This window comes from Tubulanus polymorphus, chromosome 11, assembly GCF_964204645.1.
Source record: "Tubulanus polymorphus chromosome 11, tnTubPoly1.2, whole genome shotgun sequence".
NCBI lineage: Eukaryota > Metazoa > Nemertea > Palaeonemertea > Tubulaniformes > Tubulanidae > Tubulanus > Tubulanus polymorphus.
The window spans coordinates 510917-746873 of record NC_134035.1 but is presented as its reverse complement, the minus strand read 5'-3'; the positions used below and the strand labels follow the sequence as shown (position 1 = coordinate 746873).

The 235957-nt window shown below is 39.3% G+C and overlaps 25 protein-coding genes and 1 long non-coding RNA gene across 35 annotated transcripts; 13 read left to right on the top strand and 13 right to left on the bottom strand.

Moving 5' to 3' along the window:
- Window positions 1–7842: 7842 nt before the first annotated feature.
- Window positions 7843–11896, bottom strand: LOC141912863 (cysteine-rich venom protein triflin-like). The gene is made up of 6 exons (XM_074804280.1): window positions 11866–11896; window positions 9019–9158; window positions 8696–8793; window positions 8391–8467; window positions 8193–8306; window positions 7843–8009 (listed from the first exon to the last, which is right to left on the bottom strand). Exons 1-6 carry the CDS (start codon window positions 11894–11896, stop codon window positions 7843–7845), a joined length of 627 nt encoding a protein of 208 aa, XP_074660381.1.
- Window positions 11897–22654: 10758 nt separating this feature from the next.
- LOC141913402 (muscle-specific protein 20-like) lies at window positions 22655–30124 on the bottom strand. Its single transcript, XM_074804926.1, has 6 exons — window positions 29974–30124; window positions 26109–26166; window positions 25587–25667; window positions 25353–25411; window positions 24656–24860; window positions 22655–24140 (listed from the first exon to the last, which is right to left on the bottom strand). The coding sequence occupies exons 2-6, from the start codon at window positions 26157–26159 to the stop codon at window positions 23958–23960; spliced, it is 579 nt and encodes a 192-aa protein (XP_074661027.1). The 5' UTR covers window positions 26160–26166; window positions 29974–30124; the 3' UTR covers window positions 22655–23957.
- Window positions 30125–30325: 201 nt separating this feature from the next.
- Window positions 30326–31978, top strand: LOC141913403 (thioredoxin-like protein 4A). 2 transcript variants are annotated; one of them, XM_074804927.1, is made up of 3 exons: window positions 30343–30404; window positions 30916–30986; window positions 31330–31978. In XM_074804927.1, the coding sequence occupies exon 3, from the start codon at window positions 31373–31375 to the stop codon at window positions 31799–31801; it is 429 nt and encodes a 142-aa protein (XP_074661028.1). In that variant the 5' UTR covers window positions 30343–30404; window positions 30916–30986; window positions 31330–31372; the 3' UTR covers window positions 31802–31978. The 2 variants fall into 2 exon arrangements, with proteins under 2 accessions (XP_074661029.1, XP_074661028.1); XM_074804928.1 differs by lacking the exon at window positions 30916–30986 and having other exon boundaries at window positions 30326–30404.
- Window positions 31979–32921: 943 nt separating this feature from the next.
- On the bottom strand, window positions 32922–48389 carry LOC141912673 (leucine-rich repeat- and IQ domain-containing protein 1-like). Its single transcript, XM_074804002.1, has 27 exons — window positions 48266–48389; window positions 47893–48076; window positions 47693–47804; window positions 47501–47586; window positions 46920–47064; window positions 46713–46825; window positions 46398–46514; window positions 46220–46294; window positions 45879–46021; window positions 45564–45677; window positions 44922–45443; window positions 44669–44821; window positions 44049–44343; window positions 43420–43570; window positions 42793–42986; window positions 42588–42715; window positions 42355–42428; window positions 40041–40137; window positions 39285–39473; window positions 38719–39102; window positions 37943–38347; window positions 36023–36223; window positions 35560–35654; window positions 35107–35211; window positions 34116–34324; window positions 33590–33707; window positions 32922–33497 (listed from the first exon to the last, which is right to left on the bottom strand). Exons 1-27 carry the CDS (start codon window positions 48268–48270, stop codon window positions 33355–33357), a joined length of 4557 nt encoding a protein of 1518 aa, XP_074660103.1. The 5' UTR covers window positions 48271–48389; the 3' UTR covers window positions 32922–33354.
- A 3142-nt stretch (window positions 48390–51531) lies between these two features.
- Window positions 51532–54428, top strand: LOC141913070 (uncharacterized). Its single transcript, XM_074804514.1, has 2 exons — window positions 51532–52084; window positions 53174–54428. Exon 2 carries the CDS (start codon window positions 53252–53254, stop codon window positions 54290–54292), a length of 1041 nt encoding a protein of 346 aa, XP_074660615.1. The 5' UTR covers window positions 51532–52084; window positions 53174–53251; the 3' UTR covers window positions 54293–54428.
- Window positions 54429–54548: 120 nt separating this feature from the next.
- On the bottom strand, window positions 54549–59631 carry LOC141912631 (zinc metalloproteinase nas-13-like). Its single transcript, XM_074803945.1, has 11 exons — window positions 59490–59631; window positions 59299–59381; window positions 59155–59203; window positions 58783–58876; window positions 58362–58468; window positions 57805–57992; window positions 56958–57161; window positions 56485–56611; window positions 56171–56389; window positions 55401–55544; window positions 54549–54991 (listed from the first exon to the last, which is right to left on the bottom strand). The coding sequence occupies exons 2-11, from the start codon at window positions 59353–59355 to the stop codon at window positions 54882–54884; spliced, it is 1299 nt and encodes a 432-aa protein (XP_074660046.1). The 5' UTR covers window positions 59356–59381; window positions 59490–59631; the 3' UTR covers window positions 54549–54881.
- LOC141912630 (DNA polymerase delta catalytic subunit-like) lies at window positions 59547–71742 on the bottom strand. Of its 3 annotated transcripts, XM_074803944.1 has the most exons (23): window positions 71609–71742; window positions 71181–71281; window positions 70670–70789; window positions 70187–70359; window positions 69507–69763; window positions 68756–68997; window positions 68046–68212; window positions 67236–67481; window positions 66637–66747; window positions 65956–66147; window positions 65383–65588; window positions 64887–65000; window positions 64645–64792; window positions 64267–64362; window positions 63999–64136; window positions 63348–63520; window positions 62616–62768; window positions 61938–62040; window positions 61507–61639; window positions 60800–61070; window positions 60260–60470; window positions 59909–60162; window positions 59547–59658 (listed from the first exon to the last, which is right to left on the bottom strand). In XM_074803944.1, exons 1-21 carry the CDS (start codon window positions 71665–71667, stop codon window positions 60374–60376), a joined length of 3300 nt encoding a protein of 1099 aa, XP_074660045.1. In that variant the 5' UTR covers window positions 71668–71742; the 3' UTR covers window positions 59547–59658; window positions 59909–60162; window positions 60260–60373. The 3 variants fall into 3 exon arrangements, with proteins under 3 accessions (XP_074660045.1, XP_074660043.1, XP_074660044.1); XM_074803942.1 differs by having other exon boundaries at window positions 59909–60470; XM_074803943.1 differs by having other exon boundaries at window positions 59563–59655; window positions 59909–60470.
- A 1267-nt stretch (window positions 71743–73009) lies between these two features.
- On the bottom strand, window positions 73010–81750 carry LOC141912711 (E3 ubiquitin-protein ligase TRIM33-like). Of its 2 annotated transcripts, none has more exons than XM_074804058.1 (10): window positions 81227–81750; window positions 79378–80649; window positions 79214–79258; window positions 78959–79046; window positions 78609–78711; window positions 77946–78190; window positions 76533–76662; window positions 76181–76255; window positions 75658–75810; window positions 73010–75220 (listed from the first exon to the last, which is right to left on the bottom strand). In XM_074804058.1, the coding sequence occupies exons 1-10, from the start codon at window positions 81690–81692 to the stop codon at window positions 74996–74998; spliced, it is 2802 nt and encodes a 933-aa protein (XP_074660159.1). In that variant the 5' UTR covers window positions 81693–81750; the 3' UTR covers window positions 73010–74995. The 2 variants fall into 2 exon arrangements, with proteins under 2 accessions (XP_074660159.1, XP_074660160.1); XM_074804059.1 differs by having other exon boundaries at window positions 78959–79043.
- Window positions 81751–89802: 8052 nt separating this feature from the next.
- LOC141912549 (protein cycle-like) lies at window positions 89803–99851 on the bottom strand. Its single transcript, XM_074803816.1, has 14 exons — window positions 99721–99851; window positions 96265–96412; window positions 95473–95529; window positions 94794–94951; window positions 94194–94369; window positions 93547–93664; window positions 93032–93217; window positions 92350–92599; window positions 91898–92004; window positions 91669–91819; window positions 91285–91527; window positions 90862–90901; window positions 90578–90728; window positions 89803–90178 (listed from the first exon to the last, which is right to left on the bottom strand). The coding sequence occupies exons 2-14, from the start codon at window positions 96360–96362 to the stop codon at window positions 90006–90008; spliced, it is 1908 nt and encodes a 635-aa protein (XP_074659917.1). The 5' UTR covers window positions 96363–96412; window positions 99721–99851; the 3' UTR covers window positions 89803–90005.
- A 94-nt stretch (window positions 99852–99945) lies between these two features.
- On the top strand, window positions 99946–118324 carry LOC141912460 (kinesin-like protein KIF21A). Its single transcript, XM_074803668.1, has 38 exons — window positions 99946–100011; window positions 100521–100657; window positions 100963–101142; window positions 101226–101268; window positions 101597–101779; window positions 101863–101919; window positions 102175–102267; window positions 102387–102524; window positions 102842–102991; window positions 103333–103448; window positions 104729–104924; window positions 105062–105254; window positions 105338–105404; window positions 105844–106083; window positions 106194–106299; window positions 106385–106475; window positions 106926–107120; window positions 107460–107659; window positions 107916–108092; window positions 108608–108695; window positions 108786–108874; window positions 109101–109169; window positions 109470–109535; window positions 109810–109920; window positions 110445–110534; window positions 110632–110806; window positions 111238–111277; window positions 111360–111417; window positions 111497–111750; window positions 112610–112747; window positions 113152–113295; window positions 113408–113544; window positions 113851–114028; window positions 114111–114272; window positions 114655–114772; window positions 114967–115137; window positions 115478–115677; window positions 116115–118324. Exons 2-38 carry the CDS (start codon window positions 100617–100619, stop codon window positions 116197–116199), a joined length of 4839 nt encoding a protein of 1612 aa, XP_074659769.1. The 5' UTR covers window positions 99946–100011; window positions 100521–100616; the 3' UTR covers window positions 116200–118324.
- A 6446-nt stretch (window positions 118325–124770) lies between these two features.
- LOC141913061 (uncharacterized) lies at window positions 124771–134663 on the top strand. The gene is made up of 2 exons (XM_074804503.1): window positions 124771–124913; window positions 130566–134663. The coding sequence occupies exon 2, from the start codon at window positions 130629–130631 to the stop codon at window positions 133710–133712; it is 3084 nt and encodes a 1027-aa protein (XP_074660604.1). The 5' UTR covers window positions 124771–124913; window positions 130566–130628; the 3' UTR covers window positions 133713–134663.
- A 627-nt stretch (window positions 134664–135290) lies between these two features.
- On the bottom strand, window positions 135291–140157 carry LOC141913130 (myosin light chain kinase, smooth muscle-like). The gene is made up of 9 exons (XM_074804588.1): window positions 140059–140157; window positions 139623–139713; window positions 138737–138952; window positions 137324–137465; window positions 136384–136583; window positions 135956–136108; window positions 135808–135853; window positions 135568–135642; window positions 135291–135428 (listed from the first exon to the last, which is right to left on the bottom strand). Exons 1-9 carry the CDS (start codon window positions 140093–140095, stop codon window positions 135369–135371), a joined length of 1020 nt encoding a protein of 339 aa, XP_074660689.1. The 5' UTR covers window positions 140096–140157; the 3' UTR covers window positions 135291–135368.
- A 461-nt stretch (window positions 140158–140618) lies between these two features.
- Window positions 140619–152358, bottom strand: LOC141913266 (uncharacterized). 2 transcript variants are annotated; one of them, XM_074804742.1, is made up of 3 exons: window positions 152159–152358; window positions 149416–149617; window positions 140619–143027 (listed from the first exon to the last, which is right to left on the bottom strand). In XM_074804742.1, exon 3 carries the CDS (start codon window positions 143011–143013, stop codon window positions 140842–140844), a length of 2172 nt encoding a protein of 723 aa, XP_074660843.1. In that variant the 5' UTR covers window positions 143014–143027; window positions 149416–149617; window positions 152159–152358; the 3' UTR covers window positions 140619–140841. The 2 variants fall into 2 exon arrangements, with proteins under 2 accessions (XP_074660843.1, XP_074660844.1); XM_074804743.1 differs by lacking the exon at window positions 149416–149617.
- LOC141913268 (solute carrier family 22 member 15-like) lies at window positions 143632–168427 on the top strand. Of its 2 annotated transcripts, XR_012620265.1 has the most exons (12): window positions 143632–143770; window positions 159972–160324; window positions 160556–160781; window positions 160889–161084; window positions 161345–161566; window positions 161658–161792; window positions 161875–162078; window positions 162530–162602; window positions 162773–163477; window positions 163570–163741; window positions 163873–164028; window positions 164153–164249. XR_012620265.1 is itself a non-coding variant. In XM_074804744.1 (9 exons), the coding sequence occupies exons 1-9, from the start codon at window positions 143722–143724 to the stop codon at window positions 168056–168058; spliced, it is 1701 nt and encodes a 566-aa protein (XP_074660845.1). In that variant the 5' UTR covers window positions 143632–143721; the 3' UTR covers window positions 168059–168427. The 2 variants fall into 2 exon arrangements, 1 of the variants encoding a protein (XP_074660845.1); XM_074804744.1 differs by lacking the exons at window positions 161658–161792; window positions 161875–162078; window positions 162530–162602; ... (2 more) ...; window positions 163873–164028; window positions 164153–164249 and adding exons at window positions 166468–166602; window positions 166857–167060; window positions 167638–167710; window positions 167816–168427.
- Window positions 154168–154951, bottom strand: LOC141913167 (kunitz-like toxin PcKuz1). The gene is made up of 2 exons (XM_074804632.1): window positions 154813–154951; window positions 154168–154396 (listed from the first exon to the last, which is right to left on the bottom strand). The coding sequence occupies exons 1-2, from the start codon at window positions 154849–154851 to the stop codon at window positions 154205–154207; spliced, it is 231 nt and encodes a 76-aa protein (XP_074660733.1). The 5' UTR covers window positions 154852–154951; the 3' UTR covers window positions 154168–154204.
- Window positions 156770–158319, bottom strand: LOC141913269 (uncharacterized). 2 transcript variants are annotated; one of them, XM_074804745.1, is made up of 2 exons: window positions 158276–158319; window positions 156770–157446 (listed from the first exon to the last, which is right to left on the bottom strand). In XM_074804745.1, exon 2 carries the CDS (start codon window positions 157420–157422, stop codon window positions 156856–156858), a length of 567 nt encoding a protein of 188 aa, XP_074660846.1. In that variant the 5' UTR covers window positions 157423–157446; window positions 158276–158319; the 3' UTR covers window positions 156770–156855. The 2 variants fall into 2 exon arrangements, with proteins under 2 accessions (XP_074660846.1, XP_074660847.1); XM_074804746.1 differs by lacking the exon at window positions 158276–158319 and adding an exon at window positions 158186–158268.
- Window positions 168428–172384: 3957 nt separating the features above from the next.
- Window positions 172385–180844, top strand: LOC141913265 (sodium- and chloride-dependent glycine transporter 1-like). Of its 2 annotated transcripts, none has more exons than XM_074804741.1 (13): window positions 172385–173115; window positions 174585–174756; window positions 174837–174968; window positions 175948–176127; window positions 176318–176369; window positions 176672–176939; window positions 177255–177358; window positions 177444–177568; window positions 177695–177807; window positions 177904–178044; window positions 178293–178493; window positions 178803–178964; window positions 179514–180844. In XM_074804741.1, the coding sequence occupies exons 1-13, from the start codon at window positions 172813–172815 to the stop codon at window positions 179889–179891; spliced, it is 2331 nt and encodes a 776-aa protein (XP_074660842.1). In that variant the 5' UTR covers window positions 172385–172812; the 3' UTR covers window positions 179892–180844. The 2 variants fall into 2 exon arrangements, with proteins under 2 accessions (XP_074660842.1, XP_074660841.1); XM_074804740.1 differs by having other exon boundaries at window positions 176315–176369.
- Window positions 180845–181156: 312 nt separating this feature from the next.
- LOC141912697 (small ribosomal subunit protein eS10-like) lies at window positions 181157–183371 on the top strand. Its single transcript, XM_074804032.1, has 5 exons — window positions 181157–181216; window positions 181426–181567; window positions 182101–182275; window positions 182646–182773; window positions 183267–183371. Exons 2-5 carry the CDS (start codon window positions 181427–181429, stop codon window positions 183303–183305), a joined length of 483 nt encoding a protein of 160 aa, XP_074660133.1. The 5' UTR covers window positions 181157–181216; window position 181426; the 3' UTR covers window positions 183306–183371.
- Window positions 183372–183782: 411 nt separating this feature from the next.
- LOC141912656 (eukaryotic translation initiation factor 3 subunit M-like) lies at window positions 183783–187977 on the top strand. Its single transcript, XM_074803981.1, has 10 exons — window positions 183783–183878; window positions 184610–184748; window positions 184875–185016; window positions 185270–185393; window positions 185814–185908; window positions 186219–186302; window positions 186674–186773; window positions 186865–186946; window positions 187277–187420; window positions 187715–187977. Exons 1-10 carry the CDS (start codon window positions 183837–183839, stop codon window positions 187900–187902), a joined length of 1140 nt encoding a protein of 379 aa, XP_074660082.1. The 5' UTR covers window positions 183783–183836; the 3' UTR covers window positions 187903–187977.
- A 978-nt stretch (window positions 187978–188955) lies between these two features.
- Window positions 188956–190928, top strand: LOC141913189 (regucalcin-like). Its single transcript, XM_074804663.1, has 6 exons — window positions 188956–189134; window positions 189400–189627; window positions 189727–189909; window positions 189992–190207; window positions 190390–190536; window positions 190726–190928. The coding sequence occupies exons 2-6, from the start codon at window positions 189453–189455 to the stop codon at window positions 190926–190928; spliced, it is 924 nt and encodes a 307-aa protein (XP_074660764.1). The 5' UTR covers window positions 188956–189134; window positions 189400–189452.
- An 82-nt stretch (window positions 190929–191010) lies between these two features.
- LOC141913188 (uncharacterized) lies at window positions 191011–196396 on the bottom strand. Its single transcript, XM_074804662.1, has 4 exons — window positions 196096–196396; window positions 195626–195731; window positions 195020–195161; window positions 191011–194699 (listed from the first exon to the last, which is right to left on the bottom strand). Exons 1-4 carry the CDS (start codon window positions 196181–196183, stop codon window positions 191466–191468), a joined length of 3570 nt encoding a protein of 1189 aa, XP_074660763.1. The 5' UTR covers window positions 196184–196396; the 3' UTR covers window positions 191011–191465.
- Window positions 196397–197513: 1117 nt separating this feature from the next.
- LOC141912789 (autophagy-related protein 101-like) lies at window positions 197514–200472 on the bottom strand. The gene is made up of 8 exons (XM_074804184.1): window positions 200333–200472; window positions 200071–200107; window positions 199949–199989; window positions 199603–199686; window positions 199432–199527; window positions 199197–199311; window positions 198434–198600; window positions 197514–198282 (listed from the first exon to the last, which is right to left on the bottom strand). Exons 1-8 carry the CDS (start codon window positions 200360–200362, stop codon window positions 198199–198201), a joined length of 654 nt encoding a protein of 217 aa, XP_074660285.1. The 5' UTR covers window positions 200363–200472; the 3' UTR covers window positions 197514–198198.
- A 397-nt stretch (window positions 200473–200869) lies between these two features.
- On the top strand, window positions 200870–204301 carry LOC141912674 (protein limb expression 1 homolog). The gene is made up of 5 exons (XM_074804004.1): window positions 200870–200949; window positions 201397–201651; window positions 202135–202298; window positions 202656–202796; window positions 203283–204301. The coding sequence occupies exons 2-5, from the start codon at window positions 201414–201416 to the stop codon at window positions 203694–203696; spliced, it is 957 nt and encodes a 318-aa protein (XP_074660105.1). The 5' UTR covers window positions 200870–200949; window positions 201397–201413; the 3' UTR covers window positions 203697–204301.
- A 573-nt stretch (window positions 204302–204874) lies between these two features.
- Window positions 204875–207375, top strand: LOC141912569 (large ribosomal subunit protein P2-like). 2 transcript variants are annotated; one of them, XM_074803852.1, is made up of 5 exons: window positions 204875–204967; window positions 205699–205871; window positions 205952–206050; window positions 206192–206206; window positions 207238–207375. In XM_074803852.1, exons 2-5 carry the CDS (start codon window positions 205700–205702, stop codon window positions 207303–207305), a joined length of 354 nt encoding a protein of 117 aa, XP_074659953.1. In that variant the 5' UTR covers window positions 204875–204967; window position 205699; the 3' UTR covers window positions 207306–207375. The 2 variants fall into 2 exon arrangements, with proteins under 2 accessions (XP_074659953.1, XP_074659952.1); XM_074803851.1 differs by lacking the exon at window positions 206192–206206.
- Window positions 207376–207926: 551 nt separating this feature from the next.
- Window positions 207927–212547, top strand: LOC141913154 (uncharacterized). Its single transcript, XM_074804615.1, has 6 exons — window positions 207927–208191; window positions 208347–208553; window positions 208645–208781; window positions 209094–209254; window positions 209644–209761; window positions 212152–212547. The coding sequence occupies exons 1-6, from the start codon at window positions 207942–207944 to the stop codon at window positions 212395–212397; spliced, it is 1119 nt and encodes a 372-aa protein (XP_074660716.1). The 5' UTR covers window positions 207927–207941; the 3' UTR covers window positions 212398–212547.
- Window positions 212548–214084: 1537 nt separating this feature from the next.
- On the top strand, window positions 214085–216017 carry LOC141913246 (uncharacterized). The gene is made up of 3 exons (XR_012620258.1): window positions 214085–214536; window positions 214893–214987; window positions 215924–216017. It is a non-coding gene; the product is annotated as an uncharacterized LOC141913246 (long non-coding RNA).
- Window positions 216018–235957: the final 19940 nt, after the last annotated feature.

The following is a 235957-nucleotide window of genomic DNA, read 5'->3' as shown; positions in this document are numbered from 1 at the left end:
AATTCCGATTCAAAATCTGATTGCGGATCCGGAATCTACACCTCAGAATATATATTCCTACCAAATTTCGAAGGAATCGGAGAAAAAAAATTTTTCGCCGAAAAAAAACTCCTGGACTTACACCTTAGATTTTTGCCATTTTTGGCCAAAAAATCGAATCTCTTCGATTTGCTTGAAATTTTAGTTCTGTATATTTTCAGGGGTGCTGATTCTAAATCTGCAATCAGATTTCGAATATTTTGAAAACTCTGGGGTCCAAGGCCTTTTGAATATTTAGGGGTCCCCCAAAAATTCGAATTTCTGGATTTCTGGGCCACGGAATCCGAAAAATTCTTTCAGATTTGTGATCAGCACCCCATAATACATGTCTATACCGAATTTCATCGAAATTGGAGACAAAAAATATTTGACCCTTGGCCCCCTACCTTAGATTGCCATTTCTCTGATACACCGGTAACTAGACTTAACTCAAACTGTGTATAACTGATTGGTTGCCTCAAATCTATTAAGTTTCATTTATATCTTTTAGGGTGTTTGTCATCATTAGGATGGAATTATTGAAGTTTGCGTTTGATGATCAGGACTACATCAGATGAACTGGATAAAATATGTGTTGGCAGCGTTAGAACTCACCGGGAGGATAAACAAACAAATGAACACATATTGGGAGAACTTGAATTCAGTTATAGTGAACTTTATGTCCACGAGGACTAACTATGTGATGACTTTGCTGCTGATGGGATAAAGATCTGTTTGAACTAAAAACTGTAAAACTAAAACTACTGACGGCATCTAGAATCTGCCGGATAGAAAACAACGAGGAACATAGAAGTTCAGGTGATATACAATCCTATTATCCTCTGTCTCTCTCTTTCATCTCTCATCTCTCACTCTCTCATCTCATACTCATCTCTCATACTCATCCTCATCTCACTCTTTCATCCTCATCTCATACTCATCTCTCATTCTCATCTCATACTCATCTCTCATCTCTCATACTCATCTCTCATTCTCATCTCATACTCATCTCTCATACTCATCTCTCATACTCATCTCTCATACTCATCTCTCATACTCATCTCTCATCTCACGCTTTCATTCTCATCTCATTCTCATCTCTCACTCTTTAATTCTCATCTGATACTCTCTCTCATACTCATCTCATTTTCATCTCTCACTCTTTAATTCTCATCTGATACTCTCTCTCATACTCATCTCATTTTCATCTCTCACTCTTTAATTCTCATCTGATACTCTCTATCTCATTCTCATCTCTCACTCTTTAATTCTCATCTCATACTCATCTCTCATTCTCTCCTCTCATCTCCTTCTTCTGGTCTCATTCTCCACCATCTACCGGGTTGTGATAGGAACTAGTTCCTGTCTCGCCCGGTAGATGGCATTATTTTTTTAATAAAATTTGCTTAAGCAATGGATAAATATGAGTTCCCCTGCAGGCTGTCAGTACGTCCCTATAGCGTAGTGGGTAGGGTGCTGGACTGCTAGACCAGTGGTTGGTGGTTCAAATCCCGTATTTTAAATAAATTGGTTGTTGATTAAATAAAATGTTGAATTTTGATTTTGTTCGTTTCAATAAAATGTTGAATTTTACTTTTGCAAACAAGCTGTAACAAATTCCTACTTTGAATTTGGAATAAATCCTTTGATTTGTACTTTGCGTTTGTCCTTTCCTTTTTGACTTTGTCACTTGAACGTGAGAAGTTGTAAGCGGAAGAGTCCTTTTCCGGGGCAAGTGGAAGTTGTGAGAGGGAAGAGTCCTTTCCGGGGCAAAGTGCCCGAGACAGAGATTTTATTAAAGAGAGCATTTTATATAGATGGACGTTTATTTATTTACGTTACTTTTTACAACATGCGGCAAAACGAAATAATGACGAGTAGAGTCTGCGTCTCGAGGTCTGAAGATGGTTCTGTGGTCGGAGTAGAGTCTGCGTCTCGAGGTTTGAAGATGGTTCTGTAGTCGGAGTGGAGTCTGCGTCTCGAGGTTTGAAGATGGTGCTGTAGTCGGAGTAGAGTCTGCGTCTCGAGGTTTGAAGATGGTTTTGTAGTCGGAGTGGAGTCTGCGTCTCGAGGTTTGAGGATGGTTCTGTAGTCTGAGTAGAGTCTGCGTCTCGAGGTTTGACGATGGTGCTGTAGTCGGAGTAGAGTCTGCGTCTCGAGGTTTGAAGATGGTTCTGAAGTCGGAGTAGAGTCTGCGTCTCGAGGTTTGAGGATGGTTCTGTAGTCGGAGTAGAGTCTGCGTCTCGAGGTTTGAGGATGGTGCTGTAGTCGGAGTAGAGTCTGCGTCTCGAGGTTTGACGATGGTGCTGTAGTCGGAGTAGAGTCTGCGTCTCGAGGTTTGACGATGGTTCTGTAGTCGGAGTAGAGTCTGCGTCTCGAGGTTTGAAGATGGGGGCTGTAACTCAAATATTGCCGGCTGAAAAACAAATCGTACAATCGTCAAGCTAATGAAGAAGATTGAATATGCAAAATGTTCGGATGGGTGTAGTTTAATATAATTACCTTATCTTTAAGATACCGAAACAGCAATCCCAATGCAGCAGCAGCAGCAGCAGCAGCAGTAGCAGCAGCAGACTAGTTCAGGACGTTGCGACAAACGAATTGTGTGTACATGTAGTTGTCAGTAGTAGCGAACTGGTTTCGGTTTAACCCTAAAAAGACACAATATTCATAATGTATAAATGTGTGTGAAATAGAACATCGGAAATCAGCAACAACAGCAACTCGTCTTCATCAGCAAATTAGCCGTCATCTGTTTGTAGTTGAAATCCGACATCAACAGCAGCTGCAACACCAGTAACAGCAGCAGCAGTATCGGGATCTCCTCCGCGAACATCAGCACCATCCGCCAGTCTCATCTTGCGTTCTCAATCGCTAGGCGTTATAAATTCCTTCACGTTCCAGTCTCTCCTAACATCATCGGCCGCTTATTAGTTGGTTGTTCGCTTGAAGCCACACGTTCTTCACGCCTTGTTGCAGAGCTCTTATAGGTGACCTTCATCACTGGACATCGGTTTTCGGACTGGCACCGGGTGGCTCGAACCGCGCTCCTTATACCTACATCGACCAATCAGCGACGGTGCATCATCGATGCGACCGGATTGGATCAATCAGAAGGCTCGATCGCGCATTCCTGTGACAGACCCGAGTCCGTGACGCTAATCCGCAAGAAGCATTCAATTCGTGCCAAACATTTTCAATGGGGCCTACAGGTCATCGAGTTTAATTCGACTATTCATAGAGACACATAATGTTAAAGATAGAAATATCTAATACTACGATTTTAGCCTAAAATTTTATGCTGAAATTTTATCTAAACTATCCAACAAACTTAAGTGTAGATTTCCCTTCTATTTACGTCTGGTTTTGAACTATAATACCGGCTCAATTTTACTATTTTTGAGTTTTGCTTTAGGATATCGAAGTTTGCTTAAGGGTTTGTGCAGTCACGCGGCACTATTGTGTAGTAGAGCGTATGGCAGGTCTCCAGAGAGTGATTCTCTATTGGATAGAGTCGTTTTGAAGCCGAATTTATACACAAGTTCACCAGACATCGCCGCGTACACATCTTCTTTAACTGAAATCTGGTGAAGTTAAAGAATTATCAAAGTTTTTTCATCAGTTGAGAGAGAACTGTGATTGATCACCGCGCGCGCTGTTTGCACCGAAAAGTCGCTTGGATTTCTTCAGTTCGAGGAATTGAAATAATATAAAAAGATTTCCCAAACCCTCACCACTAAACATAAAATAACAACCTAATATTGTAAAAAAGTCGAAGCCCCTGGTGGAATTACTCCGCAGCCGGGACCGGTATTGTGGGATAAATAAATAATTCAGCCAGAAACGACTGAATTAAACATAATTTACCCCACACCAGTTATTTTGTAGGACTCACGCATTAGCAACCTCATTCCAGGGAGGACAGTGCTGCGCGTAGCCACCGTCCGCTTACCGGAGCTCATTGCCACATCCTGGCCCGCCTCCTCTGAGACTCGAACCTGGGCCACAGCGGTGACACGCAAGTCGCCAACCGACTACGCCATCCGGTCCGCCCGATTGTGACAGGAAAACATTCGAAGATATTCGACGACCATTCATATTCGGACAAACAACTATGACGTCGCAATGGTCAACGCCGTGACGATGTCGACTCTGACTGAAATCGTCCGTTTCTGACCAAACTTGAATTTCGCAGCTACGGTACCACTGGGGTACACATCATTAGATTTCAAGGAATTCGTACAATGCTTTCTTTGAAAAAAAACATCATACTCATTTATTCAACTTTTTAAGACGCTTAAAATCTAGACGATAAATATAATTCAAATGTATTTAAACACGAACACGAAATCCGGATTTCTCTAAGCCCCACGCCTGGGATGGAGGAGCGCCAGCAGCGACTGACTAAACAAAACAGAAATTCATTTCTGACCAAACGATATAAGGCTGGTGGTCCTATCATTCACGATGTTGTTGGCTACGACAGTTTACCCCCTGTACAAAACATAGAGTTTCCTGAGTTTGATTTAGATGTAGACAGTCTACCAACTGTCGATACAAACACTGATTATGACGCACACGGATCCAATATCGATGTAGACTGCCTACCAGATTTCGATACGCGGCCTAACTCTACCCGTGACGTCACATATGTTGATACGGAGGAGGTCTCTTTCTCCGAGGAAGAACAGACTGAAGAAACTTTAAATATCGAGGAGGAATTGCTACAGAATTTACCACCAGTTTTCGTGATTATAAAATTGAATATGATTAACAAGCACTTTTAAACAGAGCGTTAAAGCTATTCTCTATCATTATAAATGATCGTATTTTGTTGGAATGTACAGTTTTCAGATGAGATCATTTTGATTTTCAATAAATCGTGGATCAAGTTTAATCTGAATCATTGATTGTAAGATACAATAATTTTCGCTAACTTCCAAATAATGATAAACAACCCGGATTTGAGTAATATCGACATTTACAGGAACCGTTAAAGCTGAGACAAAGAGCAATCCGGGATACAACAATTTTATGCAGCGAACAGTAAAATCAATCAGACACTTATGACTAATTAGGTTCTTGGTGAAAATGGCTGCTGGATCCATGGTCATTAACAGATTGCTGCATATACTAATTTCTTATGTCTTGTATTGGTTCGATACCTGGGTTTTAATGGCTATTTAAAAACACGTTAGCACTCAGTGCACGTTAGTGTATACCTTATGATTGAATCTCAACATTTCACCCTTGAGCAAACGGTCTACCAACCTTACTCCCAAAAAATCAATTACATTTATAGTTAATGAATGATCAATTATCTTTCAATATCACTATAATCAAATTTAATATTTTGGAAACTTATAAGAAATTCTACTCACACACTCACTAGCCCTTGTCTAGCAGTAATGGTAGTCCATAGAGTTCTACAAATCCACATACAGAGTTCCACACCTCCTGGAGTCCACCACTGACTATTTTTTTACTAAATAGTCCAGTTAGTTCATTAATAGCCCGGTTAGTTGACTAGTAGTCCAGTTAGTTCACTAGTAGCGTGGAAGAAGTTGACGGAAGAAGTAAAACTGTGATAAATTCAGTTCAGTTGAAGTCCACCACCAATTTTGATGAAATTTGCCTGGGAAATTCGGCCCAAAAACGAATTTTATTCAATGATGTCAAATATTCAATTGATTTTTAAGGTAGAAATTGATGCTCTTACTAAAACCCTGTATTATAATCCCTGCAACACAATTACAGGCTGCTTCAAATAACCACATTGACAATTCTTATGAAATGCAGTAAACAGTGTTTACAGATAAACTGCTTTCTCATAATTGTTTTGGAAACTTATAAGAAATTCTACTCACACACTCACTAGCCCCTTTGAGTTTGAATGTACGAGTGATTCCTAGGTGAATAACGTATTTCCGAATACAGGAGTCAGTTTACAAACAACACACAGGGTACAGTTCCACAGTTCTGAGTTAAGATTTGACCCTGGGTTAAAACATTGAAAATGAACTAACTTTAACTCAGAGTTAACTCTAACTCACAACTGTGGAACTGGGTCCAGGAATCCAACTTTACAACCGCGGTTTGAAAATATTATTGATATCAATCTCGCACGACGTAATGTAACATAAGTCTGTTTCACTTCAAAGAGCGATCACGTTTGATTATTATTCCGATGAACACGCCCATTGTCCGATACACTATCAGATTATTATCTCCCGTTTATTCCTTACAGATTTCTTAGCGTCATAATCTTCAACGCAATCCAGTCTAGACTGGTCGTCGCAGTTTCAAATCCAGATGTAAACGATTAGTTGAAGGTTCAGGTGAACGCGTAATCCCAAAAAGAATTCCAGGTTCCGAATTGTTAAGTTACAGCTCCTTTGAGCAAATATCATCCCGGAATCTTTACAACTATACTGTAAGCCTATACGAGTGTCGTTTGACGTATTCATGTATTTCAAACTGACTCGTGTACAGAATGTCATGTCCCGGTCACGGTCATGTGATTTATGATTTGTTGATACATAAAATCAAACAATTCAGCGTATTTCCAATACTACAAGGGTTGGTTCCATGTTCGATCAATTCTAAAACTTTAAAACTGAATTATGTGATTGTAAAACGAATTTTATCTGCGGAATTTTTTATTCTGCGGAATCCTATAAAACATTTATTTGTGTACTCCGATTAAGTTAGGTTTTTCCATATAACTTACAATTTTCTTAAGTTACATAGATTTCTGTGGTCAGTATACGTGTATATTACGTACCCAGGGCCTGGTTTTATAGACCGGTATAACCTTTAACCCGGGGGTTTACTCAATTGATTATGAACTAAGTTAGCCCTCGGGTTAAAGGTAACACCAGTCTATAAAACCGACCCCGGGGTTATTCTAGATATGCCGTAATGATGTGTACATAAAATATATATACGAAACCAAACGTGAATAATCAGGTACATAAGAAACAAAGCATGATTTTATTATAAGAATCGTGTTCGATTCAGATTAAGAGGAAAAACTTAACTTTATGTAAAGTTATGTGATTGTCAATAAAAATGAATTTTCCTCATTTTTCTACACTATTTCAAGTCCATTTACAGACAAATAATAAGTCTTTTCATCTCGATTTTCATCGCTGTTTTCCTACGTAATCGTTAGTCGAAAATACGTATTCAAGAGAACTGGCATAATGCCATAACAATGGAGAAAATTGTGCAAATAACAAGGTTCCATCCGGTGATTATAACAGCATCCGAGGCACCTCCTAATAGACCATCTTTACTCGTACTTCCTTCTGAGACGTACAATTTCGTCGACGATATTGTAAGACTGGTGCTCTCTATTCCTAATGGTCGTGTCATCATCATTTCAGCGAGAATTGGATTCTTTCCCGATAGAATCGAACGATAAACCTCGGTCCAGTTGTGGGAATTATCTGAAACGAGTTTGGAAATGTTTTTGATCGTCACCACTTCAAACAACGTATATAGAACTAAGTTGGTCTTATGTCTAAGCCATGACTATGCAACGAGGCCCGGGTATTTAAACTATTTATCAGGAAGTTAGTTCTATAGGGCTATTAAATAGTGTTCGTAACGAGTGACTTTTATAGGGGGGCTAGGTTTCGCATAGGTCACTTTCTGACTTCTCTGGGTCTCCGGTATCGAGTTATCAATTTCTTAGTCGTTAACTACAACACGGTGAATGTGTGAATGGCTGAAAACCTGAGCTAGTAGCGTTTTGTACTTACACGGGCAAACTTTGCACAGTTTTGTACTTACACGGGCAAACGTTGCACAGTTTTGTACTTACACGGGCAAACTTTGCACAGTTTTGTACTTACACGGGCAAACTTTGCACAGTTTTGGACACATAGGAAACAAGTGCATCGGTAATCGTCTGCATTGACTGAACGTCTGTTTACCGCATACGTAATGAGCTTCCTCATTTAGGTACGGCACCAGTTCGCAGGACACTGCAACGAGAACAAGATACAGTCGGGCAGGTGAAAAATGTGTAACTTGTGTGGATTTCAAATAATCGTGTAGGTGGGTCGATTTGGCGCTTCAGAATTTCGAGAACGATGTATCTTTTTTAGGCTTACGTATGCAACCTATTGTAAGTATTCTGTCAGGTTGTCTAATTCGACAATACATACTTCTACATTGAGAATCGTAGATATTCGGGCCGTTAGCTGTCGGCTTGCATCTGCAGTCGCAGTTCTCGTGATCCAGTTCACCGGAATTGTAGCATACCTTGTTAGCTCCGCAGTCTGAAAAAAAGGAAATGAAAGCCAGAGTCGCCATAAAACGAAAACAACGAAGGAAAGGTATATATATATTGACTATATACAAACCGCAAAGACCAGTGACGCAGTTCCCAGATGGTTTACCCGATTTGTACGGTGTCGTCACAACACCTGCTTGATTACCCCTGAGATAGGAAACAAAACAAATATCATTTCCAGAGCATCCGTAGAAAAATAATCTTCCGTCGTCACTTCCCGAAACAGTATTATTAATAGACATGATATTAGCCAAGTAATGAACGTCTTTATAACCAGTGACACTGAATTACTAAACGGATTTTAGCCGACGTTGCATAGAGGGAAATAATATGTTAAATCAATTAAACTTTAATAACCATCAATTTTAAACTTACGGCGGTGAATAGTTGCACACGTAGAACACATATTCCCGTTTATCGTTACGACAAACAGAAGCACCGCATCCGATTCTATTTGTGGAAGCCCAAACCATCTGCAAATAAAAACAAAAAACAATACAAGAGCGGTACTTAAAGTACCTATATGATAAAAGACATCAAATATCTAACTAAGAGGCAGTCTGTATATAGGCCTATGGCCTACTTCGATGGTTAATAATGATATATGATATATGATATATGGTATATGGTATATGATATATGATATATGATATATGATGCAAACCACGTAAGCGCCACCTAGCGCTGGTGAAACACACCTGTGTGTAATGGCCGATCTGTTTGGTATCGTATTCCGATGATCCGTAAGTGAACAACTTGACTTCGTTATACCACGCCGTCATAACATCGTTCCAGGAGGCTAGGCCTTGACCCATATTCTGGCCCGACATGAATTTACCTAAAACACGGAAAACACGGGCACGAATCTCATTCCTGTGATACCTGATTCGGGCCACATATGACATTCAATATCCACCGAGCCCCTGTATTCTCCAATTCTTATTCTAACGCCAGATTATAACACATTTTTCGTTCTAACGTCTCTATCACCGCCGTGTTAAAACAAATTTTTGACGTGACATCAAAACGTGACATTAAAACATCAAACGAAAAACGTTTTTAAAAGGTATTGTTATTGAATGCGGCCTGAATCAGCCACCATATGAGCTATCGTATATTCCCTCTTTGCACATCACGTTTTCATATCAAGAATTTGAAAAATACCTAAAGCATATCGCTGTAGAATCCTATCATGCTTGAAAACACACGTCTCCGAGTGGCTTTGGGCTATTTCTGATAACGAGTCGTCCCAGTACTGAAGAGAAATGAGGAGAAAACATAAACATCGTCAAGTTCCTAACGAATAATTCCCTCGACAATTATTCCGAAAATATGTTTATTGTGAGTACAGTATTTTATGAATTCTTAGAAGTTTGCTTCTAGATAAATATGGCGACTTTTCGAGTTTGAACGCGACAACTCGAGGCCCTTTATCGCTTCCGTAAGGTCGGACTCAAAAAGAAAACGTAAACATAGAACTCTTGTGGTAGACTATGGAAAAAATGGACGATATTTGTTTTTCAATAAAAAGATTCTGCACTGTTTTTTTTTTTTCATAGTCGACAAACAAACTTATAAGACAATGAAGTTCGTGTGTTTTCAGATTTAATCAAAAGATTCTACTACGTAGAACATTCCAAAGAGCAGGAGCAGCTTATCTATTAGCAGCTCTCTTAGCCAAATTTCTATGTTAGTGTACTATCGGTTTCACTAGCTGATTAAAATCCTGACTGGAACGAAGACGTCTAGTTGGTGCACGTTTAACAATGATTTTAGATATCCCGGAGCAGTATCTTTGAGACATTTGTACAAAATGATAAGAAGTTTGAACTCAGAACCGACAGAAATTGGAAACCGATGTAGATGAATGGGTTCTACATATCCGTGAATGTCATCATCGTTGAATCACGTTGAATAGACATCCGGAAAGTATGTTCTATGATGATAAAACTGAAGCAACATCTGGTAGCCTACCATTTTCATCATATCAGCAGCTGGCGGTGATACAGACCTTCTTTTTGTATTATGGAACTCCAATATCGTCTTTATATCATTTGGTGTGGGTTCTGAAATTGAAATATAAAAAAGTAACGTGTGCAGGGATCAGCCAGCGACCTGGAACTATTCCTGTCACAATGCTTATTAGTGGTCGCAGATAAACTGTCTAATGTTTGTTGTTTGTCTAGGGTTCAAATCTATTTAGAAAGCGTAAAGTGAGCGATGAAAATTGGAAAATCAGTAAGGAAGTTTTTATCAAAAGTGAATCGAATGTCTGAGCAGGCGCAGACGCGGGGTCCTGGCAGTCTACTGAAGTTGGTTATCGATGACAATGATTGAACACTGTTGTCATTGTAACATGTTTCATAAACGCGTAGGCCTAAATTAGACATCCTGTATTAACTTCAGCTATAAAGCTTCCCAGGCGCACCCACTACTGTGAAACCCTACATCTGACGTATGACGACGCTCGGTTCTATCTTCAAAATGTGATTTAATTTATTCGCCGAATAATCTACATCAATAGAAACCAGCTTCACAAAATATACGTTAAGTTTTTGCTTAAACTCGTTTGGATTTTAGAAGGTGCACAGTTTATTTCACGCAGACTCAGTTGCTCGGGGCGGGATTCGGCAAGTCTCGACAAGTGGTCGGATCCAATAACCGAACGCAATAATGTAGTTAGTTAGGGTCGGTCTGGAAAACCTAGATAAAACCGAATGTCAGTTTTTTGGAACTATAGTCCAGAAATAGTCAATCACGGGATTGAACACGGTCGCTGTAGTTCGTACCTAGGTTCAAGACTGAAATGCGTTACGACCGAACTATAGTGCGTTCGGTAATTGGTTCCGACCACTAGTCGACCTCCTGTTCGCTCTGAGAAACCGAGGTCGCATGGAATAATTTATCCGTTGTTCACCTTAAAACGGTCATTTATATCTATATATCTATATATCTACTGTTTGTTTATTCATTTCAATGATTTATAACTGGATGCGCTCAAGTCGCCGATAAAAAAATTGAAGAATATAAATAACTAAAGCTGACAAAACACGTACTTGCGAGTCTTACGTATTTGGAAGTCCTGGTGGCGCACATTGTATGTTTCAATCCGTAGATGAGTTCCCAGTCTGAATAACGTACTGAACAACCAGACTGAAAGCAATACACACAATATTCCCGACACTGATGGTCTTTTGAAGCAATTTGAATTTAGATACCACAATCAGCCGCACCGGACAATATACTTTACCCTTTCAGACTGCGCTTTGGTTGCTTGTAAATTAGTCGATGCGATTCCGATGATGCTTAGGATAATAACTAGAACATTGAAAAAATCGTCAGTTACCCTTGAAGGAGCCTGGTTGCACAGTCGTGAAGTCAAAAAGTGGTCTTAAATATTAAGACTGGTCTTAAGTTGTTAGATTAGCTATAGAACTAAGTTGGTCTTAGACTGGTCTTAAGTCTAAGCAGTGACTACGCAACCGACCCTTGTTGCATAAAACGTATTTTCACTATCGAAATTATAACATTCATAGTTTACATACCCCGAATCGCTGCATTATTAAACGTATCCATTATATCAAATTCCTTACGAATTTTCCACGCGTTCGTAGATTTATCACGTTTAATGAATTATCAAATGGTACAGATTTCCGATATGATCGTCAACTAAAACTTAATCTTAAACCTAACCAGTTTATTGTCTCATCATCAATATACGCGTCCTATTTTTACCGCGGCATTAAAGTTCACAAGCGTCGTTAAAATGATCTAAATTTTCTGATATACACTCGCTGCGTAAAACTTTCGTAAAACTAGATTTTATTTGCCGTAAACTCAAACTGCTTTAGTTAAGTACGTTATGTTTGGACGGTTAAGATTTGCTTTGTTAGCTTTCACAAATATCGGGCAATTTAGGTTGTTTTCCGTTCTCACGACTCGCAACTGACCGCTCAGATGTCGACCACCGAGCCAGACCGTTCTTTTATACTTTATTCTTACATATTTTCTGCATAGAATTAAAACATAGCATTTCATTTAAAAAATGAGAAATTTCAATATGATGTAGGAGGGATTAACAGAAAAAAAACTAAAGGAGCCTCCCAAGTAGTGATCCGTGTGCGCAAGGTAGTGAATCATAATTGCTTCCTCAAATTAGATTACAATAGTGAATATGGGTATATGAAATATGTACAGAGAAACTGATATTCTGGATGAGAAAAGTCTCTTAGGTAAATATATATTTCAGTGTCCTCAGAGATGTGACACGAGAATAAGGAAAGAACACTACAGATACAGAACAGACAACGTTTTATTCATCGCAATATATTCTCCATAACAACGAGCAAGTGATAATACATGATAATTAAATATATTCAGTCATTAATACATGCAAGAACATGGTTTAACATCAAATATCAATCCGTACACTGAATACAACGGCGAGGGTACCAATGGATTGGGCACCAACAGCTGGGGTACCAATAGATGGGGCACCAACGGATGGGGCACCAATGGATGGGGCACCAATGGATTGGGCACCAATGGATGGGGCACCAATGGATGGGGCACCAATGGATAGGACACCAATAGATGGGGCACCAATGGATGGGACACCAATGGACGGGGCACCAATGGACGGGACACCAATGGATGGGGCACCAATGGATAGGACACCAATGGATGGGGCACCAATGGATAGGACACCAATAGATGGGGCACCAATGGATGGGACACCAATGGACGGGGCACCAATGGACGGGACACCAATGGATGGGGCACCAATGGATAGGACACCAATGGATGGGGCACCAATGGATGGGGCACCAATGGACGGGAGGAGACCTTTCTAAGAATAGAACTGATAATAATGAATAATAGATTTTTCTAATATAGCACAAGGATCCTATAATAATATACAGTTCAAACACGTCCCTCTGTAAGAAAACGCATGCGAAATGTATATTGGTCGTTTAGAAGATATTGAAAACGGCGCCAGAATCGAAATCAGATCAAACGATGACGGAGACAGTAGCCGTCGGTGCGCACCCGATCAGTTTTCTGATCACTTCGCGTAGAAACGAGTTCTGAGCGATGCAAATAAGCGGATTGATGACCGTGTGTAGATAGGTTAGACTCGTTAAAAATCGGCACAGTTCGTTGACCACCGGGCACGTCCACATGTTGGCTCCGACGAATCCGATAGCGAATGCCGAAAAGTACAAGATCGAGAAACTGATCACGTTGATAAAAGCAGTTTTCATACCTAGCAAAATGAATCTTTGTTTTCTTACCACAGCGTATCGCGTCTGGAATATACATACGATACCCACGTAACAAAGTGACGTCACTATGAAACCCACACAGACGAGGGCAAAAAATGACAGCCAGGAAAGATCGGCATGTCTTACCGGTTTGCCATCGGGCGCGACTATTATCTCCGTCAATCGGTAGTACTGACAGAAACTCATCCTAACGTCTGTCGGATTGGTGAGCGATAAGATACCCGTAATACCGCAGACGGCTTGGACGATACTGATCGCTATGATCGCCGTTATCGGCGCTATGTTGTTCGTGCCTTTGACGATACTGCCGAAGCGAATAACGCTTATAATGGTGACGGTGATGACCGAATTGAAGAACGTCCAGTGGCTGACCAATAGCCGTATCGCGCAGATGAAATGCGGGTACGTATACGGCACGAAGACGCGGCTGATTAAGATCGGTTCGTTGACGAAGGCGTGGATCGCATCGATAATCGACATAATGACTGTAAAATAGTTCAGAGGGATTCGCAGTTTAAGATTGGTTACGAAGGCAGCAATAATGAGCAAGTTCAAAGGAAAACCGATCAGCGCCGAACAACTGGACAGCATAACCGTAAACGCCTTAAGCGCGTTTAAAGCACTTTCATGATCGGGTGTAAGAGTGCACGAGACCCGTTGGAAACCGACGGGGAGACTGGTGTTCTCCTCATCAGCTCGACCCATATCTGTGTTCGTCGCTGTTCTTGTCCTATTCATATTCAACTAGAAAAATAAAGAATGACACGATGTTAATGTTTATAGGATTATAGGACTTGATGTGTATGTGTGTTTCCTGCACTTTTTCTTATTCCTCGTTATTATTACGTATGGTAGTTTATATGTTTATATGTTCGCGGAATAGATACATAATGTATTATAAGACGCTTGACGACTGGTGAAGTTAACATAAACTTATTACCTGAAGGACCCAGTAAATTAATTTAAGATATGACACAATACTAGTTGACGCCCCAGTATTAGATTCAAGGCGTTGACTAGGTTATGCACTGTAGGTAATCTGGTATCTGATACATCTTTATTATACAAATCAGTACTAGTCTAATTATATAAAAATTATCAAAATAAAAGTTGATAGAAATTCTTTCCTTTGAGCCACTATCGATCATAGTTCCGGTTGGTTTCATTTCATGTTTTCAAAGATCGATAGAAAATCGTTTCAGTCATGGTACGATAACCACACTCAAACGTGGTGAACAGATGATAAGATAAAAACCGACTATTTACAAATTAAAAGAAATCGGTTTTTATCTTAACGTTTCAGTCATATTGATTGTATTTCGAAAACTTGATTCAAAATTTACCTCTCTGAAATCGTCGTTGAAATCCTTGTTGTTTACGAAGCGCGATTGTGACTCTCAACGTAGACCGAACAAAGCTTTCGTTTACTGAGTTTCGTCTTGATATCAGACGCGCTTGGCAGAACCATAACAAGTGACGCTGAGACAACGACGGAGTGTGGTGGTGTATATTTAAAACATGCGCAATTCAATTACTCTCAACATCAACAGCGATGATAATGAGATATCACTGACTGAATATAACTTGAACAGATGTATCAGGTTGAACGATAACCACTATCTTTGAATAGTTCATGTGCCTGAAATTGTTGGGTTACAAAACATGGCGACAACCGGGTCATGTCTTATTATGTACTTCGATTTAAACAAATGCTGTAAATTAGACCGCCGACCACACAACTATATATCTATACTTCGATATCCGATTTCAAAATCAAACCCTCTGTTTCGCTCCCGGCAGGTGTGGTGGGTTTAAAAGTGACACTCAATCAAACAAGAAAAAATCAAACGAAATTTACCAACCAAATAGATTACAGAGTCAATCCCTGTTTTAAGATCAAAAAAAATTATTTTCAAGACATTTAAAAATGAATGAAGATTCAAGTGATGAGGGAGTTTATTTTTCTGTGGGGAAGGGGGAGGGGGGTGAACGATCCTTGCACAATAAATCCCATAAAAATAATAATTGATTGTGCGATTTTGTGTATCGGATATTGTGTACAGCGTCTCGACCTATTTCTATCCGAGGCGCCTCACACATTATTTTAATCACCTTAATGATAGGCGCGCGGCGGAAACGGTCGATCTATTTCCGGCGAAAGAGAATTGTTTCCTTTAACCGTTTCAATTATCTTATTAATTTCGTTGAGTGAATCGTCGACTCGTCGTGGTTCTGGACGAGTGATTGGAGAAACTGGTGATAATGGATGTTGTCCATAGTTTCCAGCCAGGCACGCACACCGTCCATTTCGACGATTGTCGCGCGCACGTAAAAAGCGAACGACTCGTGATAATTCGGATCAGCATCAACTGATAATGTGTTCGGGGGAAGGAATTCTACGCAGCGGTTTAGCGTTGAGGTGAGGTCTCTCAAATCAACCCGTCTTAAACGGATTATTCATCAAATATTCGACTAATCATTTACTCATCAAATATCGTATAGAAAAATTGTAAATTCTTCTCGCGTTCGCTTAGTGTTAGGTATTATTTCTGAAGGGGAGGTGTTATTTCTGAAGGGGAGGTGTTATTTCTGAAGGGGAGTAGAGCACTTTAAACAAGCGAAGCGTAACGAATATCGGGCTGATGATCTATTGTGTAATCATACACAACGACTAGAATCTGTTCTAAATTATCGAATGAATATTCTATGCAGTTGCTATATTGCACAATCTCAGCGTGTGAAATCAAATGGCAACGTTCTATTCAACAAAATCAGTGATACTTATGTCTAGGTTTTTTTGGTGAATATACTGAGGCCTATTACATTTTCACAAGTGCAGCAACTGGTGACCGGGTATTAATTGTAATTATGAAAGATGTGGTCTTTTGTAAAAAATTCTATTCAAAGGGTTTTGGGTTTCGGTTGTAGAAAGGGCAATATGAGTGATACTACTGTTATCCGGGCTAACATACATTACTGTCCGTCACACATGCTCTCCGTGCGACGTTTTGGTCCGTTATTTTGTTAATAATCGGTGTATCTACCTTAATTACGCATCAATTTGTTCAGTGAGGAATTTGCTTTCAGAAATAAACAACAATTTTCAATAAAGTTGTTTTTGTTTATGAGCGATGGTTTACTCGGCATACGCTCGCGTAATGCTTAAAAATGCCCCGCGGACGCTCGGAAACGTTACGGTGACGTCATCACCTGCTCATTAGCATATCAAAATACACTAGGTGGCGCCACGTGACAGGCCATAAAAGCCGTTTTCCAGCATTACGCGAGCGTATGCTAGGTAAACTATCGCTGATAGAAGAAAACACAAACAAATTTATGCCAGTTATTCTAGATGAATCGCATGGTTTAGGACAAGGGACAACTGAAATCAACGTTTGAACAACTGCAACCTCTGTCGTCACCGGGTGTATCTGTGCTGCAGGTTTTTACAAGTAAAAAGTACATTGGGGCTATTTCCAAACTGCACTTAAATTGGATACATATAATATAAAAAACGATGATGTGGATATCTCACGATGATAAATCATTAATAACGCGTTGACGACAACTATAGCGCCCGTTGACAGGTTTCGAATTAGAATTACGCATTACCACTAACGAGAAAGGCATCTATTTTGTCGGCATTGTTTTCGTCGCGGCGTTTCTATGATAGCCCGTTCGCACGCGACTGGCCACTTCGTCCGCCATGTATCAAACCGACAGAATGACTGATCGACACGTATATTCCAATTTTCGCCGTCACGTATAACGGTAATTGTTCGGAACGAACCTTTTTCGAGAACACGATTTTTCACGACCACACGTCGTATTTGCGCCCGCGCGCGCCAGTCGTTATGTAATAGTTTTTATTCCTCGAGCGAAAAATTGTGCGATGAATTTATCGCTGTTTTGCTGATGCCGGCGACGACAACGCCGTATCGTCATCGCTTCATTAGAACGCGGCTTATCGACGACCAACAGACCGCGCGTTCAGATAAATGAAACGGCCCGTTATCATCGCGCTCGCTACTCTTTTCAAAATCATCTAGCGAGATGCCGCGCACCGCGAATCCCGCGCAAACATGAATTTCACACATCGTTTGTATCTGCTGTTAAGTTTATCAATAGGGCTGACTACGTCTACATCATCGCCAACGTGGGCTACATGGGCTAGTGAATTCGGAACGGCAATCGGAGTGTGGCCACTGGACGGCGACGCGCGGGACTATTCTTCCAATGGAATAAACGGTAGTTTTCAGTACAGTTATGAGTATTACGCAGACGATGACGGTCGAAAGGTTTGCGATTTTTCCTATCCGAAATCGCGCAGAATTGAAATCGCCAACCACGACTCGAAGTTCGACGCGTTGAACTCGAGCGGAATGACGAACGTATTTTGCGTGTTTCCGCGAAATATTTACCAAGGCGGTTTGTTCTCGTGGCACAACGGAATCGGTATTTTTCAACAGTCGGGATTTCTGAAAATCAAGCTCACAAACAACGATCCGACAGTACAACCGACGGTCGCCAAACTGACACAAAATCAGTGGAACGCAGTGAGCTGGAGCGCGCGGAAAGAATCGAACGGTTTACAGTTTACGGTGCGCTCTGTGGATAACGGTACTGCGGATATCTACCAGCAGATATTCGATGATCGTTCCTCGTCGACCACGGGACGACTGGATATCGGTGAAAACAGCGACGGGGGTCAGCTGGACGGGCTGATGAAAAACGTGGTGTTGTTCGGCGAATTTTACAACACGTCGTCACCGGATCAGCTGAATATGATGAGACAAATTTGTTTCGGGGGTGCGTATCACAGCTTACTTCAAAATAAGGCGATGCCAGTTGTTCAGAAGTTGGTTAAAGTTAGTCCAGTAGATATTCGAAATGATGTAGCGACAATCAAAAACTTCGCTTGCGGTATTTCCGCAGTGAGTTTTGACTTGAATAATTAGCGTTTTTCTTTTTTAAAATGTTTGAACAGGGATTTACCCTGTTATTTATTTGATTGGTAGATTCCGTTTGATTTGTTTTGATTTGGTGTCCCTATAGCAAACACACTACACCTACTGAGAACACTGGTCTAACCATGGACTGTAAAACTCCATGAGTCTGAGGTCAAACTTCACTGAGAACTGTGAAAACCATTTGTGAAATTGAATGTCCATGGACGATATATGAAGAATCCCACACTATAGTATCACCAGAGAGAAGATGACTATATTGGGTTATGTTCGAAACGTTGAATCAATAAATTGCTTTTAGGAAACTTTTCAAACGTCATCTTTCGTTATATTAGTGTTGAATTCTCTGTATTTGAAACTGGGGCCCGATATTCTACTTTAGCCAACCTATGAGCATCTGGCACTAACTTACTTTGAGCACAGAGTTGTTGTGGGTCGAGCAATTTGAAAAAAAGGGGTTTGTTTCAGCTATTATCTACTTTCTAAAATATTTCCTAGCTGTGACACTAAACCTACGTCAGTGGACCTACATCAGCTCATTCGGTCTCCGAAATTTCTCACTTCGACTTGAAATTGCCAGCTGCATTTTGGTTCAACAAAAGGTAGGTTGCGTAATAATATCCTTAGTCTCCTTCCTTACGTCGAAACTCTGAGAGGTAAGTTTGCTTACTGTCTGTCACACCTGCTCTCCGTGCGACGTTATGGTCTTTTCGTTAATAATCTACCTTTATTACGCATCACTTTTAGCATATCAAAATACAGTAGGTGGCGCCACGTGACGGGCCATAAAAGCCGTTTCTCAGCATTACGCGAGCGTATGCTAGGTAAACTATCTCTGATAGAAGAAAACACAAACAAATTTATGCCAGTTCGTGATTTATTTCTGAATGCAAATTCCTTACTGAACAAATTGATGCAAAATATTTACAGATCAACCGATTATTAACGAAATTACGGACCAAAACGTCGCACGAAGAGCATGTGTGACAGACAGTTGAGTAGGTCAGTATTTCTTCTCTATTAAAAACGGCGATTTTTACAACGACAAATTAAAACCAAAATCATGTTGCATCCAACGGAGCGGACGAGTGAATAATCGCGTGGTCGTTATCAATCTGTTTCCTGGAACGCTTCAAATCAAATCAGACCGTTTGTTGTTTTTTTCGGAGCGCCAATGAAACCATGCATACTTTATAACAGTTGTTATCATTGCGTGTTTTTTTTTTCGAGTTCCGCCGAGACACCAACTCATAACGAGTAAAAGCCACGTCGCTATGGGGGAGGGGAGGGGAGGGGGGGGGGGGGGGGGTGACCACAATATCAACATTCAACGTGTTGCTTTGAACAGGACTATCACCGGTACATAGTCTAAATATCATCACGCAGGCAGACTTTATTCCTGGTTTGCGGAGTCGCTTATTCGTAAAACTGTCAAACAGACCCCAGAGGAGCGAAATGTTTAACATAACACCAAGAGGAAAAACATGAAATAAGTAAACAGTTGACTGCGATTGTCATGGTGCCGATTGCCTCTGATAATCGCGTGCCCTGCGTGACTATATGTCTTAAACTTTTCCACTGAAATTGTACCGGAATTCGCTTTCCGCATCGAATCTTTACAGATCCAAGGCAAGAAGAGTCGCTGCATGTAGGAAAACAAATCCCAATTTGTATATAAAGAAAGAACCAATGTCCCAACTATCATTATATGTTACTTACTCGATTATTAAGTAAACTTCACATCAATATAGTTAAAAAAATGCCGTAGGTAATGACGCCATGGGTAGAAATGCCAGAGGTAAAAATGCCATAGGTAAACACAATTATACTTATACCCGTCTGACATTTCTATTTATATTCAGTGTTTTAAACTATATTTAGTATAATTGTTGTAAACCGCTTTGAAGCGCATGCGTAAGGCGGTATGAAAATATAAATTATCATCATTATTATGATAATCATTATTAAAATGAATAATGATAGCTGGTACATTTTAGCCAACTCATATCTTCTCGGGAAATGCATTTAGTATTTTAGATGAAGCACGCAGCGCACGCGGCGCAGACGGGTTCAGAGGAAAAGCGTTTCGTGTTACTGTAAATTCCTAATTTTACATCATCGACAAAAAGGAAATTACTACACAAAATATAAAAACAGTCGATGCGGCGTCGCCGGTGCCTTCTTATTATTAAACTGGAATTATAAATTGATTTACCACCGGTCGGAATCGCTGTCGCACGCGATCACCGCAATCAACCGATATATCGTTTCATATCCTGTCTAGCTATAAAATATTTATCGAATTGGACTCGTCGTGTTCAACGGTGATAACAAACCAGAACGAGCCTGTGAGAACGGATGCTTTATTCGGTTTATATCGCTTTAAATCCCCGAATCGATTAACAAAATAAAACTTAAAACCGTCTGAATGATTTTTTCACATAATAAACAGAGTTTTCACGCCGAGTTGCGCTGTTTTTATGACGTTCTTAGGTGTGAAATTTATGAATTTATTCCCCGCTTCTTGATGACTTGTCGTGAAATAGGGACTTAACACGTTGATGCGTTGCGATGATAATATAGAAGATAGAATATCTCTAATAATAATAAAAAGAGTGGGAGTTCGTTGCCAGAGTATGAAGCTACGTAGAAGCTTAAATACCACATATAAAGCTGTCTTTCGTTTGCAACGCTAGTTGTATGCTAGACGTTTTGGCTAAAGTGAAGTCGAAATTGTTTCTTATCTGTAAAATACTAAACTGCAAGCGCATAAGATGGTATTTTTTGTCATAGAAAGTATTAATCTAGTTATAAGATCATCATAGTTTTGACACCATCATAATTTGAACAGTTTATCATTAGTTTGGCAGCAGTCGGGCCTATAGATCATGTCTTGACACTGCTGGTGCTTAATATACATGGGACGGTATGAATATCAAGTAATCGTTTAAAAGTCGAGGAAGTCGAATCAGTGTCAACGCTTTATTACCAAGACGGGCGGCAACAGAATCGAAAAATATGTCTTTTTAACGAGTTTTATGCGGACGATTATTCATTCGTTTTAGCGACAATACCCCAACTCGCGGTATCAGTCCGACTCGCGGTATCAGTCCAACTCGCGGTATCAGTCCAACTCGCGGTATCAGTCCAACTCGCGGTATCAGTCCGACTCGCGGTATCAGTCCGACTCGCGGTATCAGTCATCGTGGAAACTGCGTTTGCGAACTTAATAGCTTTTCTAGTTGAAATAACCGTTAACAATTGCGATATTTCTAACGTACATTTTTGCCACATTATATATCGTTACAAACAAATAACAAAAGTGTCAGTTCCAGATGCGAGCCACTCGCTCTAATGAAATGCAAAAAATTCTGAACTGAAACATACGATTTTTGGGCATTTAATGCATAATTTTAATATCGTATATTGTACATTTCCTTTTTAAGGTTTCTTGGTCAGCACAGCAATGACATTTCCAAACGGTAGATAAATGTAACACACTAATCCATAGCATCAGAGCCGCTTTTCGCTGATTATTTTTGCTTGTATCATTTTGCGTGTTGCCGTGGAGATGCGCTTAAATCAAGCTTGACGATTTTTTTTTCAGTTTCATCGAGAAATGCCCGGACAAAACCGCTTTTCACGCAAAGTAAATAAGAATAATGCAACCCTTGTCACAGAATTCCAGCGGTAATTATTTCAATCATAGAAATTATTTCTCCAGCGCTGGATTCTCTAGGCTTCTACAAGTGAAGAAATGACTGATATGAGGATATCAGTTGCTATCAAAACAACATAAAGACAATGTCTCTTTGTGCATTGTTTTTAGGCCAGAAATTATGAATTTCACAGTTTGGATCTTGATACATCTAACATCAAAGTCTGAATACACATTTTTAGTTACAAAATCCAGCAATAAGTCATACTTGCGAATACCAGAATCACCGACACTGAAAATCGGTTAATCAAAACGAAAGCTTTCGATGCAACGAAATATGAGCCTTATCCGATACAAAAAGAAAAGAAAATTCAACCATATCCCAATAAGCCAAGACCCACACAGAAAAAAAAAACGTCAAGATATTTTTCTAATTTGGATATTGAAATTTTTTTATTGTTATTTTTCGTTTGACGCACACTGCATAATTTACCCTGGTACCATAGATTTTAAATGGAAACACATTACTCAGACCGCGCACATAAAGCCCAATAAAAGCTTTCAAAAAATTACAAAACGGCATCAATTCCAACCTACTCTCTAAAGTGCATAGCAAATTCATCAATTGGATAAAAAGAAATTCTATCTATACGTATATACAGTGCAACCTCGTTGATAGGAAACTTGTGGGAAAACTTGAAATTTCGTATCACCCAAATCTGGATTCATGTAGCTAAATAAAACTTAAAACCGTCTGACTTATTTTTTCACATAATAAACAGAGGTTTCACGCCTGTGAATATATAGCTGGAACGTGCTGGAAATCATCGTTATAATAATAAACGGCGTTTCATCTTTATCGAGAATCGTATCAGCGACGAGGTCCCACTGTATAACGACTTGGCAGCAGTTGCAGTTTACATTGAGATTACATGTACTATGTATATACAATATTGGTCCCTCGAGTAAGAGTATGTGGAAACATTATTTTCATAATTAGAATCGGTGGAACGTCGAGCCCATTATACCTGCATTAATGTACATGAAAAATGTCAGGGCGCAGTTGCTCGAACGCTGGTTAAAACTAATGAATGCCGCGCATAAACAGTGACAGATTCGACCTTTAACCAACCTCTAAGCGAGTGGACCACCGGATTTTTTTCAGTTACGTATATCCCTTCCACCAATCGGGTCCATTTTCACGATAAGCTTTTGTAAGCTTGAACGCGGTCACGTGTTAATATTATCGTAAAGATAATATATGAAATTTGAAGACAAAAACGATTAATAAATGTGTGAGTTCAACTCATTGCGTCCAGTATAGGACGGTGGATGAAGACCAAGTATTTAGCGAATATTCGGTGATGAGGGGTGATTGGATTTTCGGGCTGTTTTTAGTCGGTTTAAGACGCAACCACAGAGACTGAGAAAATGCGATCTTGAATGCAATGGTGATATACAAGATTTAAGACATTAGCAGTTTACGTACATGTACATATACGATTATTTTATATTTAATCATTATCATATATAATTTCTGAACATATTGGTCTTTTTGCACATTAGTTTATATTCTATAAGATACCATCCTGTATGTGTTAATAGTGCTCAGACTTTCTATCTTATATGTACCTTGTGTCATATCATTAAACAGTTTTTAATTCAACACGTACACACGATATTTGATTCGTTTCTCGTGAATGTTTAAGAGATATGCTGCGCGGCTTTTAATCTATGATCATTCTGCCTTTGCCGAAATTCTGTCCGGACTGGTTGGCGCCTTTATTCGATCCCATTTGAAGTCCGATGACGTTTTGTCCGGCGCGAAGCTGTTCCTCGGTGAATTCTCGCTTCTCGCCGACTGACTCTTTCGGTCCGAGGACGGGACCGGCGTACTGATTTTTCTGCGCCTGCAGCGATAAAACAGAAACAGGCGAAATTTACATTAACAGTTCAGATATACGAGAAAGAACGCGAAAAAAATCTGATGATTTTTAAATGAATTTTATGTTGGGCTTTTTATATACTTTAATACCTTCAGTCGATTATTGTTTTAATACAAGTAGTTTGAGCTGCTCTGGGCATTATTTCTGGGTTTGAGGTTTGAGGTATAAGGGTAGGGGCAGAGAGAAGAACTATCACGCTCATACCGTATATTCGTGTCACTAAAACTTTAGACCCCCTAAATCTAAGACCTAAGATCGTTCAGGTCTTATGTTTAGGAGGTCTTAGGTTTAGTGACATATAAAGCATACTAAACCTATGGCCCATAAAGCTAACACCCCAAATATATCGTCTCTGATAAATGAACCAAATTGAGATTTTTTGATATAGCTCAATTTAACTGAAACATGTATTTTAAACCATTTAAACCGTATTTAGTTTTAGGTCCCGTGTTTTTGTCACGTTTAAACATAAAACTTACCGCTCTTCCTAAAGCGTGTATAGTTAACACGACTTGAGTCATATTTTGGTTTTCGTATAAATCGACAGTTTGGAACGCGTCGGTTTTCGATACGCCATACCGCTCGATGGCCGTCAGAAAATTGCCTATATTTTCCATGAGTTTGAAAGCCATCTTTGTATCGTTGATTTTCTTGACCGAACCAGGCGCCAGAATGTTTATCAACCTGTAAACATTTATAATTAGAAACGACCGTTAGACAACTCCCAACTGATACTATACTACTAACTACAGACATAAGTCATTTCATCAGCACGCTTTCAATAATTGATCGTCCGCACTTCACTAATGTTCACAACTTCGGCCCGAAACGTTTTTAATTGAAAATGAACTTCAAAAAACAGACATTAGACATTTTATCAGCACATTTTCAGAAACTGATCGTCTACACTTCAAATGTGTTCAGAATTTTACCAGAGACATTTCTAATTGAAGATCAACTACAAACACCAGATATGAGCCATCTTATCGGTACGAAAAATGTCATCTAGGCTTTGAACAACAATATGGCTAATATCTGAGAGGGCGGGAGGTCTAAGCTGCTGCAGATTTTCCAAATATATAAGTGCCGTACCAGGCTCCAGATACCTGCATTGGGCACGTCAAAGACCTCCACTTTTTTATTTGATTCCGATCGACACGAGAATATGACACTTACTTGCACAGCATCTTTCCATCTTTAAGCGCTTCATGAAGATTATCAGCACCGGTAGCGCCCTATAGAGAGGATAAATTGAAACATCATCGAGACGGCAAAATACGCGTAATAACCACAGGAAAAATAATCAGATTTCCAGCATGTAAAACAAGAATTAATTCAATTCGCCGAAAAGTAAGTTAAATACACCACCAGACCCACCACTCCCTAAACTAAAACAAACTAAAAACTTACGGGAGTTAACTTTTCGCCAACAATAGCTTCGATCCATTCACGAGCTTGAATTTCTTGCTCGATGCTATATTTGCCGTCAATCTATGGATGAAAAAAATGAAAACCACATCAAAACGCAGACAGTAGACTCTTCCTTCCGGTACCGGACCTCAGTACCGGGTACCAGACCTCAGTACCGGTCATCTCGCCGTGTAAATCTACCCGGGAAACCTTGTACAGTAAAACCTCGCATCGGGCAAACTGGAACCGGCAAAATCGGCCCGAGTTAAGCGAGTTAATAAAAGGAAATGTTAGGAATTATATTGTTTTTGTCCCGAGTTGGTCTAGTCAAAGTAACCTCCTGCCTGTGGTTAAGTTTCACGGTCGGATATTTTTGGTATAAGCCCATCCGATTATAAAAGCTTACCACCAACAGTAGACCATGTCAGGGAAAGGATATACTGTATTTCCTGCTGATTCTCAAACTGCCGATTTAAGTGCAGTCTATTGTCTTTTCAATATCTAAAATCATTGCTATTTTACCTTGCTTCTCGCCTCGGCGGTTAACCCGTGAGCAGTGGTTCGGTTTGCCATCTTAAAGCTGCAAATAGACGGAACATTCTCGATGTAAAACAGAAATCAAACCGGAATTTATTTCCTAAGAAAAGAACTTTCGATACGGTACAATAGTTATCCGTGTATACACAATTCTCGTGTTTATAAATTTGAAATATAAAGTCACGCACTCAGGAACCAGATTCGGTTTTTAGCAAAGTTTGACGCGTAAAAAGAGATGACAGCCGAGGTTTTTTTCGTAAACGAAATTGAAAGATCAAAATAAATACGAAATCGACACCTCTGAATTGGTGGAATTGTTCGGTGATATTTCACATTTTGTAATGAAGTATTTAGATGCATATTTTCAGTTATTACACGTATAGTGATTATATTTTGACCCAGATTTTCACGACAAGAATTATTATGAATTAATAATAATTCAAATATATACATCGATCAACAGCATCGGTACGTAGAATACTCCACAACAAGCCATGCCATTTCCCGTGGTTCGTGACACTGCAGTTTGCACTCGTCGTCTGAATTGTATATATTAGAATTTTTTGCAAGATTTTTTCGTCATTCATATAAGTATCGGTATGATACGGCGATTGACGAGCCGGATTTTTTAAGAGGATGATATCTGTTTAATCAAACTTACGCACCTTATCACGCGTTATTGATAAAACGTGCCAGTTCGCTGGTATTCAAACTAAATTCGGTTATATAAATACTGAAACCATTCTCAATGAGTGTCGAGCATATTGAACGACCGAAGTGCAAAATGAAGGCGATATTGAAGTGAATCATAAGTTTTGACACGAATTTCATTAGTAAGCACCTCGTATGAATAAATTTTACAACAATCCACTAGATTGCCTACATACAACGTTAGATAATTTCCTTGAATTACTAACATTAATAGTTTATACATTATTACGACATTTAATCGCGCATTTATGCATAATGTTTTGTTAAGAAATGAATAGAAATAAAATTGAGTTTATTGAGTTGACAATTATCGAATTTGCAACATTTATTTATTCCCTGCGCAGACGATATAGCGACATAAATCAATGAATGTCATCAAAATCAGCCGAACATTAATTAACAATTTATATGTTCATTGACCGCGGTCAAGGTCGAGCAAATTCCAAAGGCTTTCTAATCGGTATTTTATGTATAGGTCACGGTAAGTATATGAACTGTATATAACCTTATAGCGCCAGACTAGGGCCAAATTTTTATGCGTAAAGCCTTATTAGGACAGAATTAAATTCGATCAAATTACAAATGCAATTAGCGACTGTATTGTAAAGCCGGGGACGAATCACCAGGCGATTTTCGCTGAATTTTGCATAGTGTAACAAGTGACGACAAGATGTGCACAGTTCTAGTCGGCGACTCGATTCCCGCGGGCATTGCCAGAATTCGTCCTGCAATGCGACACCTGCACCGAATTTATTCGGCGAATTATTCTTCGTATCGAAGACGCTAAATATATTTTATTGCCCACGTTTGTCTCCGGAATTCAATCGCAGACGCATCATGCTGCCAATGATCGCCTGGTCCACCACAAGCTTTGGCCACCTGGTATCATCCATACGATATGCCGGAGATCATTATATCGAGGGTCCGTCAATACAAAAGTTCATTAATTTACTTTCACTGAATTCGGGTGCTTTAACAAAAAGTGTTGCGACTTTTCTACCTAAATCATTTATTTGCACGTCGGAAGTTGCTCCTTGAGAGTCCATGAAATATTGGTAATAGAATGAAATTCAAATTATCATACGAAATATGCAAATTATTATGTAACCACAATATCAGTGTTTAGCGTACTTACAAGTTAAGTTTGTTATGTCATACAAGTTATGTAAAAATTTGACTCAATAAACAATATCAATATCGCAAAATTCTATTTTGATTTGTTGCGGTCTCAGCTTTTAGAATAGAATTAATCACTGTGAGCCTTAATGAAACAAGAATTCATGTGTGGAAACCTAATTGTTCTGTAAAGTGGTAAAGTAAAGTTAGGTAAAGTGTGGTGATCTAACATTGACTCACTTACCGGCGGCGACTTCTGAGAAATTTGTAATACAAAAGTGAGTACATGTCGCTGCTTCAAAGCCTCACTACATCCTCGATAGCGAATGGCTGTATGCGAGGACAGTTGTATATTGAAGCTACTTGGATCAGATTTAACGTTGCTGGGAGATTTATTGACTTGAAATATCAAATTCAGCCGATGATGATGATATCTGACACCGATTTGTTTAGTCGACAGAAGGGAGATGTGACGAGCTAATAAAATACTTTAATTATCATTTTGTATGAAGTATTTGTTCATGCTCTCGACATTGTGGTGGCCTAGAGCCTGCGGAGAGGTGGCTTTTGAGCAATGACAGATCCAAGGGGTGTCCTTGGGGGTCCAGAAATGTTGCATGAGGTCCCTTGAAAATTCTGGACTGGATATTCTCGTATATTCTCTCATATGAGAAATGTTAGAATAAAGCTTGAGCAACTATCGTGATGTACATAAGGAAATCTGCGGACTTGGAAAAAGGCCCTAAATTTCCTAGGTGGGCCCTTCTTAGGCCCTGGATCCGCCACTTTTCGAGGCAAAATGTCCCGGTGCAATATGTCACAAATTTGACCCCATACGTAAATTACTTTTCATTTATGTCGCATTGTTATTGTTTTTAATATTATCCTTCTAACTGATTCGTGTATGTTTTCATGTTACTCAGATGTTTACTAATGAACAAATTGAACTTGAAAACGGGCCACGTGACCGATAATTTTCGATATTCATGGCGATAACGACACATTATCGTTCCGACCCTACCGCTACCCCCTCCCCCAGACTCCCCACCCTAATCCCTACCCTGGAATTCATAAGCTGACTCGGGGAGAAAATGTATTGTTCCCGTCAGGTCCGAGACAAGTGCTTGCAGTGTCTATACACTGTGTACAAAATTGCTTTTCTGACTTCTATGAATCAAAAAAAAAACTCATTCATGAAGAGTAAACCTTTTGTGATTCACCATATAAGGTAAATAGAACCATTGCGCGGTGAAAGAATTAGCGGGTGCGTAGTTTTTCATTATTTTTTATCGTGTATGACGGCGCTTATATAGAAATGTGTTAGACAGACAGGATGTATTCACATTCCACGTCCTCTCCATATATAAACCTTATATAGACGTTCAAATTGGGTCGTGTTTACCAAAACTGATATATTATATATATGTATGTGTATTACATTCCATCTTTACGAGTTGTTTGCTTATTATCGCTTTTTTATTTGATGTAAAAGCGTTAAAAAAAAGACTTAAACGTTAATTGAGAAGACGATCATAAGCTGACATTTGCGGAAGAAACGTAAGACACCAATACGCGCAAACAGTGAAAACTGTCTTCATGTCGTCTCGCAGTCAAAACACTATCGAGCATTTAGAGCGCCTGGCACGCGTTGCATCAACCCGCAATGCGGTCAACCCTTCCACTTGATGAAAGAGCCGACAATTCATTATTTGCCTGGTCGACCGCGTTAAAGGCAATATGTTTTTTACTCCCAGTCAACGGCCTACAGTATTCTATTCTAGCTAATTCTATATCGGCGCATATATAGTCACCGGTGCGACGTGCATTGTAAACTAATGACAGATCGATTGAGCCCTTTTTCCATGATACCCGGTACGTTATATGTAAATGTATTACACAAATAATCCGAACCGATTTCGACATTTTTCGAAAAAAATAAAAAACTCAAGGCCTATTACACTGTAATAGGTATTACGTATGTTCACCGTAATTCTAGATTGTCCCTTACTATTCCAATGCTTACCTATTTCTGTGAGTGGTTGTGTCTACGATCGATGGATTCTACTAATGCTTTGACTGGCTGGAGAGTGTCTCGCGTCGCCCGTATATTATACACTGCACACTAGTGCGCCGTCGCGTTTGTGTTAGTCATAACCACCACCAACGTCATTTCAACCCACAAAAAAGCAATTCTGCGAAAGAATGTGTGCCTTTTCCATTTAGGACGCGCTGGTAGAACGACAGATGGCCAATGCCGAATTCCATAGATTTTTGGTGAACTATTATTAGTAGCCGTTTATTGCCAAATAAAGACACCCGAATCCAATAAGCAGCATTGACTAGAAAACATTATGAATAACTTTTCCATGAATTATAATTAATCTTGGATCAAAAATGTTCAGAATGCAAAAAATCTAATGCTGGCTGTTTCAGCCCCCGGACAGCGAGGGCCCGGTGAGTCCGTTGCCCAGAATTCAATATAGGGCTTGATTTTCCGTTTCTTTACCAAAATTATATCAGATAGAATATTTTTTTGTAAATAGATTCTATCTAAAAGTGGCTTAAACTCGTCGAACAAAAGATGGATTAATCATTAACAAAGCTTTTGCGATAATTACGCGTTTGTCTTTATTGCCCGCAGCCCGGCCAAGGGTACCGACTTGGCCGTCTAGTGCTGCCGCTATATAGAACAGTAGCGGCGAAACCGTGAACTAACTACTGCTCGCATGCCAGAGTCTTCTGATGTAAAATAAATTATTTTCTTAACCGGAAAGTTTTTACATCTCGAATTAAATTTTGACACCTTCCTGACAGTATTCTAAACCCTCCTTTTTCTAATTTGATACCCAGAAAATTGATATGACTGAAATAGATTAAATTAAACAACTCATCAACCTACCTACCAGCGCGAATCTCAAGGTCGCTACGAATTTTTGTTTTGTTATTCAACTAAAATAAATTTTAGGGCCCTAAAAGACATCGAGAGAGCAGTCGATACGATAGATAACTAACAATCGAGTTTGATTCTCATCTAAGGTAAAAATTTGCACGTTTTACGAGGTATAAATGCCTGTAATTTCGACTAAATAGCTGCCTTCATCGGTTGAACCGACGAGAGGACCATTCCATGAAATCCCACTATGACTATGCTACTCTACTCGTCTCTACTCTCACAGTCACTGCCCCAACCTTAACAGAACCCTGTGACATACCATTTCCCACATACTTATTACGTGTTTTATTTATTAGTTTATCTTATGAGTAATAGAGGGCAGCACAATAATGTTAACTGAAATAATACTATACTGCGACTGCATCCAGCAAAATATGCACTTCATTCATTTATTCAATCTGTAAACGAAAATCTATTTCCTTTCAGGCGTTGTTTAGTTTTCTGCTGAATAGAACCACGAGACGCCGTCATGTCTTACATGTTACCTCATTTACACAACGGCTGGCAGGTCGACCAGGCGATACTCTCCGAGGAGGAACGAACGGTTATAATCCGATTCGGTCACGACTGGGATCCGACCTGTATGGTGATGGACGAAACTCTCTATAAATGCGCGAACAAGATGAAAAATTTCGCCGTCATTTACCTGGTCGATATCACGGAGGTGCCCGATTTCAATAAGATGTACGAACTGTACGACCCGTGTACGGTGATGTTCTTCTATCGTAATAAACATATAATGATTGATTTAGGAACGGGTAATAATAATAAGATCAACTGGCCGATGACAGACGCGCAGGAATTCATCGATATTATCGAAACCGTTTATCGCGGCGCCAGGAAAGGTCGAGGTCTCGTCGTTTCGCCGAAAGATTATTCGACCAAATATAGATACTGATTCGTTCGTTTCAAATTTATCGCATTCTCAAATATTTATCTAAGATGGAATCTTGCGCTACAGATACCGGTTCGTTTTTATTTGTGTAGTGATAATGTTGTAAGCGGATGACTCCATAATGTTCTCCAGCATTTTTACTGTCATATGATATCGAAAGTATGGAATAAAACGTTTTTCCACGCAGTCAAATGTTTTTCATGTTGTTCTTCCTGAAATCAGTGCCGGCGAAACTAATAGTGAATCTTGTTCAATCTGGATCTTTAATAACTGGGGGTCTAGACACCATACCCACTCGCTGAAACGCTGGACAATTTATTCTGACTATTTCGATACTCGACCTCCTTGATGGGCTAGAATTTTTCAATTGATTGTGGAAACAAAACGTCCATTATTACAATATACACAGAAATACCATGATATTCCACAAACATCGATGAACGGAAGCCAATAACCTAGAATGAGACTCATCATAATCATAAAGCATGTCATGAGGAACAACTACATGTACCACTTTGTGGACAACTATTCAATGCCCCCTGGTGAACATATATTGAAACCGATGACCTTAACCTACAGTCGTAAAGCATGTCATAAGTTACTTAAGTCTTAACCCTTTCAGTGCGTCTACACCGCAGTGCAGTGTATGAATCGGTGATGGATGTTGCTAGTACACCGCACTGCGGTGTATTGTTGTAATCAGTAATTACTAATTATCTCTCTTGAAAGATGGCAGCACCTGTCAAACATAGTGAAATACTAGTAACTAACGATACACTGCACCGCGGTGTAGACGCATTATAGTGGTATTCCCATTATTCAACACACTAGGGTGGAATTTTTCAAAATTTTCAAATTATCTCCAGCACTATAGGGTATTAATTAGTCAGCACTGAAAGGGTTAAGGGGGCTGAAAAGTTGACTACTTCAGCCCGCAATAAAGTATCAGGAATTCACCCAGTCCTGAGAAGTGGCAGCTTCACAGCACTCCTACTTAGTACAACAACAAGTTGGCCATGAGCGAGTACGGCGTGGTTTACTGTATTACACTATGTCCATAAATCACGCTGAATAAAAGACTAACGACTTTAGTTCTCAGAAGAATTCTATATATTTCACAGAAAATAAAACTATACAAATAAATATATATATATATAAACAAACAATGTGCAAGATAATCATCACAAAATAACACTTTATCTCTTGGACGGTGGATATTAAGTAAACGCCAAAATCTGAACCGGAATTGATTCTTTTAAGCAGCAATATATTTTAAGGTGGACGGACATTTGAAAATTCTTTAAACATTCTCAGCAGATGTATATAAATCATTTCCGACAAGCAAATAAATAATCAATTAATTGAAAAGTGGATCTTGTTACAAAAACTTCAAATGACAAGAAAATATGTTCATCATAAGCGATATAGATCAATATGAAATCAACAAGTTTGTACTACATGTATTTGGGACGAAATTTTTGATTTGTAATAACCGATAAATTGTTCTGAAGGTCGAGGATGTTTTAACGAGGTTCCGCCGTATTGATAATTATAATCTACAGTTGTTTGGTGACACGTTTTCTTCCTCCGCCCCAACCGACTCCGATATCCTGTTTCGGTCCGCGCCACGAGATTCGTTCCTTCTTTCGATTCGACGGCGCTGAATTCGTTTTTATCGGCGGAAAAGGCAAACTGGAAACTAGAATATCAAAACAATGAATCATTTCTCTGAAGAAATTGAGGCAATAGTGATCTTCACTTGCCACAGTTGTCGCCTCGATGATCTCTTACCTGTATTTATAGTTTCACTAGCTAGTGAATGTCGACGCAGCTGCTGCTGTTGCTGCTGCTGGTGACTAACATCTGACAGACGATCGCTGACTGACTCTAAATCCATTACAGGACTAGCCTAGAAATAAACAGTATTCTATACAACCAAATCCTAATGTTGGATAACATAATCGATTTGACAATTCCATTATTAAGTACGCAGGATAAAGGAGAATCAGAAAAGAAAGAAAGAGACATTACAATCTAGGGGGACCATTTAGAATGCCCTAATCCTACTATACTATAATATAGCAGGTTGAGAGTATCAAGAATTAAACATTTTTATCTACATGTACAAAATGTATATGCAACTTATATCCAGAGACGGATCAAAGGGGGGCTTGTGGGCCTTGTACAAGACCCTTAAATATTTTTGAATTTCACTCTATTTGCTAATGTGCTTCCAATTATATATGCCTTTTCAATATGCCTTTTCCTTAGATCCGTCCTGATATACTAAGAGTAGGGTCTATACTGATAAACTCACCACTAATTGAGCGCGTCTGCCAGCCATGATTTCGGGATCAAGTTTCGGCAGGTTATTTTCACTGCCGCCGTGGTGATGACCGTACATCGCTGACTCGTTGTTGTTAAAAGATGGCACCGCTGTATGCAACCATTCGTACATTCGTATCGTCCGATTGGCGGCTTCTTGTTTACGTTCGTCCGCCTTACGTTGTTCTTCCTCTTCTTTAGCTTAAAACAATAACATACCAGATATCAATCACTTTTCAGGAGTTTTTGATAGTAAAACTAAGCACTTTTCTAAAGCAAAAGTCAAAGTTTACTTATCATTTAAAACCCTATATATCTAATATTGGCGTAACACATACTTGTACAAAAAATAGTTCAGGATACCAAAAGTCAAAAGTATGCACTCAGTAAACACTCTTTGAAATTTAGGTGATTGAACAAGCACTTTTTAAGGGCCTTTTTTTCAAAACTAAGCAATCTTAAACACTTTGGAGACTGACTACAATCTCTGTTAATAGACAATTCATGGCTATTTACTTCTATGATAACCTTATCTACTACTCAGTGTATAAACACCACAAACTATTCAAACAGAATTCATTGGAGAATTGAGTCATGTATGACTAGAGAGGTGTGCATCTGCTCGGCGTGACAAAAATTGTGATCAAAATGCAACTGAAATCGCACATAAGGCTAACTGAAAATTAGTGCAGTGTACAATATGCACAGTGTACAGAATATAGTGTAATAAATGTGAAACAATAATATATCACTCGTAGAAATAGATTTAACGACTTACTATCAAACCATCCTAAATATATACAACAGATGATATGAATTTAATAAACATTATATATTCAACATGAAGCAAATGCACTGAATAAGAGTCAAGTTTTTTGATAGCCATGCCGCGAATAGTTAGAGGTAGACACTACAGCTTATAAGCAAACATTTTAAAACTATTAATTGGAGACATCGAAGGAACGTTCATGATAGTATTTTACCTTGAAAGTATTCTTTACGTTGAGGCGGTTGTTTACGACTAGTAACAGGTGCTGGTTTATTAATGGCGTCTAGTTTCCTGAACAACTGCAGCCGCTCTTTCGGATCTGTATCAACAAAGAGATTTATTCATTTAAATTTCCTAAACTATTTCAGGACTCTTTAACACGTTCACTGCCACTGTGATAATACAGTGCTGCTCCCGGTGCTGCACCAATACACTAACTAGGTTGGAAATGGAGCTGTTACATAGTCAGCCTTTGCTCGAAATTGACCGATGAGCATTGCAAGTGAAGCCGCATTTGTTCACAATGCCAGTCATGGCACTGGTGTCAGAACCGGAAGTACAAGTATATTTGTAGTGGCTGTGATGAGAGGAAGCACAGGTAGTACAAGTATACATCTATTTGTAGCTGGCAGCGAATGTGTGTTACAGATAATAATCAATAACTAACCGAGTTTATTCAGTTTCTTCTTTCGCTCTGAATTGTATTTCAGTTTTTTCGCCCTCTGCAGCATCAACGCAGCTGTGTTCGGATCTCTGAATCCCCTGAATAATATAACACACAGTTCAAAACTCATCCTCCGCAATTCATCAATAATTTCTCATTATGCCTAACACATATACAACAATCATTGAACTAGTTCTATCGGTCTACTGGTTAATTACAGCCTGTTATTATTTTCATTTTCAACCACAGAAATTGTGATAATGAATGTCCATTCAAGGAGGCCATGCATATCAAATGATCACAACCTAAACTCAACAGTTATTCGCTATTTTGAAATCGAAGCACAGTTCGATTGTCTCATGAATTAACTTTTTACATTGTAAAGTATAATTGAAAATGGTATTAAAAAGCAGTTTGTTCACTCAGTCAGTAAACAATTCAAGATTCTGCTCAATTTGATATTCACCATTCTTCAGTGATCTGTTCTTCTCGTTTAGATAACTGAGTCCGATGAGTGTCGACTGACGAAGGAGCTCTCGGAGGTCGACCAGATACGACCGAACCGGTCGTCGACTCATTCTTCCACGCAGGTCGAGGTTCACTCGGAGGATGAGGGGTCAATCGGTCGGCGGGAAACTGTAGAGGAGACGGTCGCAAGACTGCATAACTACAACAAGAATCAAAACATTCCTCATCAATTATACATAGACATAAAATAGACATGAATACCATAAACACAGATATAAATAACAGAATGAAGTTCAACAATTCTGGGCTAGGATTTCAATCTAGGATTCAAAATGAACTCATTCTAACTTCACTCAAATTCAACCACTTGACATCACAGGCACTCAGTACTAACAGCTAACCTTAACCCTAGGTCAGGTGACCGGTGACACGAGAGCCACTGAGTGCCAGCACCTAACCCTAACTCTAGGTCAGGTGACCAGTGACATCACAGGCACTCAGTGCCAGCAGCTAACCCTAACCCTAGGTCAGGTGACCGGTGACATCACAGCCACTGAGTGCCAGCAGCTAACCCTAACCCTAGGTCAGGTGACCGGTGACATCACAGCCACTGAGTGCCAGCAGCTAACCCTAACCCTAGGTCAGGTGACCGGTGACATCACAGCCACTGAGTGCCAGCAGCTAACCCTAACCCTAGGTCAGGTGACCAGTGACATCACAGCCACTCAGTGCCAGCAGCTAACCCTAACCCTAGGTCAGGTGACCAGTGACATCACAGCCACTCAGTGCCAGCAGCTAACCCTAACCCTAGGTCAGGTGACCAGTGACATCACAAGTACTCATGAATAACATTTAACCAGGTCAACTGACAGTGGAGTGACCAACCACAACCAAGCCTTTAGTCAATTCAATATGTATTTATTGTTATCTTCTGCATAGAAGGGTGAAATAATGATTTCTATAATCACAGTAGAAACTACTATCAGATGACCATTAGTGCTAGAAACTATTATCAGATGACCACTAGTACTAGAAACTATTATCAGATGACCACTAGTGCTAGAAACTAGTATCAGATTACCACTAGTGCAAGAAACACTAGTGCTAGAAACTACTATCAAATGACCACTAGTGCTAGAAACTATTATCAGATGACCACTCTTGCTAGAAACTATTATCAGATGACCACTAGTGCTAGAAACTAGTATCAGATTACCAATGGTGCCAGAAACTACTATCAGATGACAACTAGTGCTAGAAACTAGTGTCAGATGACCACTAGTGCTAGAAACTATTATCAGATTACCACTAGTGCTAGAAACTACTATCAAATGACCACTAGTGCTAGAAACTAGTGTCAGATTACCACTAGTGCTAGAAACTACTATCAAATGACCACTAGTGCTAGAAACTAGTATCAGATGACCACTAGTGCTTGAAACTATTATCAGATGACCACTAGTGCACTAAAATATTCATTAGCATTAGAGCATTGTTTTTCCTTTTTCACTTTACTTTTTTATCAGCCAATATAATCCAAATACATCATGTATAGTTAATTCTAAAATTCACTGAAGAAATGAACACTAAACTCTAGCTATCAGTAGCAATATATATATATACATCAAGTTGGACACTTTTATTTCCCTGCCTATTGCCTGGTATACAGGTTGTTTTGTTCTGTTAAGAATCCACTCAATCAACCCAGCAGTAAAATACATAGACATAGGCAGAAAATGTTAGATTTTCCACAAGATCTCAACAAATTTCCTATTCCCTGCATTTTAGCTTTTTTCACGAAATCCCCAGACTTTAAAGGGAAAAAATTCCCCGACTTTCCCTGATTTCCAATAAGTGGCCAACTTGACACACGTTGAACTGGGCCCAGGGTAACTTGGAATCTAAAACACTGTTTTACCTGTTCGGTATTTCTGGGTTCGAAGGTGGTGTCCAATCTTTATCGAAATCGTCTACATTAAAATCAAACATGTCCAAATCGACTTCGGCGAATTCTTCATCGAGAGGCGCGGCGCTTTCGCCGTCGGCCCTCACGAGTTCCAACGCGATTCTCAACCTCTTACGAATCGTATATCCGCGCCAGTTAGATTGGATTTTAGTCGCCGCTAGATGTAGAATTTCTAGAAGAGCGGCGACTTCGTTTTCGTCACCGTGGACCTCGTCGCCGGTCGGAGTCAACCGTTTCCTCGTCAGATAGCCTCGCCAATGCGCTTGAATAATCGTAGCGGCCAAACTCAAAATCGGAGTGAGTTTTTTCTTCGCCGGTGATTTCTTGTTGTTCTTCGGCGCAGAATTCTTAGGTGGCCTAGAAAAAAGTGATTTTAGCATACATCAGAGTAACATCGAATCATTTTGGGCCGCTCCTAATTCGAATCAATTAGGACTGCTCCTAACCCTAATTAAATAGGGCTGCTCCTAACTCAAATCAGTAGGAACTGCTAACGCAAATAAATAAGGAACTGCTCCTAACGCAAATAAATAAGAACACCATCGATAAGGACTGCTCCTAACTAAGATCAATGAGGACTGGTCCTTACTCAAACCAATAGGGACAACTCCCAACTCAAATCAATAAGGAATTGTTCCTAACTCAAATTTAGGAGTTCGCCTAACTCAAATCAATTACGACTACCCCGTAAATTGAATATTTAGTATAATATTTCAGTCTTTCTTTACCTCGGTGGTAAAGAATCTTTCGTGTCATTCTTGATAGTTGATGATGAAATAAGAGCGTTGAATTTCGACTTGGCGTCTGTGACATTGACTTCCGATTGCGTAATAGTTTCTAAATCAGCTTGATATCTATTCGCCGTGGGAACCGAGTTTGAATTTTTCTCGACAGCTTCGAATCCATCCTCTACCGTCGTTGATTTAGTATTTCCGCCGCGTTCGAGAAACGCGTCGAAATCGTCGGCCGCCGCGGAGGAAAGATCGGTTTTAATATCGCCGTACTCGTGAGCGTAACGTAATTCCACCGACACGTCGTGAGATCTCGAATAAAACTCGCTGTTTATTTCGATTAAATGTTTAAAATCAACTCGTTCCTTCGACGTTATATACCTGCAGATAACACAATACAAAAACTGTATAGTCAACTCTTTAATAATCGTGGCTGCCGAAACAATTCAAATTTAACTGTTTTTAGCTCTTAGGATTCCATGAAACCAAATCCTGAAACCCGTTATTTTAATTTATGACAATGATTTAACACACAAATAGATTTATAAAAATATCGAACTTACTCTAACTCTTTATGAAATCGGTCTCGTAATTTAGACATGAAATCGATTTGAAGTCGACACATTGTTTCAAAGTCGGATAAATTGACGTTGAGATCTTCGGGTTTATCGCGAGCATCTCCCGAAATACTACGAACAATCTCTTCACCATTCACATACGATATATGACTTAGTCCTTCGAATACTGTTTGTCTGAGGAAAGAAATTAACCAACAACGTCAGCCGAATATATTTGGATCACTTGGATGTCTTTCTGTCTATTTACAAATTCGTTTAGTAAATCCGAGGAATTTCTAGGTTTAAAATGTTACAATTTATTCATCTTCTGTGAATCACGTATTGATAAAGAAACGCACGGTCTATAACATCCAAATTCCCAGGGCCGGGTTTCATAGATGTGGAAGAAAAATAATCCCTGGGAATATTTTGAAATTTGTCAGTTATAACAATGGTTTCTCGTTGTTACTACAGCGGTTATTAACCAGATAAAGGATTTACCCCTAGGGATAACTTTGATACTGTAAGTCTATGAAACCAGGCCCAGGAGTTTTCCAGATATTTTGTCAAATTCCCTGAGTTTTCCTAGATTTTTCTGATTCCCTCAGTTTTCCTAATCAGTGGCCACTCTGTTAGTCTACCTCTTCTCTACATAAATGTGCGTAAAATTTGATGTTTAATTAAGGTTTCACATAAACAAATTTCGTCAGTCGCAAATGATCTAAATTGAGCAGGTTCTGCCGCTTTGTTTTATTGACGTACCTCCATCCATTGTCGAGATCAATGAATGGATTTTCTTCAAGTCGTACAGTCTTCAGTGTACGGCATTTACACAGTCCTTCAATCACACTATCCACATCTACAACAAATCAATTCGAAGATTCATCTATTTGTTTAAGTGATAATGTTAACTCTGAACAATCAAGAATTACAGCAAAACTTGCAAAAGTCAGAAAAATATGTCTGAATTCAGACTAACAGTAATCATATTTAGCGAAACGTTCTGAAAATATTCCATGAGAAAATAAAACAACATAGACAAATATAGCTGTAAAGCAGCAATAACGGGTTTTCTGCCTAGCAGCATTAATCTTAAGTCAGTTAAGGTCACCTCTCCACTATGTGGCACTTGTCTTATCAAAGAATAGTGTTATGGTTAAGTAAGGGACACCTAAAAACTGCAGTCGCTCTTCAGCATTATTGAAAATATACAACACTGTACTAGATTTATGAACGCGTTATTCACGACTAAAAAATATAATACAGTCGTTATCTAGCTGGTATTCCGATATAGATGCAGTAATTGGTTATTAGAGACCAGTAGTAGAGTTATCAAGAATTTTATAATTGGTAACATGTGATGAATCACACCGTTTGAATTGATATGGAAGGTGACGTTGATGTTCCGCGACATTATTCACATTCTGACGCAGCATGAACGTGACAGATCAGACGCGTATTGCTGATTTCAAGCTAAACATTCTCTCCGTCGTCAAATATATCGTACTACCGATCATATTCATAATCGGATCGATGGGTAATATTCTATCCTTGCGAATTCTATTGGTGCCGAGATTCCGTTTTCGCAATACATCAGTCGGTGTATATTTAGTAGCTCTTGCTTTTTCCGATATTAACGTAATCTGTTTTTATTTGCCGGTTTTATTTCTGCGAATTCATTACGACCAGCAAGTTCTATCGACTCCATTTTGTAGATTATATGAAGTACTCGGCGGTGGTTCGTCATCGACCTCCAGTTTACTACTGGCTTTAATGAGTATAGACCGGTTTATAGCCGTCAGATTCCCGTTGAAAGCTAAAGCTATTTGTACTCCGAGGAAAGCTTATATTTTCACGCTATGTATAGTTATATTAGGAATACTGAGGGTTATTCCACAAGGGATTTTATCAGGAGCCCGTGTGGACGCATATGGTGTATATGATTGCGTTTCACGATTAAACCCCAAAGTTCCCAGGATCGTTTCACGTATTTTTATGGCCTTTTCAAATTTGATATTTGAGTTGATATTACCATTTTTTCTGGTAATAATATCCAATCTCGCTATGTTGATTTCGTTTAGACGACAAATGTCTTCTCGACAAAATATCTCAAAAAGTAACGTGTCATCATCATCATCATCATTGTCGTCACTGAACAGAATTGTCGTAACGATTTCAATCTTTTTGATTTTGACTCATCTTCCGCCCGTAACTTATAATTTGTACGTGTGGTTCAAGGACTTCAAAAGTTCCGCTGGTAGCGTGTACTTTTTCTTTGAAGTTGTAATGTATCAAATATCTCGAGCTTCACTGATGGTGAATTCAGCTATTAATTTCTATCTATATTGCCTGAGTTCAAGTCATTTCAGGAAATGCACCCGATCTATATTCAAAAATGCAAAATGCAACGCACACGAGTAGTACAATAATTCAAAGGCAAACTAAATGCATTTAAAGTTAGAGCTTCTAGTGTCCATTTATTTTCGTGTGGCATTGATCTGTTTGGGATATTTCGCTTTATTTTTTGAAAATATACACCTCAAATTGGTTTTAATACAAACAATATGAACGTGAAACTGTGCAGTCTGGAGTTAGGGTTATCATTTGAAAATATTTGTCAGAATTAGGCGAAAATACAATCTATAAAATCATGTTTAGATCGAAGGCCTACAGAAGTTTCATATATGATTAATCCAATTGTCAGACTACCTGGTAGTAGCGATCAGACTACCTGGTAGTAGCGATCTGACTACCTGGTAGTAGCGATCAGACTACCTGGTAGTAGTGATCCGACTACCTGGTAGTAGTGATCCGACTACCTGGTAGTAGCGATCCGACTACCTGGTAGTAGTGATCAGACTACCTGGTAGTAGCGATCAGACTACCTGGTAGTAGCGATCAGACTACCTGGTAGTAGCGATCAGACTACCTGGTAGTAGTGATCAGACTACCTGGTAGTAGTGATCAGACTACCTGGTAGTAGCGATCAGACTACCTGGTAGTAGCGATCAGACTACCTGGTAGTAGCGATCAGACTTACGCAAGTTTTATTGTATTACATTCTATGAACACTTACCCATAATCTGATTATGACTAAAATCAACTTCTTTTAAGTTCAAACATTTACTAAAATCACACACGTCGGATAAACTACAAAACAGCAAATAAATAACATCAATCATACATAGAATGTCAAGAATAACGTAAAGAATATCCTTCCAAAAAGCCACCCTCCCACTAGAATACATATTAATGAATCGAGTTTTCAGATTTTTTGGAGGAACTCTAGGCTAGGATAATGACGTTTACCTATTTTTACTAATGTCTAAATGCTGCAGCAGCGGAAGCCAAGCTAGACTTATCTGCTCAACGTTCGAGATACTGTTATCATTGAGATGTAACGTCTGCAATAGCACATGATTCCTCAAACATGGACACTACAGATAAAACATAAACAATATCATCTACAAATCCATGTCATCTCAAAAACGAAATCATCAAAGAAAACGCTTACTTTCTGTAAATTGTTACTGGACGCGTCGAGCGTTTGTAATAAACACATTTTATCAATATCATTCAAACTCTGTAGATTATTGTGGGATATGTTCAGGTATTCGAGCGATGCCGCGTTATTTAAACCATCATCGCGCAGCAGATTGTTGTGAGATACGTTCAAATGTTGAAGTTGTTTCATTTCACCCAAACCATCTGTAAAGGAAAACATTTTATCAGAACACTTGCAAAAACTGATGATACTAAATTCACAGTATTACCGGTATAGGGGAATGTTTGAAGGGGTGGTAGTATTTGTTCCACGCAGACTAAAAGGGTCGCTTCTATCCACGGGAAAAGGTTGGCACCGGGCTGGGATTGCGTTTTTATCAGGATGAAGGGATTGATTCCGGGTTGAAACGGATGGTTCCAATCTGAAAAGGGTTGATTCCAACCTGAAGGGGTTGGTACCAGGGTGAACTTTACCAAAGGTGCTTGTTTCAATCTGAAAGGGCTGGTACCAGTGTGAAGGGGCTGATATCAGTGTGAAGGGGCTGGTACCATGGTAAAGAGGCTGATACCAGTGTGAAGAGGCTGATACCAGGCTGCAGAGTGAATGATTATATGATGAATAAAGTGTAACATGTACCACATCTAGCGAGTTTGTTATGTGATAGATCTAAGTATCGTATACAATCCGATCCATCGAATCCGTGAATTGACGTCAGACGATTATGAGACACATCGACGTAGATCAGCTTCTTCATATCCTTCACATTCAAATGCTCCAGATTGTTTTCCTGAAAACATATATAAACAACGTACATAACGCTGACACATTCTTACCGTCGCTGCTTGGCACGGAGAGTCCACCAGGTGTCGCTAGTGGATGTTGGTTTACCCCGCTTCAATTTCTTATACATTTTAAATTAAATTCATGTCTACTTTTCTGATTAGTAAATCAATTTACAGTGAAATCTATACCATTCTCTGAATGAGAAAGTGAATCTTATATCTTATTGATAATATTTCGGTTTTGGAAGCCTAAAAATCAAGTTCAAATTTCATGGAAAATGAATGGATTTTGTTGCGCCATCTGGTGAGTGCCGGTATCCCATTGCATCGGGTTGTTTAGAATTTTCCATCTACAATCCATTGTCACTCAGACTGGGCCGATTTACGCCCACTGCCTCAGAGAGAAGTGCCGGTCCGAAGTGTGGAGTCTCTACGCACATTTGATGAATCTTTATAATCAGAAAGCTTTTACAGGTTGCTTACCTGGCAATTGATATAGGCTAATTCCTTACACTGTTCCAATCCGTCTAACGACACAAGATTACACCTCAACATTGTAACCGCTCGAAGACGCTGACATTGCGTTAAAGGAACTACACTATATCCGGGTAGATCATGTAACTCCACGGTTGTCACTAATTGAAGGCTAGCCACGCGGGCTGATTGTAGAATATCCGATTCGGGCAGAAGTGTCAATTTCTTGGCAGACGTCGGACGACGTCTCGGCGGCTTCTGATTTTTTGACGATCGACGACTTTTCATTTCCATCGCGACTTTACTGGAAATAATCAATCAACACATCATTATACCTTACATCTTACTTTAAGTCATCATCAGATAAGTCATCATATTACTGAAGTCATTTCTACTTTTGACCGTCTATTTTTCTTTGATTAAATTTGATCGTCTCAACAACTTTCAGTACAATGGTCCGTTAATACAGTAGACTCCACCATAGGCGGACTTCTTGCCTTGTTGAAATGAATCCGAGATGGATGTGCATTTCATATATAGAGTCCAGCAAAATATTTCAACAAACATCAGAGTTGATCTGATCGGACTCAAGCGGAGTCTACTGTAGTTGAAATGTAGTGTGAACTCACCTCCACGGAACACACGCTTGCATCCACGCCAACCGATGTTTCTGAATTGTCTCCGGTAAACTGGGAGGAAGCTCGCTTTGAAATTGTTGTTGTTTTCGTTTCAATTCGTCGAGTTTTTCTTGACGTTGCTCGTCTTCCCGCTGTTTGGCCAGTCTGTTTGAAATAAAAATTTGAGAGAGCATCGTTTTGAGTTGATCACTTCTAAGCCACTGATTCATATCTCTAAATTCTGTAATTGTAAGAGCATATTTACCTTTGCTCTTCTTGTTTTCTTTGTTTTTCTAATTCTTCTCTCTCTCTGAGTTGTTCTTCTTCGACACGTTTCTGTTCTTGCCGCCGAATTTCCTCCTCTTTCTTTCGCTTTTCCTCTTCCAATTTTCGAATTTCCTCTAATTTCCGAAGTTTCGATTCTTCTAATCTCTCCTTTTCTAATCTTTCCTCTTCTAGTTTCCTCTGTTGTTCCTCCTTTACTCTTAACCTCTCCTCCTCGACTCTTAGTTTCTCCTCAGCCTTTCTTCGTTCCTCTTCTTCAATTCGTCTTCGCTTTTCTTCCTCGCGTATTCTACGAGCCTCTTCTTTTCTCTTTTTCTCAGCTTCTTCCTTCAAACGTTTCTCTTCCTGTATTCTACGCTGTTCCTCGAGTTTTCGTTGCCGTTTTTCTTCCGCTAATCTTTTCTTCTCTTCTTCCTGGAACTTTTTTCTCGCGATTTCTTCCTGTTTTCTTTTTTCTTCTTCCATTTCACTCTGTAATTTATCTTCATCTTCTTTCCTTTTCCTACAATATTCAACAGCAGTTTTATTCAACGAAATATTTGGTTGAAAACAGTTTTGAACCAGAACTGGATCCTGAACTTCATCATCCACAACAGACAGTGGACTAATGAAAACAATTTACCTTTGTTCGGCAGCAAGTCGTTCTCCTTCAATCTGATGAATCCTGTCTAACTCTCGTCGCCGACGCAGCTCTTCGAGACGTGCTTTTAGAGAATCACCGTGAATTTTGAAAACCCTGCATCGAACGGATATTATTTACATCACAAAACTACGAACGAAGGGAACGAATTTACTACTGTGGCAGGGTATATAACTGTTAGCGGGAATATTCTCTTTAGCTCAGCGGTAGAGCGTCTGCCTTGGACGCCAGGCATCGAGAGTTCGAACCTCGGGAAGGACAGATATTTCTTCCTGTTACACTAAATAACTCACTAACCTGTATCTCCTGAAATGTTTTTGTATACTAACAGCCGCTGATTGATGTAATATTCTATCGCGCTCCGCGGCTTCGTTTGATAATTCTTTGCGTTCAATCGCTTGTATTTTCAATCCTTCCTCCAATTTATTCAATTTGATCATCTGAATATACATCGGATTCAAATATAATACAATCTCATCAATTCATCGTTTAATGTACAAGCCACAGCCGACAACAGTTCTCGGGCTCAGGATCTGTAATTGCACTGGCATTCTTTGCATTGCACAACTAGACCCCTATACTAATCGATGAGAACCAAACCACGATTGACAATTCGACTACCAGGTATCCTTTTTTACCTCATCTTCTTTGATTTCATTTCTGATTTTGTGCCATTCGTCTTCGAGTTGTTTATCGGATTCTTGAAGCTGCGCCTAAAAAAAAAACCGGATAGAAAAATACAGGTACAGATCAGCCTGGATCCTACCGCGACACAGACAGCAGAAAATCAAACGGTCTGTCACTCGTGAAACGAACCTCAGTTTCTTTTAGCACGCGTTCATTCTCAACTTCAAACTCATTCCATTTCAATCTCCACGATTCCTCAGCCTGTTGCGTTTTGTCTTTTTCGGCGGCAATCTTTTCATGTACAATCTGATGATCAAGAAGAAAACATGCTGGTAATAGGAGACTTGTGGGTTTATCATTGATCGAGATGCTGAAATATTATCAGTTTTTATCCGTTGTGTTTCTCTGACGTAAGGTTTATTATCTTAAGGATATGGAATAGATCCAGCGCCAATCCTGAGTCAAAACACAAATATATTCAGGCCGACAGATTCGCTAACTAACCTGAAGTCTGTTCTGATCGCGCTGTTTTTTTTCGTCCATCCACTTCTGAAGTTTTCGTTCCAAATCTTTCTCCAACTGTTCAGCTTCACTTACAGACACGACGGCTAAACAATCTAAAAATCAGAAAACAATGAGGACTCAATACTTTCCACTGTGGCAATTGAGGATTCCACCAATGGCAGGTGAGGATCAACTGCAATATTCTACCTGAAGATGGTTTCTGATCCCCGCAATCAGTATCTACATCTACAGGATTTTCAGTAAGAAATGCCGCATTGTTTTCATCCGTAATTTCGACATCTTTTCTCATCTCATCCTCCTCCGCGTCATTTTTATCAATTTCTTCGAGTAACTTCAAAAAGAAAATCATAAGATTGGCCTTGAGCGAATAATCCTTGATTCAACTCCAGGTAAATTTAGAGTTAGGTCATTCAACTGTGGAACTGGGTCAAGAGTTTTTCTAATAAGAAGCCTATTTTTTCAACTGGGTTACATAGTTTCAGGCAGAAACCTGCATAAAAGCAATCTGAAAGTTTACTCGAATTGAAATTTAAAGGTCTTTACGAATTTATCAATTATTCAGCAAGAATTGGAATCAGAATATACAACGCTTCGACTGATGACGTAGTGAATGGGTTTGGTTTCATGCCGACCATCTCTTCATTGGATTGGAGGCCTATATATGATACATTTAACAGTATCAGAACATTTGACATATAGGCTACAAGACAAGTGAGAGCAGGACATCTGAATATATGGACACTAGAAACTCATCAACCTCGATTCACCTTTCGTTTCCAAGTTTTTGCATCCACGCCTTCATTTTTGGCCAATTCGATAACTTCTGGGTCTTCTTCAGTTTGAAAGAAATTTCCTGGATTTAAAAACAAAGACAAATGCGTTCATTAAGATTAGTCAAATTTCATCGCGCAGATCTTGTGGTATAATATAGTACGGCTAAAAGCCGGACTTAAGCCTACCCCGCGAATTATCGGTCAAAATGTGATCACATTCATCTAATTCACGCGAAAATCCATCCGTTCTTCGTTTCAACAAATTGAAATACGCGTCGAAAATATTCATTGACGAATCCTGGAATCGAAAACTTAATTATCTAAGAGTAAGATCGATTTTTTGAAATCTCCGAAACTAAACTGACTTCACATCCATAAACGCTTACCTCATTATTCTCAGTAATATCCACAGATTCATCATCACCACCATCATCATCATCATCATCATCATCATCATCATCATCACTTCGAATTTCTTCAGTGTCTTCATCATTTTGGAGAGCGGCCAGTTGGTTTTCGATTTCAGATTCGAGCCACTGGTCGTCAGTCGTGTCAATCGCATTCATCATTCTAAATTGAATTCAGCAGGAATAGAAGTGAATTTCAGCTCGATGAAAACATAAAAGGAGGTTTGTTGGGATTCGGGGTCACGCTTGGTTTTTGTGATGATGTTGTTTGACAGTTGAGACAGACATGTCAACACGAAACCCTTCAGAAAGTCAATTAATGAGAACCCGAGTGTTGAATAAACATATTTACCTCATCAAGTACTGCTCAAACTATCATAAACCCAAATAATTTTGACAACATTTCGACGATAGGACTCATTTCTGTCTATTTAAAGTTTCGAATAGATAGGAATCTCATCTCGGCAGTCGCCATATTGACACACATAACACGGGCGGCTCCGAGAATATTAAAATCATTATGGACCGCACTCTCCTAACAGTCTTAAATTCAAGCCAATAATTTTCAATTTAAATATGTTTAGCAAATGGTCGTGCAACGATAGTAGTTCATTACTTCTAATTGCAATATTTCATATACAGTCACGAAACTCAATTTTACAATAGACGGGAAGGAAACATGGCGTAACGGGGAGCGGGGATCCCGTTGCCAAGTGCCTTATCAGGACAGACTCGTAACTACTTCTACAGGCCGGTTGGGCGTAGCGACCGATCCCTTAATTTACGTGGGTCGCAATACATTTAGCAGAGATTTCGGTGAAAAGTGCTCGGCGAGACTTCTTCATAATTTCCTTGAATAGGACCTCTATCCACGGGAGAGTTGTTGTCACCAACTATTATATACAAAAAAGAAAGTATCATCGTACGTGTAGGCCGACGAAGACGGTGTAGAGCTGCGCGTCGAACTTGAATTCAATGAAATTGAAAGTAACAAATTGATATAAGTTTGCAGTCAAACGTATTTAGTACAACCCAACAGAAAAGAACAATCTATTGTATGATTAAAAATAATAATAATTTATTTTTCATTTAACTTAAAGTACAAGATATAATAACGACAATAGTGAAGAGAAATAACAGTTAAATGAAGGAAATAGTGAAAGCCTAGAGGCTGTACAGGTCATTGCACCTGAAAGAATTATAATAATCATAGAAGTAATAATGATTAACATTTGAAATAATCGTGATCACTAATCAATATAGATATCTAATTTGCATAATTTATTATATCACTGCGATGGTGTATAGTGAAGTTACTCAGCACTGATCGGTTCAACCACTTGCCATAGCTCAGCATGTCCAGATAATATCTCGTTATAAGCGACGGCTTCGTGCCAAATTCTTTCCAATCTTAAATTTGCTTTAAGCGCTTTATCATTAAGAACATCCATGAGTCCGATATGGCTTGCATAACTAAACACAGCCCTACCGCCCGGGCGTAAGTGGTCGTGGGCTCCGGTTATAAAACGGCCAATGGCCTCGTAGCCGGGGTCGGCCATCGATCGGTCCAACATGCTCAACTGTTCAGCTTTATCGATTGGTTGGTACAGATTAGGAGTATGCCAGAATATCAAATCGAACTTCTCATCTTCGCGAATATCATCGAACACGTCGGAATATCGCACCTCTCCCGGGACGGCGTAACGCTCAAAATTCACTTTAGTATTCTCTAAAGCTTGTCGGTTGATATCGGTCGCCAACACGTAACTAAACTTCGATTCATTACGTAAATAGTGTACGACACTCATGCAACCATTTCCGCATCCGATTTCTAACAATCGAGCACCGTCTGCCGCCGTCGGTTCCGGTAAATTCAGCGCCATCGAATTGAAACCGCTGCGATGATACACATTTTGAAAATTAACGAATATCTTCCCGCAAAACTCAAACTCGCGTTGACCTCCATCTTCTGTAGTCAACTTCTGATTCATGTCCTGCAGTCGCCGACATTCCGCGAACATCTGGTCAGTTTTGACAAATTTTTCCTGATCCAAAGAAGTCGTCATTTTCGATGGTTTTTCTTAGGAGCAAATTGAACGTAGAAATAGTGTGCACTAGTACTGTGTATCTTACAATAAGATTGGGCAACAATTACGTAGGTGAATCATTCACGATAAAAAATATCCTCATTATAGCCTTGTCTACATTCACTGAAACTGGTTTCTTTTGAACAGTTTTTTTTACGCGCTTGTCAAGTATAGATGAGAATCATTTCACTTGCATGTATGACGATTCTCAGTGGAAATTAGGAATAAAGGGGTCTATTCAGCATTCTATGTTTATTGCATTCCATTCAACTTCTTACTTTATACAATTTTTTTACCAGAAATATGTTATGCACTTGTATCAAATGACAGGCCGGCCCGTAGTCAGGGCCCTCCAAGGGGAGGGGGGCGCGGTAGCGATATAAACCAGTCAGTAGAGCCAAGCGATGAAGGATCAGAGAATATCTAAACAGTTAATATAGAATATGAAAATTACATATTATTACTTTTACAATTAAGAGACATTTTGCAGTCGCATACATTTCGGGTGCAGGAAGCAAATAGTATTCCCTTGATCGTATCTTATTCCACACACTTTTCGCAATAAGTAGTGAATGTCTTTCCTGCCGCTGCGTCCAATAATATCAATCAATTATCCTTCACTTATATCTTTACACGGAATACTCCACGAATTAATGTTAAAGCATTGTCGAGCTAGTGAAAGTCATCTGACAACATGACGTGAAGATGTTTTGATCTTGAAATAGGCATTGACCCTGATATTCATTTGATCGGTAGATTTCGTTTGATTTTTTCTTAGTTGGTGTCCCTTACAAACGCGGGGTTTGAAGTGTAGCAATCAAATATTTGGCCTAGATAAATCTCAAAAAAATTTCTGGAGAATCACTTGAAACTAAAATATTTCAGTTGTGAAGAAGTATTAAGTCTGAGAATGTGAGGACAAGTACGAAATTTCGCTCATTATTTTTTGTTGCTATGACAACCCATATGCAAAAAGTACATATTTATTTACCGAGGAAAAATGGAGGAAAATCAATACTAACGATTCCTTATGAGTAATGTTGTTTTTGTTTATGTAAATTGTGTTCGTAAATCAATGAAGGGATCTCTATATACGAATGAGTTGAAATTATCAGAATAGGGCATTCCATCAGCGAAAGGTTTATCCAACTCAATTAGTAAGGTAAGAGAGGGCTTGATGAATTGAATGTATCTATTGAAACCATAGACATATCGATGACACTAAATATCAATAGTACTTTTGTCACATTCTAAGCGTGGACTCAATGCGTTACCGCGGCGCAATAATTATCTGAGTTGAAAGACATCGATTAAGACGTGGTATTTATACGTAAGATCTGGTATATCTCTGTGACATCTCGGGGAATTCTGTCTCCCGATAAACGATCGACTCACTATTGAAATATTGTCGGCCATCTGTATAATGATGTGGAATAGCACGCGGGCGGTGCTCTCTCTCTCTCTCTCTCTCTCTCTCTCTAGCGCCCGAGACTATTTATATCTATATGCCATACATCAAAAGGATAGATCGACGCGCGGGCTCGGAGCGATTGGTGAACTGCCGAAGAGCAGAGTCGTCGGAAAATCGATGGCAAGCTTAGCTTGTAACATACATCAGCATCCATAGCAGCATCGGCAGCAGCAGCAGCACCAGCACCAGCAGCATCAACAACATCAGTAGTCAACGTACCGTACTGGTATAAATATACCAGTCGACGCAGATGTGACACGCCAGCACCCGAGACACAGCAGCAGCTGACTCTCTATCTCTCTCTCCCTCTCAATCGTCTGGTGTCGCTATTAATTCCAGTGTTTTTATGAACGCATTACTACGTGTATAGAAGATATGTACAATCTCCGATAATCATTAGACACCGTGGTCGTCGTATCGTGGACGAGATGATGACGCAACCACCATTAGTGGATACTGGATCACAGTGACAGTACGTAATGGTAGGCTGGATGATGGCTACTACTACGGTTAACCCGACGTCGTCACACAGCACCCGCCGATGTCTCTTACTTAAATATCGCGAGGCATTTTTAATTTCAACCCCGAGTGTAAGAAGACACCATCACCGCAGGTAAGAATCACTATCAGTGTATATGTTGTCATCGTCTGAAACGACGCATTTTCTCAGGGCACGAATTTACGATTTATTATTAACTCGACGATCGAAGTCGCCACAAATCAGCTCCATCTTGAATCATTATAAATTCTTCAAGCAAAGGGCAAGCCGTTTTTCTGTGTACGGCGGTCGTGGTGATAATAAGGATATGAAATGTCGCAAGACAGACTCGGCAGCTGCGTCCCTTTCATACGTGGCGTTTCATCCGTGATGTTAATATTCCCTAAAGAGCACCGACGGCGCTAAGTCATTCGCGTAGAGGGAACAACGTTAAAATATACGACCTTTCCCGGCTCCACGAGAGGATGATAGCTTATGACACCGAAGACAGTGGAAAAAAACCTCGCGTGCGGCGTGTGGAATTATCTGAAATACTGGATAAAAATGCAAGATACATTCAATATCGCGGCTCTGACCGTTTTGATATCGCCGTATCGCGGGACTGCGCGCGCACAGTTGAATACGAGTTCACATCTCAGAATCAGCCAGGCACCACCAGTTAATTACCAACGCCTCTCACAATTTGCATGAATTATGTGTTATCTGATTTGCTCAGCCATCGAATGACACTTTAATTTCATATTGACTGCCCGTTTGTGGATACGATTTCACCATCGTCTCCTACAACTAGAGTACGTGGAATGTTTACATGGAATATAATAAACCGATGTCGTAAAAGGTCTTCATAAGTTCGGGTACTTAAACACACTCCATGAGTGGCGGGTCCGGTGCCGGTAGGAGTGAGTGCGAGTCCGGGCTAACCCCTGAGAACGTTGAGGTACCTGAAAGATTCCATCCTCAACGATTCCGGACTGAATATTGTTTTCAAAGATAAATCAAATTCAAGCTTGGAAAAAGCACTACATATCTCCCATCCTTTGACCGTGCACTCTGGCTTTAGTAGACACGGTGCAATGATTCAGTCCCAGCCCGAGAAAAATCAATTCCGCATCGGAAGAAATTGATCCCTTGAGAATCGTTTGTAACTGAGGTTCGTTTATATTGCGTACGAAATAAAATGAACATAATTTTGCGTTATTTCAGGATGTAGCGGGGATCATCACCCGGAGCCACATAGATACAAGTTATATATTATTAGAAATCACCGGACGACAAGAAGAGATGGAAACCAAACCGACAATTTACTTGAACCCGACGGATGATAGCGATCATCCTGTTATGCTACACGATGGAACGTGTCGAAGAGGCAGTTTCCGCGGGAGTCTACCCGATCTGAAATCGGACGACAAACTGGCGAATACCACCGCTACCGGCGGCGGCGCTCTGTCAACGAACATTCGCGGATACCCGCGCAATGTAAACGCTAAAGACCGGCGTCTGGACGCGTACTGTTCCCCGTGTTTCCGCAGTCGCAAGACGTTCAAATCGTTGGATTTAGACGGGTACGATGACGCAGCCGCCGCCGTTGGCCCGTGGCAGTTCGATTCCTCGTCGCCCGTCGATAAAAACCTCACTTGGAGTCAATATCTCAGTGAACGACGCGGCGGCAGTCCTCGGATGCTCGGACGGAGCTGTTCGAGTTTAGGTAGTTTCGACAGCGCTCAAGTTCTCGTCGGTCAAAGCGTCAGTAATTTGTCGATGTCCGGCAGTAAATTCGCGGATGTAATCGAGAATCTGCGATTCAGTTTACCGGATCTACGGGCCTATCACGGTTTGGATATACGCCATTTATGCACGGCCAACGCGTTCGACCCTTCGACCAACGGAAAGAGTCGATACTATTTACCTCGTCGCGGAGTAAAGTCTTGCTCAAACTTAACCGCCTACGACCAATCGACGATTTACGGGGACAAGTCGAAGGCCGGGAATCTCCTGAGCCCGCAGTCGTTGATGAAGTCGCCGTATCGTAGTCTGTCGATAAGCACGTCACCTTCCGTGGAGAGTACGGACGACACGAGCGCCGGCATCGTCGCCGGCGAGGACGCAACTGGCACCGGGAATCAGCAGACAACAGCAGCGGCGGCTTCGGTCGCCGAAACCGCCTGCAAAAACCGAGAGATATACGATTCCGTTTACACGGAAACCAGATACGAAAAGGACAAACGTATCAGACGGTGGCTGAAGAATCTTTCGGCTCAAAACCAAACCGGGGACAGAGTTATGCACCATTGCGCGACGACTGCCACCGATTCCGAATGGTAGAATATCGTGATTAGATGATGTCATATATTATCACCAGTTCTATCCTATACATGTAGTTATGGATGAAGTGATTTTCATGAGATTATTCTATAAAAACGTGTTGTTTGTGTGTATTACAAAATACATGTGTGTTAAATTCGTGCTAAAAAAGAAATTAAACCGATCGTAATGTTTAAAAAAAGAGCTCCCAACTCTATCCAATCTACAACGTTTTTTTCACCGGGCAATAGCATCTCGATTTTACGAAGTTTCTCTTAATTTTCTAGATTTTTTTATGTGGAATATTTTAACACACAATTATAAAGTATCCCATTTTCAACTTCACGTCGTGGACCCAAAAACAAAAGCGTCGAAACCTGTCAATTATTACAGCGATCGTATTTCACTTGCGCGCATTTCACTCTCCGACGCAAAAAGTTCAGAAAAAGAAATACATTTTCGCGCTAACCGATCATCATCCAAGTTATATTTGTCTTTGAAGTTTAGACGCTTGAAGTTTAGACGCTTAAGTATTTTACAAATATTGCCATATCAAATGAATCACTGATTTACAGTAAATTTACCGACGTCGTCGCCATTACTTCAGCGACTAACATCTCCTACATGATCGTTTACAGTAGTGATGCATGTAGTTCGGGTTGCGCCTACACTCGCCACGTCCAGCCCAATACCGACAATTCCGCGACATGTCGACACATCCTATAACAGAAATTAAGTCATTCGTTGTTTTATGTTTCATACAGAATGATGAGCTGAATAGCGAATTCAGAAAAAAAGTTTCTTAACGAATTTTCGGTTAAACTAAAGTGAGGATGTTGCGGTGTGATCAGATCTTGGAGTAATCAGTCTGATTACCAGTCTGGGCCCGGTTCCACGTATGTGAGTTAGAGTTAACTCTGAACTCAGGATCCAGTTCCACAGTTGTAAGTTGGAGTTAACTCTGAACTCAGGATCCAGTTCCACAGTTGTGAGTTAGAGTTAACTCTAAGTTAGAATTAGTTCATTTACAATGTTTTAACTCTAGAGTAAAATTTGACTCAGAACTGTTGAACTGGATCCAGATAACTCCAAGCGATCAAAGCGGATGCCTGAAGGTTGTTGCGCTTACGTGTTTGAGTAGTTGTTGTAGTACCTCCGCACAAACCACACGATCTTTTACAATTCAATCTCATAAACGGAACGTATCGTCCACTGCTACAAAAACCTCGTAACTTCCACGCGCTACAATCTTTATTCTTATCGGCACATGTACCTATTGTTTCAAAAACACAACACAACATATATTTATTTAAGGATATGTAAGAATATTTCTTTTTGGTGCAAAATGCTAATTTTGTGGCATCCTGTAGAAAAGTGAGCGGGGGAGTTTATATTCTTTCACCGAAAGTTTATTTCGTATTTCCTATTTTTTTTCGCCGACTTCTCTGCGACTTTCTACAGACAGTCAATACAGAATCGGAATTATGTGGCGTCCTGGGGAGTTAAGTAAATAGGCAAAAAAACTGACGACTTTTTTCTCACAAAAAAGTTATTTCATATTACTAGCTTTTACGCCGACTTTTCTTCGTAATTATTTCTCACATACAGATGAAATCGTGGCAAGATTTTCATAACAATCTCCAGGCCTATAGCTAGTCATATCTTTGCAGGGAGGAGGGTTCGACGTGGAACTGCATGATCTAAGGTTCACACGCCAAAGGTGCGTATAGTTGTATGGTGGGGGTTCTAGGTTTTGCGAGAAAGAAGACGCAGAAACTCGGAGAAAAAAATCATTTATAGGAAATTTCTGTACACGTACGTAGAAAATTTAAGAAAGAAATTGTTATCATAATATGAACATATTACGTTCATAGGACGCTTTCTTACATAACTACATACCTCCTGTCCCACCTGTTCCGGTTCCTCCACCTGTTCCGGTTCCTCCACCTGTTCCGGTTCCTCCACCGGTCCCAGTTCCTCCTCCGGTCCCAGTTCCTCCACCGGTTCCAGTGATCGTCCCTCCAGTACCGCATTCCTTCACAGGATTTCCAGGACACCAACATTTGCAATCTTTACCTTGAAATCCTTCCCCTTCGCAAGTTTTCCGGGTGCAACGCGCTGAAAAGCGATGAAGATATTGTATCATTTTTAGGGATGACTACGCCTTACGTTTTTATACACAGTTCTCAATAGATTTGTTACAGACGACTCACTGTTACACTTGTACATCAGATTCAGCAATTTGACATCGCGGAAACTAAAACCGGGTCTGTTTCCCATTTGTCGCTGGTACTGCGAATTTTTCGCTATGATCGTCCGCCTGCCGTTCATCGTAAATGCCTACAACGTACAGAAAACTAGAATTACACATGCAAGACACAATGAGTCGAAACTTTCTCGAGACCAATCTAGAGATGGGAGCAACTTAGTGACGACTGTACACTCTTTACCAAAACCAAATATCGTGGAATTGAATAGCCCGAATAAACAAGCTCCGACTTTCGATTTTGGTGTCAGCAGCGGGTTAAGAGGTTTTCAATCTTGAAAACTTTCGATCCCACACATTTCTGTGAATAAGCAACCGAATTGAGAACAAGGAATCAACTTTACTGGTGTGAAATTTGCACCACATTCCCTTCGGGTGGCAGAGTCCAATATGATGGGTCGGTGGGACGGATATAATTACCGTTTCGCCGTAATGCATGACACTGAGGTAATCGTAGGGTACGTTGTAGTTTTTGATCGTATTCCACGTGTTTTTCTGAAAGTTGTAGTATAAATGCGGCGGTATATTACGACGGATGATCGTCACGTATCGATCGCGATCCGGTCTTGTCTGCTCGTGATGGAATCCAATTGCGTGTCCCAACTCGTGAATGACAATTCCTTTCTAGAAAATACAAATTTGAATCAAAACATAGAAAGTGCAGTGGTAATTACGACTCATTTTGGTATAAGACTCATTTTGGTATTAGACTTGTTTTGGTTCTATATAGCCAATCTAACAACTTCGGTCAACAGAGAAAATTGGTGCGCGTCTAGTATAATACCGGTATGAAGATTTTATAGACATGAAAGTACCTTTTGGGATATAACAGGTTCTTAAGCGAGGCAGGACACATAATATAGCCCTTTTTGGACATCAAAGTGCCTTTTTGGATGCGACAATAGTGCCTTTTTGGATGCGACAAAAGTGCCTTATTGGGCGCGGCAATTGTTCTTAAAAATAAGCCTCTAGATCTGCCGCCCATGGAGAGAGTCCACCGAGATCCGAGGCAAACGGAGTCTAATGTATGGTATACTCAGACGCAGATCCAGGATTTGTTCTAGGAGGGGTTTCATAAAAACGTTAATGTTAAACCGCCGACTAATCTCTGATAGGGTAACTATACGGCATATTGTTTGGCCAAAAATAAGACGATATGGTACCGATTATGTGGTACTGTTCGCCCGCTTTGTCGTGAGTACATTCCTTCAAGAAAACGATTAAGACATTCTTTCGGTAGCTGAGCAGGGGGGTCGCCTATACTCACACGGCGACAGCCACGCGCTAACGACACCGGTTGACTTCCACCAGCCATGCCGACGTATGATGAACATCCACCGCCGTTTTGTAGAACAATCCGGTTACGATCACCTCTTCCCGCCGGTCGAAATCTTAGACACGTATACCGATGATAATCGTTCATAGCAGCCCGAACATGTTGTAATTCACTCGAAGCTACAAAATACGTATTATCATACTTTAAAACAATACACTTTCGATCTTAGCATGTTCCTATGGTCCCTCTCATCACTCCCACCTCCCTGCTCTTATGGAGTATTTGAATGATCATTCAGAGGATTACTACAACCATATTTTCGTTTTAGAGAGTGTCCATGCTATATCTTTCAACAAAGCCCCGGCACCAATGGATGGTGATTCAGCAAATATTATCAAAGTATATAAAAGTAGGCCTAACCCTTAATAAGTTATCATAATCAGTACGCAAAGATCGTAATAGGATATTTACCTATTTGACGCATTAAATCTTAGAGAAAAGAAGTTTCGGATGCAAGATAAAAAACAGGACTTCAATGTTATACTCACAAAATACATTAGAGATGACGTAAGGAACTTGGTTTCCGGTCCATCGCTTGTTGTATATAGCATTTCGCTTCTGCCTGTGTCCAGTATCGGGAGGGTTATTGCCGATTCTACAATCAAAAACAAAAAGGAACAAGATTAAAACGCGTATTGAAAAGTACGTGATTTGTATTTAAAGCGATGAAAAGAAAAATTAGAAATACGATTTTGAAAAAAAAGTTTCGGTCAAACCTGTCGCCATGTTCTGGCGTTCAGTACAGAACTGATCACCATTCAACGAAATAGTTTTCAGTAAGAAAAAAAAGTTGTTTCTTTAAACGAAAGTGCTGTACCCAGGGTTCGACTAATAGTCACTTAGCGATTTCAATTATCATTAATTTCAAAATGGCAAAATTCTTTGAAAATCTTGATATTGGATACGTACTCTCGTTGGCGCGCCAGCCATTGCTCTTTCGTGTACAAAATATCGTATTCCACTAAAACGGTCTTGTTATCTTGCACGAAGTCCATCGCTGCACCTGAAAAAATAAACGCGTCAATAATATTCATTTTCAAAAAGGCCAAGTGGGCCAGTTGCACAGTCCCGACTAAAGTCTAAAAGTGGTCTTAAATCTCGATTGGTCTTGTTGTTGTTGTTAGATTGGCTACAGAACTTAGTTGGTCATAGACTGGTCTAAGCCATGACTATGCAACTTGCCCAAGTAGCTTTTCACCATTTCAATTCTGCATAGGACGCGTCGCAAGAAGCATCTTTAACAATTATATACATGAATTTTCCATGCAAGAATAAACTTACTGGTTTCAGCCGCATCGCGAATAAGTTCGTCCATAGATTTACCCCATGACTTGAGAAATAAGAGAGGCGATTAAAACAGTTGTTGAGGATATAATAATGAACGGTCAATGTTTTAACGCTATCAGTTTAATACTATATACTTACTTGACTTATAACAAAAAGCACGAAAGCTAAAACTTGTTCCATCCTTAACGCCGCCATAGTGTAGGCCCTTATAGTCCATATATCTAAATGACGATGGGAACAAATATTTAACCGAAAACAACAGATCTAACAACGGTTATAATTATACCCCATTATTAATGTATGCAATCATCAATTGGTTCGATAATCACCATCATCATTTGTTCGTCAAATCGTGGGTTGAATCACCGGTGTTTCGGAGACCGGTACATACGTGACGTAAGAACCCTGGTCCTCTATCCGTCCACGCAATAAACCAGTGTTTATTTTCGATTTGACAAGAATTATGCGGGTGGTCGGCGAAGACGATTTATCAATCTACTAATATGAAATACTTCATCTACAGCAAGAAAACCTACATACATGAATTCGAGTAAATAGACAAATGTACTGTAAAATATGAGTTGTTTTTTATGACCTCAAGTACTGTACAGCAATATATGTGCACCACCCGTAATAATTTCGTTGATATAATGACGAATGGGAGATAGTTTAACGATTCCTAATCACCTCATAATTTTACATATAATCGACCTCGATGTCGATATAAATGACTGTATTCTATAATTACCATCGATGATGTTTATAAAGTGCTCATTGTTTGTCGTTTTGTTTATGGAACCAGTATATTTCGGAGGTTTTGCAGGTTAGGATCTCTGTCGATACAACAAATACAGGACTGGGTGAAGTTTCAACTATCTCTGTCTTGACAAAAAGGGGCGCAACCTCGATGAGAAGGCAGAGGTCCGGACTCTACCTCTTAAATCCACGCCTGGCTGTTGTCCACCGACGGTCAAATGAGCTTTATCAATAACAGAGCATCCACTCAAATTATGAAAAACAAAATCGAAAATTAAATTGTACGATTCAATTTATTTAGGGAAAAATCCTGAATGCATCAGCAGTAGGAACAAATAGTTACAGTATTTCAGATACTTTTACACCGAACTTTTCCCAAAATGACTTTAGTCCGTAGAAAAATGCAAAAGAGATAAAAATGCAGGTTGGTGGGGGTTTCTATTGCCGGCTATTTCGTTCACCACGTCGGAGCACCGAATCGATCGATTAATTTATTCTGATCGGTCAGATCCTTTTGAACTTTCTTTCGCATGTAGAAAATCGGGCAATCTCGACTGAAAAATAATAACAAATTGTCCAAATTAATTATCAATCGGCAAAAACAAGTAGAGAAGGCTCATTTTGACTCAAATCTTTCAAGTGAAGTAACATAAACTAATCTCTAAGAACCACTGCAATAGAATATCAAATAAATTCCAAATGTTATGAGAAACAAGGTATCAATCTTTCTAGCTAAAATATGATTTTCAGCCCGGACTTCTTGATCATAAACTGCATGAATTCTATGATCCGAATGTGGGTTTGACTGTAATTACTCTTGAAACGGTGTGAAGCAGTCCATACATTGTACGTGTACTATAACGTATTTCACAACGTATCTCACCTTGTGCATAAGATATCCTCGTGTAAACTGCCCTGACAGCGCTGACACTGAGTCCACAAACGACTGAATTTCTCCTCTAATAAACCGAGAGAATGGATCTCGCGTTGATAGATACTCGACTCTTTCGGTTTACAGTTGTCGCAGACGGCTGCGCGACTGTCAGATTTCAGCACTGTTTTACACGATATACAAGTACTGCAAACTTTAGCGAACGCCATCAGTCCGCCGACTTTAGACGTGATCACTGTCTTAGTTCTCGTGTGGTCACCCTCTGAAAGACAAACGAATCTGGATCCAAATCACGGTTAAGTTTGAATCAAGAGCTAAAATTAGCTCATTATTTCAAATGTTATAGGCCCCCTAATTAAAATATCAGCAGAGATATTTCCAACTGTATCTTGATATGAAATTAGATTCCGGTGGTAAGTCTTTTAACGATTTCAATTATCATTCATTTCAAAATGGCAAAATTCTTTGAAAATCTTTATATTGAATTTTCAACTTCGAAATCATTCACTTATTATGTACGCATAAAATTTGCATTATTCAAATATTCTCTCTCCGTGTACACAAAATCAGCCATTTTTTCATATACATCAAGCATTACAGAACACAATTTCTCCCCCCTTCGCTAATGCGTACAGAATAAATGAATGACCCCTTACGAGCTATAAGCCCAATTCCTACTGCACGCTTTCTTTACTTACTCAACAGGACCGACTCTGCTTTCTTCTCGCCTAAAATCGGTTCAAAAATTCTGAGTAGCGGTTTCGACAGTTGATTCTCCAAATAGTACTGACAATCGATGGGTATATTGTTCTCCAGAACGTAAATAGGATCCTAGATGAACAAAGAGAGAGACATGATCGGCATCGACATGGATCTACCAATCATCAATCAGTAGACTCCGTGTTCTAGTCGCATCCTATCAACTCGCAGATAACCATTCAACTCAAAGGTTTGTTGAAAAATTTTGGTCACTATCTTTGAAATACATTATATCCAACTCGGATATCACTCTCAAATCGGACAAATTTTTACGGTCTGACTAGAGCGGAGTCTACTGTACATCTAGAAATAGGTGAAGATTTAAAGTTTGGGAATTTGTGTGAACATTGATCGCGCGAATGTGACTAACCTCTGATTTCATATAAGCCGCGGTTCCTTTAGCTGCTGCTATTATAACATACGGGACGCGATCCCCGAGTTTCGGGGCGTTACCAGGATCGCGCTTACGCATCCTAAATATAAAACATTCGGAGAAATAAAACTTTTTATAAAATGATCGTCCATGCTACACATGTGTTCAGAACTTCACCTGAGAGACATCTTTAATTGTAAATGAACTGCAAACACTAACAAGGTGGCCATTTTTATTGGATATGCTTTGTTCCTAATCCCTGACATCCCTGTAAGTTGTTTTTTCCTGACTAAACCCGCTAAAAATCCAATCAATTAACACAACCAAAATATGTAAAACATAAACGGAAATACAAGAGATCTAACTATCACAACAAATTCCCCTGACTTTTCCCTGATCTTAAGCTTTTTTTTTACCAAATTCCCCGACTATCCACCGACTATTTCCTGACTTTTTCCTGAATTCCAGATAAGTGGCCACCTGACTAGACATCTGGGGCAAGTTGCTCAAAAGTTGGTTAAAGATAACCTGCCGTTAAATACAGTAACAATGAAATTTCAATTGTCACCATATCAACTTTCCACTGGTTAACTCTATCTAACCAACTTTTGAGCAACCGGCCCCTGACGTTTTAACAGCGCTAGACGAGCGATTGCATGAAAGAGTGGTTCGTACCTGTTAGCCAGTTCAACATGTGCCTGTTTACCAGCATACTCATCATCGGTTTTCGTCAACTCTTTCGTAATAACGAGTTGAGAAATGTCGATCCTGTTACACAGAAGATCGGATATAGTCTGTTTCGCGAAATCACACGCTCCGTCTGGGTCCCTTCAAATAGAACAAACTGTCAATCAGAATCCATACATACATACAGAGGTATTGTCTATTTCAACCTGACTTGAGAGAATTCCGGGTGGCCTAGCTCACTCAGTTTTGTTAGTACATACCTGATAAAGGTCTTAATAGGACCAGAAAGGACCGGCAGTCGACCTTAAACATCGTTTTTTAATCCACTTTAAACTGTATTGAAGGATATCCAAAAAGTCTGCATTGAGAGGGGTTCATGAAAGAAAAGAGACTCCATGATTTGAAAGTTTAACAATATGTCTCCATGCCTACCAAGTGAAGTTTGGTACGTAGGCATGGAAACATATTGTTAAACTTTCAAATCATGGAGTCTTATTTTCTTCATTTAACCCCTTTCAGTGAAGACTTTTTGGATATCCTTCAATACAGTTTCAAATGGATTAAAAAATTATGATTTAGGTCTGCTTGTCCTTTCTGGTCCTACTAAGACCTTTATCAGGTATGTATTACCAAAAGTGAGTGAGCTAGGCCACCCGGAATGCTCTCAAGTCAGGTTGAAATAGACATTAGCTCAATTGCTTTTATTTCGATTTTTTGTACCGATCGATTAGTATCTTCTGCAAGCACGTGTTTATAAGGTCTGCCACTAGGGGGCTGTTGTCTCTGCGAACGGTTTCGATTCCCTTGCAGTCCATTTTGTCGTGTTTGTCGGGTCGCGTGAAATATAAACCGGCGTAACGCTTCTTGTTGATCAGCAGGTACGGGAAGTAAACCTAAACAGTGCGCAAAAAAACGGTTTCACAATTAAAACGATATTCACCGATGAACAACGCGATTACTCGATCGAAAGTGGGGAAAAATATACCCCATACCTAGCATTAGTATTCCTGAAGATGACTATGAGGATAAAGTAAAAATGTTGAATAAACTACTGGCTCAATGAATACCGTATTCCTGAAGATGACTATTAGAATAAAGTCGAAACGTCGAATAAACTAATACAGTGGAACCTCGTTATAATGAACTCAGATACAACGATTCATCGGCTATAACAAATATGAAATTGTGTCAAAAAAAAGAAAATTCAATTAATTTCATACTGGTCCTGTGAAGTTCGCTGTAACGAGGTTCCACTCTGTAGCTCTAGAAAACATTTTGGACTTTATTTTTCATTATCATTGTGAGATTCTCGCTATATTATCGTCGCAACTTGGATCCATCCATAGTGTTTACTATCAATGGTGATTTTACCTTTTCAAATTCCAGTTTGATCGGTTTAACGAATTTTTCGGATATTTTATCGGCTGCTTCTTTACCGAGTTCCATCGCTTCGGCGACGGTATCGACGCCGAATTTACACATCACTGAATCTGTGTCGCCGTAAATTACCTACAAATAACGAGCCAACAATTAACAAACTAACAACAAACTGTTGATCATGTATATTACAGGGCGGCCGCTCTATTTGACTTGCTTTTTCCCCAACTATAGAAAACTCTCTGCAGGAAATTAGACTCACCTGCGCATCGTGCTTGTAACCATTGGCAATTGTGTAGGTTTCTTCTACTAATGTTTTAGTTTGGTCGATCATCAGCCGTCCGAAAGCAGTAACGCTCTACAGTTACATAAAAAACAACCTCTTTAAAACTCGAGTTGAAGGTTTGATTTATCCGAACCACTTCTACAGCGATGGATGAAAGTAGTGTTGTAGGCATTTCATGGGGGTCCGTGGCCCTTTAGTATTACAAGCATTCGTTGGGGCCCCTGAGCAACTTGATTTCACTAATTAATGTTTATAGATAGTGGCAGCAATAATATAAAACTCGCAAGTATATTCTATAATCAGGTAGGCTCACACTTTAAGAGTGATACGCCATCGTTAAAGTCTACTAATTACCGATGATATTTCCAGGCAGGGTAATTTGCCGACTTGAGCGCCAGTGAATCCGTACACTGAATTAGCGCTAATTTTCAAAGCCAGCTGTCGACCGTCGAGGACTTTCTTCTTGAACGGGTCCGTTTCATTTTTCAAGTCGGTTTTCGCTCTGAAATTTAAAAAATTTGAGTAATTTTTCAGTAACTGGCCCTGCGTGCACAGCATATTTCATAAACAACGAAGTTATGATATCACAAGCTTACTTCTTTCTCGCTTTCAAAAGTTCATCGAGAATTTCAGGCAGTAATCCCTTTCTGATGGTGGATTTGACGAAGAGACTTCCGCACGGCGTTTTAATGTACTGATCACTGGTCAGGCTTTATGTAAAGAATGGAAACAAAAATAGATTGAAATTCATTGAGGAAAAGATAAGTAGAATCTAGTGTAGGGTGGCCACTTTCAGTTGACTCGCTTTTTCCCTGACTATCCCCTGACATGCATGTTGTTATTTGCCCTGACTTGATCTGCTAAGAATCCAATCAATTAACACAGTCAAATACTTAAGACATAGACAGAAACTGTTGGATTCTACGTGTGATCTGGCAATTTCAACAAATTTCCCTTGTTAGCTTTTTTAAACAAAATTTCCTGATTATTCCATGACTCTGTTTTTAAGGAAAGAAAATGCCCAGACTTTTCCCTGATTTTCAGTACGTGGCACCACTCGTAGAAGTTAATGCACATTGTCGAATAAATCACCTGTATTTTTGAATGCTCTGCTGGTTTATCAGCGTCGTGTAGCAAAGATTATGAGCCATCATAATTGACGGATATAACGAGGAGAAATCTAACGTCGCGATCGGAATATTGTAATATCCCTTGATCGGTTCGATGACAGTCGCACCGGTGAATTCATCACCCGCTTCTATTCGTTTTGTTGGCAACAGCAAATCTTGTTCCTTTGCCTAAAAAAATATTGTTCCTTTTTGAGTTTTAAAACTCCTTAACCTGCCGAGGGCCATTTGGGGAATTCTAAGCGGGTCTGAGGTTTTTCTCATTCAAAAGGAGAGGCCAGAGATAAAAGCTGATTTAGGTGGGTGAACGGGTCCGCCCCTTCAAAAAAGTATTTTTTAGAATGAAAAATAAATCCAAAAAGGCTTGATTGGATTTGAGAGGTAGAATACTGAAAGAGCCCCGAAAAGCACCTTTCTTTTTTGACCTAAAGTTTCAAAAATTTGAGAAAAATCTCAGATCAATCCTTGACAAGAACCATCCACCAAGAAACCCAAACAAAAAAGTACACATATGGCTAAATCACTTTTTTCAAAGTACCTTACGCAACAGTTGAGAGATGACTTTGATTTGCTGCCCCCTGGTGAGTAAATAAGGTAACGGTACACCGGTTACTCGAGCCATCTCCATGTAGTTAATGATGCACATCAGTTTTTCCAGCAGACGCAAAGGAAGAATTGCGTCTTTCATACAATAAACAGCAAGTCGGCGTCTCGTTTGCTTCGTTCCATTCTATATTTCATGAAAATAAAACCAGTCTAATAATCAAGCTGCTATTTTCGATAATTTTACCTTGATCTTCTGTCACTACTGGGGCCAGTTCCTCAGTTGTGTTAAGTCCAAAAATGGTCTTAGATTTTGAGACTGGTCTTAAGTTGTTAGATTGGTTATAGAGCTAACATGGTCTTAAATTGGTCTTAAGTCTAAGCCATGACTATGGAACTGGGCCCTGGACCCCAGTTCCACAGTAGTGACTTAAGATTTGACTCAAGAGTTAACTCATTGAAAATGAACCAATTTTAACTCTAATTCACGACTATGGAACTGGATCCTGGTGATTTGAGAGTCTAATGGTCAAGTATGACGCGGCTATTTATGATAATTTTGCCTCGAAATGAGATTTTAGAGAAAACAACATAGAATAGAGCATTCCGACAGAAACCTGTTATTCCTAGTTAAATTTTAGCATTCCTACAGATATCTGTTATTCCTGCCTCGTACCTGTAAATCAGTGATTATTGAATGTTGTACGTCCTCTTTTTGTTCTTGTAAAAAGTGAAAAGAAACGGCGTTCAAAGTGTACGATCGTAACTTGTAATCGCGCAGCAAAACCTGTAAATAATTATAACATCGTTTATTAGAATCAATTAGTGACAATGAAATTGTTGCAACTATTTTGGTTTCAATACAAACAAACGACTGTCTTTAAAGAGAAAATTCAAGTTATTTCAACTCTAACTTACTTAATAAGAATAAGACTAACTGTATACATCTGACAATGGTCTCTAGAGAGTTCAAAACATTGCGTCCTCTGATTTCAATTTTTGATAAATGAATTATGCTTTTAACCTTTCAGATTTGAGCAGTGGGTTCTAATCTCATAATCTATTTTTCACGTCTAAGCATCAATATACAACTGTCAGTTAAATTTAAAAATGGCACAAAACGAGTTGAAACATGAAGAAAACTTCAATAGCTTTTCTTTTGTTGGTTTTCCGATTAAAGATTGCAGCCATGTTTTCTCAATAGTTATTCTTTCAATTCTAGGTTTTCCTGTTGCAGGCTCCCTCCGTGGTTTGATCGCTCTGTGTTATACGTACCTGCAGCAGATCGAACTGAACGCGACCTTCGATGTTTATATCCTTGTTTTCGCGTCGTCCCATCTGTTTCGATTGAATCATCGACTCGCGTATTTTCGATATCGAGTTTTTAATTCGTCCCAGATACGAGAACGTGTTCACTTTAAGATGCGCCGCTCGGTTGATCAAATACGGGAAATCGAAGTTGACGATGTTGTAACCGGTGATTATATCGGCGTCAACCTCTCGCACAAACTCAGCCCATTTCTAAAAAATAAAGATTAAAATCAAAACTCAGATTCTGTTCAACTTTCATCTTCTAATCCGAATAAGTTCTGAATCTCAATCAAACGATAAATTTGATTTGAGTTCTATGCGATAACCAAGTCTAGGTCTCGTTAAGCTCTCACTTTTTCCTGCTTTGAACATTGATACAAACTGTGACTGAGTGACAACTTTCAAATGCTCTTAGCTATGTCTGAATCATGGCTTCGAGTTATGATTGATTCTGAACACAATTGAACTGATGACAATGCGTAACTATTTTGTGTAACAGAGGCTGCAGTTGCTCAAAAATTGATTAAGAGTTAAACAGTGGATTGTTAACATAGCGACAATTAAAGATTCATTTATACAATGGAATATATCTGGGGCTGCAGTTGCTGAAAAGACGGTTAGAGTTAACCAGTGGATAGTGGACATAGTGACAATTAAAAGTTTGTTGTTACTATTGTATTTATTCGCTAGAATACCTTTAACCCACCTTTGAGCAACTGCAGCCCCAGATTTTGATAATCTAAGAGAATTCAAACTGTAGAATATAAAACTTACGGCGAGCACCTCTGTCTCTTTGTCGTAGGAAATCACCTGACAACCGATAATAGGAGCGCATGTCTTCAACGTGAAAACGTTTCGAATGAACGGATCTTTTTCGCCCTGTCGGATCACCATGTTAGCGATTTGAATGACGGGATCTTTATTCGCTTCGGGGAAAATACCTGAAACAAACCAATTACATAATGATGATCTGTTCAACTGGAAACAAATTGAATCTTTTTCACTAACATTTCATTGAAATAAGAAAGAAAATGTTCAATTTATTCAGTAATCAACAGTAAGACCCTCAGTAACATCTTTCATATTTCTGTACAAATTAATCAGTAATCAACAGTAAGACTTTCAGTAACATCTTTCATATTTCTGCTCAAATTAATCAGTAATCAACAGTAAGACTTTCAGTAACATCTTTCATATTTCTGTACGCATCAAACAAATCAAATCAGTATTTCTCGATATAAAACAGTAACAAATAATGATAATAAGGAACAGTTGGGGCAGCTCTGAATGATGTTCTGTTCAACTTGGGCCGAGGATCTACCGGGTGGTTACAAAATCGAGGATCAAGTTCCACGGTTTAAGTTTGGCTCTAGAGTTAATATGAGTTCATTTTCGAATAGATGAATTGTAACTGATAACTGTGGAACTGGGTCCTGAAATTTCAGTTAAACGGACCGACAAGTACCGGGTATTCTGAAACCTACCTTTACGTCCAGCGCATTCGATATCAAAACTCAATATCCGCAACGGAGCGATCTTCGCCCAATCTCCTTCGGGCGAATGAGAAATGAAATCTTCCCACGAAACGTCGAGTTCGATTTGACAACGAGAAACGAAGGCTCGGTCGTTGCTCGACGACGTCGTCGTCTGCTGTTCGCGTAGTTTATACTTCCCTTTAGGGATTTCGATCCAGTTACAGCCGACTACGTTCGTATCGACCATAAATCTAAACATGATTTAAAATGTGAAATTCTTTAAAATCTCAAATGTTACAGATAAGAAGTTGTATGCGATCTAAACAGCAATGATTAAGCCAAAACAGAATCACAACTAAAACAAAATTCATCCTAATAAAATGATGAATTTAGTTTTTTGTTCATTCAACTCTCTATGGAAAGTAAACAGCAACAAACATTCAATATACAGTAGACTTTTCTCAGATCAGACTTGAGAGAAATATCAGAGTTGGATGGTAGATAAAATTAATACAGGGCCAGAAAAGTATTTCAACAAATATGAGAATTAAATGACTTTCTTGAGTTAAATGGTTAAATCCGAGTTAGACAGTTAAACGGTTCTCTCCCAGTTAATCTCAGAGCGAATCAGTTGTTTCTCAGTTTTTCAGCAAGTCTACCGGCTGTACCGCGCATTTTTTCATGATATCAAATATTTGTTGCAAGGGCACCTTGCGGCTTGTTGGATAGCGCTACAAAAGTTCAAATATACATTACATACCTGACAACATAAGCGATATCACATTCATATACGGAGAACGCCTGATGTCCGTAATCAGGAATCTGAAATCCTGATTCCATGATTCGTCGACACGCCGCCAGCAATGTCGGAAGAGCCACCGTTATTTTCATGAACGTAGTTTTCTGATTACCGTGGAAACCGTAAATACTTTCTTTAACGCACAATTCGACGGCTAACACGGCGAGTGGTAGGTCTTTACCGGAACGCTCTTTCAGCAGTAGACTATTGAGAACGGTCTATAAACAAAACAATTACTATTTACGTTCGACTGGGACTGACCCTACTCGTTGCTAGGGCGTTCGATTTTCCTGCTCAGGTAGCCCAGAAATAACTCAGGGAAAGCCCAGAAGCGTTCATTCTATGTGTTATATGGTACACCCGATCTTCTCCAGGTGAGGACGAAGTAACCTCCTCGGCCAGTGGGCTACTTGGAGGAAAAAATGGCTGTTGATTAAGGCGACAGTATTACAATAGGTTACATGTATGGAGAATGTTGAATGTAGTAGTGCTGGTGAATGGAATGACCTATTCTTGAGCAAGTTAACCCAATGTCATTCGTTTATTTGCAATAACCCAAGGCGATAGATAAAATCTGAGTAGTTCTGAGTATAAGCGAATCGAACACGTAATGTTCTGGTAAAGACACTTCCTCAACCTACCTTGAATTTACCACAATCTGCAGCCTTGAAGTTTTGAGGTGCAGTCGCGTAGAAATATGGACCGAATCCATGAATATGAGTTAGAACGCTGTTACCATCCATAGTTACACCGTACATACGTATAATGGGTACCTGACCGACTGTAAGTCCAGGCATTCCCGGCAAATACGGCCCTGAAATATAATCATAATACAGTTAGTTCAACTGGAGTCACCCACTAGGGATTGCTCCCGAATTACCCATATAGAAACAGGATGATGATGCTATAAGCTGGAGGCAATCCAGTTATGCCTTAATTTCTTTACAAGCTACTCTATTTGATCTAGGAGTTAATCTTGAGTTCTGAATTCAATTTCCCTAATTTGCCAATGACCTTTGACACTAAAACTACTAGGAAACTACCTTAAAATGAAAATGATTTCAAGCTTTTCTTTCTACGACAGTCTATTAATAATGTTTAATAGTAGTAATTGAATACAACACCTGAATAACTATCGACATCGATCTGTTGAAACACTATAGAATCAGTGTTGGGGTTTATGGTTGGAGGTGCAGGTCGCGCCCACTTAGAATTTGTCGTGTTTACATCAGGACCAGACGGACCTAAAAAATAATCATTATGAGATTCATTAATTATTTCAGTTTGGAAGTGATACGAACAATGTGTCAAGGATCCAGTTGCTCCAGATTTGAAACATTAGAATGTACAAGCTTTATTTTAACTCTACATTCAAACTTGACTGATAAATGAGACAATGCGGTGGCCACTTTCAAAATTTTTCAATGTTATAACACAAAATTTCCTGAGTGAATCTGTGGCAGATGAATGGAAATATCTCTTGGTTTAACATGTTACAATTGATTCATTTTTAATGAATCTAATATTGATAAAGAAATGCGTGATCAATAGCATATCCAAATTCTAGGAGTTTTCTGGGATTGTTATTGCAAAATTTGTCAAATTCCCTCCCGAGGGGATGTATTTTAACAGAACCTTGTTGACTGTTATCATCCGCGATGTCATTTTCAATCTCTTCGAGCAGAGCGAGTTCAGACTCGAAGTTCGATGGATCATCATCGTCTTCATCATCATCCCTGAAATAATGTATGACACATATATAAAACTGGGGTTTAGTAGTTGTAATGCTGAGGCAAAAGTAAACATTTTTAAACACTTTTTAATAATAAAAGTAAGCACTTGTCTAATCCGCCCATCTTCTTGTAGAATGTAGGTAAGGCAAGAGTGACACTTATTTCATTTCAGCCTCCGCAGCCTTCAACCTCATCCAAATCATAAACCATCCATTTGTCATTTACAAACATCATGGAAACAACTAGTCAGTAACCTGTCTGTGGTTTAGTTTCACAATTTTTTGATTTATCAACTCAATTTGAGGTTAAGATAAACAAATTTGAACTCACTTGAATCGTTTGGGTACGGGACCCCCGGGTTTATTATACGGCGCTCGTTTCTGTGACATGTCAATAGTTTTATCAGTCGCAGTAATTAAAATAACAGCAACAGAATGTATTTCATCAATCAAGTGGATTTAATTTTCGGGGACATATTTTGGATGAAATTAAAACACGGAATTGGATCGATGAGGAAAACACGGATACAGAACCGGAATAGTCTAACCGGACCGGTATGAAAACGAGTTAATATCTTTACAGGGGTTGATGTACAGTATAATCGTATTTCATAGAATTAAAAATCCAATTTAATTAGAGTTCAATGATTAATGAATATTTCAGATGGAATCGATTTCACTAGGTGCAGCAGAATTCGTGGTCCCAAAATGATGCGACAAAATGTTCAAAATTTGGCATGATTTGACGGTGATACTGAGCAATCAGTCAGTTTCTAGCTTCTTGGTCAAACAGTTGACTTCTGGGGCAGGAGCAAGAAGGGCAAACTAAGTCAAACTGAATGCCATGTCAGTTAGTCTGAACTCCATAATCCAGAAATAGTCAACCACGCCGGGATCGATAGAAATAGTCAACCACGCCGGGATCGATAGAAATAGTCAACCACGCCGGGATCGATAGAAATAGTCAACCACGCCGGGATCGATAGAAATAGTCAACCACGCCGGGATCGATAGAAATAGTCAACCACGCCGGGATCGATAGAAATAGTCAACCACGCCGGGATCGATAGAAATAGTCAACCACGACGGGATCGATAGAAATAGTCAACCACGCCGGGATCGATAGAAATAGTCAACCACGCCGGGATCGATAGAAATAGTCAACCACGCCGGGATCGATAGAAATAGTCAACCACGACGGGATCGATAGAAATAGTCAACCACGCCGGGATTGATAGAAATAGTCAACCACGCCGGGATTGATAGAAATAGTCAACCACGACGGGATTGATAGAAATAGTCAACCACGCCGGGATTGATAGAAATAGTCAACCACGCCGGGATTGATAGAAATAGTCAACCACGCCGGGATTGATAGAAATAGTCAACCACGCCGGGATTGATAGAAATAGTCAACCACGCCGGGATTGATCACGTCGCTGCAGTTCACTAGTTCTAAAATAGCTAACATTATGAAAATACAAATACATTTAAACCAAACTATTCTGAATTCTATTATTAGTTCCAACCACTAGTCAAGATCAATGATGAAAACTGAAGTTCGATGATGCAATATTTACAAGGTGGTAGACGCAGTGGTTAATGACGTGAGGCTGCGAGCATGTCTGACACTGGTGTTGTAATCATCTGTTCTGTCGCGAGTCATTCGATACTAAAACCGCCAATTTTACAAAACAATTCTTTTTTTAAGAAATGTGATTTATTAATTCTCGGTTAATCAACGAAGGTAATCTTTTCAACTACGGATTAATCATTATGCCTAAATGAAGGATCATTTTCATAATTATCTATCTCATTTCAATAATTAGCACAAGCACGAGAAGCATTCATTCAGTTTTATAACACCACGCATACAAAGAGGAGACAGCTATAAAAAATAAGTAGATATACGTGCAGATGAATTCGCTTCATTATTCGGATCATTTGGGACCAACAAAATTCATCAGAGGCTGCAGTTGCTCAAAATGTGGTTAAAGATAACCGGCCGATAAATACCATATAGTAATGACAAACTTTCAATTGTCACCATGTCAACTATCCACTGGTTAACTCCAACTAACTTTTGAGCAACAAGCTCCTGTATATCTATGAACAAATGGACTGCAAATATTGTCTCGATTACCGTAGACCAAAATTCGGATTAAGCGAATTTAACAGATTTACAATCGACTTATTCTTGACAATACATAATCTTAAAAACAAGAAATGAAAGTTAATTAGCAGTTTTAGACAATTGTAACATGATCTCCGTGAATTTGAAAGCAAAAAGATTATACAATTTAACAGTAAAAACAGGAGTGATTACAAAACTATTTGAAAGATATTGAAGAGGCCAGTGCAACTATAGAGATACATACATATACCATTCAAACTTCTTTAAAATATATTTCATCAATTTTCAGTCTACCTGTATTTTTTACATCGAAAGAAAATACTGAGTTTGAATTGAACTCTTTATCTCTTCCCCGATATTTGAATATTCAGTTTTCAACTGATCTTAACATCAGGGTATTTCTAGATTCTAGAATCTAGCCCTTGCTCCCAAAACAACTAGCAATAGCCCGTAAGACCATTCTGTTCTAGGGGTAACTCATAAGATCAGCTGGTTTTCACACTGTTCTAGGGATAACCTATACATCTGGTATTCACACTGTTCTGGGGGGTAACCCGTAATATCAGCTGGAATTCATACTGGTTTAGGAGACACATAAGATTGGCTAGTATCTAGACTGGACAACAAACAATTTTCTTGGTACAAAACATTACCGTCACAGAGAATAATTTATAGCTAATGTTTGCATAGTAAAAGGACAGCGTAATACAATAACATACATGTGTACGGTAGTATCAGTGGCTACAGCATTAGGCATTAATAATCACTGCATCAATTAATTAACTCAAGCAGGTTCTATGTACCGGTGTATGCAATCACTACACTCTACTACAAATAGAACAATTTAGAATCCTACTTTATACATGATAATAATACTTGAAATATCAATTACAATAGTCATCTTCCAGTGGTCTGACTACATCTACAGTGCTTGTGAACAGTGATCAAAATATCATAATTACGTTTAATCAACAGTTTAAGCAAAATTCCTCAGCTTGAACATACTACAAATAATATGTATCATCAACTAATGTGTCAAAATCTTATCAGGATCATTCACGTATCGATCGGCTGCTTGTATCCTGTGGACCCTGCAGACCACGCAGTCTAGCTAAACCTAACCCTGCTCTCCCTTAAAGATATTCAACACTTTATTAATCATTCTCTTTACAATTTTCAGTTATTGTCCAGACTCTACGTATGTTCGGTGTTCTTTACCACAGACATTTTGAATCGAACACGAACAACACAAACCAGACATCTTATCAGCAAACTTTCAATAATAGCAAGGACGGATCCAAGGGAACTTGTACAAATCTATCTAATTTTTTGAGCGCCCTTTTTCATTTTGTCAATTAAGAAAATTGGTGCATTTCATTGCAGGATTATACCTAGTATTACCTTTTTGGGCATCAAAGGGCTGTTTTGGGATGTGACAAGTTCTTCACAATTGGCCTCTGGATCCTACCCTGAATTGATGTAAGTCCACACTTCTAAAGGCGGTGGTTCCAGGTTTTAGATATAGATACGTCCTGTATTAGATTTTCAGTTATTAAGCTCTCATCAAATCGCGGATGTATATTCTCATGAAACCGGCGATGAATCGCTCGCGGGTCTCGCGATCGTTTCTTCCGGTCGTTTCACGCGTTTATGTTGCGCGGATAGACGTCTGGTAATTTCCGAGTCGCTATGATACGAACCGGGCGTCACTGATTCCCGTTCGTACACGTACCACGGCATAAAATGTTTCAAACGTTCCTCGAAAAAGTTCTCGACGATTTTGCCGATTTTTCCCACCTCGGAATGTTCCTGAAATTAATACCACAATGAATATGATTAGGCCGAATTCAAATTTTTTCGCGACCGACTACAAGTATGTTTGTACTTCCAAGTTCAGTGCTGGCTACAAATATATTCATAGCTGATTCGCTTATTTACAGTTACATATTTATACTCCGGCACACGGGAATGACACAGTTGCTGATTGGCTGGTAATGTGAACAAACTCAGCTTCATTCTCAATGCTGATTGGCCAATTTCGAGCAAAGGCTGACTATGTAACGGCTCCAGTGCCAATCTATGAGTGTATACCGGCGACACTGGGGGGCAGCACCGTATCATCAGTGGCAGCCAACGTGCCCTATTCTTGCGATGACGATCCAACGTCTCTTCGACCGCCCCCCAGATTCACTTACTACCCCGGGGGGAGAACATTCATGGATTAAAAAACCATGATGAAAACTTACGGAATTAAATCGAGCACAGTTTGTGAACACTAAACGTACATCGTCGATGAAATCATCCATGCTGTTATAATGATTGAAATGTTGTCGAGATACTTTACGTTTTATCAAACCGAAATCGACCGGATTCACGATCACTTTATAGTAGTTCGGCACCTGTTAAATACAGAAACACCTCAAGTCAAAACTTCACAATGTAAAATCGAAATGAAAAAGAACTATGGATTGGACATAAGAGGTCTCATATCATAAGACTGGTTGACTTTTGTAAGTTGGCCCAGCTGCCTGGTGCTTCCATTTCGGAGAAGTTTATCGAGATAATCGAGAACCCCATTCTGATTCGTAGACTATTTTGATAATTGTGTTTGTACAGTGAACCTTTCTTTAATAGTGAATACCTCTTCAAAGTCAAAACGTCACAATGTAAAATCGAAATGAAAAAGAACTACGAACTTTGTAAGTTGGCCCAGCTGCCCAGTATTTCCAATTGGGAGTTGTTGGAGAACAAATAGATTAAATGACTTACAGATTTAGGAACAGGCTCGTGAAACGGTGGACTCGCATCGTGGCAGAACAATTCCAGCAATATGCGTTCACAAACCTGAATAATAATCAAGACTCGGTAATTAAAGACAATGAGTTGTGTCAAACACTCATGATGTAGAAGACTCCGTTAGCCTCAGATTTCATGGAAACAAGAGATTTTCTCAGAGATACTGCAAATAAAACACAGTGAATTTTTGCACCATCTGGTGAGTGATGGCATCCAATTCGAGAAGGAATATTCTGTCTATAGTTTGAGGCAATCAGTTCCGAGGCAAGCATACGGTTCTCAAATTTAAATTAAGCGGAATCTGCTGCTGCTGCTGCTGACGTACCTTAATTTCTCGATCAGTCAGACCGGAAGGAGCCTTGCGTTTCAGACTGTGAGGACCGTCGAGTTTCTGCTCGGGAGCGTCCAGTATCGCATCACTACCATCTACGCAAAGACCGCATCTCCACGCGCCGCTAATTAAACAAGCACACAAAAAACATATTCGTTAAAACTACTACCGGTAATCAAACGATAAATAAAGTCAACCTCGGTTTATAGGACCGGTAATTGTAGCCGTATTAGGACACTTAAACATCTGTAAACTGGATAGTGTGCAGGTTGAATAATTGTTTCACACTCCTTACAAAATCAGTTATTCCTGGATATAAGGAGCTCAAGGATTTTCAAATTTCGACGAAGTGTCTGCATCACTTTCAATTTAAACTTCTCTTTTGTTAAGTTAGTAAAATAATTAAACGTAAACATATTTACGAATATTAATAAGATATAATGAATTAATGGTTATAAATAGTTGTTAATCGAACATACCGGTCATTTAAATACAGTAAACAATGCTTAACGTATTTGTCAATTGCGCCGCCTAGTAGTAACGATGTGTATTAATCGTGTCACGCATGATTTACTATATTTAGACTGTTAGGTTTAGATAATAAGTAGGACTGAATTATCAATTTCAAAACACTTAATGACTTTCATCGCGCATGCACGCATTGTGTAGAAGTTTAGTGTAAAAAATTTGTAATGAAAATTCGAAACAATTGTCAGAATTTTCTATGATGAAAATCTGACAGCAATGCGATGAATGACGCAATGATGTGCTGTAGAGATTCGAATGCTAACATGCATGTTGCTTACATGATTTTCCGGCTAAAACATAACAATAATAATAAATATATTATTATTACAATTCAAAAACATCTGAGGAGAGAATTAACGTAGGTCTAGTTATAATACTACTATATGTATGTATATTCAAGCGCAGATACAAGCATAAGCAACTCAGCCTGGAGCCACCCCTCTACAGCCTGGAGCCACCCTTCTTCAGATATTCCCCGATGTTGATGAGATGTGAATGATCAGTTTTTGAAAGTGCATAAATGAAATGTCTAATATCCGGTGTTAGTAGTTCATTTTCAATTGAAAATGTCTCAGGTGAAGTTATGAACACATGTGAAGTGTGGACGATCAGTTTCTGAAAGTGTGCAGATAAAATGTCTAATATCTGGTGTTTGTAGTTTATTTTAAATTGAAAATGTCTCAGGTGAAACACATGTGAAGTGTGGATGTAAGTTTTTGTAAGTGTGCTGATGAAATAGCCCGCAGGTGTCTGAAGTACAGAATGAGTATATCGGAGAGGGTGCTGAAGAGAGTGCGGGGTCCACACCGCTGATTGATACGTATTGCAGCACTGCGTGAATAATATGACAATAAAAGCTTATCTGATAATCATACTCACACAGGAGCTGTATTCAGAGCTGGAACGTGACACTGTAGATGAAACACTTTCGGACAGTTATCACAACACAGTAGATCGCCGCCGTTATGACAACACGCGCAATAATCCTCGCTCAGATCGTCGTTCGACGGTATCATCGTCTGACTGACCATCACCTGATCGGTGATTGGTTCGTTTAAATTAAACGGTTGCGTGTTCGTATCAGTGTTCGGCTGTGACTGCGTCGGACTAGAACGAGTCGTCGACTAGAAATAGATGGAACTATCGGTTAACGACATCAATGGGTCGGAGGATGCCGTATGTACTTTGTGTGAAATACGGTTTCGATATTCAACGCCCCCTGGTGAGTAAATACAGTAATCAGTGAGCTTGAAACTCGAGCACAATCGTAATATCATTTACAACCGCGGCCGTGTACTTATACACAACTTAAATTGTTGATTAAATATAAAACATTAGAGTCCCATGAAATTTTTGTGAATAGTTAACTGGATTTTTGTAATATCATTTGAGACCACGGCCGTGTACTGAGACTTAACTCAAGTCATTTGGGTCAAATGAAATTCTTGTGAATTGTTAACTGGATTTTGTCTAGCTCAATATGTAGAAGTATCATGTTATGGAGAAAGACGAGTCTGACAGACGTCGTCTGGCGTTACTCACCTCTTCATCATCTTTAGGTTCTGATTTCACCTTGAAGGCGCCACTGACAACCGAGCTGCAAGAAGGCATTTCAACGGGCTCCTTTTTCACTTGAAATTGAGGGCTACAGAATCAAATAAATAACGAATTTGTTGGAGTACCGCGCAAGTAATCTTCCAGTTATACTAAACAGAGAATTGAGACAGTTGAGATTTACGTATCTTGTTTAGAGTGAGTTTGAAAGAATTTAAGCCAGATTTAAGCACATCCCAACAGTGGTTGGTAAAATATGACTAAAGTTCATTTCCGAATGTTTGAACTCTTAAGAGACTAATTTCAACTGTAGTTCTGTAGAGCCGGGTGTCTCATACCTGCTGGTACTCGAGGGGTATTGTTGACCGGAGAAATTCAGAGCAGAATCCGATGAATCGCTACCCGCGACCGCTTTACAACTCGCTGCTAGAAAAACAAACATAAATGATTCTCATTATTTACAAAGATAAAATACGTAGCACATAGACGAAACTGTTTGATTTTACACGCCATCTAGCAATCCCAACAAATTTCCCCGACTTAAAGTTCTTTTTTCAAAATTCCCTTTTTCCAGATGAGCCACCAGTACGTACCACTACTACTAGTTACCGATGATAGCTGATTTTGAGCATTTACGTCTGGAAGAGAAGAAACATCATGAATCAACTATTCGTGAAACATTATGTCTGAGCTAAGATATGGAAAAAATTCCACGCTGAAATTGAAAGGTTTAAAATGTAATAATAATAACACTCACCTATAACGGATTGAGGAAGACCTTGTTGTAGTAACGAACGAGAAAGCATTGCGCGCGAAAGGTTGTGACCGCTGCGACCTTGAGCAAGTTGATTCAAACTTATCACCGGCCGACCTTGACCTTGGTGCGTCGGGTGATAAGAGATCGTGTTCGGGCGTCCGTTCGACGACGACACGTGTTTCATTCCGGTCGATTGTTGAGACGCCATTTCCGACGCTTTCTTCTGTCGCAGCAGTTTGTTGACGAGCATCTGCTTCTGTTCGGTGGTCATGCTCTGGAAACTGGCCATCGCCGACGGCGACAGACCCTGCAGCGTATTGTTGTGATACGAGAATCCGTCGACGTAGAGCTGACCCAAACGCGGGATGTGATTCTTCACGAACGCCGAATCGAACGTGAATCGGATATCGACGTTGTGATTCGGATTCGGTACTTCGCATTTCGTGTGCATCACGCGTTCCAGTTGCTTGGTAACGAGCGATTTGCTCAACAATAGCGCCGTGTTGCTACCGGTTTCCAACGCCTTCTCGGTGAACTGTACGCTGTGATCAAGCAGCGAGTACAACGCCTCGATCTCTTTACTCTTCTGCGTGAGCTGAGTTTTTTTCGCCTGACTGATCGCGTTCAACTCGGCGAGTAGTTCTTTACCGCGATTGTTGATTTCGGCGATGAATTTAATCGCGAACACTTTGATCTCGTTGCCGACGATCTGCTCCTTGTCGCGTATGTCCTTGAAGCGTTTTTCGATCAGGTACTTCGCGTTATCGATGTACGTGCGTTTCTCGCGTATTTTCAGCAGCAACGCGCGCAGTTCGTCTTTATGCTTGTCGCTGACCTCGTCGACGAACTGGTATCGGTGTTCTTTATGATTCGACGACAGTTGACAGTCGCGACACGTCAACTGTCCGCACGTCTCGCAGTACAGTTTTAACGGTTCGTGTTTGTGCGTCGGGCAGTACATGGCGCGGTCGCCGGGGCCGACGCTCTGTCGATGCGAGTCGCTCGGGATGTTGTCTTTCGGTTGGATCGTGTGGTCCTTGGTAACGCGGACGCGTCGGTGCGCCTGCACGCACTGGTCGCACAACCACTCGGGACAATCGATGCAATAAGACGTCGCCGGGATCGAATCCTCGCATCCCGTGCAGTTATTCGATTCCTCGGCTGCATTTTGCATTTCGGTCACCGACGTTTCCGAGATGAATTTATTATCGATGATTTGCGATGTATGATATAGTGCGTTACACGTAGCGCATCGACTTCTGTCATCTACACCTACAAATAGAGAACCACGAATAATGTAAATAATGAGTCAACTCAGAGTCATATCTTAAGTCACAACTGTGTAACTGGGTCCTGGGGTTCCTTAGTCAAGACTTAATACCAAGAGTGGTCTTAAATCTTAAGACTGGTCTTAAGTTGTTAGATTGGCTATAGAACTAAGTAGGTCTTAGAATGGTCTTAAGTCTAAGCTATGACTATGGAACCGGCCCGAAGGAGTGTATTTGAACTTTGCTTTGCTTTTTAGCATGGAATTATCCCGCCATACAAATTTTGTAAAAAATGTAAAATATGACTCTACAAGGTATCTATTACTGATATAACATGATTTCAAGTGTTAATATCGACAAGGAATAAATAAATATGTTATATTTCATGATCTCGGTAAATTACGTCATCTCGGTAGGCCTAATGAGGACCCTTAAATTAATACCTCCCCCAACGTGGCGTTTCTTATTGATATCTTTTCTACAATTCTTCGTACCCACTATAGAAGGTAACAGCCCACTAGTAGGTCACCCAGGTAGGATACATGATGTAGGTAGTGAGAACAATTGATATCAATTCTTACCCTGTTGTTGTTGCTGTTGTTGACGTCTTTCGGCATTGAATTCGAAGAGACAATTTTTACAGAATGAATGTAAACACGGCAGTAGTTTCGGTTGTTTACTCGAGGTGAAGTTCTCTTTACACAAACTGCACACATTGAAGTTTAGCGAACTGGTACCGCCGGTAGCTGTCGTCTGAGCTTCCACGCCGGTACCGCGGCTAGTAGCTTCCACATTGGTACCGCTGGTAGCTGTGGTTTGAGCTTCCACACTTTTACCACTGGTAGCTGTTGTTTGAGCTTCCACACTTGTACCTGTAGCCGTGGTTTGAGCTTCCAAACTGCCGGTACCATGAGTACCATCATCGACTTCTTCAGTAGATTTACTAGTTGTCGTTTGAGCTTCCACAGCACAGCCACTACCACTGGTGCCAGCGGCAGACGTTTCAGGTTCTACAACGGGGCTGGCAGCTGTTGTTTGGGCTTCCATCCTACCGCATCTAAAATTTGTGTAATTAACGAAATTCTACGAAAAAAGGATTTCTTAAATTTCAACGAACTGCGCGTTGTGCAGAGCGTCCGCGATAACCCGAAACGCCGCCGCAGAGTATCACACCCAACCGTATAAAGGGTAGCTCCGGCGCTCCGGCGTACGGAATACCGGTGCCGACATCGCCATCGCGGCCAATACGCCGTTGCCAATTTGAATATGTTTATGTTAATTTTGTGAATTTTTTATGAGAACCGATTGATAAAATTGAATTGATACGGAACTAGTCAATATTTCAGGAGAGCGCGAATGGCTGAACCAATAAAGCATTATTTCAGTCTTACACTCCCCCTCCCTCGGTCACAATAGTTCTTAGGGCACCGGGCTAGCCAGCGTAATGTTGGTACAAGCTCAGCTGCTAGGATCGGCAACAGTCCCCACTCATCGTCAACGATGTTGACGGTTCAGGGCTTGGTCCGATTTTTGTACGCAGGGTTGTCCGGAGTTCGAACCCAGTCAAGCTAAAACTCAATTCATACCGTGTTTCCTGCTGAGCGGCCGCCTATCTACCATGTAGGCTACATCACTTTTTAAAAATCATGATGAGGCAGGCCACCCTAACCAGAGAGCCGGCAGCGTGCCTGTAGAGATGAACATTGTGACCCAGCAGCTGGAGAAACAAGGCACCATTACTCAGGGCCATACCTAGCATTTGACTCTTTAGGGGGCCGAGAAACCCGAAAAGGGGCAGTTCTAATATATAACAATAATATTTGGAAAAAGGGCACTTTTCCTAAATTTCTCGGGGGAGGGGGCAACGCCCACATACGGACCTGTGTTACTTGCATTCAAAACAAACAACAAAGAACGAGTTTTATTTATTTTGTCACATAATTACAGACTCGATGAAACCAGTAAAACTGGTATTGTCATAAATAGAAGTTTAAATCTTGTTGTAATCATTTGAAATGATTACTCCAAGTTAAAATCATGTTTAATACAAACATACAACAACAGTAATAGACACTTTATCACTATCTCTTAATTTCATATACATATGCCAAGCAATTGATCCATAAAACACCGAAAAAATCGGACTCGACGATGCTTGATGAGAACACATCAATCAATGGTTACGTATATATGTATCTCATGAAGTATCAAGCATTCTATCACATCAACTATCTAAATGTATTGGTTTAATTTAATGTTTTTAGTTTATTGTGAGTTTATTGGTAAATAGGTTTATTAGTAGTTGAGCTGATAGAATGCTAAAATGACATCATGAGATCGAGGACACACAGCTCATATCGATAAAACCTCAATCAATCGGCATGAACCCATTGAAAAGCACCACTTTGAAATCATTGAGATAAAACTTAACCAAACGAACGAAGGATTTAATGAACATATTAAAATGCCGTTTTATTCTTGGGCAAAAGTTATACATAGATGACAATAAAATAAGGACATCACTGTAGCCATCAGGGGCCAGTTGCATATTCATGGCTTAGACTTAAGATCAGTCTAAGACCAACCTACTTCTATAGCTAATCTAACAACATAAGACCAGTCTTAAGATTTAAGACCACTTTTGGACTTAAGTCATGACTGTGCAACTGGCTCCAGGTCGAGATACGAAATACATCATAATTGTGGCAACGCCAAATTGTAAGTTTCTGTTTTGAACCATCAAAAAAATTTGAAAACGACTGATCTTCGTCTGGCCTCTACCCCTAGACCTGTCTGGTATGGTTGAACCTGCCAGGAGATAAACTCCCACCAGCATAGCTCTCAGGGTCATGGAGGCACACAAGCTACTACACCGCGTCAAGGTGCCAGTCACGTAGTAGGAGACCGTTCACAAAGTTAGAGATCTACGTAGATAGCTAAGTGGCTATCAACAAATTTAGCGTACGATATGCGTACATAGAGTAAATGAAACCTTCAAAAATGTTCCAATTTTGTGTGTACTTTACGAACGATCCCTTAGTAATACAAGTCCTCATTTTCCATAAAACAATTATATTCACATAAGTGAATCGGTGGGCACTATTTCAATGAAAGCTTGATCTTTCTTGCATTCTATCATATCAGTTATATTTTAATGTGTCTTTTTATTTAGTTTTGGTTTATGGACTCAGAGTCCGTGGTTTATGCTTATTTGTTTGTTTGTTTTGTTTATTTAGTTTTAGTTTGTTTTCTTTATTTAGTTTTGGTTTGTTTTGTTTATTTAGTTTTGGGTTCTTTGTTTTCTTTATTTAGTTTTGGTTTATGGTTATGTGTTTTGTTTATTACTAACTGAGCCGATAGAATGCTTCAAAAATAACAACAGAAACGATCTCAAGTTGCTAGCATACTTAGAGGAGGTTGTTCTATGGATAAATGAACCTTATTTATTAAACATGGTAAATTATATTGACACACTCACATTTACTTAATTCCATTGCTTCGACGTCGGGTTGAGGGGAGTTCTTTGAGTCGACCTGGAAATAGAAGAATCGGAGACGATAGATGTATGCTGATTATTGGAGGTTGGGGAGTATTAGATGAGGGGACTCGGGAGGGGGCGAAAAGACAAATCAACTTAGCTTTATGTAGCGTCTTCACGGGCTGTCGTCAGGTCTCAGCGACATCTTCGTGGTCTTCCTGGAATCTTCGTCATCGCTTTCTTATGGGTAACCTGAAATGAGAGAAGAGAGAGAGAACGGAGATGAAAACCTGGTACGGAACAAAACTAATGACCGAAAGCTTTTCAGCTCTTCTTCACCGGTCACGTGCCGAGAACGATAGGTGACGAGTCAGCCAGGAAACACTCGTCCCTACGTGCCTTCGCGCGGGGAACGCAAACCAGGGCGCCAACGCCTCGCATTCATCATCTACCTACAGGATGTACCGGGCGGCATCAATAACTGACAATTTACCAGATCGATAAGGGTAAAAAAGAATAGTGCTAACTGACTCGAACTAGAGTTAACTAGTTGCCGAACGAGAACAAATAGAAGTGCTGCCGGAAAACCAAAGGACAACAATGGCCAGAACTAGAGTTAACTAGTTGCCGGAGAACAACTCAGGAGAGAAGTTCTGCCGGAAAACCAAGGCGACCAATGGCCAGAACTAGAGTCACACTAGTTGCCGGAACACAACTACAGTCCTGCCGGAAGGGTAAGACAGTATGACACCACTCAATCTTTTACCCCTAGTAATCCGATAGATTCGACAGTCATTGACGTCACTCAGTACACACTGTAGGCAGATAATGATGCGAGGCATTGTCGTCCTAGTTTGCATTCCCTGTGTGAGGGCAATAGGGACATCATTTCCTGGCTGACTCTTACCCGACATTCTCGACACAAGACCGGCGAAGGAGAGCCGATGCTTTCGGACATTAGTTTTGTTCCATAGAACATCGAAAATCGACAGAGAAATCGGCCCTGAAAAATAAAACGGATTAGACACTGAAAAATAGAACGGATTAATAAACACAGAACAGCACAGGACAGCACAGGACAGCACAGAGACGAACAGTATCACGTAAAACATAAAGACGTCGTTCCTCATGAAGGAACCAGCTTGTAGAGCGCAGCGTAATCGCGAAGAAGAACGCCAGGAGGAGAATCCACGTCAGCATAGTGTCTACACGGTGTGAAGAGCCTGAGGTGAATGACGGGCTTAGCGATTCTACTTACTGTCGACCGGTGGCGTATTTCTATATTGACCAATAGGCAACCGCGTCGTTCTCTGGCCGATGAATGGGTTTGGTTCCGCTGATTGCTACGGACCTGTATACGGTAGCCGTCATGTATAGCCTGAATGTTACCCGCCACAATCTACCGATGAATGGGTTTATATTGGAGTTTTTGTTGTTCCAGTGGAGTAAACACGGGACCCGGCGACACCTCAGTATGCACTCGGCATATGTCATAAACTTGATAGAAAACCGACAGAATAACTAATAATAAAAGCGAAATTGAATGCCCACTGTTTTAATACTCGAACTGAAATAAACTGATAAATCAGACTCTCGAGTGTTTTTCTGCCTATATACACTGTTTTTACGAGTGTGAAACCGTATTTGATGATTGATGATGACCGACGGAGATTGGTGGGTCCTAACCCGTAATTCAACTTTTGTCTCTTGTTCTCAAACTCGTTTTTCTTCCAATTAAGTTTCCTTTCCGTCGTCGATTCTCAAATCTAATGTAGAAAAATACATTGTGAATTGTGTAGTTTCAGTTGTCCCGCTGAGCCGACTCGTGTCAACCCTATGCCTCACCCAATAAAATAAATTGTTCATATTTTCCTTTTTTGCGAATTTCTAGTTAAATTGTCTAATAAATGTTCAAGAAGAATTTGCTATTTTAAGTGGCATTCCGGCGGAGAATTATCCTTTTAGTCGGCAATACTATTTACTACGCCACATGCCCAAACAGAAATAAATAAAAGATCTTGTTTGAATCCCATTCTATGTTACATCAATATCGCAAAAAATAAACGCTGCAATTACGAAATACAAGAAAATTGACATTCCGAATACACCGCAGATTGCAGGAATACAAAATGAAAAGCTTAGAAGAACAGATTTCATTTTGATATGTAGATATATTTCGAACAGATGTATATAATTTGTAATTTTACTCACAAAATCTTATTAAAACGGCGGCACACAACCATTAAGTGGACGAAGTTCATATCAGCCATATATAAAACACACATTGTCATTATTCTATCGATACTAGACGCGCACCGATTAACATTAACCATTGTTTGTTCTAATTAGATCCAGTTAACTTTAAGACCAGAATTGTATTCTGTCAATTCGAGATCCGATTCGATGTCCCAATTAAAGCGAATTTAATGGAGATCATAGAAACCTTGTTACAATGAGATCACTGGTGAAATATTTAATACTTCACCCTCTCAATATGATACAAGTTACGGAATTCAACAACCAAATGCGCTTTGTAGTTGTATTATGCTAAATTGAGCAAATCTTGAATAAAGAGTTCAAATAGTTGAAAATCCATAGAAGCAAAAACAATACAAATCTCATTTTCTAATGAGTATATAAATTCTTTAACAGCAAACGTTTTCGGGAGTTTTCCCCTCTTCAGACATAGCACAAATGAATAAATCTTTTTTCAATAACTTGCGCTATGCCTGATTAGGGGAAAATGTAACTCTGGTCGCTAGAATTTTTTACTGTTTTTGCTCCTACGAATTTTCAACAACCCGTTGCATTTGAACCTGTAGATTTTAGCTAAACAACGAAAAGAAAGATGTCAATCTGCTTGCCTCAGAAATCACCCCCCCCCCAATATAAAAACCGAATACAGTCAAATTGCGGTTGTACCTGCCGCTATTGGGACCTCCATGGTAAGTGAAGATGTTGACCGTATTAAATTCGGTTTTACAAACGAAACAAAGATAAAGGAAAGGAGTGTGAATGCCGATAAACCCTAAGCTTTCCTATCATAACATCAAACATGACATGATGACACTGGTGAACATAGAAATATTCAACATGTACCAGCGCTCAATGATAGCCTTGATTTAATAAATCACAGTGGAACCTCGTGACAATGAACTCCGATACCGCGATTCATCGGATATTACAAGTATAAAATTTTGTCGCAAGTAATTGAAAATTTGATTAATTTAATACAACGAACTATCAGTTTATAACGGATATATTTTCTAGCCCCGTGAAGTAAGTTGTAACAAGGTTCCACTGTTAGTATTGCAGTATAGGCTCGTCTTGTTGGATTGGATCAACTCAGAGAAAACCCTCTTAATAACTTGGATGTTTGTAGAAAACGAATTGGTGACCCTTTACACATCATGCAACTTACATATCACTCTTGAGTCAAAAGATCTGACTTGAGCGGAGTCTACTGTATCATTCAACTCATATATCACTCTTGAGTCAAAACATCTGACTTGAGCAGAGTCTACTGTATCATTGAACTCAGATATCACACTCAAGTCAAAAGATCAGACTTGAGCGGAGTCTACTGTACCATCCAACTCAGATATCACTCTCAAGTCAAAATATCTGACTTGCACAGAGTCCACTGTATCATCCAACTCATATATCACTCTCAAGTCAAAAGATCACACTTGAGTGGAGACTACTTTGTACCATCCAACTCAGATATCAGGTCTCTCAGCGTTGGACAAATTTCTACGTTCAAAAGCTTGAGCAGAATCTACAATGTAGAAGACCGATTCTACTTTATCATCACACAAAATATATCAATTCAAAAAAACGTTAGTTGTCATAAAACATGACGAATGTAAAGGGAGGTAGACATTTTGGAAAGAAGAACCTTGTGATTCGAACAAGTTTCTTTTTATCAAAAAATGATAAATCTTATACATCATTAACGAGTTCATCAGCGAGGGAAAACCCGACTGTTAAACGGATTATCTCATTATAAAATTCTCCATCGTAAATTGAAATGAAATTAGGCTCAATTTAATGTCAGCATTTAATAAATAATATGACGACTTGCGTCTCTTGAATTCTGGTCTATTCATTGACTATGAACTCAGCAGAAGGAAGTACAATATTACTATAAAAAATATCATCAAAAACGTACATTACATTAACGTGTAATACATAATACTGGAGCAATATTAAAACATTCATATCTATAAAACAACATCAAGTATAGTTATTTAGTCTAACTCTTCAACTCTTGAATTATCACTTAGAATCATCAAAATAGAATATCGATTAGATATCCACATTGTTTTACTGCAATTCATCGCATTAGTAATTCAGAAAAACACAAATATCGTCCGAACAAAGAGCAGTCCCAATAAATTTGAGTTTGTAGCAGTCCTAATCGATAGGAAGGAGTAGTTCCTACTGTAACATGGAATATATTATCTTTAAATCATTTAATTCTATTGCAGCAAACATTACGTGCATCAAAACGAATCAATACATACGCACCCGCTTGATTTGGATCATTTTGGACCAACAAAATTCATTCGGTTTATGATAAATCACGACTAAAACGACATATTCTACATACATTTACGTATAGGTGGAATGTAATTAGAATCTGGATTAGAAACCGATCTGAATTGAGTGGGTTTGACTAGATAAAATATAGCATCAATACAAGAACTCTATCGCATCATCAACGTACGATTCGATAGAATCTCAACCATATATTACTCAGCTTAAGGAGTTTGATTCAATTATCAATTTTACACATATCAATTGTCATGGTAGTGCTTTAAAAAATTGCTTTTCTAAAATCAGATCGAACGGCTTAAATACTATTCATTTGAACAATCGTTTTGTAGGACACTGACATACCGCTTTATCACTTACGAGTGAGGATGGAATAAAATTCACAACACTCAAACAGCATAAATCAGCTTAGTAATAGTTAAGTACACTTACATGTAATATAATGTACTGTAACAGGGGCCCATTCAGAGTCGTGCTTATTTCAACCCGTGTAAGTTATTTATCTGTAAATCTTTCCTTCCCTTTTAACCTTCAAATACAGCCACCCTGCAGCGGCGGATCCAGTAAGATTTGTTACAAGACCTTCAAATTTGTTTCATTGCAGGGAAAGTCCCAATATTGCCTATTTGGACATCGAAGTTCCCTTCTGGGATCGTAACACGTTCAATATTAGCCCCTGGATCCGCCCCTGACCCTGTAGTAGAAAGGTGGGCATCTAATGGTGTTAAACAGTTAGTCTCGTCGGGGAGAATTCAGAATTGCGAGAATCCGAAATACAGACGCTGATGACAAGGCAGCCCGAAAAACATTCTGTTGTAGAGAACTCTGTTGTTGAGTACCCGGTGGATACCTTCACCCCAGTGTCATTTTAATCACTGCTTGAAAAAGTGTAACGAACAGCAGTTTCTATAAAATACTTTGTCAAATGACGATAAAATCTTTGGGACAATATCGAGGCAAACCCCGCATTAAAAATGTGTGTAACAGATATAAAAAGTGATCATCTGAAAAACATTCGATAAATTGTAGAATTGTATCTAAAAATACCCTGTCAACCTCAGCAACTATCAGCATTTCATTATAACAACTACAAAATACATATAACAGGCTCATAGCAAATATACAAATTTCCAAAATTCACCTCCGAGTACCGGGTAACATCAGTATCATACCGAAATTCCGTGTAAAATGTCGACAAAAATGTTTGGTTTCTCTGATGATGAAGTTTAGTGGATACTTCAAAACAGTCAGAATAATAAATAGCGTAATCATCAACTGCAGGTTAAACGCTCATCAACAGTGATGAAATGTTTTCATTTAACAACCTAGAGTGGCCAAGGTAAATCGGAGAAATCGACTGGACCGCCGAGTCCGGCATCAGCTTCTAGTAGACTCATCAGAACAGCCATAGCCGCGTCATCGCCGCTGCTGTCATACATTTCAGTATTGAAAATGGAGTTCGCGTCGAATATAGGATCGACTTGTTCAATGTTCGTTTCTACAAAATAAAAGATCAACAAAAATATAAGAAAATCCCTTTCCCTGTTACACTTGATGGATGCATGAATGATTGAGATCGGTATCCTTTATGTAGAGAGGGGCAGTTGGCAGTTGTCCAGTGCCCGGTTTTATAGACTGGTATTAACTTTAACCCGGGCAGCTAACTCAATTCATTTTCAGTCAAGTTAACCCTCGGGTTAAAGTAACTACCAGTCTATAAAACCGGGACCAGGGCTTAACTAAATTGAAAATGAATTGAGTTAGCCCCTCGGTTAAAGTTAATAACAGTCTATAAAACCAGACCCAGTATTTTGTCGTCGCCCGCGATAACCTGAGATAATCACAGGCAGCGGTATTTCATTGAGGATGGCTCGTTCCATTCAATCAAGTTATTTACCTGAAGATGAAGCCAATCTATTGGTAGGTGTACTAGGGTTTGAGATAATTCCATCCGGCTGAACATTCATTAGTGGACTAGAAACTTGAGGCCTGTGACTATTCAATGTCGCTTCATCTTCCATTGAAGCAGATGTTGAGGGTTGAACCATCTATATATATACAAACAAACATAAGCAAACTGTCACTAATAATGGTAGATATAGATATATATTGAATTGCTTATTTTAAGAATGGAGATATGAACAGAAATAGGCTGGTGAACGTCATATGAAAGACTCTTACCTGTAAATTATAAGTATCTGCACTGGTTGTGTCGCAATCACTAAAACAAAATAAAATTAAGAATAAAATATTGGTGGAACTGGGAATAAATTTGTTGACAGATGACATTGAAAAATATACAGTGGACTCAGTTCTATAGATAGCTTAATAAACTCTAGAACAAAATACTGAAAACCGAGGAAAACAAGTCATAGCCTCGAACTCCGAAATTCACATGCGTTAAGTTCTCATTGCATTTTGGATATGTGGTATCTAGCACTGGGTCGATTCTTTGCACTTCATAACTAGACCCCCATACTAACATTGTACCCAAATTTCTTCAAGATCGACCCACTATTAACGAAGCTAAGTAGCTGAAACACAGACACACAGACAGTACGAGGGAATAAGGGTCTCACAGAAGCACAAGAACCAATAACTTACCTTTCTTTTTCTAAGACTTCTTCGCAAACCTGTCTGCCTACGCGACCAGCTCCCGGATGGGTCGTACCGGTTGCCTTTTGTTTTTTGCCAACCTTGGTTTCACCAGCAGTTCGAATTTGTTCGCCAACAGCAGAAATACTACTAGTACTGCAACCGGCGCCCTGTGAAGCATCCGACATCGCCGTTTGACCGCACGAGGCTAATTCACTCGATTGTCCCGAACTAGAAGAAATTTCCGGTTGCCTGAAAAATCAAACAGACGAAGACTTGCAACTCGAAATGTTCGTTACAAAACTAATGAATACAGTTTAGCTTTAAGCTTTGAGTTTTACTGCAATGACATTACTTCCACAACTAATGATGAGCTTCACAAAGATCACTTACGCTATAACAGTATTAGTAGCGACAACTGATTCTATTTCCTTCGTCCACGGATTATGGAAACTAAACGCCTTCGTTCGTAGTTTGATAAACGATTTGTCTTTCGTCTTGAATCGGTAAATCGGTGATTCGATCGATTCCGTCGATTTCAAAACTGAAATAGAATTTTAGATAACGTCAATGTAGCTATGGAAACAGTTGATGTGGTCTTCGTACAGACAGTAAAATTTACCTTGTTTATGCGTGTTGGCAAGTGCAGTTAGGTCATCGAGATGATAGTATTCGTACACCGAAGTACCGATCAGTTCCTGCGGTAAATAGCCTAGAATTGCAGTCGCCCTGTGAGTAAATTAACGATATTAACTACTTTGATGATAAAGGTGGCTTTGTGCGGGAATTTGGCTAGCATTGGGGCTGTTGTAGATATTTCAGTGAGTTGAGAATCAGGAAATTCGGGAGATAGTTTCTAAATACAAGTAGTTATAAGTTGGTAAAATTTACCAACAAACATTTCTATATGGCTATTTCTCAATATGTATGGAGTTTTAAAGGAGTTTTAAGCATTTTTCTTAAATAAAAGGAGTTTAAAGTTCCTTTATAAGCATTTTCCTTTTGGTTGTAGTTTTTAAAGAATCAAGGCGACTCTACTGCTGTTTATTCCAGCTTAACTACGTCGAAACTTACCGTAAATCAACGAAAGTAAATTTGCCGTCCGTCGTGTGTCGAGACATGAACTCCATAGGATGTACATCGATGTTATTACTGCTGGTTACTTGTTCGACGTTAAACGTAGGTTGCAGACGCCCGACGGCCACCAGACAACTCAGATTACATCCGTCGTTATCGCCTTCCATATCGTCGAGTCCCAGTTTCGCCGGCGCCCACGATTTCACGTACCCCGTACAGTGAATCACGCAAAACTGTTTTTTATTCTCTGTAAAATATGCCACAGACAGACGCTAGAAACTATCAACGTTAACTCTTTCGATGCGTTTGTCGCACAGGCAGACGCTAGGTAGACACGCACAGGCAGACGCAGAAACTATGGTCGTTAAAACCCTTTTGGTGCGTCTCTCCACTCTGTATAGTGTGTATACAGTGTATAATCTCTGTATTCTCACCAAGTGCGGGATTCAACCCCAGCCGGATTTCAAATATCACCTGTTTAGGTGATACTTCCCTTTTCACCTTTTTAACTTGAAAAAATTAAAGTATGATGTCACATGTTCACTGCCGAATTAGCTCATTGTCAAACAAAAAAAAATTGCTAACAGGGAACGGAAATTGCTCGCAGTTAAAAGGATTTGCTCCGCGTTGCCATGAAACATGTTGATATTCATTCATACACACACAGTTTTACACGAACCTTTTCTTTGTTGTTTAACGCTACACGAACTCTTCTGGTCGGAATCAGGATCGGATTTCAGTTCTACTCTCTCGGCAGACGACGCCGAATTGAACTTCTTTTTCATTCGACAGAAAAACGATCGCCGCGCTCCAAAACTGAGCTGCGTCGGACACGTCGGCATCTCGGATTTAACGGGTAACATCGCTGTAAAATAATCAACGGTAGTTGAATATAACTGATGACAGTTGAATAGAAATATAGGCTACAGGTTAAATAGGATGTGAGGGCGAAAATAAACTAATTAGATCTTAACTCAAAGAGTCAAATTTAACCGAGGAACTCGATCTTACAATCTACGTACAGTTAAACTTGCTGATTTAAGTCGTTTGAGTTAAGATGGATTTCATGTAGGACGTATCTAAATGATGACTTACATTTCGCAAATACAATTTGGGAGAAAGAAATAGACACTACAAGTAATGAGTTGACTTAGCAGACGACGACAGTTACAGATGACCTTAGTTTTTACTTACTTTTAGCATCAATAAGACGTTCGCGTGGAGCTAAATCTGATGACGACAAGTGCTCTTTAATGACTTGAATGTCGTTCGGATGAACTATATCGAAAAAACTTTGCCCAATTATTTCAGTCTGTAAAGATACATATACACTGTTTCGATATATCGTTAATCCGACTGGGGAAACCTTGACTGTTCAGTACAGGCCTTTTGCAGCACCTACTGTCTGTCATACATGCTCTCCATATGACGTTTTGAACCGTATTTCATTAATAATCACTTGATCTGTGTAGATTACGCATCAATTTGTTCAGCGAGGATTTAGGAGTTAAGTATGAATTCGCATAAACTTGCTTTAGTTTTCATCTATCAGCGATAGTTTACCGAGAATACACATTGAACAATGGCTCTCGAAGACATCATAGCGATGTTTCCGAGCGTCCGCGGAGCAGTTTTTTCAGCATAACTCGAGCTTATACCGAGTAAACAATCGCTGATAAATGAAAACGAAATTTAACGGAATATCATTGTTCATTTCCGAATGCTTAGGTCTTACTGAACAAATTGATGCGTAATAAAAGTAGATGAACTGACTATTAATGAAATCACAGATCAAACCGTCCTACACGGATGTGTGGTAGACAATTCTAGTTTATACTCACGTGGCTATAATGCAATATATCTTTGACGGATTCACTGACGAACAGAAGGCGCCCGCGATCGCAACTAACAACGAACAGGAATCCATCCGACGATTGCAGGATTAAATGTTTCAGATCATCATCGGAAAGAAAGGACGGTTTATGAAGGGTTTCTGAATATAACGTTGATTTCGCTCCTGAAACAAATCATATACAACGTTATATTGGCATTGATACAAACTGTCACTGGAGTGAGGGCACCGGCTTTTTTCAAAGATAAGAACGTTTTAAGCATTCTGAGGACTCGATATGAGCCTTACCTTCAGTTCTAGGTTTATTTCAACTGAGCGTTTAGTTTGTTCTAACCCTCACCATAAGCATCCCCAGGAATTATCATAGGGGGTTCGAATTAGATAAATTCAGTATCCATGCATAATGTCCAGTGTTTGGTGGGTCTACCCAAAAAACTTTTTGGAAATCATTTAGAGGTAAAATGCTAGTTAAATTGGCTAGAAAAATCTTGAACGTTGATTACAGAGTAACTTGACAAGTTAGCTATCTCGAAAAGGGGGTCCGTCCACTACCCCCACACCCCCCTGGGGGATGCCTATCCTCACTTACCCATTAATACTTTCATGTGTTGAACGGTCATTCGTAGAATGGTCAGTTTATCTAATTTACGATTCATCGCGCTGCACATCGGAATCAATGTCGACAATTCGCCGATATACATATTCATCTTATCACGACGACGCTTTTCAATTTCACTGTGATTTTGTCTAAAAACAATGAGAGAGGGAGAGAGATATTTAAAATCATTCAAACAAGCGCAACGCCTAAGTGTCCCCTATCACTGTTATCATTATTGAGCATACTAATACTACATCTCCGTCATAAAAATAGGTTGAATGACTTGGGTTATGAAATACAGAAGAGCAGTAGGAAGCTCCAAAAGGCTAATTCAGACACCGATATAACTGTGGCGGCAAAAATTTCATCCGCTGTATCTCATGCTAGGATGTTTGCTTAATAAGAAATGTTTTAAATTTTCAATAATTTTCTAAGAAAAAAGATGCTGGGTTTAACCTTCAAAATCGATAGGGTTTTCCTTACATGATCTGACAACATGTCATATCATAAATTAATTTCATAACATTACATCCACTGGTTCAGCTGCTCTGCAATTGATGACTCAATCATTCTCGAGAATATGGACGAGTACCGTTCAAGCAGTAACGACGACAGCCTCGATCAGCGCCTGTAAATAGCTGGCATCATACTAGTGTATTAGAATACTTACTTGGCATATTTCTTTTCGCTGTCTCTATCACTTTCTTCTTCATATTCACTGCCGATCCTATTAAAATAATGAGTCAATGATAATTTCAGAGTTAATGAACGAAACCCACAGTTCATGATTTCACAATTTATTATTTCCGACAGTATCGAAGTTTTCATTAAACTTCATCATCAGAGAAATGTGAAAATGATTTTCATTTCTCTGATGATGAACATAAGTCACTATTGAAGCCAATGCCTGAAATATGTTTTCAGGGTTTACTGGGGGGCATGTAATTGTTTTCATCAGGAGGTTCCCTCGTATTTTCATCTGTTGCATCAGTCTGAACAAATAATCGCCAGCTGATGCTTACAGCATGTGACTGTTTCGACCACTGTAGGTCTAAATATACAATCGTAAGCGCAATCTCAGGGTATACGAAGACCTAAAACGCCGTAAGCACAGAGTTGCTGGGAAGACCTAGAATGCGGTAATGACGGAGCAGTCGTGTGACAAACATTTCAACACTACGTCAATTAAAGTAAGTATGATTACGAATCTATTGCTTGTATCTATCTGAAGATATCAGTAAACCCTTATTTCATAACACTCGGGAATGAATGTGTAAGGAAAAAATGTCACCAGTAAAAATGACGGTAGGAAAAATGCCACCAATGATTCTTTTCAACCAGTTTAAAATGAAGAAAGGATATCGAGATAAAAACCTGATATATACAGATTTAAAAACGTCATTTCATTTTAATTTACATTAGGGCAAATGCAGCTATAACGTCCCCTATCTCGATATCTTACTCAGTGCTTCTCCGTTTGAAGATGACTTTGCTGCCGTGACTCTGACTGGTCGGTACATTCATCGTTGAGGTTTTCACCAGCGGTACCGAACCTGGCATCAGGAATGTCTGATCTTCATTTTTCCAGAAACCCGGCGAGTTCTTTAAAACTACAATTATAAAACAATTCGCTATAAGCAAAACTTAGTAAAATACAATGATATATTTGGATATGATTAAATTCTATAGATTTTTGGTCATCGCAGCCTCAATGAAGGATGAAATCCTGCTAAAAAAATATGTCGCGATCGAAGCTAAAATCAAGCTCATTTTTCTATTCGACCTAAACCATGCACCTCCTAATTTATCACCCTTTCTTCCTATTATGATATTGATCATCCTGGCTTCACCACGTACATTCAAAACTTCATCCCAGACATACACATCATAAATGAACAATTAACACCTGACATTAGACACAAGCACTTCACATGTGTTCAGAACTTTTCCTGAGACATTTTCTAACTGAAAATGACCAGAGAGTAGACAATTTATCAGCACACTTTCAAAAACTTATCGTCCACACTTCACATGTTTTCAGAACTTCATCAGACATTATTAATTGAAAATGAACAAACCACATTCATTCAAAAACTTATCGTCCACACTTTACATGTGTTCAAACTTCATGTCGAATATTTTCTAGATGAAAATGGCCAAACATTAGATATTTAATCAGTACATATTCGAAACTGACTGTACAAAAAGGCTGCAAGCTCAAGTGAGACTGGTTCCAGGGTGAAGGGGTTGGTAGTTCCAGGCTTGCGTCAAAAGTTCATGTAGGCCCAACTACAATAACAAATAAATTGAAAAAAACAGAAATAAAAACAAACCGAAATCAGAAAACATATTCCAACAATAATAATCCTTCGAGTAACAAGAGTAAGAGAGAGAGAGAGAGAGAGAGACTTATTCCATGAATGATGCACAAGAGATAACAACAGGCGTTAGAGGATTGAACTATAACGAGTAATAGTCTTCAAAAACACATCATCAGCATCATCTTCATCAACATCATCATCATCATCATCATCTAACAGGAGTGTCAACGACACCGGATGCGGCGAGCGTCAAGACAGTATATAAAACGCTTCAATCAAAAATGATGCAAAAAATACATAACCACGCTAGCGCGCGTGTAACGTCGATTTAATACGAGTCATCGATTAATCACTCACCACGTCGAAATAATCATATACAATCTATATACCTGAATCATCATCGTCGTCGTCGAGGGAAATATCGATAAAAAACCAGTCGAAAATAGAGACATTACGTTGAGACGACACAAAGAGAAAACAAGATTATATTAATAATAATAATAATAATAATAATAATAATAATGTCGATACGAAGTCAGCAGCCTTCGATTCGCACTTCCGAGAGGCGTTAATTAGTTCCGCCGGAATATCCACGACTAAAACTGATTAAATCTGTCATTTTCTCGATCGCACCTTTTATATTCATCAGGTTAAGTGCACAATCGCGCAATGTCAATTCAATCAACGATCGACCGCGCAGTTCAATTACTCCTACTCAGGCCCCCCTGTAACCGAGAGCGACGACGTGATGCATTCAACTAGATATAGAAGCTCAAGGTTCACATCTTTCCAGCTGTCAATAAAAACACAACATCTCTCTCGCCCGCATTGTACTCATCTCTTCTAGAATGTGCTAAAACGTTAGGCTACGAACATGACGTAATACCAGCATGCATCCCTCCAGGAGCCTGGAAACCCTGCTGTTACGACACGGATTGTAGATTGTAGGTGACAATTGCCCAGTGATGAGACTAATAGGATTAAACAAAGGGCAGTGATGCCGGGAGAATGTCTAACCCTTTCTCAACATGCCTCTCTATTCCAGGATCCTAAAGCTAAGCCAGGAACTCTGTACTGAGAGTGGCTGTTTCACAGGGGCTGGTATACCCCTCCTAAATTCGATAGACTCCTTAAATGTCAGCTTAATGAAATCTCAATTGACTTTTCCACTTAAATCTCAAGCAATGTTTCCTTCCATAAGCCTGGGGAATGTCTTAGGCCTACCCTTTCTCGACATGCCCCTCTACTCCTGGATCATAGATCCATGCCTAACAATAAATATTTGTCGAGAAATTTGTTCCTGAGAGAGGCTGGTTAGCCTCATACCAAAGGCTCAGCGAAGAAATTCTATCATTATCATAGAATCTCATCGGGTGCAAATTGGGTTTAAGTCAAACATCCCACACAACACAGAACACACACACACACATGCCATCTACTGCCAACATCAGGAATCTACTGGAATTTTGAGGACCTAAATTCAGGTCAAGTTTGACCCTGGACCCCAAATAGAATTATCATTTCTACAATGGGAAACTGTTCCTCTGTGTCATGACCAAAACAACAAATAGATTCCGTGCAAACTGGTTACGAAAAACTACAGTGTTCCCCTTAATACAGTATAGATATATCAGCCTACCAGGGGCAGATCCAGACTGTATTACAGGTCGTTACTTACAACAGTTTAACAGCCTGTTACAGGGCGTTCTGATCGCTGATGTAGGCTCTATAGTGAACGCTTCAGGTAGTGATAATATCCGATTCTTTAAATCAAACCACATAGGTTACTGATAGGGGGTCACTTGAACATTTAAAACATTCTCCCAGCCAATAAAAGCGGTTTTGTAAACAAATCAGGCAGAACTCGGGATTAAGTGATGGGGAGGAGCGAGGTGGCGCTCGTAACCAATGCACCGATGTGCCGTCCATTGAACCGGTTCAGCTAAAATAGTCTATTCATAATCATCTGACATTGATTTTTTTTTGGATATTTCTCTTAATCTTATGAATATATAACTCAATTTGGTCTGAATACTGTGAAACTGTGCAGTCTAAATAAACCAACGTTTTTATATCCGGCATTACCTATTTGAACACCTGTTTTGTTGAATGATTTTTGATCTAAGCTACAGTAATTGCCCACAAACTTCAACAACGAGCCTCTGTGTTGTGAGTAGGACATCTTTGTTATACTGTTGCTTGCAGCGACTTCAGGTCTACTAGTATCAACTATTATTAACCACATGGACTTGTCACAATTGATAGTGAATGAATAAAACCACTATCAATGACCAACCCCAGTATTCCCTGTTTTTTTATCATACAGGGATAGTGGGGTTGGTCACTGATGCTGGTTTTATTCATTCACTATCACTTGTGACAAGTGTTATTAACAGGTCAGGGGGTAGTCAGCAACCTGTCTGTGGTTTAGTTTCACAATCGGATATTTTCACCAGCCCATCCGATTATAAAAAGCTTACCACCAACGATTAGGTAACTAACTAGTCAGGGGGGTGTCTTGTCTACTTACTCGTCTGAACAAGTTCAAAAAGTTATAGCTTTTCTAAAATCACAGTAGTAGTAAAACTGATACTTACAAACATGTGTCCCTTGCAGGCACCATACAGTCACTGGTTATAATATCAGCACAACACTTGTTGAGGTTTAAGACGGATGCAGAGCGCGGAGTCGCAGCATAGAGTTTGTCATCGTAGCTTGACAGTTACTGAATTGAATTGAATTGCCATTATGTAATGTCAATATATTTTGAATTGAATTGTTCCCGGATTCAGTCAATATCACGCAACTTTACGCATTTTACGATTTGTCAAAAAATAAATGTTTATGGGAAACGAAAAGAATGATGAAGACTTTTAATCGTTTCATTCGTAAGTAAAATTCAGGAATTAGGTGTAACTACAGATTAGGTCAGTTTGGCCGTCACTTTCCCGCTATATGCACCAGAAAGTATTTCATGTTCAAGTCTTAAAATATACTGAAATGTGCAGACGGTTTCCTCCCCACCACCACAGCCCACACAGCACAGACAGGACAACCCGACCCCAGAGAGCCAACCACCAGACCAGGCATCATCCAGTCCTAATGAATTCGAGCCCTAGAAATTACAACTCAAATGCGTTGAATATATAGTGTACTCTCTGAAAAATAAAGTGATTAAATTATAGATAGATTGTTAAATAAACTAAAGAGACAATTATTGAAATATCATTCGAACCAAATCTACGACAACCTGCTATTGCGTTTTAGATGCAGTAACGTATGTAGAGATCACTGGTAAAACGTCTGAACTACTGATGCTAAATGCAAGGTTTTGAAGTCACCTTTGCTTTTCTAACAATTGCCTTGGCTACAACAGGTGTTTTTTTTTTTCCTTCAGGAGATGCTTGAAATAAGATGCAGCACAACAATGACTCGTATGTTTTGGATAGGACGTTTGAACTGTAGACATTAAAAGATTACAATCAGTCGCACAATGACGGGAAGTGGTGCTAGTAGTGTTCGGGTTGCTATGAGGTAAATGTTTTTTAAAATCCTGTTCATCACGGGCAATGTTGTGCAAGGGTAGTAGGCATATAATAAAAGTTACTTGAATACTTACTATAACAACCTTTAACAGAGGTGTAACAGTCTGTGAAACTGTTGCAACTTATAGGGAAGTAACAACCTGTAACAGAGGTGTAACAGGCTATAACGCCCTGTAACAGTCTGGTAACATTAGTGTAATACACTGTGTGTAACAGTGTGTGAAACCCCTGTGACTCATAATGAATACCGGTATAATGCTTTTGTAACATCTCATCAATTCTCCTCGTTTTCAGGATTCGACCTCAAAACGCAAGGGAAAAAATTGACGTGTGTCAAGTGTGTACATCAGTGATGCCCGGTGAGCCGCAGGTTTGTCTCGGTAAAGATAAAATGTTCACATTCGACTTTGTCTTTGATATGGACTCGACCCAAGAACAGATCTATAATACTTGCAGCCACGAGCTTATCGAAGGGTAAGTCTATAACCTGGTGTGGATATTTGTTACTGCGAATGAAACTTAGTTTTCACTGAAATATTATGTCTTTGTTTTTGTAGATGTTTGGAGGGTTACAATGCTACTATATTTGCTTATGGGCAGGTGAGAGATCAATTGTTTTAACCCCTTGACTAGTTGGAATGAGTAAAGTCGTGGAAGCTGACTTTTTTAGCTCTGTTTTTGGATGAGTTTATAATCTGATCGCAATTCTAGACCTAGTCCCACTGCAAATTCATTTGTCGCTATTGCCATTTCTGTCATTCAAAACTACTGAGTTAACAGTACTGATTGAGGATGAGTCTGCAGTAATTGGGATATGAAAATGATGCAGACGCTTTCTTGTAATTTTCTATCCAGGAATGACGGATCTGAAGAAAGTCTCTGTTGTCCAGGAATGACTGATCTGTAGGGATTCTGATTTTTCTTGTAGACTGGTTCCGGGAAGACGTATTCAATGGGAACTGGATTCGACGTGAATATACCACCGGAATGTGTCGGAATCATACCTCGCGCTGTCGGCCATCTTTTCACCGGTATCACGTCGCGTCGACAAATAGCGCTCGACGCAAACAACACTCCGCCGGACTTCAAGGTCACAGCGCAATTTATGGAGGTAGAATTCAATGATTTTTGTGGATTTATGGCAAACATTTTCAATTCATCGTTGAAATATGTTCTTACCTTTTGGGTTTGTAGCTTTACAATGAGGAAATAATTGATTTACTCGATACAACAAGAGACCCGAGTGAAAGGGTGAGTATCAGTTTCTAATTTACTTTTGAATCTCCGATTGAAAACAACTATTCAGGACCCAGTTCCACAGTTGTGAGTTTAGATTTAAATCAGAGTTAACTCATTGAAAATGAACTCAGAGTTAACTCTAACTCACGACTGCGGAACTGGATCCTGGATTATATTTAGTAGACTACGGATACCAGATTCAAAAGTGGTCTTAGATCACTATAAAACCGAAATGATTTTCAACACGGCGACATTGTTTATTTTCAGAACCAAAAATCTCACATCAAAATCCATGAAGATGCAGGCGGCGGTATCTATACGTACGGAACTACAATTCGACCGGTCACTTCATTAGACGATGTAAGTTTATCACGTGTCTCTGAATATTCTTTATTCAGTTTTTAGACGGACTAAGCAAAAACTGATATCGACCGTAGTTTGTATGTCGTTTGATGATTTATTGTTATTCTTGTTGGCAGACGATGCAGTGTCTTAAAATCGGTTCTTTAAGTCGGACGACAGCGAGTACAAACATGAATTCACAATCGTCGAGATCGCACGCGATATTCACGTTAGAAGTCCGACAACAACGCGTCGTTCCTGGTGACGTTGATAAGGTAAAAAAATTCACAGCGTTTGTTCGTCATTTGATAAAGTGTTTACAGTAGACTCTGTGTTTACCGCCAAGCTGCTGCGAGTATCACGCGCCCTATAAGTGACAAAATGAAACCCTCTGCCGTGTATTGTTAGTTATTGATATATTTGACCATGTTTGACAGGTACTGCCATCTTACATAAGAGATAAAAGCCAATTACTAATTACATAGACAATACACCATGGTGCGGTGTACTAGCAAAGTCCATCACTGATTTATACACTGAACTGCGGTGTAGACGCACTGTAAGGGTTAAAGAGGTATATTTTTCATTGCAGACCGACCCGCAAAATCAGCAGCAAGAAAAAGAATTTGAATCGTTGAAGGCTAAGTTTCATTTTGTGGATTTGGCCGGTTCTGAACGGTTGAAACGCACCGGCGCGACTGGTGAAAGAGCTAAAGAGGGCATCTCAATCAACTGTGGACTGGTACGTCTCTAAGCAAATGCAGCTTTCATCTTTCTTCATGATGTTTAGTATTAGATATTCACTAGTTTTAGTATTCACTGATGTTTAGCAATGATGAGAGGAATCTTTCGATACTATTCTTCTTTTAAAGGTTTTTCGTTTTGATAAAAAGCCTTGCATCTCCCAATCATACTGTAGGTTTAGATTTACCCCATAGTCAAATTGGGTTTGCTCGTCTAGTCTTGTGTCTTCATTTGTATTTCCAAGTTTTAAGTTGTAATTTGGATAAGTTCTCCACGGAATAATTATCCCAACCACAATGACTGAAGTGAAACTGTCACATGTATTATTTGTGTTTACAGCTGGCTTTGGGAAACGTAATATCAGCTTTAGGCGATAAACTGAAAAAAGGTTGCCACGTTCCGTACAGAGACTCGAAATTAACTCGACTTCTTCAAGATTCACTCGGTGGTAACAGGTAGGTGGAAACATTCCATTAAGTGTACTCTTCTTCAAACTGTTGTATTTCCCCACATCGTAGCAATATGTGTCATTGGTCGGGCGTTCATTGCACTGCTCTAGTTCAGGGTAGAGTGCTCGTGGTTGTAAATAGTTGAGACTATTTCCAGTGAAACCCACAACGCAGATTCAAGAAACAAATACTTCCACCCATCTTCAGAGATTTATTTCAAATTTCTTGAATCTGCATTGTTGTGGGTGTTCATGCAATTAGAGTGGTAATGTTTGTTCTATAAATTATTATTATCCGCTTTCTGTTAAAACGTCGTATAACTATTGATATTTCCCTTCAGATACTGCTGCTGCGCGTCTTTTAAATATATGAACTGTATGTATTTGAACGTAGATAACTCAGTTTTCTCTAAGATTTCAGCTACAAATTTGACTTATCGCATCCCGCTGCATTGTTTTTAGAAATCAGTTTGAGATGAGAATGTCTGTTATGATAATTTTACTATGTGTTTATCAGTGTGTGTGTGTCGTGATTCTATTTATTCCAATGTTTTTCTCCGATATAACTCAACCCCCCAAACTAAAAGCATGCTACGTAGGTACGATATCGAGCTGTTAAAAACGCTGGCTGAGTGAACTACTGGTAGCTCTATTGGTCTAGTGGTTGGCTGCACGATTGCCTTGTGTTTATGAGACCTGGGTTTTCGATCATCAGAGATCAAATCAAAAAGTTTTTTCAAGTATTAGCAACAATTTGTTGAATTCATGCATTCATCGGGTCCCAGTTTCACAACAATTTTCAGTTCAGTTAATTTCCAATGTTTTAACCGTAAAATCAAATCTTGATCCGGAATTAAGGAGCTAGGTTGTGGGCATGAAACAGGTTGTGAGATTTAAATGAGGTAAAAGGCCAGGATATCGAAGACAGGAGGGTCAGATTTCCAATTAGAGATAGGGCCATACCTAGCATTTGAATGTTGGGGGCAGAGAAATCCTAAAAAAGGGCAGTGACCTAGTGTCAAACACTGATAGGCCCTTACAAAAACTATGTTTGACCTAAAACGAAATGCGTGTCCATCTCAAATGAAGGATTCTACTTGACATTTCTATTGTATATAACAATTCGGCTACATTTCAATACATAAAGATTTTCTAAAAGGGACACGAGTAGATACAAAAAAGGCGCTTTTACCTATGTTGATAAAGTATCTACCAAAATTTAGTACGGCCCTGAGATGAGGCTATAATGAATGGTTTATGATCGCGATGCGTTGATTATTTTTGTAGTCGTACTGTGATGATCGCTTGTGTTTCTCCGTGCGATCGAGACTTCATGGAGACGTTGAACACGTTGAAATACGCGAATCGCGCGCGAAATATCGAGAACAAAGTCGTCGTCAACCAGGACAAAACTAGTCGACAGATCGCGAGTTTAAAATCCGAGATCAACCAACTCAGGGAAGAACTTTTAGAATATAAACAGGTAGATTTGTATTAATGCGTAAAATATGAAAACATCATATTGAATTTTGACTGCGCATCATGGACCAGGGATTTCTTGTCAAGCCTAGTGAAATTATTCATCAATGATTTGAAATATAATTGTGTATTTCTTCTAAGGGTAAACGTATAGTTGGCGATGATGGTTTAGAAGTTGTTAACGACATGTTCCACGAGAATACGATGTTACAAACCGATAATAATAACCTACGACAACGAATTAAATCTCTTCAAGCTACGATCGAAGCTTTAACGCAGAAAAATGCATCGATTCTCGCAGAAAGAGCTGTTCTCAACATCAAGAATATGGCGGGTACAACATTTATAGGGTCAGCGATAGACAGCATAATCCTCTCAATGATTTCATAATTTCATGTCGGTTAAACTGTGTTGTAGGTGATGCAGGTGATGATGAAATTGGAAAATTGGTGCAAAACTACGTTCAGCAAATTGAAGAATTAAGGTACAATTTGTCGTTCAAACTAAGAGTGTTTGAAAGTTTTCACTCAATTACAATTTGTATCAATGTGAAAATATTCTTGATACAGAGTTCATTGTAGATGATTAAAATCAGTTATAATGTTTCGCAGTTTCTTCGGTTCAATTGTGTTCAATATTAATCATAGCATGAAACCATATTTTAAGTGAAACTAAGAGTTTTTCAAAGTCATCAATCGGTCGCAGTTTATATCAATGTGAATAATCTGAGTGTGATTAAGAAAGAAAGTTACGCAGTATCATTGGTTCTATAGTTTTTGTGTGGGCCATGTTTGGCATTTCATGTATTTATCTCTAATTGGGAAGCGATTGCCTCTGAAAATATGAGACTCAGAGTGATTTAGGGTGGCTCCAGTGGTCGGGTCTATGATGTAAAATGATGATTTTGTTCTATTTACTGATAGAACGAAACTACTGGAATCAGAGACTTTATGCGAAGACCTGCGTCGTGCGGCGATGCGTTCACCGCGAACTCCATCACGATTATCTACGTCTCCGCTGTCGTGCGCGGCGTCCCATCTGTCGCCCGGTTACCCTGACAACAACGTCGTCGTCAACGATCTGCTGCAACTCGCGAAAACCGACGTCGAACAGTTAAAAGTGAAAGAGAAACGAAGCATTTCACGTCAGAAAAGTCACAAAACGTAAGCGATTTTTGAACCAGTAAATCATCAATCCTGTCAGCTTATACCGCGACGGTCGACTGATGATTTTCCTCGTTTTGTTGAAAATATTCCGACTATTACCATTACAGTCTAAAAGAACAGCAGACCAGCGAAAATGAGAAGGATGTCAACGAGGCGGAAGATGATGAAAACGCTTTAAGCGAAGATGAAGAAAACATTGATAATAAAAAAGAGGTTTGCATTTTCGAATTCATTTTCATCACAGACGTCAATGAATATTTTTCTTTTGATAACGATTTTCTTGTTTTCTCGATAATAGGGAACTGAAGATGATTGCGAGGAAGAGAATGATCTAGACGAAGTTGACGAAGAGGAAGATTCTAATAGTGATAGCGAACTGGATGATGAAGGTAAAATGGTTCATTCCACTTGTAGAGTATCGTTATTGCAATCAAAAGAAAGCTTATGGAAGCCTATAACTAGGTTGCCTCAGTGCTTCAATTTGTGTTGCTAGACATGGCCAGCCGTAGGATGTAGTTCACACAGTGTTGGTATTTAACTTTGCTTATATTGTTTCACCACCCAGTATTTATCGAGATGTGATTTGATACTGTTTATGAGTCTTGCTGATACTATTACTTGATTGCTTGAAAACTTCTCTAAATTAAAGAATTGTTTTCAGTGACTGCAAAATTTGAATTCTAGAATGAAATCACCCCAAACTCCTCAAAGTTTGGGGAAACTCCTGCAAAAATTAGGAGAGTCACTGTTATATAACCCTGACTATATGTCGTTTCTAATAATTAAGGAACATGTTGTTTAGGGTTCTCTACTGAACCTTGTTAATGTTGTTATTATAGATGATATTCAAGTGCATGAAAACCTGGCTGAATTAACGTGTGAAATCTCGATCAAACAACAGTTAATCGATCGTCTCGAACGCAGTCAGAAAGAGTTACACACGATGAAACTACAATACGAGGAAAAACTGAAGATTCTCCAAGCGAAAATACAGTCGACAGAAACTGAACGCGATCAAGTGCTCAGTAACTTAGGTATACACATTCTCCAGCACCTGCGTTTTGGCTTGATAATTAAGATAATTTTGTTTCTGATCTTTCAACTGTAGAGTAAAATTCTAACCAAGAACTGTGAAGCTGGAAACAGCATTTCAAAGAGTGAAAGGTTCTAAATCAACCAAATTTCAACTCAAATTGATGTTTCAACCAACATCCATGGAACTGTCAGTCATTATAATCTTAATTCTGATGACGTTATCAGAAACCCCGTCATCCGACAGAAGCTAAGGGTTGCCAGAATTTTTGACTCGCCCCATTCCTCCCAGGCCAGAACCTCGAGAAAAAAAATGTCATGAATGATGGTTCATATTTCAGATAAGATCGAACATTCAGTCGATGGTAAAGCTCAGAAGATTCGCGATCAGTATCAACACAAAATATCCGACATGCAACGCGAAATGAAGAAACTACAAGCGGCGAAACGCGAGCACACGAAACAGATGAGAGACAGTTCACAGTACGAGTCTCAACTGATCACTTTAAAATCCGACCTCGCAGAAATGAAACGCACCAAGGTTCGAAATTCAGCCGAATACACGCGACGCGGTGAAACACAGAAACAGGAGACAAAATGAGCGTTTTCCTGTGAAGAAACATTACTTCAGGAAACAATGTTATGGAGATGAAACATGTTTGATTCTGTATTTTAGTGTTTCCCTGCGTTGTGTGCATTGGACTAAAGGGAATTATGAGAAGGCACGATTAGTAAATACAGAAAAACCTTGTCGAAAATTAACCAATGTTAATTAAACTCTCACGTTGTTCTTCTAGGTGAAGTTGATGAATCAAATAAAAGAAGGCACTAAACGATACAAGATGGCCGAAGCGCAGAAGATGAAACAGGTGAATCTGTTACAAAAACAACAACGCGCCAAGGACAACAAGATTAAAACTTTAGAGGCGGAAACGAAACAGAAAGACGCAAGATTGAAACGGAAACAAGAAGAGGTAAATCGGATTAATAAAATGAAATGATGATGATCGAGATTTAATTGTAACAATCCATGTCTAGTCATCCATTGGTTAACTTTAACTGGTTTAACCAACTTTTAAACAACTGAGACTCCAGGTTGACCGAGGGAATATTGACAAAGGCACAATTAGACCTGCATTGTTATCATGGTATTTATCTGGTTATGCAGTTGCTCAAAGGTTGGATATAGTTAACCAGTGAATAGTTGACAAAGTGACAATTAGAAGTACATTTTTATTATGGTATTTATCTGGCGGTTATCTTCAACTAACTTTTCACAGCCCCTGGGCCCAGTTCCACAGTTCTGAGTTAAGATTTGACTCTGGGTTAAAACATTGAAAATGAACTAACTTTAACTCAGAGTTAACTCTAACTCACGACTGTGGAACTGGGTCCTGATGTTTAACGCAAATCAACTTTCGAGTAACTGACCTCCTGACTTCATAACAAACAGGTGTTAACTATTATAGTTATGTATCTATACAAACAGGTTGAATCACTGAAACGTCAGCAGAAACCGTTGTCTAAAAAAGCATCTGGACGTGTTTATAGTTACAACAGACCCTCGGCTAAAAATGGTACCTATCAACTTCGATCCTTTAGAATGAAGTTTGTGCATCAGACGTTAGTCTATGAATACTGATACCTAATTATCTTTTGTCTTACAGACAATTTGAAAATTCCCGTTCGTCGAGCTGATGGTCGGAAATTCTCGGAAAAACTGGCCAAACAAAAATGGGATAAACTCGAGAAAACGGTAATCTTTGTGCTGTTTTACTACATTTTTTAACCCAGTTCCACAGTTGTCAGTTACGACTTAAATATTGGAAATTAACTATTTCCCGACTAAACTCACAACTGTGGAGCCTGGGTGAGATTTAACTCAGCGGTGAAATAGTAAATCATTACTGAGAAGCCAGAAATCCAGCTGATTATTTGCGATGTGTGAAATCAAACGGACACGTTATGTTTGATGTTTGTAGGTCACGAGCGTCGTAGCAAAGAAGAAAACTGTGTCATTGATGGAGAAAGATATGAATATGAGATTGAAGGTATATCACACCCCTGTGTACATTAGAGCAGCTATCAATCGGCAGTCCTTCAGACTGGATGATGATTACCTTTTAGTCTTCGGCTGCTGTGAAAGTGAAAATGTGTCAGAGAAAATAGGAGCGCGGGATCACAAATTGCAAGAATTGTGATGAGAAATGTCTACAGCCGCAGAACCTCTGAGGGAACTGCAGATTCATATGCGTATCAAAATCTTTGTATTACTAATGAAGTTATAAACTTCTTAAATTCATCTGTATCATTCGGTATAAAATATTTCTATTATGATATTATGATGATAGGAACGTGAAAAACTGAATCGACATTGTGAGAAGTTAAAATTGAAACTGGACAGCACCGATGAAAAGGTTTGTAATTGTCACGTGATTATATCTTGATTCTTCTTGCTGCATATTTTGACTATATGAGTGAACCGTAAATAACCATTCTCCCAGATGTGTGCTTGCATTATATATTGTACTGGGTTATACATACATTACGTCAAAGCATAATATCATAACAGAAGCTACAAGGCACATGGGTCTCTTGTTGACTGTAGCTACGTGCATTTCTTCTGAGCTATAACTTTTGACTGTGGAAAAAACTCTTAAGATGGAAAAAAAATTCATGCCTTTTTTTCAGGACGAAGCAGAACTGAAATATGAAATCGAGAAAACTAACGGCCACCTGGAAAGATTGCAAGACGATATTCAGGAATTTCAATCGAATATCATGGAACTCATTGAGGCTAAGGTAAATAGATGTTTAGGTTCTGGGAGTTATTGCACGAATGCATTGTATACCGGTTTATGCATGATTCTATAGTCTGGATGCATTGAGTAAAGTACAGACCTGACTATCACAACTATTTAAGAGTAGTTTCTACTCTTTTACTATTCCCAAAAATATCAAAATATTCTGGTAATCGGAATAATTTCTAGTTGATTTTTAATGAAACTAATATTATTGATGTCGAATTAGTCTGATTTTGGAGGAAAGCTACTGCAATTCGAGATATCAGGTATGAGGTAGTCTGGTCTGAATCGATGTACGTTTGTAGATTGCATCCATTTCACCGTCTCCTGATGTTAATCCATTCACTGTCTCGTAATGTCGTCCACTCTCACTGTCTCCTGATGTTGCATTCGTTGAATTTAATTCCATTCTTTATTTCATATCATTTATAAACCGTACTATGTGTATGTTTGTGTTTTCCGATAAAACATAGATCTATCGTTACAGTATTGAGCTGATTGTTGTTCTTTGATTGTTTCCAGAGCGATGAACCGATGTCACTGATTGCGAAATGCAGTTCAGACGAAGCTCGATATTTACTCGAACATCTTCTCGCTTTAGTCATCGACAAGGTTTGTTATTATCATTGATCGAACATATGTGGAACTGCGTGAGACTCGTATGATTCTGTACATGATCCATGATGGATATTTTTCCGATGAATTTCAGGGTCTGTTAGCCGCGCAGAAGGCTCAGGAGAGTAAACAACTCGCGTTGAAATTAGGCAAAGTGAAGCGTAAGAATTCGTTTCACGCGTCGCTGTTACAGTTCGTACTGAACGAGTCGAATCCCGATATGGAACTCAACGATGAATTACTCACAGAAAACGATGAGGATGATGAAGGTAACGTCGATAGTTGTCTCAAACAGAAATCTGGACCCACACTTCCAGACATTCAAGATAGCAGTGTGAAGTGTGGAAGATCAGTTTTTGAAGGTTTACTGATAACATATCCTCTAGTATCTGGTCTTTGTAGTTCATTTTCCTTTAAAAATGTCTCAGGTGTGAAGTCCTGAACACATTTAAACTGTGGATGATCTGAAGTTTCTGAAAGCGTGCTGATAAAATATCTAATGTCTGGTGTTTGTAGTTCGTTTAAAATCAAAAATATCTCTGAAGTCCTGAACACTTGTGTGGAAGATCAGTTTCTGAAAGTGAACCGATGAAATATGTAATGTGTAATGTTTTGTGAAATAAGGGTAGAAATATCTGAAGCTGGACACATGATAAACTGATCCCAATCAAACATTCTTGTTTCTATAATTGTTTTGTAGACTCTAATTCAGACAGTGATTCCTCATCTCCGTACGACTGGTAAGTTACATCTCCGTGTGCTTTTAACAATCACCGAACCCCGTTATAGAAAGAAATACGTATTTTCTGATATTATATTCAGTATATTGGATCAGTTTTTACCGGATACGACGAGCACACCGGCCGGAGGTCGAAATAAGGTACGAGTCTCGGAGATCAGCTCCTCGAGTCGTTCGTCCATCGTTTCGATTATTACAGCACGTTGCGTTCATTTTTTAGGCTCGACGAAAAACAGCGACGCCGGAGGAGTTACTGTACCCGCTAGCGGCGCCGCTCGCGTCCGTTTTACCGCCGGTCATCGAAGAGATCAACGTCGTTAAAAAACGACCGGCGTCCGCCTCGACGACTTCATCGGCGACGACGACGACAACGAGTAAATCCGACGAGAAACCGATGATTAAATCCGAGCTTCCCGATTGCGTATTAATGCCGCCGCCTAAATCTCTGCCAATTAAACCCACTCAATCTGCAAAGTAAGCACCGCACTAACAATCAATCAATCTGATGTATATCACTGCTGCCCAATTAACACTACGAATTATCGCATTAATGGCTAACATATATCCCGTGTTTAAAAGACTGATCTGGTCTTTTTTCCTCCCTCAACCGACAGGACAGCACGCTCGCTGGACACAGGCACATCCAGGATTTTAAAAATGAATTTAGCTGAAAAATCTAGTATCAGCTTATATTTCTTCCTTGACCTCTTTAAATTATTTGGTTTAGCATGAATTCATGGTACATTGTAATTCGATTCTTTTTATTGGTGTGTCCCGTATCAGTTTCAGTCACACAACCCCCGATGTGACTGAGCTTTTTCAAGAGTATTTGTTGGGAATTATGTGTCTCTAGTGCCATAGTTACCGAGTATATTTATTAAATTTCTATATATTTTTCACTTCCTGCATTCTATCTAGTATAACTTTCAAAAAAATAAGATGATGTAATAGGGGACCACTTGCATAGCGGTATATACAAAACTTATAAAGAGTCCTATTTCTTACAATCATCTTACAATCAAACAAGTGTATTATTCAGAATAGAAATTCTGTGGGATAAAATGAAGGTTTGAATAGGTCCGTCCAATAAGCTGAAATCCAGTAATCTGCTTATTGGTATATTTATAGTAATGTCTGTTTTTGTGCCCGAGCTTATTTCTACTGCACTCAAAAGATGATTCTATTAAAACTGAAATTCTTTCACTTTGACTTAATTTTCTACTAACATCAGCCTCTAATATTCTAAAAGACTGATTTAACCCCCTCCCTCGCTCCTCGCTTGATTAACCAATCAATCAAATCACTGTGGTTTACTAATAATTTCTACCGGTAGATCGTCGTCGTCTGCTAGAGGACCCGTCAGTCGATCCGATCCGTCGCCGATATTCCGGAGGAAAACGTACAGCGAGAAATCGACTCCGGAACCGTCACCGACGTTTCGTCGTAAAGCCTACAATCGGCAGACGTCAACGTGAGTAGTCTATCGGGGTTACCAAGGTTACCGGGGTTAGGTTAACCCCAGGGGGTTGATAGATTACCGTACGCTATGTTTCAATTTGTTTAATAATGTGTTTTTAAAAATTACTGTAGTAAACTCGATCTAGGATCTGATTTTTCGTGGGTTCAGTTTTAACTCCCAAATCATTTCTTCATCACAGGCGCGTATCTAGAAAATTTGAAAAGTGGGGCGGGTCTTCTGATAAGAAATTGCAGTGACACGTGAAGCGTAGAGGGGGAAAATTAATTCCTCTAGATGGCATTACCTGAATTCAAAATCATTTAACCAGTTTGCCGAATCAGTTTGCTGATTTTTTTCAACAACACTCGATCGAGAATCTCATGAGAATTGATATATAACTGATGAATGTTTTGTAGCGACAGTGATATAGTGCCGAACAGTGGTAGTCATAGTAACCCTTCATCTCCGACCCGGGAACGACCAACTGTCAATTCATCTGATAACGTATTCTCACGACTGACGAGTCAAACGTGTCGTTCGTCTACGCAAATTCAAAACAAGTAACGACTATTTTCTTGTATCAAGTCATATTCATCCACATTCAATCAAAGCTTTACTTTCTAAAACTTAAATTTAAGTCACTTCATTATTTCGGCATGTTTCGATTTCTAGGGGCAGCATCCGATCTGTTAAAACCTCCAGTTCATCGCCAGTCGGGCCTTTAGTTTTCACTCACAAAGTGGAAGGGCATTCATCAGCTGTTTTATCAGTTCATGCTACCGATGATCTTCTTTTCACCGGTGGTAAAGGTAAGCGAACAAACTCTACTTTGGGTACAATCACCACTTGGCTTGGTCAAGAGTTGTTACAGCCTGTAGGCTCTGTGACTGCACCCTCCACTTATTAATGTTAACTTGGCATTCATATTTTTTCATTCCATTCCTATTATTTAAGTGAAAAATAAATTATTATCAATGTCCAGGACCCCTAGAATCAAAATTTAGCCCAGAAAGGCAGAACCGTGGGTCCATTGGTCGATCTCCGTTTAAGATTTAGAATTGAATAACTCAAAAAGCTCTTTATCTAATGACAATTTGTTGTATATTTTGTTGTAGATCAGTTGGCGAAAGTCTGGGATTTGAACACATGTCAGTTGCTGACGACGTTGAGCGGACACCCGCACAACGTCACTACAGTCAAATACTGTTCACAAAACAAACTCTTATACTCCGTTTCATCTTACCTCATCAAAGTTTGGGATCCACGAGCTTCAAAATGTGTCCAAAGTTTGTGGTGCGTATATCATTTTTGTTGTCAGTATTTTATGGGAAGATTTTCAGTCAGGAATTCATATTCGACACGTATATATTTCTAGTTCGTCTGGTCAAGTTCAAAGTAGTCATTCAAGTTCTACCTCGTCGCGAATGGTCAGTCTTCCAACTGGTGAAATGGTCATCAACGATATCGCCCCGTGTCGAAATGGAAAAATGCTGTTCACAGCCGCCGGTAATCTCGTTAGACTCTGGGATCTGAGGAAGTAAGTTCTAGTTGGCATTGAAAACAGGAATCATACAACCAGCAATTAAACCAGAAATTTGAGTTAAACTTTTTCGTGAGACTGAATCAATATGAAAAATGCAAATCTTAGTTGCCACTCAATAATCATAAGTGAATGCTTATCAGATTTAACAAGGTCCCTTGTATAATCACATCATGAAGCATCGGTGTTGGTGATGTCATAGAAGAAGAAAACTACATGAAAACTTTTTATCGCAAATAAGATTTGATTAATTTCACAATGAATAGAAGAAACAAAGATTGTTCTGTGGCTTGAAGTTTCTTGTAATAAGGTTCCACTGTGAATATGTATATATGTATATGAGCCTTCCTGTATTGTAATGTTCTCCACTGTATTGTAGATATTCACCTATTGGTAAACTAAGTGGAGGTCATCAGGCAGCTGTGATGGCACTAGCAGTTGAAGACAGCCACTCGAACGTTACAGTCGTCACTGGGTCTAAAGATCATTATATCAAGGTAAGTAAATTCATGTGAACAATTGCAGAAGATGTTTTTCAATGTGGGTTTTTCATTGCTGACTAATTTTTACCATAATATGCTGAAGATTATTTGTTAATTTTAGCTACGTCTATCACCGATTCATACGTCGGATTTAATGGGGTTGAATCACCATGATGTAATTGTAAAGCATTGATATTTTTTTTGAACAGGTTTTCCAGTTTCATGAGTCAGCTAATGGCGTTCTGACTCCGTTCTCTAATTTGGAACCACCTCATTATGACGGTATCCAATCATTAGCGCTGAATGGAACTACTTTATTCAGCGGTTCACGAGATATGTGTATTAAAAAATGGGACCTCCATGACCAACAACTTAAACATGTAAGTATAAAATAAAGTAGTGTTAGTTCTTCTTTAGGGGGCTTTATGCCCTAGCATACGGACTATTTCGCATTTTGGATGGTTTTGCCAGTTCCCATGGCCCTGAAACAACTCCAGGTTTCTTTGGGCCAACGTCTTTCTTTTGCCTTGGGGTATGGTTCGGAAGCTGTCTACCTTTGTTTAGTTCAATTCAAATGATACATATTTTGGATTGAAAATACCAGTCAAGGGATGATTGATTTATGTGACGAGTGATCATCACGTAAAGTAAAACCAAAAGTGTTTGAAAGTCATAGCGCTTCGTGTAAATATATTCATACGTTGTGTTATCTGTTTTCAGTCCATAAATTCTGCTCACAAGGACTGGGTGTGCGGTTTAACGTTTCTACCGAACGGTGAGAGTTTACTGAGCGGTTGTCGAAGTGGTTATTTAAAACTATGGTCAGTGGATGATTGTTCTCAAATCAGTGATATTAAAGCTCACAACAGCCCGATTAATGCCATCACTACGAATTCAACGTGTATATTTTCGGCTTCGAAGTAAGTATTTTAACGACTAATGTCTATTTCAACTTGAATTGAGAGTAGATCAGGTGGCCTAGCTCAGTCAGTTTTGGTGGTACATACCTGATAAAAGTCTTATTAGGACCAGAAAGGACTGGAAATTTACCTAAAACATTGACTTTTAATCCATTCGATTATATTCGAATCAACTTTTCTGCTTAGAGTAAATCTATTTTCTGTGAAATTTATACCATGCACTGTGTAAGAAAGTCAATCTTATACCTACTCGATGACTAGTTTGAAAATAATCACTAAGAACAACACAGTTTATAGTTTGTTGTGCCATCTGGTGTGTGGTGCAGCACCCGTTGGCCATAGAATGACTGATTAGTTTTAGTAATTCTTCATGACTACTAATCTTGTCGTCTTCTCAGGAGATTTATTCATGATGATAATTTGGTATTTTGTTTCAGCGATTCTACGGTCGGCATCTGGCAGAGATTCGACAACGAGATAAAAACACCGAACTCCGATAAACTGCGATTCAACACGTTATGATCGGAAGATGTGATGATTCATAACGCGTATGTCTTATAAAGAGTCTTTCTGCTAGCGATGTGCGTTATTTTCATAAAGTTTTATCTACACCGCGATCACAAATCAATAATACGCGTACTGCTACTAAAACTGCTTGTTATATATACATGTAAAGTACACTAGTTTGTTAATCCTTTGCTAAATATTTTTTGCGGAGTCGTTATTTTGACTTTCGTCGCTCAATGGAAAAACTGAATAACTACAAATCGAACAATCCAATATATATTATACACAATACGTTGATGTTGTAGATTAGCAGTGTTTAATACCTGGTTTAGAATCAGTATTTTGAAGGTTTATTAGATTTATTTGAAGTGCAAGCTTTCTCGACTAGTGTATAATAGCTTATATACACTAGTGGCAAAAGTAGCTGGTAAAGTAAAGAATAATAAAGTAAGACTAATAAAGCTTCTATACCCAAATGGTGAAACTAGCTTCATCTGGTAAATGATAAAGCTTCTATACACTAGTGACGAAAGCTTGTATTTCAAATGAATGTAGTTAACTTTCAAAGCACTATTTGTCTCTATGCTTACCTAAATGTGTATTTTGATGAAATATATTTCAACGAAGGGCTTTCATCCTAAAAATCAACCATACAAATTATTGTTTATATGTCTTTCGTATCGGCGTGTAACATGTTGTAATGAAATGAACTGTGATTCGATGTATTCAATGTGCTAGAAATATAGGTGAAACAATTCATAAAACAGCTGGTAGATATTGTAGACTACCTGTCTTTCTTCTGCCTCCTCTAGAACTAATCTGATAATGTTTGAAAGTGTCATTTTGTTGTACATGAATAGATCCATAAGGTCTAAAGGAGGATACAGGGGTAGTTGAACATGTAGTGAATACCATAGTTAGTAGTATGAATGTTGTTGTAACAAAAACTTACGAAAATTGTTGAATTTGTTTTTATGTAGCATTTTCAGTGAAGAATCCAAGTATTCTCCTCGCAAAACAAACGCTAAGTCAATTCATTTTCAGTTTTACTTTTTATTAGAAATCTCTTTTCTATAGCGATCGAGTCATTAGATAAAGTTCAAGTCTCTAAAATTCAGGAAATACTTAAAGTCCGTTTGTCAGGCTTTAACAATGTCATTGTTTTGCATTTATTAAGAATTAGATCTTGTTCATTAGTTTGTTTTCCATTTTGATAGTTTGAGTTGAGGTTGAGTTATCGTTTTGTTCACGGCTGTGGCTACTTAAGAATCATTGCACGTGGACTACCGGTCGGTTGTCACGTGAAAGCCACCATTAGGTGATGGTTTCTATAATTCCTATTTATTTACTTATATATCTTGTCTTATATTCATTTTAATTTATTGTGAGTTGTGGTAATGTCTACTAGAGCAGTAGTATGAATCATACATCAGTTGAATGAGGTTGCTGTAGTATTCAGGTCCCATGGTCCCAGGAAATCAGTTTATTTCCAAGTATGTAGTTGAATTTTATCTATTGAACTAGGCCCAGTGCCCAGTTCCCTAGTCAAGGCTTAGACTTAAGACCCGACTAAGACCATCTTAGTTCTATAGCCAATCTCAAACCTAAGATTTAAGACTACTTTTCGACTTAAGTCTTGACTATTGAACTAGGCCCAGTTTTTCTATAGATAATGCTAGTATAGAATAGAGATGTTAGATATTGTAATGATGTCTCTGTCAAATGTATGATATAGCTACATGGTTTGTGCCTTATAATGCAAGCCAGCTATCGAAAAAAATAATGCATATATGTTAGTATCGATGTTATTTATCCAATGTACATTTTGTATTGCCAGGGGCGGATAGTGGGTCTAGGAAAATTGGAAGGTCGGGGTCCAGAAAACAGAATGCATTTCTTGGATAAAGCAGTCCCGCCAAAGGTCATTAGCAGGGTCCGAAAAGATGCATTTCCGAAAGATGAGCGTCAAATCTGCAGGTATTAATGATCTTTCACTGCACGTAAAGGGGGCAACCTCTTTGGGAAGGCACTCTCTCTGGACCCCCCTTAAATCCGCCCTCACATGTATAACCATCCACAAACCCGGCTCAATATTGAAATCCTGTATTATTCTGAAGTATGAATCATTTGTAGAAATGCCACCTCGAATATATATATCCATATATATATATATATATATATATATATATATATATATATATATATATATATATATATATATATATATATATATATATATATATATATATATATATATATATATATATATATATGTATATATATGATTATTTATTCCGTAAACCGGTAGTCACCATTCTTTTGTCGACTACTAAATGTGATATAAAAAGAACTAAATGAATTTAATTGATAACTTATTATTACAACTGCTAATATTTTCAACAAATATCGAGTTGTTGTTCGTTGTTCTCGCCTTATGCTGATAGATTCTCAGTGACAGTTCTCGGTCTTAGATCTAAAACCATGACTACGTAACTGTCCCTTTACGTGTATTTAGGCTGCCAGAAGTTCCCAGCCCGGATAAAGGTTAGGTGACTGAGATAGTGGAAAAGCCTTCCTTTGTCAGAAAAGCCCCCTAGCGATCAATTGTCTATTCAATCGTGGAGTTATAATTTGACGATCAAATATGATTACTACACAACATTCAGACATTTTCCGTGTTGTAATTAATCCTGTTGTTGCCAGAAGCGAAAATTGTGTAACAAAATTTCCGCATCTTATCGTCATACGTATAAAAATACAACATGCAGTCTATTCCAACCAGTTGAGATAAGGACGAATGTTGAAATCGATCCCTACTCATAAGATTTTCGGAATTGTGGTGTTTGATATTCGAAGCGTGTGGTGTAGGGTTTAAGACGCTCTCACAAACGGGACGAAAAATGTGTCGTCTTTGCAGAAGAAAAGCGTTTTAACCCTCTGGGAAAGATGAGTTCTACAGTTATATAACAGATATGAGGCCTTTCTCGCGCTGAAACGGATTAATTGAATGAATGAAACCCGTGATTACAAATTCTGATATATTTTTTCATATTTGGCGTTTTTTTACGAACTTCCAAACAAAAGTGTATTTTCCTGTTAGCCTGAAGACATGCAACCGACTGCCATTTCTTATTGGCTTCATCAAACGAAATTAACCAATCAGGCGCTCAATCGTACCTGGCAAAATCGGCTACAATCGAATGAAGTTAACAAGGGGTGGGTCCAGTATTTTGAGTATATCTACATTTCATTCTTTGTAAATGCATCAAACATTCAACTGGAAATCAACAACCACGATGAATGCAAACTACATTTCACTGGTTGTTATCTGCCTGATCGCCGCTGAGGTCGTAACTGAGACCCGGTTTCAGAAATTCACTCGATTGCCTGAATGTTCAATAGGCGACAAACACAGCGTGAGAAACTCGCAAAACTGGGCGAACAACGAAAGCCTGATCGCAAACAGAAATGTTCGTAGCGTCGTCGAGTGTGGAGCTGATTGTATGAATGATCAGAGTTGTTCGACCATGTCGTTCGAAAAGGGAAATTGCTTCTTGTATGACGTCAACATGGACGATGCGTGCAGCACTCCCGACGGTGAAACCAAGTACTACAAGGTAAGAATCAACCTAATTTTCAAGCATGATTTCTCATATAAATACAAAATGATGTGACGATGTAAAGCGAAATTTGAGTTTGAGTAAAATGAAGTTTGTCCGGCCAATGCATGGTTTCACTCACTCGTGACGTGGCGAAGAGATGGATACGTAGTTTAAACCACATTATAGACAGAATTTAAACGATTGAAGCGCATTTCATTTATACCGTATATCAGAAATAAAAGAGTGTGTGGCGACCGCGTGGATCGATGACATATTTGTTGCTCTGCAAAAGCTACGTACGTAGCTGCCATGGTGAAGTCCATGACGACCTTCTCTCTATTCTTCTAAATTCAGATAAATAAACTGAAGAATCTTGAGAACAAAAGAAGAAAAAGTAAGAATAACTGTTTTACACACGCTGAACTAACATCTGCAGAGAAACTGCGAAAGAAATTGATCAGTATTTATCAGTAATCAGGAGTTTCGATCGATGTTATGACTTTATTTTTGATCCTTCGTCCAATCCTTGAATTTCAATGGGGGCGATGATTTGAAGGTAGGCCTATATTTTCCAAAATTTTATTTCCAGCGTCGATGCTGCGTAAATTCCGATACTTCTTTGATTTTGAAAACGTCGATGCCGAACGAGGAATCGTGTTCGGCGAGGGAGGAGTGAACATGACAGCGGATGATGGCAACAAAAAAGTCAAACTTAAAATTGTCGAAGGTGTCAATACAAGCCAAACTTCGCTTGCAGCATCATCGATTGGTGACATAAATCTTCGTTTCGGCGACTTGACGAATAAAGTTGACATAAAAAACTTCTCAGTATCATTTTTCACCAGTTCAAAAAAAGGAATCGTGAGAATCGTTAAAACCGGTGAACTTTACCCATTGGCATTGTGTGATTTTTTTAGTAACGAGGCTGGATGTTACCGTTTTAAGCCTTCGATGAAATTTATGAACTATTCGATCGATAAAACAATAGTCACCGGCTCGCAGTGGGTTTCAGTCAGATGTCAAAATGGTGTCGCGTTTATCAACGATGTTGAGATGAAATCCAAATCAACCCAGCCCAAGAATCTCGTATATTTCCAACCACTGTCGCCCAATGACGAGGTCGCTTTGAGAAAAAAGCACACTCTATACCACGTTACGGCTTCTAGAAAAACTGTTATCGATAATTTTACGATGGAAATTTGGGGTTGAAAATCGCGAGGGAAACGCGCACCAGTTTGTAATTTATTGAGTGCAGTGGATAAGGTTGTATCTATATCGGGTTAAGTATATAAAGCCGCGAAGATGTCAAATTTAAAGCGCCTCAGTTTGTGGAAATAAAATATACACACTAACAGTAACACTCGGCTTGTAAAAATCTCGTATTTGTTCGTTATTGTTTTACTTAAATCGGTGAATTTTATTTCCAATATTTTTACTTACAATCATTTGATTCATTAGTAGACTCGATTTTGAAGTCAGACCCATCAAGAGGTCGGCGCGAAACCAACTGTCCACGCATGGTGTTTCATTTCTTACGGAGCGTTTTTTGATACGATGAGTCGAAGCCGATTGAGACGTGAAGTAAATAAGATTCCAATCATCATGAAGATTTTGATAGTTGCGATTTTACATATCATATCATTATTTTGATTACAGTATATACAATGCCGCAACGAGCTGCGTACACCCGATAACTTCCGATTTCTTTTCCTCTCATTAGACAAAAGAAACTCACGGAATGGACACTCATAACACTAGTAACAACAAAAATGAGAGAACAGAATGAGTTATGTTATGTATGAATAAAGATATTCCACTAATTGCGATAAAAAAGGATAATTCTTTAGAGAAATAATTTCCCGGTTATGCACATGGGGCAGCACTTGACGGTGAGCGAGATCTGGCGGCATTCCCAGGCGAGCTCCGGCTGGAGGCAATCAAACACTGGCAAGCGAGTATGATATCACACCCTGGCAAGCGAGTATGATATCAAACCCTGGCAAGCGAGTATGACAGTGGTGTAATGCGAGCCGGTAACCTCGCATGACACGTACTGCACGTCCTGCGCAACGATAAATAGCTGCCAGTTCGATTTTCTGCTGTGAAACGTCAGATACCCTGGAAAAAGAGAACCACTCTAAGGTGAGTTGGTGTTCAGTGTTCCACAGTTCTTTAGACTCATCTTATCATGTCGTCGTATATAGGCCTAATGATTTTTGCTTTGAAGTTAAAGTGAAGAATACTTTTCTTTTACAGGGATAACGCTCTGCGGGGTCTCCAAACTTTCGGTTTGCCCGTCCCCTATTAAACCCTTTACGTTAAACCTTCATAACCCTCTCACGGCCTCTGCTCTAAACCAACAAATGATTTTATTGATAGCCTATGTCGCCATCGGGCAAATTATCCACCATTCCTTCAACCTGGCTGTACCTGTCCTCTCGACTTAGGCCTATGACATGTGTGGATGGGTAGAAGACCATGTACTGTAAAGTAGCCTATATGGTTTTTTTTCGAAAACTGTTAGCTTTTTCGATTAGGCCTATTTTTATTACTTAAAATTGATGATGTTAATTCAATTATGTTATTATGGTTGTGATAAAACACTACGTACATAGTTTTGTTTGTGGTGGATTCAGCAGAGTACCACACGTCACATATGCCTTGTGTGAAATGCCCTTCTTACTTGAGAAGGCAGAAAAAATTATTTTTTAAAGAGTATTTTCTGGAAAAGGCAGCCTTAGTGAGAAGAGGAAGAACATCTTGAATTTTCTGCTCTATTTTTTTCTTTAACTCTTTCCTCAAATTCGCTATACAGGCCTGTATTTTGTGAATGTATTTTTTGACAAGTTATTTCTCCTCTAATCTACTTAATGAATGAAACTTATTTTTTTCTGGTTTAATTTGATTCAAGGCTGTATTTCATATTTAACATATATATGGTAAGAATTATATGTGCGGTCTAGAACATATTTTTGCTTTCCATGAAATAGGGCGCTAGCTCGGCCTAATTTCAAAATCTTTTTACAATACCAGCAAGAGTCAAGAAACCCAAAAACTCAAACAGGGTATAAGTTGATCAAAGTCATGTAGGCCTAAATTAAATCTGAAAATGGGGTAGGTCTATGAGTTGACCTACAAGTTGACCCGGGTACGAGTCATCTATAAAAGTCTACAGGGTTCTCCTAGGGTGAACCCCTGACTTGTTGTTGCCCCTCTTATAGATTTTCATACATCATATTGCTTAGTATGAAAACGTTTTTTGCGAAACGCTACTTTGGGCAATAAATGTATAGATTCAGGGCACCTAGAAAATGTGCTGCTCGCGCTGTGAGCCTAGTTATTAATATTGTATGTCAAGCATCATTTCGTCTTACATTTCATGATAAAAAGTGTATTGATAGGTCAGTCAGGCAGCTGCAGAACGCACGCTCTCTGATGATAAATACACAATTTGAACAGCCTAAAGGTGGCACTATAGCTGTGTGCTCCTACGACTCTTTGATTCCTTAAAAATTCCTTATCGGAAAATGCTTTTAAAGGTGCTCGAAACTCAGTCTTTTAATTTGAAAAAGTGCCCGAAATTCGTTTGAAACTTCAATTTTGAAGAATAGGCAATTAGAAATGTTTGTCTAGAGTTTGTAATTGTGCAGTAAACTGCGCCTGAATCGATACAGTTGGAACCAGGATTTTGTTTTTACCCAATTGGGAGGTTACTGAATTAGAAACTGACTTTAGGTGGGCTTACCGAGATAAACAGTTCCCATTTAGGAGGAATCTACAGTAGGGTATATGAAAATGATGCAGACGCTTCCTCGAAATATGAAATGAATGAGTTTAAGAAAGCAAGTTCAGCTAGTGCTAGCAAGCGAGGTCTCTGTGGCGCCTTGATGTAGTCTGTATTTAAGTCTTCCCAGTCTTAACAATTAATTAGCGAGTCCAGTGAATTTACGCAGATAGACCATAGAAAGTATGCTAACCAGTAGACTGATAGAACTAGCCCACATTAGTGGACTGATAGAACTAGCCCACTTAGTGTACTGATACTACCCTCCTCAACTGTCGTCACGTGATTTGTATTACTTCTATAATTATTCATATTATTAATGTATGCATTATTTATGCTGTTGCGCACGCTTCAGGATAAACTCAATTTAGGTTTTCCACTGATGTAACAAACAAGAGTGAAATTAACGCGCACTCACCGGGATCTTATTGAACCCGGGTCTCGTACATATAAAGCAAGCGTGCTAACCAGTTGACCAGTAGTATTTAGTCCTATTGACCAGTCGTCCTACAGCTCAATGTTGTATTTGCGTAATACTGGTAATTTGAACGCAGCATTAGAACAGACAGATAATGACTTCCCCGGTATAATCGTCATAGTCCTGGTGTTTATTTGAATGACTCATCTAAATGATTCAGTATCCCAGTGTGCTGGGAGATTTTACTAGATTTATAATTGCGATAACAAAAAAATTGAAATAAAACTATCACCATCTTGGAAACGTTTAAATCTAATTTAAATCTGCACTGTAGACTAAGCCTAATTAGATACAGTTGGGACCTGGATTTTGTTTTACCAAATTCTTTAACCGGCGGATACTGAATAAGAAACCATGTTTAGGTATTGTAGTGGATTAAAGTTTCCTTATTGGGATTTAGAAATGATGCAGACACTTGCTTGGAATTGTCTCCTTTTTAAAACTCCTTATATCCAGGAATGACCGATCTGTAGGGACCCCGTATAATACTTGCGCATAGAATTCGGCCTATGTAGGATTTTAATGAAATTTTCTCTTCTTTGCAGCTTTGATCGGAATATTCGCATTTAAAACTCGCGTCGCGTTTGAAAACCTATAAACTAACGCGATGGCCGACTCGACGGTGAATAAAAACCAATTCAAGGAGGTTTTACCGAAAAACGGTCAGCTCTACCAAGAGGACGTACCGTCTACGGTTCTCTGTAAACCGAAATTAATGCCGCTGAAATCCGTGACGCTGGAAAAACTGGAGCGAATGCAACGAGAAGCTCAGGATATAGTGAAACAACAAGAACTGAACGCAGACAATATAGAACCTCCGCCCGGATTCTAAATACTATTACACGCTGAAATATATTAATATAAGGTAAATACTCGTTCTGAACAAATGATTAACATAACCTCACAATGGATTCGAACTAGACTTGGAACTTATTTGAAATCCAAGTATCCGCGTTGCTTTAACATAACACAAAATTCCACAAATTTTTAATCGAGCTATAACGTTTATTCGGAGCAGAATTATTCCATTCTTCGAGTCCTTTAGATGAAAGGTGGTTGGAACCACTCGAAATATTTCCACTTTTGATATGTTTTAGTTCAATGTTGGATTTTATGTTTTTTTCAACCCACAACTGTGGTTTTTAACGGGCTTATATAAATCAATGTAATCATCAAGAGCCTGTTTAGCCACGTATCACGGTTCGTATCAATGTTCAGATATAGTTAAAATGGGCGCCGTGCCTGATTGACAGCGCCAGACTGAAAACGTCGGACTAGGGTCGCGCCACATTTTACCAAGGGTTAAATTATTTCGTGTGAATTCTAACTGGTTCTGGAAGTGATTCACTTCACTTGCCGCAGCATCATTCTGATAGCAATTTAGTAATGAGTAAGTGATTTACATGTGTAAATGCTGTCGCATTAGACATTTGACTTCTATCTGATGGAGGCCAGTTCGACCCGGGTCAAATTGTGGCCATTATCATCAGTTCGATCATCTTCGAAATCAATCGTAGCTTGAAACCATGTTTTTAGTGAAACTAAGAGTGAGTTTGAAAGTCATTATTCAGCTCAGTTTATAGATGACGTTAAACTGTTCGAGCGGGAAGTTTATTTAATGTCGTCAAACGAAAAAAAAAAAACATGCGTATACGATTTCGGATATGCAAAAAAAATCGTGATTTTATATATTTAGATTTTTCACGCTCGAAACTCTATAGATTTTTTTTGGTACAGCGATCGTTTACGGTATTAGTCTTTGTCATTGGTTGTAACGAGGAGAGGTGTCTTTTTGATTGTAACGAGAATATTCCGCCGATTCTCCGATTACCGTTGGTTTCGTTGCTCGTGTAGTTCAGTTTTTTTTTGGTTTTTTTCGTTTTGTTTAAGTGGATATATATATATATATATATATATATATATATATATTGATAGATTCCGCGCGGAGACAATACCCGTCGTCGCGTTGCGCAAGTTAGAAAACTTCAGCGTCCGTTGAATTATTGAAACGCTGACCGAAATCGTTCCATAGAAATCTATCGCGTCGGCGCAAAAATCACCGGTCGCATTGTCGATGTTAATACGATCTACCGGTGGCCGTCGTCGGGCGCGGCGTCGTCGTCGATTGACGTTACTAAATGATGCAATAATGAGTATATCGCGGCCATCATCGCGTTGTTTTCTGAAAGCTAAAAGCTGATAAACTGGAACCTGTAGTGGTTCATTCATAATTCACGACGCCATCCACTTACGTTCTCCGGGTATTATTGCGTTCGCATTAAAAATTCCATAAAGCCTCGTGAATATTTGATGTCGTCGGGGAAGTTTGAGGGGCGCGTTGCGTAGATCTACCAAACTCTTGCCGCGTTTCAGTTCATCTATAATGTACGCCCGTAATACGTCAGTCCTAATCCATAATTGAAACGGCTTCGACTAAAAGCAACTTATACACTGGTGTCGATTTTGTCAGTCTATTTCTAACTGTCCGTCGTCTAACGGTTATCAGCCGCCAACAATCTCTTGTCGTCGTTGTTGGTAAGTTTTTTTGTTTCATTTTTTGGGGGGGGGGCAATTTGCTTTGAAATGCTCAACGCCGTTCATTTTTTGTGTTAAGAAAATTATACAAGTTTTGTACATCTTAAAGAAGCTGAATTCTCTAGATATTTATTCATAATTTTTTCCTTAAACATTGTAATCTAGTGCAAGTAGTACCCAATTAGATGAAGCTTCATTTCATATAGAATTTCATTTTTAAAGTTGTCTATTGTCGTCAGTTTAAATTCGTTAGTTGTTTTCGAATAGATGAAAATGATCAATAGAAGTTTTAGTGATGATGTGTTGAAGCATGTTTGTCTTGAAATAAGATAAGTGATGTGCGGTGTAGACTCAGTACATTTCTTGTGACCGTCAGATATTTGTATTTGAGTATGTAAGCATTACATTAATAGCGATTTCAGGCGCTTCATTCTGACTTTAACCATATTGAATTATTTTTTCCGACTGGCATTTTTTCTGAGGTACTATGATTGAATAAGTTGCGTAGTGTTTCGAATATTTTGATAATCAGAAAAGTTTTTGGCGAAATTCTCAAGCCCGCTGTCACCTGTGAAATGACTAAAGCTTTTGTGGTTTCAGTTGGTGACAAACGTTGTAAATTTCCGTATCGAAATAGCTATAAATACAACACAATTCATGTTAATCGCTGCATGAAAATACTACGTTGTCGATATATTTGTCAATCGTTACGACCGGTCACAACAAACAGCTGCAGATATTGATGTGTTGATTGTCATGTTTATGAATATTCTATGATCAGTTTTTCTCGTATTATCAATGATTATTGTACGTGTAACAACGTCAGACAATTATAGACATCTTCTACTTCTTCACGGGTGACAAAATATAATGAGTTAGTACGTTACCCGCGCCCTCGATCACGTTCTAGTTCAAGCGGTTCCCGAGGGTCAATGATTAATAATTAACGATGTGGAATTATTAGGCAATGATGATTGAGTCGCCCATCATCATCGTGTGTCCGGTCTCAATATGATGCGCGTGCTATATCTATATTAGATTTCGGGTATATATTATGTAAGGTATCAGTTCTGACCTCCTCATCATTGAGATATCAGAAATATCTCTCAGAGGACTATAGAGTTCAAAGTGTTTGTCGAATTTATAGCTTTTGTTCATTCAGTGAACGGATAAATTGACCAAGAACAAATAGTCTTTAATTCTATTGTTGTGTCTTAAGACTGGTCATAAATTGTTAGATTGGCTTTAGAACTAACGTGGTGTTAAGCCTAGCGCACATTGACACTGCGATTGGAGACAACTAGTTGCCAGGCAGTTTTCGGCGCATGAGAGCAATTGGCTGGATACAATCAGTTGCTCGAATTTGTCGATGTGAGTTAGCTTACGACTGGTTAGCGTCCATCTATCTCCAGTTCCACCCAGTTGCTCATGTTCTACTTTTGAGCAACTAGTTGTACTCAGTTGCTTTCATATCCGTCGATGTGAGCGCTCCATAATCAACAACACATGGTTGTAACTGACTAAAACAAAGCTATTTGTCACGTGACTTGTGATGCCCTCAAGAATATTTGCTGGACCACATCTCAGTTGCTGTCGATGTGTGCGCTATGGACCTAGCGACCGGCATGAGCCTCGTAGTTGCTGGTTTTTACTAAATTTTCGATGTGCGCGGGGTACTCGCTCACTAGCAACTAGTTGTCTCCAGTCGCTTTGTCGATGTGCGCTAGGCTTTAGGTGTAAGCCACGACAGCTATTGAACTCCGGTGTCAAAATGTATTCATTTCCAATGTTTTAACGTAACAGTGAAATGAACTGGTTCCTGTGTTTTTCCAATTTGGATCTTTCTGTTTCCTTCGTGGAAACTATAGCCGCGTTCAAACTACCACTAGACCTTTCTACAGTAAACTAGATTCTAGAATTCTGACAATTCAACCATACCTAACTACTGTACCTAGAATTCTAGGACATTTTCCAAGAAATTGAAAAGGATTCTGTGAGCTTCGCGCTTTAGGTTTTACGATACATAAACTAAGGAAATTGGGAACTTTATTAATCAGCTTTTAAAGGATTTATTCGTGATCAAAATGGTTTTTCGCTTATTACTAATATTCAGAATTTACATTAACTGTATTTCGATTAGGTTGAAATCTATTTATGATTCATACGGTTTGCGATGATTTGTTTTTGAAACGTGACTACATGAGATACGCCATATACATATCTTTATATTTATACATCGACACAACACCAGTCAACTAACAACCAGTCTAGCCCATCACATACAACACCAGTCAACTCACAACCAGTCTAGCCCATCACATACAACACCAGTCAACTAACAACCAGTCTAGCCCATCACGCACAACACCAGTCAACTAACAACCAGTCTAGCCCATCACATACAACACCAGTCAACTAACAACCAGTCTAGCCCATCACGCACAACACCAGTCAACTAACAACCAGTCTAGCCCATCACATACAAAACCAGTCAACTCACAACCAGTCTAGCCCATCACGCACAGTCAACTCACAACCAGTCTAGCCCATCACGTACAGTCAATTAACAACCAGTCTAGCCCATCAACCCCTTAATTAAAAATGTAAACTTGCATAAATGATATTGTCTATTTCACTGTGCGCACAAACGCTGATACAATGATGATGAACTATTCAATTGCATTTATTCTAATATGCGCTTATGAATAATTCAGCGCTAAATGCCCATCATTCGCTTGTAAAATGTGCATTGCAGTTTTGCATCCATTTCTCATCGGCACAAACTTTCATTCCTTCAACGATGATGAGGAAGATGATGATGAAGGCGGTGAAGATGATGTCAGTTGTTTGCATAATTCATGCGACGCTTTCATTAAACGCATGCATTATAGAACGACGACGCCGTAACAACGCGGCTCATCTTTCTCTAACTGTATTTCGTTGTTGTTCATTGTCCGTCGCGTTTATTTTCTATCGACTATCTCTCTTTATCTGAAAAATGCTGCTTCCATCATCCCTCCCTCGCGTGGAATTATTAATTCTGGATTTTGATGTATCGTATTTCTTCAGTAGATGGATCTACAATCTGCCGGGTCTTCAGTAGTTCTGAGTTCTGAGTTCGCTATGAGTTTGTTTCGCCAAAGTTAAACATCTTCTGGTCATGAAATGCAGGCGTGGATCTAAGCCGCCAATATCAATAAGTTCAATATGATCCATTTTCCATAGATTCCATAGAAGGCAACTTAACATTTTAGGCGGGCACACATCCCTCGCATCCTACCCTGGTTTCACCCCTGGAATGTGTATAATACGAATTAGGAATTTTTATAATTATCGATACCTGGTTTTTTTAAAAGAATACTTACAGATGACTTGATTTTGAAATATCATTAGAAGAATGCCAACCTAGTGCATTGAGAAAGGGCACACCGATATAATGCATCTACACCATAGTGCGGTGTATCATTAGTTACTTATATTTCACTATGTTCGACCGAGTTCATCATAGATGATTAGAATCAGTTTACAGGTGCTGCCATCTTTCATTAGAGATAAAAACTAATTAAAGTTGAAAAATAGAAAAGTCAGAAGGCAAAAATAAGCATATTTTTAACTATTTACATGAATAGCCTAGGGCTCAAGGAACATAGACATTAGGTAATTATTTAAGAGAGGTGCTTTCAACTATTATCACGAATTAATCATTTTGATAATAACATATACATTATTTTGAGGAATATAATAGACTTTGACATTATGAAAAATATTACATTTCCACCGCTAACGTGTGAACAATATCATTAATTTCATCAGAAGTGATGCCCAGACCATATGACCGAAAATAGTCTAAAAGTAAAGTGATGAAACATCGAATATCTGAAATATAGGCGCGAGGTTGGGTCCGGGTAGCACCGGTAGTTTGATATATAAATTTAGTTTTATTCAGAATTCTAACGGACAGTTTAACATTGTGTATTTTCAGTACTGAGTGACTGAAACTGGAACCTATAATATAAACACACACACACACGCACACGCACGCGCGATGTCGCAAGATACGACTGAATGTACTCGGAAAAACGGACATTCTCACGTGACACCGACAAACAGCGACGACGCCATCTGGTGGACGCAATCGAACCGACGAAAACGCATGAAACCGTCTCTCGTGATCGATCCGGCTATCGATGAATCGTCGCGAGATTCAAATTTAAAAAAACCAGACGAAAAAGATTCATCCTTCAAGAACAGCAGTAACAACTCTTCATCGGTCGAAAACGATCAAGAAGTCGCGGGCAACGATGAAGACGACGCGGCGTCGGCGACGGTCGCAGATTCCGACGAAGTCGCGAATAAAATCTGCGATATTTGCTGCTTCGAAAGTTCGGACGCGGAGAAATTCATGACGCACGTTAATTTTCATTTGGTCGCGTTGAAATGTTGGTACTGCCACGCGGTGTTCGCAGCCGGTGAATTCCTGAAGAAACACGTTGATCAATGCGTGAATCGAGGTCGTATACGCGACTGTTCGTACTGCGGTGAATCGTTCACCGACCGCGATTCATTACTGTCGCACGAATTCTACGTACATCATATGACACTAGGGGGCAGCGCTAGCGGCGGCGGTACTAGTAGTAATGGTAAAAAATTGAATCGGGCCGAACAACTATTTCGATGCCCGGTTTGTTTCGAGAAGGCGTCGACGTTCGCCGGGTATCAGGATCATTTAGACGGTCATTTGAAATCGGGCGTCGATGAAAGCGCGCTCGAATGTAAACTGTGTCGCGTGACGTTCGCGAACGAGATGTCGCTTCGGAATCACGTGGCGACGTCGCGACATCGCGAGGTCGCCTTACGTGTCAAGAATCTGTTCCGGTGTCATCATTGTAACACGATCTACGTGAATCGTGATTCGTACGCGATGCACATGTTGGAGATCGCGCGCGAGGAAAGTCACAACGCGCTCGCTCAGATGGGTATACATACCGGATCTGGTATCGTCAAGCAGTCAGCTTTACTCTTATTACAGCAGCAGCAGCAGCAGCAGCGAGGGGAAAAAACGATATGCGAAGACAATGAGGTCGATGGATGCTCGAAACGACCGGAACTCGTCGTCATCAAGAAAGAGAAGATCGACGAAGACAGCGACGACGACGGGAAGAATTCGACGAATAACGACATCACGACAGACGTCGCGGCCAGCGACGAAGAGTCGAAGTTCGATCCTCACACGCCTTTATTAAATATAAACGAGTCGATGAAAGCCGTGAATTTGACGTTGTCCGAAAGTCAGAAGCGTCGCGTAGATTACCCGTATGAGTGCGGTGTTTGTAAACGACGTCTCGTCGATCAGGATATGTTCGCGATGCACATGTTGCAGCACGCTCGCCAGACTAACGAAGTCGCCGCGACCGATTCTGTGTCTGTCGCCGCCGTTTTAAACCCTCCGTCGACCACATCGCATCCGGTTATCAAATCAGAACCGGTCGACGCGTATGAAATACCGCGCAGCACGGCTTCCAACCTCTACAGCATCGCGTGCACGTTCTGCAGTTTAAAGTTTCCGAGTCGCGACGGTTTAGCGATGCACGTTATGTTGGATCACGCGACGAACGCGTCGAGCATCGCCGGCGCCTACAGCAGACGTAACGTCAGCGCTAGCGCCACCTCAGCCACGGCGACGAACTACACGACTTTAGAAAACCTCATCAATTCGCTTTATCACGATAACAATAACGCGTCGCCGATGACGACGATAGGGGGCGCCAATTTACAGAATAGAATCGATACGGATATTTACCAGTGTCCGGTTTGTAAGATCGGGTTGAAGGATCAGGACGCGTTAGCGATGCACATGTTGTTACATTCTCATCTGCCGATAAACACCGGAGGAGGCGGTAACTACGGCGACGCGACATCGCGCAATATAGCGTCATCTTCATCGGCATCGTCGCCGTCGACCTCCTCGACGTCGATGCACGACTGGCAACGCTCTATTCTACTCGCTCTTTATAAAGATCAGTCGAATTTCGTCGGACGGAACAGTTCGCCGTGCGACCGCGAACTAGCGGACGAACTCGCCGAGCAGACGGCGTCGCGACATCGGTCGTTAGCCGTCGATTCCGAGGTAACGACGTCGAGCGACGCCCGTAAGTCGATATCCGACTCGGGCGAACTGTTCGACGGTAATATCATCGTTTACGATAAGAACACGGAGACGTGGGCGTGCACCGTGTGTAAGGTAGAGTTCCGTACGTTACTCTATGTTACGCGACATCTCGGACACGTCTCGCACAAGTTACAAGTAGAGAAACGTCTGCGTCTAGAGATGTGTTCATCGAGTACGAATTCTACCGACGAGAAGACCGCAGAATTACCGCGTAGTAACCGCGTTAGTTACGCGACCTCGTTACTCCGACCTCTCGGAGATAGTTTCACGCGACCTCGATCCTCTCACGATTCTACTCCTCACGTGTTCAATTGTTATAAATGTTGCGCCGTTTTTCCGAGTAAAATCTCGTATTACAATCACTTCTCGAACAATGAACATTGTCGCCCGGCGACGGAGACCAGCGCACCGGCGTCGTCGACGGACGCCGAACGACGTTCTCCGTCTAAACGTCCGCGTATGAGTTACGCGTCGACTCATTCGTCGTACGGTCGTCATACCGACCGCAGACGCTGCAGTACGCAGAGCGCCCCCTGCACGTCTGAATCGGAACCGCGTATCGATATACCGTCGCCGATGAGCGTGCGTAGTTACGGTCGAACGTCGCGCGACAATTCGTCGTCGACGTCGTCGTTTTTGAGTCCGAATTCGATTCGACGATCGATCGACGCGTCGTCCAATAATATCGTCGCGTCGGATGAGTCTAAATCACGTAATTCATCGTGCGTACCAGCGCCGTCGTTAGCGCAGTCCGATTGTACGACCGATGTTTTAGACTTCGTTCTGAAACAACCGATTTTATTGATGTGTAAGTTTTGTCAGATGATATTCTGCGATCGAACTCTTTATTATCTTCATATGGGACTGCACAATCTAAACAACCCGTGGCAGTGTAATTTATGCGGTAAAGTTTGCGATGGAGTTCATGAATTTTCATCGCATGTCATTCATTATAATTGAAGCTATTGTTTCGTTTGATTGTATAGCCGCGATCACACACAAGTGTTTTTGGCCCGGAACAACTGTTGAGTTCACGAGGGTGCCAAATGGGCCTGGGCCATATTTGGCCCTACCAAAAACATGAGACCGGGCTAGTGTATCGAGTGAGTTGTTTACGTGTGAATGTGTTCTCTAATTTGATTCGGGTCTGATCCGTGTGATTGCGGCTTATATTTTGGGTGCGGGAGTCTTCTGGTCAGTAGATCATGTGCCCTAACATAATTTTACATCTGATAATTGTGGTCCATAGATATAGTCGCTGTTTATATATGATGCTTCCTAATCTAACAAAAATCTATATAGAGGGGTTCTAGCTCGATTCGGGCCTAGCTCGACTCACATTGTGTATGATGACAATTTGTTGATTTGTGAGTGTACGTGCCTACGTAATATCGACCAATCAGTGGCTAGTCCTCATTTATACAACGAGAAAGAGGTTTCCCCCTTAAAAACAATCCACAAATCGTTCAGAAAATATAGTCTCGTAAAACGTGGAAATATACCTGAAAATCAAACAGTTTTCAACTCTCATCATCGTCATCGTCATCATCATCATCATCATCATCATCATCATCATCATCATCATCATCATCATCATCATCATCATCATCATCATCATCATCATCATCATCATCGCTAGTGTCATTATTCCCTATAGTTTATTGTTGTGCTTTAATCATATATTTCATATTGCAAACTGTAATGTTGCGGTTGTGTTTTTTGTTGTTAGCCGTATTTACGTGATCTATAGTCTAAAACTTGTATACATTTATTACCTTCAAACAGCTCTTGTGTTTAACGTAGAATAAACAACAGTAGACGCTCCTCTTAGAGTCGGATCTCTCCCCATCATTAGATAACCGTTTAATTCGGGGATATTCATCGAAATATTGAAATGATCCGACTCCGAGGCTCGGGGTCTACTGTATATAGTTTTATTATGACTTTCTATTTTATTCTATCAGTTGTTAGAAAAGACAATTTTTTTCTCGGGTCGTACGGCATTTTCCCGGTGACTCTTCCACAGTTTTGGCGGACGTTTAAACGATGAAGATTTGGATGCGTTGAATTATGACATCATTTATTCATTCAATAAAACAAAAATATATATATATTAATATATTTACACATATATGTGTGTATTTTATGCAGGGCAGTAAGGCTACAATAGAACGATACCTTGTTTGTTTCTCCCAATCGGCCCGGTTATTTTGTAAACTGCAGTAAACATTGTAATCAGTTCATTTCTATAACTGCCGGGTCATGATTTTAGAGGAACTGAACTAGTTGCATTAGACATGGCTGCTTCATACGAACAATTCTTTTCTTCTGGACCCGACCTTCCAACTACTAGATGTGTATTTTTGTGATATCGTATTTCGCTGAACCAAAAAGATTCGGAACTATTGCAGCACAGGATCCGCCATTTTGATTTGCTGGGACGCGTCTTCTTCATGAATGATACCCCTTTCTACCCCCCTCTCCTACCCCCCTCTCTTACCCCCTCTCTACCCCGCCTCAGATGACGAATCATGCATTATATACAAATTGTTAACATGTGATTATTCTGCTTGCAAAATTAGCACCGACGACAACGACGAATTCATCATCTCGAAATTAGATATCAACCAGTTGTATTCCCATCCTGGTCAACGCTAGGATCGTGTTCACTGCTTTCTGTAAAATAGACATATACATATCGACTGGTTAACATTCATTGAGGAGGATTTCAGATTGTTTGAAAGACCACCATGGAGCAGTCCATTACCCCGAGTCCCCGCGACGATTCTCGGGTTTGGTAATAGTCTGAACCTACCTGCCATTTTCTCCTGATAACAAAACGCTTGAGTCTAGTTTTTGACAGCGATGTTTCCGGCTTCCTGACGTTATTCTACAAATACAGTGGAACCTGTTAATACGACGAGTCTGGTGAAATTAAACGGGTTTTTGTATTATCTAAATCTTGATTGATATGTTTAGATAGGGTAGCGGAGAAATACTGAAAATCTTCGTAATAATCGTGTCATGTACTTGGTGAAGTTTGAATTATTGATACCTGAAGCCACGGGTGACTCATACACTGTTCACTTTTCAAACGTTTTCTAAAAAGTAAAAAAATATCGCGATCATTAAAACTTCCACCGCACAAAAAAAATTAGACGATGATTCGTGTATTTCGAATAAAAACTCAGTTGAATGGTTACCTGTGATCTTTGATCAATAGTTTAGAGATGAAATCTTTGGCCTCGTTGGAAATGTTATCGAACTCCGGATAATCGAAATTCCATTGACACGACGTAACGTTTTGTAACGTATCCATATCGTGGTCGCCAACGAATGGCGACAGACCCGATAACCTGCACATAAAAAAACCAGAAAAATAGACCGTGGACAGAGGCGAAAATGGATTGTTTTTGCAACTATAGTCAAACCCCGATATACCGCCCACATCGGTGCAGAACGATTTTGGCGGTATAGGGGGTATAGCGGCGTATCGGGGGTGTTTTATTATGTATTTGTATAGGGATGTACATTGAGAAAACCTGGCGGTAGGCGGGGGTCGTGGTAAATAGGAGGGCGGTATATCGGGGGTTGACTGTATATTTTTCTAAAAGAATTTTCAGCAACTTACAAAACATAAACGATGACTCCGATACTCCACATATCGGTGGAATAACTGACGCCTTCGTAGTTGACTATTTCGGGTGCCACAAACTCCGGGGTACCTGCTAGCACCATTAGTTTCTTTTTAGGATTGTACTCTTTCGCTAAACCGAAGTCGATTATTTTCACTCTGTTGCCAGTTCGTGTCAGGCATAGGATATTTTCTGGCTGATACAAAAATAAAACGATGATTATTATTACTGATAAAAATCCGCTATTAAATCAGCGACAAATTATTGCTCTAAAAGTTCCTTTGAAAATTCTCCGTTGTATAATACTAAGTCTGGACGAACACTTTTTGAAAGTGTACTGATAAAATGTCTAATGCCTGTCTGGTGTTTGTAGTTCATTTTCCATTGAAAATGTCTCATGTGAAGTTCTGAACACATGTGAAGTGTGGACGATCAGTTTTTGAAAGTGAAATGTCTAATGCCTTGTGTTTGTAGTTCATTTTCAATTAGAAAAGTCCTGGACACATGAATGGTCACCAGTTGAAATGTATTCACATCGTCCATGTCCAAACCAGCCAATCACATGCCAAAGTTGGCTGGTTCGAGGTTCATTCTCAAGTTGTGATTTGGTCGAATGGTAATAGTGAGTATCAAGGCCTGTGACCAGTATTCACGACGACATGGCGTGTCCCGTATAAGATTCACTATCAATGGTGAACTGACAATCAAACTTACGGGTCGGTTATCTACCATCGTCCTCGCACCTAACCTCTAGCATTTCGCCTATAAGAAGTCTCTCAGTCGCTTTATACGGGAATGATCTCTCGCTCTGAGACCACATACACCGCGATCAGTGTTATAGGCGACAACGTTGTCTTTTGATTTCAATGTTTGATAAATAAAATTCGCTTTTAGGTTTTACATTGGGCTTTAAACATATAAGTAGAAAGTACGTACTTTCATATCTAGATGTAGAATCAATTTGCTGTGCATATAACCAACACCTTCGACGATCTGTTTGCAGAAACATGCGCAAGCTTTTTCCGTCAGAATAAAATCATCGTCGACGACTCTTTCAAACAGTTCACCGCCTTCAATGCTGTTTAGAAATAATAGTTTAATTCATACAAATATAAGGCGTAGGTTTTTTCAGTTTTCAGTAATTAATCATCAATCTATGCATCAATCTATAGAAATCGTACGGAAACTAAAATAAACTCAATTAAATGCTATTTAGTATTTAGAAATTATAGTTTAATTCATATATACAAATATAAGGCGTAGGTTTTTTCAGTAATTATTCACATGCATCAATCTATATAAATGATACGGAAGCGTCCTTGTGACATATTTCTAGAAAATAAAAGAAAAGAAAGGTCTATTCCGAAACTGTAAATAAACTAGAATCAACTCAATTAAAAGTGAAATTCGAAGATAATACGGGATATCGACAAATTCAAGTTCTTGAATTACTCGTTTGATGGCGCTAGTCAGAACCGGAAATCGGAACCTAAATCCTCCATGCTCTAGTTCATTTGCGATGAAAATCTCTCGCTTCAAGTTTTCAATGATCGATATTTTACCTACTATATATCGTCACGTGTAATCCTTTAAATATGGTATTCTACCGCTATGTTGGATATGATAAAACCTCACTGCAAAGGCTAGAAATCACTATAAAGGTCCTAAAATTATCAAAAAACATTTTGCAACGGCTGAAGATGTAAAGACTGGTTGCCAGGTATCACATGGTGGCAGCACTTGACGGCCCAATTTCGATTGTTGGTTCGAGTCCTGGTACTTTTCATATTTTCATTATGAATCTACGAGTGTAGTCCTTCTAAAATCAATTTCATTTCGTAATATTATTTCATATTTATCAGTGTAGTCTGCAATGAATTCACCTTAGAGTCTTGAACTCAACAACAAAGTGATGCCACCCGGCACCAGTCATTACTTCCGTTAGCTGCTTCGAGCGTCATCGCTAAATTTGTGATTTTTGGTAATTTGTTGACATTTCTAGTGATCATTAGCGTTCAAAGTGAGTTTTTATCGAATTCAACACATTGTCAGGATATCATACTTAAAGGATTATGCGTGCCTATGTATAGTAAGTAAAATATCGCTAACTAAAAACTTGAAGCGAGAGATTTTTATCGCAAATGAACTAAAACATGGCGGATTTAGGTTCAAATTTCCGGTTCTGACTAGCGCCATCAAACGAGTAATTCAAGAACTTGAATTTGTCGATATCCCGTATTCCAAGTTAGCCGTCCGGTAATAAACTACTCCGGTAATTAACTTTTAACGTATGGTTTATTCCGCGAGGTTGGAACTCTGTTACTAGGAAACAAAAAACTAAAAACTTACATTTCCAAAACTAGACACATTTCTCGAAGTTTACTAGATGACGCATCGAACGCGTCGTATAGCTGCAGTAATCGGGGATGTTGAAGTTTTTTCATGATTTCTATTTCGTTGATGACGTTTTGTTTCTCGTCTTTGTTACAAACGCTGATGAATTTCGCCGCCAGGAGTCTTTCAGTCGCTTTTTCTCGACATCGTTTCACTTCACCGAACTTTCCGCTGTGGAAAAGTCATGAATTCAGTTTTCGTAAAGCGAAGCTTTATTATGCACGGAAGCCCACATAACAGTTGTTTGAATTGGATGAATCTGGGTTTGAACACTGGGTCGAGATTGATTTGATGACGTCGTATTGAGAGTTAGGATCGGCAGGTGGCCACCTTTTAAGGAAGGGGCTCATTGGTCACACACTACCCTTCAACGAGTTTGTGACCCGCCCCAAGTCAGTAACCTGTCTATGGTTTAGTTTCACATTTCACAAATCACATCATTATGCCCACCCGATTATAAAAGCTTACCACTAACGATTTGGTAACTAACTACCCTTAGCGGCCAATGTATGATGGATGGATGGAAGAAGTGATAACGCCGTATTTTCCCCCATAAATTGTTTTGGTATCAAAATATAAAATAAGTGGCAAGTATTAGCGAGGTATGCTAGTAATGCGACGTATAGGTATGGTGTATACTAATCGAGAACGTATCGTAAACACAGTAGCTGCAGCAGCAGCAGCAGCAGCAGCAGCAACAGCAGCAGCAGCAGCAGCAGGTAGTTTTACCGTGCATCTTCATAGATGTATATGATATATACAGATTTCTACCGAAAAAATGCGCGCGATTATTCTAGAGATATTTATTGAAGAACGATCGATCTACTAACTTCAAACATACCTGCCCAAAAAGTCCATGATATCGTATTCGTCGACTACCCATTGTTTGCTCTTCAGTTGAATGTCCCTGGGCTCAAAAAATTTTATGTCCTCTGAAATACATATGATCGATAATGCGCTGACCCGTGTTATGATGAAATGCTATATTCTAGGTGACTAAGTTGCTGTTGGGCAGTCACTGGTATTTGTGAAAACGAAGGAACTAAAAACGTAGGAACTATTCAATAAATTGCGTTAGAAATGTGGCCGTAGCTTTATATCGTGCAAAGCTTTCGTAGGCAAAAGAAAAACGATGATAAGATTTACTTAAGAGCTTGTAGGTTTGTCAAACCGACTGTGTCATTTCCCTATAGATTGCAGGTTTACCTAATTACAATACGAACAATTGAAGGAGCAAAAGTTTCTCCTTTGTTCAAACTGATGTAGATTGTGTTTACCTTCTAAAGGTTCGGTTTCCTCAATGCGTATACTCATTCTGAAAATGTTGAAAATCCGAAAGTAATCTCCACAAATTCCGAATCTCACTGATGTTGATTTTGGTTTTGTTTATCGGTAAAACTGTTAATCAGCAATCAATATCATCCGATAATGATAATAAGAAGCAGAATAAGCCGCACTAACCTGGATGAAATAGCGTTGTTTTTATACGTTCAGTATCGCAGCTCATTTCACTTGCACCGAGTTTGAGTCAGAGTTGCAGAGAATACAGTTTACTATTTATAAACTGGATGCGGCGGGATAGATACGCAGCGAGTCGGGAGCGAGCACGAGAGAGCGAGTCGGGGGGTTCATTAATCGCGGAATTATCTGGAGATCTGAGTCCGGGGGCATCTGAATTCTTATCCGCGTTGACCGGATCCGATTCGGGCGGAGTCTACTTTGAAAATTTCGAAAACCAGTCTTGCATTTTTTTCTTAGAAATATGACGACAACAAAATTCATCAACAAAAATTAATTAATTTGTTTTTATAGATTTATTTCATGCAATGATCTCTAATACACGTAAATCCCTGAAATATCTATATTTATTGATTTATCTGAATACACATGTTTACACAGCAGACTATATCTAACTGACTCTTGAGACTACAACAACTTGTTTAGCACATTTTATCCAAATCTCGATAATGATATCTATAAATGATTACACTATTATTACACAATGATTCGTCGTTAAAATGATGTAAAAGAACGTACTACACTTATAATAAATACGTGTATCATACTAGTGTTTCTAGAACTGGGGGTGATTTATTCGGGACGGGCGATCCCTCGTCACTGTGCAGCGAACTCAATCCCGTATCGGAGTTCGAATCGTCGTCGAATTGTCGTTTGTCGGCGTTGATCAGTTCGGTCAGTCCTGTCGGGTAGTAATAGTCGTTACGCGAGTTTTTCAGTATCGATTTGATCGGTTTCACTTCGACGCGTTGAATGTTTCGATCGCTGTTAAAAATGTTAAACATGCTGGTCACGTGGTCCTGTTCTTGGATATCGTCGCTGAAACTAACGCGAGGGGGCGGTGAGTGTTGGGTACTGCTGGCTGGGGAGTGCTGAGTACCGCTTGCCGGAGAGTGCTGAGTACAGTTTGCTGGAGAGTGCTGAGTACCGCTTGCTGGGGAGTGCGGAATACCGTTTTCTGGGGAGTGCCGAGTACCCCTTGCCGGGGAGTGTGGAGTGCTTTCGTGAAAATCGATTTCCTTCAAAGATAGACTAGGATGCGAATGTAGATTTTCTAATGATAAATGTCTACTTTTATCGTATCCAAATGTACTATAATTAAGCTGTTCGTTTTCGCTAATGTAATACGTTTGTTGTAACTGTTGATACTTTGACGGTGCTGTAGATACTGAGCCCCCTACCGGCCGGTTTATAAACTGAATTCCGAAGGTCTGTTGGTAGTTGCTATTTTTCGGATGGTCACCGAACCGCTGGTTATATGTGAGTGGATTGTTGTCGGATATTCGATTATAATCGGGAGGAATATTTCGTTGAGGTTCCGTGGAATCATTGAGTTTACTGTTGTGTATGACGTGAACCGACTCAGTCGTGCGTGATTCACTATTCCCAGATTCAGTTACTGATTCTTTCGATTCACTCTGACCGGTCGCGCTTCCGTCCGTCGGGAATCTTCGGACGATTTCGCGTTGAGTGACGTCACCGGACTGAACGAACCAATTAGAACGCGAGAATATCGGAGACGCGGCTCCGATTGGCGGAACTAGATTCGTTCGGTTGGCGATGACGGGATAACTTAGTTTCTGATTTTGAGGCGCAAAACGCGATAAACGGTTATTATTCGATGGAACATTCTCTACCGATTCAGACATTATTTCCCGTCGCTCCGCGCGAGTGTCTACTATTGAAGGCTTTGGTCTTATAGAATGAGAAGGCAAAATATTTAATTTGTCGGGTTGTTGAGCAGTTGTCGCTTGGTCAAATGCAGTCAGTTCATTTACCATGCGACCGTAGTATCGTGATTTCGATTCTAATTCCACGTCACTATTTAGGACATTTTTGTCGACGGAATTGAGTTCCTTTCCCTGAAATTCGCCGACTGAAGTCGCTATTCTTAACTTCTCACGCAGTATTTTAATCTCATTGATATCGCAATCACCGGAACCGGAAGTTATCGGCGAATCGATTGAACCGTTATTTTCTAGCTGGATTTGAAGAGAAAGGTCGTCGATTTTACCGTTTTCCGTCGCGATCAGTTCTTCCACCTGAATTATGCTTTCGCACACTTTTAAGTACGTTTCAAGATCGTCGACTTTCATATTTGGAAGTGCGTCTTCCAGACCCGAACTATCGTCGCTTAGACTTTGTAAATACGAATCCTGTAAATAATTAATTCCTTTTTCGCGCATGCGGTTTACGTGCAAGTTCGTTTCGAAATTCTCGATTTCTTTATCGGTTTTTTGAATACGGTTCAACTGGTCTTGCAATTTGCACTGTTGTTCCAGAACCATGTTCAATAAATCCTCCAAGTTCTGTTGTCGAACGCGCTCTCCTCGAATCTTCTCGGCGTCGTAAAACTCGGTGGCCATTCGTCGACGGTGCTGCCCTCTATTGCGACGACTGCGACCCATACCGGAAGCTGATAGTTGTATTTTACGTATGGTGAATTTGACGTGTCGTTTTTCTGGACCCCAAGCCTTCCAGACTTTAACGATCTTGGCTCTACCTTCCAAAGGTCGTTCGACTTTTCGCCATTTTTCGAATATCATGTGATTGTGTACATCGACGTCGACCTCGTCCGCGTTCAGACCCTCGTGACGTAACAGCGAATATACTATATCGTCGCAAGTCGTTCGTTTCGTTAAACCGGTCATCAGTTTCTCGGAACCGTTTATCCAAACCGGGATCTCACAACCGGCGCCCTCATCCGAACTCATTTTCTCAATTCAATCTGCAAGTATAAAGTAAATTCAAACGTTAACGGGATTCGGTAGATTTACAGTTTACAAACTGGTGTTTGGAAACCATTTAATGAGATAGGAAAGAAACCCCCAAATACACGTGTAATAAGCTTTGATCAATTGGGCCCACCGACTGTTTCACGTCGAGCCCAGCCACCCTCAGTGGAATTTTTCTTATGCAGCTATACAATTTGTTCCACTTTTCTGGTTTTTACCAACAACATTTAGTTTTAACATTTTCGATAAACGACGGCAGCGAGCTCGTGGTGGACAGGGAGTGTTGTTCTAGCTCGACTGAATGACCTGAACGGGTGGTCAATGTTCCCCGGTCTCCCTACTCCGATAGATAGATAGATAGATATTTATCCGATATCTTATCAACACCCCCCAACGAGACTCTGTTTAGTTTTAGAGAACGCTTCCTACGACTGTACCATATCATAGTCCCAAGACTATCTTATCTTACACGTATGTTGTTACAATCAATAAGGAAACGATATAACTTTCTAATCACACGACCTTTAACATTAAGTATCATTATCGTTATTATTCTGATTGTCGCGTTCGTATCATAATCACTACTTACAACAGCGTGGGATATTTGTGAAGTTTTCTCTATAAACGCGTGCAGTGAATGCTTCGACGAGATATTTTTACCGACAGATCTTTCACCGTTAATACAGAATGCCAAATTTGGAGAGGGTGGAATTTTCTGGCGGGACATTATTAGAAGGTAGTATTTTCATCGGCTTTGGTGAGCGGGCTACAACAGGCTTTTCGTTCAACCTGGAGCCAGGTTTGATTAGTCCTTTGAACATTTGTGATCATTAAGCCGTAAAAACCCGGCTCGACTCGTTATCACTGAAATCATATAAAGATATGATTAGCGAAGTTCTGACAGATACAACTATTCACCACAAAGCCACCGTGGTTACGCCTGTCAATTCATAATTAACAAAACAAACTACATTTACGCGTCGTTAGAAAACCACAAAAACCAAAAAGGGTCAGATACTTAAAATAATACGTATATTGATAAGATATCTTACGAATTCGGTGAACAGTTCAATTGAATAGATTGTCAAGCATTTGTTTGGTTTATTATTCGAACTGTCAAAAAATCAGTCAATACATCGGTGCTTCCTTTAAATATATAGTACACGCAGTGCTTGTGAAGACTCATTTGTCTTAGTGGCTTTCGAAGACCATATTTTATTGGCGTCGTGACAAAAGTCATTTAGAATTCCTACGATCGTGATATATCGTACGTGTCATCAATGAATATAGTCAACGCGCGATAGTTCAGCCACCAGATGTGTCTGGAAATATCTCATCAATAAAGAAATGGCATGGGCGAGTTCATGTGAATTGGAAAGATCTGTTTGTCCAGATCGTGGTCACTCAAGCTCAACGCACACGACGCAGGTAAACACGAAAACAGGAAACAGAAAGAAATATGTTTCCAGCCTTTCCTGTGTCGTGTGCCTTTATACGAGAAACAGGGTTTGTTACTGATATCAAACAGATTCTGCGTTTCACTGCGTCCTGTGGGCTCCAGATCTCGTCACACGTACGACCTCATAAGCACAATTCTTCCAAAATTGTGTCCATCCTCCAAGTCACATGTGTTAAGTACTTCACGAAACGAGTAGTACTATATAGGTTCACTATTTATTTGACGCACGAGCTTTCGCTTCTAATGTCTAAACATAAGACATTAATGTCTCTTATGTTTTTTTCTAAACATTAGACATTGAATCGGCGCACTTTCAAAAAGTCGATCGTCCAAACTCCAAACTACAATGTCTATAAAGGGTGTGGTCCTGGGCCGGAGAAAGCTAATTTGTTACCAGTGATATCGGTGTCATATCGAAACGACGTTGTAAAAACCGTTTGTACATTACTCGCTTACAGCATTTCTTTTCTCCTATTCCTCAAACACAATGCGGCGCAGGTTTTTCTAATGATAAATGGGACAGTACGATCTAAAGTCAACTGAGACCTTACAACGAAATGTCAACAAGTTTTTCCATTTCGTGCTGTGCGGTTTTATTAGCCGTTCTTTTACGTATTGACGATTTCTTTTTCATAGCGCATGTAATTCGAGACTTTCATTAGGATTACGACCACGTCGGAATTAAATATATCATGTGACAAGTAATTTTTATGAGAGCGCGTAGGTCTGGATATAGACTGTTGGCTTATTTACGATGAGACATAAAAAACCGAAGACAGTTTAATATGTAGAGTTTATTAGGAAACCGTAAGAATCGTGACACGTCAATCGTATATTAGTCTTTTTTTACTACTACTCGCTACAAGAGAATTTCATTTTGTCTTCGTTCGTTGTTAAGACTTTCTACATGCACAAGTCGCATGCTAGTGAAAAGAATCATATGCTAGACAATAGATATCCACAAGATAATCGATATGATAAACTGAGTGTCTCAGAAAATGTGTTACCAAAGCTTTAAGATTAATTGTTCATCAACTATAATGTGAAATTAATGTTTTTGGAGGGTAAGGTTGGTAGACTTGTATGTGAGTTCTCAATTCGTGCTGGTGGTATTTTGAAATCCCTGGATTTTACAATTATCCACCAGAAAAATATCACGAGAAATGAAATCAATGTCTCAAATGGCAGGTGATCATCTGCATGGTTTTGGTTCCAGTCAATTTTCATATGGCCATTCATAAACAGTCCATCCGCGAGCAAACATCCAGATCTACCAACCTTACCCCCCCCCCCCCCCCCCCAGAAAAAAGATCAATTTCATTTAAAGTATAGTATTTATAGTATTTCCTTCAACCTTCAGCATTTATTCAATTCAACACTTTGACTAAAGTCACCTTCAGGAATATTCATTAAGCGCGGGATCCTCTATATCAAGCTTTCGGCGAACCTTATAAATCTTCACGCATTATTATGTTTGATTCTTAATAATTTGAACGATAGCGAAAAAATGAAAACTACGTAATGAAAATATAAGTCGACGAGCAAATAAGTACCGGGATCAGTGTTGTTCAACTAAAGTTGGTTAAACTTAAACATTGCATAAAAACCGAGGTAATCATATATGTTTTAAGGATACACTTGTTCCGATTATGAAGTTTCTCTGTAAATATTCAGGTAATCTAAACTAATAACGAAGCAGCCTCGGGGTCAAGTCAGACCCATCCCTCCCCCTAAAAAAACCATTTCAATGTGAAAATACAAAACTGATATTGATTCCTCATAAGTGACACGAAATAAACTAAAATCATGAATATGCGGCTTGTCATTCTGCCAGATATGCCAGATAGTCCCCAGGGTTAAATAAAGGTTTTTCTCAACTCATTCAAAACCGACGTCACCGAAAATACTTACCAATCTTCGACATCACTCGTCACTGAATTCAATAAGGTATTTTTGTGCTCTCAAACTGAATATTATCCTGTCTAAATCATCGATTAAACTGCGTGTTTATGTGTACGGAGCGCGCGAAAACAATTATCACAAAATACCACAATATTTATACCGTTTAACTACGAATACTATACCGTAATAAATACAGGGATATTATTACATTTTTAGTTCCAGCCCAATGATATCCAGGGACTTCTTCACACAAATACCAGTCCTGTCATACGATCTGAATCCGACGTGGACATCCGTACTAAATTCACAGAAATTCACGGATAACTACACGTATTTAAATCCGAGTCATAAACTCCGTTTAAAACGAATATAAATTATTAATCCAATGATTTGTTTCTATTGACCGTCATTTGAAACAATTATAGACGTAAACAAAATGCTCACTATACTAACTAGCTATTGACGTTGATTTCGTGAAGTGGTTATTACAACGTTTTACGAGAATGTATTGAAACGATTTCGGATTAAATCCAACACATTATTATATATATGTTGTATGTATAAATCATGAAAACGTGTTCGTCAAAGCCGATCTGCGTTCAAAACATCGGCTCTTCATAAATAAATCAAGATTTTTAAATGATTTTCAAATGTTAACAACATACGTTGTTCGCGAGCTAGGGAACGATAGTGTCCGTGTTTTGAATTAGTAACCGACCCGCTTTATTAGTCACCGTTCGATAATTTGAATATGAAATTCTATCGACAGAAAAAGCTATAACAACGTTTTAATGTTGAAAACTGCGTATAGAATAGTATATACCGTGGCTCTACGGTGAAGTAGCATCCTCGTAAAAAGGGCTCTTAAAAACGTGTATAGATGTATACTTCAGAAAATAGCTAAAAATGCACTGAACGCGGAAAGTATGCGGGCTTTAAAACAATTATCGATAGACTTCGTATCTCTATGTGAAATTGTCTCTTATTTGAGAAAAAAGTTTGCTGTTGAAAATGTGAAGCTCTAACTACCGTTTATTAAAAGTGAAATAGGATATCAAAACCGAGAGCCTATAGCCACCAATCTCAAGGTATATTCGCACCAGACCAGACATTTCCTTAAACATATTACTTAATATTCTATAGGATTAAAGGTTTAACAAGCTGCGAAAAACCAGCGTGATTCCCCGAGTTATAGCGGATATAATCCTGTAGAATGGTTATCGGTTTACAATCAGTGTCATTCAGGAATTAGCGAGTATTATTTCAGGATTTGAAGCAATAATCAACGTGGATTATTGAGGATTAATGACCATTTTAAGTTCAAGTTAAAATTATCGAACAAGCAATGAATTATTGAAAGAGAGAAAGAAATGTAGTTGCCGAGCAAGCCTTAAAGCCGCCATCGCGATCGCCCAGTAAAAGGAGAATGGGAATTGATAAATTCCGTAAATTTAAGGAGAGTTTAAACGAGTAAGTTGGAAAGTTCAGAAGAATGAGCAATTTGTTATTCCTAGTTCAGATGATACATAAATCGCAGTTTCTATACGCAATTTACTCGTCGAAGGGGACTGGGCAATAATACACGACACAGCCCCTGCCTGCACGACAGCCTGCCCGCCCGCCTGCCTGCCCGCCTGCCTGCACGACAGCCTGCCCGCCCAGACATTCTATTATTGACAAAATTCATACCTAACGGATCATTATATATTTTTAATAAACCGTATATATTCAGGGCGCCAATGCGTTCCTGTTCAAAGCCGGTCTAATTTTCTACGCCCCCACAATATTTTTACAATTCAAACGAATAGACCCCTAGCACAAAGGAGTCCTTAACGAGCGTTAATTCGCAAAAGTAATTGAAGTTGTATTTGCGCATATTTCGAATATTCTTATCTCTGGTCAAGTTGTGTGTATGCCATTGAGTCGTGCATGTACCGTATAATGACAACAAATACTGTTCGGTTTCCTAGAACAATAAGTTAAAGTAGATCCGAATGGTATTAGAGAATACCTCAGAAAAAAATAATTACGTTTTACAAATTTAGTATTTGACCGTAACGACGGAGATTGACGGAAAGCTCCTAACATTTTACCTAACGTTTTGAAAGCTCCTAACGTCCTACCTACCCCCCCCCAGCCTGGCGCGGAAAGCTCCTAACGTCCTACCTAACCCCCCCCCCCCCAAGCCTGGCGCGGAATTTTCGACTCATGCATGGAATTATCAACTGAAAACAATGCATTTATTTTATCGGTTTAAGGTCGACCTAAACATACGATGTCAGGAATGATAATTAACTACTTCAATAGCATAAATACATCTCTGTCTCGTCGAAAATAATTAACCGCGATATATAATGAGAAAGGTTAAAAAAACCCGTGGAAGAGACTGAATATTTGACATATTTCATACATCAGATGGTCGAGCGTCGTGTGAGCATGACTTCATTCAAGTTCACCGGGGGTAGTTAGTTTCTTATATGCTATATACAAAGAAAATCCCACAATAATAATGAAAAGTCTGAAAATGTTTCCTTGGGCTATATAGTTATAGTTTATTCAACGTTTCGTAAAAGAATTTAAGTTAATGTTTTGATCAGTTGAGTTATAATTTGCTCTTTCGATTTTTGGAAAATGTTCGATCCTAGGGTTGATTAGATTTTCAAGACGGCATAACGCGAGTTCATCTCGGCGTTAACCAAATCGTAAAAGAGAAATAATCTTACCGTTGCGTACCGATCGTTTTTCAAATTCTTTTTTTTCAAATTTGTTGCCTTTTCAGATACAAATCTTCGTGATTAATCCTTCGATCGCAGAAAAAAAATGTCAGGATCGTCAGGAATCAGTATTCAACGAAAGACGACCATCCCTTCGATACTTAATAATCGCCTCACTAAACAAATATTTGATGGCTGACTTTTGTCTTAGGAATGTGTGAGTCCGAGTGTAGTCGCTTGTGCACGTATATAAACTGATTACTATATATGCGAATGATTTACGTTAAATACTTAACAATTACTCACGTAACGTCACCGACACCTCTGTGACAAGGCGAGTCTTTGTTTTCTAATGTCAGAATTAGCATAGCTCTAGTTTCGTGCATTGTTTCCGCGCTCCATGGCGCGTATCGAGTTGTGTTAACGGTGTTTTTATGCTCTTTTCTCGAGTTGTTTTTGCGGCACTTTTCTGAGATGAAACTGTCGACGAATATTGAAGAAAAAACCCCTATTTATGAAGAGAATGAGAATTTAGTGACGTTTCTTCAGACTCAATTGTATCGGACATTTTCAAAACTAACGGCCAAATATTCTATCAGTTTTGAATACGGTCCATAGAATTCAGCCGAGATTTTGCTTCTTTTCCATAATTTTCAATCGAATTATTGACTAAAGTCGCTTGCCGCGATGTAAACCAAGTCCCACACTATTTAACTTATCAGTAACTTATCGTAATTGATGTATTCAGACGATATTTCCGTAGTCATTTTTTTCGATTCAAAGGAAAGTAAAGTGACTCGAATAAAAAATCCAATCGCAATCGGCCGCCGCTGTTTCCACTGACTCATACGGCGGTACATGATGTTTATTTACATAAATGTCATGGCAACAAATTATCACGATGGAGTAAGAGACCTTTTTCAGTTTGTAGTAGCGTAACGGTAATGATCGATTCTAGGGAAATTACGAAAGGCCGGGTATATTCTTTCTTTCGATCATAGCTATTTTCCTAATAAGTTTTCTACCGCAAGTCGATCGTTGTCATTTGAGATGCAGGATTAGATTTAGACTTCAATTCTATGCGATTGAATGACTGAGAATTAGCAGTCGAATAAACTCTCACTATTTCATGTAAACTGCAGGATATTGATATATTTATAGTAGGATTATCAATCTTACTGATTAACAAATCTTAGAACAATTGCAAATTAATTGCAGTTACCACCAATCGCAAATTACTGGTCCCAAAACCGGAGCTGGACTGCTGAATTAACCATTTATATGGGGTAGAATATAATTTCCCAGAAATTTTCGAAATCGAGAGAAGGGGGTAGTCGTTTAATATTCAAATCGAATCACACTTCTAAATACCACTTACGTACTCGGGGTACTTGTAATTGGCCCGAAAGTTCGGATATAACGCAATTCAGGTCAATAACGTCCGACAGATAACCATATGATAATCATACTAGAAATTGAGGACTTTTGTAAATAGAATATTTCCTACACGGTGACTATATATAAACGTTAGATGTTTACTTATACCCGATATTTGATAAATATTGGTTTCAAGATATCATATATGATAAAAGTACAAACAGCACGTTTTTGAAAATGGTTTCACGCGTTTCAATTCGCTTATATCAACACCTGATGTGTACGGTTTATGTGTGTGTGTCTTTCCGAAAGTTGAATCTCTAAAATAGAACCACAATTTAGTTATTAACTTTGCTATGTTTATATTCAATTTCACACCGCTATCACAACCCACACAGATAACATACACGACCCAGTTCCGTAGTTGTGAGAAGGAAGTTAACTCTGAAGTTAGTTAATTTTCTCTGAGTCAAATCTTAACTCACAACTGTGGAACTGGATCCTGAATCGCAGACACAAAATATAAGAAAATTTAAGTCATTTTCTAACTGTTATTAGATTGATTCATTGTCATTCTTATAGTGGGATTAAAAGGGAAAATCGCGAACCTGAACTCAACCAAGATATTTCATCAATTGTCGGATTTTCATTTTTTGAACTCCAATAGTTTCGTAATATAGAGTCATTTTGCAGATGACGTCACTTATAGCTACTAATTTTCATTTGATTTAATTTCTGGGGCCTCATTCATGTATCAAACTTCATTTCAAAGAACTTGTATATGAATAAATATCGTACGAATGTTATGTCGTATGAGTAAATTCGATTGATATCTACTCTCTCTGTCGCGAGGAGCCCCCCGACTAAACACGCTGTATATAGTGTAAGTTAGCTCACAGTTTGAAACGCTTTGTTTCCTACGTGTTTTATACCCGAATATCAAACATAAAACGCTTAAAGATTTTTTTTTTCAGGGTTTATTTTTATCTCGGGACAGCAGCTGCCACTGCGTGCGAATCCGTTATACAATTCCTCCTATTAGTGTTAGGATGGCATCTTATGTCAGGGGAGGATCAAGCAAAATTGTAAGGCGGGAGTTGAGAAAAAAATAGAATTCTCGGATTAAGCAGCCATGGTAGAGCGCGCTCTGGTCCCAGCCTCGGTATAAGATAGTTTTGACCAAAATACACCCGAATGATGCAATTTCTGAGAGGATGAGATGATATGCCAAACTTGCAGGTTTTAACGAAATGCTAAAAATGTACCTTAAATAATTAGCTGGTAATTAAACACTTTTGCTTGTTATTAGCTTAGAATTGAGCACTTGTAATTCGATATAACCCTTGCTGTATGCTGTATGTAGATCTGTAGTTTTATTCATTTTGATTCACTGATATTTCACCTGATGAGGGGGAGGGGGGGGGGGGTTCGTGTCAATCTGTGAAATAAGGTTTATATTTTTATCATTTCTGTGGATATTTTGTAACCCGAAATATCTGCCTAATATTTAACGAAATGTACCTCGATAAAAAGCACGACCTCATTGTGAAAGCAAGGGTCCGGCCCCCAGAGGACTGACCCCCGAAATCCTCCGCTGCACAATGTCGACGGATTTGATTATTTTGAAGTCTGTTTATTTTATGTGTGTAACTGCTGTCAAAAAATAACTTACCGCATTTATTCAAGTAATAAACATTATTCAGGCAGATAATCCGATCGGGTTGTTATAATCCGATTCGACCATCGTCACATTTATACATCCCGATATAGAGCGTAAATTCCCTGTTCCACGTTTGTGGAAGTCGCAGTCCGGGTCTGAGTCGTTCGTTCGTTTTAGATCCACCAGTGAAACTACCGCGAGTAAAAGTCACCTGATTAGAGCACGGATATGCGAGGTGCTACTGATAATCGCTGTTGTGGTGTGTATGTGTATGTCATTGTGTCGCGTACCGGCCGCCGCCGCCGCCGCGCATGCGCACCGTCTGTATAAATAAACACATGGCGAGTTCTGTGTTTTTTTTTTGTTCAATGCTAGTTTTTGACAGAGGTACAGTTTTGTGTGTGCTCGATCTAACGGGCGTTTGTAAAAAGGAAAAAAAAATACTCGAAACCTCCTCGTTATTTCTGGGTCAAGTGATTTCGAGAATGTTGAAATTTTTTTTTTTACAATTCCATCATTGAGTATTGAGAGGGCTGCGAATTGTAATCATTCAAAAATCAATACAGTAAAATCTACGATGATGATTTTAACGGGAATGGCCCGTGCACAAATTGACGGTAACTAGAAATATATATAACTGAGATCCCAAAATATTGTGAACGTACTCCCTCAAACACTTCCTCCTTTAATCATAAATCGTTTTATAACTTATAACTTTTCGATCTCAATTTCCCGGAACGGCGGAAATATTTTACAACTTAATGCTCCTCGCGTTATTGTATACTACAAATAATCGTAATTCATGTATGAAATCTAGTTTTTTCTTTTCGAACTCAGGCTCTAAAGATGTGTATAATTCTACGTAACTTGTTCCGTTATATGTGAAAATCTTCATAAAATGTGAAGGCGTTTTTTTTTCAAAATCTAAATGATTTACATTGAACGGTAAGGACGTGTCCGCTTTATTCTATTAGCCACAATTGAATAGAAACAGTTCGCGACGTTACTTGAGATATTGCATAAAACTACATGACAGTTGATTAAGTGGATTTCGATTCTTAAATTATTCTGCTTGTCTGCGCCGCGACTATAGAATAAATCATGAAAAAGCTCGTAATATTCTCTCATATACCTGTACAATAAACTGTGTTTCAATTAAAGAAAGTTTTAATAGATTTTTCTACGTAGAGCGAAATAGAAAAAAAACAACAACTAAAACGCGTTTTATTTCAATTAGCGCGTCGGCGCGCAATGCGAGCTGAATAGAACAGAACAGATTTTGAAAGCTTTCGCACAAATAACCGTCTCTTTCGTGAGAATCGAGTGCATTAGAGAGTTTTCAAATAAAAACTCAATTGATCAAATTGAATTTCATTCATAAGCGAATGGCTGGAGCGAGCTTGAAAAAGGCGACCACTCGACTAGTGACTATATAACTTGTTTTTTGTGGCTTTGTAGTTGAAGATGTCTCAAGATGTCGCTAATGTCCTTTAACAATTCGCGCCTAAAAGGCTGTAATTTGCGCGGTAGAAAAAGCCATGATCCATATTCACTTTCCAGGGTATGACTTCGAACCCTGTCAGCGCCACTTTTAAAATTTGTCATATATTTACCGGGTCAGTAGATAACAGATTTAAGCGATAGAGCGCCTCAGAGACACACAACAGCTGTTTCAGAACCATACATAATAATTATTCATTATATATCGGTGTACCGATAATGGTAATATATATAGAGTCCTGGTGGGTTTCGGGCCGCTGGATACAAGCAAATAAAACGCCCAGTATCAAACAACCCCTGGTCGAAATATGTGGCCCCATTGTTCTTTGAAGACCCCCAATGTATAGACCAGACTTCCTGGTATTTCATTTCGAGTTTTCACCTTCACCGACTCGAATTGAAATACGCAGAAATTGGTCAGACTTTAAGAGTATTTTGAGCTCTGAAAATAGGTAATTACTCTCAGGTAGTCTGCCTATAAAAAAGACCGTCGAAATATTATGACAAAAATTGTTACTACTTATATTTGCTTTTATTTATTATCACAGATCATGTAATCTACATGCATTTAGAGTGACACGCGGCCATCGTTTCGAAATTGTTTTCGTTTGCTTGACATCCGCCATAGATGAATTGCTCGCATTGACCGTGAGCTTTATTGAAGTAGAATCGCTGGAAGGCTGCTTTACACGGTCCAACTTTCATCGGTTGGTTGCAGATCTCTGAGAAAGCTTGCGTCTCATATGCGATCTATGGAATAGAAGAAAGTTGCAAAGTACATATTACATACACAGGGTCGTCTTTATAGACAAAGCCAGGGTCCGGTTTTATAGACTGGTGTTACCTTTAACCCGGGGGTTAACTCAATTCATTATCAATTGAGTTAACCAACAGGTTAAAGGTAATACCAGTCTATAAAAGCGGGCCCTGGTGTCTTATAGCAGCAGCCTTACCGGTTGTCTCTTGGCCACCGACGGGTTGACCATAGTGAAACCAAGACGTTTCATATGAATTGTTTAAGTAACATATAACAGGATTAGATCCAGGAATTTAGAATAGTTACTTCCTAGGCCTAGTTGTCAACGCATTATAGAATATTCATACAAAAATTTTGAATTACTTACAGAATAGAATTGAATTATTGTAAAAATATTCCATCTACTTACCATAAACAAAGCAAGCGCCAAGAAAAATAATTTCGCCATGTCGAATTTGTGAGCTTTTTCGTGGTAATAACGACGAGTGAAGAGACTGGTGGTTATTGTATGGCCGCTATAGACTGTTGTGTGTATATATAATCAGTTATCTCTTCATATTGTAAAATCCATTTAGATTACGGTCGGGTGGACGGACGGGGAACCACGTGGCTGATGCATTAAAACATTTCCCGTAAATGTATTATTAATCACTCCCAAACTCGTTATCTTCGACTTTCACTTAAATGTCCATTTGAACGAAATGAATAGAATTCAAATCTACGGAATCGAATCAATTAACGTTTTAGGACGAATTGATTTTTAGATATTTCTTTTTAATTTAGTTGGTTCTATATAAGTTTAAAACTCACTAACAGAGATGGAGAATAGAGAATTTAAAAGTTTAAAAAAAGGAATTTCATTTATCAAAATACACGACGTTTCGAACTCTGATTTCGAGATAATCGTCAGATGTAATAGACCTAGATCAGTCAATTTCGCATTTCGACGAGAACCTTGTTTTCATAGCGTCTGGTGTAGTCGTTTTTCTGACAGGAGATGCTCGACGTTTCGGAATCTGACCGGGGTCTCTCGTCAGATGGTTATTTCGAAATCGAAATACTGCATTGTATTACAAAATCCGATTTGATTTTATGCAAGTTCACCTACTTACTTTTTGATTTGGGTCGATACTTTTTTTTAAGGATGGTTATGTTGAGTTCAACGCTAAGTCAAGAGGCAATTTGCAAGTGCGCGGTTGTCAACGAAATCTTCAGGTCTCCGCGACGAGGTGTTGATTCTTCTTTCGGTATTTGAAAATAGATTCGATTTAATGCGCCTATATTCTGATTAAGGCAATGAATAAAATTTCGTTTATTTTGTAATGAACTATAGGCCTATTTAACGACTCTTTATTTCATTTTTGATGAATTTTGATAATTATTTTTTGAAGGATGTGCATTACATCATCGATATATCGAGGCTAGACTGGTTGCCATTCAATTCAAATATCGATATATTCAAAACCAAAAATATCTTACATCTATCCTTGATATTTTATAGTTAAATCATTCGTTGTCGACACTATAACGCGGTTTATTTTCCAAGTCGTCAATAAACCTTGAAATTAGTTTTTGTTTTTGTATCCTGTCCTCAAAAATTGTCGGAGTGAATCCGAAACGTCTCTGAAATACACTATTCGACTATTTTCGAAAAACTATTCGTCGATCCGAGAAGGTTCAAGGTTTATGTGTTTAACGCTCCCAACTACTGATTTGAATGTTTATATGTGGGTCGATTAAACTCACGACTGAATTGCTGAAGTAATCGGGTTAGGTAAACAACTGTATTATTATCATTTTGTGCGTTGGCAAAGAAAGTTCAATCTAATTCGACTACATTTTCATTGTCTTCAATTTAAAAAAAGAAAAACGAATGTCAGACTTTAAGCTGGTGATTGTGTACGTGGGAAGTTTCCCGAACATTTCATGCTCGCTTGCCAGGGGTCCGGTATCGCTCCCCCAACTCGCCGCAAGTACCCCCTGACCTCACGGCGCGCGATTTCATTACTGGCGATTTTGCGCATGACGTCATATTTATATCAACTTGCGAAATACTTCCCTGTTCGCTAAAACGTTCGCTGATTGGTCCATTTAACTGCAAATCCAACAGAAGCCTAATGTCGCTTGTCACAAGCGCTGTGATTGGCTCGACTGGATTCTGGTCATCTAGTAACGACTCCAACGACTCGCGATGTCAATGGGTTCGGGGAACGGCTTTAGCGTAGTGGGTTCGAATCCCTTGACGGGTGAAGATAGAATAATTTTGACTGCGGCAATCGAGGGTTCCACGAAAATGCTGAATGTTTTGACGTAATCGAAATAACACGGGAACTCATTTAGAAGTTTTATTTTATTTAGTACGATGATATTTTCTTAATAGAGACCACATTCCGCAATTAGAGAAATAAATAGAGGGATAAGTTCGTTAGCCATAGTCATAGTCTCAATGCATTTAATACCTGGAGGTGACCAACAGTGCCTTGAAGCCGAATGCCATCTGTACGATACTAGCTAAAAATATGGCAAACGACACAGCTATAGCAACAATAGCTGTAATAAACGATGCGTTCCAGACGATTTCACCATCACTCCATGCTCCTTCAGAGTTTAAAAATGACGAGATAATGATATAAATCGCTGTCGCTAACAACGAAAACTGGCCAAAAATAATCGCGGCAATTGTAGAACCTGGTTTCCTGGTTTTACCCGCCACGATTCCCAACGCTCCCGTTATCAGATATACTATAGCATACGCCAGCGGTGCCAAGAGGGAGCATCCAAAATCTTCTCGTTTAAAGCAACGATATTGATATTCGTAGTAGCCACCGTAAGCCATTATCGCAATACCAAACAACAGAATGGTGATACCAGTACCGAGGATACGATTATGAATCGTATCTGTATCGGTTTTCTTTCGTAACGGCGTGCTCTCATCATCTGTTCTGTAGTGGAGATATTGCGTCGATGAACTGGTGTTGTACGCCGGTGGAGGCGGTGGTGGCGCCGGAGGAGGCCCCATCGAATTCACCGATATTAACGATACCTATATGAAAGTAAAACTGAATGTACACGTGTGAATTTAACACCGAGTAAGAACACTGTTCAATTAGAGGACTTCCTCGCCATCGTCTATACGTGTTTTGGCGCCCCTTAACCTATATTGGGCACCTATGGTTGACCGGTAAAAAGTGCCCCTTTTCTTGGAATCTTCCGGAATTGTGCCCTTTAAAATTTGTTCACCGTATCGGCCCATTACAAGTTGCCCTTTTATTTGTTCCTTTTACTTTATGTGCCTTTTTTATTGGATATGGTGCCCCTTTTTATCTGACTACACCAATCTTGATTGATTTTACACAAAAATCTACGACTTTGATTTAAGCGCATTTTGGAAATTCACATTGCCCCCCGGAAGGCATGGAAGGTAAGCTGGACCCGCCCCTGGAAATTTACGATTATATGTTCCGATTTAAACAAAAAATTATGTAAATTCAACCGCCGATCACACAACTATCATATCTACACTTCGATTTTCGATTTCAAAATCAAACCCCTTATTTCTCTCCCGGTAGGGACATCACGTTAAAAAAAATCCAATCAAATCTACCTATCAAATGAGAGGGTCAATCCCTTTTTTGTGATTTGGCTCATTTAGTGAAAACATTAAAAATGAACTGATTCAACTTCAAAACCTAATTCGGAACTGGTAACTGGTACTGAATTACTGATACCGCAGATCTTGACGACGTTGGTTGCAACTGATTTCACTTAAATGATATACTTACAAAGTTTCTAGCCCAAATTTACAATCTTCCAACAAAATCTCATGGATTGAATCCAGCTATATCGCTTTATAAGTATAATACTGTACTTACGTGTTGACGATGAGTTTGTTATGATCTGCCTCTATGGGCGTAGCGTGTCTGACAATATGTTATTTACGTCGCGGCTCAATCAACCCATGTGTCACAAACCCACAACAACTAAAAAAATTCTTGGGCCTGTCCATATGTGAACACTTCCTTCGTAACAGCTGCGTATAACACTGATTTTTACGATAAAGATTCATGGCATTGGGTGTATTCAGCTTCCATAAAAAATAAAGGAATTGATATATGTATATATATACATATACATATATACATATTTGTCTATTCGATGTTTGATAGGAATTCACGTAATCAGTAAATAATAACAGCCACATATTCTGGGGTGGATTCGATCTGACTATATATAAACCGCAGAAGTATTCTGGACTCTATCCATAGATCAGCTATACCTCGATCCGTCGTATGTAGAAAATGAATTAGAGATTTTCTAGGGAAGACGCTACTCTCTTGTTACACCGTTCTACCTCATTCTCCTAGGCAGGGATTCGAACCTGATGGCATCGCTACTCTCAGCCACGGTACGAACCGTACCGCGGCAATCTCAATCTCGTCAGGTTCGAATCCCTGCCGGGGGTGAGGATGTGTCCATGTAAGCCAGAAAAATCTCATATTCTATCTTCTGACATATGCTGACATAAGTCTTTTGTTGTCAATAATAATTATGCAGAGCAAAAACATATAAATAGGTCATTATGTTCATTTTTTGGTGTCATTTATTGTTGTCTTTCAATTTTTATGTGGCCCAGAAAACGTGCTCTTTACAAGCCTATACGTGGTAATTAATGATACTTAATCCCCTCAAATCTCAAACACATTTATTTAGTGTTTCCAGCACGACCTGGGACGAGTATCTAAAACTGTATCTGTTTCTTATGGTTGCGTGTGTCCGCCTTATGTAAGACTTAGCATATTTTTAAGTTACCGGTGACACTATTACATTAAAGAAGCTAAGTATGTGATTTGTCAATTATTTTCTAGTTTCAACAGCTTGTTTATTTTGTTTTAATCTATCTATTAATGATCATATTAATCTAAAGTAGAAAGCATTATAAACACAAGCTACAGTGCTAATCTCTGAACTTATTTATCTAAAATATAACATTCTTTCTTAGTCTTGAAACGTACGCCTTGGCTTTATCATCAGCTACCTACCTGCTACTATAGCTGACTCGTTGCGTACGGTAGTCAAAGGTCAGCATCTTTTCTGCTTCAGATTCAGATTCAATTAATACCACCATGCAATTATTATGATTCTTCTCTTGATCAATGCTTATTGGCATTTTGGTCAATAAAATGTTGGAGCGCTATAAATATATTAATGTCCTACCAAAACAGTGTGCATGAAAATCACTTTTGCAATTGGAACTTCAGGGAATTTGACAACATTCCGGATTAGAAACTCTTTATCGGGTATTCATTTATGTGCCGTAAAATAGTCTGTGACGGAAAAAGACTCAGTTCCACGTTGTGAGTCGGTTAGGGTTAAAATCTTGGACTTGATCCTGTAATATAAAAGGAGAATACATAATTTCAAAAACAAATTGTGCTTTACAATGTACCACGAACCCTCAGTCTCCATCGGTTAGAGTTCGATGTCAATTCCTAGTGAAATGTTAACAACTCGGCAACTCCGCCTGATAATCACATATTTACTGACAGTTTTAATCATATTTCACGTTAGATGCAATAATGGAGTACGACCACGACGATACTGATGAAACGAAGGAAGGAGCAAATTTCGAAGATGTGTTGCGAATAGTTGGTAATACAGGACGATTCCAGTTGCTCGTCTATATTTTCTTTTTGTTCATGGAAGCCGCGGCCGCTTCTGTGTTGATGATATTCGTATTTGATTCGATAAATCCGGGTTTTGTTTGTCCAACTTCGAATATCACATCTCTACTGAATAACGGCACAGGCGACGATCTTCCGACCTCGACAAACGAGACCACATCAGCGCCGCAGTGTCAAGCGAACGGACAACCTTGTGCTGGATATGAATTCATCGGGCCACGAATTACAGTTGTATCGCAGGTAAACTCACGAGTTCCAGCGCCCTCTTCTAGCTCTCCTTCCTGTTGGCTGCCGATCAAACTATCTTTTTTATTAAATGTGTCAAGAAAATACTCTACAAATCCATCTAATATTTTGCCCCTCAACTGTGCTTGTGCAACGTAATTCAGAGATAATGCCACATTTTTCGGAAGAGCTGGCGTTTCGGTAGAGATGGCGTCCATGGAACTGTTTCTGTTTTTATATTTTTAGTTTGCTCTTGTTTGTGAAGAAACTTACGCCGTTAAGATGGCGCAAAGTGTCGCGTTTGTTGGTGTCCTAATCGGTGCTGCTGGCTCTCAATTCTCAGACCTATTCGGCCGCAAGAGAACGTTGATTATCATCTGGCCATTACTAATGGTGACTTGTGTTTGTCAGAAATTTACGATGAATTTCCCGATGTTTATGGTTATTCGGTTTCTTAGTTGTGTTTGTGTAGGTAAATAGTCATCCATAAATCTGTATTAGATCATAAAGATCTCAAGTTTTGATCAAGTCTTCACTATATCATATCAGCAAGTTTATGGTATCCTCTTCTTAATTCAGGTCTGAAACTAACAGTGACGACATGTTTAACGGTCGAATATTTCGGGCCGTTTTGGAGATCTGTGGCCAGCTGTAGAATCGGTTTTCAATGTGGTGAACTAATCGCTGATTTATTCGCCTTTCTGTTGACTGATTGGAAAAATTGCGCCCTAGCAATCGGTCTGTTTAGCGCACCGGTCTATCCTATATTCATACTGTAAGTAAAAACATTCATACCTCCTGAATATAGCCTAAGACATCATCGATCTTGAACCTCGGAACTCTCGCAGGACCATTACATATGAGTAGTTTCGAGGCAGTCTGTGTGACGATGGTTAGCATTTTGATATATTACGCTGAAATCTGAGGCAATTGGCACTGTGCCAAGCAGTTTACAGTATGATAATTTCCATTCATTCCAAATGCTCTGTCGTTTTCAGCCATTCGATTTTACATCGACTGTACATTTTATTTTAGGCTGATTCCAGAAAGTCCTCGTTGGTTAGTACAAAAAGGTCGAATAGATGAAGCTTATACAAACCTATGTAAAATTGCGCGATGGAACAGGAAACCTAAACCGGATATTGAAATGGTTAAACGAATAGTTCCTGCTGATGATAAGAGATATAATTACAACGTTTTACATCTGTACTCGACGAGGAAATTAATTAAAACGTCTCTGATTGTTCAGTTTTCATGGTAATCAATTCTTCACATCAAACTCTACAGTCTCAAACTCACTATTATCTTGATACTATTTGTGAATAATATGTGCGTCTCAATATTGTAGGGTGGCTGTAGCTATTTGGACTTATGGTATCGCATCACAGATGTCAACATTAGCTGGAAGTGTCTACATCAATTTCGCCATTTCTAAGATTTTGACCATAGCCACGCGATGGGGTGTGATTTTTGTACTGAATTGGTAATATATAATTTTTAGCCCAATTGGAAACACTTTTCAAGCGGGTTCCTGAGCTTCATATTAGTTTTCTTGTTTCCGGTAGGTGCGGCAGGAAAAAAAATTTTATTGGTACTTGGATTGTGATGGTGATCTTGTTAATGGTAATAATAAGTTTAGATTTAAGCGGCGTCTCAGCGACGAATCGTCTTCCCGTGTCCTACATCGCTGCTGTCACTGATTCGATCAGTAATTACGCCTGGAGTTCTGTGTTGATGCTCTCTAGTGAATTGTATCCAACATTGATCAGGTTCGTTGACTTTAATCACAGAAACTTTTACGAAACGCTTGTTTCAAAAATCTCTCACAAACCACATCCAGGGAGCGCAGGCGTGTGTGTCCACGCTTTTAGACTCAAGAAAAAACGATCAATACAGTTATCAATGTTCAGGCCTCAGACAATCCATGCTGCACTAGCATTGTTCGATTCCCAATGAATGAGTGGATTTTGTTCGCTCAGAATTCTGGTCGGCATCAATGGAGATTCTCAAGGTCAAGGACCGTATCCTTGAAGCGCTCGTATTTTAAGATTTGCGCTGAACTTATGTTCTCGGAAATAATAATGTGCAACATCTATAAGTTTACACGTGAATACGGCCCCCGGAAAAGTTGATTTATTGAAGGGCCAAAATAATCTTAACCCTAGACTCGTCGATTCATTGAAGTGCAAAGCAGTAATGTCACCCAATTGATATTTCTAGGAATGTAGCCATCGGATCCGGTAATTTTGCTTCTCGCGTTGGTTCCATATTTGGACCGCAGATTGCGTCACTGGTATGTCATTTTATATCAAAACATGGGGTTTTCTACCAAATGCTCTAAGATGCCTCCGTGTAGCACTTGTCACTTAAAAATGTTAGAATTGTAAAAACTTGTTAAACATGTAAAATGTGTTATTGGCCCAACCCGTCGGGTATATAGGGTATATATGCTTGTTTTCCTAGGAGACGATCCACATGACACTTCCATTCGCAGTGTACGCCGGTCTCGGTGTTATATCTATGATTCTAATCGGGCTGTTCATCCCCGAGACGAACAAGAAACCTTTACCAGATGAACTGCCTCCAGTTGAGATCAACTGCTGCGCCTCGTGTCGCAAACCATCATCATCATCATCTCTCGTAGTGAAAACAGATAATGAGGAATCTGAGTTACAAACATTGAACTCTCATGCCACTAATATGTAATTTATTACATTGAAATTGTAAGGTAACGAGAACACTAACTTGACAGTTTATTGACAGAATCCTTTGAACAACGCACAATATTTATAAATGTATAAACCATTGTAGGCCTAGGGGTTTACAGGATTTTAATACAGTAAAGTACAATGTAGAATGTAGAATGTCTTTGTTTATGCAATGTTTCTATGTTTCTATCGTCTCGTTGTAAACGACTGACTCGACATGCCGTCAAAACCAACTTTGATAATCGCGGTACTAGATGTAGAACCAGAAGGGATATCTGGACGTCTTATGGTTGCTCACACAACATCATCCTCGCTAGCTCCTATGGAACCACGATGATGCATAGTTATGCATCATCTGCGGAGGACGACAAAGCAAGCGGAACGCACATGGTCAACAGACTAGCCAAATTGTATGGGAGCTTTACAATTTCAGTTACATATAATGTAAAATCATTACTCGGTAATAAACTGATATAGTTAGATAAATACATATTTCAATATAAGTGAATGAATAAATAAATAAGTGGATATATTTCACATTATATATAACAGAAATAGAGAGGAAGGAACAGTAAAAAACCGAGGCTTCCCGAATCCAAGTTTTCACAGCCATACAACAATCACACAACATAATCTCTCATACGATCACAATATTATTTGACCATAAATTATCATCATGGTTAAATCTTCGAGCAATGATATTTCTCTCATTAGGCGTTAATAGGTAAGTGGATGAAATGGATTCATACATTTACTGGTACGACAAATTATGATTTATGGCGTGAGATATATATATAGGTCTCGTACGATTGACCGGGTTCTAAGCTAACGCTAAGACGGTTTTATTTCGCGTAGAAATGTGACCTCGGTTTCCAACCTATACATAGATAGGCCTTCTGTACTACGTGTCGTGTGTCCTGTGTTGTGGTATTTGGTCGGGCGTCGCTGTTGCCGTCATATTTGGAGTCGTTCCTTTCGATTGCCTGCTCAGTACCGTACCTGGTTTATTCTGTAAGTCTAGATTTCAAGGAATTCATGATATTCAGTCATTTAATTTAATTCAGGCGCAGAAAGCTGTTGCTGCTTCATTACTAGGCAGAATTAGTACCATTAATTACTATATTTATTCTTGCAGTGGCCCATAAAATCTGCTTTTTACAATCTAGCGTGATATTTTAGCGCCGAACGCCCTGGATATTAAGGCAGTTTACAGTTGAGTGGTGTCGGAAGGTAAATCAGGTATATAATAGTGACCCTTAAGTCAGTGACGGTTAAGTGAAAATTCAATTCAAATAGTTAGTATTTGCCCAGTAATTGCTCATTAGTAAATTTCGCTCATTAGTAAATTTCGCTCATTGGTAAATTTTGCTCATTAGTAAGTTTAGCCCATTAGCAAATTTTGCCCATTAGCAAATTTTGCCCATCATTAAGTTTTGCTCATTGGTAAATTTTGCTCATTAGTAAATTTTGATCGTTTGTAAGTTTTGTTCAGTAAATTTTTCTCATATCTTGAATAAAAAGTCACTGGACTGTATCAGCCAATTGGTGATGAAAAAATGTAGTCGAAAATATTTTCGTTGCCACAGAATGGTGGAACTCGGGATTTAACGCTCGAATCCTATGAAATTAACCTCAAAATTCTAATTCAAATTAGTCGATAAACCCCGAGGGCTTAATCCTCGTTCGTGAAATCGGGTCGTCTGTGCATCTGTCATTTTGACAAAAATGCATTTACGATTGAAATCTGAATCACATATTTACTGACAGTTTTAATCATATTTCACGTTAGATGCAATAATGGAGTACGACCACGACGATACTGATGAAACGAAGAAAGGAGCAAATTTCGAAGATGTGTTACGAATAGTTGGTGATACAGGACGATTCCAGTTGCTCGTCTATATTTTCTTTTTGTTCATGGAAGCCGCGGCTGCTGCTGTGATGATGATATTCGTATTTGATTCGATAAATCCGGGTTTTGTTTGTCCAACTTCGAATATCACATCTCTACTGAATAACGGCACAGGCGACGATCTTCCGACCTCGACAAACGAGACCACATCAGCGCCGCAGTGTCAAGCGAACGGACAACCTTGTGCTGGATATGAATTCATCGGGCCACGAATAACAGTTGTATCGCAGGTAAACTCACGAGTTCCAGCGCCCTCTTCTAGCTCTCCTTCCTGTCGTCTGCCGATCAAACTTTCTTTTATGTTAAATGTGTCATGAAAATACTCTACAAATCCATCTAAATCTTTTCTGTCAATCTGCCTGGCTCGCGTTGCAATTCAGAGATGTCGCACCCTTTTCCAAATACATGTAGCTTGTTTTTTATATTCTCGGTAGAGATGGAAAAACGTTTCTGATTTTATATTTCTAGTTTGCTCTTGTTTGTGAAGAAACTTACGCCGTTAAGATGGCGCAAAGTGTCGCTTTTGTTGGTGTACTCATCGGTGCTGCTGGCTGTCAATTCTCAGACCTATTCGGCCGCAAGAGAACGTTAGCTATCATCTGGCCATTACTAATGCTGACTTGTGTTTGTCAGAAATTCACGATAAATTTCCCGATGTTTATGGTTATTCGGTTTCTTAGTTGTGTTTGTGTAGGTAAATAGTCATCCATAAATCAGCATAAGATACAAATTCTAAGCCACGGTTTGAAAAGATCTGACTTGAGCGGAGGCTTCGCTGTGACATCAGTAGTTAATGGTATTCTAACAAGTATATCCCCATCTTATTTCAGGTCTGCAAATAACAGTGACGACGTGTTTTACTGTCGAATATTTCGGCCCGTTTTGGAGATCTGTGGCCAGTTGTAGAATCGGTTTTCAATGTGGTGAACTAATCGCTGATTTATTCGCCTTTCTGTTGACTGATTGGAAAAATTGCGCCCTAGCAATCGGTCTGTTTAGCGCACCGGTCTATCCTATATTCATACTGTAAGTAAAAACATTCAACACCGTTCTTAAATAGGTATTCTACCTCCGGTAAATTGCCCATTATGTGGTATCACTTAGAGCCTATGGCATGATTGACCAATAATACATTTCCCCCAAAATTTCAATCACTTTGTCACACTGGGCACCCTATAATCTGTAAACAATTGGCTCTGATTCATAGATTTTCATCCCTCGTAATTTTAGGCTGATTCCAGAAAGTCCTCGTTGGTTAGTACAAAAAGGTCGAATAGATGAAGCTTATACAAACCTATGTAAAATTGCGCGATGGAACAGGAAACCGAAACCGGATATTGAAATGGTTAAACGAATAGTTCCTGCTGATGATAAGAGATATAATTACAACGTTTTACATCTGTTTTCGACGAGGAAATTAATTAAAACGTCTTTGATTGTTCAGTTTTCATGGTAATCAATTCTTCACATCAAACTCTACAGTCTCAAACATTTGTTTGTTATACGTTCTGTCACATTTTGTGAATATCTCATTGCAGGACAGCCCTATCTTTCTTGGCTTATGGTATCGCATCACAGATGTCAACATTAGCCGGAAGTGTCTACATCAATTTCGCCATTTCTAAGATTTTGACCATAGCCACGCGATGGGGTGTGGTTTTTGTACTGAACTGGTAATATATAATCTTTAGCCCAACTGGAACCACTTTCCAAGCGGGTATCCTTGGACCCCTACTTAGTGACCTGTACAGGCTCTAACTGTTACCTTTATTTAACTGTTTCATTTTTACTCCGTTATCACTGTCTATGTTAATAAGTTAAATGAAAATGAAATTATTATAATTGTTATTACTATTATCATTATGAAGCCTTCAAAATGACTCGTCTTGTAATCTTAATTGCCCTTAACTTCTTTTTTTTCCGGTAGGTGCGGTAGGAAAAAAACTTTTATTGGTACTTGGATTGTGATGGTGATTTTGTTTATAGTCATAATAAGTTTAGATTTAAGCGGCGTCTCAGCGACGAATCGTCTTCCCGTGTCCTACATCGCTGCTGTCATTGATTCGATCAGTAATTACGCCTGGAGTTCTGTGTTGATGCTCTCTAGTGAATTGTATCCAACACTGATCAGGTTCGTTGACTTGAATCACGGAAACTTTTACGAAACGCTTGCTTCAGAAATCTCTACCAAACCACATCCAGGGAGCGGGGGCGTGTGTGTGTGTGTCCGGGCTTTTCAGCCATTCTCAACTCGAGAAAACTCATCTGCGGCCAGGGTTTCATGCCGTGGCTAGTCTCGATGCCATCAAGTTTGAATCCCTGCGGGGGTAGGATGGAGAAAACCCAATCAATCCAACAGGTATCAATCTTCAGGCCTCAGACAATCCATGCTGCACTAGCATTGTTCGATTCCCAATGAATGAGTGGATTTTGTTTACTCAGAATTCTGCTCGGCATCAATGGAGATTCTCAGGGTCATGGACCGTATCCTTGAGCACGCACAGGGGCTCGTATTTGAAGTTTGGGGGTCAACTGTAGCTTAGATCATCCAGTATCCCTAGTACTATATTCTTTTTAATACATATAGTACCAGGGATACTGAATGATCTAGGCTACAATTCACCCCCAAACTTCTAATACGAGCCCCTGTGGAAGCACGATTTTTTAGGGCCAGTACAACAATAATGTCATTCAATTGATATTTGTAGGAATGTAGCCATCGGATCCGGTAATTTGGCCGCTCGCATTGGTTCCATATTTGCTCCCCAGATAGCGTCACTGGTATGTCATCAATAATTCAAATGGATGGGGGGCTTCTGCGTCATTTTGATCCAAGTATGTGAAACTTGGTAAATATTAATATACGGTATATGCTTGTTTTCCTAGGAGACGATCCACATGACACTTCCATTCGCAGTGTACGCCGGTCTCGGTGTTATATCTATGATTCTAATCGGGCTGTTCATCCCCGAGACGAACAAGAAACCTTTACCAGATGAACTGCCTCCAGTTGAGATCAACTGCTGCGCGTCGTGTCGCAAACCATCATCATCATCATCTCTCGTAGTGAAAACAGATAATGAGGAATCTGAGTTACAAACATTGAACTCTCATACCACTAATATGTAATTATTAGCCTACATTAAGAATGTTAAAATACAGGATCTTCATATAAACAGGTTGTAGGTTTACACGTGTAGCAAGCCTTTATTTACGGATCGTTGAACGAATGATTCGACATGTAGCGAGTTCGGGCACACATGCGCCATCTATCGGAATATACCATCGAAACCCGCCTAGCGCAGCGTGAGAATGACATATGTTTAAGACAATTCGTTGTTCTCAAATCCAAAATCCAACAATTAGTTTGTTTTTTTACGACCTTTGAAGTGTCGCGGGCACTCCGTAAGGAGCCAGCAGGACTGGAACCCTGTTATAGTTAGCAACGCTATCTATGAAAAATATGTTTGCTAAGGACGCAACTGAACTTAGTCTAAAAGACGAGTACAGTCAACTCTTGTTTGGCATAAAAGATTTATATATAAATAGATGTTACAGTAACATTTATTGTTTAGGCGAGTTTGTTTGGGTTTCACATGTTTGTTTCGGTTTTCTGCACTTGCGTCGTTCATGATATAACATCTTCTCAACCAGACGCGTGTATTTCAGACATCTTCGCTCTTCTCTTAGAAATAAGAAGGTGTCGTAAAAATTATTTCGAAGATGAAGGTTGATGTGTGAACTCTAGTAGTTTGACATCATTGAATGATTGTTCCTATAATTGATATTGGCTGACTGATAAAGAATATTATTCCACCTCATGCCCTCATGGCATGCCCTGATGGCGGTGTATCAACTCGTACCCTCCCTGATGGCGGTGTATCAACTCGTACCCTCCCTGATGGCGGTGTATCAACTCGTACCCTCCCTGATGGCGGTGTATCAACTCGTACCCTCCCTGATGGCGGTGTATCAACTCGTACCCTCCCTGATGGCGGTGTATCAACTCGTACCCTCCCTGATGGCGGTGTATCAACTCGTACCCTCCCTGATGGCGGTGTATCAACTCGTACCCTCCCTGATGGCGGTGTATCAACTCGTACCCTCCCTGATGGCGGTGTATCAACTCGTACCCTCCCTGATGGCGGTGTATCAACTCGTACCCTCCCTGATGGCGGTGTACCTATTCCACTGTTATGGAAATGTAATCTTATTATCACAATTTCATAGATTACTGGTGACGCAAACTGTGTCGCAAACTGTGTCGCGTGAGTGAAAACAAATCAAGCCGGATTTGATGCAAAAACCGCTGACGACGTAATTAAATCTCAATGACTGAAGCGCTGCCGTCGGTGAAGTGATGCGATTACGATCACGTCTCTTAGATCGATATTCTATTGAATAATCGATACCGTTCAATCAAACTCCGCTCTGATAATGTATAGGTTATAGGTGAACCGGTGACAGAGAGTAGTAAACCGGCCTTATTTCTCTCTGTTAGTTTAGTATGAGTAAAGATGGTGAAGTGCGAGACGGCCCTACCTAAAATAGACACCCCATAAAGAAAGGAGAGAAACAAACTTGGTGTACTCGGATACACCTCCTTTCTGGATACACCTCCTTTCTAAAGGTGTTCAGTTGGGTGTGTGGGGTGAAAAGCCCGTAAACTTGCAGCGAAGATGCTGGCTCTAGCAGGATATGCGATTCCCAGAATGACGCGTTTTAATATGAGTTTGAACTTAAATTGCTCTCAAATTGCCGATATTCTAACTATGGTAATAGGATTTTGGAATAGGTCTGAGTTCCGTATCTTGTCTCATTCCATCCCGCGTCCGTCTCGCGGAACCGGGGCAGGGCAAGCGTCCGTCTCGCGGAACCCGGGCAGGGCAAGCGTCCGTCTCGCGGAACCCGGGCCGGGCAAGCGTCCGTCCGGGCAAGTCTCGGTCATTCCCGCGCAGATTCACTAGTTGGGTTGGCCAAAATTATTGCACGTAGATAAAAGTATAGAAAATAAAGAATATCGTATTGTATATCGGCCATACTCTCAGTTTTCCCCCGTCTCACTGCAGCTGAACCCACCTCCAGTCACATCACCTACACTCTACATCGATGTGAGTAGCAACTGTCGCCGGAACGTGTACAGTTCTAATAATAAATCAGTTTATAATGGATTGTTCAGATATGACGTAGGTTGTATTCATATCAACTAATAGCTTTATTTTCATCGTCCATAAAGAAATGATTGAATTTCCTTTCATTTTGTTCTGCTTCTATTTCTGTGACATTTTAACTCCACGCGCAGTCTCAGCCGTTGTTTTACCCGGTGATGGCTTTGGATTGTTTTCTTTTTTCTCGCTTACCCGTCTGATCTGAAACCGTGCCGCCGATATTTTTGTTTACAACGAAAAGCGCGCACGCCGCGGTCTATTTTGGAATCGTATTTACCTACCATCAATATCCACGCATCGTTTCATTGATTAATCGACTTTTCTCGTGAGAAATGATGACGCATAATGCGAACCCGCCATCTTCCCAGCCAATCAGGGCAAGCTGACGCGCGCCCACGTGGTCGGTGTCCGTATGTTTACACTAATCACTATAGTAAACCGTATACGCGACACACATAGCGGACAACGTGACATCAACTTCCCAAAAAATTACCGTCTCCCCGCTACAAATGAATACGATGTCCGCAGTTGTGGACGTGGATCAAAAATCAGAATCGAGCGACGAAGCGTTCGACCCGCTGGTCGACGAGGAAAAACCGAATAAGGATAAATTGAAGGAATTAGAAGATTTATACGTGAGTATATCATTACCTGAACCACCACGTGCGATTGCGGCCATTCATTTCGCCTCTAATTAATTGAATGTGACATGAATTATATTTTCGTTACGTACTTCGATACTTTTATTTGTCTTACTGATTATTGATCAGTTCTATTGACGTGAGTTGCGACGATCGGAATCGACGTCATAGTAATGTATTAACCGTTCTAAACAATGTCGGGTAAAAACTCGTCGTAAATCTACGCGTTTTAGTTTGAAACCACCAACTTTCTTTCGAGCAGCTTGTGTTTATAGCGAAACATATCATAAACCGAATATACGCGCACGTCGAGAGATGATGCACTACTAGATATAGAGCTTAGAGAAACATCTGCGATCTCTCCCGCATATGCGCGCGATGTATACCACCACCATCGACTCCTCTAAGCTATTAATAATAACACGCCTAGCCGGTGGGGTCAGACGACGGCCATTTAAGTACATTCGCACAATGGGCGACGACTTAACACGACGTGGACCGATTGTGAACTGTCGCCTATAAAATGAAAACCCGTTTTACCTCGTTTTAGAAAATATCGGTAGAAATTTGCGGGAACACGTCGCAAATTACGTACTAGACACGTGAGATCGGGTCGATGAAAACGGCCGGGGGACGGGCTACCGCTACCACCCCCTCCTCCCCGCTCCCTCCCTCGTCCCGAGGACGATATGAGAATATGAAGAGTTGTCGTGTGTAATCAATAGATTCGGAGGACATTATCGTAATCCCCCGTTTGTAATTTGAATTGTCGCAATAAAACTCATGGCTCAAGGAAAAACAAACTCAGAACGTGTTTATAATATCACGAGTGGGGCCAGTTGTTTGAGGGAAACCGTCAGTGGAGTGGTTGAGGGATTGAAATGTTATTTACTTATCGAGAGAACCCAGTTCCGCAGCGGTTAAAAATTCAACTCCGAGCTGACACTAACCGGAACCGAAATTGCCAATATAACTTCGTTTTGAAATGAAAAAAATGTAAATGCGGCCGATCACACTTAACGGTTTAATTCTCTATTTCAAGATTAAAAGATATTGAAAACCAATTCTAACTCGGGAGTCAAACTGAACCGAGCTGGTCCCCGCTACCTATTACTACGTGTTGAACGTTGTTGGAGTTGTTCCGACAACGTTGCGCAAAATGAAATCATTCTTTTTTCGTCTCGTGCTGCGGTTTATTTATAGAAACAACGTCGGAGATGGATATTTAATTATAAGTTGTTTATGATGCGCGTATATTCCTATTTATACACGGCCGCTGGAATATTGTGACGTCGTCGTGTCTTTTTTCTGATACCACGACAGAAAACTTGCACGACGTTTGCTGACGACAAAGACTACGATTTCTTTTTTCTGTTTCTACTCACGATCACAGCACTAGCACCACTTCTCTCCCATACAGTCGGGTACAATCACCTCCCCCGGGATAGGGTTTCCTATAGACTTCCGATTCAATGCCGGTGCTGTTCGGTGATCTAATGGATTAATTTTGAAGATTCGATCCTCCGGTGTCAGTATTCTATACACGACGACATGGTGAGAGGATAGCGGACAGTCATACGTATCTGACAGGCGGAATATCGATCTAATCCGAGTCGGATCGATCGACTGATGGCGAGGGATGCAGCTCTACCAGCGGTGGAGAGGATGCAGCGTCATTTGCTTCCCAGACAGCGATGCTCGAGGAAGCCATCGTCGTATAACACACCGGATACTAGATAGGGATATTCAACGCGTAGTCATGAGCATTGTGTATTAAACTGGTTCAGTCGCTAACGAATTAAATGCGTTTATGATAAAAACGGATTTTTTTCTGGTGAGGATTAAACAGTTTTGAGTGTGTGTGACCATCACCAGCAGCACTAGCAGCAGCAGCAGCAGCAGCAGAAGCACTTGCAGCGGGAGAGCTTTAGACTCAGTTAGTACAGAAAATACCTTACCTTCCATCACCGCGTATATGGTACGGTGGATAGCACGTCTATAGGGGATAGTGAGATTAAAAGATGTAATTCTACTCTCAATCCGTAAAAGGAAAACACCGCGAATTGAAGCCTATATGGATCACCAAATGCACAGACGATTGAGTCTGAATAGACTCGTCGTCAACCCGAATTATATACCGCTCGACCGATTGGGCGACACGGATAAAAGCGACCAGGAGTCTCTGGAAGAGACGGGCGCGCATCAGCAAGAGGAAGCCCATCTCGTCGATGAGAGAGACGATGATGATGAAGAGGACGCGAATGATCTCGACTGGGTGGCTGATCCGTCTGTTTGGACCGATAACGAAGACGACGATGACAAATGGATGACGATAGAGCCGGATTTTCCTTGTAATGATTTTGGATATTTCTGGGATGTAAGTTTTTTTTTTTAAGAAACGTTTGCACAAAATTGCTTTCGTCAATGTATTTATCGAAATGCTTAGTTTTAAAGTCTTTATAAATTATGTATATTATCGACTGCATTGAACAGGTGGCTACGCAGAAATCTACCTGTTTAGAATGTGTCTAGGGGTGGTCTTATAATGCATCGATATAGCGTCAATAGGGCACATCTTCAATCATCGATATGAATTAGTAAAATACGTTATTATGATTACGAAAATATCAAGAATTTTCTATATTCTCCAATATCCTTAACGCCACTCACTTTAATGGCACGGGTTACGCAGAACAGCGTCACTAATAAATCACCATATTTTACTAGGACTCTCGTCTTTTGTCAATTGCTTCGAATGTCCCACAAAACCTGCTCTTACAAGCCCGAATTTAAAAAATTCTTGTCACTATATATCAACGCTTACTTGATAATGTGCACAGTGAATACAAATCGGCGAGGTAAAAGTACAAACACTCTTTACGCGTGGTTTTATAGTTAGTCGGTTTGTTTCGATGATTTTGATTTCAATCGGAAATGACCGTCTCAGTTAAAACGACAGATAGCAGTTTCGTAAACGCGTCGCAACTTTCTTTGGAAAATACACGAGGAATTTCCAGCTATGTGAGTATTCTTCAGGTGTTCTGAGAAGATCAGGTTCCTGAATGCTTTTGAAGAGGTCACATCGTCCAAGGAGGGGAGGATCCTCAATAGGTTGATGGTGTCTCAACGTATGAGGGCGATGATACGAGTTTGTAGAGGGATGTTAAGCCTTTTTCGCTGCTCTTTCAATTTCTCGCATAAATTATTGTTACTCTGGCTATATTCATTATATTACATAACTATATCGTCATGTATTGTTATCTAAGTATGTTCTCTGTACTTATCGAAAATAAATCAAATCAAATCAACAATAAACAGGACTCCCTGTCCCATGTTCTCGGTTTAGTTGAGGTTTTGCCGTATATAACATAAAAACCTTTCATATAGTCTATGATTAACTCTAGTTATTTGACTCTGGAATCACGGCGGATTTGGAGGATAATTACGGACAAATTATGAATTAGATAAACGATTGAATAACTTATTGTAGTAAACGTCATTTAGTATTTGTTGGTACCATCAGCATTTCATATTCTGTTCGTCAAACCGTTCAGGAAACGATTATAGGACTTGATATTATGATTTTCGTATTGAATGCAAATTGTTTGGATAGACATAAATAACGGTTTTATGTAAAAGAAAAAATGAATCTAAAAGTATGAAATTACAACCCAAACCAGGAAGGCGAATTAACTGATGATTTATATGTTGTATATATACGTAAGGATGATTGTGTCGTTGCAGGTATATCTCTCTATACTCATAATCCTCTAATGACTGATCGATGTAGTTTGATAATACGCTTTATGAATGATTAGAGAATGTTTATCGTATATTTTCGTATAGGGTGAAATTCCCAGTCACAAAAAGATCGAAGAAATCAATGATTTGGAAAGCGCGGAACCTGGACGAGCGACGTGGGGAGGTCAGCTGGAATTCATCCTTACCTGTGTAGGATACGCCGTCGGTCTCGGCAATGTCTGGCGCTTCCCGTATCTCTGCTATAAAAATGGCGGCGGTAAGACTTTTCTTCCAAAATTCTCAAATTCACTTAAATCTGATTATAAATTCATGGTTTATTTTTCTACATTATTTCAGGCGCTTTCTTGTTCCCGTACGTGATCATGTTAGCGCTTGTCGGCCTGCCTTTGTTTTACATGGAGCTTGCATTCGGTCAGTTCGCCAGTCTCGGACCGATTACTATTTGGAGATTGAACCCGCTTTTTAAAGGTGAGAATCAAATCGGGTGTTTTTTGTTTACAGAAATCCAACTCGGAGAATAATGTCTGCTGATTTGAGTAAGACATAACCTCAGTTAGCGGTCATCAGATTTGTCGATGTTTCTGATCCACACCGGACGGTGTGTGTGTGTGTGTGTTGTGTTGCGTTGGAGAATTGCCAATGTTCAGCCCCATTATTCTCTCACTCGACACAAATCTAATTATTAACGACTAAATGAAGACTTAAGCCCGTCGCGTTCGTCGTCGTCGTCGTTTTAATGATTTTCCTGACCCGTCTAACAGTAAGCTCGTATATAGACGGATTATACCGTGACAAGAAGCCAATGTTTGGCTGTCTTCCAAATAATTTTACATGTTATATATAAACGATATGAATGTGACGGGAGTTATAGTTGTATTAATGCGAGTTATCGCGCGCCTAATCGATATGTCAGAATACGATGATACAGGGCCACCATCTAGAAAATATCAAATTATTTTGACATACTCCTATCACTTGTCGGTCCTTTTACCTCAAAGCCGCGGTATCACACGAGCATTTGTGGCCCGGGCTAGATTTGGCATGGAACAAAATGGCCAAAATGGGTCCGAGCCTATTTGGCCCGACCAAAAACGTCGGACCAGGTCCGGCAAAGTTTTAGAACGGATCAAATGATTGCGAATGAATTGCTACTGGTTCTAGAAGTGGCTCAGTTCATTGTTTAGTATCGAGTGAGTGATTTACGTGTGAACGCGCTCTCTAATTAAGCAATAATAAAAGAAGGTAAATCAGAAACAGGGAGCTAAGGCACCTTTTTACTCGAGGTGTTCTTACAGACCAGGCAATTACCACTATTAAATCATAGAATATCCTCAGTAGGGACTGTTTTTTTTGCGAGGTTCCATGTGTCACTTGTAACCAACAAGAAAAAGACACCAAAAGACAAAAGAAAAAGAATAAGAATAAACTTTATTTCACAATGTTTTAGGTTTAGGTTATGGAATGGTTATCGTATCCTGGCTGATAGGCTTGTATTATAACGTCATCATCGCGCACACCATCTTCTATTTCTTCGCTTCGATGCAGTCCGTGTTACCGTGGACGACTTGTGGTAACGATTGGAACACCGAACACTGCGTCCATCCTAATGCTAATCACACAAATTTAAGTAAGTTATACCTTGGAGAAATCAGAGATAAGTTCCGGCGTGTATATAATGACCATCCTGCAAGCTAGATACGCAATTTGTCTAATTTCTCGAAGGCTAAATATCTAGATGATGCAAGTTATCGTAGAATCAGTTGTGATATCGCTGCCTTGCGGCTATATTTGCATATTTATTAATTTTTCATTAGCAGCTGCGATGAAGAATGATAGTTTATCCAGAACGGCAAGCGAAGAATATTATAAGTAAGTGAATTTCGTGTAAAATTTGTACAAAGTACGACATCTATTTTGCTGGCAGAATAGATCGAAGAATAAATTGTCAAGAAAGTTCATAAGAATTAACAATTTTAGCGAATTCAACGACTTTCAGCCTGATGATGTTCTCTTGTGAGATGTCGAAAAGTCGTATCATTTAAATTTTTGTTCGAATAGATTCTTGATTCTCGTAAATCTGTATAAACTTGGTTTTCATCATATTATTTAACGACTTCGATTTCGTTGTTTTGATGTTCAATTGTGAATGAATGTATTGTATTTCGTTGCAGTAACTACGTGTTGGAACAGTCTAGCGGAATGGATGAACTGGGCCTTCCTAGCTGGAAACTGTTACTGTGTCTGCTATTCGCTTGGTTAATTGTATATGCGGCACTAATTCGTGGTATCGCATCGCTGGGAAAAGTCGTATATTTCACGGCTATATTTCCATATCTGATGTTAACTGTGTTGTTGATTCGCGGGGTGACGCTACAAGGCGCCGGACAGGGAATACTTTACTATCTGAAACCGGACTTCTCGAAATTGTCCGATTCGAGGGTATGTCACATTTCAAAGTCTCGTAACAGTTTTACATTGCGAATTTATTCCAAACTTCAAAAACCTGTAGGTAAATTGATTTGCCAAATTTACCTTCAAAACGTTAAGGCGACAGTTCGATGCCAGATACTTATTCTCCCAAGATATTCATTATTCCAGGATGTTTATTTCCCCATGTCTCAAACCATCGATGAGTTAACCTCATCGAAACTGTTTCATTTTTTTTTTTATTTCTTTTTCATTAATCTCGCGAAACGCCGTTCGTACCGAGGTCGATAGTTTACCGAATTGATATGTTAATGTATTTTATTTCAGGTATGGAGCGATGCAGCGACGCAGATATTTTATTCATTAAGCGCCTGTACCGGTGGACTCATTGCTATGGCCAGCTATAACAAGTTCGATAACAACTGTTACAGGTAACATAATTCACACAAAAACCATATTCAGTACATGCATTTCATTCCGCGGTGATAGCTGATTTTTGCGCCGTATTTATTTCAGAGATTCGTTGATCGTTGCTCTGATAAACTGCGGCACTAGTGTATACGCCGGTCTCGTTATATTCTCCATACTTGGTTTTATGGCTTATGAGAAAAACGTCGATGTTGCTGATGTGGCTCGCGGTGGTATGTATCGTCATTCGACTGTGACGACCGTGACTTACAGCACCCCATATACACGCAATTTATCCCATTTACGAATACGAATAACATTGCCATGCGATAATTCTTTTCAAATGTTCTCTTTTTCAGGGCCGGGTCTCGCGTTCGTGGTCTATCCCGAGGCTATTTCACGTATGCCTATCCCGCAATTATGGGCTGTGTTTTTCTTCCTGATGATGGCCACCTTAGGATTTGGATCTCAGGTACAAATTATCATGGTTATATATCTACAGCCTTAAACTATCATCATAATTCCCCCGTAAAAAATATTCCACTCACCTGCTTCATTACTATTTCAGTTTTCAATAATGGAATGCGTTCTCAGCGCTTTTCAGGACGAATTAAAGCCTTATTTTCGCAACAAATATCGGGACAACATCATCTTCCGAACCGCGGTCATATTCCTATCGTTCCTTTTGGGAATACCGATGATTTGCAAGGTAAATTCACTGATATTTATTTCTTTATGTGAATTAGTTGAATTTCACTCATATCCATATTTCATTGCCAACACAAGAGCAAAAAAAAGTACAAATAAACAAAAAAGTTTTATAGGATGGTAAAGATAACAATAGATCTAAAAATGTATTAATGAAGCCTTTTCTAATATAAAGAACTGATTCGTGACTTGTGATATTTTCTTTCGGTTTGAAGTGTTTTGAATGATTCTATTGTGATGATTTTACAGGGAGGTATCTATCTACTGAATCTGGTCGACTATAGCGTCGGAGGATTCCCGCTGTTGTTTATCGGATTTTTAGAATGTGCCGCTATTAATTGGTTGTACGGATTCAAACGATTTGCGGAGGACATCAAACTAATGTTAGGCAATAAACCGAATATCTACTGGAAAGCGTGTTGGCTTGTTTTAACGCCTGTTACAGTGCTTGTAAGTAAACGAATACTCGAGCGTGGTCGGCGCAGAAATTCCAAATTTGTGTGGTTGAGTCTTGCTAATACTAGAATACCCCCGGTACAGTGACTCTGAAGTGGAGAATCGATACTTTTAAACCCACTTTATACAGAATTTAAAAAATTGAAAACGAATTTTTATCATCAAAAGTTAAAATCAAAAGACACGACGTTTCGACTTCTCTATCGTCAGGTGTGAATAAAATGACTAAACCAAGTAGGGGTGCAATGGAGAATTAGTTGTTCTGATTGTATCGTGTTGCTAATTCTGTATTTTTTATTCCAGGTTACGATAGCATTTAATTGTTTCCAATATAAACCTCCGTCGTTGGATGACTACACGTACCCCGAATGGGCTAAAGGTCTAGGTTGGATGATAGCCTTATTCCCATTGCTTCTCTTCCCCGCTTGGTTTCTGTACCAGTATTGCCGAGACGGTGGTTGGATGGTAAGTCACGAGTATTTTTGAAATTCCAACTAAATGTTAACTAAACCTAAAAGTGCGCAAAAATGGGTACAGAGAGCACTGATATTTTTCGAAGACGACACGAGAAAAACTTATTTTATAGATACAACCATGAGACGTAAAGTAGAACTTATTTTATAGCGACACTCTCATAAAGATCAATTTAAGAGAGGTACTTAAAGTACCTACATAACAAAGGACATCAAATGATATCTAAACTAAGAGGCTGTCTGTATATAGGGCTATGGCCTTCTATGATGGTTAATAATGACGATATGAATGTGATATGATATGAAATTATTTCACGGGATAGTCTGCCACCCTGTTAAATACCAGTGCTCGTTTGCGGCAAAGATATATTTCTGAGAATGAATAATATATCGAATCTAACTCATATGTGCAACGAAAATTGCGTGGTTTCTCTGAACCCAGTAAAACTATTTAGTGTCATAAATACATTTCTTGGTCCAAACTGTGGCTATGTAAAGGACTTAAATTTAGGTAATGTTTAAAGGAAAACTTATCTCTTAGGTGTTGCGGGAATCGTTGAAACCGATGGAATCGTGGGGCCCAGCCTTGATGGAGAATCGTACGGATATCTACGCTGCTATGATGGAACAGAAAGCCATCGATAACGGTTTGGACAACGACGCTTATATAAACAGTTTAGCGACGATTTCCACGTTCAACTCTCGCGTCAATCTGAATATGATCGCCAACAAGATGTCCGGTCGTCAATCCATGAAAAAACTAGCAGTGCCACAAACAAACGAAGGGCAAACAGCGTCGACAACAGGAGCGTCGACTCCGGGCACTTGTTCTTCCGTCTCGCAAGTACCAAGTATTACAGCTAGCGTATCAACTATATCGGCCCCGGCTGCAGATAGCAAATCCGAAACTAGGGTTTAATTATTAGCAGCTTAATGTGCTTAACGATGCAAAATGGACCTCTGTGATATCACGTGCAAAACAGCGTGTCATTTATTTTAAGCATATGTTACGAATGTTTTAATTTGACCTGAGGCCTTTTTGAATAGGTCGATTGTGGTGGGTGCCATAAAACTGAATTCTTAAGGAGGAGGGAACAACTGAACACGTGCTTTAGGTCGCGAATTAAATATGATTATTTTACCATCAAAGAATTTACGAAAAATGTAACATAGTTTTTGTTGTGTGATTATTGTATCTGATATCCTTATTGAAGTGGTTATTATATGAAGAAGTGCCATTCATAACATAGGTAGGCGTTGCATATGGTGGGAGGGGGGAGGGTTAATTTGGCTACTTCGGTAAAATCTGCGTATATGGCGGGAGGACAGCAGGCCCGTGCCGAGCTTTTTGGAGGGAACTTTCACCGTGAAAAAGGACATATCCTGAACTGCCCGGGTACCTGAATAAATCATTTCAGTATGGATTACTTTTCATTTTCTACAAAAAAAACGTGAACATTTTATCCATATTTTTGACACTGACTTTTTGAAGGACACTGAAAATTTTAAGGGGGATCGTTCGCTACCAACGTCTTGTGCGCGGATCAAATCTTGAAGCGTATTATCGTATGCGTCATTGTCATCAGTTGATGGCGGCACGGGGCACGCAGGGTGTTTCAGGATATCTATGAATTATGAATACTCACTCATAAAACATGCATATTAACGTAAAAGGCGGGAATATATTTTCTGTTACGCTCTGTAGTGGTAAGAAATTGTGATAAAATAAGCGTCTTCGAGAAATTTAAATTGTAGTATATATGTACATACTTATATAAATCCAGCCTGGTTTGTGGGCGACTCCGGGTATATAGCAGCCAATCTAGAATAGTAACTATTTTACAGATTGTGTGGTGTAAAGATGTGTAAATAAATAGATATTTTTTTGTAAATTTGCGTTTCGTTTCGCTGTTTTTCATGGAGTTTGCGGGACCACTGGCAGTATTTTTGGCGTCCAGCGTTTTCAAAAAATGTTTCTAGTGATGAAGACCTTTGCCGGAAATTCGATCTAGGCGATTAAAGCGCAATATTTACAAATTTAAACTGGTGAAAAGCACTATTTGGTGGAAAGCAACATTATTTATTCAAGAATCAAAATCGGAGGACTCAAAGTTATCATTTAACGGTAATCCCTGGGATTCGAGCCTAAACGAATTTGGAGCGGTGGGTCGTAACGGCCACGAGGTTTACGAACGAACCATCGCTGTCATCCTTTTCACTTCCGGTGGTCGAGAAATTTTTCATGTAAGTGAGAAAATTATTAATAAAATCGCTATTTTATGAGTCAATCGCGGTTCATAGGACCACATTAAAATGATAAATATTTAACACAATATCCGTTGAGAAAAATGATAGTCGTATTTTTATGCTCGTTCCTCCTAAGACGCCGTAAAACGCTTTGAAATGTCGACCCGATGTCTGCGATTTTCAGAAATGTGAACGATCTCTTTCAGAATGTTGATGCCAAAGAAGAATCGCGTTCTCATCTACGAGCATCTGTTTAAAGAGGGTGTAATGGTGGCGAAAAAAGATTTCAATGCCCCGAAACATCCGGAAATTGAAGTACCGAATTTACAAGTTATCAAATCGTTAGTCGTAAGTTTCGATGAAGATGAAGAATATTTATCTATTTTCTCGTTGCACATGAGGGAAATAAAGTGCAATTCATGAATTCATTGATTGTTCTTTTTAATAATGTGCATATATTAAGCAAAACCTTTACAGCGGATATTCGTGCAATTTGAACAGTAATTGCGCGACACTGAAGAGAGGTTACATTTAGAATCATCGGATAAACTTTCACAAGTCATCTGGCCCCAATTGAATTCTCTAAAGTGCAATTACAAAATGTACAAGAAATGTAAAAGAAACTGGTACCTGGTTTCTCGTAATCAACTGGCTAGAGGGTTAAGTTGTCAAATCTTCGTCTCCTCTCGGTAATTGTTTGTTTTCAGGTATATTTGTTTATAAATATCTAACACCAAGGCAAGGACCTTATTAGTGGCCTTTGACTTGCCTGCTTTTTCCAACAAATACCTTTTCCTTTATATACCCCGCCGTCAAATTTTCCTAGATCCGCCCGTGTACTCAGCCGCTGTAACAAAAATTCACCGATATTCTTCTTGCAGTCTCTGAGATCCCGTGGTTACGTAAAGGAGCAGTTCGCGTGGAGACACTATTACTGGTACTTGACGAACGAAGGTATTCAGTATTTGAGGGACTACTTGCATTTGCCGCCAGAGATCGTACCCTCGACTCTGAAACGTCAAGCTAGAACAGAAACAGCTCGCCCACGACCAAAGGGTAAGTCACGCATATTGCTGTCCTGACCGTTGCAGAAATCAGTCTTTTAAGCTCATGTGATGTTGAGCTATGAAATTAAATGCTCCTGACTACGTTCAAATTAAGAAATTTTACTTGACCTGTTCGGATCATGATCAATAACGGCTTTTGCTATCGTACCTTGACTTGGACAACTGTAAAATATCTAGTAAGATATTGTGATATCAATAAGAATCCTGGTAATAGTTGTGAAAATAATCGTGAACCTTTTATACATTAGTAGCGAACAATGTGCGTCAAATAAATAGTTAACAATAGTACTACTCTTCTCGTTAGCACTGTTTTACGGCGGGATCTTTGTATTAATTTTGTTGTTGGTTTTGTATTTTAGGACCTGGAGAAGGAGGTCAACGAGGAGAACCAAGAGGTGACCGTGATTCGTACAGACGAACAGGTGGCGCTCCAGGAGCTGATAAGAAAGCGGATGTCGGTGCAGGAGCATCAGAGAGTTTCCAATTCGTAAGTCGTTGTTCAATTCTAGGATAATTATATTTCAAGTATTAGAATTGCCAAAAATTTTGTGAGGTCTGAAGAATCGTTCATCGGATAAATTATGAGTCTGATGAATTCTGAAAGATGAAAGAATTAAGAATAGATCCTACTACTTATCATGCTTAATCCTGCATTCCTGAATGAACTGGAAAGTTATATTCAGCCACTAATTACGCCATGCCCTGTCAGCCTCTCCGTCATCACAGAAAATTTCCACTGATAGATTTATGGTGGTCAATTTTGTCTTTCCGGGTACAACTAAAAAAATCAGAAGTTTCTTTCAAAATGAACTTTTAAATTCACTGATAATATATACATCCCTGAAACTTCAGTCCATAAACCCTGGAACCCTGTGATCTGTTTATGAGAGAATCGACTGGATTTGTGCCGCTTAATCCGTATGAAACTGATCTAGAAGATTTAGCGAGTTTTGTAAAACCAATTTTGATGATTTTTTCAGAGAGGTGGATTCGGCCGAGGAAACAAGCAACCGCAATAAGATCTCGTTAGTTTCTTATTGAATGTAAAAAAAACGAATAAAAATAAATACAACATGATATTTTAATGAGTTAGAATTTTTTTCATGTGAATTGGAGTGATTGTATATCTCTTAGGAAAAGAGCAAACAGCAATGGATTTAGAATTCAGAAATCTGATGTGCAGAAACTGCCTTATGAAACTGAATACAGTTTGATGTTGCTGCAATTATTTCCACTTGGGTGCCCAGTCAAACGCCAGGTATGGCTCTGGGCTGGTCAATGGATTGGATTACGAAACAGTTTCCTCACAAATGCGTAAAAAACGTGTTGTGCATTTGCGATAACCAATAAATTGATATTTATAATCGTTATAACGAGATTCGAGAAGGTTGTGACCGTTGACGGGTGTATAAATTGTGTACAATAAATAGCGAATTGATTTGAATTTAACAAGTACGCTCGACACTACGATTCAGTGGCTACTTGAATCATCCTGATCAAGCACTTCCGGCAGCGATTTCACGCCGCATCTGGAAATAAAAAAGGAGAAAATGTCGGTTCCACTGTTTATTGATATCGAAGAGGGAAATCAGGTGAGATGAATTGAGTTAAAGTGTTTTCTCGTCGCTGCTGCCTTCGCTGAAAGCGTTTTTGTATCGCGACTGAATTTATAGAGAGATGCCGGTATAGTTACAATCAATCCAATTCAATGATTTATTCCATGTCTGACTCAATATGTTACCCTTAAACTAACGGCCGCCGAAATGTAATTGAGCTGAGACTCACAGGAATGTTTTAAACCCACTGCTGAGTTTCCTAGCCTGGGAACCAAATCAAACGCAAAGCTTGCTGTTCTCTGCTGTGGATTAATCCAATAATATTGACAGATGAGTAGACAATGACACTGCTGACAGCTTGTACTTGAAATTTTAGTTTATAGAATATCCACATCAATTCAGAGTGAATGGTACAAGAATGACGCACATTTAGTCAAATTACAGAGAAATGATTAAAAGATAGTTACTATGAAAAAGTAGAGAACAAAATTGGTATGGGATATGACGGGCCACCGACCCTTCGGGTCACTCATGTTATCAATTTTACTGCGCTCGCTGTGTCACTTGGCAAAATTAGATTTTTTCGGACTTGAGAGTTAGGCCTATCTATTTTAGTTTTTAAAACTGGTCTCTGAATTCCCGATTGTGTCTGTGTGACTTGATAGGCTCAATCTTGGAGGTGGCAAAGTTTCGTTAAGAATTCACATTGAACTGAGTAATTTTATCTAGTGAGAGATTGAGAACGTTGTTTTCATATTTCGTTATAGGTTCTCGAGCTTCGCGCTTACTTAAAATCGCTCGGCGCTGAAATCTCGGAGGAGAATTCGGACCGCGGCCTGGTCACGGATCTGCTTCACGTGATCGAAGCATCGAATATCTGCTGGAAAGAACTCACTAGTGAAAACGGTTAAGTTCTGTTATTAAGAGACAGTGTATAATTAGAATTGAGAATTCTGTTTCTGTCAAATGAAAGCTAATATTCTTTTTACCGTAATATTCTTAGTTATTTGAATTTGTCGTTTTATTTTCTAGAACTGGAAAGTGTGTTCAACAGTATTATATCACTGATTTTAATCATACCCCCGGAGAAAAGTGAAAATGTAGTCGTATCATTTTGTGAAAAATTAGCTAAGTCTCCTCCGGGCGATAAGAGAGCGACAGTTAGAGTTAAACTGTAAGCGCGTTTGTGTGTCATTCATTTATTGTTTAATCAACCAGGGCTGGGTTTCATAGATATGGAAGGAAAATAGTCCCTGGGAACATTTTGAAATTTGTCAGTTATAACCATGGTTTCTCATTGTAACTATGGTGGTTGTTACCCAGATTGAGGATTTACCCGAGGGATAACTTTGATACTCAGTCTATGAAACCCGGCCCAGGTTTTGAAATATATAGATTTGAATAACGATTCATTTTCAATGTTTCAGCTTGAATAATTTATTTCACGGTATTGAAGAGAAAAGCGGGCACAGATATATAGTTTATACACATCTATTGAAGGTTGCCGGGCAGTGCGATTTACTGTCAAGCGTCAAAACTGATCTAAATGAGGTAAGATTATTTCATGTATTGCACACCTTTCAGATAGATTTTCTGTAAGTTTTTGTAATCTAATAATTTCAACATTCTTGGGACTAAAATCACCAAATCTATTCCGGATTACATTCCATGTTACATTCCATGCAACTTAGCTCCAGTGGAACAAAAAAAAATATGTTCTTTAATAATACATAACATGATCATCGGGACCCTCATATCCTACAAACAGTTGAACCCACAATTGGGATAAAATTCCTCTAATCTGGATATTATTTACTGCCAGACTATAAATACCAGTAGTAGTATCTATGCAAAATACTTTTAATCCAGTTTACTCATAAACTGGTCAAATTTCGTTTGGGCCAAAAGAAATGGGTTTGATTGTATTTGTTAATAATTATTATGATTGTTTTTATTATTGTATGTTTGTAGGTGAAGCAGTGGATGAAGGTTTGGGATGTGAGCACGCAAAAATATCAAAATCTTCTTCGATGTTTACACGATGCATTACAGGCTAGCAAACAAACGTAAGTTTAGCTATTAAATTCGCTGGAATATATTTTGGAAAGCCTTATGTCTCAACACTACTGTGATAGGCAAGAACAATCTAGTTAGAACCATCTGAAATTACAAAAAAAAAGAAAATTGATCTCCATTACTGCTCAGGCGCGTGTTGCTTAAAATTTGGTTAAAAGTTAAGCAGCATTTAGTTGACATAATGACAATTGAAAAGTTCAGATTGTTGCTGTGGTGTTTATGGTTGGTTACCAGGTATCTTTAACCTACTTCTGACCCTTGGTTCTTATTCTGTCATTGATTTTATTGCTATTTTCATAGCGAAGTCGCCACTAAAGTGATGATCGAGCTTCTCGGAACGTACACTGAAGATAATGCATCACAAGCAAGAGATGACGCTCATAGGTAATGTAAAAGCATATCAGGCCGTATTTAAACCAGTATATATTGTAACTACAATAGGCTTACCGGTACTACTACGCTTGTCTTGGATCTCGCGGGATCAATAAAACAGGTTCATACACAATGCACACGGTCGTGCATTTAGAGATTAGATAAAAACAAAGTTTAAACAAGAAATGTATAAATACTAATTGTGAATCTATTAACCTGGTTTATATAGTCCAACAGTGAATTCCTGAGTTGTCATCACAAGAATTTAGATAGGAAAATCTTATATATTTTGCCATATAAGGCATGCAATAATCAGAAGCAACTGACTGAGCCATCTACTGTGATTAAATACACTAAAGGTAATCGATGATTCTAATTTTCAGATGTATCGTTACGTGTTTAGGAGATCCTAGTACGTTTTTATTAGACCATCTTTTAACGCTGAAACCAGTTCGATTTTTAGAAGGTGAACTTATTCATGATGTAAGTATCCACTTTGTATTATCATCCATTGGATTATCTAGTAAAATATATTTCTGTATCTGACGCTTTGTGTTTCAATGATTTTCTTCAGTTATTGACTATATTCGTATCCGGAAAGTTAGACCAATATAACGACTTCTACAAAAATAATACAGACTTCGTCAATACGTTAGGTAAGTTCTGTTTTTTGCTTCTGCTTCGGCTGCTCCAATTTTATGGAACAATTTGCCCTCTTATTTACGCAGTTGCACAGATATTGATGAATTTAAATCTGGTGTGAAAACCTACCTTTTTAAACAACATTTTATTGAAATGTAATATGATGATGTTACATATGATAATGTTAATATGGTAATGGTATATCTTATGTAAACCGCTCTAAGACTCAGTGGAGAGCGGTATAGAAATAAATGTTATTATTATTATTATTATTTTTAGTTATTTCAGTAATTTCTGTTTGAATTCTAAAACACGTCAAACTTTAAATTCTCATATGATTTCAGGTTTATCTCACGAGGAGAATATGAGGAAGATGCGATTGTTGACTTTCATGCAGATGGCCGAAACTCAAACTGAAATCGATTTCGACACAATTCAACAACAGATGAAACTCGGCGAAGATGATGTAGAACCATTTATTATTGAAGGTTCGTTAAGCTCCCTATCCCTCCACCTGTAGACGGAATCCAGTTATTTTGGGGAAGTTTTGAAGATGTTTCAATGGATTGTCTTGATATTTGGTGTATACTACTGTACACGTGCCTTCGACCTAAAAACTGGCCTGATCAATATCAAGATGACCAACTATTGGCCATTAGATCTTTGCACATCTGCAAGTTTCTGCAAGTTATCAAGTTGTTTATGGTTAATTTCAAGATTTTTCTAGATTTACTTATAAGGTTATCATATAATTCATTGATGTGAGGTATGTTTGTTTTCAGTAATCGCGACTCGGGCGGTTCGATGTCAAATGGACCAATTACAGCGAAAAGTGAACATCAGTTCTACGACTCACAGGACGTTCGGTCGACAACAATGGCAATTACTGAAAGAGAAATTCACACAGTGGCACGAACACCTGAATATAGTGAGAAGTCATCTGGGCGCCTTGACTCCACCTCCTGTTTGAGTTTATTAACTAATATTACATGTATGGGATGAGATTCTCATGAGAAATATAAAATATCAGTTTCTACTGATGAAAACGAGATTTCGATTCTTCTAGTGTTATTATTTATCTTACAGTGGTGCCTTGTTCAGTGCTTCTCCGCCGGATCTGTGGCGCTGCAGTTGCTCAACAGTTGGTTAGATGATCCAGTGGATAAATATCGTGGTAAAACAATGCAATTTTAATTGTCACTATGGTATTTATCCACTGGTTAACTCTGATCGAGTTTTGAGCAACTGCAGCCTCTGACTTTGGAGATTTGAATGATTCGGAATGTCTGTTGAATCTAAGCTAGCTTTTTATAAGGTGAATGAAAAATCTTGCCTGTCTAATTTATTGCTTTTTCTCGATTAGCGGAGCAAAAGGAGAAGGACTTAACTATCCGTTGGTCCATGCGAATTTTGTTTTTAAAAAAATGGGAAAACTCGTGAAATATGGATAATGCTAATGATCACATGTTTCTTTACCAGTACGTCATTCAGTGAAGAAATAATTAATTGTAACATTTTAAACCAAAGTCCAAGAAAATCGTCCGATTAATATTGTGTTAAATAACATGGTAAAAAGGTGGAAAGTCTCTCCTATCAATGCAAAAAGTAGAAAAGATGAGGTGGATAATTTTCTACTAAATGGCGCATTCAAAGGCACATTTAGTCATCTCTACAATCTCAAAAGTATAAAAGGGCACTATAAGACTATGCAGATACCGGTTCAACAAAAGGCATAGCACCATTCTTCAGGATTTCATCTTTATTGCCTGAAAGCTACGTAATATCTTCTAGAAAGCACTTTGCATCAGGAATTTATTTATTGCTTGGAAATTGCACCCAAAAGGCGATAAATTTTCACCCCTCGTTTGTCATGAATTATGATGCCCTTGTGTTCATAGTAGTCCCTGGATCCACCCCCTGCGCGCGCGCACCGAATGATAACGGCTGTTAATACCAGTGTCGGGTATCGGTTTATCGGGATGCTATGTATTTTTACTACAGAAAACCTTGGCGATTAGCGGTATGCGGTTTATTTGGATTTCAACTGTACATTTGGATACAAGTGATTCCCGGGAAATGATTCGTTTCGGATGAAATTCTGGCGGTTTTTCGGGAGACATGACTATACATGCAAATTGATATTGGTTCTGGTGACTCCAGATCCTCTGCTGTTATCGGCGATAAGTTCCAATCTTTGATACGGTAATTTTTTTTCCGTTTTGATCTGACTATACAGATCTTGAACCCGCTTATTTCGGATCATTTTGGTCCGATGAAATTGATCTGGATTATACAGAAATCCCGGATTTAAGATCATAGCGGTCATTGAAAGTCACGGAGAGGCATGGAATGGGAATCGGTCAATTCAAGGCCTTAAAAGTCATGGGAATAGCCCCTAAAATTCTATGAACCCTGGACCGTTTGCCTATACATCAGGGTTAGATCCGTCTTTCTGATTTTGTTGTAGTTCGATCAGGTTCCAGTTTAAACGTGTTTTTAACTGCTGCTGAAGACGACGTCATGTCGGAACCGAAGGTGACTTGCGTTCTGAAGAACGTAACGTCTGGTATTGGAGAAGGACCTCATTGGGATGAATCAACTCAGACTCTATATTTCGTTAACATTTGGGCGGATGTCGATAAAATCATCCGTTGGAATTATCGAACAAATGTAACTGAAAGTATTACTATCGGCAGTAAGTATTCTCATCAAAATGAACAATTTATGAGTTTTTTTTCTACTTCTTCACCATAGAGGTGATTTTTTAAACTACCGGGTAATTATTTTCACGTAGATTCTGTATCCACGTTCATCCTGCCGAGAAAAGGAGGGGGATTTGTGACAAATTTGGACCATTCAATGATTCAGTTTGATTGGAACAATCCCGATGATTATTCGGTGATAGCTTCAGTCGAAGAAGGTCGAAGTACAATATTTAACGACGCTAAATGTGACTCTTCTGGTCGTATTTGGGCAGGTACTCATCATCTTTCCGAATTACGTGAATTTGTCTTCGGCATCTGTGACTTCTATTTCCGCATCATTCGTTTTTTTTTCAGGGACAATGCCTTTTGGTAGAAATCCTGCTGTTATGGAAAAAGAACAAGGTTCTCTCTATTGCATTGATAAAGATAAGAAGGTTACACAGTTTACTGATAAAGTCACAGTTTCGAATGGTCTCGCTTGGAGTCTCGATGATAAGACTCTTTATTTTGTCGACAGTATTCCCTCCCGAGTTTATGCCTTTGATTATGATAAACAAACAGGCGTAGCGAGTAAGTTGAAGAACCTTACAGTCAGTTGCACTCAATTAGAAGAACACATTGGCAGCGACAGTTTTAAGAACAGTCGTCAGATTTAAATCCATTTTCGGCTTTGTGCATCTTGGCTTCGATTTAAATGGAAGATATGACATATTGAGAAAGATAAGTATAAAACATTTCATGTTTTTTTACAGGTAACAAACGTTGTGTCATTGAATTCCCGGAAGAAGGTTCTGATGACTATATCGGTATTGCCGATGGTATGTGTATCGATAACGAGGGAATGTTATGGATCGCTTTTCACTACGGAGGTCAAGTTGCTAGGTTCGATCCCATATCAGGTAAAACTGAAACCTGTCGCATTGAGTCGTACCTGCAAAGTGAAACTTGAAGACAGCTTTTATTGAATTATCTTGTATATTCGTCATTATAAAACACAAAAAGCGTGTAATTTTTAATACGCGCAATTGCAAATATTTTTTGCGACCAACATAGGATTTATTTTAATATGTTTTGTTACTATTTTTTAGGCAAGCTTCTGTGTACTGTGAAAATTCCGGCTTTGAGGACGGCTTCATGCTGTTTTGGCGGTCCCAATTACGATGAACTTTTTGTAACCTCTTCTGGACATACTGCGGAGGAATCCAAAAAGACAGATCCATTAGCTGGTTCTTTATTTAAAATAACTGGTCTTGGCGTGCATGGTTTTAAACCTAATGTATATGAAGGTTAATATTTTGTCTCTTGAAGGTGATAGACTCATTCGATACATAATATGTACTTTAAATCTATTGCTAATTAAGCTGGGTAATTATTATAGGCAATGAAATGTTCGTTACAGTAGTAAATTGTTATTGTAAATTGTAAGAAGCTAAAATGAATCTTTTTGTATTAAAAATTCGTAATGATAAGAAAAATACAAATATGTTTAATTGTACTCGAATCGTACAGTGTTTTTGTCATTAGGTTTTTCTGCTTTTTCACTATCGATTTCTTCCAGACTATTATTATCATTATCATTAACATTATTATCATCAACAATATTATTCCCCTTTTCAAACAGATAATTCCCAGAAGGCCTAAGGCTCCTAAACTCCTTCACGGATTTCTGCCTAATTTTCTAGGATTTTAATGATAAGAGCTAATTAATAAGTGATTTTTAGAAGTGTTCGCTTCCGCAAAATGTTTGAGTATTATGGTACAATAAATGGACACCCCGTCAATAGACACAGCGAAAGCCTCAAATAACAGTCATTAAAAGCAATGATTATTACAATGTCGTAAACGCATTCGCAGCATTTTCATTTACACGAGCGACGTTTCTTTTGACCGGGAGACTTTGGAAGGCACCGTATCCTCCGCTTGGTAAAAGCATAAGTGTCTCAGCAGGATCCGCACCGTCACCGGTACCATCTTCTTCGTCTTCGATACTTTCAGCTTGAACGCGAACTTTCTTCTTCGCTACTCGAAAAATGGTACACACGACATAGATCAGTACCATCAACACGTTCAACACCGATACGAATATAGCGATGATGGTCGAATAGGTGTCGGCGTTAAACGGCCGCCCGGTATTCCACAGCAGTCCGCTACAAACGGTCGTCGTCACCAGAATACCCAGAGCTGTTTGATAGCAGTTGTTTTCCAAATCGAACCGACCCGTTACTAAAAACGGATGCGAATGAAACTGATGGAAAAGCAACGCTAAATACATCACCGACAGAAAGACGACCTGCGCAATTCCGTGTTCGTTCATAAGCGTAAAAATTAGGGCGATCAACATTTTTTGTAATAGGAAAAAGCTGGACATGTACACGTTATGCGGACTGGTAAAGGGTCCGGCTAATTTGCTAATCAGTTCTTCGATGCATTTGATATCGGTCTGAACGGTTTCGTTTAACAGATCGTGATCGGTGAGTTGTCTCAAGCGTTGTAATTTACGATTTATCAATGCTAAGATAGTGCATAGAATGACAGGACAGACCGCTCCGTAGACTATCAATGCCGGGAGCCCAGTGGAATACATGGACGAATAGGCGACCGAATCGCAGTCGATGTATTGGTAAGCTTTCATATACTGGTGTCCATCCGATGGATCGTACGAACACGGAGCTATCGCAGCTAACGAATGAAAGACGATCGGATAAAACGTCAAGTCGAATACGAAAAGCAACAAACTGAAACATCGGGTGGCGAAAAATTTCACTTCGTTGAAAGATTGAACGGTATCGGGCTCCAGGAAGCGCGTCTGCCATCGACGCTTGGCTATTAGCAACAGGCGAACTGCGCAGGCCACGCCTAAACAGAAGATGAACCCCGGAATGATGCTTACGAGGAATTTCAGCTTCCCCAGCGGATCTTTCATCCACGGCATTACGCAACCGAAACTAGAAAATCGTAAATTCAACGAATCTTTCACGTAATATTCCATCTTGCTGAACCAGTCGATGATTCCCGTAATCGAAAAGCGATGTATGGTGACCGACAGAGTCTGGATGTAAAACACGAACGTCTTGACGATACCGCTGGCGTTGTTCTGTTGGTTCAACATTCCGAAGAGGACGGTGAGCACCGCCAACTCGAACGACCACGTCGGGACGATACCGAATGTAGCCATTAGTAAGTGAACTACGAGGAAGGAAATACGGAAGAGGTGCAATACCCATCGAACCTTTGCTCCTAGAACTCTATCCTTATACCATAGAATCAACGTTATCCCGACCAGAACGATCAATGAAACGATTATACCGAACAGAGCTAACCAGTTTCGTTTTAGGTCTATGCATTCGTAGCAAGCGTAGCCATCTTTGTAAAAGCGGCCCGGCTTACATTGCGAGCACTTGCGGCCGGTTAGGTGATACAAGGGGTTACACATACAACTCGAATCGCATTCCACGAATGACATGTCGTTACGTATTTTAGTAACGCACGTGCAGTTCCCGTGCGGGTTACAGGTCGGCTGGCCGCTATAGATGTGAGTACAGTTGAGAAAATAGTTCGGGTTGTAACGACGACTCGGCCACATTTGTGACGCGTACGACATCGTCGTATTGGGTAAACCCGTCTCACACGTGCCAGATTCAAGACACGGATAACAGCGTCCTTTAGAACCGAAATAACCCGGGTTACACACGCACTTGTCGTATCCGTAGTAAACCGGGTCTAAACGTAATACACTGCCCGGTAGATCACCTTTCTTTCTCAGTCTCACCGATGGACAGGAATACGCGCGATCTTTCACCTGAACCAACCGACTCGTGTCGACGATGAACAAGGATGGATTGAGTCCCTGTGTATGACTACTGGAGGCTCTCATTCCTGTATGGGATATATCCAGTATCCGTAGCCCGGTTATCCAGTTGAAAGTCGGCGGTAAGGCGCCGATCAGATACGGGTTGTGATTCAGATAGATTTCGGTTAAAAACCACATCATAATGCCGACTACAGGGACCTTTCCTTGTAGCCGATTGTGACTGAGGTCGATGATAGCGGCCCAGTTGTACCAGTAAAGGTCTGACGTCAGAGAACCGTTGATGCCGCAGTTCCTACAGCGTATAAACGCGGTTTGCATAAAAACACCGTACGGCGTCTGGTGATTGGTTTGGACGATTTCAAAAAATGTAGCCATGTCGACGTTCAGCGGATTGTCGGACAAGTCGATGGCGCGAAGGTCGTGAGACCGAAACGGTGTGCGCGGTAACCCGGTCAGGCGGTTACTGTCCAAATCTACGATCATCAACTTCGAATAATTGCTTATCACATCGGGGATCCGACCTTCGAACTGGTTATAGGACAAACGCAAGATTTGCAATTTCGTCATGTAACCGAACGACTCCGGGATGTGTCCCGTCAGGTTATTTTCGGTCAACGAAACTTCGACGGCTAAACTGAAATTCACGCCGAAGTTCCACGGCAGCTGTCCTTGAAGGTTTGCTCCGGATAGGTGACAAAACTTTAAACCGACCATGTGGGTAATCCCGTTCGGTATCGGACCGGCATCGAGGTCGCAATACTCGATATCGAGATAGCGAACTTTAGTGAGTTTATACCCGAAACAGCGCGGTATGAGACCCCCGATCTTCGTTTCACCGACGCTGAAAACTAATAAATCGATCAGTTCGCAAAATTCAGTCGTTATTTCACCGCTAATGAAATAATTAGCTGAAATCTGAATGAATTTCAAACGTTGAAACCGACCCAGTATTCCGAAATCTCCGCTCAAATCGTTATACGAGAGAGTAATTCTTTCCAGTGAAGTGGTTTCGTTTATTAATTGGAAGAAGTCTTCCAGTCGTCCGTATAGATTATCGTTCTGAATTATGCAGATCGCTTTTAAGAAGTTGAGCGGATGTAAACTGATCGCTCGACCGGTCACGTTGTTCAGGCTCATTCTAATCGCCATTACAAGCCCGTTACGGTCGCACTCGATCCCGCTCCACGAACAATGCACAGTCGACAAGTTCCACTTGTTAGTCCAATATTCCCCATTCCAAGCTTTATGCAACTGAAACCAAACGACAATGGAGCAATTATAAATTATCAAAAAATGAAAATTAAACGTCCCTCGTAGAGAATACAAGTATTTCAATTAGTTGAGATGAACAAATTCCTAATTTTTCATTGCAATTTTTGCTCAACTTTTCAATTTCAACTTTTTAATTTTACTTCTTACGTATAGGCTACAGATCAGTACAAACTCCGTCGACAACAGCGGCACCGTATAATTCTTGTTGTTTTACGGGATTTGTTCAATTTCTACTTCAGTCCATTTATATTGGTTAAGATAATTCGTTTCACGAAGATACATTGATTAATGCTTTATACCTTCAAGAGGAATTTGCGTTCCTGATTTCGGTAATTTTCGACTTGATCGGGGTCGACAGTTGGCGTAGAATGGGACAATTCGTCAGTACAGGATGTCGTCTTGTTTGGAAATGGAACCCACGAATCGGTTTCTAATTTGTACCTGATGCGAGAGAAATAATATTAACTATTTTTTGAGATAACGACGGCGCAGTTTGATAGACGTGGAAGCAAAATAATGTCTGGAAACATTTTCAATAGTGTTGTCTCTTCGATTCTATCACCAGCTGATCAGTGTACGGGAACCTTCATTCCTGAAGATGGCTATTAGGATATATTCGAAAGGTCGAATTGAATAAACTTAAAGCTATCTAAGGACTTTATATTTTCATAATTGCTGTGAGATTCTTTATATTGAAATGATACACATTTTTCATATGGATATTTGTTTGTTACTCATTTGTAAAATTTTTTGTTTTTAGAAACCATTTTCAACATCGCAAACTAAAAGTAACACGTGAATTTAAGAGGAGTTGAAAGTCTTTACGAGAGTTTGCTGCATTTATGGATGGAATGGAATCTGGTTGTACAATAGATAATAACAATAAGGTAAGTTACATATCTTACCGGTTGAAAGTGACGTCAGCATCATCTGAATTAAACGCCTTCAACTCGTCTATCCGAACTCCTCGACTCAGATCGAAAAAACGTTCGTCGTATTTTTCAATTCTTTCTAAAAAAACAAAACAATCGCGCAAAATTTCATAAATATCTTCAAAACCCGCTTTAAAGCATTTTTCTTCTTGGAGACAGATGTGTCTTCTTTGCAGGTATCAATTAGCAGCAGCATTTACATGTTAGCCGACAGTTTACATGGACAATGTATAATTATTTTTGTCTATCTGCGTACAATGATCTCAACTTGATCGCGGCTCGTAGGTTAAACCTTACACAGTATTTAATGTTTATGTATTCCCAGTTTGATACTGCTAGATAAGTTCATTAAGAAACAAATGAATTCGGCTGTGGTTCAGACTGTAGATCGATGTACGTACTAACTATCAATGGTCACTGATGAACAGGAGATTGAAACTTACTCAATTTTGAAGCCAATGCAGCTGCTTCAAATTCGAAACCAATCCTCGCGAGGAAAATACATAAGACTATATCCAATATCCGGTCCATTTTTTCTCATATCGACCTGTAGAATATATAGGCCTACATGTATTGAACTAAGATTCGTTTAGGAAGGATCTCCGGGTTTTAGATTCAAGTTTGTCGAAAAAACTTTCACCCCAGCATCTGGCAGTCGCATGTCGTGTCCATAATGTGGTTTATCCATTGACAAAACGGCTGCTGTTCATGTTCACAGAACGTTCTGTTTCTGTTTATGTTCAGAGTTTCGTTTGTACAGGGAAGTGTGTAACCCGGGTTATTTCGGCACTCATCACACTTCCCTGGTTTGTACAATGTCAAGTAGGATCAACATGCGGCCCGCGCTGTCAGAGGCGGTTTTTGATTGGACCAGCTGATTGGACGAATTAGTGTGTAAAACCCAGCGGTAAATCTAGTTCGAGTTAACAGTCATTTTGTTTATTCAGTGATAATCGCAACTTGAGTGGCGTCATTTTCCCTTCCGCTATTTTTCCTGAAAAAAAAATCCCTTAAAAATGGACTGTAAAACCAGGCATCCATCTGTGTGCCATGGTCTAATGTTTCAGAGGTACCCTCCAAGATCAATACATCAAAGTTTTTCAAAATTCTGTATTTATTCCAATCATGTCGCTTCTGCTTATTAAAATTCCCATTGATTTAATTCGTAAAGTTGCGATCGCAACATTTGCGCAACACCTGAACTTCTGATTCTGATCAATTCCACACAGTACACAACCAAAATCAGCATGGTTTTTTCCTAACATCACCTCGAGTCCGGACGGTATTACTCACGGCAATAGATCTTCAAAAATGATATCTTACAATCACAATATCTTGCGGAATTTTAAACTGAGAGGTATTAATAGCATATCCTATTGAATATTGACTCATTCCTATGTCTCCGTTTATTTCAACTCACGCACCATTCCGCCATGGCTTTGGAGTTTTTTGTTATGTAATTTTTAGGACAAAAAGAGACTCCACGGGGATTCTCTCTGTCCCAAACATTTTATAGTCTACATTCATGTCACTTTTTCCATTTACACGTACCGGTATTTATGCTGTGTATTATACTTTTTAGTAAAGGATCAAACTATGCGATTTATCCGGTATCCAGCCTAGTCTAGTACCGGTACCTAACCGTCATTCCCCTAACAACCTGTAACAACCACTGGTATTCAGAAAAAGTATCCAGACTAGTATCCAACCCGGTCTGTAGGCCCTACCCAATCCTCATCGACAGGATTCATTCTCCTCTTTCGGTGATAGTTAGTGGAACTAGGTCGTATCCAACACCAAAACCATCGACAAGATTACAAGAAAAAAAACTTCTTTCTATTATAATATTTTTAATGTACGCATAATTGAATTACAACGCAGAAAACTAACAACATCATTTACACAGAGACACATTATCAATATCACTAGATTTTGCTCCTCACTAGTGGATGAGTAAACTAATTCAAAACCAACTATACATTATATATATATACAACAATCTACTGATCTACATGTCATTTCTACTGATTATACATTCAACATCATTATTTCATACTCTAAACGCCAAATGTATTTTTTTCTGAAACTGTCTCAAATGTTCAGAGAAATGGGTCAGAAAGAATTGCATAACCCTCAGTAATATCCAACATATCGTATTTTTACGTGATTACATCATATTTTAGATTGAGTGGGTTTTCTGCTTCTATTTGGCAGTCTTTCAACTACAGGCAAAACACGAGATAACGACGTGACTTGATTTACGAATATATCACATGCATTTTCAAAAAGCCCGAGAGATAGCGATAAAAAAACGACGGATGGAAATTTCGAAATCTGAAAAAAAGACTTTTGATTCGACTAGAAAGAGTTCATAAATATACAATATTAACACAGTGTAATACAGGTATCTAATGTTCAATATGTATCCTGCACTCTGCACCCCTCTCAACCCAGAGCCTGCACCCCCCTAAACCCAGAGCCTGCACCCCTCCCAACCCAGAGCCTGCAGATTGATACCTCCATCAAACACCGATAACAAACACAGATCATAAAGCGAGGGTATCTTTAATAAATTTTCTCATTGTCGTTCCTACAGATAGCGATTGTGGACCAGTTGTTTGATGAGAGATCTGAAAAAACGACAAACAATATAGGTATATGAAAACTGTACAATCAAAGCCATAACTGCAAAGCAGCGATAACGGGTTTTCTGCCTCCACGATTCCGTTACTTTAAAAAACGATGGATCATTTCAAAGACAATTTGAGGATCGACCCTTACTTTGAACAGATACGGCTGTACATCGGAGAAAGCATTTTCAAACACGAGATCCAGCTCCGATTGATTCGGCATTTTCGGTACATATTCGTGTCGATTCATAGCTTCAGCTATATACGTGATCTTCTCACCGAGAATCTCTCCCACTTTCTCACGACAGATCTGTCGCTCTGAAACAACAATGACAAAAACAAATCTTCAATTTTCGGTATCACTTACAACTGGTACCAAATCGGCAGATACAGGATTTTCAAAGTGGGGGTGCTCCCCTAGAAATCTTTTAAAAATTTGTCTCATTCTCATGCAGCATTCTGAGTGTTTTTAGGCAATGTTTGATCATCTCTCATACATTTAAAATGTAGCTTGTATTTTGAAATGTAACATTGAAAAACTGAAAATAATAATACCGTACAAAGCAAATTTTCCGAAGGAGGGCTTTAGCACCCAAAGCACCCCCTAGAAACCACACCCGTACCCTAAAAACGGTAGACAGCGCTCGAGTTTGATCCATTCAACTCGGAAATAACTATTCAACTCGGAAATAACTATTCAACTCTTTGTGGAAATAACTTTCTGACCCCAATATACGAACGATAACATCAAACTCGGTCGTTGGGCCTCAGGATCCAGTTCCACAGTTGTGAGTTAGAGTTAACTCTGAGTTAAAGTTAGTTCATTTTCAGTGATTTAACCCAGAGTTAACTCGGAACTGTGGAACTGGACTCTGATACGTAAACTGAGGTTGAACTGGTGTAAATGTTTTTACCGTGTTCGTTGATCAGTTGAATAACTTCTAATCGAATCGTCCACACTTCCCAGGGAATACACTCAGCAGGAAACGGCCATCGCGCGCGCTTCTTCTGATAGAATTCAAGACTTATCTAAAAAAGAAGAGGTTTAGTTGTAGCCTGAACATCGCTCGACCACCGGTGTTCAAACGCTTTAGGCTCCTCATAAATCGGTATCGTTTATCTCGGTAAAACCGTTAATTCAGAACGCACCTGACCGCACCCACTTTCACCGTTACGCAATGTATCGCGAAACGTTTGAATCTCGCGTTGAATTGTTTCGTTCAGTTCACAACTCGCCGTACGAACCTACAAAATAAAAAAACATCCCGTATTTTAATAAACATCGCTTCATCTCTAAACGAGAATGAAAATAACGCTTACGTAGGTAAAATCGACGAAGTCACAATCGACGTCGATTACACCGACCGTTCCTATAGAGTAACTTCCTTCCTGTTTATAGTGAAACTACAAAAATCGAAAATTCAGAAATACAATCATTCGGTATCGGAAAATGTAACAGCTTTCTCAACTGACACAAGTAGTCAATCTGCTGGAACATGCATCCCTTCTAACATACTTCACCACTGTTTCTAAGGCAATTTACATAAAAATAAATTTCAAACACCAGGTATTTGACTTTTCATTGTCCGTTCAACAAGGGGACTACATGTATCCAGGATACAGATTGATATCTGCATATGAGTGCATACAAATCACTGTATCTTACCTTTCCTAGAGTTCTATGAAACACGATTGTATGGAATATGCCTGAAAATGATTAAAAAAAGAAGGATAAGTTTAAATTCAGAACAATCAAATGAATCATTCAACCAGTTGATGTATTCTTACTAGAAATGACTTCTTCAATCTGTCGGCCTTCGACTGACTGTAAAACCGTAGAAAGAGAAAATTAATTGACATCGATCATTAATTACTGTCGATTCAAACAGGGGCCATTGTTATGGAAATACTTTTGGTAGAGCAGTCCAAAATAAAGGCAATAGTTAGTGTAGGCTGTAGCGCTGCTGTCAAAACTGACGGTTTCCGTCGATACTTAGTGCGTTCACATCGACATTGCGATCGCTTTTCAAGCGTCTGGTAAAAATCTTACCAGTTCAAAAACTTGTGTTCTAGCATTCATTATTCACGACATATATAATCTTCGTATCTGGCCATATATCATCCTCTAACAAGGGTTAGATTTTACGATTTTCGCTAAAAACTGATGCAAATATACGTAAATAAACTTGTGCGTCACCTGGCGGATATATTTGTGACTTACTATTTTCTTGCAAAAATGAAAGAATTTTATTTTTGTCTTAGGAGGTTTCATTCTGGTTTTTTTCGTTAAGCGCAAAAATTTGGTAAAGAATTAGTTTTTACCCAATGAACATAATTTTAACTCAAGTATGAATTGACTTGAATTGATGCCGAAACGTCGAATGAATATTAATCTAAAGTTCATGCCATAAAATAGTTCAAAGATATAACATTCACTAAATTCATTTAAGAAATGTTTTCGACTCGAGAAATAAATAGATAAGCTAACTATCTTATTCGAATTTCCAATGGGCAAATTACGTTGGATTCTTTGAAAATTTAGTTACAGTGAATTGAGTGAATGGCGCAGTAATCTCTTATCTGGCAATGTTTACAAGTAGTAATTAGTCGCTTGACAGATTGCAAGAAATCTTTCGTCTAAAATCGAATTTACTCATTAAAATAGAGGTAATTATTAGCTTTCCTGACTAGATCTATTTAAGAAATACGAGATTCGTAGTAGGTTACATGAATACCATGTCTCTAATTAAGAAGTATAGGTTTAGGGCGAGTAAAATTACACGCGATCGAGGTCACTCCTTTTTAAATCGATAATCAAATTCAAGAAAGTATTATTAGGCCTATATTGAAAAGAAAAATTTGGTTGAAATGTGAATGAGGTGAGGTGTGAAGGATGTGAGGGTAGTGGATGAAGATGGTTCTTGGGGAAAGCGTAGTTTATGTATCTTGACTAACGCCACGTCAGGAGTGGTCGAAAGTATTACTATTTAGTTTAGGGGCTTGTCACCTGGATGGAGCAGGTCCAGGCAAATCAAAGATTCGACCCGGTAAGCTAGAATTCATGAGCACAACACCATCGTTGCTTAGCTTTTAAAAATTGTTTTGTTTTGATAGATATGTCGTTTTAATTGATGATGGCAGCCACACGAGGAGGGACCCGTCTTCCAATAAACCACCCCGCGACAACCGGCGGAGGTCACCATCCTCCGACTAGCAGACAACAACGAACGACAACAATGTCGCCGTCGCGACTCGGCGCTCCGTCACCGTCGAGACCGATGTCTGAATCTCGTGCTAAAACCGTTCTCAAAGAAGCCGTTGATGCAGTTGTTAATAGTTTCGCGAAGCATACGCATGGTTACGGCAGAGGTAAGCAGACAACCTCGGCTCGGGTTTGTAGAAACCACATATATGCCACTCTTAAAATCTCAAAAAATTTGTTAAGGCCCTGGTTTGTTTCTATTTGCTTGCTTTTCGCAAAAATACCAATGAATAAGTCATCTGAAACATGTTTTGTCACAGCATTCCTAATCGTGATACTTAGTGTTAATGATTAAGTAATCATAGGCCAAGCGACAGACGCATCACTTCTGGATGATAAACACATGTGCATGATGTATAAGTGATTTGTCCATAGGTTATTGTTACAGTTTTACAAATTATGGCAAGCAGTTCCATGGGTGCAATTAACTAAAAAAAAGTACAACTACTTTTACTGCACCAAAAGTGCTATTATTTTTGCTTGCCGCTAGACCATGCCCTGGCTACAGAATCTGATGGGAATTTCGAATATGAATTATTTCTCTAAATTTGTAAATTCTTCCGATGTTAATAATTTCATTTGATTTACAGTAAATGTCGTGGAAGCTTTGCAAGAATTTTGGCAGATGAAACAAGCTCGAGGAGCAGATCTGAAAAATGGTGCCGTTGTTGTTTATGAATCAGTTCCGTCCAATTCTCAACCGTACGTCTGCTACGTGACTCTTCCAGGAGGAAGTTGTTTCGGTAGTTTTCAGGTGAATATTTATTCTCACTGTTCTCTGTAACACTGTGCATGGTGATATTGTGGCTGCTTTTAACCACTCGCAACAGGGTTAGGGTTCGGTCAGTGCAGGCAACAGGGCCCAGTTCCACAATTGTGAGTAAAACTTCATTTTCTCATTTTCAATGAGTTAATTCATGAGTCAAATCTCAACTCACAACTGCGGAACTGGGTCCCGGTTTAGGATTCTGTTTTGAATTACAAGCTATTTGTTTAGTCGTAGTCAATTCAATGATTGCAACTCGCTATATTTTGACATTTCTCAAAAAGTCGCCAAATGAAACCATGCAGGGTTGGTTTTGATTTTCAATATTTCTCTAATTGTTTTCAGAATTGTCCGACTAAAGCCGAAGCTCGACGTAGTGCAGCGAAAATAGCCCTGATGAATTCCGTTTTCAATGAGCATCCGTCCAGAAAGATTACCGATGAATTCATCGATAAAGCAGTTAATGAAGCTTTGGCTTCGTTCAAGGTACGATTTAAACGTTAGTTATATTTTCCAGAGGCTGCAGTCGCTCAAAGGTTGGTTAAAGAAAACCGGCTCGTAAATACCATAGTAACAATGAACTTTCAGTTGTCACTATGTCAACTATCCACTGGTTAACTGTAACCAACTTTTCAGCAACTGGTCCCTGATTTATATCAAAAGACAAACTTTGTTCGTCGGAGTTAGTTGACTATTTACGAACTAAGCCAAACTAAATGTCAGTTAGGCCTAGTCGAAACTATAGTCCGGAAATAGTCGACCACGGAATTGAGCACGGGCGCTATAGTTTGGACCTAGTTCCAAGATGGCCGATACTATGAAATACGTTATAACTGGACGATAGAACGATAATCTTTGACCACAAGTCGACAAAGAAATACAAAAACTAAAGTTCGTCCTGGGGACAAAGGGTCGATAGGAGAGAGTCTTACACTCAATGACTACTAGTATATATTGTAATGTATATTTCAGGGTCATCGCGACGAAGCCGATAACCCAGCAACCGGTATCGGCGCGTTCCGATTCATGCTCTGCGGTAATAAAGGTCGTACGATGCTCGAATTCCAGGAACTGATGACCGTATTTCAGTTGTTACACTGGAACGGCAGTTTGAAAGCGATGCGCGATCGAAACTGTTCGCGTCAAGAGGTCCTCGCTCATTATTCGAATCGTACGCTCGATGACGACATGCGTTCACAGATGGCGCTGGATTGGATTTCACGCGAGCAGGAAACGGTCGGGATTATCGCGCGCGAGTTACGCATCGCCGAGGACGAGTTACAGAGCGCTCGACTCGCCGGTCGAGAACTCAGATTCCCGAAAGAGAAACGTGATATTTTGATGCTCGGATTGAGCCAAATCGGACCCGCTGAGAGTGTCGCTTAAATCATCGGACCCGCTGAGAGTGTCGCTTAAATCATCGGACCCGCTGAGAGTGTCGCTTAAATCATCGGACCCGCTGAGAGTGTCGCTTAAATCATCGGACCCGCTGAGAGTGTCGCTTAAATCATCGGACCCGCTGAGTGTCGCTTAAATCATCGGACCCGCTGAGATAATTATCTTGAGATAATTGCTTGTAGATCAGACCAGCTGAGTGTCGCTTGTACAGTTAATCATGAGTACAGCTAAAAATTTTGACGCCTTGTTTCTCTTTTTTGCTGAGCTTCAATCAAGCTTACCATATTTCAACAGACCTGGTAGTAGCGATTTTATTGCAGTTAAAAATATGACCCGGCCGATTAGGAGAAACTTGGAATCATTCTATTTTAGCCTAAGTCAGATGTTTTAGACTGGAACGTTAGAGGATTCTGAATTTGAGGAAATTGTGGGTTGAAAATTAAATTTTCGGAATCTCGAAATTGCTGAGAATTTTTTCTTCTGAGCAGAATTTTGGTCTTGCTCAGGTAATTCAAAACCTATTGTATAATAATATTTCAAATCATGATACTCTATTATAGTATATTATTGTATGTGTTCTTTTAATGCTTTATTATTACATCATTTATTTATCAGATATTTGAAAATATATTTAATTTCTTGATGAATCTATTGTTTTCTTGAATTTGTTGGCGAACAACAACTTTTGGACCTTCTGCTCCTAATCAACGTCTCATCCTGCATCTCCTAACGTAAGCTCTTATCTTCCCTACTTCCCTCTCCCATTATCCTATTTGATAGATCTAACACGTGGATTTATTATTGTTTACTGAATGACGTCATCGACCTTGACCGTAGTAATTTTTTCCATAAGATATTTTTACACTTTTTTTCATTATCTTCGATTGTAAGATGTCTCTTATATTAAGATATCCTATAAAGTGTATACAAATTCAGAAAGATAAGATAAGATCCTAATAGTATGGTACGCCCCCTATAGATCATTTATGGCATTTATAAACAACCAAAAATATTTTAAAAATCATTTCAAAGATGATTTAATCACCAAAATTCCTCATCCAGAGCCTATCCATATAGCAACTTGATCGGTGGTCATTTTTTGAAATATATCTAAAAAATCATCGTTACGCATATATCTTCATGAATTTTCATTTTGATTTCAATCCTTCTACGTTTCGTCAGCCGAATCCTCCTTCTACTCTTAACCAACGTTACAGTATTGCTTGACTCGTTTCGTGTCCCCAAATTTGGACTTAAAAGTAAGTATTTAACGGGTTAATTTGATTACTTTGGGTTTCAATAGATTCATTAAATACAGCTTTATACGGTAGAGTGAAATATTGCTAAATCGTAGCGTTTTGAACGCGCTATCTCCGTGTGAATCGATGGACTTTTTGAAATATTTTCCAAAACGCGGCCATCTTGTAAAATTGATACGTATTAATGCTTCGAAAAACGTGTTTAGAATCGACAATCATCGGCTTCAAATTCCACTAGGTATTCAACATCTATGATTTAACGTTAACATAACTTCAGATGATATATTTTGGAATTAATGAGATCCGTGGTGGATCAATGATTTGAAAAGTGATTGGTTTTTACTCTGAAATGAATGAAAAGGGCATCTATTCCCAAACGAGTGCAACCTGAGGGCATTTTAAGTCTAAATCTCTTGAGAAATGTTTCAATTAAATTGTTTGTATTTTCAATGGCAAATTTTGGAAAGGCACATGACCAAAAGAGGTTGTGTCTGAGACAAACTAACTGAATCAGCCCTGATAAGAAGTGCATAAAAACGGATTTTCTGATAATGTGACATAAAGTGAGGTATTCTCCAAGAACTCTGTTTGGCTCCGTCTATACACTTGTTTCCCCCTAGTAACATGAGAAAAGCTTTAGTAAAGGAAAGACTTCAGAGATTCAGTTGGACTTATATTTGGAGTTCACTTTAGAGAATTGTCTAAAATTTTTATTTTCAATCGTATTTCAGCATGCGTTACGTGGCCGCATACCTCCTCGCCGTTCTCGGTGGCAACAAATCTCCGAGCAAGAAAGACATCGAAAAGATTCTGGAAAGCGTAGGAATCGATTGCGAAGCTGAAAACGTCAATAAAGTCATCAGTGAATTATCCGGCAAAGACATCGAGGAGCTGATGGAAGCTGGTAAGTGAAATCTGAACCTCGTGTTGCACGTCCTTCAAACACCGAACAGCTATAAAAATGTGTCTTCTATTCCATTTCAGGAAGAGCAAAATTGGCATCAGTTCCGTCCGGTGGCAGTGCAGTAGCTGCTTCATCCGCTGGTGCAGCTGCTGATTCTAGCGCACCTGCTGCTGCTGAAGGTAAATATCGATATTCAACTCTTTTAAAACTAATATTTTGAATGTTTTATTAGAGGGTCGTTCTGCTATCTGTATTGTACAATACAGCTTTGTTCATTTAAATGGTTTCTAATCTTTACTTGTCTTAAAAAATTTATAAAGGCAAGAAAAAGAAAGGTGAGTATTTAAAGTTTCAGCGAAGGTGTTCGTATTATTTTAAAACTGGTTGGACAATTCAGGTTTAGATTGCCCGTGTTTCATATGTAGAATTACATAGCAGTTATCCCATCGCAGACTTGGTGTCAGATGCGTTTAAGGACCCGCTTTTCGGTTTAGCTTTCCATTTAGGATCCAGTAGTCAAGATAAACTCCTCTTAAACAAGCACCAATTGCCAGTCACATTTGTAAATCAATCAAATCATTGACTCTTCCCTTACTGGTGCTATATTGAATGAATAAGTATGACTAAACTTCTTGAGGTTCATCTCTCTAGGATTGATCAAATTTATTCTACACATTTCATCACTGATAAATACATAGGTATTGACTCGCTTTATGTCCATATAAACAAACCCTACATTAGCCAGATTTAGAATTTGAGTGTTTCAAAACCTGAGAACTTGTGCTTATAAATCTATGGTAGAAAGTTGAGGTAGTTAAACAATTATAATAATGAGTGAAAATGGTCCCGAACATGACAGTTTTCAAACGCATTTGAAATGAGATTTTTTTTGCGTTGTTATGGTTGTTTGACTTGCGCTTATTCCCTTGCATTTTAACGACATGATTAAAATTTTGGTCTGAAGTGAAATTATTTCATTCCATTTGTGAAATCGATTGCGTTAGAGTTGGACCGGGGGCATGGGTTTGCAAGAAAGTTTGAACGAAATAAAGATTTTTGGGTATCTCTAAATTTCGACAGGTTTTCAAGCACCATTTGCCAGTCATGTTTTGTAAATCAATCAAACAGTTGACTCTTCCCTTATTGGTGCTATATTAAATGAATTAGTTTGAAGTCATATCTAAGGTTTATTCGACCTAAGATTCATCAAATCAATTCTACAAGCTGTGCAGATATCTTTGAAAAGTACAGCCATTATTATGTCATAGAACTTGGATAATTTAGGTTTCACTGAGATTGAACTGTGTAACTTTCTTTTATATTTGAATTGTTAATAATAAGTTGTTGATTCTTTTTTTTTTAACAGAAGAGAAAAAGAAGGAAGAATCTGAAGAAGAATCTGATGACGACATGGGATTCGGTCTTTTTGATTAAAGCTTGTTTATAGTTTGATCTATGAAAGACAAATAAAAAAGAGAAAAAAAATATTTGTAAAAACATTGAATTGCTTATTGAGTTAGTTGATCGATCAGGTGTTTTATTGTCTAACGGTTTTGATCCGGTTCCGATAATGTACTGCTGATTGAGGATGGACCTATGTTGCCATTCTACAAAGTTTTTGCCCGATATTAACATCATTAATCTCGCATTCGCTTAAACATCAAGTGGCTTTCTTGTCGGTTGCGGTATTGTGCGCAATGAGTAAGGAATCTAATTGATCCCAAATGTGGGATTCGAGCTTGATCGTTTGTTGGTATTCTACTGTGGCAGCTGAGGAACATCTTGATTGTTTTAGGTTCGATTCCCGGGAGTTTATATCCATCCAGTTTTTCATCATTAAAAGATTTACACAATTTTGATCTAATATTCATCGAAATTTTATTCTTTTCATCAATGCCTACATTTGTCGTTTTATATCGCGTTAATTCCAACATACGGTGTATAGTTCAGAAACAGTTAGTTCAAGGTCGAGTGGACCCGGAAATAAATTCAGCGTGCATTTCGAAATTTGTTTTTCATAATTTACAAACCTAATTAAGTCGAATAAGACAGAACCGAAGATACCAGAAAATGAGTTGTAGGAATCCATTGACCCCTCTTCGAGTTCCGACTTTGCATCTGAACAACAACGATGAAAATCTGCCTCCGGCGATAGAAAACCGACAGCAACAACCTTTAACTCCGATGCAAACTGCGTTAAACAATATTCGCAAACGTCTGGAGCGACAAATGACTGTTAACGATGGCACAGATGCCGGAGTAGGGGATGTGATAGAGAGCAGAGTGAGTCCTGGACTCGCCCAACTACGTAACACGCCAGGTAAGAGTAAACCCTGCCATGTGTGTGAGCTGGCTGTTTTCAGTAACTGCCACTGGTTCGGTTTCTTGTCCGGATATGTTCACAACCGAGTTTAACACTTGATTATTTTAGGTCACTAACTTATTAATGTGTCAAATGGTTGAATTTTATCACAGGCAGTAGGTTAAAGGAGAAACAGAAAATACTGACGCAAAAACATCAAGAAGCGAAAGGAAAGTTGGATGCTGTGAATGTCGGGGGTGGAATTAGTCTTTGGCCTGAAATGGAGAATATGAGATTGACGAAACAAGAAGTAGTGAATCTGATGGCAGTTTGTTTATTATTACTACTAGCTACAATATCATTATTTCAATGGCTTCACGGTAAATTGTATTTACACGCTTTATCTTAGAGCAGTGGACCGTAAGCTGAATCTATTACGTCTTATTTGTATTTTCGCATTTCTATTGACAGGTGAATTACTAGGAAATCTTACGTCGTACACGAATAAGCTGTCGAAATTTTCATCGTTTCATCGAATTGAGTTCGATTCACAGAGAAGTTTTGATCGAAGCGTTTTAAATTGGCATTCACAATACAAGCAACTCCTGGTCAGTTACTCCTACACCAATCTATTTTTCTCTAGTACGAGCTCATCTGTTTCTCATCTCTCTCTCCGTCTTCTCTTTCCTCTCTCTTTCATCTGGTGCCTGCGCTAGCAGCCTACAAGTCCACATGGCAAAGCACGCTACAATTTTGTAAATTTATATATTTTTCCCTCTCTTTTTTTTTAATTGTTCATTTTGTAATAATGTATGCTTTTCTGTGAAAATAAATTGAAAATGAATTGAAAATATATGTTATCGGACATTATGAAACTATTGTCAAATTAAAAAATTGAAATTATTTTTATCTCTTTTCAGTCGGAAGTTGATGTGGTATTTCATATAAATATAGAAGAATCACCGTTAAGTTATAAACTGTGTATAGTCTGTTACACATTGGGGCTGGCTATTCTACTCTATTATTTGATGGACAACATGTTCGCTCAGACTAAACTAACTCCGCGTCGCATCAAAAACTGGTAAAACTCGTTCATTATACTTTTCTGACCAATGGTAGAAAACCCTAATGTTATTCCCTCTATCATTATTGACATATTTTTAGCCCACTTGGAACTTTAGTCCCATCATCGGACTATTGCGATCACTTTCCGTCGGCTATCCAAGACTGAAAAAAAAAACTTCTTACGCCGAAGTCCGAGGTTCAATTTACTTTCAAATTCATCATGAAATGCTTTAAAATCCCAAACACTGTAAAATTATCATGAAATAAGGACAAATCACGGTCTCATGTGTAAATTTGTTCTTGGCTACATTTATTTAACACAAGCAGCCAATATCCCAATTTCTTGTAGATTTACGTTTGAATTTCAATGTCTGTTATAATCTAATGAATAAGCTTATTTTATAGGGTGTCACTGCTGGTAATTGTATCTAGTTGGACGATGTGTATTCTGGTGTTACTAGTTTCTGCACTTCATCTGGAAAAACAAGTCGAAAAAAATGTTCACAATTTCAGCGATATTCAGGTGTGTTTTATATCGTACTAGTGTCCTACTGTGCCACGGTAGACTTTTCTTTTCCAATTAAATCTTTAATTAACGTAACAGCGCACATTATTCAAGAGAGTTTACGTACAAATAGTTCCCATGCTATGATATCATCCGGTTGCCCCTAGTGTGCGTGTGTGTGCGTGCGTGCCTGCGTGTGTGTGTGCGGAGACTAATGTTTTATCATCATCTACAGGGCTCAGTTTTCCCTATATTTATTGATGTATTCCTTTCTTTACCTTGTCAATTCATCTAAATGAACAAAGGCTTGAGTTTATGGCTAGCAAATTCACACTCTAAAATTTCTGTCTATTTCGACATTTCCTTTATGTTCAACGTAGAGAATGTATTTTTGATGAAAAAATCAGTTCGATAAAGTTGTATTTGACTTGACACAATCAACTATCCTGACAAATTACGAGTGAATTCGGTTGGATTTGTGAGTATTGACTTTTGATTTATGTCAAGAATGAATTGTGACTTCAGATAGATTACATGACGAATGGTGAATAGATGTCACGAATAAATCTCTGTAGTTTTCTATCAGTTTAAATTAGTTTCCCAACATGTGAGGAGAGTTTTAGTCGAAACACAAAACAGTTCGTCATCATGGCGTTAATCATGAATTCAACTAAGATACAGATTGGTCGAACTTATAGCAGTTATATCGTCATCATGTCTGTAGCGAACAAGTCCGGAAGCTTCCGTACATTGTCATTAGTTATTCTGCTTGTCTTGTTCGTGTTAGGAGCCTTCGGAAATTCGGCTACTTTCCTGATAATGATAAGCCGCAGATTCCGCTGTTTATCTTACGCTAACTATCTGATCGTTTTGTCAGTCAGTGATTTAATGTTCTGTATCGGTTTCACGCTGATGCCTGTTTTACAGTTTGTTCTCTTGCGTCTTAAAACTGGCCCAATATTCGTGATGAATTCACTGATCAGTTGTCAAATCTATGAATTCCTGATGGCGATTGCATCTTCAACTAGTTCGTGGTTAATCGTGGCTATATCTCTAGAACGTGCGGCAGTTGTGCTCTTCCCGTTCACAAGTCACGTGATACGTACGCCCAGATTCGCTAGATTCATTATATTGTACATAATCGGAATGAGCGTATCGATATCTTCTAACTACTGCGTGGGTGCATTTTTCCGACCAGTTTTCGGGTGTTACTATGAACTATTTGTACAAATAAGGTATTTCACCATGAATGTTATCTACGCTTACATTCTGCCGTTATCTTTCATCGTTCTTTCAAATTCTGTTATAGTATTTCAGTTATTCAGGGGATCGAAAATTCTTTCTTCTGAAAAGAAAACTACAAAATCACAGCGTACAACAAAAATGCTCGTTACAGTTTCACTCGCGTTTGCAGTATTTACACTACCATCCACTGTTAGTGTATTCCTACCGATCTCGTTAGAACTAAAAGATTTTCTGTACGATGTTTTCGCGCTTTTCCATCCGTGTAATTACATCATAAATTTTTACATATATCTTTTATTGGGACGAGAAATTCGTGAATATTTCTGTACAAAAATCCGATGCAGAAATTCATTTACATAAAATCCGTTTCTCGGACTATTTCTCACGAACACATATATCAATGTGTTCGATGCTGGCCTGTGTTTGAAGGTCCAAACATCGGGTGCAATACTACTTTAAAATCGGGACAATCTATTCCGACAGAATATGTTTTATATGCATGTTCAGAAAATGATTTTTCGATTATTTTTCGAATTTTAAACAACAACTAATTAGAAATGAACTGTTTTTGCTTGAAGTCGAACGAAGTTGAAAACTGTGGATCTGCGTCCATAATGTTTTAACAGATACCAGGATCAAATAAAAATTTCAATTACCATTTGATAACTATGGTATCACGTTCGCCTCTATCACTCGGGACATCCCAAAATGACCTCCTAAACCCAGGCCCGGCATCAACATTGCTTTTTGTTAGAAACTCCTCTGCAGTTATTTGGTATATAATCAGTTATTGTCTGAAAATTAATTAATTAAATGCTCTATTTATAATATATTCACAATGATAGACCAGAATGTTCATTTTTTGAATCAAATATGGCCGCCAGTCAGCCATCTCGGATGATATCGTGACCTAAATCGATCTGCTGATATATAATATCATCTCATTATCTCATGTGAAATATGAGTACTCTACATGAAATACATTCACAGTTATAGACCAGAACGTACATTCTTTCAATCAAAAATGGCCGCGAGTCAGCAATATGGAATATGATTTCCTTCAAATTAAATCGGGTTCATCTAGAATTCAAAACTAAAATGAACTTAATCTTCATGATAATCTCAGCAGAAATTTAATCGCTTTAGTGTTTTTTATTTTCTAGGGAGACTTGGTGACAATGGAATTCTGCACGAGAAAGTACGAGCAGGTATTATCGTATTGGCGTGTTCGCGCGTTACCGCCTACCTGTACCGGTACCCTTCACATCATGGGTTTAATCGCCGTTCAGGACGTCTCCTACTATTTACAGTATTATAGCGTGACGGTATTCACAGCAATCGGCACGCCCGTCATCAAGTTGTGCATATCTCTTAGAGAAATATACGCCGTCAAATCGTTTGATAGTTGAAAGCCGATGGAGACCTACTCTATTTCATCGAGAATTATTGAATAGTTTCACGCACGTTTTCCATGTACGTTACAGTTGTTCGAAGCTTTTAACGAAATTGAATTTACCATAAATTGTGCATTCTGGTGTTTTGAAGCCGAGTCAGTTAAAAAGAAAAATGTGCGCGTAGCAAGTATAATGAGATGTTAGTGTTCAATTTCGACCATTTTTGAGTTGAAAATTGCGGATGAATTATGATGATCAAGTTATCGAGCTGTTGGCTGCTAAAACACCCGATCAACTCGTCGGAACGGCCTGCGATGTTTTTAATGTTTCGAGGTAATCATCATATTACCTATTGTTACTATTAGTTTTGTTATTCTTGTCCAAATAGGAAAAATTTGTAAAATGCTATAAATCGCTGAACATATTAATTATTCAATCAATTTTGAGTAATTGTCACTTGGCGTTTAGCGCATCTTCGGTTAATCCAACGGTAACTTTAATGATGAAGTGTTACTGAATGAAACTGGGTTTCCGTGTTTTTCACGGGTTGTACTGACATATGAAGTCAAAGTTATTTTTGCAACGAACATCATTATATCTATCTGTATCGATGTACCACTGAACACAGCGTTCGTATGGATAGCTCGGTTGCTCGTGTTCCCAGTTTAGGATTGCGATAGTGCTATTATCTGATATCCACACCCACGGGCCGCGCATTGGTCCGGAATTCGTCTGCAAATCATATCCACCTAACATAACTTTAAAAACAACATCTGAAAAGAAAAGAAACCCTTCTTGGAGCCAGCAGTATGAGAGATGGAAAACTAACAAATAGTGAAAACTTTGAAGAGGCACTTCTAATCCGATTTCTAAACAAATTCAGGAAACCTTTCTGATTCTGATATTTAATTTTCATTTGTATTGCGAGATTTTATGTTATAGTTACGAAATTGACTCATGGATTCTATGATTCTTTTATGAAAACAGAATTTATCGAAAACCGATGATAATTTGATTATTTCGAGTGTAGTGTCGTGTGTTTATTTATATTCACGGATGGAATGAAAGATCCAATTAGTTCCGTAATCCACGCATATTTTAAACGGAATTTCGGATTATACAATCTATTACCAAAAGGCCCCATTAAGATTTGGGCTTATTCTTTCAAGGCTTCATAGATTACATCGCATTTGAGTATGAAGTTAGACATACCGTTATTGTCGATGAGATATTTCCTTAAGGCAGCCCTCGATTGTGAAGTGCGGGGTTCGGCAAGGATCCAACCGTAATAGGTACAGAAACTTGTCGCGTCTGTGGCGATTGCACTTTTATAAGCGTTACTGTTCCATCGAAATACGTAATAGCAAATTCCATTAGCAACGAAAAATCCAAATCTACAAGATGCGTGTTCTACAAACAAATGAATACACATCACAATTTTAAATGTGCATATCATAATTTACCTAATTTACATTCGAATTCGGCGCTTTTCGCTATAGAACCGATCTGATATTCTCACAAAGAAAGTTTGAAATATAGTCTAATTAGCATAATTTATGCGTATATGTAAAAAAAGGATTCATCTTATTTTGCTACTGATCAAAATTCGATAAAAACTGTGGTTAAGTAAAGTCGGACATCGCCGGAGACGAGAATGTCCTAATGCACCATCGATCTTCACAGTAGATCGTTTTAATGTAAGTGTGACCTACAACCTTCTTAAGAGCTGGAATCATTTATTGCCTTATGAATTCAAAAAACGTTGTAAGTTCTCTCGAAAAAATACCTTTATCGTGTTTGTACATGACAAGTTTCGTTTCTCCTGATGTTCTGTATTTCACCAGCTCGTTGTCGAACAAGTAACATTCGTCGACGCCGTGAGATTTCGTGGATTCGACGCCGAAACCCCGACAATTCGACCCTTCGCTCAAACAACGCAGCGCGCATTCACCGCGCGAGCCGACTGTCGACTTGTACGGTTTTGTAGACGCGTCGACCGTCATCGTATAGAACTGTTGAAACTCGGACGCGACGCCGACTATCAGACAAATAAACTGGATGAATTTAGCGAACATGTCGTGCAGAAAATACGCTATGCTCAAATACTTCTAAGCAATTGAACTATCACAAGTTACAGATTCCAGTTCCTCCGGCGTATCCTTTTACAGATACAGCTATATATGAGTCTTTAGCTGCTGAGTTATTTGATCATAATGCGCATGTCATTACAAATAGAAACATCGCCTGTTTATTGATGCAATGACTTTGTGAATAATTGATTTGTGCGAATTGAATGGGTTTTTTACATTACGTATTAATGCAGTTTGTAATCAGTCTGAGTGAGATGGTGACATACACGAAAATACAATACTAGAAAAAGCTATTGATGACCAAGCGTATGTTTGCGCTGTGAAGAGAATAAGCTATTTTATCGGATTTTTGTACAGAAATATTCACGAATTTCTCGTCCCAATAAAAGAGTAAGCTAAATTCCCTGACTCTCTCGACAGTTACCAATATGCTGAAGATACAGAGAAGTTATCAGTCGAAAGTGGTGATGAAAAACACAAGTTAAAAATGGCTGCTGAACGATCTGCTGAATGTGGTAAGTCTATCAGATTAAACGCTGTTCATTTTCTGATTTGAGTGAATCTGCTCATTTAGAAAAAAACTAACTTCTTTTCTTGCTCGATGGAATAAAAAAGAAGCATGAGTTTGAGGCTGAAACAGTAAATAGATTTAGTGACGACAAAGATGTCGGATTATCCACATCTTTATGAATCTATTAGTAAACTATACTGCAGATGACACCTATTTAAATACGACCTCCAGCGCAACTTAGATCACTTCTATGACTATAAGCCGCTTTCAAACCGTTTATACTGAATGATTCGGTAATACACATTTTTTCTTAATACACAATTTATAGAATAGTTACAAACATGGAGTGAATATCATATAGCAAATCTCTCTGCTCAGCGGAGATTGGTAAGATTCCGTTAATAGCTGATGGTAGTGTAGAAATTGCAAATGCTAGTGAAACTGTTACAAGCATTATTGTTGTACGTTTTGATTTGGTAGTTTTCTTATCGGTCGAAACCATTTTCGAACCCCTGAATAATTGAATTATTATAACAGAATTTGATGTTATGATAAACGTTAAAAACGTAACTGACGAAAGAAATGAAATATAAGAATTGTTTAAATAATTCATTGTAGCATCCAAACAAAGGGTCCACAAAATATTTCGACCTAGAAGGTATAATATAGATTTAGTATCAGTATATTCACTACAATAATTATCAAGTGACTTTTGCAAGGAATATAATTAAATATATCTTTATCGATGTACCACTGAATACAGCGTTCGTGTAGAAAGCTCGGTTGCTCGTCTACCCAGTGTAGGATTGTCTGATCGCCACACCCACGGGCCGCGCATTGGGCCGGAATTCTTCTGCAAATCATATCCGCCTAACATAGGTTTATAGACTTCTGAAAAAGAAATATTTATGTTATGAAATTAATGTGCATTCCATTTTAGGGGTGGCGCCTTTGCAGCCGGTAACTCAAAAGATGGATGACTGATGGTATTCATACAGTAACTAACCAGAGCAAAACGAACTTCAGATAATGGGTGAGTTGAAAACAACCCGAGGTTTTACAATCCCCAATCTAAATCGACAACCTCGCATTGGTTACCAAAAAGTTCATTCAAATTCGTTTAATGATAGGACTTCGGTTACAAAAAAAAAATCTATTGTATAAATATTTGACCCCTGACACTCATTTTGTGGAGTAGCCTACCTGAGATTGCCATTTCTCTGATACAACGGTAATTAGACTTAACTTTAACTGTGTATGTTTGATTGGTGGCCTCAAATCTATTGAGTGTCATGTATATTTTTAGGATGTTTGTCATCAGGAATTATTGACTTTTGTGTTTGATGATCAGGAATACATCAGCTGAACTGGATAAATATGTGTGGACAGCGTTAGAACTAACCGGGAGGATAAACAAACAAACGAACAAATATTGGGAGAACTTGACTTCACTTATAGTGAACTTTATGTCCACGAGGACTAGATATGTGACACTTACCGATTGGTTGTGTTTGAACTAGTCGTTCTCTCCCAGCGAAACTAGGAATATCCCCGGTTCAAATCTACTCTTAACAGTATAAATCTACGCCTAATTCTTTCGTGGAAAATTGTTTCTTTAATAGTTTCAGAGCATTTTTTCTGGTTACAGTGTTAGTGGTAGTTGAATGCGCTATTTAAGAGAATAAAATTTAATTTGCTTGAAATTCTTCCTTTGGCATGTGAGCCTACCGCTTTACCGGATGCTAATACATTCCGCAGACAAAAGAGTTCTATCAAAAATGGTTTGAAAATCATTTTAAAAAGATGATCCCCTTCAAAAAACCTTACGCGATAGTAGAATTATTCATATACAATGGAATCGTATTAGATAATCAACGAAATTCGGCTAAGAAAAATGTATGTATCGCTCGCATGCCATAGTAAGATAGCGAGGCTGGGTAAGATATCTACCGTACAGTGCTGCCCCAATGAGTAACGATAGCGGAATTTCTGTGAACTAAAATAGAAGCGCATATTTACCGCCGGAATTTAAGTGTCCTTATTACATACAATACAGACCAGTGTGTCGTCTAATTCTGATTAAATATGATACCATGAATACTTTCTGAATTTTGTATAATATTTCCTTATTTTTTAGGTAACATATTTAATTCTTTTTAGCTAAAATTCACTTACTTATCAATTAATATAGTATTTATATACAGAATAAAGTATTCATTTACATTTTTGAATGATAGTTTATCATCTGAATTGACAAAATGTCCATATTTTTTCTTCGATAAAGTCTATTTGCGCGCAAATAAACAGGGAACATACAAACACCTATCGCTCTCTCCCAGACCATACTAGAAATACCCCGATTCATCTTAACTCTTTTAAGGCTTATTCTTTTATAGAAAATTGTTTGGTTCGAACGTTTCAGGGCAGTTTTCAGAGTTTGAGAATTTTCCTCGGAATCCGGCCCGCAAATCGGTAATTAGTTCGTCCACTCCTGCCGTTCGAAGACTCTGGCAAGCGAGTATTATGTTAGTTCACATTTTCCACGCTATCGTTATACATAGCGGCAGCACTAGACGGTCGAGATTGAATTAATCGCGCTATTTTACTGTGGAGCGGGCTCAATTCGATCGCTAATTCTTTATTTACAACAGTGAACTATTCCCTCAATTGATAAAGACTTTAAAGCCGCGATGATTCTAAATGTACGAATTTTGATATTGGTAAAAAAGATAAGAATTCATTCATGATGTTTCATTTTCATGTCCTCAGGTACACACTAGAGGGGGACCTCACTCACTCCTCCAGACCCGCCAGGCACAGTGACTTTGCAGACACTTCGACAGTCAGTGACTAGTGAGGCCGGGACCTACTCAAATTTAGTCTGAATCAGTCAGTCGTTTTTACTACGGGTTCTGGGTTGTTTAGGGAACGACGGCTAGGTGCTAGACTAACAGGGACCTCACTCGGTGTCAAAAACCACTTTCTAGCCTACACGGGCCGCACTACCCTAGCCGCTTGCATTGCACATGGACATGGTGCAGGGGATAGTTTCACAAATCTTGATGAACTGTTCTTCAACTTCCTCCGGGCTCTTGTGTAAAACGAGAATCTGTTAATCCAGTGTGACTGAAAACTTTTGTTTAAGCCTTTACTATGTCAGAGTAATTGTACTGTTTTGCTCTCTTTTCACCCATCCTCCCTCAACCTCTCACCCCATCCTCCCCAACCTCTCACCCCATCCTCCCTCAACCTCTCATCCCATCCTCCCCAACCTCTCACCCCATCCTCCCCAACCTCTCACCCCATCCTCCCTCAACCTCTCACCCCATCCTCCCCCAACCTCTCACCCAATCCTCCCCCAACCTCTCATCCCATACTCCCTCAACCTCTCACCCCATCCTCCCCAACCTCTCACCCCATCCTCCCTCAACCTCTCACCCCATCCTCCCCAACCTCTCACCCAATCCTCCCACAACCTCTTAGTCAGTCTTCCTGTTAATGTGATTTCAATTTTATATTTCAGGTTTTCCTCTGTCGGGCTGTGGTGTAGTACTCGACGTGGTGGACTTCAACTGAAATTTATCACAGTTTTACTTCTTCAGTCAACTTCTTCCGGACTACTAGTGAACTAACTGGACTACTAGTCAGCTAACCGGACTATTAGTGAACTAACTGGACTATTTGTGAACTAACCAGACTATTTAGTCAACTAACCGGACTATAAGTGGATTGATACTCATAAAAATACAGTGTGGAACTCTGTATGTGGATTTGTGGAACTCGGTGGACTACCATTACTGCTAGACAAGGGCTGGTGAGTGTGCGAGTAGAATTTCTTATAAGTTTCCAAAACAATTATGAGAATATGTATTCATCAATTTTAATTATCGAAAATAAATTATATTATGTTCATTTCTTGTAGGCTATTTTGTTTGTTGAATCGCATAGAGTTTTGCATTTAAGATTTTGATTTTATTCGGGCAGTTATTACAGACCGGTCATACCGGGATATAAGGAGTTTTAAAGGGAGAACTTTTCATATTTCGAGCAAGTGTCTGCTTCGCTTGCCCAATAACTGTAGACTCTCCTACAGTCGTTTCGTAAGCAAATTTTTAGAATCGACTGAATTCATGAATTTGCAAGTAAGACTTGCAAATTCATGACCGAATGTTTTCATCTATTACTACATCATATTTTTCAGGTTGGAGGCGCAAGGCGTTGGAGGTGCATATAGTTCAAGTTCAAGTTCAAGTATTTGAAACAATATATCTCGTCTCGCTCGACTAACTGGAGCCACGAGCCTTTTTCCTGTTTGGCGTAACAGTATTTCTCAGCCGACAGAGGGCTATCACCATTCACTTCTTACTCTTCACCATCAGAATACATGGCATTTTTTCTGGTTACAGTGTTAGTGGTAGTTGAATGCACTATTTTAGAGAATAAAATTTAATTTGCTCAGAATTCTTCCTTTGGCATGTGAGCCTATCGCTTTACCGGATGCTAATACATTCCGCTGACAAAAGAGTTCTATCAAAAATGGTTTGAAATTCGTTTTAAAAGGATGATCCCCTTCAAAAAACCTTAAACGACAGTAGAATTATTCATATACAATGGAATCGTATTAAACATTGAACGAAATTCGGCTAAGAAAAATATCTTTATTACTCGCATTCCACAGTAAGATAGCGAGGCCGAGTTAGATATCTACCGTACAGTGCTGCCCCTATGAATTACGGTAGCGGAATTTCTGTGAACTAAAATAGTAGCGCATATTTACCGCCGGAATTTAAATTTCCTTATTACGTACAATACGGACCAGTGTGGCGCCTAATTCTGATTGAATATGATACTATGAAAACGTTCTGAATTTTGTATGATATTTCCTAATTTTTTAGGTAACATATTTAATTCTTTTTAGCTAAAATTCACTTACCTATCAATTAATGTAGTATTTATATACAGAATAACTTATTCGTTTACATTTTTGAATGATAAAATTGACAAAATGTCCATATTTTTTCTTCGATATATTCTATTTGCGCGCAAATAAACAGGGAACATACAAACACCTGTCGCTCTCTCCCAGACCATACTAGAAATACCCCGATTCAAAAGTACTCTTTCAAGGCTTATTCTTTCATAGAAAAATTGTTTGGCCAGACGTTTCAGAGCAGTTTTCAGAGTTTGAGAAATTTCCTCGGAATCCGGCCCGCCAATCGGTAATTAGTTCGTCCACTCCTGCCGTTCGAAGACTCTGGCAAGCGAGTATTATGTTAGTTCACGTTTTCCACGCTATCGTTATACATAGGGGCAGCACTAGATGGTCAAGATTAGATCGCACTATTTTTACTGTGGAGCGGGCTCAATTCAATCGCTAATTCTTTATTTACAGTGAACTATTCCCTCAATTGATAAAGACTTTAAAGCCACGATGATTTTAAATGTACGACTTTTGAATTGGGTAAAATGATAAGAATTCATCATATTTTATGTCCTCAGGGCCCCGGGGACGCACAGGGAGACCTCACTCCACCGCAAACACGTCACGACACACTAGTCAGGCCCTGACTCGACCAGTTAGTTACAATGGCTTTCTCCCTGCCACAGGCTGGGCTCTTGTGAAAAACGAGAATCTGTTAAACCAGTGTGACCAGGGGACTGAAAACTGCTGAAAACCTTTGCTGAAGCCTTTAGGCTACTATGTCAGAGTTATTGTACTGTTTTGCTCCCCTTTTCACCCATCCTCCCTCAACCTCTCACCCCATCCTCCCTCAACCTCACCCAACCTCATCATCCCATTGTCCCCAACCTCTCGCCCTATCCTCCCTCAACCTCTCATCCCATCCTCCCCCGACCTCTCAGTCAGTCTCCCTGTTAATGTGATTTCAATTTTAGTATTTCAGGTTTTCCTCTGTCGGGCTGTGGTGTAAACTTCATCACGAATACTGGATGTGGTGGACTTCAACTGAAATTTATCACAGTTTTACTTCTTCCGGACTACTAGTGAACTAACCAGACTATATGTGAACTAACCGGACCATTTAGTCCATTTAGGACCATTTAGATTGATACTCATAAAAAACAGTCAGTGGTGGACTTCAGGAGGTGTTGAACTCTGTGGATTTGTGGGACTCGGTGGACTACCATTACTGCTAGACAAGGGCTGGTGAGTGTGAGTAGAATTTCTTAAAAGTTTCCCAAACAATTATGAGAAAGCAGTTTATCTGTAAACACTGTTCACTACATTTCATAAGAATTGTCAATGCGGTTATTTGAAGCAGCCTGTAATTATGTTGCAGGAATTATAATTCAGGGTTTTTAGTAAGAGCATCAATTTCTACCTTAAAAATTAATTGAATATTAAAAATTAATTGAATATTTGACATCATTGAATAAAAATCGTTTTTGGACCGAATTTCGCGGGCGAATTTCATCAAAATTTGTGACGAAATTAAGGGGGTCAAAACACAAAATCCTGAATATCTCATTTTAGGAGCCTCGGATCCTAAATCTTACCTCATATTTGTAACCAGCACCCCAAAAAACATGTCTGCACTAAATTTTATTAAAATTGGGCCAAAAAAATATTTTGACTTTGTACCCCATTTTTGGGGTGCATATTTTGGGCATTAAAACCCTTATTTGCCCATGAAGATGAATTCCGATTCAAAATCTGATTGCGGATCCGGAATCTACACCTCAGAATACATATTCCTACCAAATTTCGAAGGAATCGGAGAAAAAAAAGTTTTCGACGAAAAAAAACTCCTGGACTAACACCTTAGATTTTTGCCATTTTTTGCCAAAAAATCGAATCTCTTCGATTTGCTTGAAATTTCAGTCATTTATATTGTCAGGGGTGCTGATTCCAAATCTGCAATCAGATTTCGAATATCTCGAAAACTCTGGGGTCCAAGGCCTTTTGAAAATTTAGGGGGGTCCCCCAATAATTCGAATTTCTCATTTTCTGGGCCTCAGATCCGAAAAATTCGTTCAGATTTGTGATCAGCACCCCAGAATACATGTCTAACCGGAATTTCATCAAAATCGGAGACAAAAAATATTTGACCCCTGACACTCATTTTGGGGAGTAGCCTACCTTAGATTGCCATTTCTCTGATATACCGGTAACTAGACTTAACTCTTACACTGTGTATAACTGTTTGGTGGCCTCAAATCTATTAAGTTTCATTTATATCTTTTAGGATGTTTCTCATCATTAGGATGGAATTATTGACTTTTTGAGTTTGATGATCAGGATCAGATGAACTGGATAAATATGTGTTGGCAGTGTTAGAACTCACCGGGAGGATAAACAAACAAACGAACAAATATTGGGAGAACTTGACTTCAAATTTACTCTTCTTTAATAGTTTCCGAGCATTATTTCTGGTTACAGTGAATAGTGGTAGTTGAATGCACTATTTTAGAGAATAAAATTTAATTTGCTTGAAATTCTTCCTTTGGCATGTGAGCTTAGCGCTTTACTGGATGCTAATACATTCCGCAGACAAAAGAGTTCTATCACAAACGGTTTGAAATTCGTTTTAAAAAGAGAATCCCCTTCTAAAAACCTTAAACGATAGTCGAATTATTCATATACAATGGAATCGTATTAGATAATCAACGAAATTCGGCTAAGAAAAATATCTGTATTGCTCGCATGCCACAGTAAGATAGCGAGGCTGAGTTAGATATTTACCGTACAGTGCTGCCCCTATGAATAACGATAGCGGAATTTCTGTGAACTAAAATAGTAGCGCATATTTACCGCCGGAATTTAAATGTCCTTATTACGTACAATACCGACCAGTGTGTCGTCTAATTCTGATTAAACATGATACTATGAATACGTTCTGAATTTTGTATGATATTTCCTTATTTTTAGGTAACATATTTAATTTTTTTTTAGCTAAAATTCACTTACTTATCAATAAATATAGTATTTGTATACAGAATAAATTATTCATTTTCATTTTTTAATGATAATATATCATCAGAATTGACAAAATGTCAATATTTCTTCTTCGATATATTCTATTTACGCGCAAATAAACAGGGAACTTACAAACACCTATCGCTCTCTCCCAGACCATACTAGAAATACCCCGATTCATCTTAACTCTTTTAAGGCTTATTCTTTTATAGAAAATTGTTTGGTTCGAACGTTTCAGAGCAGTTTTCAGAGTTTGAGAATTTTCCTCGGAATCCGGCCCGCAAATCGGTAATTAGTTCGTCCACTCCTGCCGTTCGAAGACTCTGGCAAGCGAGTATTATGTTAGTTCACATTTTCCACGCTATCGTTATACATAGCGGCAGCACTAGACGGTCGAGATTGAATAGGTCGCGCTATTTTACTGTGGAGCGGGCTCAATTCGATCGCTAATTCTTTATTTACAACAGTGAACTATTCCCTCAATTGATAAAGACTTTAAAGCCGCGATGATTCTAAATGTACGAATGATGATATTGGTAAAAAAGATAAGAATTCATTCATGATGTTTCATTTTCATGTCCTCAGGTACACACTAGAGGGGGACCTCACTCACTCCAGACCCGCCAGGCACAGTGAATTTGCAGACACTTCGACAGTCAGTGACTAGTGAGGCCGGGACCTACTCAAATTTAGTCTGAATCAGTCAGTCGTTTTTACTACGGGTTCTGGGTTGTTTAGGGAACGACGGCTAGGTGCTAGACTAACAGGGACCTCACTCGGTGTCAAAAACCACTTTCTAGCCTACACGGGCCGCACTACCCTAGCCCCTTGCATTGCACATGGACATGGTGCAGGGGATAGTTTCACAAATCTTGATGAACTGTTCTTCAACTTCCTCCGGGCTCTTGTGTAAAACGAGAATCTGTTAATCCAGTGTGACTGAAAACTTTTGTTTAAGCCTTTACTATGTCAGAGTAATTGTACTGTTTTGCTCTCTTTTCACCCATCCTCCCTCAACCTCTCACCCCATCCTCCCCAACCTCTCACCCCATCCTCCCTCAACCTCTCATCCCATCCTCCCCAACCTCTCACCCCATCCTCCCCAACCTCTCACCCCATCCTCCCTCAACCTCTCACCCCATCCTCCCCCAATCTCTCACCCAATCCTCCCCCAACCTCTCATCCCATACTCCCTCAACCTCTCACCCCATCCTCCCCAACCTCTCACCCCATCCTCTCTCACCCCATCCTCCCCAACCTCTCACCCAATCCTCCCACAACCTCTTAGTCAGTCTTCCTGTTAATGTGATTTCAATTTTATATTTCAGGTTTTCCTCTGTCGGGCTGTGGTGTAGTACTCGACGTGGTGGACTTCAACTGAAATTTATCACAGTTTTACTTCTTCAGTCAACTTCTTCCGGACTACTAGTGAACTAACTGGACTACTAGTCAGCTAACCGGACTATTAGTGAACTAACTGGACTATTTGTGAACTAACCAGACTATATGTGAACTAACTGGACTATTTAGTCAACTAACCGGACTATAAGTGGATTGATACTCATAAAAATACAGTGTGGAACTCTGTATGTGGATTTGTGGAACTCGGTGGACTACCATTACTGCTAGACAAGGGCTGGTGAGTGTGCGAGTAGAATTTCTTATAAGTTTCCAAAACAATTATGAGAATATGTATTCATCAATTTTAATTATCGAAAATAAATTATATTATGTTCATTTCTTGTATTTTGTTTGTTGAATTGCATAGAGTTTCGCATTTAAGATTTTGATTTTATTCGGGCAGTTCCTACAGACCGGTCATACCGGGATATAAGGAGTTTTAAAGGGAGAACTTTTCATATTTCGAGCAAGTGTCTGCTTCGCTTGCCCAATAACTGTAGACTCTCCTACAGTCGTTTCCTAAGCAAATTTTTAGAATCGACTGAATTCATGAATTTGCAAGTAAGACTTGCAAATTCATGACCGAATGTTTTCATCTATTACTACATCATATTTTTCAGGTTGGAGGCGCAAGGCGTTGGAGGTGCATATAGTTCAAGTTCAAGTTCAAGTATTTGAAACAATATATCTCGTCGCGCTCGACTAACTGGAGCCACGAGCCTTTTTCCTGTTTGGCGTAACAGTATTTCTCAGCCGACAGAGGGCTATCACCATTCACTTCTTACTCTTCACCATCAGAATACATGGCATTTTTTCTGGTTACAGTGTTAGTGGTAGTTGAATGCACTATTTTAGAGAATAAAATTTAATTTGCTCAGAATTCTTCCTTTGGCATGTGAGCCTATCGCTTTACCGAATGCTAATACATTCCGCTGACAAAAGAGTTCTATCAAAAATGGTTTGAAATTCGTTTTAAAAGGATGATCCCCTTCAAAAAACCTTAAACGATAGTAGAATTATTCATATACAATGGAATCGTATTAAACATTGAACGAAATTCGGCTAAGAAAAATATATTTATTACTCGCATTCCACAGTAAGATAGCGAGGCCGAGTTAGATATCTACCGTACAGTGCTGCCCCTATGAATTACGGTAGCGGAATTTCTGTGAACTAAAATAGTAGTGCATATTTACCGCCGGAATTTAAATTTCCTTATTACGTACAATACGGACCAGTGTGGCGCCTAATTCTGATTGAATATGATACTATGAAAACGTTCTGAATTTTGTATGATATTTCCTAATTTTTTAGGTAACATATTTAATACTTTTTAGCTAAAATTCACTTACCTATCAATGAATGTAGTATTTATATACAGAATAACTTATTCGTTTACATTTTTGAATGATAAAATTGACAAAATGTTCATATTTTTTCTTCGATATATTCTAATTGCGCGCAAATAATCAGGGAACATACAAACACCTGTCGCTCTCTCCCAGACCATACTAGAAATACCCCGATTCAAATTTACTCTTTTAAGGCTTATTCTTTTATAGGAAAATTGTTTGGTGAGACGTTTCAGAGCAGTTTTCAGAGTTTGAGAAATTTCCTCGGAATCCGGCCCGCAAATCGGTAATTAGTTCGTCCACTACGGCCGTTCGAAGACTCTGGCAAGCGAGTATTATGTTAGTTCACGTTTTCCACGCTATCGTTATACATAGGGGCAGCACTAGATGGTCAAGATTAGATCGCACTATTTTTACTGTGGAGCGGGCTCAATTCAATCGCTAATTCTTTATTTACAGTGAACTATTCTCTCAATTGATAAAGACTTTAAAGCCACGATGATTTTAAATGTACGACTTTTGAATTGGGTAAAATGATAAGAATTCATCATATTTTATGTCCTCAGGGCCCGGGACGCACAGGGAGACCTCACTCCAATTGACTTCGCAAACACGTCACGACACACTAGTGAGGCCGGCCAGGCCCTGACTCGACCAGTTAGTTACAATGGCTTTCTCCCTGCCACAGGCTGGGCTCTTGTGAAAAACGAGAATCTGTTAATCCAGTGTGACCAGGGGACTGAAAACTGCTGAAAACCTTTGCTGAAGCCTTTAGGCTACTATGTCAGAGTAATTGTACTGTTTTGCTCCCCTTGTCACCCATCCTCCCTCAACCTCTCACCCCATCCTCCCTCAACCTCACCCAACCTCATCATCCCATTGTCCCCAACCTCTCGCCCTATCCTCCCTCAACCTCTCACCCGATCCTCCCCCAACCTCTCACCCCATCCTCCCCCAACTTCTCGCAGTCAGTCTCCCTGTTAATGTGATTTCAATTTTATTTTTCAGGTTTTCCTCTGTCGGGCTGTGGTGTAAACTTCATCACGAATACTGGACGTGGTGGACATCAACTGAAATTTATCACAGTTTTACTTCTTCAGTCAACTTCTTCCGGACTACTAGTGAACTAACCCGACTATATGTGAACTAACCGGACCATTTAGTCCATTTAGGACCATTTAGATTGATACTCATAAAAAACAGTCAGTGGTGGACTCCAGGAGGTGTTGAACTCTGTATGTGGATTTGTGGGACTCGGTGGACTACCATTACTGCTAGACAAGGGCTAGTGAGTGTGTGAGTAGAATTTCTTAAAAGTTTCCCAAACAATTATGAGAAAGCAGTTTATCTGTAAACACTGTTATTTCATAAGAATTGTCAATGTGGTTATTTGAAGCAGCCTGTAATTGTGTTGCAGGAATTATAATTCAGGGTTTTTAGTAAGAGCATCAATTTCTACCTTAAAAATTAATTGAATATTTGACATCATTGAATAAAAATCGTTTTTGGACCGAATTTCGCGGGCGAATTTCATCAAAATTTGTGACGAAATTAAGGGGGTCAAAACACAAAATCCTGAATATCTCATTTTAGGAGCCTCGGATCCTAAATCTAACCTCATGTTTGTAACCAGCACCCCAAAAAACATGTCTGCACTAAATTTTATTAAAATTGGGCCAAAAAAATATTTTGACTTGGTACCCCATTTTTGGGGTGCATATTTTGGGCATTAAAACCCTTATTTGCCCATGAAGATGAATTCCGATTCAAAATCTGATTGCGGATCCGGAATCTACACCTCAGAATACATATTCCTACCAAATTTCGAAGGAATCAGAGAAAAAAAAGTTTTCGCCGAAAAAAAACTCCTGGACTAACACACCTTAGATTTTTGCCATTTTTTGCCAAAAAATCGAATCTCTTCGATTTGCTTAAAATTTCAGTCATTTATATTGTCAGGGGTGCTGATTCCAAATCTGCAATCAGATTTTGAATATCTCGAAAACTCTGGGGTCCAAGGCCTTTTGAAAATTTAGGGGGGTCCCCCAATAATTCGAATTTCTCATTTTCTGGGCCTCAGATCCGAAAAATTCGTTCAGATTTGTGATCAGCACCCCAGAATACATGTCTAACCGGAATTTCATCAAAATCGGAGACAAAAAATATTTGACCCCTGACACTCATTTTGGGGAGTAGCCTACCTTAGATTGCCATTTCTCTGATATACCGGTAACTAGACTTAACTCTTACACTGTGTATAACTGTTTGGTGGCCTCAAATCTATTAAGTTTCATTTATATCTTTTAGGATGTTTCTCATCATTAGGATGGAATTATTGACTTTTTGAGTTTGATGATCAGGATCAGATGAACTGGATAAATATGTGTTGGCAGTGTTAGAACTCACCGGGAGGATAAACAAACAAACGAACAAATATTGGGAGAACTTGACTTCAAATTTACTCTTCTTTAATAGTTTCCGAGCATTATTTCTGGTTACAGTGTTAGTGGTAGTTGAATGCACTATTTTAGAGAATAAAATTTAATTTGCTTGAAATTCTTCCTTTGGCATGTGAGCTTAGCGCTTTACTGGATGCTAATACATTCCGCAGACAAAAGTGTTCTATCACAAACGGTTTGAAATTCGTTTTAAAAAGAGAATCCCCTTCTAAAAACCTTAAACGATAGTCGAATTATTCATATACAATGGAATCGTATTAGATAATCAACGAAATTCGGCTAAGAAAAATATCTGTATTGCTCGCATGCCACAGTAAGATAGCGAGGCTGAGTTAGATATTTACCGTACAGTGCTGCCCCTATGAATAACGATAGCGGAATTTCTGTGAACTAAAATAGTAGCGCATATTTACCGCCGGAATTTAAATGTCTTTATTACGTACAATACAGACCAGTGTGTCGTCTAATTCTGATTAAATATGATACTATGAATACGTTCTGAATTTTGTATGATATTTCCTTATTTTTAGGTAACATATTTAATTTTTTTTAGCTAAAATTCACTTACTTATCAATAAATATGGTATTTGTATACAGAATAAATTATTCATTTTCATTTTTTAATGATAATATATCATCAGAATTGACAAAATGTCAATATTTCTTCTATTTACGCGCAAATAAACAGGGAACTTACAAACACCTGTCGCTCTCTCCCAGACCATACTAGAAATACCCCGATTCAAATTAACTCTTTAAAGGCTCATTCTCTTATAGAAAAATTGTTTGGTTCGAACGTTTCAGAGCAGTTTTCAGAGTTTGAGAATTTTCCTCGGAATCCGGCCCGCAAATCGGTAATTAGTTCGTCCACTCCTGCCGTTCGAAGACTCTGGCAAGCGAGTATTATGTTAGTTCACATTTTCCACGCTATCGTTATACATAGCGGCAGCACTAGACGGTCGAGATTGAATTAATCGCGCTATTTTACTGTGGAGCGGGCTCAATTCAATCGCTAATTCTTTATTTACAGTGAACTATTCCCTCAATTGATAAAGACTTTAAAGCCACGCTGATTCTAAATGTACGAATTTTGATATTGGTAAAAAAGATAAGAATTCATGCATGATATTTCATTTTCATGTCCTCAGGTACACACAGTTTAGGGGGACCTCACTCCTCCAGCGACTTCGCAGACACTTCACGACGTCGACAGTCAGTGTCAGTGAGGCCGGGACCTACTCAAATTTAGTCTGAATCAGTCAGTCGTTGTTACTACGAGTTCCGGGTTGTTTGGGGAACGACGGCTAGGTACTAGACTAACAGGGACCTTACTCAAAACCCACTTTCTAGCCTACACGGGCCGCACTACCCTAGCCGCTTGCATTGCACATGGTGCAGCAGGCGATAGTTTCACAAATCTTGATGAACTGTTCTTTAACTTCCTCCAGCACCACATCTTGTTCAGCAGGTTACACCAGCTTTCTTCCACTACCACAGGCTGGGCTCTTGTGTAAAACGAGAATCTGTTAATCCAGTGTGACTGAAAACTGCTGAAAACTTTTGCTTAAGCCTGAGTAATTGTGTTTGCTTCTCTTTTCACCCATCCTCCCTCGACGTCTCACCCCACCCTCCCTCAACCTCTCACCCCATCCTCCCCAACCTCTCACCCCATCCTCTCTCAACCTCTCACCCCATCCTCCCCAACCTCTCACCCCATCCTCCCTCAACCTCTCACCCCACCCTCCCTCAACCTCTCAACCCACCCTCCCCAACCTCTCACCCCATCCTCCCCAACCTCTCACCCCATCCTCTCTCAACCTCTCACCCCATCCTCCCCAACCTCTCACCCCATCCTCCCTCAACCTCTCACCCCATCCTCCTCCACCTATCACCCCACCTTCCCTCAACCTCTCAACCCACCCTCCCCAACCTCTCACCCCATCCTCCCCAACCTCTCATCCAATTGTCCCTCAACCTCTCATCCCATCCTCCCCCAACCTCTCACCCCATCCTCCCCAACCTCTCACCCCATCCTCCCTCAACCTCTCAGTCAGTCTCCCTGTTAATGTGATTTCAATTTTATATTTCAGGTTTTCTTCTGGCTGTCGTGTAAACTTCATCACGAAACTGGATGTTGACTTCAACTGAAATTCATCACAGTTTTATTTCTTCAGTGAACTTCTTCCGGACTACTAGTGAACTAACTGGACTTCTAGTCAACTAACCGGACTATAAGTGAACTAACTGGACTACTAGGGAACTAACCAGACTATATGTGAACTAACTGGACTATTTAGTCAACTAACAGGACTATAAGTGGATTGATACTCATAAAAATACAGTCAGTGGTGGACTCCAGGAGGTGTGGAACTCTGTATGTGGATTTGTGGAACTCGATGGACTACCATTACTGCTAGACAAGGGCTAGTGAGTGTGTGAGTAGAATTTCTTATAAGTTTCCAAAACAATTATGAGAAAGCAGTTTATCTGTAAACACTGTTCACTGCATTTCATAAGAATTGTCAATGTGGTTATTTGAAGCAGCCTGTAATTGTGTTGCAGGAATTATAATTCAGGGTTTTTAGTAAGAGCATCAATTTCTACCTTAAAAATTAATTGAATATTTGATCATTGAATAAAATTCGATTTTGGGCCGAATTTCCCAGGCAAATTTCATCAAAATTTGTGACGAAATTAAGGGGGTCAAAACAAGAAATCCTGAATATCTCATTTTAGTTGCCTCGGATCCAAAATCTAACCCCATATTCGTAATCAGCACCCCAAAAAAGATGTCTGCACTAAGTTTCATTAAAATTGGGCCAAAAAAAAATTTTGACTTTGTACCCCATTTTTGGGGTGCATATTTTGGGCATTAAAACCCATATTTGCCCATGAAGATGAATTCCGATTCAAAATCTGATTGCGGATCCGGAATCTACACCTCAGAATACATATTCCTACCAATCTTAGAAGGAATCAGAGAAAAAAAATTTTTCGCCGAAAAAAAACTCCTGGACTAACACCTTAGATTTTTGCCATTTTTGGCCAAAAAACCGAATCTCTTCGATTTGCTTGAAATTTTAGTCCTTTATATTTTCAGGGGTGCTGATTCCAAATCTGCAATCAGATTTTGAATATCTCGAAAACTCTGGGGTCCAAGGCCTTTTGAAAATTTAGGGGGTCCCCCAATAATTCGAATTTCTCATTTTCTGGGCCTCAGATCCGAAAAATTCGTTCAGATTTGTGATCAGCACCCAAGAATACATGTTAATACTGAATTTCATCAAAATCGGAGACAAAAAATATTTGATCCCTGACACTCATTTTGGGGAGTAGCCTACCATTTCTCTGATACACCAGTAACTTTACTTAACTCTTACACTGTGTATAACTGATTGGTTGCCTCAAATCTATAAAGTTTCATTTATATCTTTTAGGATGTTTGTCATCATTAGGATGGAATTATTGACGTTTGTGTTTGATGATCAGGACTACATCAGATGAACTGGATAAAATATGTGTTGGCAGCGTTAGAACTCACCGGGAGGATAAACAAACAAACGAACAAATATTGGGAGAACTTGACTTCAGTTATAGTGAACTTTATGTCCACGAGGACTAACTATGTGATGACTTTGCTGCTGATGGGATAAATATCTGTTTGAACTAAAAACTGTAAAACTAAAACTACTGACGGCATCTAGAATCTGCCGGATAGAAAACAACGAGGAACATAGAAGTTCAGGTGATATACAATCCTATCCTCTGTCTCTCTCTATCATCTCTCATCTCTCATCTCTCATCTCTCATCCTCATCTCTCATACTCATCTCCCATACTCATCCTCATCTCACTCTTTCATCCTCATCTCATACTCATCTCTCATACTCATCTCATTCATACTCATCCTCATCTCACTCTTTCATCCTCATCTCATACTCATCTCTCATCCTCATCTCATACTCATCTCTCATACTCATCTCTCATACTCATCTCTCATACTCATCCTCATCTCACTCTTTCATCCTCATCTCATACTCATCTCTCATACTCATCTCATACTCATCTCTCATACTCATCTCATACTCATCTCTCATCTCATACTCATCCTCATCTCACTCTTTCATCCTCATCTCATACTCATTTCTCATTCTCATCTCTCATACTCATCTCATCTCTCATCTCTGGTCTCATTCTCCACCATCTACCGGGTTGTGATAGGAACTAGTTCCTGTCTCGCCCGGTAGATGGCATTATTTTTTTGATAAAATTTGCTTAAGCAATGGATAAATATGAGTTCCCCTGCAGGCTGTCAGTACGTCCCTATAGCGTAGTGGGTAGGGTGCTGGACTGCTAGACCAGTGGTTGGTGGTTCAAATCCCGTATTTTAAATAATATTTTATTGGTTGTTGATTAAATAAAATGTTGAATTTTGATTTTGTTCGTTTCAATAAAATGTTGAATTTTACTTTTGCAAACAAGCTGTAACAAATTCCTGCTTTGAATTTGGAATAAATCCTTTGATTTGTACTTTGCGTTTGTCCTTTCCTTTTTGACTTTGTCCTTTCCTTGAATGTAAGAGAGTCTTTCCGGGGCAAGTGGAAGTTGTGAGAGGGGAGAGTCCTTTCCGGGGCAAAGTGCCCGAGACAAAGAGATTTTATTAAAGAGAGCATTTTATATATATACGTTTATTTATTTACGTTACTTTTTATAACATGCGGCAAAACGAAATAATGAGTAGAGTCTGCGTCTCGAGGTTTGAAGATGGTTCTGTAGTCGGAGTAGAGTCTGCGTCTCGAGGTTTGAAGATGGTTCTGAAGTCGGAGTAGAGTCTGCGTCTCGAGGTTTGGAGATGGTTCTGAAGTCGGAGTAGAGTCTGCGTCTCGAGGTTTGAAGATGGTTCTGTAGTCGGAGTAGAGTCTGCGTCTCGAGGTTTGAAGATGGTACTGTAGTCGGAGTAGGGTCTGCGTCTCGAGGTTTGAAGATGGTTCTGTAGTCGGGGTAGAGTCTGCGTCTCGAGGTTTGAAGATGGTTCTGTAGTCGGAGTAGAGTCTGCGTCTCGAGGTTTGAAGATGGTACTGTAGTCGGAGTGCGTCTCGAGGTTTGAGGATGGTACTGTAGTCGGAGTAGAGTCTGCGTCTCGAGGTTTGAAGATGGTACTGTAGTCGGAGTAGGGTCTGCGTCTCGAGGTTTGAAGATGGTTCTGTAGTCGGGGTAGAGTCTGCGTCTCGAGGTTTGAAGATGTTGCCGTCACTCAAATATTGCCAGCTGAAAAACAAATCGGATAATCGTCAAGCTAATGAAGATGCAAAATGTACGGATGGGTATAGTTTAATATAATTACCTTATCTTAATGTAAAGATACCGAAACAGCAAAATGTGAGTTGATGCGGTTCCCAATGCAGCAGCAGCAGCAGCAGCAGCAGTAGCAGCAGCAGACTAGTTCAGGACGTTGCGACAAACGAATTGTGTGTACATGTAGTTGTCAGTAGTAGCGAACTGGTTTCGGTTTAACCCTAAAAAGACACAATATTCATAATGTATGAATGTGCGCGAAATAGAACATCGGAAATCAGCGACAACAGCAACTCGGCAACTCGTCTTCATCAGCAAATTAGCCGTCATCTGTTTGTAGTTGAAATCCGACATCAACAGCAGCAGCAACACCAGTAACAGCAGCAGCAGTATCGGGATCTCCTCCGCGATCATCTGCACCATCAGCCGCCAGTCTCATCTTGCGTTCTCAATCGCTAGGCGTCACAAATTCCTTCACGTTCCAGTCTCTCCTTACATCATCAGCCGCTTATTAGTTGGTTGTTCGCTTGAAGCCACACTTTCTTCACGCCTTGTTGCAGAGCTCTTATAGGTGACCTTCATCGCTGGACATCAGTTCTCGGACTGGCATCGGGCGGCTCGAACCGCGCTTCTAATACCTACGTCAACCAATCAGCAACGGTGCATCATCGATGCGACCGGATTGGATCAATCAGAAAGCTCGATCGCGCATTCCTGTGACAGACCCGAGTCCGTGACGCTAATCCGCAAGAACCATTCAATTCGTGCCAAACATTTTCAATGGGGCCTACAGGTCATCGAGTTTAATTCGACTATTCATAGAGGCACATATTGTTAAAGATAGAAATATCGAATGCTACGATTTTAGCCTAAAATTGTATGCTGAAATTTTAGCTAATGGTTTAGATAAACTCCAACAAACTTTAGTGTAGATTTCCCTTCTATTTAAGTCTGGTTTTGAACTGTAATACCGGCTCAATTTTACTTTTTTCGAGTTTTGCTTTATGATATTGAAGTTTGCTTAAGGGTTTGTGCAGTGACGCGGCACAATTGTGTAGTAGAGCGTATGGCAGGTCTCCAGAGAGTGATTCTCTATTGGATAGAGTCGTTTTCAATCCGAATTTATACACAAGTTCACCAGACATCGCCGCGTACACATCTACTTTAACTGAAATCTGGTGAAAAATTATGGAAGTTGAGAAAGAACTGTGATTGATCACCGCGCGCTGCTTGTACCGAATAGTCGCTTGGATTTCTTCAGTTCGAGGAATTAAATAAATATAAAATGACCCAAACCCTCACCACTCAACTTAAAATAACAAACTAATATTGTAAAAAAGTCGAAGGTCCCTGGGGGAATTACTCCGCTGCCGGGACCGGTATTGTGGGATAAATAAATAATTCAGCCAGAAACGACTGAATTAAACATAATTTACCCCACACCAGTTATTTTGTAGGACTCACGCATTAGCAACCTCATTCCAGGGAGGACAGTACTCTCGACTCGCCCGCTTACCGGAGATCACTTGCCACATCCTGACCCGCCTCCTCCGAGACTCGAACCTGGGCCACAGCGGTGACACGCTAGTCGCCGACCGACTAAGCCATCCGGTCCGCCCGATTGTGACAGGAAAACATTCGAACATATTCCACGGCCATTCACATTCGGACAAAAGACCATGACGTCACAATGGTCAACGCCGTGACGATGTCGACTCAGACTGAAATCGCCCGTTTCTGACCAAACTTGCAGCTCCAGAGTCTATATCTTGAATCTCTACAAATATATACTGATCGTTGCAGCATATTAGTCCTAGATACGACGGGTGGTTTTTGAATTTGAGAGTTCTAAATAGCGTATTTCCGTTTCAAAAATCCAATATCCTGAATCCCACAAAACTCTACGTGCGTCTCGTATGACAGCCGATCTGACTCATGTACAGAATATATATAGACTAATCACGTCCCGGTCACGGCCATGGTTCCAGTTAAGTCGTGCGCGACACATTTTGTTCAAATATGTACGCAACTTGCGCCTCTTAACCCTTAAAAAACTTCGATTATAGTTAAGGAATGATTATTTTACTTTTAATGTCACTATCATCAACGGCCAAAACCATTCCTTGGCCATTCATTGTCGAACGAAAGTTGGGCTCGGCTGATAATGGTTTTCGCCCCACATAACCAAACTAACTTTTGAAATAATCAAACCTTTAGAAAGAGGGGTATCCCAGTACAGGTATGCGAGTACATCCGAGCCGAATATAGAAGGAAATCCCCCACCTGTTTGGTACTCTTTCTCCAGGCGAAAAAGTCCAGAAAATCCCTTGTTTTATCATCAATCTGTCTCTCAGGCCAATGGATTTGGGGTCCCTCTTCATTACAAATATGGTCTGATGCCTGACTGGATAAATGGATGACTGGTGACCGAATGACCGAGCGACTGATTGATGAGATATTCTTAACAATACAATCTAGGAAATGCAGAAATCACAGAGGACCCTTAAGGCGGGGATCTGAGACATAGACCTC

What these genes read in the sequence shown, in the direction of transcription:
- LOC141912863 (XM_074804280.1), bottom strand. Translation starts at nt 11,896, where the DNA reads ATGGATACGTTTAATAATGCAGCGATTCGGG. An exon ending in AGATCGGCCATTACACACAG is followed by an intron (nt 8,794 to 9,018) that starts GTGTGTTTCACC and finishes TTTTATTTGCAG; the next exon opens with ATGGTTTGGGCTTCCACAAA. An exon ending in CTACGATTCTCAATGTAGAA is followed by an intron (nt 8,010 to 8,192) that starts GTATGTATTGTC and finishes TTCTCGTTGCAG; the next exon opens with TGTCCTGCGAACTGGTGCCG.
- LOC141913402 (XM_074804926.1), bottom strand. Translation starts at nt 26,159, where the DNA reads ATGGCAAACCGAACCACTGCTCACGGGTTAACCGCCGAGGCGAGAAGC. An exon ending in TTGGCGAAAAGTTAACTCCC is followed by an intron (nt 25,412 to 25,586) that starts GTAAGTTTTTAG and finishes TCCTCTCTATAG; the next exon opens with GGCGCTACCGGTGCTGATAA. An exon ending in GATGGAAAGATGCTGTGCAA is followed by an intron (nt 24,861 to 25,352) that starts GTAAGTGTCATA and finishes AAATGTTTACAG; the next exon opens with GTTGATAAACATTCTGGCGC.
- LOC141913403 (XM_074804928.1), top strand. Translation starts at nt 31,373, where the DNA reads ATGTCTTACATGTTACCTCATTTACACAACGGCTGGCAGGTCGACCAG.
- LOC141912673 (XM_074804002.1), bottom strand. An exon ending in GGATCAGAAACCATCTTCAG is followed by an intron (nt 46,826 to 46,919) that starts GTAGAATATTGC and finishes TCTGATTTTTAG; the next exon opens with ATTGTTTAGCCGTCGTGTCT. An exon ending in GCGATCAGAACAGACTTCAG is followed by an intron (nt 46,515 to 46,712) that starts GTTAGTTAGCGA and finishes CTTGATCATCAG; the next exon opens with ATTGTACATGAAAAGATTGC.
- LOC141913070 (XM_074804514.1), top strand. Translation starts at nt 53,252, where the DNA reads ATGGAAACCAAACCGACAATTTACTTGAACCCGACGGATGATAGCGAT.
- LOC141912631 (XM_074803945.1), bottom strand. Translation starts at nt 59,355, where the DNA reads ATGGCGGCGTTAAGGATGGAACAAGTTTTAGCTTTCGTGCTTTTTGTT. An exon ending in TCGCGATGCGGCTGAAACCA is followed by an intron (nt 58,877 to 59,154) that starts GTAAGTTTATTC and finishes TTATTTTTTCAG; the next exon opens with GTGCAGCGATGGACTTCGTG. An exon ending in TCTGATGTACAAGTGTAACA is followed by an intron (nt 56,390 to 56,484) that starts GTGAGTCGTCTG and finishes ATCGCTTTTCAG; the next exon opens with CGCGTTGCACCCGGAAAACT.
- LOC141912630 (XM_074803942.1), bottom strand. Translation starts at nt 71,667, where the DNA reads ATGTCACAGAAACGAGCGCCGTATAATAAACCCGGGGGTCCCGTACCC. An exon ending in CTTTTGAAAGCGAGAAAGAA is followed by an intron (nt 64,793 to 64,886) that starts GTAAGCTTGTGA and finishes TTTAAATTTCAG; the next exon opens with AGCGAAAACCGACTTGAAAA. An exon ending in GAGGATATCTTATGCACAAG is followed by an intron (nt 60,471 to 60,799) that starts GTGAGATACGTT and finishes ATTATTTTTCAG; the next exon opens with TCGAGATTGCCCGATTTTCT.
- LOC141912711 (XM_074804058.1), bottom strand. Translation starts at nt 81,692, where the DNA reads ATGGAAGCCCAAACAACAGCTGCCAGCCCCGTTGTAGAACCTGAAACG. An exon ending in ACAACAGCAACAACAACAGG is followed by an intron (nt 80,650 to 81,226) that starts GTAAGAATTGAT and finishes CTCTATTTGTAG; the next exon opens with GTGTAGATGACAGAAGTCGA. An exon ending in ACTGTGCTCGATTTAATTCC is followed by an intron (nt 75,221 to 75,657) that starts GTAAGTTTTCAT and finishes TATTAATTTCAG; the next exon opens with GAACATTCCGAGGTGGGAAA.
- LOC141912549 (XM_074803816.1), bottom strand. Translation starts at nt 96,362, where the DNA reads ATGCCAGGTTCGGTACCGCTGGTGAAAACCTCAACGATGAATGTACCG. An exon ending in TGCCAACACGCATAAACAAG is followed by an intron (nt 91,820 to 91,897) that starts GTAAATTTTACT and finishes ATTCTATTTCAG; the next exon opens with TTTTGAAATCGACGGAATCG. An exon ending in GAAGTCTTAGAAAAAGAAAG is followed by an intron (nt 90,902 to 91,284) that starts GTAAGTTATTGG and finishes ATTTTGTTTTAG; the next exon opens with TGATTGCGACACAACCAGTG.
- LOC141912460 (XM_074803668.1), top strand. Translation starts at nt 100,617, where the DNA reads ATGACGGGAAGTGGTGCTAGTAGTGTTCGGGTTGCTATGAG. An exon ending in TGGACAGCACCGATGAAAAG is followed by an intron (nt 109,536 to 109,809) that starts GTTTGTAATTGT and finishes CCTTTTTTTCAG; the next exon opens with GACGAAGCAGAACTGAAATA. An exon ending in CTAAAGATCATTATATCAAG is followed by an intron (nt 114,773 to 114,966) that starts GTAAGTAAATTC and finishes TTTTTTGAACAG; the next exon opens with GTTTTCCAGTTTCATGAGTC.
- LOC141913061 (XM_074804503.1), top strand. Translation starts at nt 130,629, where the DNA reads ATGTCGCAAGATACGACTGAATGTACTCGGAAAAACGGACATTCTCAC.
- LOC141913130 (XM_074804588.1), bottom strand. Translation starts at nt 140,095, where the DNA reads ATGAGTATACGCATTGAGGAAACCGAACCTTTAGAAG. An exon ending in CTATTGATCAAAGATCACAG is followed by an intron (nt 135,854 to 135,955) that starts GTAACCATTCAA and finishes TTTACTTTTTAG; the next exon opens with AAAACGTTTGAAAAGTGAAC. An exon ending in TTATCAGGAGAAAATGGCAG is followed by an intron (nt 135,429 to 135,567) that starts GTAGGTTCAGAC and finishes TCTATTTTACAG; the next exon opens with AAAGCAGTGAACACGATCCT.
- LOC141913266 (XM_074804742.1), bottom strand. Translation starts at nt 143,013, where the DNA reads ATGAGTTCGGATGAGGGCGCCGGTTGTGAGATCCCGGTTTGGATAAAC.
- LOC141913268 (XM_074804744.1), top strand. Translation starts at nt 143,722, where the DNA reads ATGCCAAATTTGGAGAGGGTGGAATTTTCTGGCGGGACATTATTAGAA. An exon ending in TCTTAGTTGTGTTTGTGTAG is followed by an intron (nt 160,782 to 160,888) that starts GTAAATAGTCAT and finishes TTCTTAATTCAG; the next exon opens with GTCTGAAACTAACAGTGACG. An exon ending in CTCCCCAGATAGCGTCACTG is followed by an intron (nt 167,711 to 167,815) that starts GTATGTCATCAA and finishes TTGTTTTCCTAG; the next exon opens with GAGACGATCCACATGACACT.
- LOC141913167 (XM_074804632.1), bottom strand. Translation starts at nt 154,851, where the DNA reads ATGGCGAAATTATTTTTCTTGGCGCTTGCTTTGTTTATG. An exon ending in TGGCGCTTGCTTTGTTTATG is followed by an intron (nt 154,397 to 154,812) that starts GTAAGTAGATGG and finishes TCTATTCCATAG; the next exon opens with ATCGCATATGAGACGCAAGC.
- LOC141913269 (XM_074804745.1), bottom strand. Translation starts at nt 157,422, where the DNA reads ATGGGGCCTCCTCCGGCGCCACCACCGCCTCCACCGGCGTACAACACC.
- LOC141913265 (XM_074804740.1), top strand. Translation starts at nt 172,813, where the DNA reads ATGGATCACCAAATGCACAGACGATTGAGTCTGAATAGACTCGTCGTC. An exon ending in CTGCTATAAAAATGGCGGCG is followed by an intron (nt 174,757 to 174,836) that starts GTAAGACTTTTC and finishes ACATTATTTCAG; the next exon opens with GCGCTTTCTTGTTCCCGTAC. An exon ending in TGCTGATGTGGCTCGCGGTG is followed by an intron (nt 177,569 to 177,694) that starts GTATGTATCGTC and finishes TCTCTTTTTCAG; the next exon opens with GGCCGGGTCTCGCGTTCGTG.
- LOC141912697 (XM_074804032.1), top strand. Translation starts at nt 181,427, where the DNA reads ATGTTGATGCCAAAGAAGAATCGCGTTCTCATCTACGAGCATCTGTTT. An exon ending in AGCTCGCCCACGACCAAAGG is followed by an intron (nt 182,276 to 182,645) that starts GTAAGTCACGCA and finishes TTTGTATTTTAG; the next exon opens with GACCTGGAGAAGGAGGTCAA. An exon ending in CATCAGAGAGTTTCCAATTC is followed by an intron (nt 182,774 to 183,266) that starts GTAAGTCGTTGT and finishes TGATTTTTTCAG; the next exon opens with AGAGGTGGATTCGGCCGAGG.
- LOC141912656 (XM_074803981.1), top strand. Translation starts at nt 183,837, where the DNA reads ATGTCGGTTCCACTGTTTATTGATATCGAAGAGGGAAATCAG. An exon ending in GCAAGAGATGACGCTCATAG is followed by an intron (nt 186,303 to 186,673) that starts GTAATGTAAAAG and finishes TCTAATTTTCAG; the next exon opens with ATGTATCGTTACGTGTTTAG. An exon ending in AGACTTCGTCAATACGTTAG is followed by an intron (nt 186,947 to 187,276) that starts GTAAGTTCTGTT and finishes ATATGATTTCAG; the next exon opens with GTTTATCTCACGAGGAGAAT.
- LOC141913189 (XM_074804663.1), top strand. Translation starts at nt 189,453, where the DNA reads ATGTCGGAACCGAAGGTGACTTGCGTTCTGAAGAACGTAACGTCTGGT. An exon ending in TTCTGGTCGTATTTGGGCAG is followed by an intron (nt 189,910 to 189,991) that starts GTACTCATCATC and finishes TTTTTTTTTCAG; the next exon opens with GGACAATGCCTTTTGGTAGA. An exon ending in TAAACAAACAGGCGTAGCGA is followed by an intron (nt 190,208 to 190,389) that starts GTAAGTTGAAGA and finishes GTTTTTTTACAG; the next exon opens with GTAACAAACGTTGTGTCATT.
- LOC141913188 (XM_074804662.1), bottom strand. Translation starts at nt 196,183, where the DNA reads ATGGACCGGATATTGGATATAGTCTTATGTATTTTCCTCGCGAGGATT. An exon ending in TGCATTGGCTTCAAAATTGA is followed by an intron (nt 195,732 to 196,095) that starts GTAAGTTTCAAT and finishes TTGTTTTTTTAG; the next exon opens with AAAGAATTGAAAAATACGAC. An exon ending in GCTGACGTCACTTTCAACCG is followed by an intron (nt 195,162 to 195,625) that starts GTAAGATATGTA and finishes CTCTCGCATCAG; the next exon opens with GTACAAATTAGAAACCGATT.
- LOC141912789 (XM_074804184.1), bottom strand. Translation starts at nt 200,362, where the DNA reads ATGAATGCTAGAACACAAGTTTTTGAACTG. An exon ending in TTCATAGAACTCTAGGAAAG is followed by an intron (nt 199,687 to 199,948) that starts GTAAGATACAGT and finishes CGATTTTTGTAG; the next exon opens with TTTCACTATAAACAGGAAGG. An exon ending in ACTTCGTCGATTTTACCTAC is followed by an intron (nt 199,528 to 199,602) that starts GTAAGCGTTATT and finishes TTTATTTTGTAG; the next exon opens with GTTCGTACGGCGAGTTGTGA.
- LOC141912674 (XM_074804004.1), top strand. Translation starts at nt 201,414, where the DNA reads ATGATGGCAGCCACACGAGGAGGGACCCGTCTTCCAATAAACCACCCC. An exon ending in TACGCATGGTTACGGCAGAG is followed by an intron (nt 201,652 to 202,134) that starts GTAAGCAGACAA and finishes TTTGATTTACAG; the next exon opens with TAAATGTCGTGGAAGCTTTG. An exon ending in AAGCTTTGGCTTCGTTCAAG is followed by an intron (nt 202,797 to 203,282) that starts GTACGATTTAAA and finishes TGTATATTTCAG; the next exon opens with GGTCATCGCGACGAAGCCGA.
- LOC141912569 (XM_074803852.1), top strand. Translation starts at nt 205,700, where the DNA reads ATGCGTTACGTGGCCGCATACCTCCTCGCCGTTCTCGGTGGCAACAAA. An exon ending in CGAGGAGCTGATGGAAGCTG is followed by an intron (nt 205,872 to 205,951) that starts GTAAGTGAAATC and finishes ATTCCATTTCAG; the next exon opens with GAAGAGCAAAATTGGCATCA.
- LOC141913154 (XM_074804615.1), top strand. Translation starts at nt 207,942, where the DNA reads ATGAGTTGTAGGAATCCATTGACCCCTCTTCGAGTTCCGACTTTGCAT. An exon ending in ATTATTTCAATGGCTTCACG is followed by an intron (nt 208,554 to 208,644) that starts GTAAATTGTATT and finishes TTCTATTGACAG; the next exon opens with GTGAATTACTAGGAAATCTT. An exon ending in CCGCGTCGCATCAAAAACTG is followed by an intron (nt 209,255 to 209,643) that starts GTAAAACTCGTT and finishes CTTATTTTATAG; the next exon opens with GGTGTCACTGCTGGTAATTG.